This window comes from Patella vulgata, chromosome 5 (assembly GCF_932274485.2).
Source record: "Patella vulgata chromosome 5, xgPatVulg1.2, whole genome shotgun sequence".
Taxonomy (NCBI): Eukaryota; Metazoa; Mollusca; class Gastropoda; family Patellidae; genus Patella; species Patella vulgata.
In genome coordinates, this window is record NC_065883.2 from 43,424,694 (window position 1) to 43,713,051 (window position 288,358).

Below are 288,358 nucleotides of genomic sequence, written 5' to 3' on the forward strand. Positions count from 1 at the left end.
CTCCACCAATCCTCCGACATTCAGCAATTCGTCTTGGCATACTCCTAATCAACCGTCCAATCACGATTTGGGGCAATCTGACCCACTCCTCTTGCAGTGCCACGGCCAATTCTTGCAGTGTTGTCGGTTGACGTTGACGAACACATCCCCCTAAACAGTAAATCTTATGCAAGAACCGATAGGAAAGCAAACATGGATAGAATAAACCAGCAAGCGGCAGTTTTCATCAACCCTTCCTTGAAGTGTCAAATTTGACAATGAACCCTTCCCACGTGTATGGCGCTATTGCGTGTCGCATATGCAGCTCAGTGGTTCTGTTGGGGCGATAAGTTCTTCAGCTGTGAACATACTCTCAAAGCATGTCAAGTGTCCATGACTATTTATCATATCACAACCTGCATAGGTATTTGCATTTCAATATCCCCTACTTTTTTTGAAGAGTATATTTCAACCTAGTCCTCATTCCCCCCCCCCCCCCTAAATAAAAGAAAGAAAATATCTATAGCATTCATATAATTAAACTTAATTTGGTAATAAAACCAATTAACATCCAATATAGAACAATACTGTCATCCAGACAATAATGATTAAATAGTTATACTACTTGTATAGTAGGCCTAGAAGTAGGCCTACTGTTACAACAAATTTATAATTTCACCTACACCCAAATCGTCTAAATCTTCAATGACCAATCCCGATTTCCCAACTTTCTCCATTAATTTTCCTCTCCATTCTCTCCACTGGTCGGGGTGAGACTGGAACCTTTTAAAGAGCAGCAACTCAAAACCATGAAAAATCTCACCCATTTGATTGAGATTTTTATTGTAAAAAGAAATATGTGCGATTTATTTAGTTTCAAAAGAAAGGCTAATAATAAAAATAGTAATTCATATTTAATATCATTAGTAGGCCTATTATCATTATGATAGGCTAATCGTTATGACTTCAAATCATTTTATAACATCTTTTTCCATTACACCAGTGACGGTTATATGTAAGTAAGTACTACATATTTCATTAATAGACTGGATAATGATACATTTACATCAATTAAACTGAAATCAAACGTATTTCGACCAAAATGAAAAAAATATGCAGCCACAGGCGGGTAGACTAATCACCGGAATTCACCGGAATTCATTTACAATCACCGGAATTCACTTCTAAAATCCCGGATTCCTCCCACAAAAATCACTTATTTTAAATGTATAATACATTTTGATCTCTCCGCAGGCCAGAAAAGGGCGCTGTAGGTGAATTTATTTGAAAGACTACCGGAATTCATTTCAAATATATGCATCATGATTATGATAACGTAGGGCGCGTCGTATTACCCAATAGGCCGAACTCCAAAATAACACATAATAACAATTTGCGTCGAATTACCCAATAACTCCAAAATAACAGCCAATAACCCCAAAAATGTTGACTGTGGAACCATAGATAATACCGTATGATTGCCGACTCATGAATTCTCGACGTTATGTTGCGAAACGCGTGAAACGGCGAGAAAGGTGGTTGATCACTTCCGGTCTTCTGTTCTCGCTGTTTGTTTACTATAGGCCCAGTAGCGATATTTTTATTTAGCGCTTTCTTGTAGTATTAAATGTGGCATCATCTGGTTAAATGGTAACGAGAAATAGAAGCAATGTTCGAGGTAAGAATAAAAATGAATATCTTATAATTTTGATATTATATTGTATTATAAATAAGTATTACATTTCATGAAAATCTCGACACGTGTGTTGTCCAGTTAAGGCAAAGTTTGACAGCTTTGACCTACTTTTAAAAATCGGCAAAATAGAGTTTTCAATTCATTAATTTGTAAAATAATACTTGCAGATCATTAATAAATCGTAAATATATAAAATACAGTTTGGTATGAATAATAACATTGCTGTGTTGGCTATATATAAGCTTTTAATTACACAATTTTTTAAAAATCTTTTGTATTTTCAGCAGAACGTACTGGTACCCGTCTTTTGTTTGCTACCTAGGGGCCTAGGGGAGTGCCAGCTTGTGAAGCAAATATATTTCATGTTGATTTATTGTGATACTGATAAATAATTGTATGTTTTATTTATGTTATTTACTTCTTTTCATATTGTGTGTGTGTGTGTGTGTGGGGGGGGGGGGGGTATAAATATTGAGACACTAGACATTAATATATTGATAAAGTATTTTATTTTATGTATCTATTTATTTATATTTTATTTTTTTTTTATTTCATTTTTTTTTTTTGGGGGGGGGGGGGAGGGGGGGATATTATTATTTTCATTATTTTATTTGTTTTATTTTAATACTCAACAAGGGATTTGGTTTAAATTGTTTGATTGTATTATATCATTATTGATTTTAATTTTGTATAGTTGAATTAAGCATAATTATTTAATTTTATGTATTTCAAACATCAGAAAATAAACCATTCAAGCTATGTGTAATGTGTTTGTATGGTTATGTTGATGGTTAAATAGGTTGAGAATTGAAGCCAAATGACCAATTTTCGCGAAAAAGGGATCTGCCAGTTGGTGTTACAGAATTCAGTCAATTTTGCTCCGATATTGATAAGGTTGGTTTTGTTACAATGCTGAGATGTATGGCTTTTCAGGAAATAACACGGTTCTGGAGAAAAATTAATATTCAAAAATAGCTGCCGGTCGATATTTAAGGATATGGGTTTACTGTTCCATGTAATTAAATTAATCATTAAAAATATAACCTACAATTTTTGTTTCAATTAAATAAGTTAATCTTAACAATAATATTAGGCTATTGCATTTTTTGATTTAAATAATTTAATCTTATCAGTTGAGGAAGAAGAGTTGGTATTTCAATCTAATAAGGTGCCTATAAATTATATAATTATTCATCCAATTATGTAACATTAACATTGTCTGATCGCTTTATTTAATAATACATTTATTAATTTATCATAAAAGTATTGTTAATTAAAGATGCGTTTTTAAATGTTAAACAGGCATGATGTAAGAGCTAAATCTGCTTATTGCAGGTCTTTCTTTGGGCCTTAATGTTATGTAAATTATCAATTAGACATTTATTTACATGAAAAGACCATAATCAACTCTCGATGCCATCTGATTGCTCAGATTTTAAATAGATTAGAACGGTATGGTGGTAAATTTTCAATATATTCAATTTGCATTATCTATTTTTGAAATGTTATAGTTAATAACGAGAACGACCAGCTCTTTATCTAAATCTTACATAATTCCCCTTCAAATTTATTTCTATTGTTATTGTTTTATTTTAATTTAGGACACAAAGAAATATATTTTGGTTCTCGCTTGGATGACGTGTTTTAATTATTTTTTTTTTTAAAAAAACCCTAACAAAACAGTCTTGTTAATTACCCCGGTTACACGAAGTAACTCTGTAAAAAAATTTGACTAGATCTATAGGCTAAATTGTCAAGTATGCAAACAAGTTAAATGTTAATGACATGAATGATATTGGATACCGTAATCATATATTCATATAAACAACATGATGAGATAAATGTAGTGCCTTACAATTTTTAAAAACTCATCTGTTACAAACAAGTGATAACTTAGAGCTAAAGACTTTGTGTAGGTATGTTTTGCCAAGCGCTATGAACACAATTTTTGCGGAATTTTGGCGCTATAGAAATGGACGTTCATTATATTTATTTATTTGGTTCTTCTGGAAAAATACATACATCTATTTAAACACCAAAAGTACTTGGCTGTACTGTTCAAAAGCTTATAGTTCCAAATTTTTAAACAAAACATCTTTCACATGATTTAATTAGCTATTTATTTTTATATCGAAGCCCGAAGAACAGGAAATCAAATTGGTGTGGCCAACATTGAAATATCAGATATCAAGGATGAAGTTGCCTTTATCAACTCTTGTAAATCTTTTAATGTACAGGATTCCTGGAAGAATCTATTTTAGAACAAAAATTCCTTTTCATTGATAACTAAAGCAATAATTCCGTTTTTATTTAATACGAATAGTGTTTTCTTTTTCCTTATATATAATTGTTATATCTACTGAAGCTAATTTAATTTCTCAACAAAGCCTAGATCAAAAAGACTATGAAATAATTGCTTACATTGGGGTGGATTTATATAAGTAAACTTTTTTCCAGTTGTGCAAGCTGAAAAAAAAGTATGTGTGTATTTTTTTTTTTTTTTTTTTTTTTTTTTGGGGGGGGGGGGGGCTGCATTTATAAAATTAACTAAATTAAATGACAGAGGGACTTAAAATAAATAAATGGCCATTTTCTAAAATTATTAATTAGGCCTAGATTGGAAAAGAATTTTGTAGGGATATTTACATCTTTATCAACTAAAGTATACAAACAAAGCTGAATTTATTAAAAAAAAATGCACATTTGAATATAAACAAGATTTTTAAAACTGTTCTAATATACCATGCAATTGATAATAAAATGCAACATCTAATTTTATTAATCATACTATTACTAATTACTGTCTATAGATAGGCCTATACCGTAGGCCTGTGTGTGGCACAGAGGTGCGGGTTAGTTAGCTCGCAATATAAACCCTTTTCCTTCTGCAAATTAAATTGTAGAACATTTTTTTTGAAGTATTAGAAAAATAAAAATAAAGGTGTTTGAAGTATTATCTCTATATCAGAAATATTTCCTAATTTTAGTGTAAATTGGTACGGTACATGATTCATGAATGAAGAAAGGCATTTTTTGCCCATTTGTAACCTTTTTTCAACTTAACGTCACACAGTAGCTATTTAATCTTTTGCAATATTCTAAAAATATTTTGGAAGGAGATATCTTGTTCTTTTTTTTCATATAATTTTTATATACGTGTTCATTTTATTAATTTCATAAACGTAAGTTTCAAAAATGTCAATTTCGCGTGTCACTGTGCGTACGTACTATCGAAACTTAGACCGGAAGTAAACAACCCCCCCCCCCTGCGCAAAAAAACATGCGCACGAACCAGAACGCAACATCACGTAAAGGGCTAAAGACGAGTCGGCAATCATACGGTATTATCTATGATGTCACTAACGTTAGTAATAGTAACACTGTCACCGTTCCAACTGTTAAGGCCTAACGATAAAATGCTTATTATACGAACGAAATATTTACTGAAAACTAATAGTATCGATAAAAAAATTACTTACGCACTTTCAGATATTTATTTCGGACATAGTTTGTCAGTTTTGCAGTGGTAGTTTTGATTTTCTATTATTCCAAAACTAAACACTGTCGTACAGATGGCAGCCATATTGGTTTCTTCCCTGAACGGAACTCACAGCGTCTCTACCACGCGATTCTGGCGAATAGGCGGTCTATCTATATTATGACGTCAATGGTCATAGCAAGTGAACGCTAGATCGGAGACGGTCCTGCGCATTTCTTTACCTTGATATAAGCGGCCCGTGCATTCGGAGTTCTTTGTTTGACCGAGTGTTTGGTTTGATTTTCCCCGCGAAATTCAATCAGATCAGACGACCAGTAACCATAAAAGTCGGAGCCTAAAATTCACATCAGATTATCTCAACGCTTCAGATGTATATATGTTCTCGCAGCTAACGAATTTCTAAGTTCTAACACCAGTGGGGGATTGGATGGTCGAATGGTTAGCACGAGCGCGCTGTATCATGAGGTCTGTCATTGAGTCAACTGGCGTGGTTTCAAATTTCCGGTTGTACGTGACCAGGAGTAGGGTCGCCTGTCCAACCTCGTGGGTTTTCTCCGGGTCCTCCGGTTTCCCCCCACTGCTAAATACCCCTACGCGCAAGCGAATTATTGAAATAAAATTAAACCATATGTTAGTCCTAGTTTGTGTCGAGTGGACGTTAAACACCATTTCTCTCTCTCTAACACCAGTGCAAAGCGTCTGCCATGCCAAGCCTACTCTATAGGCCTGTTATAATTTAGCCTATAGGATAGGCCTGGTGGCTAGCCTAATAATAACCGCATTTTTAAGTCATCGCTGCAAACACCAATGTAGAGCGTCTCCTATAGGTTATTGCCTCCTTATAATAACCGATTTTTAATTCATCGTCGAAAAAATGGCGAAAATTTAACCGGTCCTTGGTCAATGGTATACATTGGTATTGGTAGCCTGCCTAATGAGTTTGATGTGGTCTCCTCCCTTAATTTATTCTAATTCTATGTCTATTTTCAGACATTTTGGACTCAAATTGTACTTGGGGTATTAAATAATACGGTTTCTCTTTACAGCGAAGATTCCATTGATTAATTTAATAAAATCTAATTGATTAGAAACGATTTGCATGGGGTAATAGTAAATTTTAATTTTATTTTGAATTTTATTTTGATTTTAACTTCCATTTAATTTCAATTTTAATATGACGTTCCTTTTGAGTTTGATTTGATTTTTATTAGCCTATTGAGATTACTAAAATTATTATTATTTATTAGGCTTTCAGACTTTCGTCTGAAAGACTATTGTTTTTACTAAAATTATTATTATTAGAAAGACTATTGTTTTTACTAAAATTATTATTAGGCTTTCAGGCTTTTGTCTGAAAGCCTATTGAGATTACTAAAATTATTATTATTTATTGAGATTACTAAAATTATTATTAGGCTTTCAGACAAAATTGAGATTACTAAAATTATTAGGCTTTCACACTGCGTAGCTTGTGTGAAACGCTATTGTTTTTGTTAAGATTATTATTCTTTTTCTTCTTATTATTAGGCTTTCAGACTGTCCTCTGAAAGCCTATTGAGATTACTAAAATTATTATTATTATTAGGCTTTCAGACATTCGTCTGAAAACCTATTGAGATTACTAAAATTACTAATGCGCAGTTGCCGAGAAATGGTCAATTTTGCATGAGTCACTCTTTACGCTATTGTGCCTGTAAAAGAGTCAATTATTTCTGGATTTTGATAAAAGTGAAACCATTTGATGCATAATGTCAGTTGTGACTAGTTCAACTCAATTTAACATTTTCAATGTCACCGGAAATGACGAAATTTGGACAAAAACTGTATTTATAGCCTTCGAAACAAATAATTTATTCAAATGAGTCGTATTTGTTGTTTGTTTAAGATTTTGATATTTGATTCTAATCAACTAAAAGAATGAACCCATACGATCATATAGATATCACAAAATGGTTTCTAACTTGTTCAGTTGCGGAGAAATAGGCAATTTTCAACAGGTCACTTTTCAAGGTTTTTTGTCCATGAAAGTGTCAATTATTATTCGATTTTCATGAAATTTTCACTGTGTGATACCTAATGCCATTTACGATTTCATACAAGTAATTCAACATTTTCATTATCACCGAAAGTAACGTCATTTTGGCAAAAACTGTATTTTTAGCCTTCAAAACAGACATTTTATTCAAATGAGTCTGATTTGTAATGTTTTTAAAATTATGATATTTGATTCCAATCAGCAAATAGATTGAACCCATGCGATCATACAGATACCAGAAATATATATAAATGGTTTCTAACTTGTACGGTTGCAGAGAAATAGACGATTTTCTACAAGTCACTTTTCAAGGTTGTTGGTCTATAAAAGTGGCAATTATTATTCGATTTACATAAAATTTTCACCATGTGATGCCTTATGCCATTTCTGATTTCATTAAACTAATTGAACATTTTGATTATCACCGGAAGTACTGTACACTTACATGTAACAAATGTATAAAATGAATTGATATTGCTGGATTTGGTTGATTCGGCGTCCATTTTATTTGATGTGTGCAATGCTTATGTGGAAACCTGTTTAATGGTTTCATTGGTACCTGAAGTGACATGTTTAGGGTAATGTGGCACCGGTGAAACCCGTCATTACTGCATCGCAGTTCTAGTTATTAGGCTTTCAGACTTTCGTCTGCAAGCCTATGGAGATTACTAAAATTATTAAGCTTTCATATTTCATATGAAAGCTTATTGTTTCTGTTAAGATTATTATTATTAAGCTTTCATATTTCATATGAAAGCTTATTGTTTCTGTTAACATTATTATTATTAAGCTTTCATATGTATTACATATGAAAGCTTATTGTTTCTGTTAAGATTATTAAGCTTTCATATTTCATATGAAAGATTATTGTTTCTGTTAAGATTATTATTATTATTTTTTTTGTGTGTGTTTTATCCACAAATCGGATTTCTGAGAATCTAACAATACTATCTTTCTGAAACTTTTACCTATCCCCCCAAAAATGGGTGGTGGCTGTTGATTAAATATATTTTCAAAACGTTTTACGAATCCGAAATCACCGAATTTTACGAACGAATGCATTTGATCTACAATGCTGTAACTTTGTGACTATTTGACCTATTTTACTAAATCTTTTTTCTTTGAGTACCTTGAGACAATTACTTCAAATCTGCAGATTCAGATTTTCGAATTTCGAAAATTCGTCGCTGTGATTTCGAACCGGTATTTATGACAAATTTGACAACTTCTTTAATAGTTGTATGATTTTCATGAAATTTAGCATGTAAGTAGATCTTACCGATGCGACTTCAAAAATATGATTAGACATTTTCTAAATTATCCCCCCTTAATGAAATTAAGGATCAAAATTTTCAAAAAAATCATCGAAATATAGGTCAGAATGACCTAATTTTTTTTTCGATACAAGACAAGTAATTACTGATTCATATACAAAATATGGAGTTTGTCGATCGAACCGGAAATGCCACCATCTTGAAACGTGAAAAGTCCTAATTACTTTTGCGATATTGCACTTACAAACATGGGAGTTATAATTTCTGAATCCCTGAAGGAATGCCTAAAAAACGTTCAGAGCAGAATTTTGATTTAGGTCAACTGATGGCCGCCATCTTGAAGTGAATATGAAAAATAGCGAAAAATCGACGTTTAAGGTCTTCTAAACAAACACAATAGGGCATAGCATGTTCAATACATCTCCTATTTCTGAAATTAATACATTTCAGGATAGCCGGGATACGGGTCGAATGTTTGGTATTTGAATATTTCAAAAATTCAAATTTCGCCTTTGATGTTTTCCGTGCCGACAAAGTTGTTTTCGAGTGTAGGCCCGCGCATGCGCGTCACAACCCCACTATCGTGCACACCGTCTTGAAACTCACCGGGTATCTGGCTTATGGTCCCAAGCACAATTCCAAACAAGAAATTTTAGGGCCCGACCCATGGGGGGGGGGGGCGAGCGGTGGCCATTTTCCCGGGGGTACATAAAGTAAAACAAGAAAATAGAGATGGAACTATGTGTTCGATTTTAATTTGGAGACAATTTTTGGATGCACCGAGGTCGGAAATGGGTGGTTAGCCGAAGTTTCGAAGAGATAGGTCCATTTTGTAAAAAACTCCCTTCATAACAAACATATTTAGCTGCTTTTGACTTCGTGCATGCGCAACGCTGGAACCAAAGGTAATATGTCTACCAAATTCCGGCTAGGAACTTTCCACGTTGGTAGCTAGGTGGCCTGAAAATTTCAAGGCGATACCTGCATTCCTTCAAGTCGTTGTTCTTGGCACGGCTCCAGGTCGGCTGCCGTCCAGATACGGCTTCCGTAAGGGGAAAAAGGGGGAATTTCGCCACGGCACCGGAACGGATTGTCCGAGAACCATGAAATTTGGACACAATACGCCTATTACCACCCCGGATTCTGTACTTTACTCCCATTTTGATCCGATTAAAAAAAAAAGAGTTTTAGCAAAAAAAAAACGATTTTCGGAATTTAATACTAGTTTTAATTTTGAAATTGCAAATGCAAAGGGATATTATCGCCTCTTTCGTATGTGATAGGTATTAGTACTATACACATTATCCTTAAAAGACAATTTTTTAAAATCCGAAATCACCTATTTTGACGATCCACCGTCACTTACCAAACCACTACGAAATATACCTAAAATCCCCAAATCGACCGTAATTTCTCTTTTGAATTCGCGCATGCGCCACGCTGGAACCAAAGGTACAATGACTACCAAATTCCGGCGAGGAACTTTTCACGTTGGTGCCTAGGTGCCTTGATAAATTCAAGGCGATACCTGCATTCGTTCAGGTCGTTTGTTCTTCACACTGTTCCTGCCGTTAGGCTTTTTCCGCCATTTACGGCTTCAGTAAGGGCGAAAAAAGTGGAATTTCGCCACGACACCGGCACCGATTGTCCGAAAACCATGAAATTTAGACACAATACGCCCAATACCACCCCGGACTCTGTGCCTTACTCCCATTTTGATCCGATTAAAAAAAGAGTTTCAGCAAAAAAAAAAAAAAAAAGATTTTCGGAATTTAAATTTGGTTTTGATTAATTTTGAAATTGCAAATGCAAAGGGATCTTATCGCCTCTTCCGTATTTGATTGCTATTAGTACTATACATATTATCCTTAAAAGACATTTTTCATAAAATGACCGCAACACTAAAAACCGAAATCGCCTATTTTGACTTTATCATACATTAAATATTATATGCATGCGGTTAATTTTTATACGCCCACATTGAAATGTGGTCGTATATTGTCGTCGCCCCCGTCCGGCCGGCTAAAGTTAGTATGCGATTACTTTAAATTTATACACAGTGTATAAGGTCATGAAACGAAGAAGCCTATTGATTTTCAGCGATTTCCGATAATTACAGTCAGAGTTATGGCCCTTGATCGCTTCAAAAAATCTTGTGGACGCTCTAGGGGCTTTTTAAATTTAGTATCCGATCAACTTTAAATTTATAGACAGTGTTTAAGGTCATGAGACGAAAAGCCTATTGATTTTCAGCGATTTCCGATAATTACTGTCTTAGTTATGGCCCTTGATTACTTCAAAAAATCTTGTGGACGCTCTAGAGGTTAAATTTTACTAATTCTTTTTTCTTTGTGTACCTTGAAACATTTACTTCAAATCGCTGTGATTCCGAACCGGAAGTTGAGACAAACTTGACAACGTCTTTAATAGTTGCACGATTTTTATGAAATTTAGTATGTAAGTAGATCTTATCGATGCGACTTGAAAAATTTCATTAGAAATGTTCTAAATTATCTCCCCTTGATGAAATTAAGGATCAAATTTTTAAAATAAATCGACGAAATATAGGTCAGATTGCCTTGAATTTTTTTTCTGTACTAGCTTAGACAGTATTGATGTGTACACAAAATATGAAGTGTGCCGATTGAACCGGAAGTGCCACCATCTTAAAACGTGAAAAATCCATAAGGCTTTTGAAATATTTTAATACAGACATGGAAGTTACATTTTCTGAATCCTTGAAGGAATGCCTAAAAATCTATCGGATTTGAATTTTGATCTAGGTCAATTGATGGAAACCATTTTGAACCGAATATGAGAAAAAGTGAAAAATCGACGATAACGGATATGAAAATGAAAACAATAGGCAGTGTTTGGAGAATACTTCTCCTGTTTTGAATATGAATACATTTCTGGATAGCCGGGATCAGGGTCCAATGTATGGTATTTGAAAATGTCACAATTTTGAATTTTGCCTTTGTCGTTTTTCGTGCCGACAAAGTTGTTTACGAGTGAAAAATCGCATTACCTTCGCGAGTTTTTGACCGATTTTAATTGTTGTTTTTTTTTTTATCTTGTTGAGATTTTTTATATGACCCTTGACATGTAACAGGAAGTGATTGTGAATATGAAAGCTTAAATATCTTCTTAGCAGATCTAGTTATTATTATTTTTGTGTGTGTGTGTTTTATCCACAAATCGGATTTCTCAGAATCTAACAATAGGATCTTTCTGAAACTTTTACCTATCCCCCCAAAAATGGGTGGTGGCTGTTGATTAAATATATTTTCAAAACGTTTTACGCATCCGAAATCACCGAATTTTACGAACGAATGCATTTGACCTACAATGCTGTAACTTTGTGACTATTTGACCTATTTTACTAAATCTTTTTTCTTTGAGTACCTTGAGACAATTACTTCAAATCTGCAGATTCAGATTTTCGAATTTCGAAAATTCGTCGCTGTGATTTCGAACCCGTATTTACGACCAATTTGACAACTTCTTTAATAGTTGTACGATTTTCATGAAATTTAGCATGTAAGTAGATCTTACCGATGCGGCTTCAAAAATATGATTAGAAATTTGCTAAATTATCTCCCCTTAATGAAATTAAGAATCAAAATTTTCAAAAAAATCATCGAAATGAAGGTCAGAATGACCTAATTTTTTTTTTTCGATACTAGACAAGTAATTACTGATTCATATACAAAATATGGAGTTTGTCGATCGAACCGGAAATGCCACCACCATGAAACGTGAAAAGTCTTAATAACTTTTGCGATATTGCACTTACAGACATGGGAGTTATATTTTCTGAATCCCCGAAGGAATGCCTAAAAAACGTTCAGAGCAGAATTTTGATTTAGGTCAACTGATGGCCGCCATTTTGAAGTGAATATGAAAAATAGCGAAAAATCGACATTTACGGTCTTCTAAACAAACACAATAGGGCATAGTATGTTCAATACGTCTCCTATTTCTGAAATTAATACATTTAAGGATAGCCGGGATACGGGTCGGATGTTTGGTATTTGAATATTTCAAAAATTCGAATTTCGCCTTTGATGTTTTCCGTGCCGACAAGGTTGTTTTGGAGTGTAGACCCGCGCATGCGCGTCACAACCCTACTATCGTGCACACCAACTTGACACTTACCGGGTATCTGGCTTATGGCCCCAAGCACAATTCCAAACAAGAAATTTTAGGGCCCGACCCATGGGGGGCGAGCGGTGGCCATTTTCCCGGGGGTACATAAAGTAAAACAAGAAAATAGAGATGGAACTAGGTGTTCGATTTCAATCGGAAGACAATTTCTGGATGCGCCGAGGTCGGAAATGGGAGGTTAGCCGAAGTTTCGAAGAGATAGGTCCATATTGTAAAAAAATCCCTTCATAACAAACATATTTAGCTGCTTTTGACTTCGCGCATGCGCAACGCTGTAACCAAAGTTACCATGTCTACCAAATTCCGGCGAGGAACTTTTCACGTTGGTACCTAGGTGCCCTGAAAATTTCAAGGCGATACCCTAAGTCACTTTTTCAATGACCCCCAATTAATGGCACCATCTGGTAGCAAATTGTATAAGCTTTCTGTGGAACAATCAATTTCAGGTAAAAACGATCGGAGTCACATCGAACCAAGGCCCTTCTGAAATGGCCTTCCGGACAAATACGTCCATCATACCCTTTATTTGACCTTAATTTGGCTGAAAAGTGAAAGTCAGTTGTTGTACTAGTAATTATGATTCGTTTTAAACATCATTTTGAACCCACTCGTTGTTCTGTTCGCGACAAGCATTCTTGTCCAAAAGTCTGTTTTGCCTTCTATGTGAAAAGACAGAAATGTGACTTTGATCGTTTTTTCCCTGGACTCTTCAAATGCATAAATGGAATTGATATTGCTGAGGTGGTTGGTATTTATCAATTAATAACAACGATGCTACTTTAATATTTTTGCAAAAAAATCGAACCGGTATACAATGTTATCAGATGTAACTCTTTTATAGATAGTGAATTTTGTAATGAATGATGAAAAGATACCGTTTATTTTAATTGATAAATATAGAAGTATTTTATTAATTATTTAAAGCACTATCTATATAATACAGTTGCCTCGAGTTTGCGGCTTCCCTAGAGGTATTGTGTACTTGGAATTCGTATCAGTTATGTATTTGTTTGGTGCCATGTTTTCATTTTGTATTAGCTGAAAATTGATTTTATCAAGTTGTTTCAAATTGTCTTAATGAAACGCTGTTAGGGAGCTCTTAAATAACCTTTAACAGAGTTCACAATGCACAAAGATACATTTTGACAGTTTCAACTTATATTACGTGCCTGGAAAATCTTAACATGATAGTGTTTAGATTTCTTGAAGGCAATCCTTATCAAATTTCGTTACCATCCAAGTTTTCATTAGTTCATTTTTCAAGACATAGCTGTTGTATGAACGTATTTCCACGCTCTGTCGTTGTGTGAACATATTTCCACGTTCTGCATGGCTATGTTTGGATCATTTAAAAACTAAAAAGCAGCCTTCCAAGTACTTGTAGATTTCATGAAGACTATTTTGTTGTATTTTAAAGCACAAATAAACTCTACATATTCACGGAGGGTGCGTTTTGTTGAGATAGTCTTACAACATAACAACAATTATAATTAAATATGAAATGTGTTCATCTATCTAGTGTTTTCCAGGCACAAAAAATTACAGCAATTATTGCATGGTCTTATTTTGTTTTATAATATTTCTCAAAATAAAATGACGCATAATCCTAAGAATTTTGCCCAGGCTAAAGAGGAAGATTAGGTCAAAACATCATGTAAAAGTTTCATATTAATCCGGTTCTAAACATTGGTAACCCATCATGAATCGTGCCCAAAACATGGTCTCTACTTCTTGTTTTTTGTGGGACTCTTTAATGTGCAGTTTATGAGTCATCTATTTTAACCATGCCAGGTATTTCGAAAAATTCTCTGTTGGGACATCCAACTTCAAAATACAATTTGAAACTAGGCAATATTTACAGTTTATTTTCACATTTTTCAATTTGACTGATCATCAACATTTGCCACAGAACATTCCTATATCACAGTTGACACACATTAAGTTATAGAGAGTTATGTACACATTCAGTGAACCTTGATTCTTGTTTCAACCAAGAGGATTCATTGTAACAATGTTTTCAGGAAATTCATGTCTCAGTATAATTCCTTTGTCTTGATTGACATCTAAATCTTCAATAAATCCAAACCAATAAATTACCATACCCGGTCCAAATCTAAAATACAGAAAAAAGAAAATGACCATATATCTGTACTAATTAAATACTGAACCTTATCAAAGTTGATAGCCGTTAGGAACTAAAATATTTTATTTTAAAATTCTTTATTAATGAATTCAAAATGATTGGAATTCTTTAATATATGTCTTTATTAATCAATTCAAAATGATTGCAATGCTTTGATATGTCTTGGTTGTAAATTTTCATAGGTAAAACCAAGGCAAGTGTTGAGATGTAACCAGTTTTGTGTCAACACAAGAAGCCAGGATATGCCCACATTTTGCAAGAGATGGATAGAGAACAAGCTAAAAACAAACAGGATTTTTTGTACAATCAGGGGCCATAATCCAGAAAGTTATGGTCTGAAATGCGCAAATATCAAAAGAGACTGAGATCTTTGGGATATATGTTTTAAGTTTCATCAAAATCGGATAAATATTGTAACCTCTAGAGGGTCTACAACCTTCGTATTGTATACTTTTACAAAATTTGCGTACAAAGAGCAGCCATTTTGTCGGGCAGTTTCATTTCGATTTTCCCGAAATTCGAATTCAACCTTCATTATGGTGAAATGGTGATATATTTAAACGGTTTTTAAAATCGGAAAAAAAAATGTGACCTCTAGAGAATCCGGGAACTAAAAATGTGATTTTTTCGAACAATCAGGAGCCATATTAAAGATTCTTACGATACTAAATCGACATATCTCTAATCAATGTATATTTATTTATAAAATTCTGTTAAAACAATGCCCTAATTACTTATTTGACCTTTTACCTTATCATCGAACCCCTTACAGTCATCTTAACAATAAACTTACTACTCTCAAGCCAAATATTAATATAGTTAAAAGCAGTATACGCTTTAAAGGGCCCAAACTCTTTAAACACTTTAAATAACTTGAATCTTTTCAGGAAAAAACACCTTCTTTACCTTAAATCTACTTCAAATAAGCTTATCTCTTATGATATGTGTTCTCCAAATTATAAGCATGTACATATTGTATATTTGTTAATACATGTTATATCTATATGTATTCAAACGTTCTGATATATAACCCGCATATACATGTACTTAAATTAATCTTTTAACTGATTTGTATATTTATTTTTTTCCTCTGTTGTAAATTATTGTGATGTGTTGTTTAATTTATTAACTATATATTTTGTATTATATTTTCTACGAAGGGCAGGATGTTAGAAAGGCTATCATAGCCTAATCTTCAACCCTTCTGAAATAAAGTCTGAAAGCCTATTGAGATTACTAAAATTATTATTATTAAGCTTTCATATTTCATACGGTCTTCTAAGCAAACACAAAAGGGCATAGTATGTTCAATACGTCTCCTATTTCTGAAATAATACATTTCAGGATAGCCGGGATACGGGGGGTCGAATGTTTGGTATTTGAATATTCAAAAATTCGAATTTAGCCATTGATGTTTTCCGTGCCGACATGGTTGTTTTCGAGTGTAGGCCCGCGCATGCGCGTCACAACCCTACTATCGTGCACACCAACTTGAAACTCACCGGGTATCTGGCTTATGGTCCCAAGTACAATTCAAAACAAGAAATTTTAGGGCCCGACCCATGGGGGGCAAGAGGTGGCCATTTTCCCGGGGGTACATAAAGTAAAACAAGAAAATAGAGATGGAACTAGGTGTTCGATTTTAATTTGGAGACAATTTTTGGATGCGCCGAGGTCGGAAATGGGGGTTTAGCCGAAGTTTCGAAGAGATAGGTCCATTTTGTAAAAAAATCCCTTCATAACAAACATATTTAGCTACTTTTGACTTCGCGCATGCGCAACGCTGGAACTAAAGGTACCATGTCTACCAAATTCCGGCTAGGAACTTTTCACGTTGGTACCTAGGTGCCCTGAAAATTTCAAGTCGATACCTGCATTCCTTCAAGTCGTTTGTTCTTGGCACGGCTCCAGGTCGGCTGCCGTCCAGATACGGCTTCCGTAAGGGGAAAAAGTGGGAATTTCGCCACGACACCGGCACCGATTGTCCGAAAACCATGAAATTTGGACACAATACGTCATTTACCAGAGTTTCAGCAAAAAAAAAAGAAGAAGATTTTCGGAATTTAAATTTGGTTTTAATTAATTTTGAAATTGCAAATGCAAAGGGATCTTATCGCCTCTTCCGTATGTGATTGCTATTAGTACTATACACATTATCCTTAAAAGACATTTTTTTTTAAAATGACACTAAAAACCGAAGTCGCCTATTTTGACTTCATCATACATTAAATATTATATGCATGCGGTTAATTTTTATACGCCCACATTGAAATGTGGTCGTATATTGTCGTCGCCCCCGTCCGGCCGGCTAAAGTTAGTATGCGATTACTTTAAATTTATACACGGTGTTTAAGGTCATAAAACGAAGAAGCCTATTGATTTTCAGCGATTTCCGATAATTACAGTCAGAGTTATGGCCCTTGATCACTTCAAAAAATCTTGTGGACGCTCTAGAGGCTAAATTTAGTATCTCCATGATTGAAAACAGATATCGATCTGTGGTGGTTACTCGATAAAGTATTTTTGAAACTTCTGCCCAGAGCGGAAGTGGCCGAATTTTCAACGGTAGCAATAAATCAAAAATGGGCCGTGGTTTCGCCAATTCTTTACCTATTTTAAAACAATTCACATTTTTGGAAAGCCTGAATCTATTCTGAGACAATGGCTGTCTCACATTTTTCAATTTCCAACATTCATCTATGGTTTGGCCGAGAAAGTTCATCCCGATTTTCCGATTGTCAGTGGTGCAGAACAGAGGGCCTGACAAGGACAGCTGTCTAGTCCTTCGGATGAGACGAAAAACCGAGGTCCCGTGTATACATTGGAATGCACGTAAAAGATCCCTTGGCAGTTGGAATTCGATATAAGAGTAGGCGATAGTGCCGCTGCCCGGGCAAAATTTCCCTCATAGCACACTGTTTGGCGTATGCCCGTCTTCATTAGCCCAGTATAGGAGCAGAACAGTAGGACGTTAAACCCCATTTCATTTCATTTCATTTTCATCTATGGTTTTTGTCGTTCGAAATTTGAAAATACGTTGTTTAGGAGAGAATTTTTGTAATTTTCATTTTTGGATACCTGAAAGCAATCCGATTCCAGTAATATAACTTTCATTCAGAGTTATCACCCTTTATTTTTCGAATTTTCTGCCCATTTTGTGAACCCAACTGATAAAGCTATTTCGACAAGGATCCTTAAACCGGAAGTGGTCGAAAAAATGTCCGATATTTTGAAGAAAACGCAAAAATGGGTGCTATTGGGAGAAACATGATTTCTTCACCCGATATCAACGGATTAAAGAAATTAAGGTATCGTTTGGTGGCCCGGGGATTCGACTGTCATATGATACCCATTTCACATTAATCCTATGAGAGGGCAGCAAAATATGACATGCTGAAAATCAAGTATTTTCTGATTTGGAGAGTTTTTGGACGCCTGTATCTCGAAAACTCCTCCAAGGATTTTTCTTAAACTTTCCCTATCGAGAGTCCCTCTGGTAGTCTTGTGCATGAATCCATCCAATAACACATTGAAATGTCTGGAATAGGTAAAATAACGTACTGAAAATCGAAAAAAGTTGAAAAATCGTGAAATTTTGGAACTATCGGTTGACTATGGCGTGAGTCCAAAAATAAAAGCATCGAAATAATATAAGTGGTCCAAAAAGAGCCTCAATCTTGAAAAAAAATTGAAAAATCCTTAAATTACTGAAAATGCTCATCTATTTTTCTTTCTTTAGAAAACAGCTGAATGGATTTTTCTGAAACTTCTTGTACAGAAGGTTAGGTAACCAAACAACTTGTTAAAATTATCCCGACAATGATCCAAAAACCGGAAGTAGTCGAAAAAATATCCGATATTTTGAGAAAAAAAACTATAAAAAGTAAAAAAAAGGTGATCTTGCGAAAAAGGTGATTACTACGTAAGATTTCAAGTCAACTAAAGTGTCATTTGGATAGCCCAATATCAAAAAAACAAGGAGAAAGCAGTTTTATTTTTATATGAATACACTGCTCAGGCAACCTCTATTACGATATATTTAGTTCGTTTTACAAAACTGATTTAATCAAATGTGTTTTGGAGACATTCTGTCGATGTACATCCATTAAATCTACTTTTCTGACATTCAAGTTTGAATATCGAAAAACAAGCTTCACGTTTTTCGACATTCGCCAATATCAAAAAAACAAGTAGAAAGAGTAATTTTTATGTGAATCCACTGCTCAGGCATCCTCATTAATGATATCTTTAGATCGTTTTACAAAACTGATTTAATCAAATGTGTTTTGGAGACATTCTGTAGATATACAACCATCAAATCTGCTTTTAAAAAACGTATTTAACCAAATGTGTTTTGGAGAAATTCTGTAGATATACAACCATGAAATCTGCTCTTTTGAGATTCAAGTTTGAATATCGAAAAACGAGCTGTAGCTCGTTTTTCGAGATTCGCCAATATCAAAAAACAAGGAGAAAGAGCAGTTTTATGTGAATCCACTGCTCAGGCATGCTCATTTATGATATTTTTAGTTCGTTTTAAAAAACGTATTTAATCAAATGTGTTTTGGAGAAATTCTGTAGATATACAACCATCAAATCTGCTTTTTTGAGATTCAAGTTTGAATATCGGAAAACGAGTAGCTCGTTTTTCGAGATTCGCCAATATCAAAAAAAAACCAAGGAGAAAGAGTAATTTTTATGTGAATACACTGCTCAGGCATCCTCTATTACGATATATTTAGTTCGTTTTACAAACTGATTTAATCAAATGTGTTTTGGAGACATTCTATAGATGTACATCCATTAAATCTACTTTTTTGAGATTCAAGTTTGAATATCGAAAAACGAGTAGCTCGTTTTTCGAGATTCGCCAATATCAAAAAACAAGGAGAAATATCAGTCTTATGTGAATCCACTGCTCAGGCATCCTCATTTATGATATTTTTAGTTCGTTTTAAAAAACATATTTAATCAAATGTGTTTTGGAGACATTCTGTAGATATACATGATTAAAATTTGTATTTTTGACATTCAAGCCTAAATATCGAAAAACGAGTAGCTCGTTTTTCGAGATTCGCCAATATTAAAAAACAAGGGGAAAGAGCAGTTTTGATGTGAATCCACTGCTCAGACATCCTCTATTACGATATATTTAGTTCGTTTTACAAACTGATTTAATCAAATGTGTTTTGGAGACATTCTGTCGATGTACGTCCATTAAATCTACTTTTTGAGATTCAAGTTTGAATATCGAAAAACGAGTAGCTCGTTTTTCGAGATTCGCCAATATCAAAAAACAAGGAGAAATATCAGTTATATGTGAATCCACTGCTCAGGCATCTTCATTTATGATATCTTTAGTTCGTTTTAGAAAACGTATTTAATCAAATGTGGTTTGGAGAAATTCTGTAGATATACATCCATCAAATGTGCTTTTTTGAGATTCAAGTTTGAATATCGAAAAACGAGTAGCTCGTTTTTCGAGATTCGCCAATATCAAAAAACAAGGAGAAATATCAGTTTTATGTGAATCCACTGCTCAGGCATCCTCATTAATGATATCATTAGTTCGTTTTAGAAAACGTATTTAATCAAATGTGTTTTGGAGACATTCTGTAGATATACATCCATCAAATGTGCTTTTTTGAGATTCAAGCCTGAATATCGAAAAACAAACTACACGTTTTTCGACATTCGCCAATATCAAAAAACAAGTAGAAAGAGTAATTTTTATGTGAATCCACTGCTCAGGCGTCCTCATTAAGGATACCTTTAGTTCATTTAAAAAACTGATTTAATCAAATGTGCTTTAGAGACTTTCTATCGATGTATATCCATTAAATCTACTTTTTTGAGATTCAAGTTTGAATATCGAAAAACGAGTAGCTCGTTTTTCGAGATTCGCCAATATAAAAAAAACAAGGAGAAAGAGCAGTTTTATGTGAATCCACTGCTCAGGCATCCTAATTTATGATATTTTTAGTTCGTTTTAGAATACTTATATAATCAAATGTGCTTTGGTGACATTCTGTAGATATACATGATTAAAATTTGTATTTTTGACATTCAAGGCTGAATATCGAAAAACGAGTAGCTCGTTTTTCGAGATTCGCCAATATCAAAAAACAAGGAGAAAGAGCAGTTTTATGTGAATATACTGCTCCGGCAACCTCTATTACGATATATTTAGTTCGTTTTACAAAACTGATTTAATCAGATGTGTTTTGGAGACATTCTGTCGATGTACATCCATTAAATCTACTTTTTTGACATTCAAGTTTGAATATCGAAAAACAAGCTACACGTTTTTCGAGATTCGCCAATATCAAAAAACAAGTAGAAAGAGTAATTTTATGTGAATCCACTGCTGAGGCATCCTCATTAATGATATCTTTAGTTCGTTTTACAAAACTGATTTAATCAAATGTGTTTTGGAGACATTCTGTAGATATATAACCATCAAATCTGCTTTTTTGAGATTCAAGTTTGAATATCGAAAAACTAGTAGCTCGTTTTTCGAGATTCGCCAATATCAAAAAACAAGGAGAAATATCAGTTTTAGGTGAATCCACTGCTCAGGCATCCTCATTTATGATACTTTTAGTTCTTTTTAAAAAACGTATTTAATCAAATGTGTTTTGGAGAAATTCTGTAGATATACAACCATCAAATCTGCTTTTTTGAGATTCAAGTTTGAATATCGAAAAACGAGTAGCTCGTTTTTCGAGATTCGCCAATATCAAAAAAACAAGGAGAACGAGTAATTTTTATGTGAATACACTGCTCAGGCATCCTCTTTTACGATATATTTAGTTCGTTTTACAAAACTGATTTAATCAAATGTGTTTTGGAGATATTCTGTCGATGTACATCCATTAAATCTACTTTTTTGAGATTCAAGTTTGAATATCGAAAAACGAGCTAGTTGTTTTTCGTTATTCGCCAATATCGAAAAACGAAAATCGAGCTAACTTCACACTGCCGTCAGATGACTCGTTAATTTTGTGTAAAACACGACTAAAAAATATTCATAAATAAATAGGTTTTTTTGTAAAAATTAAAATTTTCAAATTTCGAACGACAAAAGCCATAGATTAATGTTCGAAATTGAAAAATGTGATATAGCCATTGTCTCGGAAGAGATTCAGGGTTTCCAAAAATGTGAATTGTTTTAAAATAGGTAAAGAATTGGCGAAACCACGGCCGCTTTTTGATTTATTGCTACCGTTCAAAATTCGACCACTTCCGGTCTGTGCAATAGTAATCTCAATAGTAATCTCTAATAATAATTTTAGTAATCTCAATAGGCTTTAATAATTTTAGTAATCTCAATAGGCTTTAATAATTTTAGTAATCTCAATAGGCTTTAAGACGAAAGTCTGAAAGCCTAATAATAATAATAGTAATCTCAATAGGTAGTAATAATAATAATTTTGTATCTGTTGGGTGGACAAGACGTATGTTTTGAGAGCTGTAAAAATCAGTGACCGTGACCAAACATTTTCGATGGATTTTATATACAAAGTGAAATAGATTTGGATTAACACTAACAACATTTTTTTTTATAAAATGGATGGATTATATAGCTTAGTAAATTCGGTAAGGATTGTGATATGTTTATACCTATTATTAACAATTTGTGGTAATATTGAAAAAAATCCAGGACCCGTTAATGGCGGGGGGCTATCACCTTTTTTAGTGAAAACTACAACACGAGCGAATACTCGAGGTGCAGAGAAATCACAAGACACAGACATGAATAAATCCTTACAGAATATTACCCAGGCCTTAAATGATATAAATGATCAATTAAATGGTTTCCGAGAAGAATTTGTAAATATCAAGACACAACTCCAGACTGTCAGTGATTTAAAGATCCATTTAGACGGTGTTCAGAGAGAAATTAAGGAATTGAAATCTAAGATAGATAAACTAGAAGAGAATGCTAGAAGAGACAATTTAATATTCTTTGGGTGTAAAGAAGATAATATGGATGAAAAGGAAAATACTGAAAGTGTTGTTAGAAAATATCTGGTTGAAAAGCTGAGTATAGGGATAGCTGATAGTGACGAAACATTACCAATAGAAAGAGCTCACCGACTAGGTACTAAAGTATTAGGAAAATGTCGACCAATTCAGGTAAAACTAGGAAGATTAAAGCATAAAATAGTAATCATAAATGCATATAAAGAGACTCTAAAAACACGAGATAGGAATACTATAGGGACACCGGAAAATAGGACAGCTAGTGTATATGTTAAAGAGGATTACAGCGAAAGGGTCAGAAATTGCAGGAAGAAACTGGGAGCTTTTTTAATGAAAATAAAAGACGAAAATCCTCACGAGAAGGTATCTTTAAGCTATGACAAACTGATCTACGTTAACAGAGCCTTTGTTTACAATGAAGAACTGAACAGTATTCTGGCTTGTGATGGGAAAGGTGTTCCGCATGAGCTCACCATTGAACAATAGGGGTGTGGCCAAGGCCCGAGTAGTACATCATTTATTAACACTTTTTCACTATTTTCACTAAACATTAACGGTCTTAAAAGACATGTAAATGAGAATTTTGTACATATGTTATCGCAATACGATGTAATTAATTTGTCAGAAACATGGTGTAAGCACTTAACTGAGTTCACAAGCCTATTACCAAATCGTGAAGCATTCTCACTTGTCAGAGAATACAGGGGTAAAGGTAGATTATCAGGGGGGATTATTCAATCGAATAGAACATAATTTAGATAACGGTATCTATCTTATAGCTAAAATAAAAACCCAATAGTACCAAATGTTACTCTATTCTGTTTTGTCTATATACCACCCGAATCTTCCGTGTATACTAATCCCAACGAGCGAAATGGAATTGTGAACTTAGAGAACAACTTGTTGTCGATAAAATCAAAATATTCGTTCAATGATATAATAATAGCTGGTGATCTTAATTCTAGAGTAGGTTCAGAACAAGACTTTATATTGGACGATTCTGTTGATTATTTATGCTGTAAAGATAATTATGATGTAAATACATTTGATATTATCAGAAAGTCTAAAGACACAGTCGTAAACAAATATGGCATCTCGCTTTTAAATATGTGTCGTGCGTTTGATATTCACATTCTCAATGGCAGAGCTGGTATGGATAAAGAGGGTAATTTCACATTTATATGCCATAATGGGGAAAGTGTAATTGACTTTGTGATAGTCTCAAATACAATCTATGAACTTATCACCAAATTTGAAATCATGTCCTTTTGTGAATCTGATCATTTCCCAATCCTTTGTGAATTAACATACAGCACCCACAAGATTGATTATGCCATTTCAGAAGAACAGGCTGTCGTTCACAAGAAATGCCGATGGAACAATTCCAAAAAATCTACATTCCTCCAAGCTTTGTCAAACAATGAAAATGATTCCAGACTATTACAAATTCAGTCAAAACTTGGCGATAGCCACATTGATGAGGCGGTAACCAATCTTACCGAAATCTTACAGGATGCAGCAGACTCAATGCAGACCAAACATACGAGTGTCACAAATTCTAAAACTCAACCACATTGGTGGAATCACGAGTGTGATGTTCTAAAGACAGAGAAATACAAGCTTTTAGACATTTTTAGAATTACCAACTCCACAGGTGATCTAAACAATTACAAAAAAGCTAAAAGTAAGTTTAAGTTAGCTTGTTCGACTAGAAAGAATCAACATGAAGTACACAACCCATCACCTATAATCCCGACTAACACTAATGAATTATGGGCAAGCGTTAGGAATTACGTTAAATCAAGTAACATCAAACCTAGCATAACATCTGCAGATTGGTTTTCTCATTTTGAACGATTACTGAATTCCAACAAATTTAAAACTGATGAATCTCTCGATGAGCTTGCTAAAAAGACGATTGCTGAACACATACCTGTCTTTGACGAGCTTCTGGACTCCGAAATTGGTGTCTCTGAGATACGAAAAGCAACAACTGAACTCAAATCAGGAAAAGCATCTGGACCAGATGGTATACTAAACGAGATGATCAAGTGTGCTTTAGAAAATTTGCTACCGACCCTATTATTACTGTTTAATCAAATCTTACAATCTGGTCAATTTCCAATAAGCTGGGGAGAGGCAGTTATTCAGCCTATTCATAAATCGGGAAGTATTCATGATCCTGGAAATTATCGTGGCATATCTCTTCTATCTGTGATAGGTAAACTTTTTACGAAAATATTAAATACAAGATTAACGAACTGGTGCCTAATTAACGATAAATTATTTGAGGAGCAAAGTGGATATAGAAAAGGGTATAGCACGGTTGACCAAATCTTCACTCTACAAGGTCTTATACAAAAGTACGTCACGAAACCTCGAGGTCGTCTGTATGCCATATATGTTGACTTTTCCAGAGCTTATGATGGAATACAGCACCATATATTGCAATATGTGCTACTTAAAAACGGCATTAATGGAAAATTGTTCTGTGTCATCAAATCAATGTACCAACAGCTAAAATCATGTATACGAATCGATGAAACTAGAGTCACGGAGTTCTTTAAGTGTAATATTGGTATTAAACAAGGATGCATGATTAGTCCTTTATTATTCACTTTATTTTTAAATGATTTAGTCGAAAAGTTACACGTGTTAGGATGCCAAGGTGTTTTTGTAAACCAATCTATTGACAATATAATATCACTATTATATGCAGATGATATCGCTGCTGTAGCAGATACTGTGGCAAGACTTCAGTTTCAAATTGATTGCATACATAATTTCTGTATAGAATACGGAATGAAAATTAATCCTAATAAAACTAGAATAATTGTGTTCAGACGTGGAGGGGTTATAAAGTCGTACGAACGTTGGTATCTCGAAGGTAAACAAATACAATGTGTCAATCATTATAAATACCTGGATATCTTCTTTACTCCGAAATTATGTTGGACTCTCGCGACCAACACCCTCGTACAACAGGCTAGAAAAGCAACGAATATGCTTTTATGTTACATTGTTAAATGTGACATTGGTGTAAAACAAGCCTTGTTTTTATTTGACCGAATGATACTACCGATTTTGAGTTATGGTTCAGCCATCTGGGGGTATCATAAGATCGACTCCATTAAAAAACGTCATTTAAAATTCCTAAAATCCATCCTGGGTGTAAATTCAGGTGTCTGTAATGCAGCAGTATACGGTGAAACTGGACGATTACCTCTTTATGTACAGTAGCTGTGTAGTTGTGTCAAATATTGGCTAAAGGTGCTGCATTTACCGGACTCCAGATATCCAAAGCAGTTTATGATATGCTATATAAGCTAGATCAAGCTGGAAGATCAACTTGGGCTACACAGGTTAAAAAACTTCCTCATGAATACGGATTTGAATATATATGGAATCAACAGGGTGTATTCGATGTCAGTGGTTTCTTATCATCATTTAAACAGAGATTGTCTGATTGTGCTGGTCAAGAATGGGCCAGTGAAATTCGAAGAAAATCGAAACTTGATAATTACAGATTATTCAAATATGATTTACTCTATGAAAATTATTTATCTGAATTGATAATTTATAAATATAGGAGATCTTTAACGAGATTTAGGTGCTCAAACCATGACTTAGCCATCGAAACGGGGCGCTGTGGCAATATAGCCAGGGAAAACAGAATATGTAAATATTGCCAGGTAAATCTCAATATATCTGTAATAGAAGATGAAGTCCATGTTATTGTTGAATGTCCTTATTACGATAATTTTAGATCGACTTTACTCCCAAATATTCAAAATCAGAAACTTTATAAAACGAGTAAGAGTATTTTTATAAAGATCATGACAAATAGGAATATATGTAAAAACTTAGCTATGTTTACTCACAATGTCTTCTTGTATCGTAAAAATTTATAAATCTAATGAATTATGTATAATACGGTGATTCTGCTATTTATTTTATAACCTATCTTGTTGTTTTGTTATAGGTTTATGTTTATCATTATGTTGTTCACTCTACACATTGCACGGTTAATTATTTGATATTGTATATTTTACCAAATGTATTTAGATGTACTATGGGCCGGAGGCCTAGATTACTGAAATAAAGATAATAATAATAATAATAATAATAATAATTTTAGTAATCTGAAAGCCTAATAATAATAATTTTAGTAAAAACAATAGTCTTTCAGACGAAAGTCTGAAAGCCTAATAATAATTTTAACAAAAACAATAGTGTTTCACAACAAGCTACGCAGTGTGAAAGCCTAATAATTTTAGTACTTTCGTCTGAAAGCCTAATAATAATTTTACTAATCTCAATAGGCTTTCAGACGAAAGTCTGAAAGCCTAATAATAATAATTTTAGTAAAAACAATAGTGTTTCAGACGAAAGTCTGAAAGCCTAATAATAAGTTTAACAAAAACAATAGTGTTTCACGCAAGCTAAGCAGTGTGAAACCCTAATAATTTTAGTAATCCCAATAGGCTTTCAGACAAAGTTCGGTCACTTCCGGTATGCGCAGAAGTTTCAAAATTGTTTTAAGGAGTAGCCACCGCCTGGTTTCCCTATAGAATATTTGGTTCCAGATCGATATCTGTTTTCGATCATGGAGAAATAGGCTCCCGGGATAAATAATAATAATAATAATAATTTTAGTAAAAACAATAGTCTTTCAGACGAAAGTCTGAAAGCCTTATAATAATTTTAACAAAAACAATAGTGTTTCACACAAGCTACGCAGTGTGAAACCCTAATAATTTTAGTACTTTCGTCTGAAAGCCTAATAATAATTTTAGTAATCTCAATAATCTTGGCAAAAACAATAAGCTTTCATATGTAATACATATGAAAGCTTAATAAGAATAATAATTTTAACAAAAACAATAGTGTTTCACACAAGCTACGCAGTGTGAAACCCTAATTATCTTCGTCTGTGGAATTACAGTTAGGGCACACCTTTGGTGAAATAAGTGATTATTTAAGTTACTAGCTTTATTTCTTAATTGACAATGGATAATACTCTCTTTTCTATTTCCAGTATTATAATATAAAGATGGTCTAATTAAAGGATATACATGTGAAAATCCTGATTTAAATGTATTTAACGTTTTTAATATGTTCTGGTAGAGTGTTCCAAATTTTAATTGTACAGGGAAAGAAGCTATTAGAATACGAATCGGTTTTACAAAATGGTGGATTGAGGTTCTGATTTTCATTACGAAGGTTATAATTGGATACTAATGGTTTAAATTTGTTAAGGACTTCAGACAGATAGCCGGGGCATGGGTTATTTTTTATTTTATATAGATATATTAATTTGTGTTTTATTCTGCAATTGGACAGTGATTCCCATCCCAGTTCTTTGTATAAATTGTTTTTAGATGAATTTCTTCTATGGCCATTTATTATTCTACCCGCTTCAATTTGAACACTTTCTAGTAGGTCAGAATCTTTTATTGAGCAGTTATCGCATACAATATCAGCATATTATAAAATAGGGTGAATAAAAGCAATATGTATTTTATTAAGTGATATTCTATTAATTTTATATTTTAGTATACGCAAAATATTTAGACGACCGCAAGCTTTCTGGTATATATTTGATATATGATTTGACCATAATGCATTAGACTGAAATGTTAATCCCAAATGACAATGAGTATTTACGTTTTCAACTTTTGTATTTTCGAAGACAACGTCTGAATGAATTGTATTTTTCCTAGTAAAAATAATATTTTTGGTTTTATTGGGGTCAAAAGTTACACACCACTGTTTAGCTCACGATGAGATAATAGTAAGATCTTTAGAGGATCATTATGAATAATGGTAAAAAGTGAAGTATCGTCGGCGAATAGCCTTATGTTGTTAGTAATATTATCAGAGATATCATTTAAATAAATTAAAAATTAAAACGGACCAAGTACACTTCCGGAAACTCCAGAAATCGGTATGCAAATAATTTGATTTGAAACCTTCTAAAACTACACATTGTTGTCTATTACTTAAATAGTGTTCAATCCATTTACATAGTATTTGATTAATTCCATATTGTTTTAATTTAGACAATAAACCCATATGCCAAACTTTATCAAACGCTATACATCACAAAATATAAATCGAATTTGCTTTCCTATATCAAGATTACTTATTATAACATCATAAATTTCTAAAAGTTGATTTATTGTGGAATCGTTTGGTTGAAAGCCAGACTGATACCTGGTTATTTTCTTTTATAAAATTATAAAGATTTTTGAATAAGATTTTCTCTAGTATTTACATAATGAGCATGTTCTATAGTTGTCAGGGAAATGCGGATCACCCTTTCCTTTATATGCTGCTATGATATGAGAAGTCTTCTAAATATTAGGTAATAATTGGCGTTCTAATGAAAGATTAAAAAGTTTAGTGGGGGTCTTGTGATTGACAGAGTTATCTTTTTCAGCACAGCTGGGCTAATGTTATCGGGACCAGAAGGTTTTGAACAGTTAAGAATTAGTAGCTGGTCTCTTACTTCTTGTTCACTTACAATAAATTGATGTAATTCGTTGTTACTGCGAGAAGCAAAATTTGGGAGGTCAGGTACACCATTTAATTCTGAAATCGAGGCAAAATTGGAGTTGAGGATATTTGCCTTATCAAGTGGGTGGGTGTAAACGCGTTTTTCAAATATTAATGGGGAGGTGGCTATCTTTTCATTTTCAAAATTTGTAATAGATTTAGCTATTTTCCATCATTTATTTGAAGACAGGTTGTTATTATTTATTTGTTGTTCTAATTTGTTTTTAAAATTACTTTTAGCTTCCCTAATTAATGTTATTACTTCATTTCGTATTTTTCTAAATAATAGCCAACGATTAGGATTATTAGTTTTTTTGGCGCATTTGTGTTTTCTATTTCTTTTTCGTATTTTTATACGTATAGTGTTATTCATAAATGGCTTATCATTTTGTCTTATAGTTACTACTTTTGGTGGGATATACTGTATTATTGCTTTATTTAAGACATCTAAAAAACTTTGATAAATTTTATTACTATCATTATTTTTAAAAACATTTTTTGACCAATCGATAGTTAATAATTCATTATTTGAACCTTCATAATCAGCAAGTTTATAATTTCTAATAGTTCTTTTGTATGTTTTTATATTTGAAGATAAGATTATTGGTGAATGTGTACTGAATATAGGAGCATTAACATTAGTATCTGATATAAGTGATTTTTTATTAGTAATAAAAAGATCAATACATGAGCCGGGAAGCGTTGTGAAATTTGTCCGAACTTCTATCAAGTTTCAAAGATTTAATCTTTGTAATAGTTTTTTAAAATTTAATACAATTACTTGAAGTACTTGAAGTACTTAGAATGTTAATATTAAAATCCCCTGTTACAATTAGAAAGGGGCCACTATCTAGTGCATTAGACAACGTGTCGTAAAATATATCCCAAAAGGCAACCCTTGTATTTGGAGGTCTATAAATTACCCTGAGTAAGAATTTGGTATTATCGGTAAAGATCTCTATAAAAATTAATTCAATATCAGGGTTTATGAGATCATGCCTTATCTGAAAATGTAGGTTATTTTTAATATAAACAACTACCCCACCCCCATGCCTGTTTCTATCTAATCTAACAGGACTTGTATAACCAGGCAGTAAAATCAATGAATCTTTAACAGAGTTGTCTAGATGGGATTCAGTAATACATATTATATCATAGTTGGAGAATTCAGCTTCAATTATATCTAATTTTGGCAATAAACTACATACATTATTGTGGACAATGGAACTTAATGTAATTTGTTCTATACAACCGATAATTAGCAATGTTTTAATTACAAGCAATAGATGAATATTTATACCATAACAAAAGATAGGATGTACGATCACATATAAGGCATGTTGATCGTTCAGTTTAAGAGGCCAGATATTATTAGTTTTAATCGTGACTGTCGTTAAGTAGTATTTTCCGTTCACATGTAAAAACGGAACAATCAAACATATATTTATATCTATTTGGGTATGCATCTATAATGAGATATGACTTTAAATCAAAATTTACATTAAATATGAAATTAATACATTTTACACTCCTGGAAGTTAGATGAATGGAACAGTGTAAAGGTGAGAAGCAAATATACAATATATTACATAACAATAAACAAAACATAGTATTTACAATCACTATTACGAAACATGTTGAGACTGAAACAAGCTTTTGCGAAGTATCGCTATGTACAGAACCAATCAAAATTAGAAAAGAAACATATATACAAACACATGATGAACAACAATTAGTTAAATAACTTGTAAACAGAGTAATGCGTTTTAATGTCTCCTTCGGCAGTATAAAATTCAGTCGACAGCTAGAGATGTGTATACTGTTCTGGTTGTATATATAATTAATTTAAATATACATGTATTATCATTACTACGTAAAAGTATGATTACGTCGGAAGTAGTCCTAGAGATATTATATAACTTTACATGTAGCAATTTTCCGTACAATCAGGGGCCATAATTCAGGAAGTTACGGTCCGATATGCGCAAATATCGAAAAGAACCCAGATCTTTGGGTTATAAACTTACATTTCAAGTTTCAACAAAATCGGATAAAAATTGTGACCTCTAGAGGGACCATAAGCTAAAAACGTGATTTTTCGTACAATCAGGGGCCATAATCCAAGAAGTTACGGTCCGATACATGCCAATATCGAAAGGAACCAAGATCTTTGGGAGATAAACCTATATTTCAAGTTTCGTTGAAATTAGATAAAAATTGTGACCTGTAGAGTGTCCACAAACAATTGTGGACGGACGGACGTTCAGACGTCCAGACGGACAGGGGCGACGACAATATACGTCCACATGAAAATGTGGGCGTATAAAAAAACAACCTGACTTTCTCCTAAAATTCCAAAACAAAACAATAATTTTTAATCATGCCCACAAGCAGGACAACACAATTCAATACTTTATCATGACCTAAATAAGAGGCCTTATTTAAAAGTGTAGAATATACTTGTTCCATTACATGACAATTCAACAAATAAGTAATATGTGAAAAGAAGTCTCCATATTACTATGCATGGTAGTATCTGCTTTCTTATTGTTATAACGGGCACTTAAGTCATACTAAACTATTTCACTTTCAGTGATGTTTCCTTTGATTAAGATAATTATTTGAAACTTCGCTAAACAGTAATTGTAGTCCACAGAATTGTGTTTTGTGTATAACGCTGTACTGAATTCCATTATTATATGTTTAGTGCCAATACTCCACTTTTGACTAAATAGCCAGACTTTATCAATAAGCTAATGATTCTACTGACCTGTTCCAGTAGCTCCAGAACTGATCTTTGAGGTAAGTTTTATGAGTAAAATCATCTCCAAATGATGCTTTGCTCTCTATCCAATTAACAATATAACCATCTACAGCTGTTTAAATATACAAACAAACCAACAGTGAGGCTGATGTACCCACGCCTCAATCCCAAAAATCAATAGATGACAATTATTAATCAATTGCTCATGAATCTTTTTCTAATGATCAAGCAATTGAACTTAGCTTAAGAAAATGCTCATGATTGAACTTAGTGAAGGTTTTGATCTAGTGAAACTATACACCAAGTTTCATCACTCAGAATCAAAGTTATTGTGTCTCAAAGCATTGACCAACCTTAGCAGAAAATGCTCATGATGAAACTGTTTAACCCTATCATACTCAAGAGTTAATAATTCATGAAAATTTTCCATATTTCCACGTTCGATTTCCTATGTAGACATTTATACAATCTTTACCTATAGGTATTTCTAATTTGACATCTGGTGTTTTATCATAACCTTTTAATCTCATCTGATCTTCACCTATAATATATAAACAAACAATATAAGTTTAAAACTAGGATATATTTTCAGGTAACAGTACCTTGATATACCATATTTTTACGCTATTTGAGAACGAGGGGCGGCCATTTTGTCTGTCAGTTTTCGGCCAATTTTCACGAAATACGAACTTAACCGTCCTTAGGGTGTAACGGTGATATAATAATACGTTTTTTAAAATCGGATAAACATTATGACCTCTATAGGATCCACAAGCTAAAAACGTGATTTTTCGTACAATCAAGGGCCATAATTCAGGAAATTACAATTCGATATGTGCAAATATAGAAAGGAACCGAGATCTTTGGGTTATAAACTTACATTTCAAGTTTCAACAAAATCAGATAAAAATTGTGACCTCTATAGGGTCCACAACCTTGATATACCATATGTTTTACGCTACTTGAATACGAGGGGCGGCCATTTTGTCTGTCAGTTTTGGGCCGATTTTCACGAAATTCGAACTCAGTCGTACTTGTGGTGTAACGGTGATATAATAATACGGTTTTTTAAATCGGATAAAAATTATGACCTCTATAGGGTCCACAAGCTAAAAACGCGATTTTTCGTACAATCAGGGGCCATAATTCAGGAAGTTACGTTCCGATATGTGCGAATATCGAAAGTAACCGAGGTCGTTGGGTTATAAGCATACATTTCAAGTTTAAACCAAATCGGATAAAAATTGTGACCTCTACAGTGTTCACAAGCTAAAAACGTGATTTTTCGTACAATCAGGGGCCATAATCCATGAAGTTACAGCCCGATACATGCCAATATCGAAAGGAACCGAGATCTTAGGGTGATAAACCTATATTTAAAGTTTCGTTGAAATCGGATAAAAATTGTGACCTGTAGACTGTTCACAAACAATTGCGGACGGACGGACGGGGGCGACGACAACATACGTCCACATGAAAATGTGGGCGTATAAAAAAATCGTGAGACTTGATCTAGCCCCATGATTATGAATGCACAGTTTCTCCGTTCACAACCATAGATATAATTTTTCGAAGCACAGACGTCTGTAAGCAAGTTAAAATAGGCCCTGAACCACATACAACTATAACACATGTTTTGATTTAGAGGTCTTTAGCAGTGGGAGGAAACCCCAAGAAACCTTTCAAATATGGTTCACAATCAAATCATAGCATAGTAAATAAATACAATGGTTCATTTTCAACAATATTCAATAATTCAAGTTGTAACTTAAAGATACATTATGGGACATTAGATAAAGAGATGGAAGTTCTTGATGTAAAAGTTTAAAAAAATAGACAATATAAAGAGGATATGCTGAAAATTTCAGTCAAATTACTTCACTCCGGGCCCAGAAAATTGCATTTTAAAAACACTGTAGACTCGATTGTCATCGTTACCATTGTAACGATAATGAAGAAAGTCTTGATTATCCATTTTCGCAGTTAATCATCATTAATAGTTTATGTAATATTTCTGGCCCAAAGAAAGACCTGCAATAGGCAGATTTAGCTCTTGCAAAATGTATGTTTAAAAAACGTGTGATAACAACAACTTTTTAGCATAACTTAACAGACTTTTAGTTACACATAGTATGTAATAGCAACAGGCTTTTAGTAACATATGGGTGTAATAACAACAGACTTTAACGTACACATGGATGTAATAACAACAGACTTGGGTTACACATAGGTGTAATAACAACAGGTTATAGTTACACATAGGTGTAATAGCAACAGACTTTTAGTTACACATAGTTCGTAATAACAGACTTTCAGTTACACATAGTATGTAATACCAACAGATTATAGTTACACATAGGTGTAATAGCAACAGATTTTTAGTTACACATAGGTGTAATAACAACAGACTTTTAGTTACACGTGGGTGTAATAACAACAAACTTTTAGTTACACATGGGTGTAATAACAACAAACTTTTAGTTACACATAGTATGTAATAACAACAAACTTTTAGTTACACATGTATGTAATAACACAAACTTTTAGTTATAATGAGTGTAATAACAACAAACTTTTAGTTACACATGGGTGTAATAACAACATACTTCAGTTACACATAGTATGTAATAACAACAAACTTTTAGTAACACATGGGTGTAATAACAACAAACTTTTAGTTACGACGACGTTCTTTGGTCAGTTCACATTCCCACATGACTTTGATCTCAGATAGGCCATACACGTGGCGTAATTTGTAAAGGCGACCTTGAGTGTGTTGATACAAATCACGCATGGTTCTAGACGGATCATAAGGGTGATGATGTTTCACGTCTTGTATGGGTCCTGGGTAGCAGCGAGGACATCCGTGATAGGCACACCCCATGAATTCGTAGCCGGTGTTATCGTCGTAGCCATCTAAATGATACGCGCCAATTCTCACTTCACCCTGATTACGAGCATGTCGAATCTGTGGAACGCGACTTCCCTCTCGCAAAGCTTTTAGAGTCTGGCCGTGCTGTTCCCATTCCAACCATCTCAAGGCTATGTTAGATTGCTGTCGCGGTCGAAACTGTTTCCAATCTTTTCCGGCTTCGGGTTCCTGCATCAGGGCTCGGGGAATGATGGCCATCGTGTCGGGTTCCAAATAATGCGTACGAAATACTTTATTACAGGCCGAAGTCAACGTGAGACTTTCCACAAAAGGATCGAGGCCCGTGTCCATCAAAAACATGTCTCTGAAAGCAGCACAGCCACGTTTGAGTACATACACATCGCTCTTGCAATACGTCAACAGCTCGTGTTGAAAATCAAACGGTTCGTGTTTGTGTTGTTGGTACCAGGCGTAAAAGGCTTTACGTTCAGACACACCCATGCCTTTAGGACCGTATTCTCCGGCTGGTGGATAAGGACCCACGTACGCATAATGTTCTGGCTTGTTAAAAAAAGTGTGGAAAATAACCTTTCTTCAGTTCCGTGAGTCCAAACGTCTTGGGTAAATCTCGTAAAAGAGCATCGGTAAAAAGTTTAGCGAATCGACAAATCTAACATCTCCCAAGGTCACTGTCATCACTTTTCCACCACTCATAACAACTTGAGGAGCGGCTATCGCATGGTCGTGTATCGTTTGCAACATTAGTAACTCATCGTATCCCTTGAAATTATGTGCAACGGCTATGATTTGTGTAGACTTGCGAGATTTTCTTCCTCCGGGAACTGTACCGTGTGCCGATAAATAGATGAACCATTTTCCCACGTCGTCCAACGTCCGAAACACCCATTCGCGTTGACCATTCCAGGAAGGATCACAGTAATCACAGGCGTCCGATGATGCCATGCAGAAATGACAACAGCACTGCAAGCACACACAAATTTACTACATGTTCTCCCGTATCTTGGGTGCACTCAAAATCATAAAAGACAAAACGAGTCAACTCTTTTCCTCGGAGTTTTGCTAACTGCATGTGGCCGGTCGGTTGAGTCAGGTCGATAGGCGATTTGAGTTTTTGAATAGAACATCAACGGTCTCCGCGCTGATGCCATTTCTTACAGATGGAGCACTCGTATTCCCCACACACGTGTTCGGCCAATGCCCTGTGTCTTTTCAGAATATCCCACTCTTTGCCGCACTGTAAACATTTCGTCCATCGTTGAGAGTTCGTTGGTATTCTTGGTTGCCGGGGTTTTAGGTGCCGGTCATAACACAACTGATTCGGAAAACGTCGATGACATGTGTCACATTCTCGACGGGTGGCGTCTTCCAAACATGGGGTCCCGACTGTTGGCAGCTGTGACACATGGCATGGCAATCGTGTCGATCCGGATGATCGTAACCTTTTTGACAGGCCTTATAGAAATAGATTCTTTCAAAAAAAGCAGGCATGGACGTGATGACGTCATAATGATTGGCGTGATAGTATAAATGTAATACTTTAGGCTGACCACCTACGACGTATTTGGTTCCTTTAAACATCAGTTTTCCAAAGAGTTGTCGAGAATAAACATTGATCTGGTACCCCTGCCGACCCAGCACGCGTTGGTATTGTTCCCAGGTCTCGGGGCCCCGACAGGCTTCGTAGGCACCTCCTACCTCTTCAATTAATCGGTGGGTCTTTCGTGTCTGCCAGCTGCTTGGTCCACAATGCTTGACTATTCTTCTTCTTTCGCTTCCCATTCTGGAGTATCGTTCTTGTTGGCATAGTGTTTGGCCACCACCAAAGCACGCTGAAAACAGAGCTGGTCCCGATTTTTAATCACCACGATGGCTCTCTTCTGTTTCAAGTAGTCTTCAAAGGAACTCATGTTCTTCTTTTTGATAATAGGATGTCCACTTCCGGATCCATTAGGCGGGGCTACGTGACACACATGTAGTCTCAGGCGTTCATCCATCTTAAATTCTTCCTTGGATTGTAATATTCGGGCCAGCGGATCCAATATGTGATTTGGTCTGACATCTTGCCACGGTTGAAAATCGTACAAAGTCGTTGGGTTGACAGCCAACCAAATTCCCAAGGTCATTTAACGTCTGGAACGTCAGCTGGTGAAATTTGGTCCCAATTCTGATGAAAATCAATGTTGACATACAAGCTTTCCGTATGAAAACGTCTGGAACGACGCTGGTGTCCTAAACGTAGAGTGTAGCCTGGTATATTATAGCATTGTAGAATGCTATAACCAGTAAGCGCTGGCTCCTTTATATAGACAGGATTGATGACGTCACGTAACAACATGACGTCATTTTAAGTATAGGCCTACTTTTATAGCAAAAAACCGGATCGAAATTTGTGATGAGGCTTACAGTGAAGTCCGCGCGATTTCTTTTTTTTTTGCCTTGTAAAATTACAAAATATTACAAAATGTTCTCCCTGATGCCAAAAAGTCAAGGCTCTCTCACAAGTCCGCGATAAAAGGACAAATAGGCGTGTGAAAAGAAAAACACTTCATTCATGGGAAATTCTCTCAAGCGAGAGAAACGCCTTGTTAGTGTATGGCAGGGGGAGTTTCAGCAGCTCCTCTCGGAACAGTGTGCCCAGAGGTCGGCATGGGAGGCCGAGAAAGCAGCGTGGCAGGCCGAGCGGCAACGGTTTTGGAGGAGAGAGGGTACCTCCAAAAACTGTTGCGGCAGACCTGCCGCAAGCTTCATCGGTTGGAGGCCTTGGAGCTAGATGCTCATAGAAAGGAGCTGTTGGACCTCTATCGGCTGCAGGCCGATGGGGTACTTCCCCTACCGCCACCCCCACCGCCTTACAGTCTATACCCTCGGCTGTGAGGCAAGCTATAAAAGGCCCTTTTCAGGGCCACCCAAACGGTCCTTTTCAGGGCCACCAACTCATTCAGAAAGAGTTTTCATATTCTATTTTGATTTTAAATAGTAAACCTAAAGTCATATTAAAAATCATATTAAAAAGTCATAATAAGATCCTAATTCGGCCATTCGTGTCCACATTTGTAATAGTGTAGTACAGTATACATTTCAAATTCATTTTAAATTAATTTCAAATGTGTTTTCAAATCTGTTTTCAAGAAGGGGGGCTCTTTGCTCTCTATGAGGTACGCGCTGAGGGGGGCTCGGAAATTTCAACTCCATTTTCCAATCCTATTTTTTATTCTTAGGTTTAATCAAAAGGGTGTTCTCGGGGGGCTCGGAAATTTCAACTCCATTTCCCAACTCCATTTTCCAATCCTATTTTTTTTTGTTCTTGGGTTTTATCAAAAGGGTGCTCTAAGGGGGGCCCTGAGATTTCGTTCCCGTTATTTTGTATAAAAGGCCGCTAGGTCGCGCTTTCTTGTCATTCCACCATGGGTTCTTACATCATGTTAGAAGGAGAAGACTGGTTTGAGGTGATGGAAGAGGTATTGGTCATTCCAGAAACTGTGCCAGACACTGTACCAGAGATCGCCCTTGATCCAACGGATATTATAGTCATTAGTGAAGACGAAAGCGACGACGACGAGTGGTTGGTGGCCAGTGGTGGTAGGTGGACACCAGCACAACTATTCAATAAACAGAAAAAAAATCTCAGTTATACTATAAACATCACATCATATAATCAACCATTAGTTATCTCAACTAATCTGAAGTCACCTCGACTTATCTCTAGCTTTCTCAAGCTACAATTACCGTATGTAACTACGACAGTCAATTCTTAATGCCAACATCCGAAACGTTAAATCTTTCGTGCCAAATATACTATCATAATGCAACGAGGAAATTTTTTCCACGAGGTAAATCAACCCAATCTTTAATAACAGATATAAACTTGTAACCATTCGGACAAATCAACGGCCAAAAACTCGCCGATTTCCATAACGGAATAATTACTGTACCATAAGCTTTACATTCAACCACATATTTCATGACACGTGATATCAAACACACGGGTGGTACAATAAAACAATTTCTACCCTGCCATGATAAAGAAAATGCATCTATTCCTGAGGAATTTGGACTCCAATATCTAGAATAAAATACATCACACTTATGATTATGTTCTGATGCAAATACATCAATCTCGTAAAGTCCCCAAATATTACTAATATATTTAAAAATCCCATCTCCAACGGCCCAATCATCATAATCAATAATTCTACTTAGACAATCTGCTCTAATATTCCCTGTTCTAGGTATCCATTCTATCTTTAAAATAATTCCGTTTTCTAAACAAATGCCAAATATCTCAAATGCAATACATTGCAATTCTGTCTTCATACTACCTTTCTGAACAATAGAAATCACACTCAGGTTATCTGAAAACCATTTCAACCTTTTGTTATTTAAGATATGTACTATAGATTTAAGAATACGTCGAACGGCTTCAAGTTCTCTCCAGGTAGAGCTCTTAACCGCTTCCTCAGCAGTCCAAAAACCATGAACAACATCCCGATAAGCTTGTACACAATAGCCCCCATAACCTTCATTACTAGCATCTGAGTACACTATTCGTTCACAGCCAGGCTGAAAATTTAAAACTTTAGAATTAATTTTACTTATATTTTCCTTCCAGAAAAATAACTGTTGAATACTCTGTTCCGAAATACATACTTTAGAATCCCAACTAGATCCATTTAAAATATCAATAGACAATGGTCGTGTCATAATTTGGGAAATACTTCCAACAACAATAGACATAGATATAATCTGACCAACAACACTCGCTATCTTTTTCACAGCTACTGCCTTATTCGATATACAAACACGCTGAATTTGACCAATACATTGTAAAACTTTATCTAATCGTCTTTGTGAAATTCTCAAATTCGCATTTTCAGAATTTATCACCACTCCTAACCAGAGTACCTCTTGTATAGGCTCCCAAGTTGACTTCTCATTTTTAGGAACAAACCCACTAGCTAAAAGAACTTTCTTAACATCTTGACTAACCTTATGTGCCATATTATAATCGTCATGTACACCAAAACCATCATCGATATACATAACTATATATTTACCTTCACTTCTCCATTTCTTAACCAGAACTCTGCATAATTTAGTAAATATATAAGGTGCTGTACTTAAACCAAACGGTAGCACCAAGAACTTATAATAGGTTGCAACTCCATTCATCACCCATGAGAAACCTAAAAACTGAGTGTGTGCATCACAAATCTCTACATGATGATAAGCAGCATGTATATCATACTTGAACATCCAAAACGTTTCCTTAACATATAACAATGCTGTACGAATATCCTCATATTTAACCGTCTGCTTGCCGACAAATTTATTAACCTCTCTCAAATCTAAAATTAATCTTTTCTTGCCATTGCTCTGAATAGACACTGATTGTGGATTAACAACTCTTGAGGGAACTTGACATCTACTCACCAGACCCCTCACCTCTAAATCTTTAATAGCCCCTATTAATAGCCCCTCTAAATCTGAATTATCTAAGGCAGATCTATTATTTTTTAAGAACTTAAAATCGGGAACATCATTAAAAGGAATCTTATAACCATTTTTAATAACATCTAATATATACGAATTACAATTTTTATCTTTCCAGAATTTTACATTTTTTCGTAACCGACCTTTAACTAAAATGTTAGCTTGACCCTCCGGGCCTCCTCGTATTCGAAATAATCATGAGTAAACCTTTCTACGACCGGCTGATCTAGATTACAGTCATTAATATCATGAAAATACTCATCTTTTATACAAGTTGAAATCTCATCACTGTGTTGACTTAACGGTTGTGGTGTTGTTGTAAGAGTTAGTGTGGGGACTTCTGTAATGATTAAATTCTCCACAGTTGAAACAAGACCCTCTGTTTTGTTGGGGACGAAAAGAATAGTTCCTACCGCCGCCACCGGTTGCAAGAACACAAGAAGCCAAGTTAGATGAACTTGCCGTCACCGAACTGCCATTGTTATCATACAATCTCCTTCTCTTCGGAACGGAAGATCTACCTTTTAACTCCTTTCTCTTCTTCAACGCTCTCTGTTCAGCTCTACTAATCCTTCTCTCATCTTCCGAATCACTGGCCAAGGGATTAGCTACATACTGGTTGACAGTCTCCCAGCCACCTGCAGACGAATCTACTTCGGATTTAAGTTTTGAAGACACTCATTTGTCTATTTTTCTTGAGAAAAGTAAGACTGATATTTATAGAGATGGTGCATGGGTTGTAACAACAAATTATGCCCTGTTAGGAATTTAGAGCGCTAGTTGGATTGGGCTGGGATAAATAAAGATGAAGACATGTATTTATTTCAGGCTTTATGTAGGTGTTCAACGGGTTATTGTATTAAGAGTATTAATAGAGCACTTAGTTATACTAGATTATTAGAATTGTTTAAAGAAGCGTTTCAAGGGGTAATAGATTGTTCAAAATATGGGTTACATAGTTTGCGTGCGGGAGGCGCGACAGCATGTGCAAATAGGGGTATTCCTGATCGTTTGTTCAAACGTCATGGGAGATGGAAATCGGAAAATGCTAAAGATGGTTATGTCAAGGACGATTTGAAACAACGTTTAAGCGTGTCTTTGAGTTTGGGTTTATAAGGCGAATCTGTAATTTAAATTGTGATTTATGATACTGGGTCTTTCTTTGACATTCAGGCGGTTCAACACTGCATACCACTAGAAGTGTTATGGGCTTTGATATGGAGCAGGGGAGGAAGAGAAATATATTTTCCTGCGGTTGAGGGAACCGAATTAGGAGGGAAATAATTTCTCTCCATATGCGTAGTGATATATGGGGTATGAAGTACTATTTGTCAGTAAATAGACTTACGGAGTCATTCAGGTCGAAGTCGCCAGATTCAACAGACGTTTTTTTTTTTTTACAACTGAGTAATCTGATGTACTGTACGTTGTGAGGTATAATATATAATTATTGGGATAATTCTGATATTTTATTTATCAATTTGTAATGGAATTGCAATTTTATATTGTTAAATATTCAAGTATACACGTCCGCGTATAGCTCCGGAGACAGTTATTGCTTAAAGGCGGACACAAATTTCCTATTTTTCCCAATGGGTATTTTTAGGTTTTTTCTGGTTGGCGGGGCTGTCGGTGATGGAGGAAGGTTGTAAGACATAGAGTTATGTCTGAGTAATGGTGTAAGATATAGAGTAATGATTGTAGATTATAATGATGTTTGTATATAAGGAACGGTGTAGGACATAGAGTTATGTCTGTGTAGTGGTGTAAGATAGTAATCATTGTAAGTTATTAATGTTGCTTGTATATAATGTATATAGTTGATATATAATTAAAGGCGGTTCGACACTGCATACCACTAGAAGTGTTATGGGCTTTGATATTGAGCAGAGGAGGAAGAGAACATCTATAGCTAAACGTGTTTACATTGACGTCCGCGTTTGACGTCGTTCGAAGATTTCAATCCTATTTTCCAATCCTTTTTTTTTGTTCTAATCATATTTATGAAAAGAGTGCTCTCTATGAAGTCCGCGCTGAGGAGGTTCGACTCCCTTTCCCAAGCCTGTTTTTCGTCCATTGGTGCCTAATTTGTAATAGTGTAGTACAGTATACATTTTAAATTATTTTAAATGTGTTTTAAATGTATTTTAAAATCTGTTTTTAAGATGGGGGACTCGTTTCCCAAGCCTGTTTTTCGTCCATTGGTGCCTAATTTGTAATAGTGTAGTACAGTATACATTTTAAATTATTTTAAATGTGTTTTAAATGTATTTTAAAATCTGTTTTTAAGATGGGGGACTCGTTGCTCTCTATGAGGTCCGCGCCGAGGAGGGCTCGGAAATTTCAACACCATTTTTCAATCCTATTTTTTTTTTTTTTTTTTTGGTTCTTAGGTTTTATCAAAAGGGAGCTCTCTATGAGATCCGCGCTAAGGGGGCTCTGAGATTTCGATCCCGTTATTTTGCATAAAAGGCCGCTCGGTCGCGCATTTCTGTCATTTCACCATGGGTTCTTTCGAGATCTTTGAAGACTGTCTGATGGAAGACTGGCTAGAGGTGTTGGCAGAAACGGTACAAGTCCACACGCCCAAAGAGATGGAACCGGCTACGAGGCCGATGAAGACGAGGGCGCATACGGCGACGAAGAATGGATGTTTGGCGACGAGGAATGGCTGGTATCAGACCCGTTCCTGTCCGAAATGGCTGAAGACATGTATAGCTGGATGTACGAGGAGACGTTCAGGCCGAACGTTTCCTCTACACCAGCTAAAGCTACCACTCCACCACCAACAGATATTTTCGAGCCATTTACGGACATGGAAATGTTAAAAAGCTGGTACCAGCCCGACTCAGCCACGCCACCACCAACACCACATAAGAGAAAGATGTACAACGACGACTACGACGACGACGCCCCCGTCATCAAGCATAGCCGCCTCGGCTAGACAGTCTAACCAGCAACGGCCCTTTTCTGGGCCACCAACTCATTCAGAAAGAGTTTTCATATTCTATTTTGTTTATATCTTTATAAGAACCTTTATAAGAACATTTTTAAGAACCTTTCATAAGAACGTTTATAAGAACCTTTTATAAAAAAAAACCTTTGTAAAAACCTTGTATAAGACTGTTCGCCCTATATCTCCCCTTAGCAAGGAACGCCCTTAGTATAAAACAGTAGATGTCCCTAGTATAGAATTTACCACTGTTCCTAGTTGATTCTATTATAGATTAATTATTATACTATACCACACTAGTTGGGAATTTTCGCTAAATCCAACCTTAAATAGATATACTAACGGGCAAACATGGAAAACCCATACGAAAACTCTACAGGAAAAGCCCAACAGGGATGACCAAGGGAATCCCCCGAGAAAGGGGAGGGAACTCCCGAGAAAGGGCGAGAAAACACGAGAAAATTTAACTCCCAAGAAAGGGCGAAAGAACGAAAGAAAATGACGTCATCCCAGAAATGACCGTTGCTAAGGATGACGTCATCACCGGAAGCGACGTCATCGCCGGAAAGGACGTCATTCGTGACGTCACCATCGGAAGTGCCGTCAACCGGAAGTGACACCCCACCACAGGAAGTGCCGTCATCACTGGAAGTCGTCGTTGCTAGGGGCACCGGAAGTGACCTGCGCATGCGCAACACCGTTGCTAGGGAAGCACGTGCGTTGCTAAGGGAGGGCCTGTACCAACGTCCCCACTACTTACACACGCACACTCTTAAATTGTTTAGGTCTTGGCGTACATTGCTCCATCTAAATATCGTAATATGAAACCTTTTTATTTCTTCGACATCGGAATGCTTAAAAGTTCTTGAAAGCTGGCGAATCTCTTTGGCTCAGCGACTCGAAGATTCGTACAATTCTATCATCCGTATCCACGCGAATTCCGTACCAAACTTGCGTACTAAATCGAATACTTCGCTGTTGAGGTGTAGAATTCAGATTTTAAAATATCCGTAATACATTGATTATCAAAACACGAATCACACCTGTGCATGGTACCATATTTACATGTACCGCGTGCGGAGGACAAGTAACGCCCCCTGGAATTCCTTTCTCACATATCCTGTCTATATTTACGCTACAAATTATATTTATATATAAAATATTTTTCCGATCTAATTATTTGATTTTGTAAATTTTCTTATAAATTATTCATAGCCTTTATTTATGGAAATTGTTTTAAACTTTTTAAATGATTAAATACATGTCACCGGGCAAAGAGCCGTGTGCATTTCCAGCTACAATTCTATCATCCGTATCCACGCGAATTCCGACAAGTATCATGGTACCAAACTTGCGTACTAAATCGAATACTTAGCTGTTGAGGTGTAGAATTCAGATTTTAAAATATCCGTAATACATTGATTATCAAAACACGAATCACACCTGTGCATGGTACCATATTTACATGTACCGCGTGCGGAGGACAAGTAATGCCCCCCTGGAATTCCTTTCTCACATATCCCTCTATATTTACGCTACAAATTATATTTATATATAAAATATTTTTCCGATCTAATTATTTGATTTTGTAAATTTTCTTATAAATTATTCATAGCCTTTATTTATGGAAATTGTTTTAAACTTTTTAAATGATTAAATACATGTCACCAGGCAACGAGCCGTGTGCATTTCCAGCTACCACTATATTTACTGTGGTGTCGTTACGTTAGAACTATTTTAGATGACCTGGGGGTGCGTTTTAATTTATTTAGATATAATACTTGATAATATGAAAACAAGCGTAGATGGTGTGAAATTCATTGTTATAAAATTGTCTACTTCCAAACTGTGTGAGTAACTGTTGTCTACGACAGAGCGAAATGTAAACAGTGCAAATGGCGGCGTTTCGCGGTATTACCGTGCTTAATACTTGCATTTAGAAACGAATAATTAAATGTAGGTGACGTGAGTATTGTGGTCTTAAGTCATTTTATTGAACATCAAGTTAAATTTAGTCCACCTGTCGCAAGCGACAGGTAGTTTTAATTGCTACCTGTCAGACGAAAGTAGACAGGCGAACATTTCGAGCCATGTGAGTAGACCAGTTGATACTGAACAGTTAGGCATTAAACTCCATTTGTGTTATTTTCTCTCTTCATTACAATTACCACTCCCTTAGAGTATCATTTAGGTTTTGCCATACATGTATATCTCTTTTAGTGAGAAAATTACATATTTATAGATGCTTTGTTTCAATTCAAATATTTGTTAGGAATATAGTCTCAAATCTGATCTGATCTAAAGGTTTACAGATATATTGGTACTGTTTTGAGAGAACTCTTATGCCCCCTGCCCCTCCCAGATTCGGTGAACTGTCCATTTTTCAGGCAATGTATTTCAGTTTTTCGGGCACAGACATCAGAGAATGGAGAATGAGACCATATATCATAGAAATATAATTGTGTAATTAATTAAAAATAAACGAGCACCGCAACTTTGTGGAAAACTTGTTTCAGTTAATGATTGATTCATTCGGAAAATTCGAGTGACAAAGAAAATTTTCGGGCAAATAGCTTCAGCCTCCCAAATGAGATTGCCCCCCCCCCCCCCAAAGCCCCTTACCTGTTGATAAATCCGATTCAGTTTGTTGAATCAAATAGTGTTTAAACTATTGTTTTCCCTCCCATCCGAACGACTAGGAATTGTCATTCCAGTCCCCTACCATCCTGTACCACTGACAAAGGGAAACCGCACCCGAGTTGTCTTGTACATCTACATATCTGTGTAAGAGTAGTCAATGTGAAAATGGAACACAAAGACTGTTAAAGAAACAGAATTTGATGTTTATACATGTAGTGACAGCGATGATGATGACAACTAACTTTGATGAAATCTAAAGTGAAAAGTAACTGCGTAATTTTGATTTCCAGTGATTGTTTTACTTCATTAAATAATTAGTTTTTGTTTTGCCTTATATCTATATTTGTTAGCAAATTACACAATTCTAGATATGGTTTCAGTTTAAAAATATTTGTAATTGGGCCTTAAATCCTATCTGAACTAGAGTCTTACAGCTACCTGTAGTAAAATACTGTAGGGTCTAACTGAATGAGTATGTGGGGTGTGGGTTTATATTTTAGTGGAAAAAGTCACGTGGTTTCAATGCACTTTACACAACTACTGACCATATTGCTCAACCAATGTCCAAAATATCTTCTGGCTCATCAGACACTGAGAACTGCTAAAAGGTGAATCTGTGCACAGCCACCATATAATTCTCAGTCATGGTTGAGAAATTTGCTAGCTATTATAAAAACGTACAATACACAATCAGGCTAGGCGATATGATCAACGTTTCCCGAAGAGCTACCAATTTATTAGAATTTTCAAAAAAGAATTTGACAAATCTTATAGTTTAATTAATATCAGTATCTTCTCAAATAAAGCAACCAGTTTTCCAATACGTGCAAATAAGCTCGTGCACGCCTTTACATGTATAAATAGAATTGACAGCTGTCCTTCAGATCCTCCGTCGTGCATCACTGACCCGGGGGTTGGCTGTCCAGCCTCGTGGGTTTTCTCCGGGTCCTCCGGTTTCCTCCCACTGCTAAAGACCCCTACGCGCAAGCGAATTATTGAAATAAAATTAAACCATGTGTTGGTCCGAAATGACCTGGTTTGTGTCGAGCGGACGTTAAACCCCATTTCTCTCTCTCTCTCTGCATCACTGACAAGGGGGAATCACGCAGGAATATCTGGATGAACTTTCCCGGCCAATGCAGGCATCGAACACCCGACCTCAAGGCTAGCGAGCCAGAGTCTTACCAACTTAGCCATTGTGCCACCCCCCTCCCCGCCCAAGGAACGCAGGTTTTAAATAAATAGCATTGTAATTTTATATTTGATTAAACTTCACATTTCAGTTAGGCCTTAGACAATTACGTTTCCAACTGGTACGGAGAAATAATTCAAATTTATTATTATCATCGGAGAGATGTTTTGCAAATAAAAGGGACAAGGTAATATTAATACTATAAATCGAAATTTTGTTACTATATATTATAGTGCGCCCTTCCATGTAACTTACTTAGGGACACTTTACAAAGTGACAATTTAATCTTAAAAAAAAATCAAGATTATGGACATGTAGCGTCGGTTAAAAGCCTGTTTAAATAGCTGTGTTTTAAATGGTTTTTTTTAAAAAAGAATATAGATATGTACAACATCTTAAACTAAATGGTAGATTATTCCATAAAACAGATACGCCTGTATCAAGAGATAGTTTGTTACTGGTTGCAGTAAATTTTACTATACGCGTTTGTATATGTATTCTATTTACATGCCATAAAAAGTTTTAACCATAAATTACCTCATTTTTCAGTTTGCACGATTTTTTAAGTTAGCGAAAACAGTCAATTAATAAATCTATAAACAAAATTAACAACCGTAATTCAGACAGCAACTTCTAATACACATTTTGGTTGAAATAAATAATGCGCGTCGTTAATTAGTTTATCACTTTATGGCACCAATCAAGTATCAAAACACCGCATTTGTTACGCAACACCTACAGGTCAACGTTTTCAAACATTCCGATCAATCAACCATAACAAAAAGATGGCAATACTTTCCCCCAGTTTGACTGTATATACAGGATACTAGTGCTCTAATATTGTATTTTAAAAAACGATTGGAAATGTAGACGGTTTTATTGATGAACTATTTAAAAGTTCACATCATATCCCAAGTAATTATATCGTCTAGTTCTATCGGGAGCAGATCCATCGTTCAGTAATTATAAGTTTATGGAACTTTAAAATCTTCGCTGAATCCACAGGACAGATACAATACCATGCTGATTTTTATTTTTCATTTCGGCGCCAACGGCTCGGCCTTCAATGCATACATCAATTAAAGGTCAAAATGTGAACTTGCGCGTTTAATCAAATGAAACAATGTCTAAAATGATTATAAAATAAACCTGATATAGCTTTCTGATGTGGCTGGGTTATTTCAGGTGCCAGTCGTAAGAATAAGAAGACAGTACATGTATATTTACATATGGCAAATTTGACTTATTCGCTATATACCCAGAGATATTCAAATTGGGGCCTCCCTGTTCGATATTTATAAATGACAACATTGCATTACGTGCGATAGATTATAAGGTCAATATTTTTATTTTATTAAATGCATCTTTATAAGTAGTGTGACTATATGGTACGCAGTATAAACGCCAGGTATAGTCTAAAGAATAGAAGACAAGTTGTAAGACTTTGGTCCTTAAGACAATATTGGGTCTTTGAAAAATTGTTAAATCCCACGTACTAATAAAAGCGAACGATATGTATATATTTTGGTAAAATCCTAACCATTGTCAAAATATCCATCAAATTCTATCTGTTTATGACATAAAATTGCATAGTGAAAAGCTAAAGTAATTTTAGTTTAAATATATTATAAATTACAAGTTCTGGAATGAGGATCGTTGGATTGTATGCGATGTAAAATTAGTGAAAAGCTAAAGTAATTTTAGTTTAAATATATCATTTGTGTGGAAATTACCACTGTTCGGTTGGTTGTGCTGTATTATTTATCAATATGGAGATTGTTATTGAAGGTAAGATGCACTATTTACGCAACGTGGCACGTTTTTATAAATTTAATATATGTCAAACGGTGAGTGTGTGTCTTTTTAGTAATAAAGCAGAAATATAGTTCTGTTGTTTTTGCTGGATTTACTCTCTATATTCTCGTGGATATTCAAATTGGGCGGTGACTGCTGGATATTTATAAATGACGACATTACATTCGCCTTTCCGTATACGATAGATTAAGGTCCGTATTTTTATTTCATTAAATTCAACTTTATATACTATTCAAAAAAAGTAGGGGATATTTGATTTTGGGGGCATAATACTAAAATATGCAAATGACTACGAAAAAAGTCACTATAGAACCTAACAGAAGAAACATTTCCAGTTACATGTGACGCCCAAACGCACCAATAGCTACCGCATGGAATGCAGGTGATGCTTGGGATCATCATGGGGGTCCAACCCAAGATTTGCACGACTCTGACTTTGAATGTTACAGTCATTGTGGCATTGAATTCCAGGGTGGAAACATCAGTTTAATTGTTTTAGTGACCAGAAAACAAATTTTAATATGCGTCGGCTTACCCAAAATGAAAGGTTACGTGCCCTTGGCATGCTACAGATCGGCACAACACAGGCGGTTGTGGCGCGGACGATGAATGTTTCTCAGTCTGTCATAAGCAGGCTATGGTCCAGATACCGTGATACACAATCTGTACAGGACAGACCACGCTCAGGTCGACCAAGGGCGACAACTCAAGCCCAGGATCGATTTATCCGTACCTTGGCCTTGAGAAATCGTGTCATCACAGCAAATCAGATCAGCGCTCGTCTTCAAACAGACACTGGTGTGAGAGTGAGTGGCCAGACGATTCGGAATCGACTGCATAGGGGTCACCTTCGCGCCTGACGTCCTCGCGTGATCCCTTGTTTGAGAGATCATCACATTCAGGCAAGACGTCGTTGGTGTAGGGATCGTCAACACTGGGATAATCGACGCTGGAGCAATGTGATGTTTTCAGATGAGTCAAGGTTCACTGTTGATTTTTTGGACAGACGTAGGAGGGTGTGGCGTCGTCGAAACGAGCGGTTCCAAGACGTTAACGTCATCAGACATGATCGATTTGGGGGTGGTTCTGTTATGGTGTGGGGAGGCATCACTGTTGCTGGAAGAACGGCTTTACATGTTGTTGCAGGGCGTGTTACAGGCCAGTACTACCGGGACAACATCTTGGCAGTCCATGTTGTGCCGTTCGCACGACGTCATGGCCGCCGTTTCATCTTCCAGGATGACAACGCAAGATGTCACAGGGCCAGGATCGTTACAGGTTACCTCCAACAACAGAACATCACCACATTACCTTGGCCAGCACTGAGTCCCGACCTCTCCCCCATCGAGCATGTCTGGGACATGCTTGGACAGAGGTTACGTCAACGTCAACAACGTCCTACCAATGTCCAAGAACTTGCTGCTGCGTTGCAACAGGAATGGGACAATCTGGACCAAAATGACTTTAGACGTCTCATTAGGAGTATGCCACGTCGGATCAATGCTTGTTTGGCAAACAGAGGAGGATTTACCCGTTACTGACTTGGTTGTGATGCTGTGGTAACTTTGCTGTTTGACCCCGGGTATCATTTTACCCTTATAATGGTCAGTCTGTGCCTTACTTAGTCTAACGATCATTTGGAATAAATCGATGAATGTGAACTTCATTTCATTTTGTCATTTGTTTCTTCGTCAGTTTCATTAGGTGACTTTAATAACACTTAAAAATCAAATATCCCCTACTTTTTTTGAATAGTATATATATGGTACGCAATACAAAAGACACATAAGAGAAACGTAGATCATAGCGAGCACACACGCCTGTCTAAAGACATGTCTTTAATTATACAAAGACCTGCGTAAAACACACGGTCGGATGATAAATCGCACAGTAAAACAGTTTTACTTCCCAAATTTTGATTTAACACGTACGTGTCAGATAAAGCCTGTTGGTCCTTCATTATACCCCTTTTGATGTAGTTATCGCAACTAGCGAGAAAACAGGCCAATTAAACAATACACAACATTGACATTCATTTTTTACCGGTCGGTTTATTAACACACCTCTACTGAAAACACACTGTCGCAGTTTTTCACCCCCAGTGTTAATTAATTCACCTCTCATACAGTTTTTCACCCTTGTTAATTAACACACCTTATTTACAGTTTTAACGCGGTAATAATTAATTAACACACCTTATTTACAGTTTTAACGCGGTAATTAATTTTCTTTCGATACACGTACAAATAACAACCATGACTGAGAATTATATGGTGGCTGTGCACAGATTCACCCTTTAGCAGTTCTCAGTGAGACTAGTCACCCAGCCCATAATTTCTGGGTAAACACCCACCCATCACCCTCACAGGCCCCCATTATCGATATAAATATTGGGCTTGTGTGTTCACATATGGTCTTGCGCCTCATACAGCATCAGTAGTCAACACGCATCTGAAATACTCTTATCAATTGCAGACATTTGACAGGAAGGGAGATAACTCTCTATTATGTTAATGGATTTCCAAATTCTGTACAAGATAAATATTACCCTAACCGAGGGTATTAGGGTAGAATTTGTCTTACACACTGACATCAATGTTAAATCTATCCTAATTGTTTTCTCCTATAAGACAATGGTATAGTCTATATCTGCCCTGCGACTGATATGACAAAATTAAGAAAACTAGTCGTAAGTTGCACGTGCATTACATTTTAGTAACCACATGTTCACAAACTGGCATTCATTTTGTGCAATGTTGTGAAACGATTCGGACGACGAACTGATCCCCGCAAGTCAGTTTGTAGAAAATATGGCTGAAAATAGAGTGACCCACAGTCTCAATTATCTGTACTATATAAACTGACCTGTTTTAACAGCATGTTGTCACGCGGATCAAAAGTTCGTTTATGAGAAAAGTGCTCTCACGGGCTCGCTCGTGCACTGTAAGCAGCAAACAGTCGCCCAAAATAGACATTCACGTGACAATATTCATTCACTTGTTTATCAATGAAGTCATGTAAAAAAATTATTCTTTACTCGTTGGACTTTTAAAAATAAGAAGTTAAGAACTAGTTTAAAATTTTGGCTAAAACTCGGAGATTTAATTTTTAAGTTTGTTGATTGTAACCAATGACGTATATATTGTAACGGTTCTCGCTTCAGAGTCAACTCATGTAGTTTCGCCCTTTTTCTATCTTTTAAATCCACTCTCGTGGCAACATACCGACACTGCAAGACTGTGAAAGTTACTTTTATTTAACCGTAAAACTCTGTTGTTAGTGGGCGCTTTAGTTACTTTAGAAGTTACATTGTTGCTAGCTCTAAATACGCAGAAAAAATTTGAGACTGGAAATTAATTGAACGAAATTATTTTCCCTAGTCTCGATTAACCAGACGTGTATGATTAAAATAAAATTACGGTACTGGGCCCTTATTCACGAAAACTTAATCTAAGAAACAAGCATGCAGTTCCACCTTGAAATGGGTTCAATTGATTTACGGTTTATTCTATAATTTATAACACGGTTTAGAGCACAATGTGTAGGAGTCGCATTTTTGACTTCTAAGTAGATTCTTATACGGAATCCCGGATGCAATGCTAGACATTTGGACCACTGCTGCCGAACCGATTTGAAAATGCTTAAGGCTTTTTTTCTTTGCGCATGTCGTGTGCTCCTCTGTTTTTGATGTGTATGATTTTTATATTTGTGATAATTATTTGAAACAAAATAGGATTATCATAAATGATATTTAACATCTACAATATGAGTACGGTAAGCACTCTCTACGTACTGCGTTTGTAAACCACGAAATTCACCCCTTATTAGAAAGTTTCAACTATAGTCTATTGCATGTAAACGTTAAAAAAATCAGCTCAAAATACAGACGACATCTCTCTCTCTCTCTCTCTCTCTCTCTCTAACTAAGGGCTGCGCACGCGTACAAATGTTAAATTCAATCGTTAATTGTACGTACGTAAAAAAAACGAAGAAAGCCGACTGCGGAAATTAAGAATTCGTTTTCCAGAACAAAATTTGAAACTTTGATGTGACCAAGAAACATAACTCTTTTTAATGAAAAAATCTACCGCTGTAACGCTACTTGGGCGATCAACTTTTCCATATAATTAGAAAGTCCCATTCAAATGGCCAAATCACACAAATATCCAACTTAGCAATAGTTTAATTGTTAATGAATGATGATTTTAATGGTAAGTCTTATCATATTTGTTTAAATAAGCCCCAAATATAGCTCGTTTATTTGATTTTTGTTATTTGCACGAACCACTCTACTGAAAAAGAAAACGTTGATTCTGACAAAGAATTATTTAAAGCTAGTCAAAGTGCAGAAAATATTTAACAAGGATTTAATGTACTTGGATATTTCGAATTGTGAGATACAAATGATAAACGATTTTCAATTTCGAGCTATGTATATGGGCCTGGCAAAGTTTGTCTTCCGAATCTTTGACAACATTTGTACAAAAAAGTGAATAAAATGTTAAAAGAAAGGGAGAGAGAGAGAGAGAGAAATGGGGTTTAACGTCCACTCGACACAAACTAGGATATTTCAGGACTAACATATGGTTTAATTTTATTTCAATAATTCGCTTGCGCGTAGGGGTCTTTAGCAGTGGGAGGAAACCGGAGGACCCGGAGAAAACCCACGAGGTTGGACAGGCGACCCTAATCCTTGCAACGTACAACCGGGGATTCGAAACCACGCCAGTTGACTCAATGGCAGACTTTATGGTACAGCGCGCACATGCTAACCATTCGGCCATCCAACCCCCCCTTAAAAGAAAGAATTTGTGTCCTCTTTCATTGCAGAGTGATGTAAACCTGTTGTGACGTCATCGTCCCTAGGGCCAAACACCCTCTGATGACGTCACAACAGGTTGATACGTTTTATAGCATCCCAATGTGTGTAAGTTCCCTTGTCCATTATGTTTTCTGCATTTTGGTTTGAATCGAAATTTAACCAATACCATATTCTTTGGTTGATTTCACCAATATTTAATTTTATGTCAACTTCACAATAAATTGTTAGTATAACTATAATATTTACTTGACAATTATCACAATTAGCATCTAGCACTAAATCAAATTTGTGCAAACATTTTGCTTTGAACTCTCGAGATTTGTGTTCCTGGTGTTATAAGCTTTCCAAAAATGTATAGTTTGTTTAGAAGGGAGGACTTTGTGTTTCTAAACAAGCTAGAAATTATGGATGGCTGCAGGTCTCTGGTCTATTATGGATTCTAATAGACCATTTTTCCTATTTATTGTAAGTAAAGCAAGACTCATTATTGCTTTGTGACAATATCTATAAATCATATTGATATTCAACATACAGAAAAAAACCTTGTTTACTAACCAATAAATGAATGGCCCAACTTTCCTAGCTGTCTTTTAAGTTTAACCTCATATTCATAACCTATAGCACTAGTTATTGATTAAGGTTTACAGTGGTTGTAGATATAATTTAACATTCCATAAGTCATATGTCATAAACCATTCAATTAGAAACAATCAACACTATAAACTAATACATTCAGTTATGCATTAAAATTAATTTAGAAGGGTTTGTGGTAGTTGAGTAGTTTGGGAATTGTACTCCCGAACACCAGCATGAGCATAGAAGAACCTACATGGTTTTTTCAAGCACAGTTCTCACTTGCCAGTTGTTTGGTAAAAATCAACAGAAATGCCATTGCCTGGGATTTATTATCTTTTCTCCCTTAAATAAATATATTATGTTTAAAAGGATACTGTTTAATGCTATCAGTTAGAGGTCCATAAAAATCATCACTGTATATACACTGAAAATAAATATATACATAATTGAAAGCCATACAGTATGGCACAAGCAAGACTGAACATACAAGCCATAATCTATTTTTCTATTTGACAGTTCAGCATAGCTGAACGGAAAAAAAACCTAAAAGTAAACTAAATGTACAGAGATCAAACATAATAAACAATGGAAGTTAAAAGAAATGAACATTCCTGAACGATCAGGATACCGACGCAGACCCTCAGTAGTAATACATTAAAGCTTAGTTTATTTGTACATGGTTGCCAAATAAAAAACAAACATTTTTTTGTTGGATAAAGAAATTAATGCAGATGTAAGAAAACAGGGATACAAACAAGGGTTCTGACCTTGGTGACTTCAGTCATCAATTAATTATAAATCTAATGGAAATTGGGAATAAGATAAAATATAGGTTGTCAGGCAACAAAACATATGCCCACAGCAGGTAAATCGTCCGAGCAGTTGACAAGGGTTATCGCATATTTATTCTTTGTAGGTAATGGACAGAGATGGACAGAGAACAAGCTACAAAAAATAATGTGATTTTTTGTACAATCAGGGGCCATAATCCAGGACGATATGGTCTAATATGCGCGAATATATCAAAAGGAATCGAGATCTTTGGGTTATGAGCATAAATTTCAAGTTTCATCATAATCGGATCAAAATTGTGACCTCTAGAGGATCCACAACCTTCGTATTACATACTTTTACACAATTTGCGTACAAAGAGTGGCCATTTTGTTGGGCAGTTTCATTCCAATTTTCCCGAAATTCGCATTCAACCTTCATTATGGTGGAATGGTGATATATTTAAATGATTTTTAAAATCAAAAAAAAAATTGTGACCTTTACAGATGCGATTTTTCGAACAATCAGGCGCCATAACCCAGGAAATTACGTTCGGATATGCGTGATTATCAAAAGGAACAAAGATCTTAGTGTGTAACGGTGATATATTCACACGTTTTTTTTTAAATCAGATAAAAATTGTGACCTCTAAATTTTGTACAATCGGATATGCGCAAATATCGAAAGGAATCAAGATCTGTGGGTTATAAACATGTATTTCAAGTTTCCTCAAAATCGGATCAAAATTGTGACCTCTATAGAGTCCACAAGCTTGATATACAAGATGTTTACACTATTTGCAAACGGGGGGCGGCCATTTTGTCCGACAGTTTTGGTCCGATTTTCGCGATATTCGAACTCAACCAACATTACGGTGTAAGGGTGATATATTATGGCGGGATTTAAGGGCCAAAACTAAATGTAAGTTGAAAGTGTTATTATACATCATAGAAAATACCTAATACCTAAGATGCAAAATACATATGTCGTTATACTTATAATGATGAATACATAATACCGTTAAAGTAAAAATCAAATGTCAAATTACAAATGTTTTTTGGAAAAAATCCACTAATGTTGCAAAGAACACAACATTTTTACATATACACTTCAATAAAGCAACTTTGCAAAATGACATTTGTCTTTTGTCTTCTAACGTATCTTGGGTTCTTGAGGTCAAAGGTCATAGGGTCACAAGTAAAATTGTTAAAATGAATGCTCCCATGAAGGAAAGATAAGCTTGTCGTCGTCTGCTTATTTAACAAGCTTGTCGTTGTCTGCTTAGTGACCTTCTGGACACTATGTTGTATGGATTTTGACTTTACCGCTTACTTGTTATTATCAATTAATGGAATCTTGCGTCAATTTAAATGTACGCAAACTGTATATTTGGAAAGATTAAATATATTAAATGATTATTATGTACGATAACCTTTTGAAATAAAATTTAAATTTTACTTTGATTTTGTATCTGTTCTTTGTTGTAAATAGTTATTAAGCATGTAAGGAGCTCATTTCATGAAAACAAAACGATTAGTCCATTTAATGAAACGTTCTTTAATTTAGAAAGTAATTACAATGATTGATTTTAAAATTGGTTCATTCAACAATGTTTTAAAGTTTTTACTGCCTGCCAGCAATCAAAAATTTAAAATAACAAGAGATGGAAAACGTTTCATATCCCATCCCATATACTTACCTATGCCTATTATAGTGAATAATGAGAAAAGATCTGATTCTGATTTAATATTTAATTTCATTTATTTATTTACTCAAGTGCAGTTTACGAAAGTTATCCGAAATATGAAACACCAATACCATAACTCCCCCAGGAATCTGTAATTTACTGACTTTACACAGGCCAACGACAATGGTATTTAAACAAAGATATGACAGCAAAAAAAATAAGAGAAATGAAATGGGATTTAACGTCCTAATTTTCTGCTCCTAATGAATAATAAATGCCTATACATTCTGACAGTCAGCACGCCTGACCCTGATGGAAAGATCCGTCTTTAATGTTAAAATAATTTTATATAGCCTACATTTAATTTAAACTTGTGTTAGCCCAAGTCACACATGACACAATTCGGTATTTATCAAAAAGTATATTTACATTAAATTAAATTTCTTCTAAATATGTTCAATCTAGATGAAGGATTATTTTGTGTGAAGTTTATAATTAATATGACTATATAGGCTAGGTGTATTAACATTAGCTAGTCTACAGTTAAAACCGAATTGAAATATATTGGGGTATATAATGTCCCACAAACTTCGTTTGTAAGAATGATTAACAGTAATCTTAATAATGGATGGCACCTTGTTTAGATTATACATATTTGAACTATATAGTTAGCCTATCTAATATCAACATCATGACTGACAAGTCTCCAGATACTAAAAGAGGGTCCAGCCTATATCCGTTCTTTCCTTCTTAGGAGCATTCATTTTAACAATTTTACATGTTACCCGATGTCCTTTGACCCCCAGAACTCAAGATGCGCAAAAAGACAAAAGACAAATGTCATTTTGCAAAGTTGCTTTGTTGAAGTGTATATGTGAAAATGTTGTGTTCTTTGCAACATTAGTGGATTTTTTCCAAAAAACATTTGTAATTTGACATTTGACTTTTACTTTAACGGTATTATGTATTCATCATTATAAGTATAACGACATGTGTATTTTGCATCTTAGGTATTAGGTATTTTCTATGATGTATATAACACTTTCAACTTACATTTAGTTTTGGCCCTTAAATCCCGCCATAATATATTCGAACGTTTTTGTATATAGGAACCACAAGCTAAAAGCGTGATTTTTCGTAAAATCAGGGGCCCTAATTTAGGAAGTTACAATCCGATATGCGTGAATATCGAAAGGAACCAAGATATTTGGGATATAAACATGCATTCCAAGTTTCATCAAAATCGGATGAAATTTGTGACCTCTAGAGGGTCCACAACCTTGATATTCCATATTTTACATTATTTGCGTACAAGGGGCGGCCATTTTGTTCGGCAGTTTTGGTCCGATTTTCACGAAATTCCAACCCAACCATCAATAGGGATAAACGGTGATTTATTAAAACATTTTTTTTTTTCAAATTGGATAAAAATTGTGACCTCTAGAGGGACCACAATCTAAAAACGCGATTTTTCGTACAATCAGGGGCCATAATTCAGTAAGTTACGATCCGATATGTGCGAATTTTGAAAGGAACCAAGATCTTTGGGTTATAAACATGCATTTTAAGTTTCATCAAAATCGGATCAAAATTGTGACCTCTATAGTGCCCACAACCTTGATATACCATACTTTTACACTATTTGCGTACAATGGGCGGCCATTATATCCGTCAGTTTTTTTCCGATTTTCACGAAATTTGAAGTCAACCATCATTAGTGTATAACTGTGATGTATTCACACGTTTTTTTTAAATTGGATAAAAATTGTGACCTCTAGAGGGACCACAAGCTAAAAACGCGATTTTTCGTACAATCAGGGGCCATAATTCAGGAAGTTACGATCTGATATGTGCGAATATCGAAAGGAACCAAGAACCTTGGGTTATAAACATGCTTTACAAGTGTCATCAAAATCGGATCAAAACTTTGACCGCTAGGAGGTCCACAACCTCTTGATATACCAGATGTTCCCACAATTTGCAGATAAGGGGCGGGCATTTTGTCCGACAGTTTTGGTCCGATTTTCACTAAATTCGAACTACAACATCATTAGGGTGCAACGGTGATATACTAAAACGTTTTTTTTTTTAAAATCGGATAAAAATTATGACCTGTATAGGGTCAACAAGCTAAAAATGCGATTTTTCCTACAATCAAGGGCCATAATTCAGGAAATTACAATTCGATAAGCGCAAATATCGAAAGGAACAGAGATCTTTGGGTTATAAACTTACATTTCAAGTTTCAACAAAATCAGATAATAATTACCAGCGACTGCCAGGCAGGATACGCCCACATTTTCGAGAGATGAATAGAGAACAAGCTAAAAAGAAAGCGATTTTGAGTACAATCAGGGCCCATAATTCAGGAAGTTACGGTCCGATATGCACGAATATCGAAAGGAACCGAGATCTTTGGCTTATAAACTTACATTTTAAGTTTCAACAAAATCGGATAAAAATTGTGACATCTATAGGGTCCACAACCTTGATATACCATATTTTTAGGCTATTTGAGAACGAACGGCGGCCATTTTGTCTGTCAGTTTTGGGCCGATTTTCACGAAATTCGAACTCATTCGGCCTTAGGGCGTAACGGTGATATAATAATACGGTTTTGTAAATCGGATAAAAATTATGACCTCTATAGGGTCCACAAGCTAAAAACGTGATTTTTCGTACAATCAGAAGCCATAATTCAGGACGTCACGGTCCGATATGCGCGAATATCGAAAGGAACCAAGATCTTTGGGTTTGGGTTTTAAACTTATATTTCAAGTTTCAACAAAATTGGATTAAAATTGTGACCTCTATAGGGGTCCACAACCTTGATATACCATATTTTTACACTATTTGAGAACGAAGGGCGGCCATTTTGTCTGTCAGTTTTGGGTCGATTTTCACGAAATTCGAACTCAGCCGTCCTTAGGGTGTAACGGTGATATAATAATACGTTTTTTTAAATCGGATAAAAATTATGACCTCTATAGGGTCCACAAGCTAAAAACGCGATTTTTCGTACAATCAGGGGCCATAATTCAGGAAGTTACAGTCCGATATGCGCGAATATCGACAGGAACAGAGATCTTTGGGTTATAAACTTACATTTCAAGTTTCAACAAAATCGGATAAAAATTGTGACCCCTATAGGGTCCACAACCTTGATATAACATATTTTTACGCCATTTGAGAACGAACGGCGGCCATTTTGTCTGTCAATTTTGGGCCGATTTTCACGAAATTCGAACGCAGTCGTCCTTAGGGTGTAACGGTGATATAATAATACGGTCTTTTAAATCTGATAAAAATTATGACCTCTATAGGGTCCATAAGCTAAAAACGCAATTTTCGTACAATCAGGGGCCATAATTCAGGAAGTTACGGTTCGATATGCGCGAATATCGAAAGGAAATGAGATCTTTAGGTTATAAACTTACATTTCAAGTTTCAACAAAATCGGATAAAAATTGTGACCTCTATAAGGTCCTCAGCCATAATTCAGGTAGTTACGGTTCGATATGCGCGAATATCGAAAGGAAATGAGATCTTTAGGTTATAAACTTACATTTCAAGTTTCAACAAAATCGGATAAAAATTGTGACCTCTATAAGGTCCTCAGCCTTGATATACAATATTTTTACACTATTTGAGGACGAACGGCGGCCATTTTGTCTGTCAGTTTTTGGTCGATTTTCACGAAATTCGAACTCAGCCGTCCTTAGGGTGTAACAGTGATATAATAATACGTTTTTTTAAATCGGATAAAAGTTATGACCTCTATAGGGTCCACAAGCTAAAAACGCGATTTTTCGAACAATCAGGGGCCATAATTCAGGAATTTACGGTGCGATATGCGCGAATATCGAAAGGAACCGAGATCTTTGGGCTTTACACTTATATTTAAAGTTTCAACAAAATCGGATAAAAATTGTGACCTCTATAGGGTCCACAACCTTAATATACGCTGTTTCAATGGCATTTAGTAATTGAACTAGAGTATACAGGGCACAATTCTATGGAATACAATTACTGCTTTTTACTGAGCGACGTTTCGACTAGGCTTCTCTAGTCATTATCAAGCTATGATAAAAAATGAAAATATGACAGGACAATATATACATGTACACAACAAGTTAATGCTGACAAACCAGGGATGTAACTTAATTACGTGTACCTAATGGTAATCTGATTTAATTGTACGCTAATAAGTAATAATACCAATTAACCTAAAAAAATTGACTAATTGATTAATGGATAAGTTGTTGTGGAGTATACACAATGATTAGTGGGTTTTAATAATACAAACGTTGCAAGAAAATGAAAATTGATGAAATGTTATCAACGACCCCTTTCACTGAAATAAATACAAATGATAAAAGAATAGATTGTTGTGGAGTATTTACAACGATTTGATGAGGTTTTGATAATGACAACATCCCACGAAGATGAGATTTGATTGGTGTTATGACCAAAATAATTGATATGTGGATGTTGATGCGAGTGATTACACTGATATACGAAAAACCCTTAGAACAATGACTGCACAAATGATCAATAGTCCCCTGAAGGCTGACGATTTAAAATATTGAGTGGTACTTCACTGGATGTTATAGTGATGTAGAAAAGCAGGGTTAGAAATATTGAGTGCATTAAATTACAATAACCGCAGGCCTGAAAAGCAAAAATAGTTGGGAATTATTAGTTGTCATTTTTGCATATTATGATGGTTATTACAAACTTAAAGTTATTACTGGAATATTGATAAGTATTAAATATGATAAAAAAGAAAAAAGTAGAATTATGCTTAGCCTTGATTATGTGATAAGAATATCATACGCCCTGGGGAGGAACAATGCTTGATCTCTGTTCATCGTTGGTTTGTGTCGTCGTATTTGAATGGCTTCATGTAATCGGCGCGCTCTCTTGTTGCTTATATTCTTGCATAGTGGTTTTACGTTGGACCATTGGACTCTGTGGCGAGGGTTGGAGTTGTTGGTTGCTGCTTTCGACTTGTGGTCATCTATCCTTTTATTTAATGGTCGCTTTGTCTCCCCGATGTATGCAATCCCACAATTGCATACTATTTGATAAACACATCCCTTTGGTTGTGGTGGTTGTGTAGGATTTTGTTTACCATTGGCTCTTAATATATCTTTAGTGCTGTAGCTTTTTGTGAAAGTTACATCTATTTCTGGTTGTTGCATTAGTAGCCGTTTGATTTGGTAGGAGACTTTGCCGTTGAAAGGAAGGAAGATTCTGACTGGGGCAGTCGGGGTTTTTGGTTTAGCTGCACTCGCCGACAGGGTCTTGTTGATGGCGTTTGTCACAAACTTCCCTGGATAGCCGTTGAATTTGTGAAGACATGTTTGAGATGATCAATTTCCTTGGAGAGGCTCTCAGGATCACATATCTTTTTCGCACGGTTCACCAGAGTTGAAATTGTGGCCGATTTGACGCTATTCGGGTGATTAGATTTGAAGTGAATGTATTGGTCGGTGTGGGTTGGTTTCCTATAGACACTGGTACGGATCGAGTTGTTGGTTTTAGATACACAAACATCGAGGAAGGGTAGTTGGTTATCATTTTCGGTTTCCACTGTGAATTTTATACGTGGGTGTTGCCTGTTGAGGTGTTGTAACAGTGTTTCTGGATCATCTTGTTGATTGATATTAACAAAGGTATCATCCACATGCCTAAAGAAGCATGTTGGGGTTACGGTGGATGTTTGAAGCGCCTTCTCTTCTAAATCAGTTAAAAATATTTCTGAAATTAAAGGGGAGAGGGGGCTTCCCATGGGTAATCCATTGGTCTGTTCGTAAAAATCGTCACCCCAGGAGAAATATGTTGAATTGATGCATTGTTTCAACAAGAGTATGATGTTGTCTGTTGATAGGGAAGTCTCTAGTGGGTTTTCTAAACTTTCTATGCGCTTGCGTAGAATCTTCAGGGCCTCTTCCCTTGGTACATTTGTAAACAAATCTACAACATCATATGAGACCATCCTCCCGGGGTTTTGAATATTCTGCAGTTTCTCACAGAATTCACCTGAATCTTTGATGAAGAACGATGCAGTTGTGCCAAGTGGGGAAAGGAAATGAGATCTTTGGGTTATAAACTTACATTTCAAGTTTCAACAAAATCGGATAAAAATTGTGACCTCTATAAGGTCCACAACCTTGATATACCATATTTTTACGCTATTTGAGAACGAACGGCGGCCATTTTGTCAGTCAATTTTGATCCGATTTTCACGAAATTCGAACTCAGTCATCCTTAGGGTGTAACGGTGACATAATAATACGGCTTTTAAATCGGATAAAAATTATGACCTCTATAGGTTCCACAAGCTAAAAACGTGATTTTTCGTACAATCAGGGGCCATAATTCAGGAAGTTACGGTCCGATATGCGCGGAAATCGAAAGGAACCGAGATCTTTAGGTTATAAACCTACATTTCAAGTGTCAACAAAATCGGATAAAAATTGTGACCTCAATAGGGTCAACAAACTAAAAGCGTGATTTTTTGTACAAATAGGGGCCATAATCCATGAAGTTTCGATCCGATACATGCCAATATCGAAAGCAGCCGAGATTTTTTGGAGATAAACCTATATTTCAAGTTTCGTCAAAAACGGATAAGAATTGTGACCTGTAGAGTGTCCACAAACAAATTGTGGACGGACGGACGTTTGGACGGACGTCCGGACGGACAGGGGCGACGGTATAATACGTCCACATGAAAATGTGGGCTTATAAACATGGGTGTGGCTCTGGCCCCGGGGGTCGGGCTATCACCAAAAAAACCCAATAGGGGTCATCCTTAAGGTATAAGGAATAGGTATGTAAAGTTTCAAAAGGATCTGTTAATAATTGCGGCCTGTAGGTAACACAAGACACACACAAAAATTGGATGTGGCTCTGTCCCAGGAGGTCGGGCATGCACCAATAATAATAGAGGTCATCCTTAGGGTGTAAGGAATAATTATGAAAAGTTTTTTCAAGACCACTGATTAAGAATTGCGGCCTGTAAGCAACACACAGAGACAAAAAGAAAATGGGCGTGACTCTGACCCTACGGGCTGGGCATGCACCACAAACAATAGGGATGTTCCTTAGGGTATAAAGAATAAGTATGCAAATTTTCAAGATGACACGTTAAGAAATATGGCCTGTAGACGACAAACAAACAAATACACCAAAAACAATTGGGATCACCCTCAGGGTATCAGGAATAAGTATGTAAAGTTTCAAGACAATCACTTATGAATAGCAGCTTGTATTATGAATTACAAGCCAACAGTGAGGCTGATGTCCCCAAAATAAATAGATGACACACATTAATTAATCGCACATTTATTTTTTTTTTCAAAAATATAAAGCAATCAAACTATACACTATGTTTCGTCACTCTTTATCAGATAGAATCAAGATTATCTTGTCCCAAAGCATTGACCAATGAAATTGATTAGCTCTGCTTAGCTTCAGCTCGAAATGTTAATCATTGAGCTCAGTCAAGACATTCACCTAAATGAACATAGACATCAAGCCAAAACATTCTACCTCAATTAAAAGCAGAGTTGTTATGTTCCAAAGTCTTGGCCCTCATTAGCCTAAGCAGAAAATTCTCACCTTCGAAATTAGTCAAGGTAATGATATAATTAATCTATATTCGTAGTTCCATCGCTCTCACTTCATTATAACCAAAGTTATCGTGCCTCAAAGCATCAACCAATCAGATTGCTTATTTCTGCTTACCGTAAGCAGAAAAACTTCATCATAAAACTCCACCAAGGCATTCACTTAATGAAAGCCTACACCAAGTTTAAACATTCTACCTCAATTAGAAGGAGTTATTGTGTTCCAAAGTCTCGACCAATCAAATTGCTTATCGCTCTGCTTACCCTCAGCAGAAAATATTCATAATTGAACTTAGTCAAGGTATTAATGTAATAAAGCTATACTTCAAGTGTCCTCACTCTAACTTAATTAAAGTTATTGTGACTCATGTATATCAAGCAATCAAATTGCTAATCTCTGCTTACCCTAAGCCGAAAATTCTCATCTTCGAACTCCATCAAGGCATTCATCTAATAGACACCTATGCCAAGTGTGAACATTCTAACTCAATTAGAATGAGAGTTATTGTGTTCCAAAGTCTTGACCAATCAAATTGCTTACCCTGAGCCTGAACAGAAAATGCTCATTATCAAACTTAGTCAAGGTATTGATGTAATAAAACAATACACCAAGTTTCATCATTCTCATTTAATTAGAACTAAAGTTATCGTGTCCAAAAGCATCAATCAATCAAATTGCTTATCGCTGCTTACCCTAAGCAGAAAATGCTCAAGGCATTGACCTAATAAACACCTACACCAAGTTTGAACATTGTAGCTCAATTAGAAAGAGAGTTATTGGGTCCCAAAAAGTGTGATGGACAGACAGACGGACGAACCCATTTTAATAGTCCCGTGCTTTCTTCGAAAGGCAGGGGACAATAATATCAAATCTTTATTATTGTATGGACACCCACTAAGCATAATCAAGGCTTAAAAAAAAGTTTTTTATTTTTATATAATAAGCAGCAAAACAAACGCCAGGTTGGTATGCTACTCTGAATAGACGCATTGCATAAAACTTGCCAAATGTTTTTATTGTATATTTGTGACCACATCTCCAACTTTACCTGAGCAATAAGGCTCCTTCCCAAACACAGAATTGAACCCAGACAATGTTCTCAAAAACGCAACCTGACTTCTGAGATGGTAATGTGTTCTCCATGATTTTCATGCTGCACGTGCTGTTCACCGGCACCACCCCTATAAAATGCACCCCCATACCTGGTTGAATCATTCACACTATAACAGCATGCCACGACTCACGACAGCTCAGAGAAACCTAGCGCTTGGAAGACTCGCCGCTGGCCACACTGCCCAAGCCGTTGCCAATCACTTCCAGGTCAATGTTCGGACCATCTACAGGCTTCAGCAACGCCATGGATAATCGTCCCCGAACTGGTAGACCAAGGGTTACCACAAGACGACAGAGTCCCTTCACACAGGCATCTGAGACAGTACGTCAGACAGTGGGGACACACAGAAGACCCATCAGTATTGATACAGTGCGCCGACGTCTCATCAGAGAGAACACCCGTTGTCCTAGACCTTACCGTGGACTGATCTTCACCCCTTGCCATCGACGTGAACGTCTACAGTTTGCCCAAGAACACCAGAACTGGCGACACAAGCAATGGAGAACTGTTCTGTTAACAGATGAGAGTCGGTATTGCGTATCAACTGCAGATGACAGGACCAGAATATGGTGTCGACATGACCAGCATTATTCTGACCAATGCGTCATGGAACGAGACTCGTGGGAAGGTCCAAGCATAATGGTTTGGGGTGGAATCGGCCTGCACCAGAGAGTGGGTCCTGTGGTGTTCCAAAATCTTGGTCCAGGGAGAGGAGGCAGTATCACAGCAGTACGCTACATCGATCAAGCTCTCAGACCCCACGTCATACCACATTTCGCACGTCATCGAAACAATGTTTTCCAGCATGACAACGCTCGTGCCCACACCACCAGGATTACTCGGGACTTTCTACAGCATTATGCACTGGCCACCAGGATTACTCGGGGCTTTCTACAGCAGAACGGTGTCAACATTATGCACTGGCCAGCCCTTAGTCCGGACTTAAACCCGATTGAACATCTTTGGTATAAAATTCAGAGGAGTCTTAATAACGTCGTACTGAGACCAAACACAGCCGATGGATTGCGCATCGAAACAATGTTTTCCAGCATGGCAACGCTCGTGCCCACACCACCAGGATTACTCGGGACTTTCTACAGCAGAACGGTGTCAACATTATGCACTGGCCACCAGAATTACTCGGGACTTTCTACAGCAGAAGGTATCAACATTATGCAAGGGCCAGCCCTTAGTCCGGACATAAATCCGATTGAACATCTTTGGTATGAAATTCGGAGGAGTCTTAATAATGTCGTACTGAGACCAAACAGAGCCGATGGATTGCGCAAGGCTTTTCTGAGAGTGTGGTTCCAGGTGCCAATGGCATCCATCCATCGTCTGGTCCACTCCACTGGCGGTGGACACACCAGATACTGATGTATGGACTGTGTAAAGACTCTAAAGCTTCTCATAATGTCTTGGAATTGTGAAGAATTAATCACTAATGTGTCAACATACTGTTCACAAAAAATTGCTTTGATCCATTTAGTAAGTCGTTTTCTACAATGGTTTGATTAAAGTGCCTCTCTGATTTTGAAATCGCACTGATGTTTTTGGGTTTTTTTTTGCTGTTTAGTATAGAATAGTAGAGATTGTTAATCTGTATAAATATTATGTTTCATAATTACCTTTGTTTATATACTGAGCACCATGGAAAACGCATCACTTAGTTTTTCGTATAACAAAATGACCCTGTAAACATATCTTATTTATTTTGCTTCTTATTGTGAACAATATTCAAATGGGAACACATCAATAACAACACATTTGTATACTTATGGATGTTTAATCTGTAATCAAGAGTAAAAAGTAAGAGGGGTCAAAACCAAAAGTACGACACACATGTCAGTAGCGCGTGTGTCCTCCACGGGCCTTTACGCACGCTGTGCAGCGATGTCGCATGGAATTAACCAATGTTTGAAAGAAGGCCTGGGGCAAATTGTTCCATTCTTGGACAAGAGCAGCTTCTAAAGCAGCAATGGTGTGCATCTGTGGTCTCCGATACAGACGGCGTCCAATCTCATCCCAGACATGTTCCATCGGTGCCATGTCCCGAGACATGGCTGGCCAGTCCAAGACATTGATGTTGTTAGCAGCCAGGTAGTCCATACTAAAACGGACGGTATGCGGACGTGCATTATCCTGTTGGAAGTGCTGAAGTTGTGGGTGCGCTCGAAACATCGGAACAACAATTGGTTGCAAGACATCATCACGGTAGGCTACAGCATTAACGCGACCCCTGCTAATGTGTAGGGCGGTCCGGTGATGAAATGTGAAGCCTCCCCACACTTACACTTCCCCCACCACATCGATTCGTTTCGAAGACGCAGCAGTCTGCAAGACGTTCCCCAAGACATCTCCACACACGTTGACGGCCATCAGCGTGATAAAGATGAAAGCGACTCTCATCACTGAAGAGCACACTTTGCCAGTCTACTCTTCTCCATGTCTGGTGTCCTTGAGCCCATATCAAACGCCGCTGACGGTGATGATCCCTGAGGATAGCTCCAACATAAGGTCGTCGTGCACGGAGTCCTACTTCTCTTAGACGACGTCTTACGGTGTTGGCACTTACTGGTCCTTGTGTTCCGAAGACTGCTGCACCTGTTCGAGTCGCTAGGCGGAATCTGTCACGCAGATGAGTGACCCGGATGTAGCGGTCTTGAGTCTGGGTTGTAATGCGTTGTGGACCAGGACGTTGACGGTCACGTGTTGATCCAGTAACTCGAACACGTTCCACCAACCTTACAATAGTGGACGGATGACAATTGAAGTGTCTGACAATAGCACGTGTAGACATCCCAGCCCTGGACATTCCCATGGCTTCATTCCGTTGATTTTCAGTAAGTCTCGGCATCTCTAGCTCGATTCCTTCACACGTCCAACAACAAATAACGACAGATTGACGTTTCACAGTTCATGTACTGCACATTACGTTGAAAAAATGCTTTTAATAAAGGGCTCACACACAATGCTGCACGTGAATATTGGGGTTTTCATGTGCATCTCGTGCAATCTTCTTTTTTTTTGCACACGGGCCGATATTTTTTGCGTTTGGGAGCATTGTGTGAAACAATAGTTCATATTATTGCATAATATTATACATACAAAACCACCTAGTAATAAAATATTTGGGAAAAAAAGTGATGCGTTTTACATGGCGCTCAGTATATGTGTGACGTCACTTCTGCCCGACGGATCTAGCGAGGCATGCGAGATAAGAGTGAGATTTTGTGGTTGTATAGATGTCAACCAGAAAATAAAGTACGTTAGAAATACAAGTCATGGTTAATTATCAATTTTAACGACCACATTTCCACGTGGGCGTATAAAAAAAAAATTCCTGTATTTTTGCCCGTGGGTAGAAAAAGTGGACAAAACATATGTATGCATGCATTTATTTTTCATACAAGAAACTATAAACTTGTTTTTGACCAAGCTAATGATAAGACATATTGAAATGACAAACATTACATTTACAAACAAAGTAGAATTACAAATACCTGACTAATCTCAGTAGCTAAAATTGGATCTTCGATAAGATTTGGCTCTTTCATTAACTGTGTTAAATAACTTCTAGAAACTGAAAACAAGGAATCCACAAGGTTTTTTTCAAAGTGCTCAAGGGAAAAAACTCTCTTAGTAATTATTGGAAATTGTTGAAAATCAAAATGTACCTCATCTACCAACCTTCAGAATCTACTTCACATAAAATCCTCACAAAGAGAAACCCATTCTTCAAACAAAATTTAACTAGAAGTTTCGAGATTAAACTATGTGAAATGTGGAGACAGAAGCTTTTCTGTTGCTGCTCCTAAACTGAGGAACAGGCTACCATCATATATTAAGGATGCCAAATCACTGTGTACATTCAAATTGTAGTGATGGTTCGATAATCAGTTTCAACATCGGTAATTGGCCGATGAGTGGCATATCGGGAGAAATCGGTATCGGCCCTATCGGGAGAAATCGGTATCAGCCGATACCCGGCCATTTCGCTGATATCTGTTCAAAACGACTCGGTAAATACCTTTAAAATATTATCCGAGTTGTGAACAAATCATTATTTTGCTTGACACAGTGTGCATCTAAATAATCACGCGCACTGCAGCCAAAATAAAAGTTTTATTTCTGTTGCCGGGCTTGTTGCTATTTAGACGTACCGGTAATACACGACATTCTTCGCGGTCGTAAAAAGGAAAGAACAAGAACAGTGAGGCTGATATCCCCCGCCGAAATCACAAAATAAATAGATCACACTTCGCACATTTCTTTTTCAAAAGTATCAAACTGATTATAAACTATACACTAAGTTACATCACTCTCTATCAGATAGAATCAAAGTTATTTTGTCTTTAAAGCTCGAAATATTAATTATTGAACCCAGTCAAGACATTCACCCAATGAACATCTACATCAAGTTTAAACATTCTACCTCAATTAAGTTCCAAAGTCTTGACCAATCAAATTGCTTAACTCTCCTTAGCCTAAGCAGAAAATTCTCATCATCGAAATTAGTCAAGGTAATAATATGATAAAACTATACACCAAGTGTCCTCACTCTCACTTAATTAGAACTAAAGTTATTTTGTCCGAGGGCATCAACCAATCAAATTGCTTATCTCTGCTTACCAAAAGCAAACAATTCTCATCTTCGAACTCCATCAAGGCATTCATCTAATAAACACCTACGCCAATTAGAATAAGAGTAATTGTGTTCCAAAGTCTTGACCAATCAAATTGCTTATTGCTCTGCTTACTCTCAGAAGAAAATGCTCATTATCGAACTTAGGCAAGGTATTGAGGTAATAAAACTATACACCAAATTTCATTACTCTCACTTAATTACAACTAAAGTTATTGTGTCCCAAAGCATCAACCAATCAAATTGCCCATCTGTGCTTACCCAATGAAGAAAATGCTCATCTAAACACTAAGTTTGAACATTCTAGCTCAATTAGAAGGAGAGTTATTGTGTCCCAAAAAGTGTGACGGACAAACAGAAAGACAGACAGAGAGACGGACGAACCCATTTTAATAGCCCCCTGCTTTCTTTGAAAGGCGGGGGACAATAAACAGTACCAAATCCTTACCGGTCTCCTTTATCTAAATTGCCACGCGCACGGCAAACGAAATAAAAGTTTTATATTTTTGTTGCCGTGCGCGTGGCTATTTAGGGGTACTGGTAACATAAGACTGACATAATAGGGGCCGTAAAAAAAAAAGAATAAATGGTACAAAATCCTTCATGATTTTAAATTTGGATTCACACCCTAGACCACCGTTAGGACTCTAAGTAACAGAAAGGAAATAAGAGTAGTTTTCGAGATAAAAGCGTCTGAATAGGCTCCAAAAAGGAAAATACTAGATTTTCAGGGTCACATATATTGCCTAACCAGCGAATTTTTACCATTGATATGTCATAAGATCGTCCATTGTTCGGGCTATCCAATGACATTTTATTTGTTTTGATTCGGTGAAATCTGGCGTAGTAATGACTTTTTTCGCAAGATCACCATTTTTTTTACTTTTTCCGTTTTTTTGTTCAAAATATCGGATATAATTTCGACTACTGCCGGTTTTTGGATCATTGTCGGGATAGTTTTCACAAGTTGTTTGGTTACCTTACCTTCTGTACAAGAAGTTTCAGAATAATCCATTCAGCTGTTTTCCAAAGAAAGAAAATTAGAAGAACATTTTCAGTAATCTAAGGATTTTTCAACTTTTTTCTAAGATTGAGGCTCTTTTTGGACAACTTATGTTATTTCAATGCTTTTTGTTTTGGATTCACGTCATAGACCACCGATAGGACTCTGCGTAAAATATAGGTGTCGTTTTCGAGAGAAAAGGTGTCTCAAAATGCTCCAAAACGGAAAATAATTTATTTTCGGCGTACCATAATTTATTTTCTAACCCTCGAAATCGTAGAATTCAGATGTCATATAATAGTCCATTAATCACGCTATCTAACGACACTTCCATTCTTTGGGTCCGATAACATCTGACGGAGATGTCAATTCTTTCGCCGATTTTTTAACCTTTTTAAATTTTTCCATGTGGTCGTATAAAAATGCAAAATGTCAAAATATCGAAAATAAAATTTCAATAACTCAATACATATTATACATCGTTAGAATCGTAATTAGCTCAGCTACCTGAATGTGTAACCTTTTTGTATAAATCTGTTTATATAAGAAAGTAATAGAGCATTTTACAAAATTTCACGATTTTTCGACTTTTTTTTCGATTTTCAGTCCCTTTTCTATCCTTTTCCAGACATTTCAAAGTCTTATTGGGTGGCTTCATGTACAAGACTATGGAATGGACTCTCGATAGAGAAAGTTAAAAAAAAAAACGGTTTAAATCAGAAAATACTTCATTTTCAGCTTGCGATATTTTGCTGCCTGGTTATAGTATCCGTATGAATTGGATATCATACGACAGTCCAATCGTCGTGCCACCCAACGATACATTAATTTCTTTAATCCGTTGAAACTGGACGGAGAAACCGCGTTTTCCCCAAAGCACCCATTTTTTGCGGGTTTTTTTTTCCAAAATATCGGACATTATTTCGACTACTTCCGGTTTACGGATCGTTGTTGAAATTGCTTTATCCAACGATCTGACAATATGACTTTACGATCCAGGAGTTTCAGAAACATCGATTGAGGCTTTCAAAAAAATATAAGGGTTGGAAAATGGGCAGAAAATTCGAAAAATAAAGGACGATAACTCTGAATGAAACTTATATTACTGGGATCGGATTGACTTCAGGTATTTAAATATGTAGGTCAAACTTGACAATTTGGAAAAATAACAAAAATGGTCTCTTAAGCAATTTTTTAAAAAATTTTGGACATAAAATGAAAGCGACGAAGTTTCGAAATTTTCAACTGCTATCTTGCAGGACAAGTCACAAGGTTTTCGAAAATGTCATTGGTTTTAAAATTGGTGAAGAATTGAGGAAACTATGGCCGATTTTTTATTTTGGACATTTCGGCCACTTCCTGCCTCATTCCTGAAAGCCGGTTCAGTTCTGCTTGCAGGTCTAGTTATTATTATTAGGCTTTCAGACTTAGTCTGAAAGACTATTGTTTTTTTTAAAAAAATATTATTATTAGGCTTTCAGACTTTCGTCTAAAAACCTATTGAGATTACTAAAATTATTATTATTAGGCTTTCAGACTTTCGTCTGAAAGACTATTGTTTTTACTAAAATTATTATTATTTTTAGGCTTTCAGACTTTGAAAGACTATTGTTTTTACTAATATTATTATTAGGCTTTCAGACTTTTGTTTTTACTAAAATTATTATTATTTATTAGGCTTTCAGACTTTCGTCTTTCAGACTATTTCAGACTTTCGTCTAAAAGACTATTGTTTTTACTAAAATTATTATTATTTATTAGGATTTCAGACTTTTGTCTGAAAGACTATTGTTTTTACTAAAATTATTATTATTAGGCTTTCAGACTTTCGTCTGAAAGCCTATTGAGATTACTAAAATTATTATTAAGCTTTCATATTTCATATGAAAGCTTATTGTTTCTGTTAAGATTAATATGATTATTATTCTTTTTTTGTGTGTTTTGTCCACAAATCGGATTTCTCAGAATCTAACCATAGGATCTTTCTGAAACTTTTACCTATCCCCCAAAAAATGGATGGTTGCTGTTGATTAAATATATTTTCAAAACGTTTTACGAATCCGAAATCACCGAATTTTACGAACGAATGCATTTGACCTACAATGCTGTAACTTTGTGACTATTTGACCTATTTTACTAAATCTTTTTTCTTTCTGTATCTTGAAATATTTACTTCATATCCGCTATTTCCGATTTTCGAATTCCAAAAATAACGTCATTGACATTTCGTCCCGGAAGTAAAACAGAAATGTCAACTTGGTACGATTTTCATGAAATTTGGAATGTATGTAGATCTCATTGACCCAACTTCAACAATACCATTAAAAATGCCCTAACTTATCTCCCCTTGGAGAAATGAAGGATAAAACTTTTTCCCAAAAATCGACTGAATATAGGTCAGATTGCCTTGAAAAAATTTTCCTGTACTAGCTACGACACTTCTGATTCGTTCACAAAAAATGGAGTTTCTAGCCCATTCCGGAAGTGCCACCATCTTGAAATGTGAAGTGTCGCTAAGGCTTTTTTGATATTTTACTTACAGACAAGGGAATTATATTTTCCGAATCCTTGAAGGAAAGCTCATAAATTGTAGAAAATAGAATTTTGATTTCTGGCAAATGATGGACGCCATTTTGAATTGAAAATGAAAAAAAGTGAAAAATCCACATTCTTAAAGAATGTGTCTCATATTACCGAAATTAATACATTTTAGGATAGCCTGGCTCATGGTCAAATGTTTGGTATTTGAATTTTTCAAAAATTCGAATTTCGCCTTTTATGTTTTCCGTGCCGACAAGGTTGTTTTCGAGTGTAGACCCGCGCATGCGCGTCACAAACCTACTATCGTGCACACCAACTTGAAACTCACCGATCTTTCTGAAACCCCTGCAGTATAAAGCCATATGGCCAGACCGTTGGATAAAGCAATTTCAACAACGATCCGTAAACCGGAAGTAGTCGAAATAATGTCCGATATTTTGAAAAAAAACCCGCAAAAAATGGGTGCTTTTGGGGAAAACGGGATTTCCCCGTCTAATTTCAACGGATTAAACAAATTAATGTATCGTTGGGTGGCACGATGATTGGGCTGTCTTATGATACCCAATTCATAAGGATACTATGACTAGGCTGCAAACTATGGCACGCTGAAAATCAAGTATTTTCTGCACTTTTGAACATAGGATTTCTCAGGGGCATTTTATCTAATCAGATAACGTAATATATCATTACAGAGCCCTGTGGCTATTTAATTGCCCAAACCGGTTATTAAAACTATCCCGATAATAATCTCCATACCGGAAGTATTCAAAAAATGAAAAAAAAAGTAAAAAAAAAGTTTAAAAAATGCCGCTCTTGCCAAAAACTTGATTTCGCCGTCAGATATTAGCGGACCAAAAGAACTAAAATGTCGTTGGATATCCCCATTAATGGACTATCATATGACATCTGAATGATACAATTTCGAGGGTTAGAAAATAAATTATGGTACGCCGAAAATGTAGTATTTTTCGTTTTGGAGCCTTTTGAGACGCCTTTTTCTCGGAAACGACACCTATGATTTTTCTTAAACTTTTTTTAATCGGAGTCCTATCGGTGGTCTGTAGCGTGAATCCAAAAATAAATGCATTGAAATAATATAAATGGTCCAAAAAAGCCTCAATCTTTGTAAAAAGTAGAAAAATCCTTAAATGACTTAAAATGCTCTTCTGTTTTTCTTTGTTTTTAAAACAACTCAAAGGATGTTTCTGAAACTTTTGGTACAGAAAGTCAAGTATCCAAACAACTTGTTAAAACTGTCCCGACAATGATAAAAAACCGGAAGTAGTCGAAAAAATATCCGATATTTTGAAACAAAAACCCGTAAAATGTAAAAAGAATGGTGATCTGCGAAGAAAGTGATTACTTCGCCATATTCCACCGAATCTAAACAAATAAAGTCTCATTGGATAGCCCGAATAATGGACGCTCTTATGACATCCAAATGATACAAATTCGATGCTTAAGGCAATAGATTATTGGACGCTGAAAATCTAGAATTTTCCTTTTTAGAGCCTATTCAGACAATTTCGAGGGTTAGAAAATAAATTATGGTACGCCGAAAATGTATTTTTCGTTTTGGAGCCTTTTGAGACCACTTTTTCTCGTAAACGACATGTATGATTTTTCTTAAACTTTTTTTACTCGGAGTCCTATCGGTGGTCTATAGCGTGAATCCAAAAATAAATGCATTGAAATAATATAAATGGTCCAAAAAAAGCCTCAATCTTTGTAAAAGTAGAAAAATCCTTAAATGACTGAAAATGCTCTTCTATTTTTCTTTGTTTTGAAAACAGCTCAATGGATGTTTCTGAAACTTTTGGTACAGAAAGTCAAGTATCCAAACAACTTGTTAAAACTGTCCTAACAATGATAAAAAACCGGAAGTAGTCGAAAAAATATCCGATATTTTGAAAAAAAAACCGTAAAAAGTAAAAATAATGGTGATCTTGCCAAGAAAGTGATTACTTCGCTATATTTCACCGAATCTAAACAAATAAAGTCTCATTGGATAGCCCGAATAATGGACGTTCTTATGACATCCAAATGATACAAATTCGATGCTTAAGGCAATAGATTATTGGACGCTGAAAATCTAGAATTTTCCTTTTTAGAGCCTATTCAGACGCTTTTATCACGAAAACTACTATAAATTTGTTTCTTAAACTTCGGTTACTTAGGGTCCTAACGGTGGTTTAGGGTTTGAATGCAAATCTAAAAGGTCAATATAGCATAAACGGTCAAAAAAGGGTCCCAATCTTTGAAAAAAAGTCGAAAATTCGCTATAGGATTAATAATGCTTGTAACGGTATAAGGGAGGTAACTACCCCTAAAAAATGGTCTCAGACTAGCAATTATTTGCTTAATATCGTTACATATCCGATGTTTTCAGAAAAAAAAAAGATTGGTACTCTGGCGAAAATCGAGATTTCTCCGTCGGGTGTCATTGAATCAAAACAAGTAAATTATCGTTTGGTAGCTGATGTGGCTAGATGGATGCAGAACACTATTAATTTTGCATATCTCGGTAGTGCCTGTTATTTTTAGATATATTTTTCTCCCTCCTTTTATGGCATATTGTTTGCCTACCTGTATTGACATTTTGGTGTAGAATTGATGAAGAGGTATTGCATATCTATGTTCTGCCTGATTTGGTGTCCGTCTCGTTTCTTTTTTGCCATTTTTATTGCCTATCTGTATTGACATTTGGGTGTAGAATTGATGAAGAGGTATTGAATTTCTATTTTCTACCTGGTTTGAGACTTTTATGGCGTAATAATACACCAAGTCGAGAAGCGTTGTTTTGTTTTTGCACTAACACGGTCATGATATTCTGTCCCCAGTCTGCTATGAATATCAGTGAATTGAAATTTTGGTGGTCAACCCTTATACAAATTCAGTACTCTGATGATCCCATAATGTCATACTAGCTGTGCTGTAAAGGGAAGTTCTGCGCAGACCGGAAGTGGCCATATTTTGAACGGTAGCAATAAATCAAAAATCGGCTGCGGTTTCGCCAATTCTTTACCTATTTTAAAACAATTCACATTTTTGGAAACCCTGGATCTTTTCCGAGACAATGACCATCTCACATTTTTCAATTTCGAACATTCATTTAAGGCTTTTGTCGTTCGAAATTTGAAAATACTTTGTTTAGGAGACAGTTTTTGTAATTTTTCAAAATTTCCAAATTTGACCTACATTTTTGGATACCTGAAGGCAATCCGATTCCAGTAATATAACTTTCATTCAGAGTTACTACTCTTTATTTTTCGAATTTTCTGCCCAATTTGTGAGCCCGAATTTCTTTTTACGGCCGAAGTTATAGTCTAAAACCAACTGATAAAGATCCTTAAACCGGAAGTGGTCAAAAAAATGTCCGATATTTTCAAGAAAACGCAAAAAATGGGTGCTTTTGTGAAAAACGTGATTTCTCCAACCGATATCAAATTAAGGTATCGTTGGGTGGCCCGGGGATTTGACTGTCATATGATACCAATTGCACACGAATCCTATGAAAGGGCAGCAAAATATGACATGCTGAAAATCAAGTATTTACTGATTTGGAGCGTTTTTGGACGACTGTATCTCGAAAACTACTCCAAAGATTTTTCTTAAACTTTCCCTATCGAGAGTCCCTCCGGTAGTCATGTGCATGAATCCATCCAATAAGACATTAAAATGTCTGGAATAGGTAAAATAACGTACTGAAAATCGAAAAAAGTTGACAAATCGTGAAATTTTGGAAAATGCTCTATTACTTTACTATTTAAACAAATTTTTACAAAAGGGTTACCCATTCAGATAGCTGACCTAATTATGATTCTAACCATGTATAATATGTATTGAAATATTCAAATCTAATTTTCGATAAATTGACATTTTTGCATTTTTGGCACTATTGAACAAAGGATTTCCTAGGGGCATTTTATCTGATCAGACAATGTAATATATCATTACATAGCCCTGTGGCTATTTAATAAGCCAATTCGGTTATTAAAACTATCCCGACAATAATCTCTATAAAGGAAGTTTTTTAAAAATTGAAGAAAAAGGTTAAAAAAAATCTAGTATTTTCCGTTTTGGAGCATTTTGAGCCGCTCTTTTCTCGAAAACGACACATACGATTTTTCTGAATCTTTTTTAACAGAAAGTTAACTATCCAAACAACTTGTTAAAACTATCCAGACAATGGTTCAAAAACCGGAAGTAGTCGAAAAAATATCCGATATTTTGAGAAAAAAAAACGTAAAAAGTAAAAAGATAGGTTGCCAGGCAACGAAACATACGCCCACAGCAGCTAAATCGTCCGGGCAGTCAACAAGTGTTGTCGCATATTTTTACTTCTTTCGGTAATGAAACATTTATAATACACTAAAATCTGATTAAGAGTAACAACTCATGAAGTAATTATCAGTAAACCATTAGAATTTGTTTGGTTTTTATAAAGTTCTGCCCCATGCTAACGTTTAGTATACAAAAGTTTTAATATCATGGATTTAGCTGTTCAAGTCATAAAAATTCATTGAAAATCAATATACTTGTTCGTCTCAAGCTCTTAAACTCTGTGTATCAATCTGAAGTCAACTCTGGCAGTAATTACCGGAAATCGCTGAAAATCAAAAGGCTTCTTCGTCTCATGACCTTAAACACTGTGTATAAATTTAAAGTCAATCAGATATTAACTTTGGCCTTTAAAGCGTCCACAAGATTTTTTTTAAGTGATCAAGGGCCATAACTCTGGCAGTAATTATCGAAAATCGCTGAAAATGAATAGACTTCTTTGTCTCATGACCTTAAACACTGTGTATAAATTTAAAGTCAATCGGATATTAACTGTAGCCTCTAAGAGCGTCCACAAGATTTTTCAAAGTGATCAAAGGCCATAACTCTGGCAATAATTATCTGAAATCACTGAAAATCAATAGGATTCATCGTCTCATGGCCTTAAACACTGTGTATAAATTTAAAGTCAATCGGATATTAACTTTGACCTGTAGAGCGTCCACAAGATTTTTTGAAGTGATCAAGGGCCATAACTCTGGCAGTAATTATCGGAAATCGATGAAAATCAATAGGCTTCTTCGTTTCATGACCTTAAACACTGTGTATAAATTTAAAGTCAATCGGATATTAGCTTTAGCCTCTAGAGCGTCCACAAGATTTTTTGAAGTGATCAAGGGCCATAACTCTGGCAGTACTTGTCGGAAATCGCTGAAAATCAATAGGCTTCTTCGTTTCATGGCCTTAAACACTGTATATAAATTTATTAAGTTTAGCCTCTAGAGCAATTGTGGACTGACGGACGGGGGCGACGATAATATACGACCACATTTCAATGAGGCCTTTTCGCGGCACTTTACCACGTGATGCGGTAGAGTTGACAGGTCTGCTCTCAATCCACCTGTTCAAGTTATCCTGACAAGGTTCTGTAAACAGGAAGTAGGCGAAAAAATTTCGTAGTTTTTGTAAGGATTTTGGTTTTGCTTAATACTCTAAATTCCCGCATGTATGAAAGATTTTAAAATTATGAAAATAAAGTTCAGGTATAATACTGTCCAGAATGATTAATTGTGCAGAAGTAAAATTTAAGAGTGTTTTAGTAGGTTTGTGTTTAATGAAAACTCAACATGTTTTTTGCGGATTTACATGGGCGCGTCCGAAGTAAACAAGATTATTAAAAATATTACGAATTGATTTCTGTTTCTTTGCTTTTAAAGGGGAGGTAATCTTATTTTAGTCACGATTGTCCGGTCTATTTTTTGCCGCAGTACAGAATTATAAAGGCTTCGTGGACGTTGCCTGTCCATCTATACACGGTCCATGGTATTTAGTTCTTTATCCCTGAAGAAGTTAGTATCTTTACTGACGAAACGTTAGTTAAAACGATGGGTTTTTTTATATTGTATTCTATTAATTATTGTATATCACATGAAAATGTGAGCATATAAAAATTCTGTAAAACTAAATTTTCACTGAATCGCTCTATAATTCTACTATGTAAGAGTGTTTCCACACTTTCTACAGCTTTCTTCATTGATTTTGTCAACAAAGGGCCATAATTCAGTCAGAAATTAACACAATCCTACAAAATGGCAACTTGATCTGTAACTCAGCCATATACAGCAGTACAGCAAATTTCAATCAAATATCTCATGGTGAAAAAACAGCAATTTCATTTATTCAAAAATGGGCCCTATATGCAGACCAAAGTTAACGGAATCCCATAAAACGAGAACTTGGTCTGTAGCTCTGATATTTATGTAAATTAAACAAGCGGTTGCCATGCAAGATACGCCCACATTTTGCAAGAGATGGATAGAGAACAAGCTAAACAAAAAGCGATTTTTTGTACAATCAGGGGCCATAATTCAGGAAGTTATGATCCGATATGCGCAAATATCGACAGCAACCAAGATCTTTGGTTTATAAACATGCATTTCAAGTTTCATCAAAATATGATAAAAAATTGTGATCTCTAGAGGGTTCACAATCTTGATATACAAGATGTTTACACTAGTTGCGTAGACGGGCGGCAATTTTGTCTGGCAATTTTGGTCCGATTTTCATGAAACGTGATTTTTTGTAAAATCAAGGGGCCATAATCCATTAAGTAATGGTCTCAAATGCGCAAATATCGAACGGGACTGAGATCTTTGGGTTAAAAATATATTTTAAGTTTCATCAAAATCGGACAAAAATTGTGACCTGTAGATGGGCGGTACATTTACATACTTTTACACTTCATGTATTTGTGTACAAGGAGCGGCCATTTTCTCGGGCATTTTCATTTTGATTTTGCTAAAATTCGAACTCATTCTTTATTGCGGTGAAACAGTGATATATTTAAACAGTTTTTAAAATCAGATGAAAATTGTGACCTCTAGAGGATCCACAAGGTAAAAATGTGATTTTTCGTACAATCAGGGGCCATAATCCACGAAGTTGTGGTCTGCGCGAATATATCAAAAGGAACTGAGATCTTTGGGATATAAACATATACTATTCTCAGTTTCATCAAAATCGGATAAAAATTGTGACCTCTAGCGGGTCCACAACCTTGGTATTACATACTTTTACACTATTTGAGTTGAAGGAGCGGTCATTTTGTTGGGCAGTTTCGGTCTGATCTTTGCGAAATTTATTATGGTGTAACGGTGACATATTCAAACGTTTTTTTTTAAAATTGTGACCCTCTACTACAAAACCAGTCACATGTCACAATTTAAAAAAAAACTGAGATTTAATGCTTATCTAAAAGAGCACTGAAACATCTTTCTGTTGGTATAAAAAATATGCAAATCACCCAAAAATTGCAAGTATCAAAATAAAATTTGGTTTATATAATAATGTGTGAGGTACCAACATTTGTACAAAAATTCACCAACATCCTTCGATCCCAACATATTTTTTTTTTTTCAGTTTTTCTTAAATTAACCTGAAACCCAAATTTGCCGCAATGGCTGTGTTGTGGCTATGCTTAATTTGGCCCCTTTTCATGCTTTCAATAAGATTTTTGTTTCATCAAAGCATTACATGTTTCACATAAATTCAGTTGTTAGCTTGAATTTATTTTAAAATTAGCCAAAATAAAAAGAGAAAGAAAAAGTGGGTTACCAATGGCACCCATATATATAAATTGGATTTTTTCACCAAAAGAAGGAAAATTACAACTGAACCATCTAACTCGGAGAGTGGAGTGTGGGGGAGAGAAACTTGGCCCAATATCATATGATAGTATTCAATTTAACATCACAAACATATCTTCTTTTTTTCAAATTTTTCTTCATCACACCTGGATTCACTAATTTTTGTCTTTGTGGTTATGGAAATGAAAGTTATGAAACATCCACACTCTAAAGAATATTTTTTCATTTTTTAACACATTAACATATTTTTTGGTTTAGTATTTAATGACCAAAGGCAAATACTCATAACAAAAGTGTTTTTGTAGGTTACCATGGCAACCATTTTAATAAAATAGGTTTTACTTCGCACCTCGAGCGAAATTTTGCCCGTACCACACATTCAAACTGTCAGGGGTTCTCCTACATGTATGTGAGCGAAATTTTGGCCAGTTAACAATATTCCAACTGTCAAGAGCTCTTCTGTGTATGAGAACTCCTGCATGACCCCACATGGGACCTAGGCTTTTCATAACTTACCATGCGAACGACTAGATGCTGTTTCTCAAGTCCCTGTCACACTAAATGCTAACATTTCAGACAATCAATGATATTGGTGCTAATATTAACATTTTCTCTCTGTCATATTGCATTGCGGAACTTCCACACTAGACTGAACTAAAAGACTTGGGTGGTGAGGATGGGGGTGGGGGTGGTGAGGATGGGGGGTGGGGGTGGATTCAATAGTATTTATAAGAGGAGTCGAGAAAAATAATTTTTGCAATTGTGTGCCAAATACAAAATTAGTAGCTTTTTCAGACTCTCCTTTGTGCTCCACTGACAAGGGGGAAATTCTATACAATACTCATACTGTTTAATACAGAGAACTGGTTTGACTAGGATTCTCCGGTCTTTATCAAGCAATATGATACAATTATAAACAAGCGGCTGCCAGGCAGGATACGCCGACATTTTTCAAGAGATGGATAGAGAACAAGCTAAACAAAAAGCGATTTTTTGTACAATCAAGATCTTTGGATTATAAACCTGCATTTCAAAATCGGGTGAAAATTGTGACCTCTAAAGAGTCCACAACCATGATATACCATATTTTTTACACTATTAGAGTACGAGGGGCGGCCATTTTTTACGGCAGTTTTGGTCTGATTTTCATGAAATTCGAACTCAACCATCATTAGGGTGTAACGGTCATATATTCAAACCTTTTTTTTTGAATTGGATAAAAATTGTGACTTCTACAGGAACCACAAACTAAAAACGCAAATTTTCGTACAGTCAAGGGCCATAATTCAGGACGTTACGATCCGATATGCGCAAGATCTTTGGGTTATAAACATGTATTTCAAGTTTCATCAAAATCGGATCAAAATTGTGAACTGTAGCGGGTCCACAACCTTGATATACCATATTTTTACAATGTTTGCGTTCGAGGGGCAGCCATTTTGTCCGGCAGTTTTGATCCGATTTTCACGAAATTCGAACTCAACCGTCATTAAGGTGTAACGGTGATATATTCAAACGTTTTTTTTAAAATCGGAATAAAATTGTGACCTCCATAGGGTCCACAAGCTAAAAAATGTGATTTTTCGTACAATCAGGAGTCATAATTCAGGAAGTCACGGTCCGATATGCGCGAATAACGAAAGGAGCCAAGATCTTTGGTTTATGAACTTACATTTCAAATTTCAACAAAATCAGATAAAAATTGTGACCTCTATAGAGTCCACAAGCTAAAAATGCGATTTTTCGTACAATCAGGGGCCATAATCAATGAAGTTAAGGTCCAATACATGCCAATATTGAAAGGAGATCTTAGGGAGATAAACCTATATTTCAAGTTTCGTTGAAATCGAATAACCAGCGGCTGCCAGGCAGGATACGCCCACATTTTGCAAGAGATGGATAGAGAACAAGCTAAAAACAAATGTGATTTTTTGTACAATCAGGGGCAATAATCCAGAAAGTTATGGCCTGAAATGTGCAAATATCAAAAGGGACAGAGATCTTTGGGATATAAAGATATGATTTAAGTTTCATCAGAATCAGACAAAAATTGTGACCTCTAGAGGGTCGACAACTTTCAAATTGCATACTTTTACACAATTTGCGTAGGAAGAGCGGCCATTTTGTTAGGCAGTTTCATTTCGATTTTCCCGAAATTTGAATTCAACCTTCATTATGGTGGAATGGTGAAATATTTAAATGGTTTTTAAAATCGGAAAAAAATGTGACCTCTAGTGAATGTGCAAGCTATAAATACCATTTTTCGAACAATCAGGGGCCATAACCCAGGAACTTAAGTTCGGGTATCCGTGATTATCAAAAGGATCCATGATTTTAGTGTGTAATGGTGATATATTCACACATTTTTTTTAAATCAGATAAAAATTGTGACCTCTACAAGGACCACAAGCTAAAAACGCTATTTTTCGTACAATCAAGGGCCATAATTCAGGAAGTTACTATCCGATATGCCGAATATCGAAAGGAACTAAGATTTTTGGGTTATTAACTTACATTTCAAGTATCATCAAAATCAAAAGAAAATTGTGACCTCTAGAGGGTCCACAACATTGATATATACCATATTTTAACACTATTTAAGTACGAGGGACGGCCATTTTGTCTGCCGGTTTTAATCCGATATTTACGAAATTTAAACTCAACTATCCTTAGGGTGTAATGGTGATATATTCGAATGTTTTTTTTTTAAATCGGATAAAAATTATGACCTCTATAGGGTCGAAAAGCTAAAAACATGATTTTTCGTACAATCCGGGTCATAATTCGGGCAGTTACGGTCAGATATGCGCGAATATCGAAAGGAAACGAGATCTTTGGGTTATAAACTTACATTTCAAGTTTCAACAAAATCGGATAAAAATTTTGACCTCTATAGGGTCCACAACCTTGATATACCATATTTTTATGCTATTTGAGAACGAGGGGCGGCCGTTTTGTCTGTCTGTTTTAGGCCGATTTTCACAAAATTCAAACTCAGCCAACCTTGGAGTGTAACGGTGATATACTAAAACGCTTTTTTAAATCGGATAAAAATTATGACCTCAATAGGGTCCACAAGCTACAAACAAGATTTTTCGTACGATCAGGGGCCATAATTCAGGAAGTTACGGTCCGATATGCGCGAATATATCGAAAGGAACCGAGATCTTCGGGTTATAAACTTACATTTCAAGTTTCAACAAAATCGGATAAAAATTGTGACCTCTATATGGTCCACAACCTTGATATACCATATTTTTACGCTATTTGAGAACAAGGGGCGGCCATTTTGTGTCAGTTTTGGGCCGATTTTCACAGAATTCGAACTCAGCCGTTCTTAGGGTGTAACGGTGATATACAAAAACGATTATTTAATTCGGATAAAAAGTATGACCTCTATAAGGTCCACAAGCTAAAAACGTGATTTTTCGCACTATCAGGGGCAAGAATTCAGGAAGTTACGGTCCGATATGCGCGAATATCGAAAGGAAAAGAGATCTTTAGGTTATAAACTTACATTTCAAGTTTCAACAAAATCGGATAAAAATGTTAACCTCTATTGGGTCCACAACCTTGATATACCATATTTTTACGCTATTTGAGGACAAGGGTCGGCCATTTTGTCTGTCAGTTTTGGACCGATTTTCACAGAACTCGAACTCAGCCGTCCTTAGTGTGTAACGGTGATATACTAAAACGATTATTTAATTCGGATAAAAATTATGACCTCTATAGGGTCCACAAGTTAAAAACGTGATTTTTCGCACTATCAGGGGCCAGAATTCAGGAAGTTACGGTCCGATATGCGCGAATATCGAAAGGAACCGAGATCTTTGGGTTATAAACTTACATTTCAAGTTTCAACAAAATCGGATAAATTGGGTCCACAACCTTGATATACCATATTTTTACGCTATCCCAGTTAACATTGATGGTTAGATTTACGTAAAGCTTACGTCATTATGGTTAGATTTTGGTTAGCGTCCAATAATGGTAAAATTTTATGGTTACATTTACGTTACTTTTACGTCAGAATGGTTATGGTTAGTTTTACGTCAGAAAATGACGTAAATCTAACGTAAACTTTATGACGGTTATCTAACCAAATTTTTTCGCTTTGAATACTTCTGGATTAAATAACCATACCAATGTATGCACATTCTAATAACTGATAAATAGTTAGAATTCAGTTCAGACATAATAATGACATATGTATCATTGGTTACAAATTGAACGTTAATCTAACGTAAATTTTACGTCAGGTTTCTAATCGTTAGTTTTCTAACCTAAATCTAACGTTAGTTTTCTATCGTAAATCTAACGTTAGTTTTCTAACGTTAGTGTAACGTTATATTTTTGTCAGAATTTTAACCGTTAATTAACAGTTAGTTATCTAACGCAAACCTAACGTTAGTTTTCTAACGTAAAACAAATATCAGTTTAATGTCAAGATACTAACAAGTAAATTACAGTTAGTTTTTATTCGATAGTTTTCTAACGTAAAACAAAATGATCCATTCAGAATTACAGTCTGTAGATTAAAAGCACAAAAATTGGAATTGGGCATGATTCTTCCTCTGAGGATTGGACATAGACCAATATAAATAGGTACAACCTTGGTGGATCACGTCGAAATGGAGAGAGAGAGAGAGAGAGAGAGAGAGAGAGAGGGAGAGAGAGAGAGAGAGAGAGATGGAGTTTAACGTCCACTCGACACAAACTAGGTAATTTCGGGACTAACATATGGTTTAGTTTTATTTCAATAATTCGCTTGCGCGTAGGGGTCTTTAGCAGTCGGAGGAAACCGGAGGACCCAGAGAAAACCCACGAGGTTAGACACGTCGAAATGGAACAAAATCTGTTAATAACTGAAACTTGTAAACTATCGGTACTTACAGACAAAGTGTTAACAAAAACGTGGGTGTGGCACCGTCCAAGGGGGTCCAATCATACACCAAAATCAATAGTTGCCATGCTCAAGGTATAAGGAATAAGTATAACAAGTTCCAAGACAATCAATTCAGAATTTTGGCCTGCAGACGCTTGTGGGTATGGGAACCACAGACATACACACCGACAGGGGCGACGGCAATATACGTCTACATTATAAATGTGGACGTATCAAAATGTGCATGGCTCTGACCCTCGGGATTGGGACATGCACCAAAATCAATAGTTGCCATCCTTGGGCTATAAGTATGGTGGCTGATAGTGGCCATGTTAAATCTCGCCCTTTTCATAACGCGACAACACGACATCACGACAGTATTGACGCAATCATACGACACTTTATTCTGTCGTATCATCGTGTTATTTTTATCGTAACGTCGAGATGTCGACTTATTGTCCTAGTCTCTTTCTACAAGTCACAAAAATACAGCTGTACTCATTACATCATATATAGGCCTAAGTAGTAGATTTGATAAATATAAAAGAGATAGTAGGAAAACGTTGATTAATTATTTGTTTTCTCAAAATAATGAAACATTTTGTGTCCACAATTGAATTATATTTGGTATTATATTTAAAAAATCTAGAATTACAATAGCAGGACCAAAGTGAGTTAGCTAAGTTAATTCCTTGAAGAAAAAGTGGTGTCGGGAGGTATCGAACAAGTAAGCATTCATTGCCATGTGTACGACACCCACCAATATTTATAGATGACTGGAGCGATAGTTTAAAAATGATTTCAGAAGACAGGATGGGAAGGGGATTGTAAAAAACCCAAATCGGGTCACATTCTTTAAAATCACAGCATTATCATAGTGCAGCACGTCACCCCAATAGTTGCAGGAGTTTTTTGGAATGAGGTGGAGAAAACGATTCGCAGCATGTCATTGAGTCAACTAGCGTGGTTTTGAATACCCGGTTGTACGTGACAAGGTGTAGGGTCGCCTGTCAAACCTCGTTATCAAGCACAATGATAACAATAAGAGAATACTTATCGAAACGTTGTGCTTGTGTATAATAAAACAGTGATTGTTGTCCCATATAACTGTGTCAGTTTTGTTTTTTTATTTATAGAAGGGTCTTGTAGATAAAGACTATAGCGCATGTGCAGTTTTAAACTTCCGAGACGACAAGTCGATGATACGACAGTTTAGTGTTTTGTCGTACCGTCGTATCATCGACTTGTCGTGGCGATAAGTCGATAATACGACAGCACGACAAAATAAGGTCGATGATACGACAAAATCAGACGATCTTACGACAGTTTGTTCTGTCGTAAGATCGCCCGATTTTATCGTAAGATCGTGTGATTTTGTCGTGCCGTCGTATCATCGACTTGTCGACTTGGCGTCTCGGAAGTTTAAAACTGCACATTGCACATGCGCTATAGTCTTAATCGACAAGACCCTTTCTATAACTATTCGCTAAAACACTTGGCAAATGTGAAAATAATATAATTTCAAAATTAAAATAGTTTTAGAAAATATATTTTTATAGGTCTGTTTTTTTTTTTCGTTTTATCTGTCAACACTTTACCTACAGGCCGCGAATCTAGATGGACTTTGTTCAAATTTGGCACAATCATTACTTTCAAAGAAAGGATGACACACACGGATGTAAATGCATGACCGAACCACGACTGTCATATTGAAACTTGTTTTTTAAAATCTTTTTTTCTTCGATCGGCTGCTTGTTTTCCTTGTTTTCAAGTTAAATGGTGATCCATTAGAAGGAACATTTTGAGTAAATGTATCATTGATACGGATTCGAAATGTAATATTTACTACCCTATGTTGTTTAATTAATTTTAGACACATTAATTTCCAGTCGTATCAAACATCATTGATAGGGACCTGCCATTTTATTGATTCCGAAATTATTTGTTAAACAAAATAAGAGGGGGGGGGGGGGTGCGTAGGGGACTTTCGGAGTGTGTTCATAGCTGAGGGCAATACTGGGCCTATTTTTAATCATCTAGGCCCCGATCCCATTAGTGATGCCAAACGGATGAATACGCGATAAGGTCAATAACAGCTGCAAATCGCTTTCTTCACCTCATAAAAAAACCTCCCCTGCACTTATTGGGATGGCGTGCTACACCAATGCAGTGATTTTCTGTGATCTGATTTGAGGTTTTATATAATCCCCTTCCCACTCTAATAAAATAAATTGGAAATCTTCTGAAATCGCTTCTAAACTATCGCTTCAGTAATCTATAAGTATTGGTGGGTGTCGTACACGAGGCAATGCATGCTTGTTCGATATATCAGCCACCATATATAAGGTATATATTCCAGTGTTCCAAGACGATCCATTAAGAATTGCGACCTGTAGGCACAGATACACAAAGACGAAATGGGTGTGCAGACACACAAAAAAATTGGGCGTGTTTGCCAGAATGATTTTGAGTGTCATTTGTAAAGAAGTGGCTCAATGCACAAGGCTAAACATATCCCACAGGAGAATACTACTGGTGTAGACTAGAATAATCAGACGCAAAAGACTGTCATTCAATTTGGACTTTTCGCATATTTCGCCGAGCATAACCGATTTAGAAATTACAGTAACCAGCGGCTGCCAGGCAGGATACGCCCACATTTTCGAGAGATGGATAGAGAATAAGCTAACAAGAAAGTGATTTTTCCTACTATCAAGGGCCATAATTCAGGAAATTACGATTCAATATGCGCGAATATCGAAAGGAAATGAGATCTTTGTGTTATAAACTTACATTTCAAGTTTCAACAAAATCGGATAAAAATTGTGACGTCTATAGGGTCCACAACCTTGATATACCGTATTTTTACGCTATTTGAGAATGAACGGCGGCCATTTTGTCTGTCAATTTTGGGTTGATTTTCACGAAATTTGAATTCAGTCGTCCTTAGGGTGTAACAGTGATATAATAATACAGTTTTTTTTAAATTGGATAACAATTATGATCTCTATAGGGTCCACAAGCTAAAAACGAGATTTTTCGTACAATCAAGGGGGGGTGGGGTGGATGGCTGAATGGTTAGCGTGCGCGCGCTATATCATAAAGTCTGTCATTGAGTCGACTGGCGTGGTTTCGAATCCCCGGTTGTACGTGGCAAGGAGTAGGGTCGCCTGTCCAACCTCGTGGGTTTTCTCCGGGTCCTCCGGTTTCCTCCCACTGCTAAAGACCCCTACGCGCAAGCGAATTACGTAAATAAAATTAAACCATATGTTAGTCCCGAAATGACCTAGTTTGTGTCGAGTGGACGTTAAACCCCATTTCTCTCTCTCTCTCTCTCTCTCGTACAATCAGGGGTCATAATTCGGGAAGTTACAGTCCGATATGCGCGAATATCGAAAGGAACCGAGATCTTTGGGTTATAAACTTACATTTCAAGTTTCAACAAAATCGGATAAAAATTGTGACCTCTATAGGGTCCACAACCTTGATATACCATATTCTTACGCTATTTGCATGAGAACGAACGGCCGCCATTTTGTCTGTCAATTTTGGGCTGATTTTCACGAAATTCAAACTCAGACGTTTTTTTTTTAAATCGGATAAAAATTATGACCTCTATAGGGTCCACAAGCTAAAAACGCGATTTTTCGTACAATCAGGGGCCATAATTCAGGAAGTTACGGTACGATATGCGCGAATATCGAAAGGAACCGAGGTCTTTGGGTTATAAACTTACATTTCAAGTTTCAACAAAATCGGATAAAAATTATGACCTCTATAAGGTCCACAACCTTGATATACCATATTTTTACCCTTTTTAAGAACGAACGGCGGCCATTTTGTCTGTCAATTTTGGGCCGATTTTCACGTACGGTTTTTTAAATCGGATAAAAATTATGACTTATATAGGGTCCACAAGCTAAAAACGCGACTTTTCGTACCATCAGGGGCCATAATTCAGGAAGTTACGATCCGATATGCGCGAATATCGAAAGGAACCAAGATCTTTGGGTTATAAACTTACATTTCGAGTTTCAACACAATCGGATAAAAATTGTGACCTCTATAGGGTCCACAACCTTGATATACCATATTTTTACACTATTTGAGAACGAAGGGCGGCCATTTTGTCTGTCAGTTTTGGGCCGATTTTCACGAAATTCGAACTCAGCCGTCCTTAGGGTGTAACAGTGATATAATAATACGTTTTATTTTTAATCGGATAAAAATTATGACTTCTATAGGGTCCACAAGCTAAAAACGCGATTTTTCGTACAATCAGGGGCCATAATTCAGGAAGTTATGGTCCGATATGCGCGAATATCGACAGGAACCGAGATCTTTAGGTTATAAACTTACATTTCAGGTTTCAACAAAATCGGATAAAAATTGTGACCTCTATAGGGTCCAGAAGCTAAAAACGTGATTTTTCGTACAAACAGGGGCCATAATCAATGAAGTTGTGATCCGATACATGCCAATATCGAAAGCAGCCGAGATCTTTTGGAGATAAACCTATATTTCAAGTTTCGTCAAAATCGGATACGAATTGTGACCTCTAGAGTGTCCACAAACAAATTGTGGACGGACGGACGTCCAGACGTCCGGACGGACAGGGGCGACGGCATAATACGTCCACATGAACATGTGGGCGTATAAAAACAGAAACGATGGAATGTAATTCAGTTTATATACATTCAAATTACATTTTATATGCCTTGCTACCCATTTGTATCCATTTCTAAGTGCCCAAGAATAGAGATTTAGCTCCTTTAATAGTTGCGGTCTGTAGGTGACACACAAAGAGAAAAACAAATGAATGAATGACCTACTCTCATTTCAAATTCCAAATGTCAAGGGTTATTTTACGTGCACACCCAATGTGAGCACAATATCTTGTTTTTTTGTCCAATTTGAAGGACTAGAAACTGTCTTTGCCAGGTTCTCTGTCCTACACCACTAACAAGGGGAACTTTCTCGACCAACATGGGGGTAACTTTGGCTAAATGGGTAAGACACTGGCTCGCTAGCCTGGAGGTCGGGTGTTCGATCCCTGCATTGGCCGAGAAAGTTCATCCAGATTTTCCGGCGCGGTTTCCCCTTAGGAGGGCCTAACAAGAACAGCTGTCTAGTCATTCGGATGGGACAAAAAACACGAGGTCCCGTGTACAAACTGGAGTGCACGTAAAAGATCCCTTGGCAGTTGGAATTCAATATAAGGGCAAGGCGTAGCGCCGCTGCCCGGGCAAAATTTCCCTCATAGCACACTGTATGGCGTATGCCCGAACCCCACATTTGCTAGCCAGTGTGTTACTAATTGAGTGACCGCGGCTCCTTCAGAAAAGGAGGTTAAATCCAAAACAGAAGTTTGTGAAATGTAGGTTTATCCTCATGGCCACAATGCTTCATACCAAATTTGAAAATGATCTGTCAACTGTAGCATCCACTGAACGTATAATAATAAAATTATTGAAATGAAAGAAATGAAATCGGTTTAACGCCCTACTGTTCTGCTGCGACTGCGCTAATGAAGACGGGCATGTGCCATACAATGTGCTATGAGGGAAATTTTGAACCGGCAGCGGCACTACGGCCTAATAATATCAAATCCAACTGCCAAGGGATCTTTTCGTGCATGCCAATGTATACATGGGACCTCGGTTTTCTGTCCTTTCTGAGTGACTAGTCTACTGTCCTTGTCAGGCTCCCCGTTCCTGCCCCTCTGACAAGGGGAAACCATGTCGGAAAATCCTGATGAACTTTCTCGACCAATGCAGGGATCGAACACGTGACCTCCGGACTACCGAGCCAGCATCTTACGCACTTACCGTGGCTTTATCAAAATTAGTAATGAAGATGTGCTATGACAGAAATTTTGCCTGGACAACACCTACTAATGAAGATGTGTTGCCTGGAGAGCAGCATTTCCACATATAGATTAAAAATAGTTCTAAGTGCACGCCCGCCTGTAAAAGAGGTTTTGTATTTGCTCATGGACCAAGTAACTTTAATTTAAATACACTTTTCCATCATTACCAATTACTAGTCTGCGGGTTCACTAGTCCGCGGGTGCACTTATCTGTGCGTTCACTAGTACACTGGTGCACTAGTCTGCCGCTGTAGGTATGATGACTGATATCACCCTTCGTAAGGCGATAACTCAACATCACAGCATTTTAACCCAACATCACAACATGTTAACCATTATAGCATATGCCCTTCTTCATTAGCCCACTTGGAGCAGAATAGTAGGACGTTCAACCCCATTTAAAATTCATTTTCATAATTTTCTGCACCAATCGGACTATTGAAGATAGTCATACGCGATGCAGAGTGCTATGACAGAGATTTTCTATGGACTGTGGCAGGGTGGAGGATCTGGCAAGGGATAAGGTATAGTTTTTCGGATCGTACGAAAAATCAAGTCCCCATGTACATATTGGCATGCACGTAAAAGACACTCCGACAGTTGGAATTCAATATCAGAGTAGGCCATAGTGCCGCTATCCGGGCAAAGTTTCCCTCATAGTATTAGTAAACTGTATATAGTGTATACCTGTCTTCATTAGCTCAATAAGAGCAAAACAGTAGGATGTTCAATCTCATTTCATATCATTTTATTTTCCTACTTTTCGGCACCAATGGAACTATAGAAGATAGGCTGGCCAGCGGACGAGTGCACCCGTTGACTATTGAGCATCATGGAGTCAAGTGAAGGTTAAACCCCATTTCTCTCTCTCTCTCCCTCTCTCTCTCTCTCTCTCTCTCTCAATTTTGATACCCAAAAACTTGACAAAACAAATAATGATTGTCGGAAACTGTTTCATAAAGTAGAGTTGTTCTCTACCAAAAAGTTATCACTGTCCAAGTGTTCGGAGTCGTCTCCACTTAGGCCGACAATGCATGAAGTGTTTTTATAATTAAAGTTATTAAATGTAGTACCTTGCACCAGTAAATATAAAATTAATGATCCTTGCACTAGTAAATATAAAATTCAAGATTATTTATATAAGGCCTTCATGTATGTTTGTACAAGTGTACATTCTTGTAATTGTATTACCATTAACAATATGGAGTTCAATTATACTATTCAAAAAAAGTAGGGGATATTTGATTTTTAAGTGTTATTAAAGTCACCTAATGAAACTGACGAAGAAACAAATGACAAAATGAAATGGCCTGTAACACGCCCTGCAACAACATGTAAAGCCGTTCTTCCAGCAACAGTGATTCCTCCCCACACCATAACAGAACCACCCCCAAATCGATCATGTCTGATGACGTTAACGTCTTGGAAGCGCTCGTTTCGACGACGCCACACCCTCCTACGTCTGTCCAAAAAATCAACAGTAAACCTTGACTCATCTGAAAACATCACATTGCTCCAGCGTCGATTATCCCAGTGTTGACGATCCCTACACCAACGACGTCTTGCCTGAATGTGATGATCTCTCAAACAAGGGATCACGCGAGGACGTCGGGCGCGAAGGTGACCCCTATGCAGTCGATTCCGAATCGTCTGGCCACTCACTCTCACACCAGTGTCTGTTTGAAGACGAGCGCTGATCTGATTTGCTGTGATGACACGATTTCTCAAGGCCAAGGTACGGATAAATCGATCCTGGGCTTGAGTTGTCGCCCTTGGTCGACTTGAGCGTGGTCTGTCCTGTACAGATTGTGTATCACGGTATCTGGACCATAGCCTGCTTATGACAGACTGAGAAACATTCATCGTCCGCGCCACAACCGCCTGTGTAGTGCCGATCTGTAGCATGCCAAGGGCACGTAACCTTTCATTTTGGGTAAGCCAACGCATATCAAAATTTGTTTTCTGGTCACTAAAACAATTAAACTGATGTTTCCATCCTGGAATTCAATGCCACAATGACTGTAACATTCAAAGTCAGAGTCGTGCAAATCTTGGGTTGGACCCCCATGATGATCCCAAGCATCACCTGCATTCCATGCGGTAGCTATTGGTGCGTTTGGGCGTCACATGTAACTGGAAATGTTTCTTCTGTTAGGTTCTATAGTGACTTTTTTCGTAGTCATTTGCATATTTTAGTATCATGCCCCCAAAATCAAATATCCCCTACTTTTTTTGAATAGTATATAATAACCTTTTGCCTTGTTCATAAATCCTTACCTTTTTTAAAATTTAGTTCTTAATATGAAACTATCTAAATAAAATACTGCTTAAATCAATATGTGTTGTTACTGTCAATCAAGATGGCGGCTATCTACATATACAATATATAAAATAGGTCACGAGTCGATTGTTGCGGTTTGTTTTATTTCGAATTTAAAAGTTCAACACTTAATCATTTAAGTTGTAAAACCCTATAAAAATAAAGCTTATAAAAAGGTAGGGCCAACATGTAGATGGGTGAATTGAAAAGTGTGGTATTGCTAAGACTAGTTCCGGTTTTTTTTGAGTTATGAGTCTGAACAAATAGATCATAATGACCCAGTTATGGCCCTTGATTATATGAAAACGGGCCATAACTCACGGCGTAATTAACAGAAATTGCTGAAATTCAATAGGCTTCTTCGTTTCACTAATTTAAATGATGCATATCAATTTCAAACAGATCAGATGATAACTGTTAATCCAGGAAGTTATGGTCTTGCATGCGCGAATATCGACAGGAACTGAGATCTTTAGGTTATAAAATGGATACAAATTGTGACCTCTAGAGTGTCCACAAGCTAAAAACGTGATTTGTTGTACAATCAGGGGTCATAATCCATTCAGTTATTGTCCGATATAAGCGAATAACGAAAGGAACCAAGATCTTTGGGATATAAACATACATTTTAAGTTTCTTCAAAATCGGATCAAAACTGTGACCTCTAGAGGGTCCACAACCTTTGTATTACATACTTGTACACAAATTTGTGTAGAAGGAGCGGCAATTTTGTCGGCCAGTTTCGGAGCAATTTTTACGAAATTCGATTTCCATCATTATTAAGATGTAACACTGATATATTTAACTTTTTTTAAAATCAGATAAAAATTGTGACCTCTAGAGGAACCAGAAGCTAAAAATGTGATTTTTCGTACAATCAGAGGTAGTAATTATCAGAAATTGTTGAAAATCGAAAATTTTCCTCATCTGAACAAAGCACTATGCATCAATTTCAACTCATTCAGATGATAACTTTAGCCTCTAGAGTGTCATCCTCGGTATCCGCAGTGGCATATTTCCGTTCTACTCCACTAAACCCTGGTTCCATTCATGAGGTATTTACGAATTCAAATTATCTGCCCATGATGATTTCATTGGCCATGTACGTTGATTCTGCGAACCAATCAAAAAAACAGTTTACACACCAGTCATTGTTTAGGTTCTCCACAATACAGCAGCATGTGCGCTCAATTATGACTAAGTTTACAACAACTATTTGCCAATCTTAGTTGCAATCTTCCCTTCACCCACTCGCTTTCTTTTTATGAATTTTTTTTATTGGTCGATAAATATAGCTCAATTATCAAGGGTGGATAAGTTGACTATGTGTCTCCCCTTTAAATGGACCCAGGTGTTAGTGAAGTGGAAGTTCCACTGTGGAACAGAATGATATGACTTGGGATACCGAGGATGCTAGAGTGTCTACAACACAATATAACCACATTTCAATAAGGGGCATAGTGGTATTGCTAAAAGAAGCAGTTCAAAAAGGCAAGAGCCACTCTCGGGGGGTCTTTCTTTGGAATATTTGTTGATCAATGGCTATTCTAGTCTGTGAAGGAAATGACCTGCCCAGACAACATCTGTAAAGCCTGACAACCTACAGTCCAAGCAACTTTTATTTTGACTATGAAAAGCTTACATACTATTTTCTCCATCTCTGTGTGAAACTGCCAGATGTTTTTCTAGTATAATTCTAGCTAATAAAGCCAGTGACAAGTCTACCTAAAAAAGTTAGCAAACCAAGTATAAATGCTTAAATACTAGAGGAAGATTTGGATCATATTGCAATTTTCCATAGCAAACAAACTGTAAGAAAAATTGGTGGCGATTCAACAGTGATGATAATACACCACACAGAATGAACGTATGACAATATTTACCTCATCTGCCATATCTAAAAGTATGTGTTGGCGACCTTTAGAAACACCATCTTTGTATCTGAAATATAACAATATGGTTCAAATTTCTTTAATTCAAAAATGCACAACATTTCAACTATCATACAGATAGGTTGCCAGGCAACGAAACATACGCCCACAGCAGCTAAGTTGTCCGGGGAGTCAACAAGGGTTGTCGCATATTTTTTTTCCTTTAGGCAGAAATGAAAACATTTATAACACACTAAAATCTGATTACAAGTGTTCAACCCATTTGGTTTCAAGTTCTGCCCTATTCTAATATTTAGCATACAAAACATTTAATATCAGTTGCCATAATTATTGGAAATCGTTGAAAATTGATAGGCTTCTTCGTCTCATGACCTTAAATTTAAACACTGTATTAAATACAAGAGCATTGCTAACGCTGCAATATACATCCACATTCCTGCTTTGATTGATATGGTACTTTTTAAATTTTGCCAAATTTACAGACAAAATATTAACAAAAAAGTGGGCATGACACTGCCCCATGGGGTCGGGGCATGCACCAAAATAAATAGGTACTGTCTTTAAGGAATAAATATGCAAAGTTCCAAGATGATCCATTCAGAATTATAGCCTGTAGACGATAAATACAAAAATTAGTGTGGCTCTGTCTCTGGGGTTTAGATATGGAACAATATAAATAGGTACCACCCTGTTAATGAAATGATTGATATGCTCAATTTGAACAAAATCTGTTCATTATTGGAACCTATAGATTATTTACGGATAAAAACTTACAAAGATAGGTTGCCAGGCAACAAAACATACGCCCACAGCAGCGAAGTCGTCCGCGGGGTCGACAAGGGTTGTCGCATATTTATTCTTTTATAGGTAATTAGGGGAATTTAATAGACAATTTCATACAGATGACATTATAATTTTCGTCGTTTGAGGGTATACAAAGTTCTGAAGATAGGTTGCCAGGCAACGAAACATACGCCCACAGCAGCTAAATCGTCCGGGCAGTCAACAAGTGTTGTCGCATATTTTTACTTTTTTAGGTAATGAAACATTTATAATACCGGTACACTAAAATCTGATTAAGAGTAACAACTCATGATGTAATTATCAATCTGAAGTCAATCGGATGATAACTTTAGCCTCTAGAGCATCACAAGATCAAGGGCCATAACTTTGGCAGTAATTATCGGAAACCGTTGAAAATCAATTGGATTCTTTGTCTCATGACCTTAAACACTGTGTATAAATTTAAAGTCGATCGGATATTAACTTTAGCCTCTAGAGGGTCCACAAGATTTTTCAAAGTGATCAAGAGCCATAACTCTGGCAGTAATTATTGGAAATCGCTGAAAATCAATAGGCTTCTTCGTCTCATGACCTTAAACACTGTGTATAAATTCAAATTTAATCGGATATTAACTTTGACCTCTAGAGTGTCCACAAGACTTTTGGAAGTGATCAAGACCATAACTCTGGTAGTAATTATCGGAAATCGCTGAAAATCAATAGGATTCTTTGTCTCCTCGTGACCTTAAACACTCTGTATAAATTTAAAGTCAATCGGACATAAGCAATTGTGGTCGCCGGACCGCCGGACGTACAGGGGCGACTGTTAGTGTTATTTTATTGGTCTGTGTATTGGAAAAGGTCAAGGTCTTGTGAATAAATATGGCGGTCAAGATTAGTTGTTTTTAATATCTGGGTGGAAGTTTTCATGGTAGCAGAGCGTGAGAAAAAATGATAGTGCTTGTGTTGAGGTTATTTAATAGATGATAGAAGTGAACATTTAGTGAATTGAAGGAAATATTCCAGAACATTGTCCGCGGCGTTTTTTGTCGGGAAAACGAAGAGAACAAGACATTTAGTGAGTGATTTGTAAAGAATAGGCGATTATGGCGACTACAGAACTCCACCTGCGTTTACAGGCTTAAAACCCTATAACAGGTGGGTGGATGAAGTAAAAGTTTAGCAGACTGTTACTGAGCCCTTATTGGTACCTTAGACAGACATACTCCCCTTAAGAAGCGCACTGTTACCATCAGACCCTACAGTAAATGGTTCAATGATTCCCTTTTAACATTAAAACACCAATGTCGGAGTGCCGAAACCAGCTGGCGAAGGTCAGGTCTAGTAGTGCACCGTCAAATATACAAATGTAAACGTAACCAGTACTCATCTGAGTTAAGATCAATCAAGATTAAAAATATCTTCAAGATCTTATTACCACGCCTAGTAACTCTAAAACACTGTTTCAAACTTTCAACAACCTTACAAAAGACCCTTCTGGGGATAAGTACCCATCATGTTTTGACAAAGATACTCTACCAGAGATTTTATCTGACTTTTTTTATAAGTAAGATAAACAAAATCTGTGATCAGTTTCCCGATGAGACCGAACAACATATCTCCTTACTTGACAGTGTAGATGATTCAAACCGATTAACATTTAATCCAGTTTCTGTGATAAATCTCAAGAAAATTATTCGAAATGCTCCCACAAAATCATGCGATCTAGACGCTATACCAACATGGCTCTTAAAGATATGTTTACCACACCTGCTTCAGATATTATTCACTTTAATAAATGACTGCATCTCTAGCTGCCAGTTTCCGACTGCATTCAAAACAGCCCAGACTGTCTTAAAAACTACCGACCGGTATCAAATTTATCGTTTGTTTCGAAAGTCATCGAGAAAGTTATTGCTGAACAACTCAAAGAACATCTAACTCATGAGAATCTCTCAGAACCATTTCAGTCCGCATATCGAGACAATCATAGTTCTGAAAGTGCACTAGTCAGAGTGAGTAATGACTTATTGCGTGGTATGGACAACAAGTGTGTCATATTGTTTGTTTTACTTGATCTTTCTGCAGCAATCCACACTATTGATCATCATATTTTACTTCACAGGCTCAAATATAGGTTAAAATTATCTGACTCTGCTGTAAAGCTTATTCAGTCATACTTATCTAATCGCAATCAGATTGTATGTGCAGGCAATGCTAAATCAAATCCAGCCCAAGTAAAATTTGGTGTTCCCCAAGGATCGGTCTTGGGACCAATTCTGTTTACTATCTATACCTCTCCCCTTGGTGAAATCATCCGCAAAGACGGGGTGACTACCATCTTTTTGCAGATGACACTAAACTCTATCTAATAGGACCACAATGTGATATTCCAGACAGCAATTGGAACGCTGCATTGAGAGCATCAAAATATGGATGACTGCAAACTTTCTTAAACTGAACTCTGACAAAACAGAGTGCATGACCATTTGCTCAAAATCATATGTTTCATCAATAGATAGTCACCCCATTCATGTTGGAATTGATCACATCAGCCCTGTTCAATCTGCCAGAAATGTGGGTGTAATGTTTAACACTACCATGGATATGTCAAAACAAGTTGCAGTGGTATCAAAGGCATGTAACTTCCAGCTGTTCAACATTGGTCGTGTACGAAAATACTCAAATACTGATTTAACTAAACTGTTAGTGAACTCTTTAATCACATCTAGATTGGACTATTGTCCAGCTTCTTCTCTTCGCTCACTATAAAAGATACAAAACACTGCTGCACGTCTGATCACCAGAACAAGACTACGCAACCACATTACACCTGTGCTCAAATCCCTTCACTGGCTCCCCATAAACAGACGTATTCAATATAAGATAACCATCCATGGTTTAGCTCCTAACTACCCGAACAACTCGATCAACATCAAAACACGACCTTGTTATTCCAAAAACTTTGAAAGTGTCATGTGGTGATAGGGCATTTTCAGCGGCAGCACCCATCCAATGGAATAAACTCCCAGCAACATTAAAATAATCCAGAATTTTAGAATCCTTTAAATTATCCTTCAAGACTTACTTATTTAACTGTGAATACCAAACGTGACAGTGCAGCTCAGGGCCATCGAGTAGAACAGTTCTAGATGAGAGGCGCTATACAAATTCATTATTATTATTATTATTATTATTATTATTATTATTTTTAGCCTCCAAAACAAATTTTTTGTTGTAATGAGTTATATTTATTCTACTGTTAAAATCATGATATTTGATTCCAATAGACAGACAGTATAAATCAATACAATCAAATTGATATAAAAAAATGTTTCTAACACCTTCTGTTGCCGAGAAATAACCAATTTTGTCAACATAGCTTTTTACGAATTTTCGCATTTTAATTTCAGTTTATGGGTTCTGGGTTAACTGATTATTGCCTGATTTGTATAAAAGAAAAGCTCATATGCTCTGTGGTGCAAATTCTCAACTTTTTTCTGCCGTTAAGTTTTCTGTGGGCACCGGAAGTGACGTAATTTTGTCCAAAACTTCAATTTTGACGTGTCGAAAGGTCTTGTGAAAAGAAAATATTAATGTTTACAAATCCAAAAGATCAAGAAGAATGCTCCTACTAAAGATGTGAAATGTTTCGGCTTAGTTTTTTTTATTTCGGTTTTGTATTTGTGCCATTATGATTTAAAGGTGAAGAAAAGGTGTAAATATGAGCTATTTTATAAAAAATACATTGCATTCAGGCTTTTTATATTTTAAAATATTTCTTGACAACTTTCATATAAACCTGTAGCAAAAATCCCAACGAAGACTATGTATGTCAAAATTTATTTGTAATATTAGCAGATGCCGAGAAATAGACAACTTTTCATGAGTCACTTTTCACGTAATTTTGCCTGTAAAGGAGTTAATTAAATGAACAATGAACAAATAGAATGAACCCATGCGAACATATAGATATCGCAAAATGGTTTCTAACTTGTACGGTTGCAGAGAAATAGACGATTTACTACAAGTCACTTTTCAAGGTTTTTGGTCTATAAAAGTGTCAATTATTATTCGATTTTTATAAAATTTCATACCATGTGATGCCTTATGGCATTTCTGATTTCGTAGAACTAATTTAACATTTTCATTATCACCGAAAGTAATGTCATTTTGGCAAAAACTGTATTTTTAGCCTTCAAAACGATATATTTATCATTCGTTTAAAATTATATTTGATTCCAAGTGACATATAGATTGGATCAATACGATTGTTAGTCCGATCGTCAATGTAAATTCGTCGGCTTTTCGGGTAGAAATCATGGAATAAGCTTTATTTTGTAGGTTTTGATGTTTGATTACAAAAAACTAATGTTGACATTTTTTTTGAGTAGGTCTTAACAGTATGGGAGGCCATCATTTGAGGGTAGCCATTTTGCGATAATATTCCAAATTATTTTTTATTTTCACCTTATTTATAATGTTATCTACATATCAACTGTGGTTTGGCAATGTATTAATATTGGCGGCATTCATGACTATATCTCAGATTGTTTTCCATAATTTCATGATGATATTTCCAAGATGGCGCCCATTTTAAGCGGGAACATCGGTTGATGCGCTGATTTTGATTAAGTAGCAGTGTTTGGTGTCAATATATATGTTTTCGGGGTCACAGATTCCATTCCTGACATTTACAACCTTGTAAAATGATCACATGTTCATATACTCAGCATATTACCAAGATGGCGGGCATTTTGGGCGAGAAAATGAGACAATGTGCAGATTTTGATTAAGTGGTAGTGGTTGGTGTCAAAATATATGTTTAAGGGGGCGCAGAATCAATTTCTGACATTTACAACCTTGTAAAATGATCACATGTTCACACGATTAGTATATTTCCAATATTGCTGCCACTTGTGGTGGGAAAATCGGACGATGGGTTGATTTCGATTAAGTAGTTGTCATTGGTGACAATATATAATTTTTCGGGGAGGCAGATTCGATTTCTGTCATATACAACTAGGTGAAAATAATAAAATAAGTTGGAATATTATCGCAAAATGGCTACCCTCAAATAATGGCCTCCCATACTATGAAGACCTACTCAGAAAAAATGTCAACATTGGTTTTTTGTAATCAAACATCAAAACCTACAAAATAAAGCTTATTCCATGATTTCTACCCGAAAAGCCGACGGATTGGATAAAATAAAATAAAACCAAGTACGAACAATCCAAACCATTAGACAAAATTCGAAGTCCTAAAAAAAACGGTATAGGCAAAATAGTGTAACAAACCGAATCCGACTATGTATAGATGTCCACAAATTGCTTCTAGCGTGTTCCCTTGTCGACATCTAACCAATTTTGTCAGGATCCCTGTTAAAGATTTTTTTCCATTTTAATATCACATTAGATAGTCAGCTAAGTTAGAGGTAATTTAGAACTAATTTTGTCAGGATCACTTTTTTGACATATCTAACACATGGTAACCAATGTATAAAGGGAATTGATATTGCTGGATTTGGTTGATTCTGCATCCATTTTATAACACGTGTGCAATGCTAATGTGGAAATCTGTTTAACGGTTTTATTGGTACCGGAAGTGAAATGGGTTCACAGGTAACGTGTCACCAGAACTGACATACGTTCAATGGTAACATGGCACTGGTGAAACCCGTCATTACTGTATCGCAGTTCTAGTTCTTCTTATTTTTTTTTTCCACTTGAGTATATCTCAAAAACTACTTGTCAGATCGATTCAATGCCTTCGGTTTTCCCGAGAAAGTGGGTATGACTTAGAGATTAAAGCTATTTCGAACGTTCTGTGACAATGCGAAATGTCTGAAATCGCCGAAGTTGTCGTTTTTTTTAAATATTGCCGTAATATTAACATATGATACATTTTTACATAGACGTAAACAGCGGACATAGCTATGTTACTTTTGATTTTTGATTTTCGACGAATCTTGAAAGATATTAGACGCAAAATTTTGAAATTTTAAATTTTGACAAAAAACTTTTATATTAATGAATATTTTTTTTATGGCATTTTACTCAGGGTTTAAGGGTCGTCTGATTTGAGCAAAAACGTGAAATAAATTTGTCTAGATAATTTTTCTTGGCCGCTATTGGCTAATTCAGTTTGATGTTCTAGATTAATTATTTATTGCCCGATTTTTATAAAACAAAGTTCATATGCTCCACGGTACAAATTCCCAATTTTTTTATTGCCGGTAAAGTTTTCTATCGCCACCGGATTTGACAAAATGTTGCTAAAAACTCCGTTTTGGACGAGTCGGAACATCTTTTCGCTAGCAAATGTTAATTTTTGCAAATCTGATAGATCAAGAGAAATGCCCCTAAAAAGTGAGCAAAAAAATTTGGACTCGTTTTTTTTTCAATTTCGATTTTTGCATTTGCGCCATTTCGATTTAAAGGTGAAAAAAGGTGCAAAAATGAGCTATTTACAACCCATTCAGGCTTTTAATATTTTAAAATATTTCTTCGTAACTTTCATTAATCTATACGAAGAGAATCTATATTAAAATTAGTTTGTAATATGAGCAGTTGCCGAGAAATGGTTAACTTTGCACGAGTCACTTTTTACGCTATTCTGTCTGTAAAAGAGTCAATTATTATTGGATTTTCATAATAGTGACACCATTGATGCGTAATGTCAATTGCGACTAGTTCAAACCAATTTAACATTTTCAACGTCACCGGAAATGATGTAATTTAGGCAAAAACGGTATTTTTAGCCGTCGAAACAAATAATTAATCAAATGAGTCGTATTTGCTGTTTGTATAAAATTTTAACATTTGATTGCAATCAACTAATAGAATGAACCTATACGATCATATAGATATCACAAAATGGTTTCTAACTTGTTCTGTAGCAGAAAATTGGCAATTTTCAACAGGTCACTTTTCAAGGTTTTTGGTCCATAAAAGTGTCAATTATTATTCGATTTTTATAAAATTTTCGTTGTGTGATACCTTATTCCATTTACGATTTCATACAAGTAATTTAAGATTTTCATTATCACCTGAAGTAACGTCATTTTGACAAAAACTGTATTTTTAGCCTCTTAAAGAAATACTTGTTTGAAGTAAGCGATATTCATTATTCGTATAAAATTATGATATTTGAGTCCTATGGACAAAAAGTATAAATCAATACAATCATATTGATATCACAAAATTGTTTCTAACATCTTCCCTTGCCGAGAAATAACCAATTTTGTCAGGATCACTTTTTAAGATTTTTCGCATTTTAATTTCAGTTTATAGGTTCTGGGTTAATTACTTATTGCCTGATTTGTGTACAAGAAAAGCCCATACGCTCCGTGGTGCAAATTCTCAACTTTTTTCTACCAATAAAAGTTTCTGTCGGAACCAGAAGTGACCTAGTTTTGCCAAAACATCAATTTTGATGTGTCAAAAGGTCTTTTAAAAAGCAAATATTAATGTTTACAAATCGAATAAACCAAGATGAATGCTCCTACGAAAGACTCAAATTATGTCTTGCTTAGTTATTTTTTTATTTCGGTTTTGCATTTGCGCCATTTTGGGGGTGTGGGGGATGTCCAAATGGTTAGCACGTGCGCGCTGTATCATAAGGCCTGTCATTGAGTCAACTGGCGTGGTTTTGAATCCCCGGTTGTACGTGACAAGGAGTTGGGTCGCCTGTCCAACCTCGTGGGTTTTCTCCGGGTCCTCCGGTTTCCTCCCACTGCTAAAGACCCCTACGCGCAAGCGAATTATTGAAATGAAATTAAACCATATGTTAGCCCCGAAATGACCTAGTTTGTGTCGAACAGATCGGATGATAACTGTTGTCATTAGAGAGTTCACAAGATTCAACAAAGTGAAACAAGGGCCATAACTCTAGATGTAATTAACGGAAGGTGCTGAAATCAATAGGCTTCTCTGTTTTACTAATTTAATAGATGCATATAAATTTCATACAGATCGGTTGATAACTGTTGTCGTTACAGCGTTCACAAGGTGAAACAAAGTGAAACAAGGGCCATAACTCCAGAAGAAATTAACGGAAGTTATTGAAATTAAATAGGGTTCTTCATCTCACTAATGCAAACAACATATCAATTTCAAAACAATCAGATGATAAAATGTAGTCTGTAGAGTGTTCACAAGAAATTGTGGACGATGGACGGACGGACGGATGTACGGACGGACAGGGCGACGGCAATATACGACCACATTTCCATATGGGCATATAAAAAGAGTAAACATGAGTTATTTACAATGCATTCAGGCTTTTCATATTTTAAAATATTTCTTGACAACTTTCATGAACCTGTAGCATTAATCCATACGATGACAATGTATGTCAAAATTAGTTTGTAATGTAATTAGTTTGTCGAGAAATAGGCAATTTTGCATGAGTCACTTTTCAAGTTATTTTACCTGTAAACGAATTAATTATTAACTAATTTTCTATTTTTTTTCACCGTGTGATGTCTAATGCCATTTTGGACTGTGTGGAACCAATTTTACATTTTCAGTGTCACCGGAAATGGCGTCATATGGGCAAAAACTGTATTCTTAGCCTTCAAAACAAATATTTTTATTTAACACTGTGTCAGATTATTAATTTGTTTTTAATTATGATTTTTGCTTCCAATCAATAAATAGACTGAACCCATGCAATCAGCGAGCACCTAAAAATCCCCCCCCCCCCCCCGAGCGATTTTAAGGTAATTTAACCCCTACGCACCTGTTCAACGTGTGCAACGGGCATCACGATTAACTCCCCCCGTAAAAACGGGCCCTATTGCACTTTCGCACCTCTACCAGTTCCCATTGTCGTAGAGATCAATGACTTTTTATTTTACCGATCTTTTAATTTCTAACGGGAGAGAAGTTCAGCCGTTCGTCACCATTTTGTTTGTTGACGATTTAGACTCGAATAACAAGACACTAAGACGGATTCCGACACACTGCGCTAGATGCTTAACACTGCAGTTCATAAAATTTAATAATTATTTTCATATATTTTAACTTTTGCGCTAAGCAACCAATATCCATAAAATATTATTAGGCGTTAACCAGTTGGATTGACCGTTATGTGTGAATATAGCCGTGACCTTGGCGCTGACTTCAAATTTTGCATCAAGCTCGGGACCTCCGCCCTTTGTGCTGCGCCTCTATTTCTTGCTGTATTATCGAGGTTAATGTCCGGGGTGAAAGCAGAGAATTCAAAATTTTCAAAATCAGTTTTTGGACATTCGACTTTCACTCCGCTGTCCGGACAAAATTTCCATCATTAGCACACTGTATGGCGTATGCCCATCTTCATTAACCCAGTCGGAGCAGACGCCATTTCATTTCTTTTCATTTATATACTATATACAGCGTTATCAAGAACCCCTGGTACTTTCGTACAATATGACTTATTGCAGACATATAGAGGCTGAACTGTGTAACGCTATGAAAATATTAAAAATTTTCCTCTCCTCCTTAGAATATTAAGTAACTGTTGTTTGACACCTGTTAATACGCATGTTTTGGTAAATGTAATTCATAGTGGAATGACTTTACAATAATATAAGCATTGCGTATTAAAATTTGTGTTTATAATAAATATTATAAATATCAATTATTACCCAAAACCCTCATTTCGGTGCAGACCGCGCCGTTTGTTTTTATCGTAGTCATTACGTTATACTATAACCAACGTTAATAAATATCATACCTCCCCCCCCCCACCCAACCCAATAGTAGATATTACTATATTCTATAGCGAACGTTAATAAATATTATACCACTGCCCCAATCTCGCTGTAAACTGCAGTTTCGTTCTATCGTAGTGATTGCGTTATTCTGCAACCAACGTTAATATAATTATACCCCACCCCTCCCCTTTATTGGTTATCTGACTGACTTATTGTAGGCCTACACGAATTTGAGGATAAAATTGTTTAAAATGTATAAATTCTATTAAACCATATTGGATTATATACACCCACATTAAACTATTTTAATAATCTAAACACGGACCCTCTGCGTTTCACCGTTTTCTGACCAAGCAGTGTGTGAAAGAACCTAGGAAAGGTCGGTGGTCCTAGCCACGGTGGTGGCGTATAAAATTTTGTATGAGGTGAAGGTCGTAAGTCAAGGTCAAATGTCCAAAAACTGACTTTGAAAAGTTCGAGTTCAGTTTTCTGTAACATGACCTTGACCCACGACTTTGACTCAGTTATCTTTTCTGAAGGACGTCGTCTCTGCTTTCGCCTTGAGCATTAACTTTGATAATACAGTAAGAAATAAGGCCAGGACAAGCATAAACGCAAAGGCCCCGAGATGGAGGGGAAGTTTGGACTCAAGGTCAAAGTCATGGTCACTTGGCGTTGACTAGTGGAGGTCACCACGACCTTTCACATTGACCACTCACATTGACTTCTTTTCGGACACGGGCCCTCTGCGTTTGACCGTTTTCTGACCGAGCAGTGTGCGACAGGACCAAGGTAAACGTTCATGGTTCAAGCCAAGATGATGGCCTTTGAAAATGGTTACAGGGTCAAGGTCGTAAGTAAAGGTCAAATGTCTCAAAACTGACTTTGAAAAGTTTGAGTTCAGTTTTCTATAACATGACCATGACCCACGACTTTGACCCATTTATCTTTTCTGAAGGACGTCGTCCCTGCTTTCACATCGAGCATTATTTTTTATAATACAGCAAGAAATAGGGGCGCAGCACTTATAAGCACTAAGGCCCCAAGATGGATGGGAAGTTTTGACTCAAGGTCAAAGTCAAGGTCACGGTTGGTTAGTGTTGACTAGTGGAGGTCACCACGACCTTTCATATTGACCGGGCAAATTGATCTCCTTTCGAACACGGGCCCTCTGCGTTTGACCGTTTTCTGACTGAGCAGTGTGCGACAGGACCAAGGTAAACGTCGATGGTTCAAGCCAAGATGATGGCCTTTTGAAATGGTTACGGGGTCAAGGTCGTAAGTCAAGGTCAAATGTCCCAAAACTGACATTGAAAAGTTTGAGTTCAGTTTTCTGCAACATGACCTTGACCCACGACTTTAGCCCATTTACCTTTTCTGAAGGACATCGTCTCTGCTTTCACCTTGTTAATACAGTAAAAAATAGGGCCGCGGCAAGCATAAACGCAAAGGCCCGAGATCGATGGGAGGTTTGGACTCAAGGTCAAAGTCAAGGTCACGCTTGGTTAGCGTTGACTATTGGAGGTCACCACGACCTTTCATACTGACCACGCCCATTGACTTCCTTTCGAACACGGGCCCTCTGCGTTTGACCGTTTTCTGACCGAGCAGTGTGCGACTGGGCCAAGGTAAACGTCGACGGTTCAAGCCACGATGATGGCCTATTAAAATGGTTACGGGGTGAAGGTCGTAAGTCAAGGTCAAATGTCCCAAAACTGTGTTTGAAAAGTTTGCGTTCAGTTTTCTGCAACATGACCTTGTCCTACGACTTTGACCAAATCAACTTTTCTTAAGGGCATTTTCTCTGCTTTTACTCCGGACATTAACCTCGATAATACAGCAAGAAATAGGGGCGCAGCACTTATAAGCGCAAAGGTCCCGAACTTGATGGAAAATTTGAAGTCAGGGTTAGCGTCAAGGTCACGGGGATATTCAGACATAAAGGCCAATCCATCTGGTCAACGCCAAATAATATTTTATAGAAATTGGTGGCTTAGCGCACAATTTAAAATATACGAAAATTATTATTAAATTTTATGAACTGCAGTGTTAGCCCCCTGACAATTTCAAGTCTCTACGACAACGGGAACAGGTAGAGATGCGAAAGTTCTTTCTGTAGTAAAATTTAACAGTCTCCCTTGTGTCTATAATGGACTGGGCCAGTTTTAATAGTGGACTGGACCGATGCATTACTTTTAGAAGTTATAAAAGGCCAAATTCACATGCACATGCTCTCTCACTCTTATTAGCACATTCTACTACCCTATGCTTAGTTGGATGATAACCTGTGTTTGACCAGAGTTGGACCGGAGTTGGTGTTTAATACTGACCTACTGTTGTGGTGTAAAGGATACAAAGAGATTGGTTGATAAGTACCCTTATACTTATAAGTTATCGGCCTATAATAGTTGACCAGCTCTCCTGGGCTGTACAGGGAGTCACCCCTCGACCTATCTGCCTTCCCTGGCCATCGTAGGCTGATGGTGGGTGCGTCCCAGCTATAGGTATAGCATATTTTTACAACATTTCTTTGTAACCCTCGCGCTAATCCCGTGAGTAGTAGTTAATTAACTGGACCCCCACTGATCAGGTAAAAAGAAATGTAACAAGCCAACAGTGAGGCTGATGTCCCCCGCCGAAATCCCCAAATAAATAGATGACACATATTAATCACACATCTATTTTTTGCAAAAGTATCGAGCAATCAAACTGATTATCAACTATACACTAAGTTTCACCAATCTCTATCAGATAGAATCAAAGTTATCTTGTCCCAAAGCATCAACCAAGGAAATTGCTTATCTCTGCTTAGCTTTAGCTCGATATGTTAATCATTGAAGTCGGTCAAGACGAACATCTACATCAAGTTTAAACATTCTATCTCAATTAGAAGCAGAGTTGTTGTGTTCCAAAGTCTTGACCAATCAAAATGCTTATTGCTCCTTAGCCTAAGCAGACAATTCTCATCATCGAACTTAGTCAAGGTATTGATGTAATGCAACTATACACCAAGTTTCATCACTCTTACTTAATTAGAACTAAAGTAATCGTGTCCCAAAGCATCAACCAATCAAATTGCTTATCTCTACTTACCATAAGCAGACAATGCTCATCTTTGCACTCTATCAAGGCATTGACCCAATAAACAGCTACACCAAGTTTGAACATTCTAGCTCAATTAGAAGGAGAGTTATTGTGTTCCAAAGTCTCGGCCAATCAAATTGCTTATCGCTCTGCTTACCCTGAGCAGAAAATGCTCAATATCAAAATTAGTCAAGGTATTGATGTAATGCAACTATACACCAAGTTTCATCACTCTTACTTAATTCGAACTAAAGTTATCGTGTCCCAAAGCATCAACCAATCAAATTGCTTATCTCTACTACCCTAAGCTGAAAATACTCATCTTCACACCCCTTTAAGGCATTGACCTAATAATCACCTACACCAAGTTTGAACATTTTAGCTCAATTAGAAGGAGAGTCATTGTGTTCCAAAGTCTCGGCAAATCAAATTGCTTATCGTTCTGCTTACCCTGAGCAGAAATGCTCATTATCGAACTTAGTCAAGGTATTGATGTAATGAAACTATACACCAAGTTTCATCACTCTCGCTTAATTAGAACTAAAGTTATCGTGTCCCAAAGCATCAACCAATCGAATTGCTTATCTCTGCTTACCCTAGAACCTCTAGAGCGTCCACAAGATTTTTTGAAGTGATCAAGGGCCATAACTCTGGTAGTAATTTTGGGAAATCGCTGAAAAGCAATAGGCTTCTTCGTCTCATGACCTTAAACAATGTATATAAATTTAAAGTCAATCGGATATTAACTTTAGCCTCTAGAACGTACACAAGATTTTTTGAAGTGATCAACAGCCATAACTCTGGCAGTTATTATCGGAAATTGCTGAAAATCAATAGGATTCTTCCAATTCGTCTCATGACCTTAAACACCGTGTATAAATTTACAGTCAATCGGATATTAACTTTAGTCTCTAGTAGTCTAGAGTGTCCACAAGTTTTTTTTAAGTGATCAAGGGCCATAAACACTGTGTATAAATTTAAAGTCAATCGGATATAAATTTAGGCTCTAGAGCGTCCATAAGATTTGTTGAAGAGATCAAGGGCCATAACTCTGGCAGTAATTATCGGAAATCGCTGAAAATCAATAGGCTTCTTCGTCTCATGACCTTAAACACTGTATATAAATTTAAAGTCAATCGGATATTAACTTTAGCCTCTAGAGCGTCCACAATGCCGGACGGGGGCGACGACAATATACGACCACATTCCAATGTGGGCGTATAAAAAAGGTGTAACAATAAGCTATTTACAATCCATCCAGCGTCTTCATATTTTAAAATATTTCTATGTAACTTTCATAAACTCGTAGCAGTTAACCCATACAAAGCGAATGCAAGTCAAAATTAGTTTCTACTATCAGCACTTGCAGAGAAGTAGGCAATTTTGCATGAGTCACTTTTCACATTATCGGGATTCGTTGAAAATCAATAGACGTCTTCGTCTCATGGCCTTAAACACTGTGTATAAATTTCAAAAGAGAGAGAGAGAAGGGGTTTAACGTCCACTCGACACAAACTAGGTCATTTCGGGACTAGTATAAATTTCAAGTCAATCGGATATTAACTTTAGCCTCCAGAGCATCCACAAGATATTTCAAAGTGATCAAGGGCCATAACTCTAGTAGTAATTATCGGAAATTATGAAAATGACTGGGCTTCATCGTCTCATAACCTTAAACACTGTCTATAAAGATTTTTCAAAGATATCAAGGGCCATAACACTGGCAGTAATTATCGGAAATCGTTGAAAATCAATAGGATTCTTCGTCTCATGACCTTAAACACTGTGTATAATCAATCGGATATTAACTTTAGCCTCTAGAGCGTCCACAAGCAATTGTGGACGCTGTACGGCCAGCGGACGGGGGCGGCAACAATATACGACCACATTTCAGTGTGGGTGTATAAAAATGAAACAAGTCAACTGATGTTCCCCATTGATATCCCAAAATAAATAGATGACAAATATCAATTAATTGAATTAAAGTTTTGTTTTTTTATCAAACTGCTTTTCTATACTTAATCCAAGCAGAAAATATATCACCATTCCACCATAATGAAGGTTGAATTCAAATTTCGGGAAAATCGAAACTAAACTTCCCGACAAAATGGCTGCTCTTTGTACACAAATTGTGTAAAAGTATGTACTATGAAGGTTGTGGACCCTCTAGAGGTCACAACTTTTATCTAGTTATGTTTATGTCCTAAAGATATCGGTCAGATTCGATATTTATGCACTTCAGCCCATAACTTTCTGACTTATGGCACGTGATTTTACGAAAAATCGCTTTTTGTTTTTAACTTGTTCTCTATCCATCTCTTGCAAAATGTGGGCGTATCTTGCCTGGCAACTGCTGGTTATTTTTATATGCATTTTAGTTTTAATGTTAGGCATTGTATCTAGCTCTTACTGTCTGAACCGTGGTAAATTATAAACGGATTTCTTCGATTGTGAACAAACTACTGAATAATTGTTATTAAAAACTTGCCAACGTGTTTGAAATCACTTCTGGTTAAATAAAATCTATGGCACAATTAAATATCCCAACGAAAAAAAAAAGTTCTCTCTTGAAAAGTCAAAGTTTTTGCTTGTATTTTCGACAGTCTCCATCACAACATTGCACTTGTCACGTGATGAGGTAACCCATTGTAATATTTTGAAGGGGGTATAGATTGAAAATTTTGGCAATCACGTGTGTTGCTATCAAAGCAGCACACAACCCTTTCGATCGTTTGAGTTTGGGCAACAAGATTAGCAACTGAAGACAATAATATTAATTTTATTCACAATGAATATATCACCGATTACACATACACTCGTAAATATAATATTACGTTCACATAATCATCACCCCATAGTTGTAAATACCTTGTATATTATGTATATTTTATAAATTATATTAAATCCCTGTCAATTATAGGCAACTTTGTGGCTAACATTTACAAATAAACACACTTTATTTCATAATTTTAATTGATCATATTTCATAACAGGGTCTAATCCCAATGCTCTGCGGTTATTAGTTTATTCGAATGTTCATGTCGATGATATTCCTGATTAAATTACTCTTTTTTTGTTTATTCGACAGATACTAAAATCGAAACATTCTTGATAAGAACAATTCGGGTGTCTTAATATCGTTTGTCGTCTTTATAAAAATGTATTTAAAACGAAAAGAATCACTCGTCAAAAGAGGCATCGCAAATTGCGTGTATTATTGGGTCTTGTGTGTTAACTATGCAGACCGTTGGAAAAACTTGTGAAAGTTTCGCGCTAAATTTAACCATTTTCACTGCATCTGTGTAGCACACAATAACTCATGTCAAAGTACCTTTTACGGTAATAGAATTCAAAGCGTTGATTGGCTAAGGCATGATCGCGATCTACAAAATGTCATCAGGAAATAGTAAAGATAGTTTAAGGGTGAGATTCAAAACCCGTAACACGAATGTCGTTCTATTTTTTCTGCGCCTTTGTTAAAAAAATATAATCTCACCAAACTCTCTAACCAAATAAGTAATACAAGACGAAAACAAAATAACGGACTACGGGCGTATTTATGTTTGCAAACGCCCAAATTCATTACTGGGTCTGAGAGCAATAGCTCGTAAAAGAGCCAAACACCGTTACGATAAACAAGTCTTGCTTCAACCCCCTTGTAAGAAATGATCTATCCCGATAAGTGACGTAATTAGCTTCCATGTTTGTATTTTTCGATGTCCAAGTTTGTGATGAGTTCAATTTTACAAGAGAGAACTTATTTATTCGATGGGATATTTAGCTGTACAATGGATTTTATTTAACCGGAGGGAATTTCAAACACACAGGTGAGTTTATAATAACCAAAGTTAAGTAGTTTGTTCATAATCGAAGAAATCCGTTTATAAAATAGGAAGGTTCAGACAGTAGTTAAGATAGGTTGCCAGGCAACGAAACATACGCCCACAGCGGCTAAATCGTCCGGGCAGTCGAGAAGGGTTGTCGCATATTTATCCCTTTGTAGGTAATTGGGGGCCTTTACAAGACAGTTCCATACAGATCAGATTATAATTTTTGCCGTTTGAGGGTTCACAAGGTTCTACAAATTGAAACAAGGGTCTCAACTCTGGGAGTAATCTACAGAAATTATTGAAATTTGACAGGCTTTTTCGTTTCACAAATTTAAATGAAGCATATAAATTTCATACATATCGGATGATAATTTTCATCAAGCATTAACAAGGTTGAACAAAGTGAAACAAGGGCAATAACTCTGAAAGTAATAAACGGAAATTGCTGAAATTTATACGCAGTGTTTAAGGTCATGAGACGAAGAAGTCTATTGATTTTCAGCGATTTCCGACGGACGGACGGACCGACGGACGGACGGACGGGGGCGACGACAATATACGACCACATTTCAATGTGGGCGTATAAAAACTATAATTACCATCCTTTTTGAATGACAGTGATTCAGATTTTATCGGTGGTGTAGAAATTTATAGTTTTGCGTTAGAACGTGATAGGCTAGTAGGTCTACTGATAAGTGATAGAAGCAATTAGGCTTAATCAACGAACTACTTAAATAGCTTACATTAAAAGAGATTCATGATGAATTATTTTTAGTTCACAAGAGCCAGACAAAAAAATAGAACTAACCATTTTATATACATAAATTGTGCATGAAATGTCTAAATTAATTTTTGGTATAAAATTCATATTTATGAAAATAACATTAAAGTTAGATTATTTCATCCATTTACATGTAGGGTCTATCTACAGTTGTTTTTTTTAATAATATTATGACTTTAAAATGTATGTATATTTTAACACTATTGACGATTATGACGTGGGTTTTTATGACGTTATGACATCTAACCTCTTGGTCATTTAAGAGTTCAGTATCGATATTGCACCAAGGTGTCAGCGTAGGTGTTATATCAATTTAAAATAGAGATGTGACATCAACCATTATATAAAATGATAGTACGAGCAATGTGTCAAACGTACATTATCTATACTAGTTGAAATATTGGACCTGTGTGACGTATTTTATAGAAATGCACGTGCTGGGTAGTGTCTGTATTTTAAGTTGATTAATGGTTTTGTGCAAGACAGTGCATTATAAATAGATATAGCCCTCAAGCTAGCGCACTCGTGCAATATCAATATATAACATAATGTCTCGCCTATGACTATTAACTACACATAATTTGTTAATACAGTAGTGTCAGTAGTGCATTTGATAGGTAAAACATGGTATAATAGAACATATATCAATGACGTGATACAGGCGAATAATACAGCTTATATGGCTGAGATAACGGTGTGATACAGGCGAATAATACAGCTTATATGGCTGAGATAACAGTACCACGTTTCATGTACGCTTGGCATGTTCCCCGCGTCCTTATTTCAAACAATGATGTGCCGACATCAAAAGATGGAGTTCCACTGGTATTTTAAAGGGACTATCCCGATTTGAACAGAGTCTCAAAAATAAAAGTCCGAGTACATATGAAATTTAAGCGCCAAAATAGAAAGGAATGGTGTATTTACCCTGTCTCAAAATTTCAGCTCGAAATATTGAGGCATTTGGACGTGAACGTCAAAACTGCTTATCCGGACACGTAACCCTTTTAAGATTTTGGGTCAATTCTTTCGTTGGGTGACCTGATAATCGATTCCCGTTCCTTTAGAGGTTTATACAGTGAATGACCCACGTGCTGTACATGATAACGAAAGGTAAATTTCACCTACACATTATTATTATAAAATAAAAGTTTGGTTTTATCCAGACACCGCAGAATACAGCTTGGGGCACCGGTCCCCACTTCCAGATTAAGACTGACGGGTTTAAGTTGTTTTAAAACGTAAGGTAGAGGATTTTAACACAAAAGTATCAGTTTTATTCTCCGAAATATTATCGGGATTGGCCCTTTAATAGAACATAATATGTTTGTTAAACAGTTCTGCGTTTCATAGGTAAAACGTGGTATAATGCATAATTGAATACACGATTTCTATTAAAATACAATGAAATGAAATGGGGTTTAATGTCCTACTGTTCTGCTCCGGCTGGGCCAATGATACGGGCATACGTCAAGTGCAATGAGGGAAATTGTGCCCAGACAGCGGCGCTACGGCCTACTCTTATATCAAATTCCAACTGCCAGGGGATCTTTAACGTGCATGCCAATGTGTACACGGGACCTCGGTTTCTCGTCCTATCCCAGAATCCCAACGACTAGACAGCTGTCAGGCCCCCCATCCTAGTCAGGCCCTACATCACTGACAAGAGGAAACCATGTCGGAAAATGCCAACCAAGACCTGGAGCGAACCCGCGACCTTCGGGCTAGTGAGCCAACATCTTCCACTTAGCTACCGTGGCTCCTATTAAAGTTCAACGGAAGTAGGTAAAACATGGTATAATAGATATATAGGCTCATATTACAGTATCGTGTTAGGGTGGTACAAGAGAACAATAGGCAGATATTACAATTGTATAGTAGTATAGCATTTAATGACTGAAATACATGTAACAGTACTACGTTTCATAGGTAAACTATTATAAAACAATATAAGGATTACAACAATCGGACATTAAATAAAGCTATTTAACACACACACAACAAACTCGCGGGTTGAAATGGTTAAGCTACTTCAGAGTTAGGATTGTGCCATTACGAACAACCAGTTTTCAGCCCTTTTCCAGTCGAAAATCATGTCAAAGTTTCATGTTAATAATAGGATCAAAACCGTTTTACTGATAACAAATGGTAGGCTACTGTTATCTCGAATTCTTTTATACCACGTTTTTTTTACATATCAACTCATGGTACTTTCGTATCATCCTCATATTTTATTTTTTACCTGCCACGGTATGTTTCACATATACCCAATATTCCAATATACCACGTGTGTTTTCTTTAAATAGGGTACAGTATATGGTGAACAGTCCATATGCTGATTACACTATTTTGCCTGATTACACTATTTTGCCTATATTGTTCGTAGATAAAGTGTAAATATGGCCTACAAAAACATCAAAATGTTTTAAATAATCAACATATGTAAGTTGAAAAATTAGCCAAAGTCGCGTAGCACGTTTCGTTTGTATAGAAGCAGTAACACCAGCGTGGTTCGGTTATCTCAGCCTTGAATTCTATTATACCACGTTTTATTTACTCATTTTCAAACACACAGGTGAGTTTATAATAACCAAAGTTAAGTAGTTTGTTCATAATCGAAGAAATCCGTTTATAAAATAGGAAGGTTCAGACAGTAGTTAAGATAGGTTGCCAGGCAACGAAACATACGCCCACAGCGGCTAAATCGTCCGGGCAGTCGAGAAGGGTTGTCGCATATTTATCCCTTTGTAGGTAATTGGGGGCCTTTACAAGACAGTTCCATACAGATCAGATTATAATTTTTGCCGTTTGAGGGTTCACAAGGTTCTACAAATTGAAACAAGGGTCTCAACTCTGGGAGTAATCTACAGAAATTATTGAAATTTGACAGGCTTTTTCGTTTCACAAATTTAAATGAAGCATATAAATTTCATACATATCGGATGATAATTTTCATCAAGCATTAACAAGGTTGAACAAAGTGAAACAAGGGCAATAACTCTGAAAGTAATAAACGGAAATTGCTGAAATTTATACGCAGTGTTTAAGGTCATGAGACGAAGAAGTCTATTGATTTTCAGCGATTTCCGACGGACGGACGGACCGACGGACGGACGGACGGGGGCGACGACAATATACGACCACATTTCAATGTGGGCGTATAAAAACTATAATTACCATCCTTTTTGAATGACAGTGATTCAGATTTTATCGGTGGTGTAGAAATTTATAGTTTTGCGTTAGAACGTGATAGGCTAGTAGGTCTACTGATAAGTGATAGAAGCAATTAGGCTTAATCAACGAACTACTTAAATAGCTTACATTAAAAGAGATTCATGATGAATTATTTTTAGTTCACAAGAGCCAGACAAAAAAATAGAACTAACCATTTTATATACATAAATTGTGCATGAAATGTCTAAATTAATTTTTGGTATAAAATTCATATTTATGAAAATAACATTAAAGTTAGATTATTTCATCCATTTACATGTAGGGTCTATCTACAGTTGTTTTTTTTAATAATATTATGACTTTAAAATGTATGTATATTTTAACACTATTGACGATTATGACGTGGGTTTTTATGACGTTATGACATCTAACCTCTTGGTCATTTAAGAGTTCAGTATCGATATTGCACCAAGGTGTCAGCGTAGGTGTTATATCAATTTAAAATAGAGATGTGACATCAACCATTATATAAAATGATAGTACGAGCAATGTGTCAAACGTACATTATCTATACTAGTTGAAATATTGGACCTGTGTGACGTATTTTATAGAAATGCACGTGCTGGGTAGTGTCTGTATTTTAAGTTGATTAATGGTTTTGTGCAAGACAGTGCATTATAAATAGATATAGCCCTCAAGCTAGCGCACTCGTGCAATATCAATATATAACATAATGTCTCGCCTATGACTATTAACTACACATAATTTGTTAATACAGTAGTGTCAGTAGTGCATTTGATAGGTAAAACATGGTATAATAGAACATATATCAATGACGTGATACAGGCGAATAATACAGCTTATATGGCTGAGATAACGGTGTGATACAGGCGAATAATACAGCTTATATGGCTGAGATAACAGTACCACGTTTCATGTACGCTTGGCATGTTCCCCGCGTCCTTATTTCAAACAATGATGTGCCGACATCAAAAGATGGAGTTCCACTGGTATTTTAAAGGGACTATCCCGATTTGAACAGAGTCTCAAAAATAAAAGTCCGAGTACATATGAAATTTAAGCGCCAAAATAGAAAGGAATGGTGTATTTACCCTGTCTCAAAATTTCAGCTCGAAATATTGAGGCATTTGGACGTGAACGTCAAAACTGCTTATCCGGACACGTAACCCTTTTAAGATTTTGGGTCAATTCTTTCGTTGGGTGACCTGATAATCGATTCCCGTTCCTTTAGAGGTTTATACAGTGAATGACCCACGTGCTGTACATGATAACGAAAGGTAAATTTCACCTACACATTATTATTATAAAATAAAAGTTTGGTTTTATCCAGACACCGCAGAATACAGCTTGGGGCACCGGTCCCCACTTCCAGATTAAGACTGACGGGTTTAAGTTGTTTTAAAACGTAAGGTAGAGGATTTTAACACAAAAGTATCAGTTTTATTCTCCGAAATATTATCGGGATTGGCCCTTTAATAGAACATAATATGTTTGTTAAACAGTTCTGCGTTTCATAGGTAAAACGTGGTATAATGCATAATTGAATACACGATTTCTATTAAAATACAATGAAATGAAATGGGGTTTAATGTCCTACTGTTCTGCTCCGGCTGGGCCAATGATACGGGCATACGTCAAGTGCAATGAGGGAAATTGTGCCCAGACAGCGGCGCTACGGCCTACTCTTATATCAAATTCCAACTGCCAGGGGATCTTTAACGTGCATGCCAATGTGTACACGGGACCTCGGTTTCTCGTCCTATCCCAGAATCCCAACGACTAGACAGCTGTCAGGCCCCCCATCCTAGTCAGGCCCTACATCACTGACAAGAGGAAACCATGTCGGAAAATGCCAACCAAGACCTGGAGCGAACCCGCGACCTTCGGGCTAGTGAGCCAACATCTTCCACTTAGCTACCGTGGCTCCTATTAAAGTTCAACGGAAGTAGGTAAAACATGGTATAATAGATATATAGGCTCATATTACAGTATCGTGTTAGGGTGGTACAAGAGAACAATAGGCAGATATTACAATTGTATAGTAGTATAGCATTTAATGACTGAAATACATGTAACAGTACTACGTTTCATAGGTAAACTATTATAAAACAATATAAGGATTACAACAATCGGACATTAAATAAAGCTATTTAACACACACACAACAAACTCGCGGGTTGAAATGGTTAAGCTACTTCAGAGTTAGGATTGTGCCATTACGAACAACCAGTTTTCAGCCCTTTTCCAGTCGAAAATCATGTCAAAGTTTCATGTTAATAATAGGATCAAAACCGTTTTACTGATAACAAATGGTAGGCTACTGTTATCTCGAATTCTTTTATACCACGTTTTTTTTACATATCAACTCATGGTACTTTCGTATCATCCTCATATTTTATTTTTTACCTGCCACGGTATGTTTCACATATACCCAATATTCCAATATACCACGTGTGTTTTCTTTAAATAGGGTACAGTATATGGTGAACAGTCCATATGCTGATTACACTATTTTGCCTGATTACACTATTTTGCCTATATTGTTCGTAGATAAAGTGTAAATATGGCCTACAAAAACATCAAAATGTTTTAAATAATCAACATATGTAAGTTGAAAAATTAGCCAAAGTCGCGTAGCACGTTTCGTTTGTATAGAAGCAGTAACACCAGCGTGGTTCGGTTATCTCAGCCTTGAATTCTATTATACCACGTTTTATTTACTCATTTTCAAACACACAGGTGAGTTTATAATAACCAAAGTTAAGTAGTTTGTTCATAATCGAAGAAATCCGTTTATAAAATAGGAAGGTTCAGACAGTAGTTAAGATAGGTTGCCAGGCAACGAAACATACGCCCACAGCGGCTAAATCGTCCGGGCAGTCGAGAAGGGTTGTCGCATATTTATCCCTTTGTAGGTAATTGGGGGCCTTTACAAGACAGTTCCATACAGATCAGATTATAATTTTTGCCGTTTGAGGGTTCACAAGGTTCTACAAATTGAAACAAGGGTCTCAACTCTGGGAGTAATCTACAGAAATTATTGAAATTTGACAGGCTTTTTCGTTTCACAAATTTAAATGAAGCATATAAATTTCATACATATCGGATGATAATTTTCATCAAGCATTAACAAGGTTGAACAAAGTGAAACAAGGGCAATAACTCTGAAAGTAATAAACGGAAATTGCTGAAATTTATACGCAGTGTTTAAGGTCATGAGACGAAGAAGTCTATTGATTTTCAGCGATTTCCGACGGACGGACGGACCGACGGACGGACGGACGGGGGCGACGACAATATACGACCACATTTCAATGTGGGCGTATAAAAACTATAATTACCATCCTTTTTGAATGACAGTGATTCAGATTTTATCGGTGGTGTAGAAATTTATAGTTTTGCGTTAGAACGTGATAGGCTAGTAGGTCTACTGATAAGTGATAGAAGCAATTAGGCTTAATCAACGAACTACTTAAATAGCTTACATTAAAAGAGATTCATGATGAATTATTTTTAGTTCACAAGAGCCAGACAAAAAAATAGAACTAACCATTTTATATACATAAATTGTGCATGAAATGTCTAAATTAATTTTTGGTATAAAATTCATATTTATGAAAATAACATTAAAGTTAGATTATTTCATCCATTTACATGTAGGGTCTATCTACAGTTGTTTTTTTTAATAATATTATGACTTTAAAATGTATGTATATTTTAACACTATTGACGATTATGACGTGGGTTTTTATGACGTTATGACATCTAACCTCTTGGTCATTTAAGAGTTCAGTATCGATATTGCACCAAGGTGTCAGCGTAGGTGTTATATCAATTTAAAATAGAGATGTGACATCAACCATTATATAAAATGATAGTACGAGCAATGTGTCAAACGTACATTATCTATACTAGTTGAAATATTGGACCTGTGTGACGTATTTTATAGAAATGCACGTGCTGGGTAGTGTCTGTATTTTAAGTTGATTAATGGTTTTGTGCAAGACAGTGCATTATAAATAGATATAGCCCTCAAGCTAGCGCACTCGTGCAATATCAATATATAACATAATGTCTCGCCTATGACTATTAACTACACATAATTTGTTAATACAGTAGTGTCAGTAGTGCATTTGATAGGTAAAACATGGTATAATAGAACATATATCAATGACGTGATACAGGCGAATAATACAGCTTATATGGCTGAGATAACGGTGTGATACAGGCGAATAATACAGCTTATATGGCTGAGATAACAGTACCACGTTTCATGTACGCTTGGCATGTTCCCCGCGTCCTTATTTCAAACAATGATGTGCCGACATCAAAAGATGGAGTTCCACTGGTATTTTAAAGGGACTATCCCGATTTGAACAGAGTCTCAAAAATAAAAGTCCGAGTACATATGAAATTTAAGCGCCAAAATAGAAAGGAATGGTGTATTTACCCTGTCTCAAAATTTCAGCTCGAAATATTGAGGCATTTGGACGTGAACGTCAAAACTGCTTATCCGGACACGTAACCCTTTTAAGATTTTGGGTCAATTCTTTCGTTGGGTGACCTGATAATCGATTCCCGTTCCTTTAGAGGTTTATACAGTGAATGACCCACGTGCTGTACATGATAACGAAAGGTAAATTTCACCTACACATTATTATTATAAAATAAAAGTTTGGTTTTATCCAGACACCGCAGAATACAGCTTGGGGCACCGGTCCCCACTTCCAGATTAAGACTGACGGGTTTAAGTTGTTTTAAAACGTAAGGTAGAGGATTTTAACACAAAAGTATCAGTTTTATTCTCCGAAATATTATCGGGATTGGCCCTTTAATAGAACATAATATGTTTGTTAAACAGTTCTGCGTTTCATAGGTAAAACGTGGTATAATGCATAATTGAATACACGATTTCTATTAAAATACAATGAAATGAAATGGGGTTTAATGTCCTACTGTTCTGCTCCGGCTGGGCCAATGATACGGGCATACGTCAAGTGCAATGAGGGAAATTGTGCCCAGACAGCGGCGCTACGGCCTACTCTTATATCAAATTCCAACTGCCAGGGGATCTTTAACGTGCATGCCAATGTGTACACGGGACCTCGGTTTCTCGTCCTATCCCAGAATCCCAACGACTAGACAGCTGTCAGGCCCCCCATCCTAGTCAGGCCCTACATCACTGACAAGAGGAAACCATGTCGGAAAATGCCAACCAAGACCTGGAGCGAACCCGCGACCTTCGGGCTAGTGAGCCAACATCTTCCACTTAGCTACCGTGGCTCCTATTAAAGTTCAACGGAAGTAGGTAAAACATGGTATAATAGATATATAGGCTCATATTACAGTATCGTGTTAGGGTGGTACAAGAGAACAATAGGCAGATATTACAATTGTATAGTAGTATAGCATTTAATGACTGAAATACATGTAACAGTACTACGTTTCATAGGTAAACTATTATAAAACAATATAAGGATTACAACAATCGGACATTAAATAAAGCTATTTAACACACACACAACAAACTCGCGGGTTGAAATGGTTAAGCTACTTCAGAGTTAGGATTGTGCCATTACGAACAACCAGTTTTCAGCCCTTTTCCAGTCGAAAATCATGTCAAAGTTTCATGTTAATAATAGGATCAAAACCGTTTTACTGATAACAAATGGTAGGCTACTGTTATCTCGAATTCTTTTATACCACGTTTTTTTTACATATCAACTCATGGTACTTTCGTATCATCCTCATATTTTATTTTTTACCTGCCACGGTATGTTTCACATATACCCAATATTCCAATATACCACGTGTGTTTTCTTTAAATAGGGTACAGTATATGGTGAACAGTCCATATGCTGATTACACTATTTTGCCTGATTACACTATTTTGCCTATATTGTTCGTAGATAAAGTGTAAATATGGCCTACAAAAACATCAAAATGTTTTAAATAATCAACATATGTAAGTTGAAAAATTAGCCAAAGTCGCGTACCACGTTTCGTTTGTATAGAAGCAGTAACACCAGCGTGGTTCGGTTATCTCAGCCTTGAATTCTATTATACCACGTTTTATTTACTCATTGTTTTTTCGTATCATCTTCTCCTTTTATTATAGTACGTTTTCACCTGCCACGTTTTGTTTCATATCTAAGTGCGTAAGACGATGGTTCGCTAGTCTGGGGGTCACGTGTTCGATCTCTGCACGGTTTCCCCTCGTCAGTGGGACGAAAAACTGAGGTCCCGTGTATATATTGGCAGTTAGAATTCGATATAAGAGTTGACCACAGTGCCGCTGCCCGGACAAAATTTCCATCATAGCACACTGCATGGCGTATGTCCGTCTTCATTATCCCAGTCGGATTAGAACAGTAGGACGTTAAACCCCATTTCATTTTATTTCCAATATATCACGAAGGGTCTTTTTAAATAGAGTATAGTATAATAACTTTTACACAGTAGTACATTAACCGTATGATCATTAAATCCGTTAACTGTATTGTAATTAATTTTAACAAAACGTGTAAATATGGCTTATAAAAACATCAAAATGGAATAAATAATCAATACAATTTGCTTTAAATAATGTAAAATCCCTATAATTAAAATGGACGTTAAATTTAGCGTCTAGAGTGGCCACAAGATATTTCAAAAGTGATCAAGGGCCATAACTTTGGCAGTAATTATCAGAAATCATTGAAAATCTATAGGCTTCTTCGTGTCATGACCTTAAACACTGCGTATAAATTTAAAATCAATCAGATATTAACTTATAGCGTCTAGAGAGGCCACAAGATATTTCAAAGTGATCAAGGGCCATAACTCTGGCAGTAATTATCAGAAATCATTGAAAATATATAGGCATTTTCGTCTCATGACCTTAAACACTGCATATAAATTAAAAGTCAATTGAATATTAACTTTTGCGTCTAGAGCGTTCACAAGATATCCCAAAGTGATCAAGGGCCATAACTCTGGCAGTAATTATCAGAAATCATTGAAAATCTATAGGCTTTTTCGTCTCATGACCTTAAACACTGCGTATAAATTTAAAGTCAATTGGATATTAACTTTGGCGTCTAGAGCGTCCACAAGTTATTTAAAAGTGATCAATGGCCATAACTCTGGCAGTAATTATCAGAAATCATTGTAAATCAATAGACTTCTTCGTCCTATGACCTTAAACACTGTGTAAAAAGTCAGATATTAACTTTAGCATCTAGAGCATCCACAAGATATTTCAAAGTCATCAAAGGCCATAACTTTGGCAGTAATTATCGGAAATCGTTGAAAATCAACAGGTTTCTTCGTCTCATGACCTTAAACACTGTATAAATTTAAAGTCAATCGGATAGTAAATTTAGCCTCTAGAGTGTCCACAAGCAATTGTGGACGCCAGACAGAAGGGACGGACGAACATGTGGGTGTATAAAAAGGCCACTTTCAAATGAAACAGGGTCAATATCATTTTGAACAATACTCAGTTCATAATTGTATTTATGAAAGACTTTTTTTTTCAAAGGCTACATCAGAAACGAAACTTCACATTACCTAACTTATTAATAGAAACTTACCTTTTATAATATAAATCCTGTGCATCTGGGCTGTATTTCAAGTGATGGGATTTCTTCATTTTCTTCTATAAAAAATATCTTTCGTGCAAATATTATTGAATTGTTTCGTTAAATGGAATGAGGTCCAGATACTCACCGCTAATCAACAGAACAAGAAAACCAGGAAGATCCTAGAAGCTATAAATATCACAAATATTCACCTGAACTTAATAGGGACTTCGGGCTTTATATCTCTAGTAGAGATGGTTCGATATGGCACCTATCCGTTTTACCGATATCAGATATTGACAGCGAAATATAATATTGGCCGATAGGGATACTGATAGTGGTCGATATAAAGCCATTACACATTTTACCGCGGGAATCAAACACAAACGCTGTGTTTTTGAAGTAATAATGGGGTCACGCTTCCTACGAAATCAAAAATACACACCATCTACTATGAACTTAATTATTTGCTGTCTCATTAATTAATAAAGTCGAGATTATCATACTTTAAATGTTGATTATGATATAATTCCCTAAAGTGATCGATTAGCACGGACAGCACCTGTATGTCTATATTAGTTCATGCGGTAATGAATGATACATCAAAGCGGTAGCTTCCTGACCTGTCAACAGTGGCAATCAATTGACATTCTCCCGATATTTCTATTTAGAACTATAGTTAAAAATAAAACATCTAATGGGAACTTATTTGTTGGTAATATTATTAATTAAACATACATTATGCAAGAGCAAAATCTGATTATTGCAAGTCTTAATTTAGGCTTCAGATGTTATAGAAATTATAAATTAGATCTTTATTTAAACAACAAGCCCAAAATCAACTCTGTAGACCCACGGATGGCTCGGCTACAGCTCGGATTTAAATAGGATTTCACTTATTGATTAATTCAAATATGGCGCAACCTGATGAGAATACGTCAGTTAGATCGAGGCTAAATGATAGAGTGTACTTAGCGAGGCCGCTGTAGAGCGTTTCCGCATGCCATTGAAAACTTTACTTGATAATCAAGATATGTAGGTGGAGTTAACGCCTGTCAATCAAACGATCGGCCAAGGTGAAGGCACATTTCACTACCATTTCTAGTCAAATATTACAACGATGATAACTATGTTCAGAATAAAGTAATTTGACTGAAATTTCCATTATATTCTTCTTTCATCATTCATTTTTGAACTGATATAGAAAGAATGGCCAACTCTCTATAAAAATCTCCCATAATGTATCTTTAATAAACAAGCCTGGAAATAAGGCATCTGTCACAGACAATGTCAGACACAGATTCAGGCTTTGTCAGGCACTAAACCTCTGGTGCCTGTCACTTTGTCCATTACTGATTTGTCTTTTTATTGATATTATTAATACATGTCCGACACTAAGTTGAAAATGTTAGGTACTATTTCATTAGTGCCTGACATTTTGTCAACAAATCACTAAATTATTTCTAAATTTTTATCGCCATCTAGAAGCCGGAATCACGTGACATCAAAGGAATATCCACCCTTTCATCCTTCATTCCAATCGCGTGCAAACCATGTGATATTTTTCCACCTTTTCCAAAAGTTCTACTCATATGATAGAGGCACACAATACTAGCAGTGAACTAGATAAACAAAGGAAAAAAATGTCGCGAAGTAGTAAGATTCGGAACTATTTCACGATAAGCGACGCTTCATACCAGCACGGTATGCAATGATGAAAAATTGTTGACATCTTCTTTAGTTTATTATCATTAACTATTTTGAGGACCACTGTTTATTTCATAGTTAATAAATTTGTTATTAGTTATCAGAAAGAATTTAAACTAGAACTGCGAAGCAGTTATGACGGGTTTCACTGGTGCCACGTTACCCTTGAACTTATGTCACTTTCGGTGCTTCCGGTACCGATGGAACCGATAAACAGATTTCCACATAAGCATTGCAGACGTGTTATAAAATGGACGCAGAATCAATCAAACCCAGCAATATCAATTGAATTCATACATTTGTTACCATGTGTTACCATATGTTAAAAATAGGTTGCCAGGCAACGAAACATACGCCCACAACAGCTAAATCGTCCGATCAGTCAACAAGAGTTGTCGCATATTTTTACTTTTTTCGGTAATGAAACATTTATAATACACTAAAATCTGATTAAGAGCAACAACTCATGAAGTAATTATCAGAAAACCATTAGAATTTGTTTGTTTTTATAAAGTTCTGCCCCATGCTAACGTTTTGTATACAAAACTTTTAATTTCATGGATTTAGCTGTTCAAGATCTTAAACTCTGTGTATCAGTCTGAAGTCAATCGGATGATAACTTTAGCCTTTAGAGCCTCACAAAGTGATCAAGGGCCATAACTTTGGCAGTAATTATCGGAAATCGTTGAAAATCCATAGGATTCTTTGTCTCATGACTTTAAACACTGTGTATAAATTTAAAGTCAATCGGATATTAACTTTAGCCTCTAGAGCGTCCATAAGATTTGTTGAAGAGATCAAGGGCCATAACTCTGGCAGTAATTATCGGAAATCGTTGAAAATCAATAGGCTTATTCGTCTCATGACCTGAAACACTGTGTATAAATTTTAGGCCAATCAGATATTAACTTTGGCCTCTAAGGCGTCCACAAGATTTTTCAAAGTGATCAAGGGCCATAACTCTGGCAATAATTATCGAAAATGGCTGAAAATCAGTAGGCTTCGTCTCAAGACCTTAAACACAGTGTATAAATTTAAAGTCAATCAGATATTAACTTTGGCCTCTAGAGCGTCCACAAGCAATTGTGGACGCCGGACCGCCGGACGGACGGCCGGACGGACGGACGGACGGACGGACGGACGGACGGGGGCGACGACAATATACGAACACATTTCAATGTGGGCGTATAAAAAAGTGATCCTGACAAAATTTGTTATCAACTTACCACTAAGTTAGCTGACTTTCTAATGGGAAATTAAAAAATCTTAAAAAGTTATCCTGACAAAATTGGTTATTTCTCGACAAGCTATTTTTGGACATCTATATGATCGTACTGATTCAAACTATAAGTCCATTGGAGTCAAATATCATAATGTTAAACGAATAATAAAAATAAGTCACTTCAAAAAAATGTTTTGTTTTCGAGGCTAAACATAAAGTTTTGCAAAAATGACATTACTTCCAGGGATAATGAAAATGTTAAATTAGTTCTATGAAATCAATCATAAATGGCATAAGGCATGACAGTGTGAAAATTTTATGAAAATCGAAAAATAATTGCCACTTTTATAGACCAAAACCCCTGAAAAGTGACTTGTAGAAAGTCTATTTTTCTGCAACCGCACAAGTTAGAAACCATTTTGTGGTATCTGTATGATCGTATGGGTTCATTCTATTTGTTGCTTGGAATTAAATATCATAATTTTAAACACATTACAAATAAAACTCATTTGAATAAAATATCTATTTTGAAGGCTAAAAATACAGTTTTTGCCCAAATGAGGTCATTGCCGGTGACACTGTAAATGTTAAAATGGTTTGACCTCGTCAAAATTGGCATTAGGCATCAAATGGTAAAAAAAAATGGAAATCAAATGATAAATGATTTTTTTACAGGGTAAATAACGTGAAAAATGACGTATGTAAAATTGCCCATTTTTCGGCAACTGCGCATATTACAAATTAATTTTCATATACATTTTCTTCGTATAGATTTTTGCTACGAGTTTATGAAAATTACAAAGAAATATTTTAAAGTATGAAAACGCTGGATTGGTTGTAAATAGCTTAATTTTACACTCTTTTTCACCTTTTAATCAAAATAGCCCGAAAATGAAATCAAAATTAAAACCAGCGGCTGCCAGGCAGGATACGCCCACATTTTGCAACAGATGGATAGAGAACAAGCTAGAGGGTCCACAACCTTGATTTACTAGATGTTTACACTATTTGCGTACGAGGGGCAGCCATTTTGTCTCGCAATTTTGGTCTGATTTTTACGAAATTCGAGCTCAACCATCCATAGGGTGTAACTGTGATATATTCACACGTTTTTTTAAATCGGATAAAAATTGTGACCTCTATGGGGTCCACAAGCTAAAAACGCAATTTTTCGTACAATCAGGGGGCATAATTCAGGAAGTTATGGTCCGTTATGCGCGAATATCGAAAGGGACCGAGATTTGTTAGTTATAAACATACATTCCAAGTTTAAACCAAATCGGATAAAAAATTGTGACCTCTACAGTGTTCACAAGCTAAAAACGCTATTTTTCGTACAATCAGGGGCCATAATCCATAAAGTTACGGTCCGATACATGCCAATATCGAAAGGAACCGAGATCTTGGGGAGATAAACCTATATTTCAAGTTTCGTTGAAATCGGATAAGAATTGTGACCTGTAGAGTGTTCACAAACAGTTGTGGGTGGACGTCCATGTGTATAAAAACTGAGCCCGACATTTTGTGCGCCTTTAAAGGGTGCACACTTTCAGTTATAATATTTGTTTTCAATAAGTGGTACCGAACTGTCAAAATTGTAGTTTTTGGAAAAAATGTCACTTCCGGTGCCGACAGGAAACTATAATGGTAACAAAAAAGATAGGTTGCCTGGCAACAAAACAAACGTCCACAGCAGCTAAATTGTCCGGGAGATGGACAAGGGTTGTCGCATATTTATTCTTTTGTAGGTAATTTGGGGCATTTAATAGAGAATTTCATACAGATGATATTATAATTTTCGTCGTTTGAGGGTTCACAAGGTTCTAAAGATACATTGCCAGGCAACGAAACATACGCCGACAGCAGCTAAATTGTCCGGCAGTCAACAAGCAACAAGAGTTGTCGAATATTTTAGCTTTTTTCGGTAATGAAACATTTATAATAACAACTCATTAAAGGGGAAAACCAACGATTTTCAACAAGGTTTCCATAAATCTTAAATATATATTGATAAATAGCCTCCTCTGTAACACAAGCAAAGTTTTTGTAAGCGAGAAATTAATTTTTATTAAAACCGGAAGTGACATAGTTGGTTCAACACGCTCACTGGACTCTATAGTAAGCATACAGATTTGACACAAGTTTACTGCTGTATTGTGTTCACGCGTCGTCCTTTGGCTAAAAATCTTATCAAATCGGTGGTTTATTAGGATATCATAAACACAAATTTATGTATTTTTAACGTTTAGTACACAAAGCCGTCGCATAAATTCACTCCTACTAGTACTAAACTGTACGCTGTGCCTCAATTCACGCCACATGGCTAATTGTTTACATCACGTGATTTGATTGACAGCTTGCAAGTGAGGTTTCGTCTCCTTGAATTTTTATGTGCATGCTGAATCTGCTGACAGTGTTTTTATTTATTTCAACGGACTTGTGGCACATATATATTCAAATAAATATATAAAATTCCAAAGTATGTCAACGTCAGACACCAACGTATTGGAAAATAAAATATCTCTTCTATTGGTCTACAGTAATGCCGTATAAACATTTGAGCCCAGGCATTCTCAAGAGGAAATGGAAGAAAAAAGGAAAAGCCATTCACGTCGACATTATGTGCCAAAATGCACTATATTATATGTCTCACATGCCCATAATTTTGGTCTGTTTATGTTGAAAAACGCCGTCAGCAAGCACAAAAACATCGAAGCAGACGAAACACATGTCACTTGCAAGCTGTCAATCAAACCACGTGATATAAACAATTAGCCATGTGGCGTGAATTGAAACACAGCGTACTGTTCAGTATGAGTGAATTTACGGGGCGGCTTTGTGTACTAAACTTTAAAAAAAACCCCATCAATTTGTGTTTATAATATCCTAATAAACAGCCCATTTGATCAGATTTTTGGCGAAAGGACGACGCGTGAACAGAATACAGTAGTAAACTTATGCCAAATCTGTATGCTTACTATAGAGCCCCGTGGGCGTGTTGAACCAACTATGTCACTTCCTGTTTTAATAAAAATTAATTTCTCGCTTACAAAAACATTTTTGCTTGTGCTACAGAGGGGATTATTTATCAATATATATTTAAGGTTTATGGAAACCTTGTTGAAAATCGTTGGTCTTCCCCTTTAAGTTGGTTTTTATAAGTTCTGCCCCATGCTAACGTTTAGTATACGAAACTTTTAACATCATGGTTTTAGCTGTTCAAGTCATAAAAATTCATTCAAAATCAACATACTTGTTCGTCTCAAGACCTTAAACTCTGTGTATCAATCTGAAGTCAATCGGATGATAACTTTAGCCTCTAGAGCGTCACAAGATTTTTCAAAAGTGATCAAGGGCCATAACTTTGGCAGAAATCGTTGAAAATCAATATGATTCATCGTCTCATGACCTCGAACACTGTGTATAAATTTAAAGTCAATCGGATATTTACTTTAGGGTCTAGAGCATTTACAAGATTTTTTCGAGTGATCAAGGGCCATAACTCTGGCAGTAATTATTGATAATCACTGAAAATGAATAGAATTCTTCGTCTCATGACCTTAAACACTGTGTATCAATCAGATATTAACTTTGGCCTCTATTAGAGCGTCCATAACATTTTTCAAAGTGATCAAGGGCCATAACTCTGGCAGTATTTATCGGAAATCGCTGAAAATGAATAGGCTTCTTCGTCTCATGACGTTATACACTGTGTATAAATTTAAAGTCAATCAGATATTAACTTTGAACTATAGTCAAGAGCGCCCACAAGATTTTTTTAAGTGATCAAGGGCCATAACTCTGACATTAATTATCGAAAATGGCTGAAAATCAATAGGCTTCTTCATCTCATGACCTTAAACACTGTGTATAAATTTAAGTTCAATCCGATATTAACTTTCACCTCTAGAGCGTCCACAAGATTTATTGAAGTGATCAAGGGCCATAACTCTGGCAATAATTATCGGAAATCGCTGAAAATCAATAGGATTCTTCGTCTCATGACCTTAAACACTGTGTATAAATTTAAAGTCAATCGGATATTAACTTTAGCCTCTAGACTGTCCACAAGCAGTGGGAGGAAACCGGAGAAAACCCACGAGGTTGGACAGGCGATCCTAGTCCTTGTCACGTACAGCCAGGGATTCGAAACCACGCCAGTTGACTCAATGACAGACCTTATGATACAGCACGCACGTGCTAACCATTCGGCCACCCAACCCTCCAATCTTAAAAAGTGATCCTGACAAAATTGAATATTTCCCGACAAGGGAAGATGCTAGAAGCAATTTTTGGACATCTATATGATCGTACTGATTCAAACTATCAGTCCATTGGAGTCAAATATCATAATGTTAAACGAATAATAAATATAACTCACTTAAAAAAAATGTTTGTGTTGATAGCTCAATATACAGTTTTTGCCAAAATGACAGTACTTCCGGTGATAATGAAAATGTTAAATTAGTTCTATGAAATCATAAATGGCATAAGACATCACATTGTGAAAATTTTATGAAAATCGAATAATAATTGCCCCTTTTATAGACCAAAAACCATGAAAGAGTGACTTGATGAAAATCGTTTATTTCTCTGCAAACATACAAGTTAAAAATCATTTTGTGGTATCTGTGTGATCTTAATGTTTCATTCTATTTGTTGATTGGAATCAATTATCATGATTTTAAATAAATAACAAATACGACTCATTTTAATAAAATATGTGTTTTGAAGGCTAAAAAAACAGTTTTTGCTCAAATGATGTCATTTCTGGTGACAGTGTACGTGTTAAAATGGTTTGACCTAGTCCAAATAGGCATTAGGCATCAGATGGTGAAAGAATATTGAAAATCTAATGATAATTCACTTGTTCACAGGCTTGTTCACGTGAAAAGTGACGCATGCAAAATTTCCCGGTAACTGCGCATATTACAAATTAAATTTCACATACATTCTCTTCGTATGGATTAATGCTACAGGTTCATGAACGTTGTCAAGAAATATTTTAAGATATTGAAAGCCTGAATTCATTGTAAATAGCTCATTTTTACAACCTTTTTCACCTTTCAATCAATACAAAACCAAAATAAAAAAAACTAAGCAAGATATATTTTGCGTCATTAGAAGGAGCTTTCATCTTGATCTATTAGATTTATACAATAGCCCATTCATCGAACTACCAAACGATACTTTAGATGTTTTGATCCAGTAACACCCGACGGTGAAATCACGATTTTCGCAAGAGCACCTATTTTGTTAGACACCATTTTGTATTATCTATATGATCGTATGGGTTCATTCTATTAACAGAACACAGTTTTTATGGGATACAATCACTAGTTTATTCTAAAAGCACGACGTTTCGACAAGTATCCTCTTATCGTTATCGTGCTTTTAGAATAAACTAGTGATTGTATCCCATAAAAACTGTGTTCTGTTAATTTGTTCCCTGATCGCTAAATGCCACTTAAAGAATTCATTCTATTAGTTGACTGGAATCAAATATCAAAATTTTAAATAAATAACAAATACGACTGATATGAATAAATTATTTGTTTAGAAGGTTATAAATACAGTTTTTGCCCAAACTACGTCATTTCCGGTGACATTTAAACTGTTAAATTGGTTTGACCTAGTCAAAATTGACATTACGCACCAAATGGTGTCACTTCTATGAACATCCAATAATAATCGACTCTTTTACAGGCAAAATAGCATAAAAAGAGACTCGTGCAAAATTGCCCATTTCTCGGTAACTGCTCATGTTACAAACTAATTTTAACACATTTTCTTCGTATGGTTAATAGCTACAAGTTTATAAAAGCTACGTAGAAATATTTTAAAATCTAAAAAGCCTGAATGGGTTGTAAATAGTTCAATTTTACACCTTTTTTCACCTCTTAATCGAAATTGCTCGAAAATAAAATTGAAATTAAAAAAACTAAGTTCACATTTTTTTGCGCCTTTAAAGGGCACACTCTTTTAATTATATCAGTTTAAAAAAAAATAATATTTGCTTTCAAAAAGTGGTACCAAACTGTCAATTATAGTTTTTGGTAAAATTACGCCACTTTCGGTGCCGACAGATAACTGTATCGGTAAAAAAAAAATGACAATTGAGACAACGGGGCATATGAACTTTGTTTTAAACAAATCGAACAATAAATAATTAATCTAGGATTGAAAAACTGAATTAGCCAATGGCGGCCAAGGAAAATTACTGAGTTAAAAAAAAATTGACATTTTTGCTCAAATCAAATGACTCTTTAATTCTGTGTAAAACAAGAATCCAAAAATATTCATAAATAAAAAAAAAATTTTGTAAAAATTTAAATTTTCAAAATTCCGTGCCTTAATTTGGTGCCCAATATCTGCGAAGATTTGCCGAAAATCAAAAATCAAAAGTAGAGTAGCTATGTGCCCTGTCTCCTACTATGCCAAATTGTATCGAAAGTTAAAATCCAACGATTATTGTTAAAATAACTACAATATTTTTAAAAACGATAACTTCGGTGATATCGGACATTTCACATTGCCGCAGAACATTCAAAAATAGCTTTATCCTCTAAGTCACACCCACTTTCCCAGTAAAACCGAAGAAATCGTAACGATGCAACAAGCAGTTGCTGAGATCTAATCAAAATGGAATTAGAATAATAATAATAACTAGACCTGCAAGCAGCAATGAACCGGCTTTCAGGAATCAGACAGGAAGAGTGTCATCCAATAGCCGATCCATCGAGCTAACAAAGATACTTTACTTGTTTTGATTCAGTGACACCCGACGGAGAAATCGCGATTTTCACAGAAGTACCAATTTTTTACTGTTTTTTTTCTTAAAATAACGTATGTATTTCGACTACTTCCAGTTTACAGATCATTGTCGGGATAGATTTAACAAGTGGTATGGGAACTTAACTTCCTGTACCAGAAGTTTCAGAAAGATCCATTTTACAGTTTTTAAAAGAAAGGAAATTTAGAAGACCATTATCACATATTTAATGATATTTAGCAAATAAATGCTAGTCAGAGCCCATCTTGTTAGGACTAGTTACCTCCATTACACTATTAGAAGCATCTCCAGAAATATAACGATTTTTCGACTTTTTCCAAGATTGTGGCCCTTTTTGGACCATTTATACTATATTGAGGCTTTTAAATTTGGATTCACACCCTAGATCACCATTAGGACTCTAAGTAACAGAAGTTTAAGAAATCAAATAAGAGTAGTTTTCGAGATAAAAGCATCTGAATAGGCTCCAAAAGGGAAAATACTAGATTTTCAGCGTCCTATAATATAATGCCTAACCAGCGAATTTGTACCATTTGGATGTCATAAGATCGTCCATTATTCGGGCTATTCAATGAGACTTTAGTTGTTTTGATTCAGTGAAATCTGGCGTAGTAATTATTTTTTTCGCAAGATCACCAGTTTTTTTCCTACTTTTTACGTTTATTTTTTCAAAATATCTGATTATTTTTTCGACTAGTTCCGGTTTTTGGATCATTGTTGGGATAGTTTTAACAAGTTGTTTGGATACTGAACTTTCTGTACCAGAAGCTTCAGAAACATTCATTGAGCTGTTTTCAAAACAAAGAAAATAGAAGAGCATTTTCAGTAATTTAAGGATTTTTGCTACTTTTTTCAAAGATTGAGGCTCTTTTTGGACCACTTATATTATTTTAAGGCCTTTATTTTGGGATTCACGCCATAGACCATGCCTTTATTTTGGGATTCACGTCATAGACCACTGATAGAACTCTGATTTAAAAAAAGTTTAAGAAAAATCGTAGGTGTCGTTTTCGAGAAAAAGGCGTCTTAAAAGGCTCAAAAACGGAAAATATTAGATTTTCGGCGTACCATAATTTTTTTCTAACCATCGAAATCGTATAATTCAGATGTCATATGATAGTTTATTAATGGGGCTATCTAACGACACTTTACTTCTTTTAGTCCGCTAACATCTGACAGAGAAATCAAGTTTTTCGCAAGAGCGCCAATTTTTTTAAACCTTTTTTTCCCATTTTTTGAATACTTCCAGTCTGGAGATTATTGTCGTGATAGTTTTACTAACAGGTTTATGTACAAGAAATTTCAGAAAAATCCATTCAGCTGTTTTCCAAAGGAAGAAAAATAGAAGATCATTTTCAGTAATCTAAGGATTTTTCAACTTTTTTCCAAGATTGAGGCTCTTTTTGGACCACTTATATTATTTCAATGCTTTTATTTTTGGACTCACGCCATAGTTCACCGATAATACTCTGAGTAAAAGAAGCTTAAGAAAAATCATAGTTTTCGTTTTCGAGAAAATGGCGACTCAAAATGCTCCAAAATGGAAAATACTAGATTTTCGGCGTACCATAATCTATTTTCTAGCCATCTAAATCGTATCATTCAGATGTCATATGATAGTCCATTAATGGGGCTATCCAGCGATACTTTAGTTCTTTTGGTCTGCTAACATCTGATGGAGAAATCAAGTTTTTCGCTAGAGCGCTATTTTTTAAAACCTTTTTTCTCCATTTTTTGCATACTTCCGGTATGGAGATTATTGTTGGGATAGTTTTAATAACCGGATTGGCTTATCAAATAGCCACAGGGCTATGTAATGATATATTACATTGTCTAATCAGATAAAATGCCCCTGGGACATCCTATGTTCAATAGTGCCAAAAATGCAAAAATGTCAATATATAGAAAAATAAATTTAAATATTTCAATACATATTATACATCGTTAGAATCGTAATTACGTCAGCTATCTGAATAATAATATGTTACTTTTTTGTAATTTTTTTTTTAAATAATAAATAAATAGAGCATTTTCTAAAATTTCACGATTTTTCAACTTTTTACGATTTTCAGTACGTTATTTTACCTATTCCAGAAATTTCAATGTCTTATTGGATGGATTCATGCACAACAAGACTACCGGAGGGACTCTCGATAGGGAAAGTTTAAAAAAAATCCTTAGAGCAGTTTTCGAGATACAGACGTCCAAAAACGCTCCAAATCAGAAAATACCTGATTTTCAGCATGTCATATTTTGCTGCTCTCTCATAGGATCCGTCGAATCCCCGGGCTACCCAACGATACCTTAATTTCTTTAATCCGTTGATATCGGGTGAAGAAATCATGTTTTTCCCAAAAGCACCCATTTTTTGCGTTTTCTTCAAAATATCGGACATTTTTTCGACCACTTCCGGTTTAAGGATTCTTGTCGAAATAGTTTTATCAGTTGGTTTTGGACTATAACTTTATGTTCCATAAGTTTCAGAAATGTCAATTCGGCCGTAAAACGAAATTAGGGCACACAAAATGGGCAGAAAATTCGAAAACTAAAGGGTGATAACTCTGAATGAAAGTTATATTACTGGAATCGGATTGCCTTCAGGTATTCAAAAATGTAGGTCAAATTTGAAAATTTTGAAAAATTACAAAAATTGCCTCCTAAACAACGTATTCTCAAATTTCGAACGCCAAAAGCCATAGATGAATGTTCGAAATTGAAAAATGTGAGATAGCCATTGTCTCGGAAAAGATTCTGGGTTTCCAAAAATGTGAATTGTTTTAAAATAGGTAAAGAATTGGCGAAACCACGGCCGATTTTTGATTTATTGCTACCGTTCAAAATTCGGCCACTTCCGGTCTGCGCAGAAGTTTCAAAAATACTTTTTCGAGTAACCACCACATGGTTTCCAGAGAGAAAATTGAACTCCAGATCGATATCTGTTTTCGATCATGGAGAAAAAGGCTCCCGCGGTAAATAATAATAATAATAATAATAACTAGACCTGCAAGCAGCACTGAACCGGCTTTCAGGAAATAGACAGGAAGTGTGTAATACAATAGCCGATTTATCGAGCTACCAAACGATACTTTAGATGTTTTGATCCGGTCACACCCGACGGTGAAATCCTGATTGTTCCAAGAGCACCGATTTTTTTACTGTCTTTTTTTTTTTAAATATCGAATATTTTTTTGACTACTTCCTGTTTACGGATCATTATCGGGATAGATTTAACAAGTGGTATGGGAGCTTAACTTCCTGTACCAGAAGTTTCAGAAAGATCCAATGGATAGTTTTACCTCCCTTACACCACTAGAAGCAGATTTACAGATATAACGATTTTTCGACTTTTTTCAAAGATTGTGGCCCTTTTGGACCATTTATACTATATGTAGGCTTTTAAATTTGGATTCACACCCCAGACCAGCGTTAGGTTTCTAAGTAACAGAAGTTTAAGAAAGGAAATAAGAGTAATTTTCGAGATAAAAGCGTCTGAATAGGCTCCAAAAAGGAAAATACTAGATTTTCAGCATCTCATAATATATTACCTAACCAGCGATTTTTTACCATTGAGATGTCATAAGATCACCCATTGTTCGGGCTATCCAATGACACTTTAGTTGTTTTGATTCGTTGAAATATTGCGTTGTAATCACTTTTTTTCGCAAGATCACCATTTTTTACCTTTTAAGGTTTTTTTTTTAAAATATCGGATATTTTTTCGACTACTTCCGGTTTTTGGATCATTGTCGGGGTAGTTTTAACATGTTGTTTGGATAGTTAACTTTCTGTACCAGAAGTTTCAGAAACACCCATTGAGGTGTTTTCAAAACAAAGAATAATAGAAGAGCATTTTCAATAAATTGAGAATTTTTCAACTTTTTTCCAAGATTGAGGCTCTTTTGGACAACTTATGTTATTTCAATGCTTTTATTTTTGGACTCACGCCATAGTCCACCCATAGGACTCTGAGTAAAAACGTTGTTGTTGTGTTTGAGAAAAAGGCCTCTCAAAATGCTCCAAAACGGAAAATAATAGATTTTTGGTGTACCATAATTTATTTTCTAGTCATTTAAATCGTATCATTCAGATGTCATATGATAGTCCATTAATGGGGCTATCCAGCGATACTTTAGTTCTTTTGGTCTGCTAACATCTGATGGAGAAATCAAGTTTTTCGCAAGTGCGCTATTTTTTAAACCTTTTCTCTTCATTTTTTGCATACTTCCGGTATGGCGATTATTGTCGGGATAGTTTTAATAACCGGATTGGCTTATCAAATAGTCACAGGGCTATGTAATGATATATTACATTGTCTGATCAGATAAAATGCCCCTGGGAAATCCTCTGTTAAATGCAAAAATGTCAATATATCGAAAATTAAATTTAAATATTTTAATACATATTATACATCGTTAGAATCGTAATTACGTCAGCTATCTGAATATGTAACTTTTTTGTAAAAACATTTTTAAATAATAAAGTAATAGAGCATTTTCCCAAAAATGTCAATATATCGAAAATTAAATTTAAATATTTTAATACATATTATACATCGTTAGAATCGTAATTACGTCAGCTATCTGAATATGTAACTTTTTTGTAAAAATTTTTTCAAATAATAAAGTAATAGAGTATTTTCCAAAATTTCACGATTTTTCAACTTTTTTCGATTTTCAGTACGTTATGTTACCTATTCCAGAAATTTTAATGTCTTATTGGAAGAATTCATGCACAAGACTACCAGAGAGACTCTCGATAGGGAAAGTTTAAAAAAAATACTTGGAGCAGTTTTCGAGATACAGACGTTCAAAAACGCTCCAAATCAGAAAATACCTGATTTTTAGAATGTCATATATTGCTGCCCTCCCATAGGATCCGCGTGAAATGTGTATCATATGACAGTCGAATCCCGGGCCACCAAACGATACCTTAATTTCTTTAATCCGTTGATATCGGGTGAAGAAATCATTTTTTTCCCAAAAGCACCCATTTTTTGCGTTTTCTTCAAAATATCGGACATTTTTTCGACAACGTCCGGTTTAAGGATTCTTGTCGAAATAGTTTTATCAGTTGGTTTTGGACTATAACTTCATATCCCATAAGTTTCAGAAACGTCAATTCGGCCGTAAAACGAAACTCGGGCACACAAAATGGGCAGAAATTTCGAAAAAATTCGAAAAATAAAGGGTGATAACTCTGAATGAAAGTTATATTCCTGGAATCGGATTGCTTTCAGGTATCCAAAAATGTAGGTCAAATTTGAAAATTTTGAAAAATTAAAAAAATTGTCTCTTAAACAACGTATTTTCAAATTTCGAAAGACAAAAGTCATAGATGAATGTTCGAAATTGAAAAATGTGAGATAGCCATTGTCTCGAAAAAGATTTAGGGTTTCCAAAAATGTGAATTGTTTTAAAATAGGTAAAGAATTTGCGAAACCACGGCCGATTTTTGATTTATTGCTAACGTTCAAAATTCGGCCACTTCCGGTCGGCGCAGAAGTTTCAAAAATACTTTTTCGAGTAACCACCACATGGTTTCCAGAGAGAAAATTGAACCCCACATCGATATCTGTTTTCGATCATGGAGAAAAAGGCTCCTGCGGTAAATAATAATAATAATAATAATAATAATAACTAGACTTTTTTTTTTAAATATCAAATATATTTATATGACAACGGTTTCACCGGTGCCACGTTACCCTAAACATATGTCATCCGGTACCAATGAAACCATTAAACAGGTTTCCACATAAGCATTGCACACATCAAATAAAATGGACGCCGAATCAACCAAATCCAGCAATATCAATTCATTTTATACATTTGTTACATGTAAGTGTACAGTATTTCCGGTGATAATGAAAATGTCCAATTAGTTTTATGAAATCAGAAATGGCATAAGGCATCACATGGTGAAAATTTTATGTAAATCGAATAATAATTGCCACTTTTATAGACCAAAAACCTTGAAAAGTGACTTGTATAAAACCGTCTATTTCTCTGCAACCGTACAAGTTAGAAACCATTTTCTGGTATCTGTATGATCGTATGGGTTTAATCTATTTGTTGATTGGAATCAAATAACATTACAAATTAGACTCATTTGAATAAAATATCTGTTTTGAAGGCTAAAAATACAGTTTTTGCCAAAATGACGTTAAATCTTAAATTACTTGTATCAAATGGCATTAGGTATCACACAGTGAAAATTTTATGAAAATCGAATAATAATTGACACTTTTATGGACCAAAAACCTTGAAAAGTGACCTGTTGAAAATCGCCTATTTCTCCGCAACTGAACAAGTTAGAAACAATTTTGTGAAATCTATATGACCTTATGGATTATATTAATATGTGAATGTAAACAAAAAATTAAAATTATTAATACATATTAAATAATTCTTGTTTGAAAAAAATATTGATTTTAAAAGTTAAAAATGCACTTTTTGACAAAATGTCGTCACTGCCGGTGTCAATTTTAAATTGTAATCAATTTGATACGACGCATACTTGCTTTTTGAATCAAATGGTGTCACTTTTGTGAAAATCCAATAATAATTGACTATTTTACAGGCAAAATAACGAAAACAGTGACTTATGCAAAATTGCCCATTTCTAGGTAACTGCTTATATTACAAACTAATTTTAACATACATTTTCTTCGTATAGATTATATCTACAAGTTTATAAAAGTTACGTAGAAATATCTGAAAATCTGAAAAGCCTGAATGGGTTGTAAATAGCTCAATTTTACACCTTTTTTCACCTCTTAATCGAATTTGGTCGAAAATGAAATCGAAATTAAAAAAACTGTTCCCAACATTTTGTGCGCCTTTAAGGGGCACACTCTTTTAGTTATATCAGTTTTTTTAAAAAATAATATTTGCTTTCGAATATTTTTTTGACTACTTCCTGTTTACGGATCATTATCGGGATAGATTTAACAAGTGGTATGGGAACTTAACTTCCTGTACCAGAAGTTTCAGAAAGATCCATTGGACAGTTTTACCTCCCTTATACCATTAGAAGCAGATTTACAGATATAACGATTTTTCGAATTTTTCAAAGACTGTGGCCCTTTTGGACCATTTATACTATATTGAGGCTTTTATATTTGGAATCACACCATAGACCACCGTTAGGACTCTAAGTAACAGAAGTATAAGAAAGGAAATAAGAGAAGTTTTCGAGATAAAAGCGTCTGAATAGGGTCCAAAAAGGAAAATAATAGATTTTCAGCGTTCAATTATATATTGCCTAACCCGCGAATTTTTACCATTTAGATGTCATACGATTGTCCATTGTTCGGGCTCTCCAATGACACTTTAGTTGTTTTGATTCGGTGAAATCTTACGTAGTAATAACTTTTTTCGCAAGACCACCATTTTTTTCACTTTTTATGGGGTTTTTTTCTCAAAATATCGGATATTTTTTCGATAGTTTTTGGATCATTCTCGGGATAGTTTTAACAAGTTGTTTGGTTACCTAACCTTCTGTACAAGAAGTTTCAGAAAAATCCATTCAGCTGTTCTCCAAAGAAAGAAAAATAGAAGAGCATTTACAGTAATTTAATGATTTTTCAACTTTTTTCCAAGATTGAGGCTCTTTTTGGACCACTTATATTATTTCAATGCTTTTATTTTTGGACTCCGATAGGACTCTAAGTAAAAGAAGTTTAAGAAAAATCGTAGTTTTCGTTTTCGAGAAAATGGCGTCTCAAAATGCTCCAAAACGGAAAACACTAGATTTTTGGTGTACCATAATTTATTTTCTAGCCATCTAAATCGTATCATTCAGATGTCATATGATAGTCCATTAATGAGGCTATCCAGCGATACTTTAGTTCTTTTGGTCTGGTAAAATCTGATGGAGCAATCAAGTTTTTCGCAAGTGCGCTATTTTTTTTAAACCTTTTTTCTTTGTTTTTTGCATACTTCCGGTATGGCGATTATTGTCGGGATAGTTTTAATAACCGGATTGGCTTATCAAATAGTCACAGGGCTATGTAATGATATATTACATTGTCTGATCAGATAAAATGCCCCTGGGAAATCCTATGTTAAATAGTGCCAAAAATGCAAAAATGTCAATATATCGAAAATTAAATTTAAATATTTTAATACATATTATACATCGTTAGAATCGTAATTACGTCAGCTATCTGAATATGTAACTTTTTTGTAAAATTTTTTTTCAAATAATAAAGTAATAGAGCATTTTCCAAAATTTCACGATTTTTCAACTTTTTTCGATTTTCAGTACGTTATGTTACCTATTCCAGAAATTTTAATGTCTTATTGGAAGGATTCATGCACAAGACTACCAGAGGGACTCTCGATAGGGAAAGTTTAAAAAAAATCCTTGGAGCAGTTTTGCTGCCCTCTCATAGGATCCGCGTGAAATGGGTATCATATGACAGTCGAATCCCCGGGCCACCCAACGATACCTTAATTTCTTTAATCCGTTGATAATATAACATGTAATAGTCTGCGATATCACCTCTGTGGAAGCGAGGTTAAATAATGCTATTTCACACACACTAAATGTCATTGTGCTTGATAACGATAAGAGGATACTTGTTGAAACATCGTGCTTTTAAAATAAAACTAGTGATTGTATCCAAAAAAAACCGTGTTCTCTTATTGTAATAATGTAAGTAATGGTAATACAAGAAACAAGACTTTATACAGATGATTATTAGGAAGAAATACCTGATATTCCTGTGATCTAATACTGTTGAACGTATAATGGGAGAGCCTGTAAAATTCAAATCCAACTGATTACAGATACTGACAAAATACTGTACCGGTAAATAATTTATAAAAATAATTTTCATTTAAAGGCCATAATATATAGAACATTGCAGATAAGTTCCTAACAAAAAATATTACACATTAAATGATTATTATTATTACAAAGATCTATAGTGCACACCTGCTACATAAATGTATAAGAACAAGCCAACATTGAGACTGATGTCCCCCGCCAAAATCCCAAAATAAATAGATGACACATATTAATTAATCGCACATCTATTTTTTTCAAAAGTATCGAGCAATCAAACTGATTATCAACTTTCCACTAAGTTTCATCACTCTCTATAAGATAGAATCAAAGTTATCTTGTCCCAAAGCATCGACCAAGGAAATTGCCTATCTCTGCTTAGCTTTAGCTCGTTATGTTAATCATTGAACTCAGTCAAGACGAACATCTACATCAGGTTTAAACATTCTACCTCAATTAGAAGCAGAGTTGTCTTGACCAATCAAAATGCTTATTGCTCCTAAGCCTAAGCAAAAAATTCTCATCATCGAACTTAGTCAAGGTATCGATGTAATGAAACTATACACCAAGTTTCATCACTCTCACTTAATTAGAACTAAAGTTATCGTGCCCCAAAGCATCAACCAATCAAATTGCTTATCTCTGCTTACCCTAAGCAGAAAATGCTCATCTTCGCACTCCATCAAAGCATGGACATCATAAACACCTACACCAAGTTTGAACATTCTAGCTCAATTAGAAGGAAAGTTATTGTGTTCCAAAGTCTTGGCCAATCAAATTGCTTATCGCTCTGCTTAACCTGAGCAGAAAATGCTAAATATCGAACTTAATCAAGGTATTGATGTAATGAAAGTATACACCAAGTTTCATCACTCTCACTTATTTGGAACTAAAGTTATCATGTCCCAAAGCATCAACCAATCAAATTGTTTATTTCTTCTTACCCTAAGCAGAAAATGCTCATCTTCATACTCCATCAAGGCATTGACCTAATAAACACCTACACCAAGTTTGAACATTTTAGCTCAATTAGAAGGAGAGTTATGGTGTTCCAAAGTCTCGGCCAATCAAATTGCTTATCGCTCTGCTTACCCTGAGCAGAAAATGCTCATTATCGAACTTAAGTCAAGGTATTGATGTAATGAAACTACACACCAAGTTTGATCACTCTCACTTAATTAGAACTAAAGTTATCGTGTCCCAAAGCATCAACCAATCAAATTGCTTACCCTAAGCAGAAAATGCTTAACTTCGAACTCAATCAAGGCATTGACCTAATAAACACCTACACCAAGTTTGAACATTCTAGGTCAATTAGAAGGAGAGTTATTGTGTCCCGAAAAGTGGGACGGACAGACGGACGGACACACTGACAGACGCACGAACCCATTTTAATAGTCTTCGAAAGGCAGGGGACAATAAGATAAAATTCGACTTTACATTTAAATGATAAAATTGGACATACTTGATAAAAACAACATCAATAATGTCAAAAAAATGTTAATATTGTTTTCAAATAAAATTACATGCATTTGAAATAGCTCTAGATTAAAGAATCAGTGGGTAAAAGCCTTTTTCAATAAAAGAGTAGCAATTGAAGGAACGAATGATGCATTTGCAGAAAATGTAAAAAGAGCTCATCGCCATGCTATTGTGTGGCGAGAGAGAGAGAGAGAAATGGGGTTTAACGTCCACTCGACACAAACTAGGTAATTTCGGGACTAACATATGGTTTAATTTTTGTGATTTACATAATTCGCTTGCGCGTAGGGGTCTTTAGCAGTGGGAGGAAACCGGAGGACCCGGAGAAAACCCACGAGGTTGGACAGGCAACCCTACTCCTTGTCACGTACAACCGGGGATTCGAAACCACGCCAGTCGACTCAATGACAGACTTTATGATACAGCGCGCGCACGCTAACCATTCAGCCACCCCCCCCCCATATTGTGTGGCGTTCATTGGAAGATCGTAATCCGCCTGAACTTGATCCGGAACTGTATAGCTGGGTGAAGGACACTAAATTGAAAACATTACAACCGGTCACCCTTCCAGTTGATAATCAACTTGCTCCGGAGTCTGTCATGCGGCTCATCAGATGCGGATGCAAGAGTGACAACCCATGTAGTAGGCGTGCTTGTAGCTGCACTAGGGATGGCTTAAAATGTACATTATTTTGCGCTTGTGCCGCCGCAGGTTGCAGCCGGAAACACGACTAAAGGGTTAAACTGAATATTACCTATTTTTGGGAGTCATATTCGTCTTTTGCGGGTAGAATTTGGGTTTTTTTTTTTCGAAAATGTTAAAAAAAATAGCCACTGGTAGTCATGTATGTGGTGTCATCGTATCCGTCTTATGCACCTATGTCCTGAAATATATAGCTTCTCTCTAGACATAGCTAGGTTTGGTGAAATAATCGCTCCCAATCGCCGCTAAATGGTTAAGGGGCCATATTAGCCGCCATGTTGGATTTTACTATCATCTAATCACTCCACAACATAATAAATGATTCCAGTGTATTCCTTGACCCCAAAAACATACGGTTAGACACCAACATTATCACCCTAGACTAAATACTATGGGAGTTATAGGGGATAAATTGAAATGGCGGCCATCTTGGACGCCATCTTGAATTTCTCAAAACGCTCAAGGGTGACTGAGGTTCACCCGGCATATTCTGAAAGAGAATACCCTAGGCTACTAAAATCAATCTTGAAAAAAACTTTGTATACAATTTCCAGGTTCGCTCGAACTATTGGGTTTAGCGACCGGACTACATTGTACATAATGACTGGTAATGATATGATTTTTACATTCCCATATACCAGTAGATAGCCTACTGTTTGCTCCTGCTGAAACTTCGACTAGAAAATTCCTTGCAATTTCTTAAATCTTTAATCGAAATGGCAAAAACTTAGTGACGTACCTGGAATTTTCATCCCATAGGTTTATTCGTCGAACCTTTACTCCTAGAAGTTCCATTATTCTCTTGTAAATTTCACTTATTTTGACATTGTCCCATTCTCAGAACATAAATGAAATGAGATGAAATAGGGTTTAACATCTTACAGTTCTGTTCCTATACTTGGCTAATGAAGCCTGGAATATGTCATACAGTGTGCTATGAGGGAAATTTTGCCCAGGCAGCGGCACTATGGCCTACTCTCATATCGAATTCCAACTGACAAGGGATCTTTTACGTGCACAGCAATGCATACATGGGACCTCAGTTTTTCATCCCGTTCGAACGACTAGACAGCTGTCCTTTGCTACCTCAGAACATAAACATTATGACTTTATGGGACACTTGCATATCGAATAGGCCTATACAGGTGATCGACAAATTGGTTGCATTCGGTTAGAAATGTCCAGTGAAGGAAAATTCACCCGTTTGTTTTGTGGCAGTAATACTTATTAGGGTTTCACACTGTGGATCTTGTATGAAACACTAGTGGGTTTTTTTTCAGATTAATATTATTATTTATTTTTTCTGTTTCCACTCTGCTTATTTCGCTAAAACTGCCCATTGGATCACTTTGTGTTTGAGAGCAAAGCCTGGAAATGTGACATTTAAAGAAAAAGATAGGTTGCCAGGCAACGAAACATACGCCCACAGCGGCTAAATCGTCCGAGCGGTCAACAAGGGTTGTCGCATATTTATTCCTTTGTAGGTAATTGGGGGCCTTTACAAGACAGTTCAATACAGATCAGATTATAATTTTTGCTGTTGGGGGTTTACATGGTTCTACAAATTGAAACAAGAGTCTCAACTCTGGAAGTAACTACAGAAATTGTTGAAATTTGACAGGCTTTTTTGTTTCACAAATTTAAATGATGCATATAAATTTCATACATATCGGATGATAACTTTCATCAATCGAGCATTAAAAAGGTTGAACAAAGTCAAACAAGGGCCATAACTCTACAAGTAATAAACGGAAATTGCTGAAATTCAATTGGCCTCTTCGTTTCCCTAATTTAAATATTTCATATAAATTTCACAAAGATCGGATGTTAACTTTTGGCATTACAGCGTTCACAAGGTTCAACAAAGCGAAACAAGGGCCATAACTCTAGAAATTATAAACGGAAATTATTGAAATTAAATAGGATTCTTCGTTTCACTAATTTAAATAGGGCATATAAATTTCAGAAAGATAGGATAACTTTTGGGGTTAAAGCGTTCACAGGGTTAAACAAAGTGAAACAAGGGCCATAACTCTAGAAGTAATAAACGGAAATTGCTGAAATTCAATAGGCCTCTTCGTTTCCCTAATTTAAATATTTCATATAAATTTCACAAACATCGGATATTAACTTTTGGCATTACAGCGTTCACAAGGTTCAACAAAGCGAAACAAGGGCCATAACTCTAGACATTATAAACGGAAATTATTGAAATTAAATAGGCTTCTTCGTTTCACTAATTTAAATAATGCATATAAATTTCAGAAAGATAGGATGATAACTTTTGGGGTTAGAGCGTTCACAAGGTTAAACAAAGTGAAACAAGGGCCATAACTCTAGAAGTAATAAACGGAAATTGCTGAAATTCAATAGGCTTTTTCGTTTCCCTAATTTTAATATTGCATATTAATTTCACATAGATCGGATGATAACTTTTGGCATTAGAGCGTTCACAAGGTTCAACAAAGTGAAACAGTGGCCAGAACTCTAGACGTTAAAAACAGAAATTATTGAAATTATATAGGCCCTTTCATCTCACTAATGTAAACAACATATATCAATTTTAAAACAATTGGATGATAACTTTTGGCGTTAGAGCGTTAACAAGAAATTGTGGACGAACCGACGGACTGACCGACGGGGGCGACGGCAATATACGTCCACATTTCTATGTGGCCGTATAAAAAAAACAATTTTTTTAGTTTTCAAATTTTTTTCTTGAAACTTTGTAGGTAGATAGGTACTTTACATTATTACAAGGCAAAGCAAATAATTGATTACGTAATCTAATACTTTGGTATAGATAATTTCCTATATTGATTATACATTTACGTTTGGCGTTCGTTCAAATATTTGAAATTTGTGTAAAGAAGGAAAGGACCAAAATCTTGCGACGTAAATTTATATATGCTGGGCAACAGATGAGAAAGTGTTATTCGTCTTCAACGGCGTTCGTTGTGCAGCATGTACAAATTTTATTTTCACGATCCATTCTTGTATAACACCCGGTTTCCACATTCAATTTAAGCATACCACATCGAAACTGACATATTATATTTTGATATTTATTATCAATAGATGAATTTAGGTAAATTTAATGTTCATGTACAGTCAGCTGTAAATAAATATCAAAATCAAACAAGGGCATCGCTACCGCTGCAATATACGTCCACATTCCTGCTATGAATGACATCGTGTTTTTCGAAATGATAAGAATGGAATGGTTGTAAGTAGCTAGATGTATGCATCCTGTTTGAGACATTGCATCTTAGTGGGGACCCTTAAAGGGCCAATCCCGATAATATTTTGGAGAATAAATCTGCTTAATTTTGTGTTAAAATGCCTTAAAATCCTGTACCTTAGGGCGGAGCAACTAACTCAATATATGTCATAGGTTTTCAAACAACTCAAACCCGTCAGTCTTCATCTGGAAATGCAGACGGTGTCCAAAGCTGTATTTATATGGTGTCTGGATGAAACCAGACTTTTATTTTACAAAAATAATGTGTAGGCGAAATTTACCTTTCGTTATGAAGTACAGCACATGGGTCATTCATGTTAGACCTCTAAAGGAACGAGATTCGATTATCAAGTGACCCAACGATGAAATTGACCCGAAATCTCAAAAGGGTTACGTGTCCAGATAAGCAGTTTTGCCGTTCACGTCCAAACGACTCAATATCTTGAGTTGAAATTGTGAGACAAGGTAAATAAGATTAAACTGAAAACTCATTTATTTTGCACACTGAAGGAACCATAATATTCAACTTTTTATATTTAACTTGCAACTGCATTCTATCTTATTTTGTGTGTAATTATAGTGTTCTTCCTATATTCTACTTGTATAATGTATATGTTTTGTAGTTTGGGAGTGACTTCCCACTTTAAAATGCTATTGCATTTCAAATGATTTTGAATTTATCCTAACATTACATGTATATATGTCTTTGTAGCTTAGGAGGGACCTATGGAAGATTAGGGGTTTTTTTGCAAACTAAATACGTTGCCTCATTAAATAAAGTTTTTTTTTTATTATTATTATTATTTTTATTATTATTATTATTACTTGATATTGTGGCGCTTAAATTTCATACGTACTCGGACTTCTATTTTGAGACCATGTTCAAATCGGGATAGTCCCTTAAACTTCATTTCCGTTACTTGAAGTATATGTCATATGCATTAGAACAAATCTTTCTCCCCTTTTTTACACCTCCTTTAAAAGTACACAGGATTTGCAAGAATACACTTTCTGTTAGAACTTTTAAGAATTTTGATAGTCTGAAAAAAAAACAAAAAAACGGTAGCCTCCCTACTCCCCCACCCCAACAACAATGCAGGAATCCTTAGTTAAAAGACTTATTTTCCCAAACATTAAAATTTGAAAGTTTGCTTTTTGTATGTATTTCCAAAGCAGCTATTTGCTTTAGGTTGCCAAACTCATTTTCAAAATATTGAAATATTATTATTATTATTATTATTACAGCATATTTATAGTGCACCCTTTCAGGGGCACTTTACAAAGTGACAATGTAAATCACACATAAACAACAAGATTATGGGCATGTTAACGATTGTATACAGAGTCATTTAAAATCCTGATTAAATAAATGTGTTTTAAGTTGTTTTTTAAAAGAATACAGAGATGTACAACATCTTAAACTAAATGGTAGATTATTCCATAAAACAGGTGCTTGATAACTAAAAGAGCGCTGACCATAGGAGACTAGTTGAACAGTTTTGGGCTTTAAAAGTAGTTTATCTGATGTACGTAATGTTCGGCCAGGTGTATAAAGTTCTAAAAGATCTGAGAGATAAACAAGAGCTAAATTATTTAAACATTTAAATGTAAGTAATAAAATCTTAAAATCAATTCGATATTTAACAGGTAACCAGTGTAAATTATATAAAACAGGAGTTATGTGGTCACATTTCTTAGTTAAAGTAACAAGTCTAGCCGCAGTATTCTGTGCTTTTTGTAATTTATCTATAAGCTTTAAAGGTAAACCAACTAAAAGTGAATTAAAGTTATCTAATCGAGAAGTGACCAGAGAATTAACAAGTGACTTAGTGGCCTCTACAGTTACACATTTACGTATTTTACCTATATTTCTAATATTGAAATAGCACAATTTACAAATATTATTTACTTGAGCTCCCATAAGCATAAAACTATCAAAGATAGCGCCAATATTACGAGCAGAATAAGATGAAAATATATCACAATTACCAATTACAACAGGGGGGTTATCTTGTGCAGATTTACTTAATTGATGCCTTGAGCCTAATAACAAATATTCGGTTTTATCATCATCAATTTTAGAAAGTTCTTTGACATCCATTTTCTAATTTCACTAATACAGTTCTCAAGTTGCAATTTTGATAAATTGAAAGAAGATGGACAATTAGGTGTAAATGAAATATATAATTGAGTATCATCGGCATACAAATGAAAGCTGAGACCATATTTTCTGACAATATCTCCTAATGGTGACGTATAGAGGGTAAATAAAATCGGACCAAGAACAGAACCTTGGGGAACCCCAGATGACAAAACAGATTCAGACGACGATTTGCAATTAACTAAAATACACTGTTTTCTACCCACAAGATAGCTCTCTAAAAGATTTAATGCAGAGCCACAAATACCGAATTTAAATTGAAGTCTACGTAGAAGAATGGAAGGGTCCACCGTGTCAAAAGCAGCAGATAAATCTAATAAAATTAAAAATGTACATTTTCTAATATCAATTTCCATTAAAATATCATTTGAAACCCGGGTTAAAGCTGTTTCGGTACTGTGAAATATGGGTATCCTTAAATGGAGAAACTGACAGATTGAAGTTGGATATAAATGTTTTACAGGTACAAAATGTATCTTTAAACTATTGATAAATTTGTGTAAAAGCAATTTTGTTTTCCACTGAAAGGATTTCTGTACTGCTCCCTACCTATTACTAGGGTGGTGGTTTTTCACTTTACTAAATTGCCAACATCATTTTTTTTTCTAAATTCTGGTTTTTTTTCTGTTTTCTTTTATGCTTCACTTTTTAGTGGAGTGCACAATGCACACTCTTTTGACATTTTCAATTAATTTTGTATTATTACATATGAATAAAATAATTGTTCCATGATTTTTGTTCTGCAAAAGTGAAAAATCATCACCCCAACTATTCCGTTCACTCTATCATCCATTTGCTTATATATCTCTATACTGTTCCATTCCTTCACATGGCTGGCTATGCTCTATTTTGCTCACTTTCCGATCGTTACATCCCATGTTCTCTTCTCCATAGACATTTAACTACACAATGACTATACTTCCCACATCCTTGACACTGCTCAAATCTTGATCTGCATACGCTTTCCTTGTGCCCATGTTTTCGAAAACATGCCCATCCAGAGTCTCCATTACAAAATGTCCACCTAATCTTCAAACCTCATTTTCATGATGTGATTTATCAATTCCTTCTTAGTTGCACAGATCACCAATACATCCTTTTGTATTCATCTGTATTTAACATCCAAGACTCATTATTGTGCTAAGCATTGTGTTTCTATACTCAGCTACTTCTCTGGTACTGTGCTGCTGGGTGTACCCGGCCAATATCCTTTCTGCATTCATACACATATGTACACCACAATCAAAGCCATTAGTTTGTTGTGTAACATTTTTCTTATACACACATTCCCATTCTCTAGTATTATTTACATCAATTCCTTTTAAAAACTTCTTTACAGTTCTCATATATTTCATTCCTGTTCTAGGGTGATGAACTGAATCATAATACTTTATTGTTCTCAATTGTACAAACACTGCTATCAAGCTCCAGTGGCCAGGGGTGTGTACTGGTATCAACACCTTTTCATAAGTCAGTAAATTCCAGTTTGCATAACTTTCTATAGCATCAGTGCAATTCATTTCTATTCTTACATATGCGAATGTGTCCAACACTTTAATATTATTGCCCAAAAGTTGTGATTCTTCTTCTACAGCTTTCAAATAGAAGTTTATCACTCGATCATTCAATCAACCAGCGAGGAGTGTTGAGTGTGTCCAAATCCTCTTCTGACAAACCATACCCAAAACCTCTACATATAATTCTTTGATATGGTACAACTGCAAGTTCTTCTCCTTTACAGTCTATATTCAGAGCTTTCTGTACATTTTTCATTCTTTTTTTCTTTTCCAATTGTGCCGTACGTGAGCTGTCAAATTGCTGTACTTTATTTGAATTACATTCATATAATTTATCGACCATCAAAACTTTTTTCTCTACAAATCCTTGGTTAATTAAGCACTCGTTTCTTTTTTACTTAGCTTCTTTCCTAATAATGCATAATATAGGTTTATGGTCAGAGTAATAACTCTCAAGACAATCTGCTTCCTTGTACTTCTCTTCAACATTACTGAATATAAAATCTATACATGTTCCAGAATCTGTTGTTGGTTTGATTATCCACTGCATCATTTTAAACATTTCACACAATCTGTCATAATCTTTACTGCTTCTCTGGATATTAAAATCACCCAAAACCAAAATGTTCTCTTATTTACTCAAATCAGCCAATAAGGTCTGTATAGTAGCAAACAGCACGGAAAAGGGTACATTTGGTGGTTTGTATAAACCTACCAATTTTAAGCTTTTCACTGAGTCGCCTTCCTCAATTCCATCCCTGTTCCAGTTCTCTATTTCCTTTCCATGGCGCCTTTTATCATTCTCAGTAACTGCATCATTTCTATACAAGGAAAATCCTTCTATTTGTAAATTATTTTCAGTCTTACACTTGAGATGTGTTTCAGATAATAATACCACTGCAGCTTGCTTAAAATATCTCTGACACTTGACATCTTCTAAATACTTTCTCAGTGACCTTACATTATGATAAACAAAGACAAGACTATGAAGAGAAAACTCTGGCAAAGTACAAGATTCCACCTTCAACATTCTTTCTTTTCTTAGCCTGTCTATTTCAAGTTTTACATCCTGACTAACTTTAATCTTCGTCTCGGCTAAGTTTAATATGTATAAACCTTGTAATGTTCTTACTCTACTCAGACCTACATAATGCATGTGGGGAATTCTAACGCCTTCAAAATCAACCACTGCTTCATTCAATGTATCGCCCTGGGACCTATGAATTGTTTTGGCTGCTGATGGTCTCAGAGGGATTTGTGTTCTCATCACTTCAGCATTCTTATGCCTCCCGATTTGAATCTGTCGTGAAACTGGCATCACAGGTGTCCATTCTTTTTTAATATTGCATTTGAATAAGGTGTTCAATTCTTCCCGTGTCTTTTTCCCAACATTTGCATCATCAAACTCTACCCAAATAACACTTCCAACTGCTGAATTTTGACTTGATGTTTCAATATGCTTTACTATACACAACTAGCTCCATTAGTCATACCATCATCTATTCTTACATTTATACACATTTCACATTTTAGTCCAACTGCTATGTTTAGGTTAGTGCTTAACTGCATAGTCTTTTTCAGATCATCAGGAATATTACTCATTACTCTTTCTTTCACCGTTTGAGCTGCAGTTCCAACAATGCTATCTTTAGCTTTGATAACAAATTTTTTACTATCTATCTTATTAAATACCTCAATGTTAAACACTTCTACTTTCTGATTACTCACAAACAAATGCTGTAGTTGGTACGGATAATTGATTGTATTTCTTTAGAGCATTCTGGTCTTCAAGAGATTAAGATCACTTTTCTTCTCTTTGTCACTTTTATCAGTGCACTCCCTGAGTCTATTTAATAACTCTGAAAACACTCTGCTATCTTTCTGTCTCATTATTTCAGTTAGCTCAAAAAGCTCAAAATTATCCTGCCAAATATTACTTGCAAGTGGACCATATCCATGTTTATGATTCTGAAATACATACCCATCAAATACTGGTATCAACTGAAATATATCACCAACAGCAATAACACTGACACACCAAATAATACATCTTGTAGACGTTGTTCGATAAAGTTCATCATTCCATTTCCAACCATTGATATTTCATCAATAAATATTACTTTCAAGCCTCCTAGCTCTGTCCTTAATGTATTCATGCTACTACAGTTCATTGCTCCGTACACAAATGATTGACATGCAGGTACTCTCAACGATGTATGTACGGTGTTCTCCTTTATATTGTACGCGGCCTTGTCGGTAGGAGCAACAAGCAACAACCGTGTTGTTTGGTAATCATCTCCTGCCTTACTTTTATAATACCCCAACAAGCTCTGATACAAAGCTGTTGTAACCAAGCTTTTTCCTACTCCTGCACCACCTGACAAAAATCTGAACACTTGTCTTTCAGTAGTCTTTAGTACATGTAGAGTGTCAAATACAAACAATTGTTGTTTTTCATTCAGACATCGCATTAACTTTCTATAATCTTCATCTGGCATTTCATACTATGTTACTTCATCGCTTTTTTCCATTTTAGGAATCCCTAAATCTCTGCTCATATCATATTCACACTGAATATCTCCCCCGTTTTCTTTAGCATGCTCTTTCTCCGTTTGCTCCTCGATTTCATCTTTTTTTATCTACTTGTTGTGTTATGGGTGCTTGATTATCCCAAATTTCTTCATAGTCATTAAAGCCTGCCTCCATGGCAGCATCAACTTCAGTTCTTGTACCCTCAAACTGTTTCCTTTGTTCTTCAATGTCATTCTTATTTAACTGATAGCTCTCAATATAACTTTCACATTCATGCAACAAGTCTACTTCTTCATTTCTCCAACATGTAAATAACATTAACAACTCTCTATAGTGTTTTTCTGGATCTTTATCTACATTAAAATGTTCATACCTAATAACTCTTGCTCTCTGCCTATTTTTTTCGGATTCCATGCCTTCATCATCTGAATTATGCTCTTCTGCATTTTCCTTCAGTGTGCCATCCTTTTCAGTTTTTGATCTCTTTGAATATCTTTTTTTCTGATCATATCTCGATACGAAATCTGCTAACGTCAACTTACTTAACGATTGAGGCCTGTTCTTACACCGTTCAATAATATTACTCGACTGAACATCTCCATCGTCTGATTCCATTTTCTCCAGTTCTTCCTTACTTTTTATCAGCACCACTCTTTCATCTGGAGGTGAGGTATTGATGAATACAACTTCCCTTGATGACATTCGCATAGGTAACTGCAAGAGGATATATACTGAGCGCCACGGAAAACGCAACACATTTTTTTTCCCCAAATATTTTATTACTAGGTGGTTTTGTATGTATAATATTATGCAATACTATGAACTATTGTTTCACACAATGCTCCCAAAAGCAAAAAATATTGGCCCGTGTGCAAAAGAAAATTGCACGAGATGCACATGAAAACTCCAATATTCACGTGCAGCATTGTGTGTGAGCCTTTAAAAGCATGTTTTCAACTTAATGTGCAGTACATGAACTGTAAAACGTCAATCTGTCGTAATTTGTTGTTGGACGTGTGAAGGAATCGAGCTAGAGATGCCGAGACTTACTGAAAATCAACGGAATAAAGCCATGGGAATGTCCAGGGCTGGCATGTCTACACGTGCTATTGCCAGACACTTCAATTGTCATCAGTCCACTATTGTAAGGTTGGTGGAACGTGTTCGATTTACTGGATCAACACGTGACCGTCAACGTCCTGGTCCACAACGCGTTACAACCCAGACTCAAGACCGCTACATCCGGGTCACTCATCTGCGTGACAGATTCCGCCCAGCGACTCGAACAGGTGCAGCAGTAGTCGGAAGACAAGGACCAGTAAGTGCCAACACCGTAAGACGTCGTCTAAGAGAAGTAGCCTACCGTGATAATGTCTTGCAAACAATTGTTATTCCGATGTTTCGAGCGCACCCACAACTTCAGCACTTCCAACAAGATAATGCACGTCCGCATAACGACCGTTTTAGTATGGACTACCTGGCTGCTAACAACATCAATGTCTTGGACTGGCCAGCCATGTCTCCGGACATGGCACCGATAGAACATGTCTGGGATGAGATTGGACGCCGTCTGTATCGGAGACCACTGATGCACACCATTGCTGCTTTAGAAGCTGCTCTTGTCCAAGAATGAAACAATTTGCCCCAGGCCTTCTTTCAAACATTGGTAAATTCCATGCGACGTCGCTGCACAGCGTGCGTAAGAGCCCGTGGAGGACACACGCGCTACTGACATCTGTGTCGTACTTTTAGTTTTGATCCCTCTGACTTTGTACCGTTGATTACAGATTAAACATCCATAAGTGTACAAATGTGTTGTTATTGATGTGTTCCCATTTGAATATTGTTCACAATAAGAAGCGAAATAAATAAGATATGTTTACAGGATCATTTTGTTATACGAAAAACTAAGTGATGCGTTTTCCATGGCGCTCAGTATATGTTGCTTCCTGGGCACTATCTCCACATTATTTAAAAATATGTTTCCTATTTCTTTTACTTGCTCACTAGCAGTCACATTGCCTTGTCTTACATCTTGGCATGCTTTACGTAATAAATCACTTATGCCTCTCTGGGATTTCATTATATATGATGCTATATACATTGCACATCCATATACACTCAAAACAAACTGAACGTCAATGTTAGCCTTCCAAGCTTTTAGCAAATCATTGTTGAAGGCATTTAAACGCAATGCATTTGGTTCTCTTTTCAATAATACAGTATCATCCTTTAAAGACGACCGAAGAGCCAATACGTAGTTTTCATAACTCAATGAACTTTTCTCTAAAAACTCATCAAACGTTATATCTTCACCTTGTTTCATACTTTCCATCATCTCATTTAACTTCCTATAATTCTCTTTGTGCTTTTTCTTTTCCTTCTCTTCCATTGTCTTTTCCAGGGGTTCCAGTATCTCTGTATGCTTCATTGGTGGCTTTGGGAAACCAAAACGGCACACATTCTTTACTTTCGTTCTACAGGTATGCGAGTGTGAATGGCACTGGTACATTTTTCTTACATGTCATCTTAGAATATATGAACTTTATAACATCCTCATTGCTACTCTCCCCATATACCGGCGCATTATCCACCCATAGCAATGAATTAATGAATATATGGTGAACCTCTGTGCTGAAACTCCACTCTATAAAAATAGTCTGTCACTTTTCCAATAGGTTAATTTTCTTTTAGCAACAGTTCTTTAAACAATTGATGTACCTGATGATCAAACTGTCTTGCACAAGTTACTGGATCACATGAAATCAACCGACACTTAGTTTCCCAGTCTATTTCCTCAAGTTCTTCGTCACTATAAATTCTCCCATCTTGCACTTTATCAAGCATTTTTAACAAATGTTTCCATTTTGATTCTGCAGCAGAAAAGCTACATAAAAAATTTGCTTGTCCCAATAGCCTTATCATAGCAAACAAATCACTCTGTGCTTTCTTAAAGCAATCAACATTCTTGACTTTACATAGATCCCCAGCAGTCACCATTTCACCACCAGTCTTCTTCCTTAATGCAAGCTGGACTTTCCCAAGAACACTTTTCATTTGATACTTTTTCAATTTGAAAAATATATTATCAACATCATTAGCAGCTCTTCTATCACTTCTCCTTAACTCCGACTTACATATTTCACTATAGTATACCTTTGTTTTTCTTTCTGAAGCTCTCATCCAGCCTTTACCCATAAATATATTGGGAAATGCAAGTTCTTCCGCAAATTCATCCATAAATATACTTACTGGTACATTACCTTCTCCAGGTGCAAAGGCATGAGTAGTATCTGTGGCCTTTTAGCCATATTTTTACCAAGGAGAGTTGACGCCTTTGTTCTATTCAATAGATTGAATAGGGTATTGTTATCCGAACAATGGGGATATGAATATAGATGAATAGGTATTGTTATAATGAACTCTTGTTTATCCTTTGACCTCATTTGACTTCTGTTACGAGGTTAGCTGGAGGTCACGCATTGATTATTGGGGGTGAGTGGGGTGGGGTTGCCCCTTTATAGACAGCCGCGTAGGGGTTCGTGCTGAGGTCAGGTCGTTAAGGGCTAACGTTAAGATTGACCATTGATTGGATTGCGATTGTTTATCCGGGGTTGGTTACCCCCCCCCCCCCTTCCACTCAGTTGCCCCCCCCCCTCCCACATACCCCTTCACCCCAATGCCCCCCTCCCCCCCACCATTTCATTCCTCTATATTCTTCAATTGGTTACCCCCCTCCTCCTTCACCCCAACGTCCCCTCTCCCCCCCCCCACCATTTCATTCCTCTATATTTTTCAATTAGTGACAAGGCTAAGAAGCTAACAATGTTGGGGTTTTTTTTTTCAATATTTTTTTTTATTTTTTATTTACATTTTAAAGCGACGGTAAGTTCCAATCGGCCAATTCCCTGTAAGTTTCTAAAATATCCATTGGCTTTTTAAACCCCGGATTTGTGTCTGCCACCAACCTCAAACGTGCCAATATATAGTCCGTGTATGCTAACAATCTGCAGAAAAGAACAAAACAAATAGGTATCAGGTAAATAAAGCAATATTAATATTATAAGAATAGCATTGATTACAGTCTCGGGTTCGCTAGCCTAGAGGTCGGGTGTTCGATCCCTGCATTGGCTGAGAAAGGTCACCCCGATTTCTGGAGGGGTTTCCCCATTGGCTGTGATTCAGGTCGGAGGTCCTGACAAGGACGGCCGTCTAGTCGTTCGGATGGGACGAAAAACTGAGGTGCCGTGTGTACCCATTGTCGTGCAGGTAAAAGATCCCTTGGCCGTCGGAAAAGGATATAAGAGTAGGCCGTAGTCGTGCTACCCGGACAAAATTTAACTCATAGCACACGGTCTGGCTTATGCCCGGTCCTTCCTAAGCACACGTTAGGAGTAGAACAGTAGGATTTTAACCCCCCCCCTCCCCCTATTACATTTCATTTAGGTATTGACGGCGAGGTGTGCGTGGGGGCGGAGGGTATACACGCAAGCATCTTCAAATGGCGGGAGGTGAAATGAAGTGAGACGTTTAACTGCCTCGCTGTTTGTTTCCTATACCTAAATTAATGCCATAGGCTATATGGGTGTCGTTCAAAACAACCCGATACAGACAAGCCCCTCATTGCAACGGTGGCGCCATACAAGTAGTTAAAAAACTTACGTTTCTTTTTCCTGGCTAGGCGTGGCTGGTCTAGTAGGGATGAACGGGTTGTGGGTAGACAACAAAGCGTCCGCGTCCGTCAAAATACCCCGTAACTGTATTACAACATCAGGCGTGCCTAAGGAATGGGTATATGGTGCCAATGTCGCCGTAATCAGGCTAATGGTGCACAGTATAAAATTCCGAACATCAGCAATTGCATACCTTAAAAAAAGACACAAAAAAATATAATATTAAAGATATTTTCACCGTAAAATATTTAGGCCACAGGGTGTGGTGTCAAGGGTTAACGCTTATATCGATCTTTTACGCGTACATGACTATGTGCACGTGGGGTTCTGCATTGTTTTCGGCCTATCCGGACGACTAGGCAACTGTCTTGCCAAGGGTTCGGCCCACATCACTGTTAAAATCTTGTTTATGTAACGAATTCATCAACGGTATCCATCGACAGTTGCACGTATCGCTGTTAATCCATACAAGATACATTATAGCCAAATTATGATAAATTAAATAGTTTGAAAATGTTTTTTAGACCGAATATATCGTCAAATCATACCGTACTCATACAATGTTATACCTCTTTAAAAGCTTCAAATTATGTAGGGTCTAAGGCCCCCCCACCCCTCATCTCCCCAACCCCCACACCCACCCACATGCTTTCAGTCTAGACCCGTACCCGTACCCCGTAACATAAAATAGAAATAACGATAACAGATTATTTTTTTTTTAAAGTAGGTTTTGAATCATAATTTTGAAAGAAAAAGAAAAAAAAAGTAACTTACATTTTAAATTATTTGTCTTTTTTGTATAGACTTCAGGTGTTTTCGTCAAGTCTTTCTGTTTTGGTGTCGTATTCTTTTCAGCCACAAGTCGAAGTGACAATTTTCATAAGTACGGCTGTTTTTAAAGGGTATAGCATAATTTTATGACCAACTGCAAATTGCGGGTTCGAGAACTGTTTTTAAAATTTTCTTTTTAAAAATGAAATACATTAAAACTGAACAAACGATGTAATTTGGGGCTTTAAAAAAAAAAATGGCGTTGGGTCTCAGCTATTTTAAAAAGGTTTAGAAAAACGATTGCTCGGACTGTCGCGACATAGGTTATAAACGGACGTCGTGTTTATAAAGAGTACTATGTTAAATCAGTCAACCAGCACTATTTGAGGTGATTACCTTAAGGACAGCGTGACACCACTACGCGTCCCCATAATTATACCACCTTTCAGTCGTGGGGTTTACCGTCAGTCATTGTAGTTACTCTGTCGACTGGAACTAAAGGATTAACGACCCTTTACGAGACAAAGACACTGGTCAGAAGTTGGCGCTAAACAACCACGTGACCCATACTAACCAATCATGGAAGGCGCTCATGGTTTGTTGACCAAAATTGCGACAGTCATTTTAACGTCATTGGGGTCCGTGGACTTTGAAGAGGAAACAACACCCAACTCATGAGACTTTGTCTTTGAGTATACACGCCGTCATTATAGGACACATTCGGAAAAAATTATGGTAAGCCTATTCTTTAAAGATACATTATGTAAGATTTTTTTTTCAATATCATGCCAAAAAATATTCCAAAAATATTAGTCTAGATGTTATGAAAACATTTGGGGAATAATAATCAGGTCATTGGATATATTATTCGTTCTCTTAACCGTATCATAAACAAAACCAAGATGCTAGGGTGGGAAAATTATTATAAATTTTATTAATCTCTTTTTGAGGTAATAGTATTTTTTCTGAAATATATTATTTTTTTTTGTTAACCGAGTTGTCTCCATTAGATTATAATTTATTTCAAAATAGGTATGTGTTATAAATATGGGGCATGTCTATACCGTAATACATGTATCTGTCCATTTAGAATTATTCCGGTCATAATAATTAAACGACTCTGTTACATATGGTTAGACCCTGAAACTATATTTTTTTTAGCATAATCCAATACAATGTGGTACAATCCGGGGCTTTTGCTAACTTTATTTCTCCCCGAAAAAAGACTCGCGCTTGAAATCTTTGAAAAATTTTTTTAAAAAGAGAGTTATCCCCCCTTTTATACGTTTTCAATCCGGGGCTTTTGCTAACTTTATTTATCCCCGAAAATAGACTCGCGCTTGAAATCTTTGAAAAAAGAGAGTTATCCCCCCTTTTATACGTTTTAAATCCGGGACGTTTGCTAACTTTATTTCTCCCGGAAATAGAAAAAAGAGAGAGTTATCCCCCCTTTTTATACGTTTTCAATCCGGGACTTTTGCTAACTTTATTTATCCCCGGAAATAGACTCGCGTTTGAAATCTTTGAAATTTTTTTTTAAAAAGAGAGTTATCCCCCCTTTTATACGTTTTCAATCCGGCGATTTTGCTAACTTTATTTATCCCCGGAAATAGACTCGCGCTTGAAATCTTTGAAAAAAAGAGTTATCCCCCTTTTATACGTTATCAATCCGGGACGCTTGCTAACTTTATTTCTCCCGGAAATAGAAAAAAGAGAGAGTTATCCCCCCCTTTTTATACGTTTTCAATCCGGGGCTTTTGCTAACTTTATTTATCCCCGGAAATAGACTCGCGCTTGAAATCTTTGAAAAAAGTTTTTAAAAAGAGAGTTATCCCCCCCCCCCTTTTATACGTTTTCAATCCGGGGCTTTTGCTAACTTTATTTATCCCCGGAAATAGACTCGCGCTTGAAATCTTTGAAAAAAGAGAGTTATCCCCCTTTTATACGTTTTCAATCCGGGACGTTTGCTAATTTTATTTCTCCCGGAAATAGAAAAAAGAGAGAGTTATCCCCCTTTTTATACGTTTTCAACCCGGGGCTTTTGCTAACATTATCTCCCCTTTAATACATAAGCTCCATTTTTTTTTTTTAAATTATTATTTTTTATTATTATTTTTTTTTTTTTTTTTTAATCTTTTTTATTAATTTTTTTTTAATTATTTTTTTTTAATTTTTTATTTTTTTTTATTTTTCAATTTTATGAAAAAATAAACAACACCGCAACCGTGGGGGGGGGGGGGTAATTTTAAATTGTTTTTAACATTAATATATACAATTCGGGATCATGTTAACATAATGTTCTTGCATAATGTATGTTTAATAATAATACTAACCGGCGCCGCCACGATTAGTAATTAAAAAACAAAATTATATATTTTCTTTTAAGATGGACACGTTTGAAAACAACACAGACGCTGAATGGCATGAAATAATAGGGCTTACAGATGAATTTGAATTTTGGACACCGAGTCAAGTCCTGGCAATTAGCGAAACTTTAGACAGGGCCGAGATTGAAAATCAAACAAGTAATCATAATGAAAGCGCGGGTACTAAACATCAACGGTCTGACGCCGACACAGATGACGACACGGAGGAAGAAAGGTGCGAAAGGGGTCATCGACAACTATATAGTCCGGTATTATTTTCGGATGACGATAGTGACATTGACATGGCACAGGTGAGCAAAAAAACTTTACACGATACTCAAAATAATGGGGAACCTAATTCGTCTACAGAAAGCGAACAGCACGATCCCTTAATTGCTCTATTAACGAGTGACATAGCAACCCCTTCTAAGTTCAAATCTTTAGTTGCTAAGGCGTGTGAAGAAAAAGATGGGGAGGTAGTCGATATTCTTGATTTGTTAACCCCACCGGGTGTTTTTTTTTTTAAAATAACCAACTCCCGTTTTTTGTTTTTTTGTTGTTTTTTTTAAAGATTTGTCAAGAGGGACGTGGCGGCGAAGATTTAGTAAGGCTGATTTCGGTGGAACAACGGTTTTCAAGGAAATTTAACATACATTCCGAATTGCTACGTCTGGAAATTATAAACACGGATGACCCTACTACCCCCGATTGGCTAGAGCGACTATTCACTCAGATATTAGCGACCGTTAGAGAAAATTTCAATGTACAACCAAACGAGAGGGTAAGAATACAATTAAATCACCCTGATTTGGACAATCCAATATATATTGCGTTTAGGCCTTACAGTGAACTAACTTTGGAATTAATTTTGATGAAATTGCGAAAGTTATGCAGTCAAAAAAAACCTTCGTTATAGACGATCAAACCTCTATAACCGTTACCTACGTTGCATCTAAAGAAGGGGGTTTTTCAGCAAATAAGGCACTTTTGAACGAGGCCTTTATGAGTGGAAAAAAACGGACATTTATATCCCCCGTAGCCAACGCTGGTTATCAAACTTGTTTTGGTCAATCTATAGTCCTGGGTATGAACGAAATTTCTTATCATAAGAAAATTTCCCCAACAGCCGAAGAAACTAAACATTACAAACGTGTAGCTGCCACCTACGCGAAAAGGCCACTGCAGATTGCTATGGCTATGGAAATGTATCAAGAATTCAATGTTAACCCCTTAGTAGCAGGTCGACCTGAATGGTGTATATTTCAAGAGCACTTAAAAGCTGAATATCAAATTCTCATCTATGATGGACAGGCGGCCAACTGTATCATATTCAGGGGTGCCGCGGACCCCAATGTCCCCGTTTTAAGGTTGTATTTAATGGAAAAACATTTCTACTATATAAAGAAAATCAACAGCTTATTTAATCGTTCATACTATTGTTCAGGGTGTGAAAAACCATATTCTAATAAGAATAACCATGTGTGTAAAGCGATATGTCGAAGCTGCAAGCAGTTAGTAGCCTGTCCTCTGGATAGGCCGCGAATACAGTGTGAACTTTGTCACCGTTATTTTAGAGGCAAAAAGTGTTTGGAGAGACATAACCAAAATGTTCCTTTATACACAGTGTCGACGTGTATGAAATATAGGGCGTGCTTAAAGTGTTATACAACAATAGACACCCACGAAGAGGATGCGATTAATAAGCACACCTGTGACGTGCACAAATGTCGTAATTGTATGCAACTGTGCAAGCCTAATCATAGATGCTATATGAAACGGTTATCAGAGGAGGTTGAAGGTGAGATTATCAAATATTTTGTTTTTTATGACTTTGAGACTATTTTGGATGAAGATAATATACACGTTCCTATATTATGCATTGCTCATCGCGTGTGTCCTTTATGTTTGGAGATAGATATTAACGCGCCGTGTGTCGGCTGTAACTTAAAAAACTCCCAGAGAGAGTGGATTTTTTATGGTAAATATTGCGTTGCAGAGTTTTGCCGTTGGATAATTCAGACCGAAATAAATGTCGACCTCGAAGGTAAAAAAACCACCGTTCTAGCCCACAGGCACTCCAGATTCATAGCACATAACAGTCAAGCTTTCGATGCTCTATTTGTATTGAGATATTTCGTCACACATACTAGAATTCTACCTGAAATCATTGCAAACGGGTCTAAAATCATTTGTATGACTATACCCGGTAATATACGTTTTTTAGATAGCCTAGCGTTTATGCATATGAAACTTGCAGATTTTAGCAAAACATTTGATTTACCTGTTGCGAAGGGTATATTTCCGTATGCATTCCTTAAACCCGAAAATCTGGAATATAAAGGCGTAATGCCCTCGATAAGTTTTTACGAAACGTCATCTATGTCACCTAGTGATCGCGATAAGGTCATGAAATGGTATAATGAGCGGGTGCTTCTAAACAATCATTTTGACGCTAAGTTTGAATTGGTGCGATACTGTAAAGCGGATGTTGATCTTCTACGGTTAGGCGCGGCTAACTATAGAAAGCTTTTCATGGAATTAACCAAAATATCGCCATTTCAAAAGGCTATTACGATTGCATCCTTGTGTAACCTCGTCTATCGGCGAAAATTCTTACCCCCCTTCACGATAGCTATAGAGCCCCAGGGTCAGTATGTATCCGCACACAAATATTCAAATTCATGTATACGGTACATGCAATATCTTGAATATGTTGAAAATCGTCATATACAACACGCCCGTAACGGTGGTGAAAAGGTCATTTTGAATATGTCTGTAGATGGTTGGTATATGGAAAATAACATCGAGGTGTGTATCGAATACTTAGGCTGCGTTTTCCACGGGTGTCTCTGTATCAAAAACAGAGATCAACCCTCTCCATACAATAACAAAACCAAAGACGCATTGTACGAGGAGCACCTGGCCCGTTTGGAGAGGTTGAAGGCTCCGACCAGACGTATTCGATGTATATGGGAATGCGAATACAAGCGTCTCACAAATACCCCTATGTTTTTAGCCTTTGAAGCGTGCACCCCCACCTTGACAGAACCCTTGCAAGTACGTGACGCCTTCTATGGAGGGAGGACGAACTTATTGAAATTTTATCACAAGGCCCGTGAAAACGAAAGAATTCGTTACCTGGATTTCACGTCGCTTTACCCTTTTGTAAATAAAAGAATGCTATACCCGGTCGGACATCCCATGCTTATTCTGCGTGACTTCGATATTTTGGAGAATTATGTAGGTTTCGTTAAATGTTATATATTCCAGTCCTACCGTTTAGGGCTAATGGTAAGCTACTGTTTCCACTGTGTTCTAAATGCGATTTGAACCGAAACAAAGAGCCGTGTACTCACAATGACGACGATAGGGCGCTGACGGGAACTTGGGTTATATTTGAAGTTATCGCCGCAATTAAAAAAGGTTACAGCCTGGTTAAAATTTTCGAAATGTGGAATTTCACACACACGCGCCGATATTGCAGCAACGATGCTCAGCTTGATCAGAAAGACTACGATATCCATATCCCCACAATTAAAGACAATTACGAGGATATACCTGAAAAGGATATATTTGACCAACTACCCGAAAAAGACCTGTTCAGCGAATATATCAATATGTTTCTCAAAATTAAATAAGAGAGTTCAGGGTATCCAAACGCGCTTAATCCTTCGTGTACCTCGTGTGATAATCTAGATACGTGTTGTCATATCGATTGGCGTGATCTCGAACGAAAACGTGCGGCGTATATTAAAGCTTACGAACAACACGAAAACATTACTCTCGAAGCAAATAAAATATCTAAAAACCCCGGGCTATGATATGTATCAAAGATCTGCTTTAACAGTTTATGGGGAAAATTCGCTGAACGAACAGATACAAGAGTACACGCTGCCGTCGTGCACGACCCAACCGTCTTCTATGATTATCTTTATGACGGCACAAAGATTGTCAAAAATATCGAAATTCTCAATGAAGAAATGGTCTTGGTCCAATATACAGACCGCCAAGATCTTGTCCCTGTCGCCCCTCACGTAAATGTACCTATAGGTGCTTTCACCGCCGCTTACGGACGTATGAAACTGTACGAATATTTAGATAAATTGAACCATCGGGTTCTGTATTTTGATACCGATTCCATCATTTTCACAGAGACCGCCAATGATACCCCTGTAAAAACCGGGGTTTATTTAGGTGAACTTACGGACGAAATAGACCCCGACTGCCATATACTTGAATACGTCGCTACCGCCCCCAAATCCTACGCTTTGAAAATAGAAAATACAAAAACACGTGAAATCTCTTACACCATAAAATCTAAAGGTATTACGTTTAACCATGATGTCAGTCAACGTATCAAGTTTCGAACGTTTGTTGAATTAGTACATGAGCACTGTCGTAAGGTCAAAGTCACATACCCGAAAGCTTTCCACCGCAGTAAAGTGTTTGTGGTTTCTATGAAAGAGAAGTCAAAAACCTTATCATTCAATTACGATAAACGCGTAGAAATTAAGGATTCTTACGATACAATGCCTTATGGATTTCGTCAAACAAAATGAATAATGTTTTTTTTTGTAACTGTAATCTCGTATATTGTAACACCATTTGTTGATAACCCTGTGTATATGCGATATAAAAGATATAAAAAAAAGAAAAACCATTTGTTTTGTTTTTTCTAAAAAAAAAAACATTTTATTCATCTATTCAGCATCTAGAGTTACATTTTAGCTTGAAGGGGTGGTTATATAGGTATGGACATTTACATTTTAAATCTAAGAGCAACAAAACGATGGACATATCTGTCATTCTCACGGTGGTTTCGAGAAAATGTATTTATAATTTATAACTCTTACCCCTGCAGCGGTGATAGGCGTAAAAGACACAATATTGCCCACAAACATCACTGAACAATCCTTGCAGGCGACGTTTGTTATATAACAGAGGCAACTCCGTTTTTTTAACCCTGTGCATGACATCCCCGTGATAAGGCTTGAACCCGAAAGAGTCGAAATATTCCACCCCTTGACTGCCCACATAAAGAAGTAACCAATGTTCCCCTATTTTGTTGGCGGTATGAGAATTGTAAATGTACACGCCCGGTTGTAGGGTCCTGGGTAGCTTATCCCGAGCAAATACCCCTCGAAAATAAGCGGCTGTATGGGGGTCACTTTTCAAAATAATCGTCAGCTGGTCTGTATTCATCTCAAAAGTCTGTTATAACATTTCGAGCACTGTCTATCTCGATCTTATTTTCAAACTCGCTGTATAGAATTACGTTCACAGTGGACGGCAAGGGGGTCCCGAATCGAACTTCGAGTTTAGCATTACCATTTTTGGTTAGATGTACTGTGTTGTCGTCAGAGAGTTCTGGGGTATAATCGAAACAGAATATGCAGAAACCTTTTCGGTAAGCATTCAGGGTAATTACAGGGCCCTTGTCTTGAAAAAGGCTAGACGTCCCCGAAAATAATGTATTGAATGATCTTGTATATCCAAACCCCAAAGCTTCGCTGAAATTGGGGGTCAAAGGCTTAGCGAAAACATCTTCACCGTTAACCTGGAGTGATATATGGTTAATGTCAAAATTTTGCAACCTGAAGGGGTTATGTTCCACACTACCTGAAAATGCCTGGTTACTCACAAATGCCACAAGAACTCGACGAGGCGTTTGCCCCAAGAACAGATTGTCTTTATCCAAACTACGATTCCCTGCAGATATGGTAAAACTTTTTACATCTACACGTCGAATAGGGTAAACGGCATTTCGTTTCATCAGAGCTGCGCCATGTGCCACGATAACCGAGGGGTTCAGTTTTAATCTCCGGATAAAAAGTGACGCCTTTTCTATGACTACTTTGAAGGCATCGGCGTCTGCCATGAGGCAAAAAGCATCTTTAGACCTCACCATTCTAACTCTAAGATCAATGCCATGAGTTAAGTAGTTATTCTGACTGAACAAGTCCAAGTGTAACTTTCCAACCATGTCCACCGTCTTGCTCAATGAAAAATATCTGGATCTACCCTTAAACCCGGCATTACCCCCCGCGTCTGATACATCATGACTGTTGAATTGTCCAGGGGTGTCTAAACGCCACATGCACGATAATAGGTGAGATTTTTGGGCGTCACTGCCGTAACTGGGGAGGTTCTCCAGATAACAACGGTAGGGATTGACGGCGGCCGGCTGAGAGATTCTCTTTCCATTTAGGGTTACGTCGACTTGACTAAACAGACTGTGTAAGAAATTATTCACAGGACCTACATTAGCGTCGTCTGCTATATTTGTACCGTTGGCATTGGTTATTTTGGCCCGGACGGTAAAAAAAACTTTGTGCCAAATCAAGATATTCATCCCCAGACCCCGACATGTAAAATTCAAGAGGGGCTCCACTGTCTAGATTAGATATAGGGTGATATTCGTGCCATTTTCCACTTTCGATATCTATTTTGGTATTTGGGTGTGAAAATAATTCTAACCCTGTGGATACACATTCACATGATCTAGGATCGATCATTTTTTGAACGCCTAAAGGGATCTGGATATCAGCTAAATATGTCTAGGGCTGCTTTTTTTCGTCTCTTCTTGTTCTTTCCCCTGTTATTTTTTACACGTTTGACCGAACCACGCGGTGTAGAGTGTCTTATAGGACTAAGTGCCCTTGTACCTAGATCCCGACCCGCCTGCAGCAAGTGGTGTTTAGCGGAGGTCCTTAAATTTTTACCCTGAAGAACATCGCCAATAATATTCGACCCCGTAGTTAACGCTTTTTTTCCAACAGTTCTGGCTGCAGATTTTAAGAGAGGGGTTGCAGCTCTAAACAAGCTTGATAGAACTGAACCGACACCGTATCCTTTCTGATAAGGGGTACCACTGTATACAGGAAAGCCTTCACCCGTTTGACTTAGATAATAACGACGTACTTTGGTTTCATCACACCTATAAGGTGAAGACATGCCATTATTCTTCGCGTCTAATGTGTAATTTAACTAAAACTACACCAAATTCAAATGGCACTAATTTCCCCATTTCTGTGTAAAGGCCGAGTTCAATTGTGTCTATGTAGGTCTGACTAACTGGTATATAATATGGGGTGTCAAAGGTTTTATAGACTGCCGAACCGAAGGGTTTAGTCAGGTCAACTTGTATTGCTCGTAATAATGGGGCGCTTTTATCACCGACCAACTAATTTTCAATAATATCCGTGTAAATGAAAATATTGTGAAAATTGGAATCTAAATCGACCTTTGCATCACTTTTCACACTGCTTGTAAATTCATTCTCTTTCATGAAACCAAATATTCTGGCCAAATTGGTAGATAAATGTACTTTTCGGCCGTCTTTTCCCAAAAGTAATAATATATGCCCATCGGTATCTTTCATAATAGATAGCGGCGCTCCAACTTCCAAAGCAGCTTTATTAAGGTGGTTGATTATGTAATTACCTGTGTCGTAGTACCCGTCGGGTACCGCAAAAAGGAAACGGTGTGGCCCCTCATTTCCAGTCTTAATCCTGTATGAAAGCCAACAATCTTGGATAAAGATCTTGTTCCAACTGCAAGGGTAGTGAATCTCCACGAGGGAACATGTCCATGCGCCTTCTAATTGAATTGGTTTTGCTAATTTGGTAGTATAATGACTAATCTTATTATTAGAAAAATATCTTTCACTACTATTTTAAGGTAATATTAAATAGAAACTTTCTCTTTCGGACATGGTTGTCTAATTCTGACTTGCCTGATACGATTGTCGTTTGGGAGGTGTGGGGTAGGTCTGGACGGTATACACCCCCTTTTAAGTAAAAATATTACAACCTCGATGAATTGTTAATCGTTAACTCTTTGTTTAGCATCACGGTATTCGAAATTTCAACAATTATCATAGCCAGTATGAGGAGCCCCGTGAATATATAAAGAAACAACTCACACAATGCGTCATCGCAGTTGGGTCTCTTTACCTCTTGTAAAAACGTACGGGCACGGTTGTGAACTCGAGGGTTTAACGTTGTCATTTTCGCCGGATATCCGACGCTTTTACCCAACTATCAAAGGCTTTACCGTAACCTTTCCACCGAACTAATATATATTTTGAACCGCGTACCGTCTTTCTAGAAATGACTTGTTCGATATCGTAATGTTTAGGTGGTATAACGTTGATCAGTTCTTCACGATAAAATGTACCTTTTACCGCAACACCTTGTAGGTCATTTATTTTATACAAGACTCGATCCCGGCGCAATCTCTGAACCACTTGAAATATTTCTTCGCTGTAAGACCCCAAATAATCTTTTTTAAACGGATGTTTAGACCCGGATATTCGCACATAGTCACCAACATTTAATGTGTATTTCTCTCTTTTGTTTTCGTGTGGTTTCTTTTTGTAAAGAACGTCGAGCACTCTATCTTGGTTGGCCGGTGTCACATTAGCCGGGGCCATTTGTATGCTACGGTGTTTCGCATTGTTGTAGCCCTTGACTAGCTTTTGTAAAAGCCCCTGTAACGGTACGTGTTATTTTTCGTAAAGTAGCGGAACAATCGATTTTTCAATGTTCTCAGAAAGCGTTCAATTATAGCCGCCTTGATATCGTCATTTTGACTAACATAAAACCCTATACCCCGTTTCTTGAGCATAGCTTGAAAGGATTTGTTCAAAAACTCCGTACCTTTGTCCGTTTGTATAGTAATAGGCTTTCGTTGCGAGCTTTTCAAAATGTGGGTGAAGGCGTAGACAACGCTTTTACTGCTCTTATTTCTCATCGGGTACACCCATGCATATTTACTTAAAACATCTATGACACATAATAGGAACGTATGTCCACTATTATGTTTTTTCAATGACGTAAGGTCACAAAGGTCTAATTGCCACACGTGGTCAATCCCGTGTACATAGACTCTATCACGTCTGTAATGTCTCCGTGGCATTACGTGTTTAGTGTAAGCTTCTTGGGCCATTAACCACTCCCTGATATCTTTAAGAGGGATTGGTTGTTTGGTCTGTCTAAGATATCTATGAAGCTTGTGCATACCCCCATATCCAGCGGGGTGTTCGGGGTTATAATAAATCTTTGTCAAAATTTCATTTACATGGGGTCTCATTTGGCCCGGTAAGGTAACCAGTCAGGTGTGCCCTGTCTTCGGCGTGTTTTAGGTCGTGTAGGAGTGGATTCAAGGTCGCGACCGGCTTTTGGTGTGTCATTTATATACCCCCTCATCCATCTACTTTCAGGTGTGTGATCAACCGAGCGCGAACGTGGACGTTGTTTACGGCCGGGGGTCCCCATAAGGCTCGGGCTGTTCATGTAGTGATATCTGTCGGCGTTACCTACCAAATCTTGAGGTAAATTATAGGTGGACAATGCTTTGCTTAGTGCTTGCCAGCCTATGGGGTTAAAGTGTTTTCTCTTTCGTAGCAAATCATTGACGAGATCGGTTATATTTGAACCCTGTACAACACCTCCTTGTATAGTAACAGTACCGTTATCATCCCACGTGATGTTTGGTGTTTGATATAATTTTTCTATTAAGAGTGCGGCCTTATTTTTCAAAGATTTCGGAACTGTAGTAATGATGTCTGATTTTAAGGGAGGCTCAGGGGGGATAACCCGTACCTGTTCCGTTTGTGTTGCCGCGATGATTGGTTCTTCGGCATTTGCCGAAGGCTGTTTGGGCGGTGCATCAGTACTTAACCCTTGTTGTTTGACGTATACCGTCGGGGGTTCCATGGCGCGATTTTTATGAAATATAAACTCTCTTAGCCTTTGTCCATATTTTTCGGCTTTTTCCGAATCACTCAAGTGGGGGTCCTCAAGGATGCGGCGTATTTCACCATCTAATTCCGAAACTTTTCTCACCGATGGTGGTTGTAATATCTGTGATTTAGGCGTTTGCAAATTTTCCAACAAACTCTCTGGGACTAGAGCCATCTTTTTAGTAAATTCCATTACAACCCAAGTAATTTAGGTAGCACACTACCTAGAACCCCTACCAACGGGGCTACCAAGGCCCCGAGAAAACCGCCCCTCTGTAGAATTTTTTTCTTCTGTTTCAGCGGGACTCTACGGTCCACTAAATGTCTTAGGCTACGTTTATGTTTCGACAATCGTTTCTTGTGGTATGACGAGAGTCGAACTCTACCTTTCAAGATGTTAAGGCAACACTCACACAATGCGTTAATGACGGGTTTACTCGCATTTTTAATAATATGTAATCGTTGCCGGGGTTTGGAACGCTTGAGTGCTTGTAACAGCTCTGCATGACGTTCTAGACCGTGCATTATCTATTTTAGGGCAACTATGTATAGGAAAGGGTTAGAAGCAATTGCTTTTATACCTTTGGTACGTACACTGTAGGGTTGTCCCGAGGGAAAATACTACTCCGAAGTCTCAAAAGGTCTGGAGTTGTACTCTTCAAATCGAGAAATAAATACGAATAGGGTTTCACGAACAAAATTAGTTTTCCCCGGATACATCTGTTTAGCTAGTTGTGTCACAGCCGACACATCGCGAGGATTCTTAAATATAATCATGTAATGGGCATTCAGACTAATTGTCCGGTGGTGTTTTCCTTTATGAAACAGATTTTGAACAATATAAATGACAGAAGCATTTTCGTGATGACTCCCTCTAGTAAAGAGTTTTGAAACTTTATCGGACGTCTCATCCATGAGATCGTCGATGACCAACAGTGTTCTTTCCTTGGGATTTAGGCTAACCGACACCCCTTCGACAAATTCTACGACACCCGCTAATTCTGCGTACAGGGGTTGCCAAACACCGTAACACCACACAGTGCGATCTACGGTTTGATCGACAACTTGGGGTAGTTCTAGAATCAAGCGTCTGACCAGCTGACTCTTACCCGACTGCGTCGGCCCTGATATCATACAAGTAAACGGCCACTTTAATCTAACATCCATTTCATATGCCAGGGTCAAAATAACTAACACCTTTTAAAAAAATGTTTAATCTTTTATTATATCAAAGTACAAATGGTAATACATATAGACAAGAAATAATAATCATAAAAAAAAGAGTTATTTGGACAACGTCCGAACACATTCTAAGATTTGAGGTTTCCAATACAGGGTTCCATGTAGAAACAGTTCTTCACTATGATCACGAATCTCTGGTACGAATCGGGCTATCTGCAAAAATCGTTCTTTATTCACCTCTAGAAAACAGGTTTCAAAATACAAGTCCACAAAGCTGAGTTCGTTGAACCAGTAGTCAATCCCCAAACACGTATGTTGAGACAACCGTCACACTGACTAGTTACGCATTTTGAAATTTCTGTGTTGATCAAGTCATCCAAGATTTCCAAGACTAACGACCGGACATTTTCGGGCGGACAGTAATGAGTTTCAGACGCATGTACAGGTTTGAAACACAGGGTACACGGTACGAGGGGTGTAACATTTTCGGTTTCGGCAACAAGATCCTCGTGCAAAATGAGTTGAGATTCGTCGTAAACACCTTCTACGCGTACTTGAGTCGCGTAACAGTCGGGCTGATCCCAACCTTCATTTTCCGCTGCAGAAACACATTCTTCGGGGGTCGCATACCACGTCTGACCCGATTTTAACAAACTCCAATCCTCTGCCGTACCCCCTAGTTTGGAGGGCGGGCATCCGAACACTTGATAACGACCCCTCTTGAAAGATCTTGTAACTCGCGATACGGCTGTCAGATCGGAAAAAGTTTTTTCAGGCATCACCAGCTGTCTACCGTTTTTCCGTTGCAGTACTATTTGACGCGCTGCCCCTAGTTCACAACTGAGTTCCGGGTTGATGACAAATTTTGTAGGTTTTGTACAACCTAGATATCGCTTGAAACGATCAACAACCCTACTCCATTCTTTTAACGTCATCTTGAAAACCATTTTTCGTTTCAAACCTAAATAGCCAGCCTTCAGGTATATTTCGGGGTCTGTATTATCTTTTGACTCTAAATTCATTGTCAAACCGACTGAAACATCCGATATCTTGGGGGCCGCCATGTTGTCGCGTATGATAACTTAATAGTTAGATACCTTATATTTATATATATATGTAGCTCGCTACACCATTGGTTCTCGCAGTCAAGCCAATGAAAAAATGTTTGACACAAACTATACACACGTCTCCACCACTCCTAAGCCGACCACACCCAGAGGTGGTTCCTCGTCCGTAAAATTATTTTCACACAGCTCTTTGAAACTAACTTTCAGGGCCGCCCATTGATTCAAGTTTAAATGAACACCCTTTCGGGTAGGTTTTGGCATTCGGTCCTCTTCACACCACCAAAATTTACGAATGTTGACTCCAGGGAATTTATTGTCAACCGTTATGTACACACCATTACCAATATGCACGGACTTCTTCACAATGTTTTTTTGTAAATACTCATCTATCTCTGGGGCGGTGTTTATCAACATTTGCCATTGCCGATCGAAAAACATGATACCGCAGGGTGTTGGAAATCTATCGCGCTTAAAACTGTAACCATACTGTCTGATGTGATAACACACAACATCTTGCCAGATACATTTCACAACTAAATAATCATAAAACAATTCTACATTTGATCATGTAGACAACCCCCTTTAATACGTAGATTTTCTCGAAACTTAATTTAACTACCCCCAAATATGTAGAATAAAAAACTATTGGCTTAGTACAAAATCTTCATACAATCACCTGTCAATCTTAACGTTAACCCTTAACGCTAGACCACGCACGACCTGACCTCAGCACGAACCCCGACGCGGCTGTCTATAAAGGGGCAACCCCACCCCACTCACCCCCAATAATCAATGCGTGACCTCCAGCTAACCTCGTAACAGAAGTCAAATGAGGTCAAAGGATAAACAAGAGTTCATTATAACAATACCTATTCATCTATATTCATATCCCCATTGTTCGGATAACAATACCCTATTCAATCTATCGAATAGAACAAAGGCGTCAACTCTCCTTGGTAAAAATATGGCTAAAAGGCTACAGATACTACTTGCATGAATTTGGTCTTTTTCAGTATTCTCTATAAACTCTGGAGATGTCAACAAGGTATCTTTTGTACCAACATTATAATTGGCATCGTCTTCACTCCATTCGTCATCACTATCAAGTTTATCGTATTCAGCTACTTTTTTTACAGCCCTTTCCTTCTGCATTTGTACATCAAATCTTCACTTCAGTATCTTCCTCTTTTAGTTCATTATCATGCATACACTCATTAATGCAATTTTCTTCTTCGATACTTTTATCACGACTTCCTGTCAAATGATTCAAGCTATGCCTTTCTTCCCTGGAACTACCCAGATCAACACCCTTATCATATTGTTTATCACCCTGCAAGCACTCGGCAGCATACTTTTCACTCTATTCATCATGCTGAAAGCATTTATCAATATCGTCTTCCATTCTAGGTCAAAACAAATTCCTTCCTTTTCATACAACTCCCCGTGTTTTTTCTAGCCAAGATGCTGCCTCTCTAATTTTATATGGCCGGGTATTTTCTGTCATTACAGCATGGGTATATTTCAATTGTCATACTATCATCCACTGCTCTTGGCAGCATATTCACAGTGCTAACTACATTTGCTGGGACATTTTTTTTCTGCTTTCCACGTGGTGCAGCACACACTTTCATCAACGGAATCCTTGCAGACAACAAACGCAATTCTAGAGGATATAACTCCATTATATCTGGCTTCTCCGGAAACTCTTTTCTAATGTAGCGTTCACATGTGCCGCACACCCAACCTTTAGAACCTTGGGTTAAACAATTCTGTGCTGTATCATTTAAATTTTCTAAACGAGCAGACTTTTTCACGCTATGCTTAAACCATAACTGATTGCAGCATTCACAAACATATACTGGGCATGTATTTATCGCCCTGTGAAAGTCTTCTATTAGTTGATTAATAGTTCCAGGTTGTCTTCGCCTCAGTATTTTCTGTTTAAATTCCTTTGCACGCTCAGCATTCCTGTAAGTTGATTTAGTTCCATCAATTTTTGTACTTACTATATTTCTTTGCCTTTTCATTGCTGATGCATTTTTTTCCCTCCAACTTTCTGTATTTCCCACGAAGTCTCCGTTGTTTCATTCTGGCTAAATTCTTCTGTCTTTCCCTAGCTCTGTTCTCTTCACATTGCCTACCTTGTTTCATTCTGGCTAAATTCTTCTGTCTCTCCCTAGCTCTGTTCTCTTCACATTGCCTACCTTGCTTCATTCTGGCTAAATTATTCTGTCTCTCCCTAGCTGCATTCCCATCACATTGTCTACGTTGTTTCATTCTAGCTAAATTCTTCTGTCTCTCCCTAGCTCTGTTCTCTTCACATTGCCTACCTTGTTTCATTCTGGCTGAATTCTTCTGTCGATCCCTAGCAGCATTCTCTTCACATTGTCTACGTTGTTTTATTCTGGCTAAATTCTTCTGTCTCTCCCTAGCTCTGTTCTCTTCACATTGCCTACCTTGTTTCATTCTGGCTAAATTCTTCTGTCGATCCCTAGCAGCATTCTCTTCACATTGTCTACGTTGTTTTATTCTGGCTAAATTCTTCTGTTCTCCCTAGCTGCATTCTCTTCACATTGTCTACGTTCTTTTATTCTGGCTAAATTCTTCTGTCTCTCCCTAGTTGCATTCTCTTCACTTTGTCTGCGTTGTTTCATTCTAGCTAAATTCTTCTGTCTCTCCCTAGCTGCATCCTCTTCACATTGTCTTCGTTGTTTTATTCTGGCTAAATTCTTCTCTCTCCCTAACTGCATTCTCTTCACATTGCGTTGTTTTATTCTGGCTTAATTATTTTACCTCTCCCTAGCTGCATTCTCTTTACATTGTCTGCGTTGTTTTATTCTGGCTAAATTATTCTGTCGATCCCTAGCTGCATTATCTTCACATTGTCTGCGTTGTTTTATTCTGGCTAAATTGTTGTCTTTTCCTAGCTGCATTCTCTTCACATTGTCTGCATTTCTTTATTGCCAATGCATTCAATTCCTTTTCGCTTTTTTGATCATTTAAATTCATACTTTTCCGTTTTAGTTGTCTAGCCTTCCAATCTTTTGTTTTTTCATTCAATCTATATTCATTTTCGTTTGTTATTCGTTTTCATTATTATTTCCAATCCAATTATCCTTTCCATAATGTCTTGCATGCTTGGCCTTAGTGTCATCTTGTTCAAACTGGAAATATTCCTTTAACATTTCTGTCATTTTATTAGAACTTCCCTTCATGTGTAAGTCATGATCTGACATCCATTCTGGACAAATAATATTGCCGTCGAGAATATTTTGTATCAGACATTTTGCAATCTTCAATAATTTGGTATACTGTTGGGAAACAATAGAGCAATCAGTGAAGCGTGTGTAGAGAATAAGGCCGGATGTGTACAGGTGGCGGACAAGAAACAAACTGGAAGTGAGATCGGCTAACCTTTCCAGGTCATAAGCCTCCATGTCCGCCATATTTATTTCACAAATTGGAAACAAGTATGGCGGCTTGGGGCGTTAACTTTTTTTTATTTAATTATTTCGGTATTTTTGTAACCGGAGTTCAGCTTTAAGCTTCAGTAAATGTACTCTTGGATCAGATCAACATAAACTCTGTTTTGCTGTCGTTCAATTTCAGAAGGTTTTGGGTCATCCATAATTCTATTTCTCACAGCAATGTTCCATTTGATCAAGGCAGTCTCTAGTATCCCCGACTGCACATGACAAGTACAGCTGGTTGTCATCAGCATATTGGTGCTGATTGACACCATGTTTGGCAGTAATTTCGCAAAGAGGTTTGGTGTAGAGTGGGAATAACTCAGGACCAAGGACGGATCCTTGAGACACTCCTTGGTTTAGTATAGATGGCTCCGACAGCTGACCAGAGATGGTGACTGGTTGTGTCCTGTTTTTTAAATAGGATTCGAACCACTCAAGAGCATGTTCTTGTATGCCGATATCTGATTTCAGACGGAGAAGCAGCTTTTGGTGGTTGATGGTATCAAAGGCTGCTGAAAAGTCTAGCAGGACCAATGGTGATATCTGTCCACTGTCACAGCTTATTAGTAGGTCATTTATTACTTTGGTGAGAGCTGTTTCTGTACTATGGCTCTTGCGATATGCCGACTGGTGTTTATCCCGCCGACTGTTGACCTCTAGATGTTCAAAAAGTCGTACTCCAGCAGATTTTTCTAGCACCTTAGACAAAAATGGTAGATTCGATACAGGTCGATAATTACTAGGCTGATTTTTGTCCAAGTTTGACTTCTTTAATAAAGGTCGAACAAGAGCTGCTTTGAAACTCTTTGGCACAGTGGCGGATTTAATAGACATGTTGATGATATTTGTAATTGGGGTGATGTGGCAATCTAGAACATCAATTAGAAGATGAGTTGGGATCGGGTCTAGTTCACAGCTTTTAACAGGAAGTAGAGATATAATTTGACGAACCTCTTCAGTTGTGAATGCATTAAATGAAATTACAGGTGATTTGGAAAACGGTGTGTTGTAGGTTAGTAGGGAGTCAGTATTTTGATCGATTGAAGACTGAAGTTTCTCATATATCGTTGATATTTTATTTTGAAAAATGACGCGAAATCGTTTGCAGTTTCTTCAGATGTTTTTCCCTCAGGTAGTAATTCTTCGTTTGTTTTATTGCATAATCCCGTTTGGCACTCGGTACACCCATGTCCCCACTACAATATCTCCTAAAACTGCAACAGCCATAGTACTTTGAAGATATCTTTAGTCAATAAAGGTCCTTTAACATCTGCTTCTGCTTTATTTAGCGTCTGCTTCCACCGAGGTAATATCCACTTTTAACCCCCTTCTGTTATATATAGGCCCTTCATGTAAATAAAGTAATTGAGCAAAACGTGTCAATTATGATTGAAGCCAGCTAAGGTTGTTGTTTATTACAAATACGCCGGCTATGTTGTTCTTGTTGTTTATTACAAAACGCCGGCTATGATTATCAATCCGCCTGTATACACTGCCATAAATAGTATACCTATAGATAACGTTCACCAGTTAATTGTCATTGTAAAAGGTGACCAATCACATACAATCACACATCCAACAAACATAATAAACTATGATAACATGAGAATGAGAATTTATTTATTTCAGAACAAGTTACGATGTCGATGAAATGTTTTAATAAAATATTGGTTTGGAAAGAAATTAAAATTAAACGCCAAGTATCTCGTTGCCTCGTCAGGTAGCGCCTTTGTGCGTAGAATGTTTGGCAGTTAATTAGAATTTCTTTACAGACTAATTATTTTATTATCTTTATAATATTTTCATATGAAACATTTTTAAATATGTGTATGTTTTTTTTTTATAAAACATTGGTTTGTAAAGGAATTAAAATTAAACGCCAAGTATCTCGTTACCCCGTCAGGTAGTTTTAATAAATTATTTCATATGAAACAGGTTTAAATGTTTTAATAAAATATTGGTTTGGGAAGTAATTAAAATTAACCGCCAGGTATCTCGTTACCTCGTCAGGTAGCGCCTTTGTGCGTAGAATGTTTGGCAGTTAATAAGAATTCCTTTACAGACTAATTATTTTGTTATCTTTATATTTTCACAGGAAACATTTGTAAATATGTGTATGTTTTTAATAAAATATTGTTTTGTAAAGGAATTAAAATTAACAGCCAAGTATCTCGTTACTTCGTCAGGTAGCGCCCTTGTGCGTAGAATGTTTGGCAGTTAATAAGAATTCCTTTACAGACTAATTATTTTGTTATCTTTATATTTTCACAGGAAACATTTGTAAATATGTGTATGTTTTTAATAAAATATTGTTTTGTAAAGGAATTAAAATTAACAGCCAAGTATCTCGTTACTTCGTCAGGTAGCGCCCTTGTGCGTAGAATGTTTGGCAGTTAATTAGAATTTCTTTACAGACTAATTATTTTATTATCTTTATAATATTTCCATAGGAAACATTTGTAAATATGTATATGTTTTTAATAAAAATATTGTTTTGTAAAGGAATTAAAATTAAACGCCAAGTATCTCGTTACCCCGTCAGGTAGTTTTAATAAATTATTTCATATGAAACAGGTTTAAATGTTTTAATAAAATATTGGTTTGGAAAGTAATTAAAATTAACCGCCAGGTATCTCGTTACCTCGTCAGGTAGCGCCTTTGTGCGTAGAATGTTTGGCAGTTAATAAGAATTCCTTTACAGACTAATTATTTTGTTATCTTTATATTTTCACAGGAAACATTTGTAAATATGTGTATGTTTTTAATAAAATATTGTTTTGTAAAGGAATTAAAATTAACAGCCAAGTATCTCGTTACTTCGTCAGGTAGCGCCCTTGTGCGTAGAATGTTTGGCAGTTAATTAGAATTTCTTTACAGACTAATTATTTTATTATCTTTATATTTCCATAGGAAACATTTGTAAATATGTATATGTTTTTAATAAAAATATTGTTTTGTAAAGGAATTAAAATTAAACGCCAAGTATCTCGTTACCTCGTCAGGTAGCGCCTTTGTGCGTAGAATATTTGGTAGTTAATTAGAATTTCTTTACAGACTAATTATTTTATTATCTTAATAATATTTTCATATGAAACATTTTTAAATATGTGTATGGTTTTTTTATAAAACATTGGTTTGTAAAGGAATTAAAATTAAACGCCAAATATCTCGTTACCTCGTCAGGTAGCGCCCTTGTGCGTAGAATGTTTGGCAGTTAATTAGAATTTCTTTACAGACTAATTATTTTATTATCTTTATAATATTTTCATATGAAACATTTTTGAATATGTGTATGTTTTAGTAAAATATTGGTTTGTAAAGGAATTAAAATTAAACGCCAAGTATCTCGTTACCTCGTCAGGTAGCGCCTTTGTGCGTAGAATGTTTGGCAGTTAATTAGAATTACTTTACAGACTAATTATTTTATTATCTTTATAATATTTTCATATGAAACATTTTTGAATATGTGTATGTTTTAATAAAATATTGGTTTGTAAAGGAATTAAAATTAACAGCCAAGTATCTCATTATCTCGTCAGGTAGCGCCTTTGTGCGTAGAATGTTTGGCAGTTAATTAGAATTTCTTTACAGACTAATCGTTATGTCGTCGGGTAGGGCATTTTTGCGCTAAATTATTGGAAGTTAATTTGAATTTCATGAAAAACTATAGCTGGGACATCTGTAATAACGTTTTGTTATTGCAACTGCCTGACCATTACCCATGGAGGGGTTGAAATAGTTATTCCATATTTGACGCCCATGTATAATTAAAACAAATTGCAACGAAAGCATACATTAATTTCTTGTAAAAAAAAATCACATACACGAGTTATCTCCCTTCAGGCGAGTAAGCGTAAAACTCTGATTTGGGCTCAACGTTGCGAGGCTTTTAAATTCAACTAAATTGTTATTTTGTATTCCCAAAGTCAACAATTTGGTGTTATTGGGCAGTTATTGGGTGTTATTGGGCAGTTATTGGGTGTTATTAATTTCTTGTCAACAAAAATCACATATACTAGTTATCTCCCTTCAGGCGAGTGAGCGTGAAACTCCGATTTGGACACAAAGCAGCGATGCTTCTTAAATTCAACTAAATTGTTATTTTGTGTTTCCAAAGTCAACATTTTGTAGTTATTGGTTGTTATTTTGGTGTTATTGGGTGTTATTAATTTCTTGTCAACAAAAATCACATATACTAGTTATCTCCCTTCAGGCGAGTGAGCGTGAAACTCCGATTTGGACACAAAGCAGCGATGCTTCTTAAATTCAACTAAATTGTTATTTTGTGTTTCCAAAGTCAACATTTTGTAGTTATTGGTTGTTATTTTGGTGTTATTGGGTGTTGTTTTGGAATTATTGGGTGTAATTGGGTGTAATTGGGTAATTCGACGCGCCGGAACTCGGTGCATTCTATACAGAATTATTTTTTACGGCGTGATTATTATTTGATCTTTTTTTTTTAAATGTGCTACGGGACGGGACGGCAAAACGTCCATCATCAATTACTCGGCTATATAAAATAGCCGAATGAGCATGCGCAGTCTGCCAGATGACTGCGTGTAAACAAAACATACATCGCTATGGTAGAATCGGGAATTAATATCTAAACGATCGTGCTTAAAGGAGCTAGATCGCTAATATTTTGGACCTAGAAATTGACACAAATGGGTCGTAACGCATATAATAATGTAATAGGAATATATATAAACTGATTTACATTCAATCGTTTCCATTTTTACTCTAATTTCAAATCAGTTACGTTCGGCGAAATATGTCAGAAGTCTCAATCGAATGAAAATGTCTAGCGCCTGGTTATTCTAGTCTAGTATTTATTGCGCATACTCTCCCGATATGAATATGCCGTCACCGTTTCACATGACTTGTTGAATGTCTAGCCTCGTTCTTCGATTCCCTTGTTAGAATGGGCCTGAAACTCATTATGGTACACGATTCGTGTACCAATGGTAAAATGTTTATTTTGTCTTAAATATTGGATATCAGAAGCCCATCTTTTCCCGGTAAGATCACAACATCAATGTTGATTTAAATTGACAAATAATTCGTGTTTTTAATGTCTTAAATATTGGATATCAGAAGCCCATCTTTTCCCGGTAAGATGACAACATCAATGTTGATTTAAATTGACAAATAATTCGTGTTTTCAATGTCGAAGATTTTGGATGATATTGAGTTAGAGGCTTAGCTACTTTAAATAAGTGAACTTGGAGAATGACATGGGAATCATACACTAAACAGCTACTTGTGTGTCCATCATGCCGAATTTGTGGTGTTTTCCTCCTGAAACGATGGAATTAGGTCGGTGAATTTTCTTCTCCGAGATGCTCGGAAAATGGATTTACAGCGTTCGCGAAGAAAACAATTTCTGGGGGGGGGGGGGCAGACCCCCTGGTAGTATCCTCGCGCCTACGGCGCTTATGGATCGCGTTTGGCGATCCAATAATTTCTACCCCCCTTCCAGTTATTTCTGGCGGGAACCCGGACTTGATGTATGCCACAATATCGCGATAGAACAGTTATTATTAATGTGATCAACCGAGGACGCATATTATGTTTTAATACCTACAATTGGGGACTTTGTGTATGGTGAACACCAACAACCCAGCACACACACGCTCACATCCGAGGACGTTACAAGTGTATATCAATAATATAAATTGAGTAGGTTCAACACTCTATATCCGAGAACTGACCCCCTTTGACACAAGAGCAGCCCACTGAAATATTTTGCCACTTAAAACTTTTAATTTTCTAAACCAATCTGACTGAGGTAGTACAGACGATATTGTGAACAATCGAGGACTTGTGGACTTGACCCTCATTGTGGTCTTTAACCTGTAAATAACTACGTTTTTGCCCCCCCCCCCCTTGACCACACATGGGAAGAACGACAATGTAACCGTTTATAATTGATGTGCGGTGGAATATCGCGATTGAACAGTTATCTATTAATATGACCAACCGAGGACGCACATTATGTTTTAATACTGACAAATGGGGACTTTGTGTATGGTGAACACCAACAACCGACTACACACACACTCACATCCGAGGACGTTACAAGTGTATATCAATAATATAAATTGGATGGGTTCAACATTCTATATCCAAGAACAGGCCCCCTTTGACCACAGGAGTAGGTCACTGAAAGAATATTTTTTTTATTGATTCAGCCACTTAAACTTCTACTTTTCGAAACCAATATAAGTGAGGTCTTACAGTCTGTATGTGAACAATCGAGGACTCGCACACGATCGAATACATGGGAAAAATTATTTCTGGGAATCCGGATCTCCAACAAGTGATCGCAAAATTTACATTCCGGCAGCAATATACCGGTAATTTATCATCAGCATCATCATTAACATTATCATCGTCATCATCTGTATTCATTGGAAAGGTAGAAGAATGAGAGGCCACACAAACTCTGTAATGATCGTTTTTGTAATATTACTTATAATCATGATAACCCCAATATGGATCCTCACTGAACGATTGTTTATAATTGTTTACAAGTTGTTACTAACTTTAATCTTCAAGATACTACCATGAATTTCCAAGGCACTAACTTGACTTCTAAGAAACAGTTTAAAGTGATGATTGCCCTTTGATTGAAGGTAAAGAGTTAGATAAAACTGATTTGTCTTAAAAATACAAAATTGTATCTTGAAATCTCAGATTAGTGTTTTGAAATTTGGTGTCCTGTGTAGCACCATGGGATTTTCTGTCAGACGTGGAAAGCGGAACACTACTAATACCGGTTGCCACATCCTACGTATGACCCATGGATCTTTTCTTACTCGTATCTTAGTAGCCTTGTGATCGTCTAGAATTTTCACTTTGCTTCTCCTTCACGTTGTGTATTCTCTTCTTATCTAAATAGTTAAGACGCCTGACTTCTCAGTAGTTAAGATGTTTGTTTTACTAGGAATAACAATGCAACATAAATACAAGCATAGTAGATTACAATACTAAAGTCATTCTCTCAAACCCTATCCAGCCAGCCTCGCTGGGGCGAGTCTGCTGATAGAAATTGCTACATCTTTTCCCTGCCAGAATCTGTCTGCTGTCTCTCGATTTCTCACAAATATGATAGTTTTGTAGCTTCGGGCCCTGACGCTCAGGGATCAAAATGTCAATAACAAAACCTAGATGAGTTGATTTATAATATCGATCAACGGTTTGAAAACGGTTATCTTACACAGGTCATCGGATGTTTTGTCAAAGGTGTGATAATAATAATAGTAAAATTCACCTTATGTAGGCTCAATTAACTTTAGATGTAGCAGAACTAACTTATTTCTCCGACGTGACCATATATGATGTGTATGGTAGAAATCGATTAAACGAGGACTTGATATTCTCGCTGTCCAATAAACACTAACCGCGGACTTGATACACAAAATCATATATTTCATTTTTCAGACCACACACACGAAATATACAGCGTAACTGTAGAATACCGCCTAACGCGGAACACCTCAGATAGTCCTGAAAATCAAATGGGATGTTAAAATGTTTTCTTCGTTGACGGCACACCCTGACTTCTCAGGGTGTGGCTCTGTGGACTTGAAACGAGAATTTTTAGGTATTCCACTTATATCAGGTGGGCATTTGGTTGCAAGAGCACACATATTTTAAACAAGTACGATCGTATTATGGACCAAGAACTGACCATGTTGTTGGATAAAATTCAAAAATCTAATTGAGCAAATCGATGGTGAATTGTTCAAAGAACAAGCATGCCACTTTTAATGCCGATCGGACTTGGAATTGACGGAGCCTTAAGATTTTTCGAAGATCGTCACCCCAAGAAGAAGAAGAGTAGCGGTTAGCGACCAGTTCCTGCTGGTCCCCAAAAAAGACTATTATTGGACCACTTTCAAGTTACTGTACACTCGGCCTGGAATAGAATAAACGCATTTGTAAAAAACATTGGGCTCGTGCCCCCATGTTCGGGAATACTTTGAACATTAACAGTATTACATGAATAATTATTGGTATATATGAAAAGTCGGAGGTGTCTTTTAAAAATATGTGAGTTATTTTTTTGAATTACAGAACTACAGCTTGATTCGTTGTATATTAGACGAATATTGATTAGTGTGGTTTTGATTTAAAAGCATTTTATCAGCAGTAGTGTGAATAGTTAAGATAAGTTTATCTCAATTGCAATATAAGGTACACATATTTTTCATAAATGCATAACTTTATGGATTAGTCCGGTGGCTGAAGGGGGGGAATCGCCACCTGAGCTGTGAATTTATGAGACCAAGTTTTTCTAGACCAGTTTTTTGCGTAGATTACGAATCTGGGTGGTGATCACGCGGATGAGGGGGCGTTTTCGAGATATTAGGGGTCCAATGTCTACAGACACTCCCCCACATCCACACAAGCACACCTGCAACCACCCACCCCATCTCGCCACAAATCAAAACAGCTGTCCAAGGGCATCATATACACTTATTTAGAGATGGACAGTCCTAGAAATCTATGTTTTATTTATATATAACATCATCACCATTTATGTCAACATAATGACATTTCCCCTCAATTGTAGACATTAGACCCCCTTATCCCGAAAACACCCCCCTCAAATGCCCGATCACTTTTTGCCCACACTGCCACCCACCCCCATTAAATGGGAATTTATACTCATATTTAGAGATGTGCAGCGGAATTTAAAAAAGTAATGATTTTATCAAGCTCTAAGAAAATCATCATTTAAATCGACGTGAACTCATTTCCCGCCAATTTTACCCCCCCCCCCTTACACACACGCACACCGGCAACCACCTACCAAACCTCGCCACAAATCAAAACAGTTGAACAGGGGCATCATAAACACTTAGTTAGAGATGGACAGTCCTAGTAATGTATGTTTTATTAATATATAACATGATCATTTATGTGAACATAATCACATTTTCCCCCAATTGTAGACATTGGACCCCCTATATCTAAAAAAAAAACCTTCAAACACCTGATCACCACCCAGAGTCGGAATCTACGCAAAAACTGGTCTAGAAAAACATGGTCTCATATATTCACAGCTCGGGTGGCTATCCCCCCCCCCTTCAGCCACCGAACTAGATTAATTAATTCCTATTTTATTACATGAAACGATTTAATACTTCATCAACACGTATCGAGTTCCTAATAAACACATGGTGCATTTGTCATGGCTTTTAGTGTATGAAACATACGCCTAAGTTATATCGTGTGATGTCTAGACATTACAACACACAAGGTAGGCCAGACCCCCCCCCCCCCCACACACACACACACACGTGTTGATTGATGGTCCTTTTCGAGGACATTAGTAGACAAATGAAATGAAATGAAATGGGGTTTAACGTCCTACTGTTCTGCTCCTATGCTGGGCTAATGAAGACGGGCATACACCATCCAGTGTGCTATGAGGGAAATTTTGCCCGGGCAGCGGCACTATCGCCTACTCTTATATCGAATTCCAACTGCCAAGGGATCTTTTACGTGCATTCCAATGCATACACGGGACCTCGGTTTTTCGTATCATCCGAAGGACTAGACAGCTGTCCTTGTCAGGCCCTCCGTCCTGCATCACTAACAAGGGGGAACCAGGGATCGAACACCCGACCTCCAGGCTAGCGAGCTAGCGTCTTACCCACTTAGCCACGTGATCCCCCATTAGTAGACGTTTGAAACCGTATTTCGATGAAATAATTAACAATTCCAGAATGTAAATTAAGTTCTTTATCAATATTCTCCTCCTACTGTTTTTAAGAATGATAAGAGAGGACACACACGGATGATTTTGCGCATGTCACACATCATTGACATTCAGAAACCGATGACACTGTATCAACGCCGTCTTTTGGTGTGGTAAGATGTGTATTCATCACCACATTTCTTCGTTACTGACTATAAGAAACACCATGTATCATTCACTTAAATTAACCATTCTCGATAATGGAGACCTACACTTAATGTAAATGTGTATGACCAGATAAACATGAATCTAAAATCGAGCACCCAAACACTGGACTCATGATAGATAGTAACTTGGACACGTGATAGGAGATTTCACTAAGCTAAGAAAAGGAAAAACTGTATTAAATAACTGGTAATATGAAATATGGGTCATATGCTGGATGTGGCGACCGGTTTTAGGGTATGTCCGCTTTCTACGTCTGACAGACGACCCATGGTACTAAACGGGGACCGCCAGATCCAATGGTCCTTCAACCAGGGTGTGGTTTAACATTTTTGACACTGCAATACGTCTTTCTTACACTTTTATTTTTAAACACGTCATCATCCTCGGCTTTGCTCAATTTTATTGTGCCTAAAACACACTCTCATCTTCCGTTATCGTGAGGGTGAGGACAGGGTTTGAATTGGGAGGGTCCTCACAAGTGGAATAGCCTAGGACCTCCCTTCATCTAAATCCGACACTGAGGTGGCGATACATCTATTGATATATCACAAATATATGAATATGCAAATGACATTTCATGCTTGTCCGAATCTGTCCCCGGTGTTCATTACTGAGTAATAAAATTATTGTGTTGTATTGACTTATAAGTTGAAATAATTCCAAGATTAATTTTGTATTTGGTGGCTTCAGTGTTCATTTTATAACAGCGATTGTTATTTTTCGCTGTCTGTAATACAATGATATTTGTATGAAATTGATTGGCGCTAGGCTGTGTAATGTATAATCGCATGTCGAATTTGGGGTAGTGTTAAATAGATCTATCCAGGTCAAATATTTGCAGTAATAAATCAGTGAATAAAATATGATATATGTTTTTAGAAATATAGAAATAGGTAGTCATTAAGCCTTTAATCAAGAAGTCCACGCTTGACCAACAACTGTTGGAAAAATTACCGTCCTGTATCTAATCTAACATTTCTCTCAAAGATTTTAGAGAAGGTTGTCAAGCAGCAAAAAATTGACTACTTAAACCAGTCTGGGCTCTTTGATGAGTTTCAGTCAGCTTATCGCCCCGCACATAGCACTGCAACAACCTTGGGTTGTGTCATCAACGCTTTAAAATCATCCGTCGATTCAGTAAGTATCAGTGTGCTAGCCCTTTTAGATTTGCTAGCTGCTTTCGACACAATCGTCCATAGCAACCTACTCGACCGACTGAAGACTGACTACGGAATAGCTGGATCTTCTCTACAGTGGTTCGGCTCATATCTAACCAGTCGGTATCAGTAGGTTAACATTAATAACTTTTATTTACACTGTATAGAAAAATCCCTTGGAAACCTCATCGATAGTTATAACCATTTTTATGCTGATGACACACAGCTGATCGATAGATATAACTTCAACATTGTCAGCCAGCTCTCCACATTTGGCAATTTGGAAAGTTGCCTAAGCGGTATTAAAAACTGGATGTCCGCCAGCATATTAAAGCTTAACAACAACAAATCTGAGCTTTTCCTTATTGGACCTGATCACAGACTTAATACTTGTATTGTGAAATCTGTCAAAATAGACAATTCAGATATTCCGATATCAAATGTTGTGAAAGATCTTGGCGTGTTCTTAGATTCAAACCTCAGTTTTAACTCTCACATAAACAAATGGGATCATTCCGTCATCTTATACCTGAAAGTGCAACTGCTGCACTGGCTCGATCATTCGTGCTGTCCAGAATTGACTATTGCAATGTCATACTTTCTGGAGTAACTGATGAACAAATTTCCAAGTTGCAATGGATCCAAAATCGTGCTGCACGCATTGTGACTAAAGCTAGAAGTCGACATCTTGAAAAGTCAAGTTGACATCTTTAAAAGTCAAGTTGACATCTTTAAAAGTCAAGTTGACATCTTGAAAAGTCCAGCTAATATCTTGGAATTTCAAGTTAATGTCTTAAAATAAAACCGTTTAAGATATTAACTTCAGCTTTTAAACTACTAACATTTTCAAATTTCAACTTTTAAGATATTAACTTTTAAGATATGGACGATACAGTCTCGCGAAAGTATTTATAGGGTAGTTATTTCCAATAGAAGTATGGCAAATTTAGTATGCATGTATATGGAAAGTGGAGACGCCCAATCTTACTAGAAAAATACTGGATGGAGCAGGCACTGGGCAAGGATGTCAGGATATTACTTCCCGGGGTTTAAACGTACAACAGACCCTGCAATCAAACGGCGGAAAAATAATTTTGCAGAGGATAATCAAAGAATTTATTTAGACTTCAATATGAACGGTAAATGGACAGTAAGTACATTTAACAACAAATACATTCTGAAATGCACCCTCCCTCAATCAAGTAATGTGACAAACATGGCTTCTAGAAAAAGATTTTTACGTCTTGGGGTTCTTCCTCCCGAATACAATATTTTGAGAGAGATTTGAGGCAGTGATGCAGGACTGAGGGCCTGACAAGGACAGCTGTCTAGTCGTTCGGATGGTACGAAAAACCAAGGTCCCGTGTACATATTGGCGTGCACGTAACCGATCCCTTGGCAGTTGGAATTCGATATAAGAGTAGGCCGTAGTGCCGCTGCCCGGGAAAAATTTCCCTCATAGCACACTGTATGGCGTATGCCCGTCTTCATTAGCCCAGTTTAGGAGCAGAACAGTAGGACGTTAAACCCCATTTCATTTCATTTCATTTCCTGGTGCATATAACATCCTTTAAAACAAATTGAAGCCAAAGCCAAACTATACATCCTTGTAAAATGCAACCATACCAATAATATCAACCAACTAAAACTTACCCCAAGCACCTTCTAAAACATCTCAGAGTGAAAATATAGTGTATTACCTAAACTATTGTTATCAATGTAAGCCTCCTCACAGGTGACAACCCAACAACCACACCTAACGCCCCCAAAGAACTTCAGAAAGACAGGGTAATCACAATAGTACCTGTGGACAAAGAGACGGTAGCTGTTATAATGGATACACCGGACTGCGTCAGCATTGTCAACACTCTTCAAGAAGAATCAAACTACACACAGGTAACGAAAGACCCCATTTCTGCTCATCAAACCAAAGACCCGAGACACGTCTGCCACCATCTGAATCCACCAAAAACTAGGTTACATGTGTGCTCCTGTGGACCTGTCGTCTACAAAACAGCCCAAAACCTTCGAAATATTTATTCTCACATTGCTCCAAAGACTTCTGTAATAACGTGAACGTAGGTTCGTCTCCTACAATGTTGTCGTGGTCAAAGAACATGACAACAGTCTTCCCTTTCTATGAGAAGAAACAACAAATCGCTCCAAACTAATTTATGGGAAACTAGTCCACAACAACCAGTATCTCCATTACAAACCAACGACTCGTATCAGATCAAGAAAGACACCATCCCAAAACTCACCAGCGGTCCCTCAATATTTGTGACCATTATATTATCTACTCCATAATGCAATCTCAAACAATTGTTTTCAAAATTTAACCAAAATCCTGCTACTCAGCACCACAAAGTCAACAAAAACTGAGCCATCACACATCCGCGTCAGCATACAATTCAATGACAGTTCATCCTACCAAATCAGACGAGTATGGTGGATTAGGCTGCGATTTAGCCCCGAAAATCGTTTCATCTTGTTCCAGCAAATTCTGACGCTTTGTTACATAAGTAAACCAGTAGGCCGTCACTGTCGCATACATTTCTTTTCCGATGCATTGCACAATACGTCTTGCACTCGAATTACGCCTCGAACTATATTTGTCATGTGTAGCCATAATCGGGTGAAAAAATCAAATTCTTAGCCAATCAGAAACCATAAAAGCAAAGGTCGTCATAGTTTCACGGGTCAATACCAATAAATAGACCAGGGAATAGTTTTTACGAGACGGAACGCATGGGCTTGTTTACATTTGTCAGATAGAATTTCCCTGCAAATATGCCGGGATTACTGGATAATACCGCCTGTTAAAAGTTGCATTGACACGGTGAAGACGACTAACCCATGATCTATGGCATAAATATGGCCAATAATAGGGAAATAGCACCAATGATTGAATGAATCTGTTACTTTCTGGAAACAAGTATTTTTTCAGAACTATTTCAGTGAAACAATATCCAAGAGAAATATATACTTAATACAGATGAAAACGATTTTGGCATGATTGAAATACTAGGTTCGGTCTTATAATTATATATAATGTTAAGAAAAAAACAAAAATAATAATACCATGTGATCTGAACGATACAATTAATAATAATTCACCTTCATCAATTATACTATTTTTTTAAAAAAAGAAAACAATAGACTTATCATAAGAGTAGAGAGGGAGAGAGAAATGGGGTTTAACTTCCACTCGACACAAACTAGGTAATTTCGGGAATAACACATGGTTCAATTTTATTCCAATAATTCGCTTGCGCGTAGTGGTCTTTAGCAGTGGTGGTCTTTAGCAGTGGGAGGAAACCGGAGGACCCGGAGAAAACCCACGAGGTTGGACAGGCGACCCTTCTCCTTGTCACGTACAACTGTGGAATCTAAACCACGCCAGTGGACTCAATGACAGACCTTATGATACAGGGCGCACATGCTACCCAACCCCCTATAAGAGAGTATAAGATATGTACATTTATTTAAAGAAAGAAATAAAAAAGAAATAAACAAATGCAATTATATAAATTTCCTCGTACACAACAATACCATAAAGTGTATTAATACTGGAGAACGGTTTCTAATGCGTTGTTCAGGTTCTTATATTCACAGAACACATGTATTTACACACAGATCAGGTCTTATGCCCATATACACTGTACCAAATTAAAGATATATACCAACCAGTAAATAAAAGTACAAATAAGAGAAAAACATACAGTTACCTAAGTAAAATGGTTCTAGTAACATGAATTAGAAATGAAATGGGGTTTAACGTCCTACTGTTCTGCTCCTCTACATGTACTGGGCTAATGAAGATGGGCATACGCCATACAGTGTGCTATGAGGGAAATTTTGCCCGCGCACAGCACTATGGCCTACGCTTATATCGAATTCCAACTGCAAAGGAATCTTTTTACGTGCCCTCCAATGTATACACGGGACCTCGACTAGACTACTGTCCTTGTACCTTGTCAGTCCCTCCGCCTGCACCACTGACAAGGGGAAACCGTCGGAAATGAATTAGAATAAAAAAGTAAAATAGAAACATATAGTAAGCATAAAGTGACAAAATAAAATATGAAAATTTATTGACATGTACAGTACATTTAAGTAAAACATGTTTAAAATATGTAATGTTTAAAGACCGCTTACAAAAATACATGTATACAGTAGGCCTACTCATAAAAAATCACATAATTTCATCAATATTATCATCACTATTAAAATCAATGTGACTGTCAGCATATGTTTGGCTGTCACTTTTATATTTGAACAATATACACAAATCGATACAAGAAAGTTTTCACTTGTAACAAGTACATCTATCTGTAATGCAGCTTGATTTACAGTCAGAACATGCTCGCTTTTGGACTGGTGATGCAAGGGCCACAGCGACATTTTCAGCCAGGAGACTCATGCAAGCTCAGTCTGGTACAGAAATAATTTATACGTATTGTTTTCAAAAAAAGTAAGTGTACTTGTACCAACTCATCTATTTCGGTTCTATTTTTCTCCATAACAACTTGGGTATGAGTACTGCACATTGTATTTCACTTCAATGGTGACACAATCTTTACCATAGTGGTCTTCTGTCTTGGACTGAGTGGGCTTCTTGGACTGAGTGGGCTTCTTGGTCTGAGTGGTCTTGGGCCGAGTAGTCCTTGGTCTAGTTGTCATGCATTTAGGAGAATATCTTCATCAGCTTGCATTTTTAAGAAAATGGGAAAATGTTAAGATGTGATCCCCTTAACAAATTAACCAGACCTATTATTTTTTTTCCTGCTTGTTTCTAAATATCACTTTCTTCAACTAGAATCGTGATAATGTTTCATACATAGTTTTGTTTACGTTGGTAACGTGGAATGTGAGAAGTCTGTATTTACTATTACTAGCCTATACCCCAGTGAGAGTTTTGTCTGCACATTCCTTGAGTTCTTTGTCCAACAAATCAGCATTTGTCTCTGGCACAAATAAGCAAGCCCGTATTGTTTTTTGTTTTCTGCCAAACGTCAAAGAATAGATAACAGAAAAGTTGTTTGGCAATACAAAGTAATACTAGAAGAATAAAATGGTGTACTTTTTTCACCCGAAACTTGCTGGCACGGAAAAACAGAAGCAGACTGGCTTGAAATTTCACACCACGGCCTAGATATAAATAGGTGCGCTAATAATATTTTAAACAAAAACAGCGGCTGCCAGGAAGGATACGCCCAAATTTTTGAGAGATGGATAGAGAACAAGCTAAAAAGAAAGTGATTTTTCCTACAATCAAGGGCCATAATTCATGAAGTTACAATTTGATATGCGCAAATATCGAAAAGAACCAAGATCTTTGGGTTATAAACATGCATTTCAAGTTTCATCAAAATCGGATTAAAATTGTAATCTCTACAGGGTCCACAACCTTGATATACCATATTTTTACACCTTTCGCGTACAAGCGGCGGCCACTTTGTCCGGCAGTTTTGGTTTGATTTTCAGGAAATTTAAACTCAACCTTTATTATGGTGTTACGGTGATATATTCAAATGATTTTTAAAATCAGATAATAACTGTGACCTTCAGAGGGACCACAAGCTAAAAGAGGCGATTTTTCGTATAATCAGGGGCCATAATTCATAAAGTTACGATCCGATATGCGACAATATCGAAAGGAACCAAGATCTGTAGGTTATAAACATGCATTTCAAGTTTCATCAAAATCAAATTAAAATTGTGACCCATACAGGGTCCACAACCTTGACATATACCCTATTTTTACACTATTCGTGTAGAAACGGCAGCCATTTTGTCCGGCAATTTTGGTCAGATTTTCACGAAATTCGAACTCAACCTTCCTTAGGGTGTAACGGTGATATAATAATACGGTTTTTTTTTTAAATCAGATAAAAATTATGACCTCTATAGGGTTCACAAGCTAAAAACGCGATTTTTCGTACACTCAGGGGCCATAATTCAGGAGGTTACGGTCCGATATGCACGAATATCGAAAGGAACTGAGATCATTGGGTTATAAACTTACATGTCAAGTTTCAACAAAATCGAATTAAAATTGTGACCCATACAGGGTCCACAACCTTGATTTACCATATTTTTACACTATTCGCGTACAAACGGCGGCCTTAGGATGTAACGGTGATATAATAATACGGTTTTTTTAAAATCAGATAAAAATCATGACCTCTATAGGGTCCACAAGCTAAAAACGCGATTTTTCGTACAATCAGGGGCCATAATTCAGGAGGTTACGGTCCGATATGCACGAATAATACGTCCACATGAAAATGTGGGCGTATAAAAATCACTGTATTGAGTGTCTTTATGGTTAGTTGCAATTTGTTAACACATTTAGAGGGCGTAAAGTTGGGGATAACCTAAATAAGGCGGTTTTACAAGGATCATTCATTTTGAGGTTGGATACCAAAACTAAATCGCCCATAAAAGAAATTGCCCGAGGTAGATTGCTGTAGATACATACCTCCTTACAAAAAAGCAAACATCATTTGTTTCAGATTTTTTTCAACAGATCGGAGTGTCTCCTACCAGCCTATATGTAAATATTTACAAACGCCCTATCCTAAAGTTGCTAGCCATGAAAAATAATTCATTTTTTATCACGATTATTTATTTTCCATATATAGGCCATAGCGGCATTTTACAGCGAAATTTGATTTTTGATTCATACAAATGAAACTATGCAATGGGAGATACGCTGTGACAGTATTGGGTCTTTAAGTCTGGTTCTTGATGACAACACTGGTTTAACATCTTATAATACTTTTATTCTGCTTCTTACATATGAAGTACACACATCTTAATGTTAAAGACCCCATATAATAACTAACTAGTATTGAGGGAGCCATGTCCTAGCTTGGCCAACTCCCAGACGCTCTCCCTCGTTCCGTCTCGCCTAGCCTTGTCTCAAGGTGCCCATGGCCTCTCGCTCTAGCTTCGTCTTGACCTGACTGTCCATTCGTTTGTTATCTGGGTTTATGAACCCTTCCAGACAAAGGATCTTATTAGACATCTGGCTAATGTATCATGTATCATTCAGTACAGTTTGCTTATCAGACAAAGGAAGTTAAATAAAACATGCCAACACGTTATGGTTACATAATGACATAAGGAATGCTACCAAGACCTCCAGGGGTGTCGATAACGGACAGGTTGAAATGTTGATATTAAAATCACTTTCACGTGTCAAGATGGCAGGAAGCGTCTATAACATCTGCTGTCATTATGTAACAAAGCAGCACAAAATTCAAAAATTCTTGTATGTCGCAGGTGACGTCTAGATCACTAAAGGGGATCTAAAGACATAAATATGGCTCACTAGGGGGGCGTCTGTCAGGGGGTAGGCACCCTTTAAAATGTCTGTCAATTACTGTAACTTATTCAAACTACACTAAGGTAATATAGAAATCAATTTGGTGTGATATCCCAAACATTGAATCTGGTACCAACATAAATATTCCTCACTAGAGGGCGTCTGTCAGGGGGCAAGCAATGTTTAAAATGTCTGTCGTTCATAGTAGATGATTTACTATCAAATGGCTCTTAGTCTGACAAATTTTTAGTTGGTATCTCCAATATTTGATCTAGACCCATAGAGACCCTCCTTTAGGGTATGTCTGTCAGGGAGGGTGTTACCCCCCAATATTGTCTGTCCATAATCAAAACACCTCATTCATCATGAATAAAACCTCTAAATAACGATATCGGTGAACTTTGGTATCTCCTTTGTTGGAGTTTGAAGGTCTGGGCTGCCGGTCTGTTATATAAGACAATTGTTACTAGCTTAATACGCCCTAACAAGTGTCACTACTTGAAATTGCGCGACTTATTAATATTTCAATTGTTGATTATTATATTAAACTTATTATTTCGGCAATAATCTTATGTTACACCAGGTAAAAATTTTGAAATTTCAGTCAGAAGTAGTATAATGACATAGATGGCTAAATTTTAATATCGTAGGGGTTGAAAACGATTATTAAGTTTAGATATGGCGGAAATAATAACTTATTTCTCCCACGTGATCATATATGATGTGTATGGTAGAAATCGGTTTACTGAGGGCTCGATACACTCGCTGTCCAATAAACACTTACCACGGACTTGATACACACAATCATATTTTCTCTTTCCAGATCACACACAGGAAAGATACACCCTAACTGTAGAATACCGCCCAACGCGGACCACCTCAGAGCGACCTTAAAATCAAATGAGATATTAAATCCGGGCTTCTGAACATCGTTACAGTCCTGGATTTAGTTCAGAGGCCGTCCTCGGTTGACACTGGTCCACGATTAGTAGGTGTGTATTCAGATGTGTGTCCTCGATATACACCATATACAAATGCATACACACACACAGAGACAGGGGTGACGGCAATAAAAAGAAAGATTTGTTATTTTTCATCACAATTAAAATTCCCCCAGAAAATCTTTTCTCCAGTGTTATCTACTGATGTAAGTCGCCTTTCGTCATACATGGTACAAACAATTTTTTCTAAGCCAGTAATTTACGTCATTAGAAACATGATTTTTCTGTCCCAGTTCTTTAAAAATTGTTAGAAAGTTGGAAAAAGAAAGAAAGATAGTCATTACTACTGAAAGCATGTAGGCCGAGATATTCTCGACACTTTCAATACTAATCTTAATTGGATCAAAAAATATATCGAGATTAGTATTGAAAGTGTCGAGAATACCCAGAACTGACAACAAACCACGAGGACACCAAAATAGCTTACCTACTCCTCTTCGCATTGCAAATTAATGGAAGCGCTGAAACAAATTGTATTTTGCATTCTTGCTCGGGTGAAATAGACATCCCAATCATTCTCCTCACAATGATCCAAATATACATTATGGTACATAATAACATTTGTGTGATTCAGCCAATCAGAATCTTCATAATCATTTGTTTCAGCCTAATGACGCCATTAATTAGGTCACAGGATCTACACACTTGAGACAACAGGTTCTACGGCACTTTAGCTAATCGCTTTGCATGTGTTTGTTTGGGGAAAGAATTGTGCTTGTATTAGTGTTGTCTGCAGTGCTTAATTTCAACTTCTTTGCTTTGCTTACTTCAGAGGTAACTTCATTATAACGTTTTCGGTGCAAACTTTTATTTTACGTAATTAGTTCCGTGGGGCTTCGTGTTGTTAAACTTTCTCGTTCCTTTTTACGGCACTGGCACGATTCCTTTGTTCTGTTCAAATGGTGATTGCATGATATGGCAGTATAGTTCGCAGTTTTCAAACTTGATGTGTTTACTCCAGAGGTAACGTGGATACAGTGTCGGTTCCAAAACTTTGTGTACGTAATTAATTCTGTGGTGCTTCGTGTCGTTTAAACTTTCACAACGCATACCATTTGCACGATTCCTTTGTTTCGTTTTTAAAATGGCGGCTCTATGATATGACAGTTTGTGCTTCGCATGGCACGACGTTTGCGTCGTTAGATTTGGATACGGATACATTTCCTGTTGTTCCTATCAAGGTAACTTTGTTTGGTTCGTCGCATATCAAACGTTTAATTCTGCAATTACGCGGTGTGCATTCTAATTTACATTTGCCAATCAATCTGTGTTCTATTTCGTGTTTCGGTTATGGTGGGTTGTGCGTTTTGAACGACAGATTCCAGCAATTGTATAATGACTTTGACCGTTTTTTTTTTTAAATACAGATATCGTATTTCTTTATTTGGGTTCGAACGATTTATGTGATTCGTCAGTGTCGCTGGACATCTTAGCACATGCCATTGTTGACTTTGCTTTGGACATTTTAACTACGTTCTGTCCCCAAGGTGTGATAATATCGCAACTGATAAAACGTCACGTGGTTGTTGATGAACAATATAATGATCGTGTTTTTCAAACTAATTATCGTTTGTCATTGTTGTGTCAACGTTTCCCTAACGTAACTTTTTGGAAACACAGGTCGGGCTTATGTCAGCCAGTTGCATATATTTATGATTCGCAGGGCATTCACTTGTCGGATTATGTCGGATGTATTTTATTTATGAAAAGCATCATAGACGCTTTGCTAAGACACATGAGATGGTATCAATTGCTGTCACCCACCACTTCATTATCACAAGAACTACCCAGGCCTTGAAAGACCAGCTAGCACATGGGTTGCCGTTTTCTTCCCAGTTCGTTGTAAGCTTAGTTGTGCAAAAATTTATGATTGGCTTATTGTGTTCTCGTAAGCTCATACTAGCCAATTGATTGGGCTTTCCTATGGAAATTGTGCTTTTCTGCAGAACTTTGGCTTTCCCTGCAACACTCTTCCAATTAAAATGGAACTTTTGCTTTCCCTGTGGAATGTTCGCTTTTCCTACGGAAGTTTGTGCTTTCCCTGTGGAACTTCTTGCTTTTCTCTATGCAATGTTTTGCTTTTCCTTATGGAACTGTTTGCTTTTCCTTATGGAACTTTTGCTTTCCTTATGGAACTTTGTGCTTTTTCCTATGGAACTTTTGCTTTCCTGCGCAACGTTTGCTTTCCAGCGCAACTTTTGTTGCTTTTGTTTTGCTTTCAGGTTTTCTTGTACAAGTTTGTTTTTTCAGAATCATGCCTAAACGCAGATGTCCGTCCAGCGATTCGGAACAGGAGGGTACAGATTCTTCTCCGCCGATGACATCTGCGGAAGACCGCCTAGCAGACATTCTGGTTAGGAAATTACTGAAGAAAGGCATGGTGGTGAAACAGACAGGCAAAAGGGGGAAAGTCCATTCAGCATCTGTCAGAGACAACTAAGGTGCCCCCCCCCCCTTCGTCAACAAATGTGGTACTTGAAGAGGAGTCACTAGAAGATACAGCAACGCCAGCAGTTGTTAATGCATCAACGTCAACCGCTACTACTGCATCAACGTTGGCTTGGTCACCTGAAGATACCCCAGCTGCTCCAGGCCCGTCAGTGTTTTCAATACGGGCTGATGACCTATTTAATACAGGTAACGGCGCTCCCTTGATATCGCAAGCGCCCATACCTCAACATCAATTTCCAGCCATGTGTCGGATAAAATTAAGGCCGATATTTGGTTAGATAAATTTATTGATTTTTCTTTGTTACCTGGATTGAATTCCAGTACACTTTCATTAAATATTTCTGAAGGGGATGATAGTTCAACCTTTCAGATCTCATCATTCCCCAAGGTAAAATCGATCAATTTTTAACAATGGCGTAGAGCCTTTTTAATTTTTATTGACATTTACTGTCAAAAAATTTCCACAATTGATATCTAGTTTGTTGACATATTTGCAGTCAGTTATGGATTTATATTCGTCATTTGGCGTGAGAGCGTATCAATTTTATGACCATCAATTTCGTACGCTCCACGCTACATACCACATGCCCAGGAATCAGATGCATTCGGAATTGTGGCTGAAGGCCTCCACTTTGTACCCCACAAAAACCAATGTCCTAGTGGAAGCTAAAGGTTCTACCACTGCACGGGGTCAAGATTTAGTATGTTATGATTTCAATTCAGCCAATGGGTGTAACCGTCCACTCTGTAAATACCCTCATGTGTGAAGATTATGTCTGCATAAATTTAAACATCCTATGATGTCATGTTTTAGTAAACGTTCATCGTTGTGGAATACTCGGATTAATCCTCCTATGCCATCTCCACTGCGGCCTCAATTTTCGACTGCGCCTCTATCTTACTCTATGCCTCCATCCCATGCCATGCCAGTTCCCACAAACCAACCTAGGGCTACAACGTACATTTCCAGATCTCTTGAAAAGTACCATCATAATTTAATATATTGAATGACGAAATAGGTAATGAACAAAAACGCTAACGAGAAACCACTTTTAAAGTCAATTTTGAACCAAATGATTTCTGTCCACAAAAACACATGTTACCCCCCACCCCCGCGGTCACCGACCCCAACGTCCCCCCCCCCCCACACACACACACACACACAATGGGAATATTATCAACATATTTAGAGATGTTTCATCAAGCTCTAGAAAAATCATCATTTAAATCGATGTGAACTCATTTCCCGCCAATTTTAACACCCCCCTTCCACACACTCACACGTGCAATAACCCACCCCACCTCGTCACAAATCAAAACAGTTGTCATATACACTTATTCAGAGATAGGCAGTCCTAGAAATTTATGTTTTATTAATAATTACATAACATGATCATCATTTATGTCAACGGTGAAACGCTTGAGTGCCGATATTATTCCGATTTAAGCATGTTGAAAAAAAAGTAATTTATTTCAGTTGAATACAAGGTATGTTAACCGTTGGCGAGGAAGTTAGGGTCGGATTCTTTTTCTAACGCACTGTATACATGCATAACGTGGGCCAAAATGTATGCAAACAATGAACAACTTACAATTTTTTAAACGTATCATTTAAATCTTCGTCTATAACTTAGATGTAATCCATCAATTATTGGCTGCTATCAAATCCAAACTTTAAATTATATACGATGAGCTTTTTCACATTACTTCATTACTCGCAGCTTCAGTTAATCTAAATCAACCACCCATACAGCACAGTGCCATAAATCACTCCACGGTGCGCTTAACGGTAAGTCACGTGGTCAGAAACGCGGGAAAAGATTGGGACTATATTCTTACGCTGTGTTATTTGGCGAAAAGTATTTAGCAAATCTTGACTGTCACCGGTATATGATAATAATGTATTATGACGCATTAAAACTATATGGTGGGAGGGGGTACACTGTGAAGGTCACAAAAGTGACAGCGTCACGTATTTGTTATTTTACAAATTATGTATGTATACATAAAATACTGTACATTTACGTCCATTCAACCATCAAGGAATATTCTTACGGGATTTTGCGCAGCCGTAGAAAGATCTCCGCTGTGACAATATACATCTACTTTATATCGCCAAATTCATTTCGGTGAAAGCGGATATTGAATAAAGCCATTTCACACAGACACACGCGGACATTAAATGCGCATGTCATATATTTATACAATGGCCACTAGTGTGTTAATTCTCTCCTTCACCCCGTTACAATTTATTTATTTTGAGTACACTTTCTGAATGATTCCATTTTTTTGCACGTCCAACTTCCCGATTTCCTACTGCATATACATGTACCCGATGTAACTGCAATCTATAAGCTTATATATGTTTACGTTTAAAATCTAGAAGCTCGAAAGTTACACTAGTGATGTGCGGTTTTTAAATTTTCTTTCGGTTTCGGTTTTTGTGGCAAAAAACCTTGGTTTCGGTTTTCATTTTTTTTTTATTCATTAATAATAGTCTGATTTTTGAAGATCATAAAAGTAATGATCCAACGATGCATAAAGGCGACCTCAGCAGTCAGTTTATTGACTCTGATGTAACCCTCGATTCATTACAATCCATCAATTATCCCTCTGTTTCCACTTTATTTTCAACCAAACGTAAAGGTTTTAAAATAGGTCATTTAAATATAAATAGACTTTTCGGTAAAATTGATGAAGTAAGGGATTTAATTTTGCAAGATAATGAAAATTTTAATGTCATGGGCTTTTCTGAAACGTTTTTACATTCTGAAATTGACGATAAATTTATTAATATCTTTGGTTATGATCTGATCAGAAAAGATCGACTGAGCAAAAGTGGCGGAGGCCTTATCTTATATGTAAATTCAGATCTAAAATATTCAAGAAAACTTGATTATGAACATCAAAATATCGAATCCATTTGGATTGAACTCCATCCAGAATATGAAAAATCATTTTTATTATGTCTTGTATATAGACCACCTTCTTCGTGTACAGGTTGGTTTGATGATTTTGAAACTAGTTTAAATTCCATAAATACTGGTCAATCTATTTATGTAATAGGAGATTTTAATATAGATTATTCAACTACTGTTCCAAAACGATGGGAAAACATAATCAATATGCAGGGATTACATCAATTAATTACTGCCCCTACACGCTGTTTTAAAAATTCTTCTACTGTCATTGACCATCTATATACAAACACACCGGATAATATTGTTGAAATTAAAGTTCCTCAATATGGTATTAGTGACCATTTTCCGATTATTTTTATTATTGGAAACTGCAAGAGAAAAATCACAAAACACAACCACTTGGAAATTCTATACAGAAATTACAAAAACTTTGATGATTCTAATTTTATTAATGATCTTGCTAAAATTCCATTTGAACTAGTCGAGTCAATTGATGACCCAAATTCTGCCCTTGATACTTGGTATAACCTTTTTATAGGTGTTTTAGACTGCCATGCTCCGCAGTGGTTTAATGAGGAAATAAATAAAGCCCGAAAGTTCAGGGACTTCTTTAAAGCCTCCAAGAGGTGTGACGACTATAGAATATGGAGAAATAAAAGCAAAAATCTCATTAATAAAGCCAAAAAAAACTTTATCAAGGACTCTATCGAAAATGAAGAGCAATCTAAAAACATATGGAGATATTTTAGTGACATACAGAATAAACCCAATAATTGCCCTTATCCCAATAGTATTAAATATGGAAAAACAACAGTTAATGATCTAAATGCTATTGCTAATGTGATGAATGATTACTTCACTAATTTAACTGATGACATTAAGCCCCCCTATACACCACTTTCTCAAGAGTGCAAACGAAAGATATCAGATTATGTAAATGATAAGATTCCCCCAAATAACAACTTTTCTATTAATTGTATTACTACCACAGAGGTTTTAAAACATTTATTGAGTTTAAATAGTAACAAAGCCATTGGGTGTGATGGTATTGGACCCAAAATTTTAAAATTGTCTGCGTATACAATTTGTAGCAGTTTGACATATATCATTAATCTTTGTATTTCTCAAAACATGTTCCCCAGTGCCCTTAAACTGGCTAAAATTATTCCTATACATAAGAAGGGAGCTAAAGATGATTCGAACAATTATAGGCCAATCTCAATTCTCCCCACAATTTCAAAAATATTCGAAAGGCACTTGAGCACTCAAATTCAAACTTATTTGGAAACCTTCAATGTTCTTTATGCTTACCAATCTGGATTTAGATCAAATCATTCATGTGCTACTGCAATGATCCGAATGACAGATAATTGGCTTGATGCTATCGATAATGGTGCGATGAGTGGTATAGTGTATCTTGATTTTAGCAAAGCATTTGATCTCATTGATCATAAGCATATTATTGAAAAACTACATCTTTATCGATTTGATAATAATTCACAAATTTTGATTGAATCATATCTTGACTCACGGAAGCAAAAAGTATGTTTAGGATCAATTACCTCCTCAATTACTACAGTCAAATGCGGGGTTCCACAAGGTTCGATCCTGGGTCCTCTCCTATTCCTAATTTTTATAAATGATCTCCCACTCAATATTGAATCAAGTCAGATAGATTTGTTTGCTGATGACAGTACCCTGCATTGTTCACACAAAGATATTTTATCCATCGCCAAAAATCTCCAAAAAGATCTCTATTTGGTTGCTAAATGGTGTGAAAACAATGGGATGGTAATCAATCCTTCGAAAACAAAATCAATGCTGATTTCAACAAAACACAAAAGAAATCAGAAAAACCTAACTTTATCACTCCATGGTGAGAAAATTGAGACGGTTACTACCGCAAAATTACTTGGAATTCAAATTGACCACAGAGGCAAGCAGGGCTATAATCGACGTGTCTGAGGAATTTATGGCCTTGTAGGTTCGAGCAGCATAATCTTAGTTTACAGTGGATTATTTGTAATTTTCGTATCCCAGTATAGTAATATGATGGCACGATGGTGTCTAATTTATTTAGTGAATTTCCAAAGATAGCAAGGGATCGAGAGTTTCTAATTTCAACGTTAAGTTTGTTCCATTCTCGTATACTGGAAGGGATGAAGGACTCTGAGAAAATTTCGGTTCTGCATCTGGTTTCCTTTAGTTTATCTTTGTTTCTAAGGGTATAATTGATAGGGGTAGAGGACAGTTCTAATAGGTCAGAGAGATATGATGGAACGAGGTTGTTAGTAATTTTGTACATTAATTTTAATTTATGACGTCGACGTCTTTCCGAGAGTGGAATGTATATGTTTTGTAGTTTGGGAGTGACTTATCAAACTTCCCACTTTAAAATGCTATAGCATTTCTAATGATTTTAAATTTATCCTGATATTACATGTATATATGTCTTTGTAGTTTAGGAGGGACCTATGGAAGATTAGTTCGGTGAATTGTAAGGTATAAGAGGGGTGGGGTAGCATACCTTGAGACGGTATTTATACGGGATGCTGTCATTTGCGGCAACGAAATGCTATATGAAAAATCAAATTCCAAGTATAATATCATATACCATTTAAAAGAACACTTTATTATCTTTCAACAAATATAATCAATTTCCTAGCACATTAATATCTTCAAGGTGAATTGTAAGGTATAAGAGGGGTGGGGTAGCAGACATTGAGGCTATATTAATATAGGAAGCTGTCATTTGCATCAGCGAAATTCTGCATGAAAGATCAAATTCCAAATATATTATTACATATCATTTCAAAGAATACTTTATCATCTTTCAGAAAATATAAAAATTTTCCTGGTACATTAATATCTTCTTGGCAAATAACAAGATATAACGAGGGAGGGGTAGTCGACATTGAGGCTATATTAATATATGATGCTGTCATTTGAATCAGTGAAATTCTGTATGAAAAATAAAATTCTATGTATATTATAACATACCATTTAATAGAAAAAAGTATTATCTTTCAGAAAATATAATCATTTTCCTAGCACATTAATATCTACAGGGTGAATTGTAAGGTATAAGAGGGGTGGGTAGTAGACCTTGAGATGGTATTTATGCGGGATACTGTCATTTGCGGCAACGAAAAGCTATATGAAAAATCAAATTCCAAGTATAATATCATATACCATTTCAAAAGAAAAATTTATTATCGTTCATAAAATATAAACATTTTCCTGGCACAATAATATCTACAGTGTGAATTATATAGTATAAGAGGGGTGGGGTAACAGACCCGGAGACAGTATTTATACAGGATGCTGTTATTTGTGACAGCGAAAAGCTATATAAAAAATCAAATTCCAAGTATAATGCCATATACCATTTAAAAGAGAAATTTATATTTCATAAAATATAAACATTTTTCTGGCACATTGATATCTTCTTTCCAAATCGTAAGGTATAACAGGGGTGGGGTTAGCCAACATTGAGGCTTTAGGATGCTGTCATTTGCATCAGCGAAATTCTGTATGAAATATCAAATTCCAAGTATTGTCACATACCATTTCATAGAGGAATGTATTATCTTTCAGAAACTATAATCATTTTCATGGCACATTAATATCTTCAGGGTGAAATGAAAGGTATAAGAGGGGCGGGGTAGCAGACCTTGAGAAGCTATTTATACGGGATGTTGTCATTTGCGGCAACGAAATGCTATATGAAAAATCAAATTCCAAGTATAATATCATATATCATTTAAAAGAGAGATTCATTATCGATCATAAAATATAAACATTTTCCTGGCACAATAATTTCTAAAGGGTGAATTATACGGTATAAGAGGGGTGGGGTAACAGACCCGGAGACGGTATTTATACAGAAAGTTATTATCGTTTATAAAATGTAATCATTTTTCTGGCACATTAATATCTACAGGGTGAATTGTAAAGTATAAGAGGGGTGGGGTAGCAGACTTCGAGGCCATATTGATATAGGATGCTGTCTGGTCGCAGTGGAATGCAATATGAAAGATAGGCAACGAAACATACGCCCACAGCAGCTAAATCGTCCGGGCAGTCAACAAGTGTTGTCGCATATTTTTACTTCTTTCGGTAATAAAACATTTATAATACACTCATGAAGTAATTATCAGAAAACCATTAGAATTTGTTCGGTTTTTAATATCAAGCTCTTAAACTCTGTGTATCAATCTGAAGTCAATCGGATATTAACTTTGGCCTCTAGAGCGTCCACAAGATTTTTCAAAGTGATCAAGGGCCATAACTCTGGCAGTAATTATCTGAAATCGCTGAAAATCAATAGGCTTCTTCGTCTCATGACCTTAAACACTGTGTATAAATTTAAAGTCAATCAGATATTAACTGTGACTTGTAGAGCGTCCACAAGATTTTTTGAAGTGATCAAGGGCCATAACTCTGGCAGTAATTATCGGAAATCGCTGAAAATCAATAGGCTTCTTCGTCTCATGACCTTAAACATCGTGTATCAATCGGATATTAACCTTAGCCTCTAGAGCGTCCACAAGATTTTTTTGAAGTGATCAAGGCCTATAACTCTGGCACTAATTATCGAAAATCACTGAAAATGAATAGACTTCTTTGTCTCATGACCTTAAACACTGTGTATAAATTTAAAGTCAATCCGATATTGACTTTAGCCTCTAGAGCGTCCACAAGATTTTTCAAAGTGATCAAGGGCCATAACTCTGGCAGTAATTATCTGAAATCGCTGAAAATCAATAGGCTTCTTCGTCTCATGACCTTAAACAATGTGTATAAATTTAAAGTCAATCGGATATTAACTTTGGCCTTTAGAGCGTCCACAAGATTTTTTTAAGTGATCAAGGGCCATAACTCTGGCAGTAATTATCAAAAATCGCTGAAAATGAATAGACTTCTTTGTCTCATGACTTTAAACACTGTGTATAAATTTAAAGTCAATCGGATATTAACTTTAGTCTCTAGAGCGTCCACAAGATTTTTTTAAGTGATCAAGGGCCATAACTCTGGCAGTAACTATCAAAAATCGCTGAAAATGAATAGACTTCTTTGTCTCATGACTTTAAACACTGTGTATGAATTTAAAGTCAATCGGATATTGACTTTAGCCTCTAGAGCGTCCACAAGATTTTTCAAAGTGATCAAGGGCCATAACTCTGGCAGTAATTATCTGAAATCGCTGAAAATCAATAGGCTTCTTCGTCTCATGACCTTAAACACTGTGTATAAATTTAAAGTCAATCGGATATTAACTTTGGCCTTTAGAGCGTCCACAAGATTTTTTTAAGTGATCAAGGGCCATAACTCTGGCAGTAACTATCAAAAATCGCTGAAAATGAATAGACTTCTTTGTCTCATGACTTTAAACACTGTGTATAAATTTAAAGTCAATCGGGTATTAACTTTAGTCTCTAGAGCATCCACAAGATTTTTCAAAGTGATCAAGGGCCATAACTCTGGCAGTAATTATCGAAAATCACCGAAAATGAATATACTTCTTCGTCTCATGACCTTAAACACTGTGTATAAATTTAAAGTCAATCGGATATTAACTTTGACCTCTAGAGCGTCCACAAGATTTTTCAAAGTGATCAAGGGCCATAACTCTGGCAGTAATTATCTGAAATCGCTGAAAATCAACAGGCTTCATCGTCGCATGACCTTAAACACCGTGTATAAATTTAAAGTCAATCGGATATTAACTTTGGCCTTTAGAGCGTCCACAAGATTTTTTGAAGTGGTCAAGGGCCATAACTCTGGCAGTAACTATCGGAAATCGCTGAAAATCAATAGGCTTTTTCGTCTCATGACCTTAAACACTGTGTATGAATTTAAAGTCAATCGGATATTAACTTTAGTCTCTAGAGCGTCCACAAGATTTTTCAAAGTGATCAAGGGCCATAACTCTGGCAGTAATTATCGGAAATCGCTGAAAATCAATAGGCTTCTTCGTCTCATGACCTTTAACACTGTGTATAAATTTAAAGTAAATCGGATATTAACTTTAGCCTCTAGAGCGTCCACAAGATTTTTTGAAGTGATCAAGGGCTATAACTCTGGCAGTAATTATCGGAAGTCGCTGAAAATCAATAGGCTTCTTCGTTTCATGGCCTTAAACACTGTGTATAAATTTAAAGTCAATCGGATATTAACTTTAGCCTCTAGAGCGTCCACAAGCAATTGTGGACGCCGGACCGACGGACGGACCGACGGACGGGGGCGACGACAATATACGACCACATTTCAATGTGGGCGTATAAAAATCAAATTCCAAGTATATTATCACATGCCATTTGAAAGAACAATTTATTATCTTTCATAAAATATAAACATTATCCTGGTACACTACTAACTTCAGGGTGATTTGTAAGGTTCAAATTACTATTAATATTGTATTTCGTTTCGTTATATTCTGTGTTTTCTACTATAAGTCAGTATCGACGGCGACCAGTGGACAGAATTGATAACGTGATTAGAGCAGATCAATCCATTGTGCACAGAGGTGAATATTTTGAACTATATTTATTCTTGTCTGCTAGCTTTTGGTTACTTCTAGCAGACATTATCTGTTGTCTGCCAGTTATAGTTTGGGACATTTTACTTTTAGAGGAAGCCATCGTGCGTAACTACATGGACACAGCTCACCAAATATTTCTACGCCGTCACGAACGAATGTAGGGCAAAAGTTATTTTTAGTCTTTCTCTCCCTTTCTCTTTTTCCCCCCTTTTGCATGGCGATTTTTGTTGACTTTGTGGTATAGAATCGAAGAAAAGGGTTTGAAAATACATTTTCTACCAGGTTTTGGTGAATATTCATGATTTTGAGGCGGAAGGATACAAGACTTGAGAGGTTGGTTAGGCTGAAAACTAGGGTCCAAAATTGCATGTTTTCTTGTCTCTACTTCCAGCTTGTGTATCTCAAGTTTTCCATGGTGAACCTCATACGTGCTTTTGGGCAAGAGGTTGCCACATGTTGCTCCATCTGTGGTAGAAAGCGTTCTACCGAACGAAAATTTGGGAAAAAGTTAGAGCCGGTCTAAGAGACGAGAATTAACATTAAAGTCAATAGGAGCTTTTACGCGTGACGTACTTCCGGTGTCTATTTTTAGCCTGGCCTTTTTCTATCCGCATCTTAACATGGTAAATGCTAGGGAAAGCGGGGTTTTCCCTCTTTTTCTCTTTATAGAAAACGTATTCTTTAATGCCACTCTTGTTTTAAGTTGCGTGTAGCATTCGTAATAAATTACCGATTTCAAATCATGTCTAAGTTATTATTTTTTTGTTTTAATGACGATATACTGCGTTGTAGCAGACGATATATGTCAAGCTCGCACACGGCCCAGTTGACCGCAGTACGCAAAAGCATTACAAAGATGCATTGCTGTATGAAGCCGATTTATATGTTTTGTTTTAATTTTACTGCAAACAATTAATAGATAACATCTGTTTGGTTGTAAAATGCCATGAAATAGAGCATAAGAGTAAATTATAGAATGGGTAATTAGAGATGGTGACCTGCAGTTCCACAAAAGAATTATTCAAGACGATATTAAAATTTAAGCACGACCGTAGCACATCTAATAAAAAAGAGAACAAATAATAATCACGATGTATAGAATGCACCGAGTCCAGTTACATATTTTCATTCAACAGTTGTTCTCTGAACCAAATACTGAATTAGAAATTGATAAAATGGACACAAATGTATCGTTCTTCTTCTTGGTTGCGGCAAGATAAACTGATTGGATTAAAATTTCACTGAGTGCCAAAAGCTGAGCCAAGACGATTTATGTGACTACAATTAACAGAAAAAAAAACGTTTTTAAAAAATATTCAGATTCAACTTGATCGTCGTTTTATTCTTTCTGTTATTCATATCCCATCAATCAAGAAAAAATTTATAAAAATGGCTGAAGTTTTACCCCGTGCACCAAACAACTATTTTATCATTGGTAAGAGCCGTCTTAACGCGGGGAAATTTACAATAGCTATTGGCTAACAGCACGCATGCATAAACAATCTTATTTGCATATTGCATACTATTTATAGTATTATTAGCTGGAATTATTTTCAAGTCGACAGCCTCAAACAAAGACCAACATAGTACTGTGTTTTGTGTCGAGTACGTAGGGTCGTGGCATGCAGTGCTATAGCAGACGATATATCAACCTCGCAAAGAACTGTCCAGTCGGCAGTTGAATGTAAATAGGATAGACCATTTTTAAAAATCTTTTGTGTTAATAGTCCCGTAATTAATAAATAACATCTGTTTGACCGTAAAATGCGTAATAAACTTCACTTAATTTTAGTTCGGGCCATTGAGCACGGATCAGTCATCCACTTGTTTCAATTGGAAACGGCCAATTACGGGTCTGATAAACTTGCCTTATCTTTCCTATATCGAAGTTTTTGTAAATATCGCTTTCTGCCATCGGTCGGTAAACCTTACGCGTATATAGAAATGGCATTCAGTTCCATTTTATGTAAAAGAAGCTTACTGTACGACGGTATTTTCACAAAAAAACACACACTGGCCTATGGGTTTCAGTCTAAGAATAAGGCCAATGTCTGCGCATGACCGAAAATGACGTCAAAATGGAAACCCGTAAAAGCTCCTATGGGCAAATGTTTAGTAATATGTGGCCACATGTATTGACAACCGGCTAAGGCTTGCATAAAATTTTGGATTATAAACCGAACCGAATTGAGAAAATAAATAGTTTAGACCATCCAGACCTATTAAACTATTAAACACTCTATACATAGAGGGTCTGGTGGATCGAAAATAAAAACGGAAGTGGTGGCTACATTAAAATTTTGGAATTATTAAGTAAACGAAGTACGGCTACATAAAAATTAGGAATTTCCGAAACGAAAAACGGGTAAATTAAAAATTAGGAATTTTGAAAAAATAAACCGGAACGCACGGTTATTTTTTGTTTTATTGGTTCGGTTTTCGGTTTATATGTAAAAACCGGTTAAATCGAAAAACCGCACATCACTAGGGTACACGCAAGTTTCGTCATTGAACCTGCATCGATATTGCATAATATCGGACCCATATTATCTTTGCTACTCAGACCAACCCAAAGGACCTCTCGAACCAATTAAATTATATTATAAGGCTTGACTTATTCATTTTAAAAATATAATACAGACAATATGTTATTTATAATTAAATTACAATACAAAAAGGCAAATAATTTATAGGTGAGTATATACATAACTTAACAATGTCGCTGCCAGTAAGTACATATTAGCAAATATTTATCTTTATTACATCAACAATTTAATTGTTTTTCTTTGATGTGCTTCATGATGAAAAAAATACCACAGATAAATACATAACACTTTATTATTTCAAAGAAAACAGATGCATATTAAAAGAAACACAATTATCAATTTATTAAAACAACAACCAGGCAGGATATGGCCACATTTTCGAGAGATGGATAGAGAACAAGCTAAAAAGAAAGTGATTTTTCCTACATTCAGGAAATTACAATTCGATATGCGCAAATATCGAAAGGAACCAAGAACTTTGGGTTATAAACTTACATTTCAAGTTTCAAAAAAATCGGATAAAAATTGTGACCTCTATTAGTAAGTGCAGGGGGACTGACCTAAGGACGTAACGGTTCAAAAATTCTTGAACCGGTTAACTGGTCGTTAAAAACCTAACCGTAACCGGTTAACCCATAAAAATTTTCTGTGAAAATTTTTGTTGCATCAAAATAAGACTTGATAATATATTTTTATATTATTAGTATTACAGTTTTTAAGTTAACAGTCAGTACAAATTCCATTAATTCATTCATTCTTGATGTTTCATTTCTCCATCTTGCGCGCTGACAGGTCACGTATAGACCAGTTGAATTGATTTGAAATCATGTTGATTTAAAAAAAAAAAAAAAAAAAAAAAGCTTCACTTATACTTCATAAGATTAGTTATGAACTCAATATTTGAAAGCATACCTTTGGATTTTTAAATAAAATAAGTTTGATTATTGAACAACAGCTAATTCCAAAGGATTTACTACACGTGTTTCTGTCGCAAGCCATGCTGTATCCTATGGTACCAGTGACCCGTATGTCAACTTTGAGCCCATCGCCACAGCATCGTGCGCTCGAGTGATAATATACTATTCAAAAAAAGTAGGGGATATTTGATTTTTAAGTGTTATTAAAGTCACCTAATGAAACTGACGAAGAAACAAATGACAAAATGAAATGAAGTTCACATTCATCGATTTATTCCAAATGATCGTTAGAATAAGTAAGGCACAGACTGACCATTATAAGGGTAAAATGATACCCGGGGTCAAACAGCAAAGTTACCACAGCATCACAACCAAGTCAGTAACGGTTAAATCCTCCTCTGTTTGCCAAACAAGCATTGATCCGACGTGGCATACTCCTAATGAGACGTCTAAGGTCATTTTGGTCCAGATTGTCCCATTCCTGTTGCAACGCAGCAGCAAGTTCTTGGACATTGGCAGGACGTTGTTGACGTTGACGTAACCTCTGTCCAAGCATGTCCCAGACATGCTCGATGGGGGAGAGGTCGGGACTCAGTGCTGGCCAAGGTAATGTGGTGATGTTCTGTTGTTGGAGGTAACCTGTAACGATCCTGGCCCTTTGACATCTTGCGTTGTCATCCTGGAAGATGAAACGGCGGCCATGACGTCGTGCGAACGGCACAACATGGACTGCCAAGATGTTGTCCCGGTAGTACTGGCCTGTAACACGCCCTGCAACAACATGTAAAGCTGTTCTTCCAGCAACAGTGATGCCTCCCCACACCATAACAGAACCACCCCCAAATCGATCATGTCTGATGACGTTAACGTCTTGGAAGCGCTCGTTTCGACGACGCCACACCCTCCTACGTCTGTCCAAAAAATCAACAGTGAACCTTGACTCATCTGAAAACATCACATTGCTCCAGCGTCGATTATCCCAGTGTTGACGATCCCTACACCAACGACGTCTTGCCTGAATGTGATGATCTCTCAAACAAGGGATCACGCGAGGACGTCGGGCGCGAAGGTGACCCCTATGCAGTCGATTCCGAATCGTCTGGCCACTCACTCTCACACCAGTGTCTGTTTGAAGACGAGCGCTAATCTGATTTGCTGTGATGACACGATTTCTCAAGGCCAAGGTACGGATAAATCGATCCTGGGCTTCAGTTGTCGCCCTTGGTCGACCTGAGCGTGGTCTGTCCTGTACAGATTGTGTATCACGGTATCTGGACCATAGCCTGCTTATGACAGACTGAGAAACATTCATCGTCCGCGCCACAACCGCCTGTGTTGTGCCGATCTGTAGCATGCCAAGGGCACGTAAACTTTCATTTTGGGTAAGCCGACGCATATCAAAATTTGTTTTCTGGTCACTAAAACAATTAAACTGATGTTTCCACCCTGGAATTCAATGCCACAATGACTGTAACATTCAAAGTCAGAGTCGTGCAAATCTTGGGTTGGACCCCCATGATGATCCCAAGCATCACATGCATTCCATGCGGTAGCTATTGGTGCGTTTGGGCGTCACATGTAACTGGAAATGTTTCTTCTGTTAGGTTCTATAGTGACTTTTTTCGTAGTCATTTGCATATTTTAGTATTATGCCCCCAAAATCAAATATCCCCTACTTTTTTTGAATAGTATATAAACAATTTTACTATTATATCCTATCTATTTTGATATTATTTCATCACATCATACTTGTTTTATTTTGAGACCGTGTATGGAGTGATGAGGTTAATACTGTAAAACAATTAATTTGTCAATCAGTTGAGGCAATTTAATGCTTGACAGCGAGGGCTAATAACGTATATACAAATGTCAAAACTTCGAGTGGGATTTTACAGTCGTTAACTTCCCGAGACTTATCACAAATGACATGTGCTATTTGAAATAATTATGTGGTATTAGTGAAAGAAAACAATATTGTGGCTATCATTCCTGGGTTTGAAGGTCAGGTATCCTATGAAAACGAATACAGAATAGTAATTTTTTGAACCGGTTCAACAGTGTGACCGGTTAACCGAGTGACCGTTTACATCCTTAGACTGACCACACAAAATTTACACAAAAACAAATACACGGACAGGACATCATACTCAGGGAAACACAAACATACAATTAAAAAAAAAGTGAATGGATCCGGGGGCTAGCCGTAAGCGTCCACTGCGCTGTACAGTGCCGGGTCTGTAGTGATACAGACTTCACTCAAATTTGAAAACAATTAGGAATACAAAAATGAAATGAAATGGGGTTTAAAGTCCTACTGTTTTGCTCCGAACTGGGCTAATGAAGACGGGCATACGCCATACAGTGTGCTATGAGGGAAATTTTGCCCGGACAGCGGCACTACGGCCTACTCTTATATCGAAAATTAGGAATACAACCCAAAGAACCCATTGTGTAATGCCAGCATGAGTCATGATCTGCTATATGCTACACAAAATACGAATGTAAGCATATGTAGTAAAATTCAACTATACAAGTAACCACATCGGTGAAATGTATAAAAAAGTAGTCTAAACTCTAAATTCAATAAAGAAACGCTTCAGTATTCAATACATATAGGGTACATGTTCCATCGTCACAAAAAACACACAAAAACAAAACTGAATACAAAGAAGCAAGTAGGAAATGTAGACTATCTCTAGGGACAGCCGTCTGCTGACTGAGAATGACGTCATATCTAAGAAGGTGATAAAAAAATCACAATAATAAGGGCGATAATCCAGATAAAATAACGTTAAAAGCTTAAAAACCATAAGTTCTAGTGACTAATCGGAATTATTAAGTTATGTAATTGTACAATATATAATATATTAATATAATGCCCCACACAAGAAATCCACAACCTTAATATACCATATTTTTACGCTATTTGAGAACGAAGGGTGGCCATTTTGTCTGTCAGTTTTGGGCAGATTTCACGAAATTCGAACTAAGCCGTCCTTAAGGTGTAACAGTGATATAATAATACGTTTTTTTAAATCTGATAAAAATTATGACCTCTATAGGGTCCACAAGCTAAAAACGCAATTTTTCGTACAATCAGGTGCCATAATTCAGGAAGTTACGGTCCAATATGCACGAATATTGAAAGGAACCGAGATCTTTGGTTTATAAACTTACATTTCAAGTTTCAACAAAATCGGATAAAAATTGTGACCTCTATAGGGTCCACAACATTGATATACCATATTTTAAGCTGTTTGAGAACGAACGGCAGCCATTTTGTCTGTCAGTTTTTGGTCGATTTTCACGAAATTCGAACTCAGCCGTCCTTAGGGTGTAACGGTGATATAATAATATGTTTTTTTTAAATCGAATAAAAATTATGACCTCTATAGGGTCCACAAGCTAAAAAAGCGATTTTTCGTACAATCAGGGGCCATAATTCAGGAAGTTACGGTCCGATATGCGCGAATATCGAAAGGAACCGAGATCTTTGGGTTATAAACTTATATTTCAAGTTTCAACAAAATCGGATAAAAATTGTGACCTCTATAGGGTCCACAACCTTGATATACCATATTTTTAAGCTATTTGAGAACGAAAGGCGGCCATTTTGTCTGTCAATTTTGGGCCGATTTTCACGAATTTCGAACTCAGCCATCCTTAGGGTGTAACGGTGATACAATAATACGTTTTTTTAAATCAGATAAAAATTATGACCTCTATAGGGTCCACAAGCTAAAAACACGATTTTTCGTACAATCAGGGGCCATAATTCAGGAAGCTACGATCCGATATGCGCGAATATCGAAAGGAACCGAGATCTTTGGGTTATCAACTTACATTTCAAGTTTCAACAAAATCGGATAAAAATTGTGACCTCTTTAATGTCCACAAGCTAAAAACGTGATTTTTTGTACAAACAGGGGCCATAATCCATGAAGTTTTGATCCAATACATGCCAATATCGAAAGCAGCTGAGATCGTTTGGAGATAAACCTATATTTCAAGTTCTGTCAAAATCAGATAAGAATTGTGACCTGTAGAGTGTCCACAAACAAATTGTGGACGTCCGGACGGACAGGGGAGGCGACAATATACGTCCACATGAAAATGTGGGCGTATACAAATCGTGACTCCTAAAGGGTCCACAACCTTGATATACCATATTTTTACGCTATTTGAGATCGAACGGCAGCCATTTTGTCTGTCAGTTTTGGGCCGATTTTCACGAAATTCGAACTCAGCCGTCCTTAGGGTTTAACGGTGATATAATAATACGTTTTTATAAATCGGATAAAAATTATGACCTCTATAGGGTCCACAAGCTAAAAATGCGATTTTTCGTACAATCAGGGGCCATAATTCAGGAAGTTACGTTCTGATATGCAGGAACAGCATCTAAGAAATAACTTATCAGAAACCTGCCCTTCAGTATGTCCTCCTACCTGCCTGTCGTTAACTGCCTATCATCTACAATCTTTCCTCTAATATACTAGAGATTACTTGGTAACAATAAACAATAATTAATACTTTATATAAATTTCACAAAGATCACATGATAACTTTTGGCGTTAGAGCGTTTACAAGGGTCAACAAAGTGAAACAAGGGCCATAACTCTAGACGTAATAAATGGAAATTATTGACATTAAATTGGCTTCTTCGTCTCACTAATGAAAACAACATATATGAGAACTTTTGCTGTTAGAGCGTTCACAAGAAATCGAACCGGCGGACGGACCCTTTGGGCGTATAAAAAAATGACGTGAATTAGAAAGATTTGGAACTATTTCACGATAAGCGACAGTGATCAAAGTAAGGCCAAATGTAAGACTTGCAACGCTTCATACCAGCCTGGTATGCAATGATGAGCCATTGTTGATATTGTTATTATCGTGAATCATGTTAGACAAATAACTATTGTGAGCACCATTGTTTATTTTATAGTTAATAAATTTGTTATTACTTATCAGAAACAATTTAAATACAAAATTCAATAGCCTAATTAGGTATTGTTTTAGTTTGTGATCTTGTAATATCAGCACACATTGGAAACAGATCGAAGAAGGATCGCTGTAAGGTACAGGGTAATTGTGTTTATTGATTCTTGGGGTATTTCAAACTGTGCATAAATATGTCCACCATTATACATTTTATTATGTAATCAAGGTGATGTAGATTAGAATCCCCATTGTTATGATTTATTTGTCATAGTCATATTCTTTGGTTATCCAGTAATTTGATTGACTAAAGTTATGCAGAAGGAATCACTCGTTTTGCCATACAATTTAAAGAATAAATGCCTTATAAATTTTTCCTGTTCTTACTCACACTTGAGGTAATTAAAATTAATTGTTATTATATAAATTGTACATCAATTTGAAGCTCAGGTAGTCAGGAATACAATGAAAGTGTCAGTTTATGATTGTACTTGTCTATTTATGGTTATATTTGATGTTTTCCTGATGTAAAAAATCACAGTGCACATCAACAATTGAATAGGGGTAGCGCTCATTGTCAATTGTCAGATCCCCCACGTACTTTGTTGATATTCCAATGCGAGTGTTCATTTTCCATTTCATTGTAATAATTCTTTATAAACCTATTAGGTATGATATCTGTAAGATTGTCATGAACTAGAAGGTAACTTAGGTCAGCTAGTTTTTCATTATTCTGTTGATTTAAAGGACAATATTGGTGTCAATCATTATCACATGTGATAGAACTGGTTAAACCCGTTCCAAATATAATTTTATCACAGAGATCGTTGCTACAATAGATGAATAATGAAGGGTTTCAACAAACTGAAGTGACGAACGCAAAAGGAAAACACAAGTTATCCTTCTATGTAACTGACTGAAGTGACGAGTGATACCAGGACCAGAGGCGAATTTCTTCTCACTAATAATTTCTTCGAAGACCAAAAGTTGTTGTGTCAGACTGTGAGAAAATATCTGACAATTCAAATAAGAAATTGACTGTCAATAGACAAGAGAAAATGAAAAAATTAGAAAATGTTTGTGCATTACCATGTTTTTATTAAGTATAGAAAAAATAAAAACAAAGGAATATACAGACTATTTCTATTTTTCTCATGTTCTCTTATCTAGTGACATTCAGTTACTTTTTTGAAATGTCAGATATCCTCTCACAGTCTCACATAACAACATTTGGTCTTCAAAGAAATTATTAGTGAGTAATAGAGTTGAAAATATGGTCTGTATCTGAACGTTGATGCCGTTGACGGAGTCAAATCTTGTCTTAGTCTTATGTCTAAAACTAATCACATGCGTGGCAACTGAAATAAAAGAGCTGAGTGCCAAGCAAGAGAAAATGGTTTGTTCACAATTCGAATGATATTTTAAAGTTATTTACCAGATATGCTGATTTCTACCGATAGGCTACTTATTGGCCAATTACCGATGGTGAAATCGATAAACGGGACATCACTATTGCTAACCATTCCACAGGAACAGCTAATCAATTTTCAGATCACTTTTTTTTTTTTAAAAAAAACCCATTCAATTAACTCCAGATCAGATAAATTTCCTTATCATATACGCGGACAACTGTCTTTGAAATGCTTACAGAAAACACAGCTCATAAAACAAATCAGATTGCCATCAAGGCGCTAACAGGAACAATTGCAAAGAACAACAAATTCCTAAAAAAAGTGTTACATGTATGAAAAAGTGGAAATTATCGAATATTATAAGGCATACCAGAGCCGACCTTTTTGAATATTTGCCAGCTGATTACAGTACTTTATATCAAAACATTACTGGTGATCAAGCCCACAGAATATAATAAGAATCAATCTCTTCTGATAACTATAAATATATAATTTATTGTGCTATTTCAAAGTAATGGCTAACCTGTTCATGCGCAAGAATAATGAGTGAAGACACAATACATGTATTTGTAGCATTATATTTACTACTTACCCAGGATATTCACTGATAATATCTCTGACATCTCGTACAGAGGGCTTTAATGAGTTCACTTGATTAACTAACTTAAAGTAGATACTTTTTGGCATCCTCATGACCATTGATATACTTGCAGAACAGAATTTATGTAGATCTACAAACTAAATATTAAAAGAAATTAGAGAATCCTTAGATAAAAAGATAGGTTGCACTTGCCAGGCAACGAAACGTACGCCCACAGAAGCTAAATTTTTCGGGCAGTCAACAATCGTAGTCATATATTTTTACTTTTGTCGGTAATGAAACATTTATAATACACTAATATCTGATTAAGAGTAACAACTCATAAAGTAATTATCATAAAATCATTAGAAATTGGTTGGCCCTTGCTAACGTTTAATATACAAAACATTTAATATCATGGATTTAGCTGTTCAAATTATCAAAAACCATTGAAAATCAATATACTTGTTCGTCTCAAGACCTTAAACTCTGTGTATCAATCTAAAGTCAATCAAAACAATAGGTGCCAGTCAAGTCGTTCCCAAGCAAAGTCGTCCACAGTGAAGTTGTCCACACCCATTGATGGAGTCATCCACAAGGCATTGGTGATGTCGTCCACAACTAAGAATAAGACTTGTACACAATTTAATCGTATGGAAGAAATAGCTAGTACTCGTTGACTGATTTCAGATATAATCACCGATTTTATTTTATTTCAGATCGAATCACCGATGTTATTTGATTTCAGATCGAATCACCAATGTTTTTGCAATAAAGTTAATCGTATTGTTTGATTATTGTATCATCATTGATTTGATGTTAGATCGGCATTATGATTTTAGTATGTTTTGTTATTGTTGTTCACTAATGTTTTTGCAATGAAGTATACTAGTATTGTTTGTTAATTGTTATTCATATTTTTGTAATGAAGTATACTTGTATTGTTTGTTAATTGGCGTTATGATTTTAGCATTTTTGATTGTTTGATTAGTATTAACAATGTTTTTGTAACAAAAATATTGATTGTTATTTGGCGTTATAGGATAGTATGGCGGTTCAGCCGGCTGCATGATTTAATATAATAATATACTAAGGAAAAATAATGACAAAATAAAGGAATAGGGACCTACACAACCATTATTAACAATGACAGTGCACATCAATCAATTTAATTAAACCTGTGTTTAAAAATGTATTTATTCCTATAAATGGTTCAATTTGTCTTTGTTGCTGCTGGCTCTTCTTTTTCTTTTCAGGTAACTTTTATCTGTGGAGAGCCGTACGCAAGGAAAACTCTAATGGAATGCCTACAACTTGAACTCTTAAAGATACATTATGGGAGATAAGATAACGAGATGCAGTTCTCGCTATAATAGTTAAAAACTAGATAGTGTAAAGGTAATTTGCTGAAAATTTCAGTCAAATTGATCCACTATGAGCCGAGAAAGAAGCGGGTGAAATTTTGGCATAGTCTCGGTCATCATTACTAAAATCATTAATATAAACAGCTTAGTCTCGATTATCCACTTTTGTTGATTTAATTATCAACGGCCGTTAGCGGCATATAGGAATCTAATCCAGCCAACATCGAAGGCTAGCCTTGACATCGAGAGTTTATTATGGTCTGGATAAGTTAATTAATGTCTAATTGATAATTTAGATAACATTTCAGGCCTAAAGAAAGACTTGTAATAGGCAGATTTTGCTCTTGCATAATGCATGTTTAATTAATTTATAACAATATGGAACTTATTAGACAAACACTTTTAATACGTAAATAATCTATGGGTCTAGCTATGTGTTTTTTACTGTGAGCACTTCGCTTTTCCACATAAAGCCTGCAGATTCTTTTACCCCGCAGGTTTTTTTTTCTATCCGCTCTGATGACGCCAAACATCAGTCAGTTGGACCTCCTGTTTTAACTTTATTATGACAAAGGGAGAAAATGACCCGCCCTCTCTTCTCACGACAGCGAGTTTATAAGTTTGCTTTAAGGAACATTTGGTATCCAAGGACCTATTTTGTGTTTTTTACAATTTACAAGTGTAAATAATTTAATTAAATCAACCTGTCCATAATATCATATTCATTTATTGGATGTTAAATCTGTAATAAACAACAACAACAATATTTTATTCTTTTGAAATGACGTATTTCTCGGAAGATCTTGTATATCAACCCTATGTGTATATAAATATTTCGAATACAAATATTAAATACCGAAAAAGATAAATAACATTTGCGGGAAAACAGAGCACGAAAATCGGTTCCTGCCTTGCTCTGCTTATTTACAAGGGCTATCCAGATATATCAGATAAATTGAGATAAAATAATATTTTGTATCAATAATTTTGATAGTCAATGCCATTGTGTATACTATGCTGTTGATTCTGTGTCAATCGGATGATTATTACTTAGTTTATACGCTACAAACTGTATTGCCAAATGGAGAAAATTTAGATAAATATATTTTTAATATTTATTTACAGCTGATCAGAACTTTAGAAAACTAATAAAGTGTTTATAAAAATGACACATTTGCAGACCGAGTGGCTTAATGAGCAGTTTCTGCGAAATAAGCAAATCGAAACGGAACATAATATTATTCCGACCAAAAAACAATAGTGTTTAACAAAAGTTTCACAGTGTGAAACCCTAATAAAGATTACTGAACAAAATAAACGGGCGAATTTTCTTCACTAAATATTTCTAACCAAATGTACCCGATTTGGAGATTCCTGTCTACCCTTTACACGAAATGCAAGTCTTCCAATTTACGCAGACGCATCCTTAATGTTTATATTCTGAGAATGAAACAATGTCGAAATATGTGAACTTTACAAGAGAATAGTGGATTTTACCTAACTTCTAGGCATTAAAAGAGCAACGGGATGATAATTTCAGGTATGTCACCAAGTTTTGGCCGTTTAAATTAACAAGAGCATCGACAACGCTGCAATATACGTCCACATTCCTGCTTTGATTGACATTCCTGCTTTGATTGATATGGTACTTTTTAAAATGAAGAGAATGACCCATTTAGAATTCCAGCCCGTAGACAAAAAACAAAAAATTGGGCCTGGCTCTGCCCCTGGGGGTTGGGCATGGACCAATATATAGGTACAACCCTATGCTGGATCATTCCGTATTGGATCCAAATCTGTTAATAATTGCAACCCGTATATCATTTACATACAAAACAGCACCAAAAAGTGGGTGTGGTACCACCCAAAGGGCAGGAGAAGGGGGTCGTGCACCAACATCAATAGTTGCCGTCCTTAGGGTATAAGGAATAAGTATACCAAGTTCCAAGATAATCCATTCAGAATTGTGGCCTTTGGAAGCTAAAGGCAAATATTGGGCGTGGCTCTGCCCCTGGGGGTCAGACATTCACCAAAATCAATAGTTGAGGCCCTTAGGCTACAAGGAATACGTATGCCAAGTACTAAGTTGATCCATTCAGATAAACACAAATTTTGGCGTGGCTCTGTCCTGTAGGCGACACACAAAAAGAAAATGAGCGTGGTTCTGCCCCTGGGGGTTGGGCATGCACCCAAACGATAGGGATGTTTCTTGGGGTGCAAAGAAAAAGTATGCAAAGTTTCAAGATGATACATTCAAAATGCACCCTGTAGACGACAAACAAATACAAGAAATGGGCGTGGCTCTGCCCCTGGGGGACGGGCATGCACCAAAAACAATATGGATCATGCTTAGGGATAAGGGATAAGTATGTAAAGTTTCAAGATGATCACTTAAGAATAGTGGCCTGTAGGCGACACACAGAGACAGGGGTGACAGAAATATAGGTCCACGAATGTGGATGTATAAAAACTGAAGACATGGCGAGAAATTTTAGAGTCGGAGCATCTCTTGGAACAGACAGTAGGGCTCAATATGTTTGGTAAATGGACAGTAAGTAAAGATAAATACATTCTGAAAAATGGACCCTCCTACAATAAAGTAAGGTGACAGACATGGCATCTAACAACAGTTTATTTATAGCTATAGGTACGCTCGTATCTCCCGGCAAATACAAAGTTTTGAGAGGGATTTGAAGCAAATGTTTGATAGATTAATTGGTTTGAATATGTTTTACATCCAAATATATCATCAAATCACACAGTTTGTATGCTGGAAAGTATCTTTAAGTAGTTTATGTAACCTAATAAAATAAACTAATCATTTGCAACAACAAAGATAGGTTGCCAGGCAGTCAACATGAGTTGTCGCATATTTTTACTTTTGTTGGTAATGAAACATTTATAATACACTAAAATCATTAAGTATGGGGGTGCGGGGGAGGGGGGGGGGGGGTGTAACATGGGAATGAGGGTAACATGGGCCACAGCCCTGACAAGCTTGTCATATGACATTTCTTTCAAATGTTACTTGCCAAGACCTCTAAATCCTCTAAACATGTGTTACACATCACAACAAGTTCACAGATACATTACACAAATACACAAAAAAGCTCAGTATTTTAAAAATTTTCTGCATTAAAAGTTTTTGGGGGGTTGAAGACCATCAGTCCATTTCATGAAACATTTACCTGTAAAGAAAATCTCTTCTGAGCATCAAATTAGATTTTGACTGTTAGGCTCTAGCCTGTAGTAACAGGAATAGAACTCATGGTCTATCTTTATGAAATTTTGATTTACATGTATCTAATCTTTGTCACTTGGGGTAATATGGCACATGCAAATTGGGGTGATATGAGCCATGGTTCATATTCCGCCCTAATCATTTAAAATAAATTGTCCACAGAATCTTCACAAATTAAAATGGGTTTGTCCGTCTGTCCATCACACTTTTTGGGACACAATAACTCTTCTTCTAATTGAGCTAGAATGTTCAAACTTGGTGTAGGTGTTTATGAGGTCAATGCCTTGATGGAGTTCGAAGAAGAGCATTTTCTGCTTAGGCTAAGCAGAGATAAGCAATTTGATTGGTTGATGCTTTTGGGCATAATAACTTTAGTTCTAATTTAGTGAGAGTGAGGATACTTTATCACAACAATACCTTGACTAAGTTTGATAATAAGTACTTCCTGCTCAGGGTAAGCAGAGCGATAAGCAATTTGATTGGCCGAGACTTTGGAACACAGTAACTCTACTTCTAATTGAGGTAGAATGTTCAAACTTGGTGTAGGTGTTCATTAGGTGAATGCCTTGATCTAGTTCGATGATAAACATTGTCTGCTTACGGTGAGCAGAGATAAGCAATCTGATTGGCTGATGTTTTGGGGCACGATAACTTTTGTTATAATTAAGTGAGAGTCATGAAACTCCTGAGTATAGATTCATTATATCATCACCTTGACTAAGTTCGATGATGAGAATTATCTGCTTAGGCTAAGGAGAGATAAGCAATTTGATTTGTCAAGACTTTGGAACATAACAACTCTGCTTTTAATTGAGGTAAAATGTTTAAACTTGATGTAGATGTTCATTAGGTGAATGTCTTGACTGAGTTCAATTATTAACATTTCGAGCTAAAGCTAAGCAGAACTAAGCAACGTCATTGGTCAATGTTTTAGGACAAGATAACTTTGATTCTATCTGATAGAGAGTGATGAAACTTAGTGTATAGTTGATAATCAGTATGATTGCTTGATACTTTTGAAAAAATAAATGTGCGATAAATTAAAATGTGTCATCTATTTATTTTGGGATTTCGGCGGGGACATCAGCCTCACTGTTAGCTTGTTTGTGAATAATTTGTAGAATAAATCATATAATATAAGCTAAAATCATTTTTAGCAATTTTATTTTATTTGTTTTAGAAGCATTATAATGACTATACGGGGAACGGGGGTAATGATTCGATAAACTAAACCTGTATCTTTCAATTGAAACTGCCCTCTAAATTTGTCATTTTGTTCTGTAAGCAGAGTCAGAAATCTGTAAAATGCTGTCAGCCCATATTACCCTATCGAAGTCAGGTACCTGTAATATGGGCCATCACCCATTATTTTTCAAGCCCTATAGCAAAAAATTAGCAACAATTATATATATATTATGATAATATGGTCTCTAAAGCATCCACAAGATTTTTAAAAGTGATCAAGGGCCATAACTCAGGCAGTAATTATTGGAAATTGCTGAAAATCAATAGAGTTCTTCGTCTCATGACCGACCTTAAACACTGTGTATAAATTTAAAGTCAATTGGATATTAACCTTAGCCTCTAGAGCGTCCACAAGATTTTTCAAAGTGATCAAGGGCCATAACTCAGGCAGTAATTATTGGAAATCGCTCATGACCTTAAACACTGTGTATAAATTTAAAGTCAATTAGATATTAACTTTAGCCTCTAGAGCGTCCACAAGATTTTTCAAAGTGATCAAGGGCCATAACTCAGGCATTAATTATTGGAAATCGCTCATGACCTTAAACACTGTGTATAAATTTAAAGTCAATTAGATATTAACTTTAGCCTCTACTACATGTAGAGCGTCCACAAGAATTCAAATGCTTAAAATCTTACACTCTAAAAGAGTGCCTCCTATATGGTAGGGTTGCCTACCATAAAAAAATATCTCTAAATATCTCGACAATTAGACCACAACAGAGGCTGTGGAGCGGTTTCCGAAGTGTGGGGTGTGATAATTGAGGGACGCGAGAGCGTGCTGCTTCAGGCGCCGGAAGCTTCAATCATGGGGTTTGGAGCCCGTTTTAGGGCCCCAGGAAAATTGTGAAATTTTTTGCATTTTGAGTGACTTATTAATACGGAAACGTCGCCAAGATAAACCTGGGACACTATATGTTTATATGTTTTCAAAGTGAATCCCCCCAGGGATTTAAAGTACATTTATTATTAATATTATTATTAATGTAAAATATTTGTAAATAAAAAAGATCTTAAGTGGGAATTCCGATATGTTGAAAGTGAATTCAGGTGTTTATATGTTTTCAATGTGATTTCGGTGACTTTATGTGTTTTAAAGTAATTCAATATTAATTAATATTAATTCAAAATATAAGTAAATAGGAAGATTTTACGGGCGAATTCTGATATCTTCAAAGTGAATTCCGGTGATTGTAAATGAATTCCGGTGATTAGTTATTATAGACGTCATTGCATGATAGCCTATGTATATTTGTTTCAATATTAAATATCTGCAGATATAAAATTCGTCACAGTCCAATACATTGGCTTGGCCAAATAGGCTATTATGTTGAAAATCACATAACTAAGCCGAAGAATTCACTTTAAAACCAACTGGCAACTAATAACAGTAGCACTTGACAAACCTCGGGATTCCGATACTCTACATCTACGGGGTGTTCGGTTGTCAGCCTGGAACGCAGACGGCAAACCTCAGAAGATTCCAGTACCCTGTATATCTACTCCAGGGTGCCTTGAGGTTTCGCTCACACGTAACCTCAAGGTTCTTTAAGCCGTCCTTTTTTGGAGCGATGGGCCACTGAATTGTTGGCGCATCAAATACCCACGAGCTGAAAGGCATCAGTCGATAAATTCTAAATGCATGTCCTACCTTATTGTGTTATCCACCTCTGAACAACAATAACACTTACTGACAAACAAACGTTGTTCAGTGAAACAGGTTTATCCAATATCACATACACCAGCATTTCTTTCAGTCGCCATGTTGGGATAGTTTTACCTTTTTATGACGCCATATCCTCCGCATTAAAATTTGAGGACCCCTATTTTACCCGAAACGAAGTGTATTTTTGAACAATATTTTTATGGATTGCGTATAATAATGTACTGTTTTTGTAGAGGTTTTATATCGGGATAGAAGACGATGTTTGTTGAAGAATAATTAGGTCGCTCTTCACACGTAGTTTAAAATACACAACGTCCATTGAGAACTTGATAATTATTTGTTGCATGATTAATTAGTATTAGTAGGCCTAGATCATGATCAGTGCTTGAAATGAGGATTCTTCTACAACGGCACCAAAAATTTATAAATGCCGTAGCAAAAATTAGCTGACAAGGCACGGCCGCCTTTTTTCATATTGAACAAATATACTGTAACAGTTGTCATTTTCCGTCACTGAACGTGCAATTTTTATATTTGTAGATAGATAAACGGCCCGTGCAATGATTTTCCGTGTCAATTAATCTGGTTCTAATTGCGTTTGGTGGTACTGTCATAAGTATAAAATTTACAGATTCCTCTTGGAGTAATAAAGTCATCGAAATTTGTTTTCCTTTCGATCCTTTAGTTATTCGTGTTCCCAATGGTTGCCTTCATCAACCATAACTAAAATTGATTCATCAAATTTCCCACGGCTCTGCCATAACCTTCTTTAATAAGGGCACTAGTTTAGAAAGTGAGCATTCTTATGAAAAAATGAACTATAAGGGTAGGCTTGGGACACTATTTACAACTAAATCTTGCATTTCTGAATTATTGACCTAATCCCAAGCACAGCCGCCCCTGAACGACTGTATGATATATCGAAAAGTTATTACCTATGCATTTCATACGTCTACATGTATATAAAAGGCATAACTTTTTGATACGTGTACACGTGGACAACGGCGCAATTTGGGCTATTTTTATTACCGTGGCAGTCCGTGTTTGCTTCAGCTTTTACTTTTTACGACAGTTTTGCCGTTATGCCGTGGTAAATTCTAGCATAGGCGGTATGATTGAGATTATTATTTATAAAATGTTATTAAGTTCATTACAATATAAATCCTTAAATTTGTCGGCGTTCGTAGAATGTTTCATCGCTACCGGTTGATTATGACTCACCCTACCTGCAGAGAAGTGACTCTGACACAGTGAATAGCCATGATATCCATATGACGTTATCTAAACGTCACAGGTCATGAGGTCACATCAACAAACAAATGTAAACACCATCATTTTGATCATTATCAACATTACAAGACATAATGTTACATTGTAAACAATAGCCTTCTTGCAGCCATTAGGACTGTATAATCCGTACAGAACGTCTTATCGCTTCTTCCAATGATTTTTCACAAAAATAACATCTACAACTCTAGATTTGACGTCGGCATATTGGCACTATTTTGTGCTTCGGTCGTGTCTATTTCAGATATACACAATCAATTCTGTTAATGTTTTTAGCGTGGGGATTGACTAAAAGTTAATTTATTTCAGTTCTAAACAAAAATTTAAAACTTTAACGCAATTTTAAAAAAATAGCCAAATTTTGGCTGGGATTACTGAGCAAAATGGCCATTCACTGTATACGTGCGAAAAAAAAGCCAGCTACCATTTAATTTTCGTACGTTAGTTACGTACGAGCTTCTGTCTTGTCAATGTCACGTGACATTTTCCCGCTTTTTCTATCTTAGAGTTGAAAATATCTATAATAAAGCATTGAGTCTTGTATCACACACACGGCAACTAAAATAAAATTGTTGTTCTTAGCGTTTAACGTCCGCTTCCACCGAAGGTGATATCGCAGACAAGTTCATTTTAATGATCTTAGCGCACGCGCAGGGGTCTTTGCTGTGGGAGGAAATCGGAGTACCCGGAGTAAACCCACGAGGTAGAGAAGGCGCCCCTATCTCCAAGCCACATACGCTCACACCTGGGATCGAAACCACAGCCGCAAGCCAGAGGTGACCGGCCAACTAGAGGTCGAAGCGTGACACTCTAGACCACTAGGCCATCCCAACCCCCCTCCTAAAAAAATAAAATAAAAGGGCCGAGTGCCATTTTAAGTAAGAGACTAGAGAGAATGCTTTGTTCACAATTTGAATAATATTTTATGAGAATATTTATTGGCTGCCGAGTCATTTTGAACAGATATCGGCTACGCAAATATCGATAAAATTTCTTCCGATAGGCCACTCATCGGCCAATTAGGCTACTGAATAGTGAAACCGATAATCGGACCATCACTAAAAATAAATTTAAAATGATCGCCTTCGAATTATAGTCTCATGATTTTGTTTCGTTTAAAGAATTCCGTTCGTAATGTGCACCATGCCAGATTTCAACTTTCGTCAATGTAGGTCATTTCCTGTTTCACTGTGTTTTGTTGCATGTAGGCGAAGACATTTGTGAAATCTCTTAAAATAGACAGCAAAAAATATTTTTCGGAACATACCCACATAACAATATGATGTTAATTTTACGTTACATTTACGTAAAAATGGTCAGTCAGTTTACCATCATTTTGCTCATCTTTTTAACGATAATTTTACGTCAGGAAATGACGTTAATCTAACGTAAACTTTACGTCATTTTTACGTTATATTTACGTCATTTTCTGACGTAAATCTAACGTAAACTTTACGTCATTTTCTGACGTAAATCTAACGTAAAATTTGCGTAAAGTTTACGTCATTTTCGTTAGATTTACGTCAGAAAATGACGTAAACTTTACGCTAGATTTACGTCAGAAAATGATGTAAATATAACGTAAAAATGACGTAAACTTTACGCTAGATAAACGTCATTTCCTGACGTTAAATTTTTGTTAAAAGGATGAGCAAAATGATGGATATCTAACCGATCATTATAATGTAAATCTAACATTAAATTAACATCATTTACGGATGCAATTCTAAAGTCAAATTTTGATGAGCATTAAAACCTTCAAAATTATTCATTATTTGCGGCAGTAAATGGGAAGTACATTCAACCAATAATCAAATTTTCCTGACCCGTGGGTGAGGCTAAAAGTTGAGTGGTCCAACGTGTGCGCTTTAGATCATAAGGTCTGTCATTGAGTCAAGTGGCTTGTTTCCACACCCAACTTGAACATGGGTTTTCTCTGGGTCCTCCTACTACTAAAGATTCCTGGTGCGGATGAATTATTCAACTTGAATTGAATCACTTAGTCCCAAAGGACAGTTTATGTCTATTGGATGTTTTACCCCATTGCTCTCTATCTACCCATAACCAGTCAGAATTCTAAATGTATTGCACAGAAAAGTTAAAAATCTAGCAGAATTATATGACAAAATATACTACAAGTATGTATACATATACTTTATTTAAAAGACAAAAATATAATGTTATAAAATACAAAATACACATTTAAATATTAACAGTTTTTATCCACAGCTGTTTGAGAAATGAAGACGGGTATATGACACACAGTGTGCAGAGCTATGGCGTACTCTTATATAAAATTCCAACTGCCAAGGGATCTTTCACACACACACACACTTGAGTTTACACTGTACCTTGGTTTTTTTGTCCCTTCCGTATGACTAGTCAGCCATCCATGTCAGGTCCTCTGTCCGGCATCACTGACAAGGGAAAATGTTCAAGAAAAAGGTCTACATTAGCGCTATGAAAGTGTTGATATGCATATAAGAAAGAAAAAACTGGGATATTGACCAAATTGGGCCAAAACCTATAACCTTTACTTTATTTGCTCCAGGTATTGATGGAATAGGAGTTAACTTTGGAATGAGTGAAATGAAATGGGGTTTAATGTCCTATTCCGACAGGGCTAATGACATGGAAATATGCTATACAGTGTCTATTATGGAATTTTATCCAGACAGCGGCGCTAAAGCCTACTCTTATATCGAATTCAAACTGCCAAGGGATCTTTCACGTGCACACCAATGTGTGCACAGGACCTCGGTCATTCGTACCATCCAAACGACTAGACTAGGGAGAATTAACCAAGGAAGGCAAAGTCCTGAAAAGCTGTATATTGATAATGCTTGTCCTCTCACAATCGGAATGATTCACATTTCACACCCAGTGTACGGACAAACAGGGGCAAAATTGATATGTGGGTGTATAAACAAAGATATATACTACACCAATATTACATGTGTTGCAGAATTGGTTTAACACATTTCAAATATAATTGTAACACGGATATTTGCAATGGTTGATCCATGACAAAAGATTTGAAATATTTTGAAGAGACGCAAAAGGTTACGCCATACAGTGTGCTATGAGGGAAATTTTGCCCGGGCAGCAGCGCTATGGCCTACTCTTGTATCGAATTCCAACTGCCAGAGGATCTTTTATGTGCACGCCAATGTGTACACTGGACCTTGTTTTTTTTGTCCCATCCAAACGACTAGACAGCTGTCCTCGTCAGGCCCTCCGTCCTGCATCACTGACAATGGGAAACCACACCGGAAAATCAGGATGAACTTTCTCGGCCAATGCAGGGATCGAACACCCGACCTCAAGGCTAGCGAGTCAGCGTCTTACCCACTTAACCACATGATCCCCCCTTGGCCTATGTACATGTAAAGATGAATTTTGAGCTACCTTTATATATATATTTCTATTTTTAAAACCCGCGACAAGTATATTTATATCAAGGATGTAACCCTCTATCAGTTAACCCGTCACGGATTGGTTGCATTGGTGAACCGGTTCAAAATATTCGTTTCATATCATACCTGACCTTCAAATCCAGGAATTGTAGCCACAACGGGGATCACGTTGGTTAAGTCGGTAAGACACTGGCTATCTAGTCTGGAGGTCGGGTGTTCGATCCCTGCATTGGCCGAGAAAGTTGCTCCAGATTTTCCGGCGTGGTTCTCCCTTGTCAGTGATGCAGGACAGAGGGCTAGACAAGACAGCTGTCTAGTCATTAAAATGGGACAAAAAAATGAGGTCCCATGTACACATTGGCGTGAACGTACAAGAGCCCTTGAAGTTAGAATTCGATATAAGAGAAGGCCGTAGTGCCACTGTCCGGGCAAAATTTCCCACATAGCACACTGTATGGCGTATGCCCATCTTCATTAGCCCAGTTCAGAGCAAAACAGTAGGACGTTAAACTTTCATTTCACTAGCCACAGCTCTGTTTTCTTTCACCAAAGGGGGGGGGGGGTTGATGGCTGAATGGTTAGCGTGCGCGCCCGCTGTATAATAAAGTCTCTCATTGAGACGAATGGCGTGGTTTCGAAACCCCGGTTGTACGTGGCAAGGAGTAGGATCGAGTGGACGGTAAACCCCATTTCTCTCTCTCTCTTTTTCATCAAAGGGGGGGATCAAGTGGCTAAGTGGGTAAGACGCTGGCTCACTAGCCTGGAGATCGGGTGTTCGATCCCTGTATTGGCCGAGAAAGTTCATCCTGATTTTCCGGCGTGGTTTCCCTTGTCAGTGATGCAGGACGGAGGGACAGCTATCTAGTGGTTATGGGACGAAAAACCGAGGTCCCGTGTAGACATTGGCGTGCACGTAAAAGATCCCTTGGCAGTTGGAATTCGATATAAGAGTAGGCCGTAGCCCCGCTGCCCAGGCAAAATTTCCCTCATAGCACACTGTATGGCATATGCTCGTCTTCATTAGCCCAGGTTAGGAGCAGAACAGTAGGACGTTAAACCCGATTTCATTTCATTTCATTTCTTTCACCAAAGACCACATAAATACTTCATTTAGCACTTGTCATTTGAAACAGTTATAGCCTATGTCTTGTCTGGAAGAGGGGGCATCATCACATTACCATACAGGGTATAAGTCGATGTTGAGTATAAGTCAAATTGCCAAATTTTACATTTTTCCGACCTACTTCCATAATTAAGTAGAGGCGGTATATAAGACTAATGTTTTTCAACTCCATGAGTTTCGGGACTGTTATCCTAGTCTAATACCGTGCCGGTGTACGCCGAAGAAAAGTTGGGCCATATAAATAATGAGGGTCTGGGACAGTTGTCAATAACACTTGCATTTATAAACAAACATGAATCGTGATGACGAATTAGGATTCAATAAAAAAAAACAACATAGATATGGCCCATGAAGAGAGAAATTTTACAATAAAAAAAATTAAGAGTGTTGGATATTGAACTGACAATGCAATCAAATGGATTTTCGGAAATGGCATTCTTATATAAATTTCATGGGCGTCAACATCTTGTTTTGGGACTAGTTACCTCCCTTAGACTTTGTTTATGATAATGTAAAAGACCGGATAATCTAGCCTATGACCGATTATTCTCAAATGTTGACAACGCAACCACACTAATATTCGTAGAATATAGAATATTTTTTTCTAGATGATAGAGACTAATAATATGCCAACATTGAAATGTGTGCATAAATATGGTATATACTTAACTACACCAATATTATACCTATGTCATAGAATTTGTTACACACATTACAAATATAATCTTAATAGAGATCTTTGCTATGGTTGATCTATCAGTAAAAATTGGAAGATTTGTAAGGAACGCAAAAGGTTATTGTTTACTGGCTGCAGCAGGGAGCAATAACAGGAACACAGATGATTTTCAACTCACTGATACAACTCAGTTTAAACTTTAAGCCAAAGAGCTGTTATATAATACTGTGACAGGATATCTGCTCTAAACTAACTAATCATCAAAGAATTGACTGTCAAAAGTTCAGACAGAAAGTATTTTAGGCCTACAATGCTTGTAAAGCTTTGGCCTACATTCTGATGATATTTGTGCTACCATAGATACATATATATTTATATCATTACATTATGTGACAAGTAGTAGTGTTTGGCAAGTAGTAGTGTTGTCTAACTTTCATTATAAAGCCCATATAAATCTTTTTAGAACTTCTTTGTCATTACTGCCACCAAGGGTGCTCAAATATACATGTAGGATCTGTAAAAAAAAAATAAATAAATAAAAAGCAACTTTATACTCCCAAAAAAAAAACGTAATTGGGTTAAACGGCCTACTGTTCAGCTCCAACTGGGCTGCAAGCCAACCTACTGTGGATCTGTAATGAAATGGGGTTCAACATCATACTGTGCTGCTCAAACTGGGCTAAAGAAGTTGGACAAATGCTTGAAAGTGTGCTGTGATGGAAATTTTGATTGGCCGTGTGTACAAAGGAGCTTGGTTTTTTGTCCTATCCGAACAACTGTACATTAGCCCTTACCAGCCCCTCTGTCTTGCACCAGTTAAAAGAGGAACCATGCCAGAAAATCCTGATGAACTTTCTTGGCCACCATAAGAAAAAATAAGCAGGGGAGTAGGACTGAAACCTTTATGTACAAGTATGTACGGGCAAACTTGTTATTTAATGTTATATCATTTAAATAGGCCTATGTATATAAGCTTAAAGTCTTGATTATCCATTTTTCAATTAAATTAAATCATTAACATTAACCGCCAGTGTTTGAATCTGTGAACATCTCGAGCACCCGATGGCATTGAGACTTAATTATAGACTTAGCAAGTTAATACATTAAAATGTCTTATAAAAAAATTTAACATTTACAGTCTCAAGAAATACCTACTTAACCTACGTACAATATATAGATTTAGCTCTTGCATTATGCATTATTAAATTTGCAAAAATATCAGTACAATAACAACAAAAAAAAACAACCTGAAACACCCATAAAAATGTTTAGAAAATACTACATGTACTTATATTATAATTAGCACAGCCTGAATTTTAACAGTCTACATCATTAATAAATTCGTTATGTGTTTGATAATTTTTTGATCCAGATTTTTTAAAAACAATTTTGGAACCAGTATTACTTTCGATAACTTAAAGCAATGTTGATTTTGTTTATAAATAGTATGGTTTACGGACAATGTAACTGCATCGTGTTAAAAACAAATACTGATATACAAAGTTGCGTGCAAACTTTTTCCACGGCCAGATTATTTTTTTATCAACATTAGATCTATCGGTATACTGTCAACGGAAGTTCGCATAAAAAGTGCACTTACCTTCAACTTTACTTTGCTGAATCCAAAATCGTGTGTGTATGGGTAGAATAGCTTTATTTAACTTTAAATCACGGCATCATTTCTTCTTTGGGAAAAATAATAACCTATGCCGCCATTTTAAATCCCAGAATTCCGTACGTTCCGGTCAAACGAACAAACAAAAAATATTTAATAAATAATAAAAGCAATTTAGATAAATTACAACAATAACCGTAACCTATAAAAAATATTGTAATGTGAATAGAAATAATATGATATAAACCGATTTAAACACAATCATCAACCGTGAACAGATCGTGACCTTGACCTTGCCCGAGACGATAAAAATATATTTGTACATCTATGTAGGTCTAAAAATGGCGACTGTTCGTTTGAAAGGCCTGTAATATTTCTGATAATGAATCTATTCATATAATTTGTTTGTATACGCTCTACCATATTTTATATGAGGTTACATAATTACGTCATATTAAAAGAATAATCAAATCGGGGAATTTTAATTTTCAGAGATAGGTCTTTTATCGAGAGATGATAAATATATGGACTCATATAGCTAGAGTAGATCTCTATGTTAATTGACTGGGTCATTATTATCTATTTTTCAGATTCATAACTTAAAAAAATGGAACTAGTCTTGGTCCAACCTTTATTTTTATATGGTTTTACAACTTATATAATTAAGTGTTGAACTTTTAAATTCGAAATAAAAAAACGGCAACAATCGACTCATGACCTATTTTATATATTGTATATGTAGACAGCCGCCATTTTGAATGACATTAACAACACACATTGATTTAAGCAATATTTTATTTAGATAGTTTCATATTAAGAACTAAATTTTCAAAAATTTAAGGATTCATGAACAAGGCCAAAGGTTATTATAATTGATCTCCATATTGTTAATGGTAATATAATTCCAAGAATGTACACTTGTACAAACATACATGAAGGCCTTATATAAATAATGATCATGAATTTTATATTTACTGGTGCAAGGATCATTAATTTTATATTTACTGGTGCAAGGTTGATGAAGGCCTTATATAAATAATGATCATGAATATTATATTTACTGGTCCAAGGACCATTAAGTTTATATTTACTGGTGCAAGGTACTACATTTAATAACTTTAATTATAAAAACACTTAATGCATTGTCGGCCTATGAATTTTATATTTACTGGTGAAAGGATCATTAATTATATATTTACTGGTGCAAGGTACTATATTTAATAAATTTAATTATAAAAACACTTCATGCATAGTCGGCCTAGGTGTGGACTACTCCGAACATTTGGACAGTGATAACCTTTTAGTAGAGAACAACTTTGCTTTATGAAACAGTTTCCGACAATCAATCATTATTTGTTTTGTCAAATTTTTGGGTATCAAAATTGAGAGAGAAAGAAATGGGGTTTAACGTTCACTTGACTCGATGATACAACAAAAAACACAATTACTATTTTAATTAAAGCGACATTTCGTTGAGGGTTCTCTCAACGTTTTCAAGTAAATGATGCTCAATAGTCAACGGGTGCACTCGTCCGCTTGCCAGCCTATCTTTTATAGTCCCATTGGTGCAGAAAAATAGGAAAATTAAATAAAATTAAATGAGATTAAACATCCTACTGTTTTGCTCTGAGTGAGCTAATGAAGACAGGCATACACTATATACAGTGTACTATGACGGAAACTTTGCACGGATAACGGCACTGTGGCCTACTCTGATATTGAATTACAACTGTCGGAGTGTCTTTTACGTGCATGCCAATATGTACATGAGGACTTGATTTTTTGTATGACCCGAACAACTATACCTTATCCCTTGCCAGATCCTCCGCCCTGCCACAGTCCATAGAAAATTTCCGTCATAGCACTCTGCATTGCGTATGACTATCTTCAATAGTCCGATTGGTGCAGAAAAGTATGAAAATGAATTTTAAATGGGGTTTGAACATCCTACTATTTTGTTCCAAGTGGGCTAATGAAGAAGGGCATATGCTATAATGGTTAAAATGTTGTGATTTCGGGTTAAAATGCCGTGATGTTGGGTTATCGCCTTACGAAGGGTGATATCAGTCACCATATCTACTGGGTTTCTTTAATACTCATATTTATAGTATTTTATAGAGTGGACTAGTGGACTAGTGAATGCACGGATTAGTGCACCCACGGACTAGTGAACCCACAGACTAGTAATTGGTAATGATGGAAAAGTGTGTAAAGACCTGTTTTACAGGTTGGCGTGCAGTTAGAACTATTGGTAATGACTATATGCGGAAATGCTGCTCTCCAGGCAAAATGTCTTTCCTAGCACATCTTCATTAGTAAGTGCGGTAATGCTGCTGTCCAGGCAAAATTTCTGTCATAGCACATCTTCATTACTAATTTTGATAAAGCCACGGTGGCTAAGTGCGTAAGATGCTAGCTCGGTAATCCTGAGGGCACGTGTTCGATCCCTGCATTGGTGGAGAAAGTTCATCAGGATTTTCCGACATGGTTTCCCCTTTTCAGAGGTGCAGGAACAAGGACAGTAGTCTAGTCACTCAGATGGGACAAAAAACCGAGGTACCATGTATACATTGGCTTGCACGAAAAGATCCCTTGGCAGTTGGATTCGATATTAGTAGGCCATAGTGCCGCTGCTGGGGCAAAATTTCCCTCATAGCACATTGTATGGTATGTACCTGTCTTCATTAGCCCAGTCGGAGCAGAACAGTAGGACAATAAACCGATTTCATCAGGACAAACCTACATGAGGAAAAACCTACATTTCACAAACTTAGTAATTAGTAACGGGGGGGTTGGATGGCTGAATGGTTAGCGTGCGGGCGCTGTATCATAAAGTCTGTCATTGAGTTGACTGGCGTGGTTTCGAATCCCCGGTTGTACGTGACAAGGAGTAGGGTCGCCTGTCCAACCTCCGGTTTTCTCCCACTGCTAAAGACCCCTACGCGCAAGCGAATTATGTAAATAAAAATTAAACCATATGTTAGTCCCGGATTGACCTAGTTTGTGTCGAGTAGACGTTAAACCCCATTTCTCTCTCTCTCTCTCTAGTAATTAGTAACACACTGGCTAGCAAATGAGGGGTTCAATTTCCGTGTTGGTCGAGAAAAATGAAATGAAATCGGGTTTAACGTCCTACTGTTCTGCTCCTAAACTGAGCTAATGAAGACGAGCATACGCCATACAGTATGCTATGAAGGAAATTTTGCCCAGGCAGCGGCGCTATGGCCTACTCTTATATCAAGTTCCAACTACCAAGGGATCTTTCATGTGCACTCCTGTGTGTACACGTGACCTCAGTTTTTCATCCCTGACTAGACAGCTGTTCTTGTCAGGCCCACCGTCCTGTATCACTGACAAGGGGAAAACACGCAGGAAAATCTGGATGAACTTTCTCAGCCAATGCAGGGATCGAACACCCGACCTCCAGGCTAGCGAGTCAGCGTCTTACCCACTTAGCCAACGTGATCCCCATGTTGGTCGAGAAAGTTCCCTTTGTTAGTAGTGGTGTAGGACAGAGGACCTCAAAAAAACAGTGTCTAGTTCATCACGTGGGTGTGCACGTAAAAGAACCCTTGACATTTGGAATTTGAAATGAGAGTAGATCATTCATTCATTCAGTTTCTCTTTGTGTGTCACCTACAGACCGCAACTATTAAAGGGGCTAGATCTCTATTCTTGGGCACTTAGAAATGGATACAAAATGTAATGAAATGAAATGGGGTTTAACGTCCAACTGTTCTGCTCCGAACTGGGCTAATGAAGATGGCCATACACCATACAGTGTGTTATGAGGGAAATTTTGCCCTGACAGTGGCACTACGGCCTACTCTTGTATCGAATTCCAACTATCAAGGGATCTTTTACATGCATGCCAATGTGTACACGGGACCTCGGTTTTTTTTTATCCCATCTGAACAACTAGACAGCTGTCCCTGTCAGGCTCTCCGTCCTGCATCACTGACAAGGGGAAACCACGCCGGAAATCTGGATGAACTTTCTCGTCCAATGCAGGGATCGAACACCCGACCTCCAGGCTAGCGAGCCAGGGTCTTACCCATTTTAATGACTAGAGAGCTGTCTTGTCAGGCCCTTAATTGTTAGTATCATGACATTAAACTGACATTTGTTTTACGTTTTACAACTAATATCAGGTTTATGTTAGAAAACTAACGTTAGATTTATGTTAGAAAACTAAAGTTAGATTTATGTTATAAAATTAACATTAGATTTACGTTAGAAAACTAACGTTAAATTAACGGTTAAAATTATGACATAAAACTAACACTAACGTTAGATTTACGTCAGAAAACTAACGTTAGATTTACGTCAGAAAACTAACGTTAGATTTACGTCAGAAAACTAACGTTAGATTTACGTCAGAAAACTAACCATAAACTAACGGTTAGAAACCTGATGTAAAATTTACGTTAGATTAACGTTAGAATTATAACCAATAATACATATATAATTATTATGTCTGAATTCCGACTATATATCAATTGTTAGAATGTTCACACACTTGTAATGTTATTTAATCAAGAAGTATTCAAAGGGAAAAAAATTGGTTAGTAATCCGTCATAAAGTTTACGTTACATTTACGTCATTTTCTGACGTAAAAGTAACCATAACCATTATGACGTAAAAGTAACGTAAATTTAACCAAAGAATTTTACCAATATTGGACGCTAACCAAAATCTAACCATAATGACGTAAACTTTACGTAAATCTAACCATCAATGTTAACTGGGTAGATGGATATGATATGTAAGTTTAATGTGTTAGCAGTGCAGATAACTGAAAATTGTGAATTTTGCCGTCCGATGAAAGAAGTAAACTAGTTATCAACTTTTGCGACGATTTTTTGACCGTTCGGATGTTAGATGTTACGTCCTCAGAATATCAAAGAGTAACATCTAACTTGTTGGATTACCTATATATCTAGCCTCGGATGCATCAAACATGACTGAGTTGCAAATTACAATGCGCATAAGACGAGTACGCATCAAGTTGTTGTTGTTGTTAGTTAGTTGTATTTTACGTCCGCTTCCACCGAGGTGATATCGCAGGCAATCAATGACCTACATTGACGAAAGTTGAAATCTGGCATGGTGCACATTACGAACGGAATTCTTTAAAGATAATTAGAAAATATTTTGACTACAGAAAAACTAAACCAGCGGCTGCCAGGCAGGATACGCCCACGTCAGCCGCTTGATGCGTACTCGAGTCTTATGCGCATTGTAATTTGCAACTCCGTCATGTTTGATGCATCCGACCACATCATAAGGCGTTTTTCATTGAAAATGGGTTTTGGGCTGTCACAGTCTCAAGTGTTAATGTATTAGGGTGTTATATTCTCTTTAACTATTTTAGTAGGGTGTTATATTCTCTTTAAATATTTTAGTCAGTTTCCATTGTCCTGTGTATCCAGCTAGTCTTGTATTTCCAGTGGTTTTAATTACTTTAGTTTATAGTTTTAAGATGCTATTGTAAGATAGTGAGTAGATTTAAGTAACAAATATAATACATGTATACATTTTCCGTACATTTAAATTATCGCAACATTCCATTAATTGATGGCTACAGATCACTAAAGATTTCCCCGTTGACTTTAGTGTTAATTCTCGTATCTTAGACCGGCTCTATCTAACCATTTCCCAAACTTTCGTTGGGTAGAACGCTTTCTACCACAGATGGAGCAACATGTGGCAACCTCTTGGCCAAAAGCACGTATGAGGTTCTTCATGAAAAACTTGAGATACACAAGCTGGAAGTAGAGACAAATAAACGCGCAATTTTCGGCCCTACATTTCAACCTAACCAACCTCTCAACTCTTGTATCCATCCGCCTCAAAATTATGAATATTCACCAAAACCTGGCAGAAAATGTATTTTCAAAAATTCTACAAAAATCGCCATGCAAAAGGGGGAAAAGGAAAAGGGAGAGAAAGACTAAAAAAAATAGCTTTGGCCCTAGTTTGGTGTGCTGTGTCCTGATAATAACAAGTAAAGCCGTAAAGTCAAAATCCATACAACATAACTCTATGTAAGAGACGCCCACGTTATAAATAGCTTGAGATACACAAGTTGGAAGTAGAGACAAATAAACATGCAATTTTCGGCCCTACATTTCAACCTAACCAACATCTCAACTCTTGTATCCCTCCGCCTCAAAATTATGAATATTCACCAAAACCTGGCAGAAAATGTATTTTTAAACTCTTTTCTTCGATTCTACAAAAATCGCCATGCAAAAGGGGGGAAAGGGAAAAGGAAGAGAACGACTAAAAATAGCTTTGGCCCTAGTTTGGTGTGATGTGTCCTGATAATAACAAGTAAAGCCCTAAAGTCAAAATCCACGTTCTAAATGGACACAGATCACCAAATATTCTTGGGCCGACGAAACAAGGGCTAAAGCTATTTTTAGTCTTCCTCTCCCTTTTCCTTTTCCCCCTTTTCCATAGCGAAATTTGTTGACTTTTTGGTGTAGAATCGAGGAAAAGGGTTTGAAAATACATTTTCTGCCAGGTTTTGGTGAATATTCATAATTTTGATGCGGAAGGATACAAGAGTTGAGAGGTTGGTTAGGTTGAAATGTAGGGCCTGAAATTGCATGTTTACTTGTCTCTACTTCCAGCTTGTGTATCTCAAGTTTTTCATGAAGAACCCCATACCCACATAACAATATGATGTTAATTTTACGTTACATTTACGTAAAAATGGTCAGTCAGTTTACCATCATTTTGCTCATCTTTTTAACGATAATTTTACGTCAGGGAATGACGTTAATCTAACGTAAACTTTACGTCATTTTTACGTTATATTTACGTCATTTTTACGGTATATTTACGTCATTTTCTGACGTAAATCTAACGTAAACTTTACGTCATTTTCTGACGTAAATCTAACGTAAAATTTGCGTAAAGTTTACGTCATTTTCGTTAGATTTACGTCAGAAAATGACGTAAACTTTACGTTAGATTTACGTTAGAAAATGATGTAAATATAACGTAAAAATGACGTAAACTTTACGCTAGATTAACGTCATTTCCTGACGTTAAATTGTCGTTAAAAGGATGAGCAAAATGATGGATATCTAACCGACCATTATAACGTAAATCTAACATTAAATTAACATCATTTACGGATGCAATTCTAATGTCAAATTTTGATGAGCAAAGTTACGAAAATATAACCAACCATTAAAACCTTCAAAATTATTCATTATTTGCGGCAGTAAATGGGAAGTACATTCAATCAATAATCAAATTTTCCTGACCCGTGGGTGAGGCTAAAAGTTGAGTGGTCCAACGTGTGCGCTTTAGATCATAAGGTCTGTCATTGAGTCAAGTTGTTTGTTTCCACACCCAACTTGAACATGGGTTTTCTCTGGGTCCTCCTACTACTTAAGATTTCTGGTGCGGATGAATTATTCAACTTGAATTGAATCACTTAGTCCCAAAGGACAGTTTATGTCTATTGGATGTTTTACACCATTGCTCTCTATCTACCCATAACCAGTCAGAATTCTAAATGTATTGCACAGAAAAGATAAAAATCTAGCAGAATTATATGACAAAATATACTACAAGTATGTATACATATACTTTATTTAAAAGACAAAAATATAATGTTATAAAATACAAAATACACATTTAAATATTAACAGTTTTTATCCACATCTGTTTGAGAAATGAAGACGGGCATATGCCACACAGTGTGCAGAGCTATGGCGTACTCTTATATAAAATTCCAACTGCCAAGGGATCTTTCACACACACACGCTTGAGTTTACACTGTACCTTGGTTTTTTTGTCCCTTCCGTATGACTAGTCAGCCATCCATGTCAGGTCCTCTGTCCGGCATCACTGACACGGGAAAATGTTCAAGAAAAAGGTCTACATTAGCGCTATGAAAGTGTTGATATGCATATAAGAAAGAAAAAACTGGGATATTGACCAAATTGGGCCAAAACCTATAGCCTCTATCTTATTTGCTCAAGGTATTGATGGAATAGGAGTTAACTTTGGAATGAGTGAAATGAAATGGGGTTTAATGTCCTATTCCGACAGGGCTAATGACATGGAAATATGCTATATAGTGTCCTATTATGGAATTTTATCCAGACAGCGGCGCTAAAGCCTACTCTTATATCGAATTCAAACTGCCAAGGGATCTTTCACGTGCACACCAATGTGTGCACAGGACCTCGGTCATTCGTACCATCCAAACGACTAGACAGCTGTCCCTCCTTGTCAGGCCCTCTGTCCTGCACCTCTGACAAGGGGAGGAAACCAAGTCTGGAAATCACGAAGAACTTTATTGGCCGACACTGGAATGGAATGTTGTGGAATGCTGAATATTGATAGGTTTCGTCCTCTCATGATTCCAGTGTGTAACACAAATTTGAAAAAGATCAATTAAGAACAAACACAGCATCTATGGCATTTGAAAAAGGGAGAATTAATCAAGGAAGGCAAAGTCCTGAAAAGCTGTATATTGATAATGCCTGTCCTCTCACAATCGGAATGATTCACATTTTACACCCAGTGTACGGACAAACAGGGCCAAAATTGATATGTGGGTGTATAAACAAAGATATACATGTATACTACACCAATATTACATGTGTTGCAGAATTGGTTTAACACATTTCAAATATAATTGTAACACGGATATTTGCAATGGTTGATCCATGACAAAAGATTTGAAATATTTTGAAGAGACGCAAAAGGTTACGCCATACAGTGTGCTATGAGGGAAATTTTGCCCGGGCAGCAACGCTATGGCCTACTCTTGTATCGAATTCCAACTGCCAGGGGATCTTTTATGTGCATGCCAATGTGTACACTGGACCTTGTTTTTTTTTGTCCCATCCAAACGACTAGACAGCTGTCCTCGTCAGGCCCTCCGTCGTGCATCACTGACAATGGGAAACCACACCGGAAAATCAGGATGAACTTTCTCGGCCAATGCAGGGATCGAACACCCGACCTCAAGGCTAGCGAGTCAGCGTCTTACCCACTTAGCCACATGATCCCCCCTTGGCCTATGTACATGTAGATGAATTTTGAGCTACCTTTATATATATATTTCTATTTTTAAAACCCGCGACAAGTATATTTATATCAAGGACGTAACCCTCTATCAGTTAACCCGTCACGGATTGGTTGCATTGGTGAACCGGTTCAAAATATTCGTTTCATATCATACCTGACCTTCAAATCCAGGAATTGTAGCCACAACGGGGATCACGTTGGTTAAGTCGGTAAGACACTGGCTATCTAGTCTGGAGGTCGGGTGTTCGATCCCTGCATTGGCCGAGAAAGTTATTCCAGATTTTACGGCATGGTTCTCCCTTGTCAGTGATGCAGGACAGAGGGCTAGACAAGACAGCTGTGTAGTCATTAAAATGGGACAAAAAAATGAGGTCCCATGTACACATTGGCGTGCACGTACAAGAGCCCTTGAAGTTAGAATTCGATATAAGAGAAGGCCGTAGTGCCACTGTCCGGACAAAATTTCCCACATAGCACACTGTATGGCGTATGCCCATCTTCATTAGCCCAGTTCAGAGCAAAACAGTAGGACGTTAAACTTTCATTTCACTAGCCACAGCTCTGTTTTCTTTCACCAAAGGGGGGGGGGGGTGGATGGCTGAATGGTTAGCGTGCGCGCGATGTATCATAAAGTCTGTCATTGAGTCGACTGGCGTGGTTTCGAATCCCCGGTTGTACGTGGCAAGGAGTAGGATCGCCTGTCCAACCTCATGGGTTTTCTCCGGGTCCTCCGGTTTCCTCCTACTCCTAAAGACCCCTACGCGCAAGCGAATTATGTAAATAAAAAATTAAACCATATGTTAGTCCCGAAATGACCTAGTTTGTGTCGAGTGGACGGTAAACCCCATTTCTCTCTCTCTCTCTTTTACCAAAGGGGGGATCAAGTGGCTAAGTGGGTAAGACGCTGGCTCGCTATTCTGGAGATCGGGTGTTCGATCCCTGTAAGTTCATCCTGATTTTCCGGCGTGGTTTCCCTTGTCAGTGATGCAGGACGGAGGGACTGACAAGGACAGCTGTCTAGTCGTTATGGGACGAAAAACTGAAAGATCCCTTGGCAGTTGGAATTTGATATAAGAGTAGGCCGTAGCCCCGCTGCCCAGGCAAAATTTCCCTCATAGCACACTGTATGGCATATGCTCGTCTTCATTAGCCCAGGTTAGGAGCAGAACAGTAGGACGTTAAACCCCATTTCATTTCATTTCATTTCTTTCACCAAAGACCACATAAATACTTCATTTAGCACTTGTCATTTGAAACAGTTATAGCCTATGTCTTGTCTGGAAGAGGGGGCATCATCACATTACCATACAGGGTATAAGTCGATGTTGTGCATAAGTCAAATTGCCAAATTTTACATTTTTCCGACCTACATCCATAATTAAGTAGAGGCGGTATATAAGACTAATGTTTTTCAACTCCACGAGTTTCGGGACTGTTATCCTAGTCTAATACCGTGCCGGTGTACGCCGAAAAAAAGTTGGGCCATATAAATAATGAGGGTCTGGGACAGTTGTCAATAACACTTGCATTTATAAACAAACATGAATCGTGATGACGAATTAGGATTCAATAAAAAAACCCCATAGATATGGCCCATGAAGAGAGAAATTTTACAATAAAAAAAAATTAAGAGTGTTGGATATTGAACTGACAATGCAATCAAATGGACTTTCGGAAATGGCATTCTTATATAAATTTCATGGGCGTCAACATCTTGTTTTAGGACTAGTTACCTCCCTTAGACTTTGTTTATGATAATGTAAAAGACCGGATAATCTAGCCTATGACCGATTATTCTCAAATGTTGACAACGCAACCACACCAATATTCGTAGAATATAGAATATTTTTTTCTAGATGATAGAGACTAATAATATGCCAACATTGAAATGTGTGCATAAATATGGTATATACTTAACTACACCAATATTATACCTATGTCATAGAATTTGTTACACACATTACAAATATAATCTTAATAGAGATCTTTGCTATGGTTGATCTATCAGTAAAAATTGGAAGATTTGTAAGGAACGCAAAAGGTTATTGTTTACTGGCTGCAGCAGGGAGCAATAACAGGAACACAGATGATTTTCAACTCACTGATACAACTCAGTTTAAACTTTAAGCCAAAGAGCTGTTATATAATACTGTGACAGGATATCTGCTCTAAACTAACTAATCATCAAAGAATTGACTGTCAAAAGTTCAGACAGAAAGTATTTTAGGCCTACAATGCTTGTAAAGCTTTGGCCTACATTCTGATGATATTTGTGCTACCATAGATACATATATATTTATATCATTACATTATGTGACAAGTAGTAGTGTTTGGCAAGTAGTAGTGTTGTCTAACTTTCATTATAAAGCCCATATAAATCTTTTTAGAACTTCTTTGTCATTACTGCCACCAAGGGTGCTCAAATATACATGTAGGATCTGTAAAAAAAACCAAAATAAATAAAAAGCAACTTTATACTCCCAAAAAAAAAACGTAATTGGGTTAAACGGCCTACTGTTCAGCTCCAACTGGGCTGACAGCCAACCTACTTAACTGTGGATCTGTAATGAAATGGTATTCAACATCATACTGTTCTGCTCAAACTGGGCTAAAGAAGTTGGACAAATGCTTGAAAGTGTGCTGTGATGGAAATTTTGACTGGACCGTGTGTACAAAAGAGCTTGGTTTTTTGTCCTATCCGAACAACTGTACATTAGCCCTTACCAGCCCCTCTGTCTTGCACCAGTTAAAAGAGGAACCATGCCAGAAAATCCTGATGAACTTTCTTGGCCACCACAAGAAAAAATAAGCAGGGGAGTAGGACTGAAACCTTTATGTATGTTATTTAATGTTATAGGCCTATGTATGTATATAATTAGAGTCTTGATTATCCATTTTTCAATTAAATTAAATCATTAACATTAACCGCCAGTGTTTGAATCTGTGAACATCTCGAGTACCCGATGGCATTGAGACTTGATTATAGACTTAGCAAGTTAATACATTAAAATGTCTTATAAAAAATTTTAACATTTACAGTCTCAAGAAATACCTACTTAACCTACGTACAATATATAGATTTAGCTCTTGCAATATGCATTATTAAATTTGCAAAAATATCAGTACAATAACAACAAAAAAACCCAACCTGAAACACCCATAAAAATGTTTAGAAAATACTACATGTACTTATATTATAATTAGCACAGCCTGAATTTTAACAGTCTACATCATTAATAAATTCGTTATGTGTTTGATAATTTTTGGATCCAGATTTTTTAAAAACAATTTTGGAACCAGTATTACTTTCGATAACTTAAAGCAATGTTGATTTTGTTTATGAATAGTATGGTTTACGGACAATGTAACTGCATCGTGTTAAAAACAAATACTGACTGTCTGATATACAAAGTTGCGTGCAAACTTTTTCCACGGCCAGATTATTTTTTTTATCAACATTAGATCTATCGGTATACTGTCAACGGAAGTTCGCATAAAAAGTGCACTTACCTTCAACTTTACTTTGCTGAATCCAAAATCGTGTGTGTATGTGTGGAATAGCTTTATTTAACTTTAAATCACGGCATCATTTCTTCTTTGGGAAAAATAATAACCTATGCCGCCATTTTAAATCCCAGAATTCCGTACGTTCCGGTCAAACGAACAAACAAAAAATATTTAATAAATAATTGAAGCAATTTAGATAAATAACAACAATAACCGTAACCTATAAAAAATTATTGTAATGTGAATAGAAATAATATGATATAAACCGATTTAAACACAATTATCAACCGTGAACAGATCGTGACCTTGACCTTGCCCGAGACGATAAAAATATATTTGTACATCTATGTAGGTCTAAAAATGGCGGCTGGTCGTTTGAAAGGCCTGTAATATTTCTGATAATGAATCTATTCATATAATTTGTTTGTATACGCTCTACCATATTTTATATGAGGTTACATAATTACATTATATTAAAAGAATAATCAAATCGGGGAATTTTAATTTTCAGAGATAGGTCTTTTATCGAGAGACGATAAATATATGTTAATTGACTGGGTCATTATTATCTATTTTTCAGATTCATAACTTAAAAAAATGGAACTAGTCTTGGTCCAACCTTTATTTTTATATGGTTTTACAACTTATATAATTAAGTGTTGAACTTTTAAATTCGAAATAAAAAAACGGCAACAATCGACTCATGACCTATTTTATATATTGTATATGTAGACAGCCGCCATTTTGAATGACATTAACAACACATATTGATTTAAGCAATATTTCATTTAGATAGTTTCATATAAAGAACTAAATTTTCAAAAATTTAAGGATTCATGAACAAGGCCAAAGGTTATTATAATTTATACGGGAGGTAAAACTGTCCAATGGATCGTTCTGAAACTTCTGGTACAGGAAGTTAACTTCCCATACCACTTTTTAAATCTTACCCGATAATGATCCGTAAACAGGAAGTAGCCAAAAAATATTCGATATTTTTTTTTTAAAAAAAGACTGTAAAAAAATCGGTGCTCTTCCAACAATCGGGATTTCACCGTCGGGTGTGACCGGATCAAAAAATCTAAAGTATCGTTTGGTAGCTCGATAAATGGGCTATTGTATGACACACTTCCTGTCTGATTCCTGAAAGCCGGTTCAGTGCTGCTTGCAGGTCTAGTTAGGCTTTCAGACTTTCTTCTGAAAGATTATTGTTTTTACTAAAATTATTAGGCTTTCAGACTTTAAAGACTATTGTTTTTTCTAAAATTATTAGGCTTTCAGACTTTTGTCTGAAAGACTATTGTTTTTACTAAAATTATTATTATTATTATTATTTTTTTCCGCGGGAGCCTATTTCTCCATGATCAAAAACAGATATCGATCTGGAACCAAATTTTCTATTGGGAAACCATGTGGTGGCTACTTGATAAAACAATTTTGAAACTTCTGCGCATAACGTAAGTAACCGAATTTTGTACTTTTTTCCGGAATTGAAAATCGGCCGTGGTTTCGTCAATTCTTTACCTATTTTCAAACAAATGACATTTTCGGAAACCCCAAATCTTTTATGAGATAATGGCTATCTCACATTTTTCAATTTCGAACATTCATCTATGGCTTTTGTCCTTCGAATTTTGAAAATACGTTGTTTACGAGACAATTTTTGTCATTTTTCAAAATTGTCAAATTTGACCTACATTTTTGGATACCTGAAGACCATTCGATTCCAGAAATATAAGATTCATTTCGAGTTATCGCCCTTTATTTTTCGATTTTTTTCGAATTTTCTGCCCATTTCCCAACCCTTATATTTTTTGGAAAGAATAAATCGATAGTTCTGAAAGTCCTGGAACATAAAGCTATATAGTCAGACCGCTCCATAAAGCAATTTCAAAAACGATCCGGAAACCGGAAGTAGTCGAAATAATGATAGATATTTCGAAAAAAACGCAAAAAATGGGTGTTTTGGGGAAAAACTCGATTTCTCCGTTCAGTATCAATGGATTAAACGAATTAAGCCTGAGGAATGGACTGTCGAATGATGCCCAATTTATACGGATACTATGACCAAGCAGCAAAATATGACAAGGTGAAAATCAAGTATTTTCTGATTTGGAGCGTTTTTGGACGCCTTTATCTCAAAAACTTAACCTACAATTTTTTTAAAACTTTCTCTATCGAGAGTCCTTTCGGTAGTCTTGTGCATGAAAACATCCAATAAGTCTTTGAAATGTCTGGAATAGGATAAAAAAGGGACTGAAAATCGAAAAAAGTCAAAAAATCGTAAAATTTTGGAAAATGCTATATTATTTTATTATTTAATCAGATTTTTACGAAAAGGTTACACATTCAGTGCTGACCTAATTACGATTCTAACGATGTATAATATGTATTGAGTTATTGAAATTTAATTTTCGATATTTTGACATTTTTGAATTTTTTACACTTTTGAGAAGGGGATTTCTCAGGGCCATTTTATCTGATCAGATAATGTAATATCTCATTACAGAGCCCTGTGGCTATCTAATTGCCCAAACTGGTTATTAAAACTATCCCGACAATAATCTCCATACCGGACGTATTCAAAAAATGAAGAAAAAGGTTAAAAAAAATTAGCGCTCTTGCGAAAAACTTGATTTCTCCACCAGATCTTAGCGGACCAAAAGAACTAAAGTGTCGCTGGATAGCCCCATTAATGGACTATCATATGACATCTGAATGATACGATTTAGATGGCTAGAAAATAAATTATGGTACGCTGAAAATCTAGTATTTTCCCTTTTGGAGCATTTTGAGACGCCATTTTCTCGAAAATGAAAACTAAGTTTTTTCTTAAACTTTTTTTACTCAGAGTCCTATCGGTGGACTATGGCGTGAGTCCAAAAATAAAAGTATTGAAATAACATAAGTTGTCCAAAAACAACCTCAATCTTGGAAAAAAGTTGAAAAATCCTTAAATTACTGAAAATGCTCTTCTAATTTTCTTTGTGCAATATATAATGGAACGCTGAAAATCTATTATTTTCTTTTTTTGAGCCTATTCAGACACTTTTATTTCGAAAACTTCTCTTATTTCCGTTATTAAACTTATGTTACTTAGAGTCCTAACTAACGGTGGTCTATGGCGTGAATCCAAATTTAAAAGCCTCAATATCCCGAGTTTCAAGTTTTTAATTTGGCTGAGTATAGTATAAATGGTCAAAAAAGGCCACAATCTTTGAAAAAAGTCGAAAAATCGTTATATCTGTAAATCTGCTTCTAATGGTATAATGTCCAATGGATCTTTCTGAAACTTCTGGTACAGGAAGTTAAGTTCCCATACCACTTGTTAAATCTATCCCGATAATTATCCGTAAACAGGAAGTAGTCAAAGAAATATTCGATATTTTAAAAAAAAAACAGTAAAAAAATCGGTGCTCTTGCAACAATCGGGATTTCACCGTCGGGTGTGACCGGACGATAGCAGTTGAAAATTTCGAAATTACAGAACTTCGTCGCTGACTTCTAGAGTTCGGAAAATGAAAAATTTTGTTTAAGAAAATTTTTTTGTTAATTTTCAAAATTTTCAAATTTTCGATTTCTTTCGAATTTTCTGCCCATTTCCCAACCCTTATATTTTTGGGAAATAATAAATCGATAGTTCTGAAAGTCCTGGAACATATTTCGACAAGGGTCCTTTAACCGGAAGTGGTCGAAAAAATGTCCGATATTTTGAAGAAAACGCAAAAAATGGGTGCTTTTGGGAAAAACATGATTTCTCCACCCGATATCAACGGATTAAAGAAATGAAGGTATCGTTGGGTGGCCCGATGATTGGACTATCGTATGATACCGAATTCATACGGATACTATGACCAGGCAGCAAACTATGGCGCGCTGAATATCAAGTATTTTCTGATTTGGAGCGTTTTTGGACGCCTTTATCTCGAAAAGTGCTAAAAGGATTTTTCTTAAACTTTCTGGATCGAGAGTCCTTTCGGTAGTCTTGGCATGAAACCATCCAATAAGACTCTGAAATGTCTGGAATAGGGTAAAAAAGGGACTATAAAGTCTCATTGGATAGCCCGAATAATGGACGTTCTTGGGACATTCAAATGATACAAATTCGATGCTTAAGGCAATAGATTATTGGACACTGAAAATCTAGAATTTTCCTTTTTAGAGCCTATTCAGACGCTTTTATCACGAAAACTACTATAAATTTGTTTCTTAAACTTCGGTTACTTAGGCTCCTAACGGTGGTTTAGGATGTGAATGCAAATCTAAAAGGGTCAATATAGCATAAACGGTCCAAAAAGGGCCCCAATCTTTGAAAAAAATTCGAAAAATCGCAATATGATTCATAACGCTTGTAACGGTATAAGGGAGGTAACTACTCGTAACAAAATGGACTCAGACTAGCAATTATTTGCTAAATTTCGTTACATATCCGATATTTTGAGAGAAAAAAACCCAGTAAAAAATTGGTATTCTGGCGAAAATCGAGATTTCTTCGTCGGGTGTCATTGAATCAAAGCAATTACATTATCGTTTGGTAGCTGATGTGGCTAGATGGATGCAGAACACTATTGATTTTACATATCCCGGTAGTGAAGGTTATTTTTAGATATATTTTTCTCCCTCCTTTTATGGCATATTGTTTGCCTATCTTGTGCATGAAACCATCCAATAAGACTCTGAAATGTCTGGAATAGGGTAAAAAAGGGACTATAAAGTCTCATTGGATAGCCCGAATAATGGACGTTCTTGGGACATTCAAATGATACAAATTCGATGCTTAAGGCAATAGATTATTGGACACTGAAAATCTAGAATTTTCCTTTTTAGAGCCTATTCAGACGCTTTTATCACGAAAACTACTATAAATTTGTTTCTTAAACTTCGGTTACTTAGGCTCCTAACGGTGGTTTAGGGTGTGAATGCAAATCTAAAAGGGTCAATATAGCATAAACGGTCCAAAAAGGGCCCCAATCTTTGAAAAAAAGTCGAAAAATCGCAATATGATTCATAACGCTTGTAACGGTATAAGGGAGGTAACTACTCGTAACAAAATGGGCTCAGACTAGCAATTATTTGCTAAATTTCGTTACATATCCGATATTTTGAGAGAAAAAAAAACCAGTAAAAAATTGGTATTCTGGCGAAAATCGAGATTTCTTCGTCGGGTGTCATTGAATCAAAGCAAGTACATTATCGTTTGGTAGCTGATGTGGCTAGATGGATGCAGAACACTATTGATTTTGTATATCCCGGTAGTGAAGGTTATTTTTAGATATATTTTCTCCCTCCTTTTATGGCATATTGTTTGCCTATCTGTATTGAGAGAGAGAGAGAAATGGGGTTTAACGTCCACTCGACACAAACTAGGTCATTTCGGGACTAACATATGTTTTTTAAAATTTTATTTACATGATTCGCTTGCGCGTAGGGGTCTTTAGCAGTGGGAGGAAACCGGAGAACCCGGAGAAAACCCACAAGGTTAAACAGGCGACCCTACTCCTTGCCACGTACAACCGGGGATTCGAAACCACGCCAGTCGACTCAATGACAGACTTTATGATACAGCGCGCACGCTAACCATTCAGCCATCCAACCCCCCTCTATCTGTATTGACATTTTCGTGTAGAATTGATGAAGAGGTATTGAATATCTATGTTCTGCCTGATTTGGTGTCCGACTCGTTTCTTTTTTGCCATTGTGATTGCCTATCTGTATTGACATTGGGGTGTAGAATTGATGAAGAGGTATTGAATTTTTATTTTCTGCCTGGTTTGAGACTTTTATGGCGTAATAATACACCAAGTCGAGAAGCGTTGTTTTGTTTTTGCACTAACACGGTCATGATATTCTGTCCCCAGTCTGCTATGAATATCAGTGAATTGAAATTTTGGTGGTCAACCCTTATACAAATTCAGTACTCTGATGACCCCATAATGTCATACTAGCTGTGCTGTAAAGGGAAGTTCTCGACGAAATTTAGGGAATGGGCTACTGCATGTAGAACACCAGTGATTCAACATTGGAGAAATTAATAGTGGTCTACCTCCAAATATATTGGATAATCAACCATCTAAAAAAAGAACTCCCGGTTAGGCATAGACAAGGGAACTTTTCGTGAAATATTGACAACCGTCTAAAACCCCTCCTGTGCGTTGAAGATTAGGGGGTTGTGGGTGTCGGAGACTACGCCACTTGATGCAATGACAGACCATTGTTATTTCACGTGTATAATAGCTAATCGTGAAAATCTATTTCTTATACCGACTTGGCTGATGAAGAAATGTGGTTTAACATCCATCGACACAAAATATGTCATTTTGGGCATAACTTATGGTGAAACTTCATTTCAATAATATGCCTGTGCATTGGGGTCTTTACCAGTGGGGGAAACCAGATGACCCTATGCCCTGGTCACGTACAGCAGGGTACTGGATTCCACAGCACTTTGACTTCGTGACAGAAACTTTCGCAGTGGGGGGAAACCAAGGAGATTGGACAGGCCCTAGTCTTTGTCATGTATAATCTATGACACATCCACACCAATCGATTCAATGATAGACCTCATGATGGAATACTGACGCGTTAACCATTTGGTCACCCCACCCCCACCCCTCCTTAAAATATGTGACTGGCACTCCCACGGCTGCTTAGGTAGAAAATGGCATCAAAGTGTTGCACATTACCAGAAATAGATAATCAATTTAGAAAATTGTGGTATGAAGGATTTTTGCCCGGTCAGCAGCGCTATAGGGAACTTATTTAGTATTCCAATTGTTTTGGGTTGTGTAACGTGCAAGCAAATGCGTACATAGGACCTAGGTTTCTCATCCCCTCTGACTATATGTTGTCCTTTGTCAGGCCATCCGTCATCCTTACACTTTTTACAAGGGAAGAGCCAAGCTGGAAAATCTGATAATTACTCGACTAATATGGGGATTGACTATTCGATCTAGAGGTTAGCGAGCTGTGTTTAGGGTGTGCATCCAAATGTAAAAGACTTGAAATGATATAAATGGTCCAAAAAGAGCCTCAAACTTTGAAAAAAAAATGAGAAATCGTTAAATCACTGAAAATGCTCTTCTATTTTTCGTTTTATTCAAAATTCCTCAATGGATGTTTCTGAATCTTCTGGTAGAGGAAGTTAAAGGCCAACGCCACGTTTTAAAACTATCCCGAAATTGATACGTAAACCGGAAGTAGTTGATACGATATCCGATATTTTGAAAAAATGCGTAAAAATAAAGATTTATGCCGAAAACGCGATTTCTCCGTTGGATATTACCAGATCAAAAGAGCTAAAGTATCGTTCGACAGCTTAGTGAATGGATTTTCGTATGCTTTCTTCGGGTCTGTTGCCTGAAAGCCGATTCAGCACTGCCATGCAGGTCTAGTTAGGCTTTCAGACTTTCGTCTGAACGCCTATTGAGATTACTAAAATTATTATTATTATTATTATTATTTACCGCGGGAGCCTATTTCTCCATGATCGGAAACAGATATCGATCTGGAACCAAATTTTCTATGGAGAAACCATGTGGTGGTTACTTGATAAAGTATTTTTGAAACTTCTGCGCAGACCGGAAGTGACCGAAATTTGAACGGTAGCAATAAATCAAAAAGCGGCCGTGGTTTCGCCAATTCTTTACCTATTTTAAAACAATTCACATTTTTGGAAACCCTGAATCTTTTCCGAGACAATGGCTATCTCACATTTTTCAATTTCGAACATTCATCTATGGCTTTAGTCGTTCGAACTTTGAAAATTTAAATTTTTACAAAAAACTTTTTTATTTATGAATATTTTTTAGTCGTGTTTTACACAAAATTAAAGAGTCACCTGACATGGGCAAAAATGTGAATATTTTTTGTCTCAGTAATTTTCCTTGGCCGCCATTGGCTAATTCAGTTTTTCAGTCCTAGTTTAATTATTTATTGCTCGATTTGCATAAAACAAAGTTCATATACTCCGTTGTCTCAATTGTCATTTTTTTTGTTACTGATAGAGATGTCTGTCGGCACCGGAAGTGGCTTAATTTTACCAAAAACTAAAATTTTGACAGTTAGGTACCATTTTTCGAAAGCAAAAATATTTTTTAAAAAAAACTGATATAACTAATAGAGTGTGCCCTTTAAAGGCGCACAAAATGTTGGGATCAGTTTCTTTAATTTTGATTTCATTTTCGAGCAAATACGATTAAGAGGTGAAAAAAGGTGTAAAATTGACCTATTTACAACCCATTCAGGCTTTTCAGATTTTAAAATATTTCTACGTAACTTTTATAAACTTGTAACTATAAGCCATACGAAGAAAATATATGTTAAAATTAGTTTATAATATAAGCAGTTACCTAGAAATGGGCAATTTTGCATAAGTCACTGTTTTCGTTATTTTGCCTGTAAAATAGTCAATTATTATTGGATTTTCACAAAAGTGACACCATTTGATTTAATAAGCAAGTATGCGTCGTATAAAATTGATTAAAATTTAAAATTGACACATGAAGTGACGCCATTTTGTCAAAAAATGCATTTCTAACATTTAAAATCAATATTTTGTTAAACCAAGAATTATTTAATATGTATTAATAATTTTAACTTTTGGTTTACATTCACATATTAATAAAGTTCATACGGTCATATAGATTTCACAAAATTGTTCAGTTGCGGAGAAATAGGCGATTTTCAACAGGTCACTTTTAAAGGTTTTTGGTCCATAAAAGTGTCAATTATTATTCGATTTTCATAAAATTTTCACTGAGTGATACCTAATGCCATTTACAATTTCATACAAGATTTAAGATTTTCATTTTCACTGGAAGTAACGTCGTTTTGGCAAAAACTGTATTTTTAGCCTTCAAAACAGATATTTTATTCAAATGAGTCTGATTTGTAATATTTTTAAAATTATGATATTTGATTCCAATCAACAAATAGAATGAACCCATACGATCATACAGATACCAGAAAATGTGGTCGTATATTGTCGTCGCCGCCGTCCGGCCGTCCGGCCGGCTAAAGTTAATATCCGATTACTTTAAATTTATACACAGTGTTTAAGGTCATGAGACGAAGAACCCTATTGATTTTCAGCGATTTCCGATAATTACTGTCAAAATTATGGTCCTTGATCACTTCAAAAAATCTTGTGCACGCTCTAGAGGCTAAATTCAATATCCGATTGACTTTAAATTTATACACAGTGTTTAAGGTCATGAGATGAAGAAGGCAATTGATTTTCAGCGATTTCCGATAATTACTGTCAGAGTTATGGCCCTTCATCACTTAAAAAAAATCTTGTGGGTGCTCTAGAGGCCAAAGTTAATGTCCGATTGACTTTAAATTTATACACAGTGGTTAAGGTCATGAGACGAAGTAGGCGATTGATTTTCAGCGATATCTGATATTTACTGCCAAAGTTGTGGCCCCTGATCACTTCAAAATATCTTATGGACGCTCTAGAGGCCAAAGTTAATATCCGATTGACTTTAAATATATGCGCGGTGTTTAAGGTCATGACACGAAGATGCCTACAGTATTGATTTTCAGCGATATCTGATATTTATTGCCATTTCCGATAATTACCGTCAGAGTTATTGCCCTTGATCACTTTAAAAAATCTTGTGGGCGCTCTAGAGGCTAAATTCAATATCCGATTGACTTTTAATTTATACAGTGTTTAAGGTCATGAGATGAAGAAGCCAATTGATTTTCAGCAATTTCCGATTGAATCCTTTGAAAATCACACCTAACTCTAAAACTAAAGGCAAGAAACGGGCCGGTTTACATTGAAGCACAACTAATTCCTGTCCTGCGTACTCTGTGTATAATATACGGTTTTCTAAATATGCAATTTTTGTTTTGTATTTTTCCCATTTTGTTCATAAGGTAAATGTAATTTTTCAGATACCTGATGACATTTATACTTATTGTTTCAATAGAATCTAATAACCCCCTTTGCAGTTAATATGAAAGCTTTCATATCTGCTATGCAGATCTAGTTATTATTATTAGGCTTTCAGACTTTTATCTGAAAGCCTATTGTGATTACTAAAATTATTATTAGGCTTTCAGACTTTCGTCTGAAAGACTATTGTTTTTACTAAAATTATTATGCTTTCTTTGTCTGAAAGACTATTGATTTTACTAAAATTATTAGGCTTTCAGACTATTGTTTTTACTAAAATTATTATTGTGATTACTAAAATTATTATTATTTATTATTATTTTTTTTTTTTTTCGCCATAGCCTATTTCTCAGTGCCTGTAACAGATACCGATATGGGATCTAATTTACTATCGGAAACCATTTGGTGACTACTTGATAAACTATTTTTGAAACTTCTGCGCCGACCGGAAATGGCCGAATTTCGTGCTGTGCATAAAAATTAAAAAACGGCCGTAGCTTCGTCAATTCTGTACCTATTTTCATACAAATGACAAATGAGAAATTTTGTTTAAAAGATAATTTTTGTTATTTTTCAAAATTTTCAAATTTGACCTACATTTTTGGATACCTGAAGACCATCCGATTCCAGAAATATAAATTTCATTCCGAGTTATCGCCCTTTATTTTTCGATTTTTTTCGAATTTTCTGCCCATTTCCCAACCCTTATATTTTTTGGAAAGGATAAATCGATAGTTCTGAAAGTCCTGGAACATAAAGCTATATAGTCAGACTGCTGCATAAAGCAATTTCAAAAACGATCCGTAAACCGGAAGTAGTCGAAATAATGATAGATATTTCGGAAAAAAATAAAAAAATGGGTGTTTTGGGGAAAAACTCGATTTCTCCGTCCAATATCAATGGATTAAACGAATTAAGCTTTCGTTCAGTGTCCCGAGGAATGGACTGTCGTATGATGCCCAATTTATACGGATACTATGACCAAGCAGCAAAATATGACAAGGTGAAAATCAAGTATTTTCTGATTTTGGGCGTTTTTGGACGCCTGTATCTCGAAATCTTAACCGCAACGTTTTTTTTAACTTTCTCTATCGAGAGTCCATTCGATGGTCTTGTGAATTATGCCATCCAATAAGACTTTGAAATGTCTGGAATACGATAAAAAAGGGACTGAAAATCGAAAAAAGTCGAAAAATCGTGAAATTTTGCAAAATGCTCTATTACTTTATTATTTAAACAAATTTTTACAAAAATATTACAGATTCGGATAGCTGACCTAATTACGATTCTAACGATGTATAATATGTATTGAGTTATTGAAATTTAATTTTCGATATTTTGACATTTTTGCATTTTTGGCACCTTTGAACATAGGATTTCTCAGGGTCATTTTATCTGATCAGATAATGTAATATATCATTACAGAGCCCTGCCGCTATTTAATTGCCCAAACTGGTTATTAAAACTATTCCGACAATAATCTCCATACCGGAAGTATTCAAAAAATGAAAAAAAAAAGTTTAAAAAATTGTCGCTCTTGCGAAAAGCTGGATTTCTCGGTCAGATATTACCGGACCAAAAGAAGTAAAGTGTCTTTGGATAGCCCCATTAATGGACTATGATATGGCATCTCAATGCGACGATTTCGATGGTTAGAAAATAAATTGTGGTACGGCGAAAATCTAGTATTTTCCGATTTTGGAGCCTTTTTAGACGTCTTTTTCTCGAAAACGACAAATCCGATTTTTCTGAAACTTTTTTAACGCAGAGTCCTATCGGTAGTCTGTGGCGTGAATCTAAAAGGAAAAGGTTTGAAATAATATAAGGGGTCCAAAAATGGCCTCAATCTTTGAAAAAAGTTGAAAAATCGTTAAATTATTGAAAATGTTCTTTTATTTATCTTTTTTACAAAAAAACTACCGAATAGATGTTTCTGACACTTCTGTGACAGAAAGTTAAGTATCTAAACAAATTGTTAAAACTATCTCGACAATGATACAAAAACCGGAAGTAGTCGAAAAAATATCCGATATTTTTGAGAAAAAAACGTAAAAAGTAAAAGAAGTGGTGATCTTGTGAAAAAGTGATTACTATGCCAGATTTCACCGAATCAAAACAACTAAAGTATCATTGTATATCCTGATCAATGGACGATTTTATGACATCTAAATGGTAAAAATTTGCTGGTTAGGCAATACATTATGGGACGCTGAAAATCTTGTATTTTTTCCTTTTTGGAGCCTATTCAGACGCTTTTATTTCGCAAATTCATTTTCTCGGACGATAGCAGTTGAAAATTTTGAAATTTCGAAACTTCGTTGCTGACTTCTAGCGTTCGACAAATGAAAAATTTTGTTTAAAAGATAACTTTTGTTATTTTTCAAAATTTTCAAATTTGACCTACATTTTTGGATACCTGAAGACCATCCGATTCCAGAAATATAAGTTTCATTCCGAGTTATCGCCCTTTATTTTTCGATTTTTTTCGAATTTTCTGCCCATTTCCCAACCCTTATATTTTTTGGAAAGGATAAATCGATAGTTCTGAAAGTCCTGGAACATAAAGCTATATAGTCAGACTGCTGCATAAAGCAATTTCAACAACGATCCGTAAACCGGAAGTAGTCGAAATAATGATAGATATTTCGAAAAAAAAGCAAAAAATGGGTGTTTTGGGGAAAAAATAGATTTCTCCGTCCAGTATTAATGGATTAAACGAATTAAGCTTTCGTTGAGTGGCCCGAGGAATGGACTGTCGTATGATGCCCAATTTATACGAATACTATGACCAAGCAGCAAAATATGACAAGCTGAAAATCAAGTATTTTCTGATTTGGGGCATTTTTGGACGCCTGTATCTCGAAATCTTAACCGCAACTTTTTTTTAACTTTCTCTATCGAGAGTCCATTCGATAGTCTTATGAATTATGCCATCCAATAAGACTTTGAAATGTCTGGAATACGATAAAAAAGGGACTGAAAATCGAAAAAAGTCGAAAAATCGTGAAATTTTGCAAAATGCTCTATTACTTTATTATTTAAACAAATTTTTACAAAACGATTACAGATTCGGATAGCTGACCTAATTACGATTCTAACGATGTATAATATGTATTGAGTTATTGAAATTTAATTTTCGATATTTTGACATTTTTGCATTTTTGGCACCTTTGAACATAGGATTTCTCATGGTCATTTTATCTGATCAGATAATGTAATATATCATTACAGAGCCCTGCCGCTATTTAATTGCCCAAACTGGTTATTAAAACTATTCCGACAATAATCTCCATACCGGAAGTATTCAAAAAATGAAAAAAAAAAGGTTAAAAAATTGTCGCTCTTGCGAAAAGCTGGATTTCTCGGTCAGATATTACCGGACCAAAAGAAGTAAAGTGTCGTTGGATAGCCCCATTATATGGCATCTCAATGGTACGATTTCGGTGGTTAGAAAATAAATTGTGGTACGCCGAAAATCTAGTATTTTCCGTTTTTGGAGCCTTTTTAGACGTCTTTTTCTCGAAAACGACAACTCCGATTTTTCTGAAACTTTTTTAACGCAGAGTCCTATGGGTGGGCTATGGCATGAGTCCAACAATAAAAGCATTGAAATAACATAAGTTGTCCAAAAAGAGCCTCAATCTTGGAAAAAAGTTGAAAAATCCTTAGATTACTGAAAATGATCTTCTAATTTTCTTTCTTTGGAAAACAGCTGAATGGATTATTCTGAAACGTCTTGTAGAGAAGGTAAGGTAACCAAACAACTTCTTAAAGCTATCCCGACAATGATCAAAAAAACGGAAGTAGTCGAAAAAATTTCGGATATTTTGAGAGAAAAAAACCGTAAAAATTAAAAAAATGGATATCTTGCGAAAAAAGTGATTACTACGCCAGATTCCACCGAATCAAAACAACTAAAGTGTCATTGGATAGTTCGAACAATGGACAATCTTATGAGATCTAAATGGTAAAAATTCGCGGGTTAGGCAATATATAATGGAACGCTGAAAATCTATTATTTTCCTTTTTGGAGCCTATTCAGACGCTTTTATTTCGAAAACTTCTCTTATTTCCTTTCTTAAACTTCTGTTACTTAGAGTCCTAACGGTGGTCTATGGTGTGAATCCAAATTTAAAAGCCTCAATATATACTCAGCCAAATTAAAAACTTGACACTGGGGAATTTCAACAAATCTTTTTTTTTGGGTAAGTCAAACAAATTTTAAAGTGTTTCTAACGATAGTAAGTAGTAAGATGCCTTTAATTTCATAAAATTGTAAAGTCACGTGGATCACGTAACTTTTGAGCATATAAAGATGAAAAACCTGAAAAACACGTGCAAACACAAACTCGTGAGGTCAATCGATGCAAGTTTGCTTAAACTGACCACGCACACGTAACTTGAACTGGAAAAACAAATTAAAATTGTTATTTTCATCTTTGTTAGAAAATGCCGCGACTTTCAAATGTAGAACGTCTACATGCTATAGGTAGGCTCTATGCTGGTCAGTCTGTGGTCACTGTTGGAAGGGCCTTTAATTGTTCACGCCAGACAATAATTAATCTTAGAATGAGAGTGCTTCAAACTGGAACTATTACCGACCGCCCAAGGGCGGGGGCGCCACGTGTGACGTCACTCCAGGAAGATCAAGCAATACGATTACGTCATCTTAGAAACAGAATTGTCACTGCAACCTCCACAAGTAGAGAAATGTTTGGTGGAAGGGTAACTGCACAAACTGTTCGAAATCGCTTGCAGGCTGCTGGTCTTCAAGATTGGAGGCCCTATAATGGACCAATATTGACACCTCTTCATCGCCGTAACCGACTTGTGTGGGCCACAAGACACATAAGATTTACTCAAAGACAGTGGAATTCGGTTGTCTTTAGTGACGAATCTCGATTCACTTTGAGATTTGCCGATGGCAGGGTCCGAGTGTACCGCAGACGAGGTGAACATTACGCTCAAGTATGTGTCACATAAGTTGACCGATTTGGTGACGGCAGCGTTATGGTTTGGGGTTCTTTTTGTGCACATGGACGTTCTCCTCTTGTTGTTTTTCAAGGGAACTTAAATGCTGTCCAGTACAGGGATCATATTTTGCAACCTGTTCTTCTTCCGTTTATGCAGAGACATGGGCCTGGACTAACGTTTCAACAAGACAATGCTCGACCCCATACAGCAATTGCTACCCAGGATTTTTTAAGAAATGCCGGTGTCCAAGTGCTGGATTGGCCGTCGCTTAGCCCCGACCTTAATCCTATTGAACACATCTGGGACGAACTGGGTCGACGTGTTCGTCAGCAAGTGAATCCACCACTGACGTTGTAGGACCTTCAACATGCTCTTGCTGAGCAGTGGCGACGTCTTCCTCGGGTAGTGTTTACTAATGTTCTGAGATCCATGAGAAGACGTTGTGTGGCAGTACGAGACGCTAGAGGGGGCCACAACCATTACTAAACACTTTATTCCGAGTGTTCTCCAAGTCTGTAAATTTTAATTTTGGGGGTACTGTGACATCACGAACGTTATCAATGTCAAGGACTTTCGGCGAGACGTATTCTTGCTTTCTGTTGATGTCAAGGTCGTCTGTGCACAACATAACGCTAAAATAGTTGCTTTCAACCAAATATTAAAAATCTAGTCCCAAAAATCCCGATTGTCTGCGATATCACCTCGGTGGAAGCGGACGTAAAATACAACTAACACTAACTAACTAACTAAATCCCGAGTGTCAAGTTTTTAATTTGGCTGAGTATAGTATAAATGGTCCAAAAGGGCCACAATCTTTGAAAAGAAGTCGAAAAATCGTTATATCTGTAAATCTGCTTCTAATGGTATAAGGGAGGTAAAACTGTTCAATGGATCTTTCTGAAACTTCTGGTACATGATATTAGGTCCCATACCACTTGTTAAATCTATCCCGATAATGATCCGTAAAGAGGAAGTAGACAAATAAATATTCGATATTTAAAAAAAAAGACGGTAAAAAAAATCGGTGCTCTTGCAACAATCGGGATTTCACCATCGGGTGTGACCAGATCAAAACATCTAAAGTATCATTTGGTAGCTCGATAAATGGGCTATTGTATGACACACTTCCTGTCTGATTCCTGAAAGCCGGTTCAGTGCTGCTTGCAGGTCTAGTTATTTATTATTATTATTTTTTTTTCGCCATAGCCTATTTCTCAGTGCCTGTAACAGATACCGATCTAATTTCCTATCGGAAACCGTGTGGTGGCTACTTGATAATCTATTTTTGAAACTTCTGCGCAGACCGGAAGTGGCCGAATTTCGTTCGGTGCATAAAAATTAAAAAACGGCCGTAGCTTCGTCAATTCTGTACCTATTTTCATACAAATGACATTTTCAGAAACCCTGAGTCTTTTCTCGGACGATAGCAGTTGAAAATTTTGAAATTTCGAAACTTCGTCGCTGACTTCTAGCGTTTGAAAAATGAAAAATTTTGTTTAAGAAACAATTTTTGTTATTTTTCAAAATTTTCAAATTTGACCTACATTTTGGGATACCTAAAGACCATCCGATACCAGAAATGTAAGTTTCATTCCCAGTTAAAGCCCTTTTTTTTCGATTTTTTTCGAATTTTCTGCCCATTTCCCAACCATTATATTTTTTGGAAAGGATAAATCGATAGTTCTGTAATTCCTGGAACATAAAGCTATATAGTCAGACCGCTGCATAAAGCAATTTCAAAAACCGGGTGTCACTGAATCAAAACAACTAAAGTATCGTTTGGTAGCTCAATTAATGGGCTAATGTATGACACACTTCCTGTCTGATTCCTGAAAGCTGGTTCAGTGCTGCTTGCAGGTCTAGTTATTATTATTTTTTTCCGCGGGAGCCTATTTCTCCATGATCGGAAACAGATATCGTTCTGGAACCAAATTTTCTATTGGGAAACCAGTTGGTGGCTACTCCTTAAAACAATTTTGAAACTTCTGCGCAGACCGGAAGTGGCCGAATTTCGTTCGGTGCATAAAAATTAAAAAACGGCCGTAGCTTCGTCAATTCTGTATCTATTTTCATACAAATGACATTTTCAGAAACCCTGAGTCTTTTCTCGGACGATAGCAGTTGAAAATTTTGAAATTTCGAAACTTCGTCGCTGACTTCTAGCGTTTGAAAAATGAAAAATTTTGTTTAAGAAACAATTTTTGTTATTTTTCAAAATTTTCAAATTTGACCTACATTTTTGGATACCTGAAGACCATCCGATACCAGAAATGTAAGTTTCATTCCCAGTTAAAGCCCTTTTTTTTTTCGATTTTTTTCGAATTTTCTGCCCATTTCCCAACCCTTATATTTTTTGGAAAGGATAAATCGATAGTTCTGTAATTCCTGGAACATAAAGCTATATAGTCAGACCGCTGCATAAAGCAATTTCAAAAACCGGGTGTCACTGAATCAAAACAACTAAAGTATCGTTTGGTAGCTCAATTAATGGGCTAATGTATGACACACTTCCTGTCTGATTCCTGAAAGCTGGTTCAGTGCTGCTTGCAGGTCTAGTTATTATTATTTTTTTCCGCGGGAGCCTATTTCTCCATGATCGGAAACAGATATCGTTCTGGAACCAAATTTTCTATTGGGAAACCAGGTGGTGGCTACTCCTTAAAACTATTTTGAAACTTCTGCGCAGACCGGAAGTGGCCGAATTTCGTTCGGTGCATAAAAATTAAAAAACGGCCGTAGCTTCGTCAATTCTGTATCTATTTTCATACAAATGACATTTTCAGAAACCCTGAGTCTTTTCTCGGACGATAACAGTTGAAAATTTTGAAATTTCGAAACTTCGTCGCTGACTTCTAGCGTTTGAAAAATGAAAAATTTTGTTTAAGAAACAATTTTTGTTATTTTTCAAAATTTTCAAATTTGACCTACATTTTTGGATACCTGAAGACCATCCGATACCAGAAATGTAAGTTTCATTCCCAGTTAAAGCCCTTTTTTTTCGATTTTTTTCGAATTTTCTGCCCATTTCCCAACCCTTATATTTTTTGGAAAGGATAAATCGATAGTTCTGTAATTCCTGGAACATAAGCTATATAGTCAGACCGCTGCATAAAGCAATTTCAAAAACCGGGTGTCACTGAATCAAAACAACTAAAGTATCGTTTGGTAGCTCAATTAATGGGCTAATGTATGACACACTTCCTGTCTGATTCCTGAAAGCTGGTTCAGTGCTGCTTGCAGGTCTAGTTATTATTATTTTTTTCCGCGGGAGCCTATTTCTCCATGATCGGAAACAGATATCGTTCTGGAACCAAATTTTCTATTGGGAAACCAGGTGGTGTCTACTCTTTAAAACAATTTTGAAACTTCTGCGCAGACCGGAAGTGGCCGAATTTCGTTCGGTGCATAAAAATTAAAAAACGGCCGTAGCTTCGTCAATTCTGTATCTATTTTCATACAAATGACATTTTCAGAAACCCTGAGTCTTTTCTCGGACGATAGCAGTTGAAAATTTTGAAATTTCGAAACTTCGTCGCTGACTTCTAGCGTTCGAAAAATGAAAAATTTTGTTCAAGAAACAATTTTTGTTATTTTTCAAAATTTTCAAATTTGACCTACATTTTTGGATACCTGAAGACCATCCGATTCCAGAAATGTAAGTTTCATTCCGAGTTATCGCCCTTTATTTTTCGATTTTTTTCGAATTTTCTGCCCATTTCCCAACCCTTATATTTTTTGGAAAGGATAAATCGATAGTTCTGTAATTCCTGGAACATAAAGCTATATAGTCAGACCGCTGAATAAAGCAATTTCAAAAACGAAATGCGACGATTTCGATGGTTAGAAAATAAATTATGGTACGCCGAAAATCTAGTATTTTCCGTTTTTGGAGCCTATTTAGACGTGAGTCTATTTTGGCGTGAGTCCAACAATAAAAGCATTGAAATAACATAACTTGTCCAAAAAGAGCCTCAATCTTGGAAAAAAGTTGAAAAATCCTTATATTGCTGAAAATGATCTTCTAATTTTCTTTCTTTGGAAAACAGCTGAATGGATTATTCTGAAACGTCTTGTACAGAAGGTAAGGTAACCAAACAACTTGTTAAAGCTATCCCGACAATGATCCAAAAAACGGAAGTAGTCGAAAAAAATTCGGATATTTTGAGAAAAAAAAAACGTAAAAATTAAAAAAATGGATATCTTGCTAAAAAAGTGATTACTACGCCAAATATCGCCGAATCAAAACAACTAAAGTGTCATTGGATAGTTCGAACAATGGACAATCTTATGAGATCTAAATTTTAAAAAATCGCGGGTTAGGCAATATATAATGGAACGCTGAAAATCTATTATTTTCCTTTTTCGAGACTATTCAGACGCTTTTATTTCGAAAACTTCTCTTATTTCCTTTCTTAAACTTCTGTTACTTAGAGTCCTAACGGTGGACTATGGTGTGAATCCAAATTTAAAAGCCTCAATATAGTATAAATGGTCCAAAAGGGCCACAATCTTTGAAAAGAACTCGAAAAATCGTTATATCTGTAAATCTGCTTCTAATGGTATGAGGGAGGTAAAACTGTCCAATGGATCTTTCTGAAACTTCTGGTACAGTAAATTAAGTTCCCATACCACTTGTTAAATCTATCCCGATAATGATCCGTAAACAGGAAGTAGTCAAATAAATATTCGATATTTAAAAAAAAAAGACAGTAAAAAAAAATCGGTGCTCTTGCAACAATCGGGATTTCACCGTCGGGTGTGACCGGATCAAAATATCTAAAGTATCGTTTTGTACCTCGATAAATGGGCTATTGTATGACACACTTCCTGTCTGATTCCTGAAAGCCGGATCAGTGCTGCTTGCAGGTCTAGTTATTATTATTTTTTTCCGCGGTAGCCTATTTCTCCATGATCGGAAACAGATATCGATCTGGAACCAAATTTTCTATTGGGAAACCATGTGGTGCCTACTCCTTAAAACAATTTTGAAACTTCTGCGCATACCGGAAGTTACCGAATTTTGTGCGGTGCATAAAAATTAAAAAACGGCTGTAGCTTCGTCAATTCTGTACCTATTTTCATACAAATGACATTTTCGGACAATAGCAGTTGAAAATTTCGAAATTTCGAAACTTCGTCTCTGACTTCTAGCGTTCGAAAAATTAAAAATTTTCTTTAAGAGACAATTTTTTTTATTTTTCAAAATTGTCATATTTTACCTGCATTTTTGGATACCTGAACGCCATCCGATACCAGAAATATAAGTTTCATTCCGAGTTATCGCCCTTTATTTTTCGATTTTTTTCGAATTTTCTGCCCATTTCCCAACTCTTATATTTTTTGTAAAGGATAAATCGACAGTTCTGAAAGTCCTGGAACATAAAGGTATATAGTCAGACCGCTGCATAAAGCAATTTCAAAAACGATCCGGAAACCGGAAGTAGTCGAAATAATGATAGATATTTCGAAAAAAACGCAAAAAATGGGTGTTTCGGGGGAAAACTTGATTTCTCCGTCCAGTATCAATGGATTAAACAAATTAAGCTTTCGTTGAGTAGCCCGAGGAATGGACTGTCGTATGATGCCCAATTTATACGGATACTATGACCAAGCAGCAAAATATGACAAGCTGAAAATCAAGTATTTTTTGATTTTGAGCGTTTTTGGACGCCTTTATCTCAAAAACTTAACATACATTTTTTTTTAACTTTCTCTATCGAGAGTCCTTTAGTTAGTCTTGTGCATGAAAACATCCAAGAAGTCTTTGAAATGTCTGGAATAGGATAAAAAAGGGACTGAAAATCGAAAAAAGTCGAAAAATCGTGAAGTTTTGCAAAATGCTCTATTACTTTATTATTTAATCAGATTTTTACGAAAAGGTTACACATTCAGATAGCTGACCTAATTACGATTCTAACGATGTATAATATGTATTGAATTATTGAAATTTAATTTTCGATATTTTGACATTTTTGAATTTTTGGCACTTTTGAACATAGGATTTCTCAGGGCCATTTTATCTGATCAGATAATGTAATATATCATTACAGAGCCCTGTGGCTATCTAATTGCCCAAATTGGTTATTAAAACTACCCCAACAATAATCTCCATACCGGACGTATTCAAAAAATGAAGAAAAATGTTAAAAAAAATTAGCGCTCGTGCGAAAAACTTGATTTCTCCATCAGAACTTAGCCGACCAAAAGAACTAAAATGTCGCTGGATAGCCCCATTAATGGACTATCAGATGACATCTGAATGATACGATTTAGATGGCTAGGAAATAAATTATGGTACGCCAAAAATCTAGTATTTTCCGTTTTGGAGCATTTTGAGAGGCCTTTTTCTCAAACACAACAACTACGTTTTTTCTTAAACATTTTTTACTTAGAGTCCTATAGGTGGACTATGGCGTGAGTCCAAAAATGACATTTTCGGACAATATCAGTTGAAAATTTCGAAATTTCGAAACTTCGTCTCTGACTTCTAGCGTTCGAAAAATTAAAAATTTTCTTTAAGAGACAATTTTTTTTATTTTTCAAAATTGTCATATTTTACCTGCATTTTTGGATACCTGAAGGCCATCCGATACCAGAAATATAAGTTTCATTCCGAGTTATCGCCCTTTATTTTTCGATTTTTTTCGAATTTTCTGCCCATTTCCCAACTCTTATATTTTTTGTAAAGGATAAATCGACAGTTCTGAAAGTCCTGGAACATAAAGGTATATAGTCAGACCGCTGCATAAAGCAATTTCAAAAACGATCCGGAAACCGGAAGTAGTCGAAATAATGATAGATATTTCGAAAAAAACGCAAAAAATGGGTGTTTCGGGGGAAAACTTGATTTCTCCGTCCAGTATCAATGGATTAAACAAATTAAGCTTTCGTTGAGTAGCCCGAGGAATGGACTGTCGTATGATGCCCAATTTATACGGATACTATGACCAAGCAGCAAAATATGACAAGCTGAAAATCAAGTATTTTCTGATTTTGAGCGTTTTTGGACGCCTTTATCTCAAAAACTTAACATACATTTTTTTTTTAACTTTCTCTATCGAGAGTCCTTTAGTTAGTCTTGTGCATGAAAACATCCAAGAAGTCTTTGAAATGTCTGGAATAGGATAAAAAAGGGACTGAAAATCGAAAAAAGTCGAAAAATCGTGAAATTTTGCAAAATGCTCTATTACTTTATTATTTAATCAGATTTTTACGAAAAGGTTACACATTCAGATAGCTGACCTAATTACGATTCTAACGATGTATAATATGTATTGAATTATTGAAATTTAATTTTCGATATTTTGACATTTTTGAATTTTGGGCACTTTTGAACATAGGATTTCTCAGGGCCATTTTATCTGATCAGATAATGTAATATATCATTACAGAGCCCTGTGGCTATCTAATTGCCCAAATTGGTTATTAAAACTACCCCAACAAAAATCTCCATACCGGACGTATTCAAAAAATGAAGAAAAATGTTAAAAAAAACTTAGCCGACCAAAAGAACTAAAATGTCGCTGGATAGCCCCATTAATGGACTATCATATGACATCTGAATGATACGATTTAGATGGCTAGGAAATAAATTATGGTACGCCAAAAATCTAGTATTTTCCGTTTTGGAGCATTTTGAGAGGCCTTTTTCTCAAACACAACAACTACGTTTTTTCTTAAACATTTTTTACTTAGAGTCCTATAGGTGGACTATGGCGTGAGTCCAAAAATGACATTTTCGGACAATAGCAGTTGAAAATTTCGAAATTTCGAAACTTCGTCTCTGACTTCTAGCGTTCGAAAAATTAAAAATTTTCTTTAAGAGACAATTTTTTTTATTTTTCAAAATTGTCATATTTTACCTGCATTTTTGGATACCTGAAGGCCATCCGATACCAGAAATATAAGTTTCATTCCGAGTTATCGCCCTTTATTTTTCGATTTTTTTCGAATTTTCTGCCCATTTCCCAACTCTTATATTTTTTGTAAAGGATAAATCGACAGTTCTGAAAGTCCTGGAACATAAAGCTATATAGTCAGACCGCTGCATAAAACAATTTCAAAAACGATCCGGAAACCGGAAGTAGTCGAAATAATGATAGATATTTCGAAAAAAACGCAAAAAATGGGTGTTTCGGGGGAAAACTTGATTTCTCCGTCCAGTATCAATGGATTAAACAAATTAAGCTTTCGTTGAGTAGCCCGAGGAATGGACTGTCGTATGATGCCCAATTTATACGGATACTATGACCAAGCAGCAAAATATGACAAGCTGAAAATCAAGTATTTTCTGATTTTGAGCGTTTTTGGACGCCTTTATCTCAAAAACTTAACATACATTTTTTTTTAACTTTCTCTATCGAGAGTCCTTTAGTTAGTCTTGTGCATGAAAACATCCAAGAAGTCTTTGAAATGTCTGGAATAGGATAAAAAAGGGACTGAAAATCGAAAAAAGTCGAAAAATCGTGAAATTTTGCAAAATGCTCTATTACTTTATTATTTAATCAGATTTTTACGAAAAGGTTACACATTCAGATAGCTGACCTAATTACGATTCTAACGATGTATAATATGTATTGAATTATTGAAATTTAATTTTCGATATTTTGACATTTTTGAATTTTTGGCACTTTTGAACATAGGATTTCTCAGGGCCATTTTATCTGATCAGATAATGTAATATATCATTACAGAGCCCTGTGGCTATCTAATTGCCCAAATTGGTTATTAAAACTACCCCAACAATAATCTCCATACCGGACGTATTCAAAAAATGAAGAAAAATGTTAAAAAAAATTAGCGCTCGTGCGAAAAACTTGATTTCTCCATCAGAACTTAGCCGACCAAAAGAACTAAAATGTCGCTGGATAGCCCCATTAATGGACTATCATATGACATCTGAATGATACGATTTAGATGGCTAGGAAATAAATTATGGTACGCCAAAAATCTAGTATTTTCCGTTTTGGAGCATTTTGAGAGGCCTTTTTCTCAAACACAACAACTACGTTTTTTCTTAAACATTTTTTACTTAGAGTCCTATGGGTGGACTATGGCGTGAGTCCAAAAATAAAAGCATTGAAATAACATAAGTTGTCCAAAAAGAGCTTCAATCTTGGAAAAAAGTTGAAAAATCCTCAAATTACTGAAAATGCTCTTCTATTAGTCTTTGTTTTGAAAACAGCTCAATGGGTGTTTCTAAAACTTCTGGTACAAAAACGTTAACTATCCAAACAACATATTAAAACTATCCCGACGATGATCCAAAAAACGGAAGTAGTTGATTACAACGCCATATTTCAACGAATCAAAACAACTAAAGTGTCATTGGATAGCCCGAACAATGGGCGACCTTATGACATCTCAATGGTAAAAAATCGCTGGTTACGTAATATATTATGAGATGCTGAAAATCTAGTATTTTCCTTTTTGGAGCCTATTCAAACGATTTTATCTCGAAAATTACTCGTATTTCCTTTCTTAAACTTCTGTTACTTAGAGTCCTAACGCTGGTCTGGGGTGTGAATCCAAATTTAAAAGCCTCAATATAGTATAAATGGTCCAAAAGGGCCACAATCTTTGAAAAGAACTCGAAAAATCGTTATATCTGTAAATCTGCTTCTAATGGTATGAGGGAGGTAAAACTGTCCAATGGATCTTTCTGAAACTTCTGGTACAGTAAATTAAGTTCCCATACCACTTGTTAAATCTATCCCGATAATGATCCGTTAACAGGAAGTAGTCAAAAAAATATTCGATATTTAAAAAAAAAAGACAGTAAAAAAATCGGTGCTCTTGCAACAATCGGGATTTCACCGTCGGGTGTGTCCGGATCAAAACATCTAAAGTATCGTTTGGTAGCTCGATAAATAGGCTATTGTATGACATGCTTCCTGTCTGATTCCTGAAAGCCGGTTCAGTGCTGCTTACAAGTCTAGTTATTATTTTTTTTTTGTGTGTTTTTCCTGCAAATCTTATATCTCAGAATCTAACAGTGGAATCTTTCTGAAACTTTGACCTACCCCCCCAAGAATGGGTGGTGGCTTTGGAATAGGTATGTTTTCAAACGTTTTACACATCCGAAATCACCGAATTTTACGAACGAATGCATTTGACCTACATTGCTGTAGGTGACTTTTTGACCTATTTAACTAAAAAAAAAATCTTTGAGTACCTTGAATCATTTACCTCAAATCCCCAATTTCGGATTTTCGAAAATTCGTCGCTGTGATTTCGAACCGGAAGTTAAAATCAACTTGACAACTTCTTTAATAGTTTTCATGAAATTCAGTATGTAAGTAGATCCTACTGATACAACTTGAAAAATGTCATTAGAAATTTTCTGTATTATCTCCCCTTGATGAAATTAAGGATCAAAGTTTTTAAAAAAATCGACGAAAAATAAGTCCGATTGCCTTGAAATTGTATTTCTTTACTAGTTACGACACTACTGATTCGCACACCAAAAATGGAGTTTGTAGCCCAAACCGGAAGTGCCACCATCTTGAAATTTGAAATATCGCTAAGGCTTTTTTGATATTTTACTTACAGACAAGGGGATTATATTTTCCAAATCCTTGAAGGAAAGCCCATAAAATGTAGGCAGTAGAATTTTGATTTAGGTCAACTGATGGACGCCATTTTGAATTGAAAATGAAAAATAGTGAAAAATCCACATTAATGTGCATGAAAACATACACAATTGGTCGTGACTTAGAGAATGTGTCTCCTATTACCGAAAGTATTACATTTCAGGATAGCCTGGATCATGGTCGAATGTTTGGTATTTGAATATTTCAAAAATTCGAATTTCTGCTTTGATGTTTTCCGTGCCGACAAGGTTGTTTTCGAGTTTAGCTGCTTTTGATTTCGCGCATGCGCTACACAGGAACCAACGGTACCATGAGTACTAAATTCCGGCGAGCAACTTTTCACGTTGGTACCTAGGTACCCTGAAAATTTCAAGGTGATACCTGTATTCGTTCAAGTCGTTTGTTCTTGTCTGCCTTTCGTCCTTTTTTTTCTAAGTCAATTTACGGCTTCCATGAGGGGAAAAAATTTGAATTTCGCCGTGACACCGGCACTGATTGTCCGAAAACCATGAAATTTGGACACAATACGCCCATTACCACCCCGGACTCTGTGCTTTACCCCCATTTTGATCCCATTTAAAAAAAAAGAGTTTTAGCAAAAAAACGATTTTCGGAATTTATTATTGGTTTTAACCCTGTAATACCCAGACATGATATACATCTTATTATAATCCCTCTGAAATATTTTAATTATTTACTGCTATAATATGAATTATCACTTATTCCCCGTTAAATAAATATCGGTGACCTGGTGCAGGTGTACAACTTCAAGGACCCTGACCTCAATACAATTTACGGCTTCCATGAGGGGAAAAAAGTGGAATTTCGCCGTGACACCGGCGGACGCTCTAGAGGCCAAAGTTAATATCCGATTGACTTTAAATTTATGCGCAGTGTTTAAGGTCATGACACGAAGAAGCCTACAGTATTGATTTTCAGTGATATCTGATATTTACTGCCATTTCCGATAATTACCGTCAGAGTTATTGCCCTTGATCACTTTAAAAAATCTTGTGGACGCTCTAGAGGCTAAATTCAATATCCGATTGACTTTAGAAGAAGCCAATTGATTTTCAGCGATTTCCGATTGAATCCTTTGAAAATCACACCTAACTCTAAAACTTAAGGCAAGAAACTGGCCGGTTTACATTGAAGCACAACTAATTCCTGTCCTGCGTACTCTGTATATAATATACGGTTTTCTAAATATGCCTTGGATGGTAGCCACAAGTCGACAATTTTTGTTTTGTATTTTTCCCATTTTGTTCATAAGGTAAATATAATTTTTCAGATACCTGATGACATTTATACTTATTGTTTCAATAGATTCTAATAACCCCCTTTGCAGTTAAGAGTGTATCCGTTAGAAGACCATGCAAAAATCGCAAAAAGTGCTAAGATGGGGGGGTCGGTAGTTTTTGATCAAACTTATGGTATGACACCCCCTAGGGGCAAGAGGTAACATGCTGAAGTGGTTACAGTCTGATGTCGCGCTAAAGGACTGTACAGGAATTATTCATTTTATGGGTAAAATTGCGGTTTTCACATGTGTATTTATCACCTTTTTTAAGCACAGACTGCATTCTATGGTGGAATAGCAACCTTCTAATTTTGACCCTGTCTGATAAAGCGGGTGGTCAACTTCTACCCCAGCACTAATTTGAAAAAAAAAATCAGTACATACTAATTTTGTGTGGACTTGTTTTAGGGTACCATATTCACATTGTCCTTATAGTGCAGAAAAAGATACACTGTAACTTTTACTTTCATGGTCGCAAGTAGAATTTCTTTGGATGGTTTTGAAGTGCTAAGCACATAGTATCCATAGGTGTAAAAAAAATGACCGGAATGCAACATACTTAAAATATACAGCTTATTGAAAAGTGCTAAAAAAAGGCTTTTGTGATACATTTTTTTGCGAATTTAATTAGAGAAATAAATTTTTTGACTTTTATACCTTTTCATCATATCCATAGCCATTATTTGTACCATGTTGTACTCTATATAAGTGTGTATTTGTATTTATTGTATATTTGGTATTGTCGTATTGTCCCTTTAACATATTTGTTGTATTGTCTCTTTAAGATTTCATTTTCAAACAAATTACCGAAAATGGCTACAAAATGTTTAATTTCAGAGCATGTTTCCACATTCATTTTGGGACACATCCACTGATTTCTACAATACAGAAATGTGGAAGCTTAAATATTTTAAAACGGCAACGAAGCCTAATTGCGTCGAAGTGGGTGACATTGAACAGTGTAGTATGGTAGCTACAGCTCTCGGGCACCGTCAGCTGCACCTTCAGGGCCGGATTTAGAATAAGAGAGGCCCTAGGCAAACCCCCTGAACAGGGCCCACGACATGGACCTTGGGGCCCTGAGACAAGCAACTCGGTGAGAGGGTGCGTCGGGGGAAGTCATGCGGTTGGTGGTTCGAATCTCACTTTTAGGTGAATTTTTCATTTTCGTTGGATTATTTTATTTAAAATAATGTCTATTTGAGAGTAATGGATATGTTTGTTAAGATTGAGCACGTCGAAACTCCAATGGAAGGTCGTGGACAACTGCAGAAGTCAATTCCCGTTGACGCCAGATGAGCCATGAACGATTACAGGCCTTTGAAAGTATTTTTTTTTCAAGATATTTTTATAAAACAGATACTAATGTATTTTAGGGCTGGTAGTAAACACCATATGAATGAAAAGGAAAATAAATTGTTATTTTTTTTTATCTACTACGGTTAATTATCTCCAAAATAGGGAAATTACAGGTTAATTTCATGGGTTATTGTTTCCTTTACCTAGTTTTTGTCAAGTCGAGTCCGGTCATTTTTATTTTTTGTATCAAATGTTGGGATGTTGCTTGTTCACGTGAGCATAAATTTTTTAAACCCACCCCATGAAAGAAGAAGCTATAGGGCGTCAAACTTTGGGTGACCAAAAATGGGGAATTTAGACAGGCTTTGATATCCAGTCCGTATACAGATCTCGTTCGCCAGAATCGTCTGAAGTTAATATTGTGGTAACAGCACTGAGTCATCGATAAACTGTGTGAGTATGGTCTTTCTGCTACGTATAGTAAAGGTGTAAGGACTTGCCAAAGTTGGTATTTGAGAAAAGACAGATTTTGGCAATTTCGCAATATGAAAAATGTTTTTTCAATTTTCTCATACAGGAATTGAAAGATTTATATAATATTGCACATTTATGTGTTTTGGGACTATCCCAACGTATAAACCAAATTTGGTCAAAATCTGTGATTGAAGCCTTAGCACCTTCTGCATGGTTTTCTCGCGGATACGGTCTTAATATGAAAGCTTTCATATCTGCTATGCAGATCTAGTTATTAAGCTTTCATATGTATTACATATGAAAGCTTATTGTTTCTGTTAAGATTATTATTATTAAGCTTTCATATGTATTACATATGAAAGCTTATTGTTTCTGTTAAGATTATTATTATTATTATTATTATTATTATTTTGTGTTTTTCCTGCAAATATTATATCTCAGAATCTAACAGTGGGATCTTTCTGAAACTTTGACCTACCCCCACAAGAATGGATGGTGGCTTTGGAATAGGTATGTTTTCAAAACGTTTTACACATCCGAAATCACCGAATTTTACGAACGCATGCATTTGACCTACATTGCTGTAACTTTGTGACTTTTTAACCTATTTTACTAAAAAAAAAATCCTTGAGTACCTTGAATCATTTACTTCAAATCTGCTATTTCGGATTTTCGAATTTCAAAAATTCGTCGCTGTGATTTCTAACCGGAAGTTAAAATCAACTTGACAACTTCTTTAATAGTTGCACGATTTTCATGAAATTTAGAATGTTAGTAGATCTTACCGATACAACTTGAAAAATGTCATTAGAAATTTTCTGTATTATCTCCCCTTGATGAAATTAAAGATCAAAGTTTTAAAAAAAATCGACGAAATATAGGTCCGATTGCCTTGAAATTGTATTTCTTTACTAGCAACGACACTACTGATTCGCACACAAAAAATGGAGTTTGTAGCCCAAACCGCAAGTGCCACCATCTTGAAATGTGAACTATCGCTAAGGCTTTTTTGATATTTTACTTACAGACAAGGGGATTATATTTTCCAAATCCTTGAAGGAAAGCCCATAAAATGTAGGCAGTAGAATTTTGATTTAGGTCAACTGATGGACGCCATTTTGAATTGAAAATGAAAAATAGTGAAAAATCCACATTAATGGGCTTGAAAACATACACAATTGGTCGTGACTTAGAGAAAGTGTCTCCTATTACCGAAATTATTACATTTCAGGATAGCCTGGGTCATGGTCGAATGTTTGGTATTTGAATATTTCAAAAATTCGAATTTCTCCTTTGATGTTTTCCGTGCCGACAAGGTTGTTTTCGAGTTTAGCTTGTTTTGATTTCGCGCATGCGCTACACAGGAACCAACGCTACCATGAGTACTAAATTCCGGCGAGCAACTTTTCACGTTGGTACCTAGGTACCCTGTAAATATCAAGGTGATACCTGCATTCGTTCAAGTCGTTTATTCTTGTCACCTGCCTTTCGTCGTTTCCGCCATGACACCGGCACCGATTGTCCGAATACCATGAAATTAGGACACAATACGCCCATTACCACCCCGGACTCTGTGCTTTACAGCCATTTTGATCCCATTAAAAAAAAAGAGTTTTAGCAAAAAAACGATTTTCGGAATTTAATATTGGTTTTAACCCTGTTATACCCAGACATGATATACATATTATTATAATCCCTATGAAATATTTTAATTATTTACTGCTATAATATGAATTATCACTTACTCCCCGTTAAATAAATATCGGTCACCGGGTGCAGCTGTACAACTTCAAGGACCCTGGCCTCAAGTGCATGGGACCAACTCGACATTTTCTGAAATGTCAATAAAAGCCCTGGAATGATTTCATTTAAAAGAAATAATCAGAAAGTAAATCTATTTTTATTTATATGCTATTTGTTGCCAGAAAATATATTTTGTTACTAGTCTAATTCAAATTTAAAAATAAACAATATTTTTTCTGAAAATCAATGTCGAAATTTAATGTATCATATATGATACAATGGGTCTGAGGCATATTTTATTGATATATAGAAATTAATGCAGTGTTCTCATTATGTGTTAAAAGAGTGCCAGAAATGTCTCGAAATTCAGCCATTTGTGTATTTAGTATTTAAAGTATATGCGTGTATTACAAAGCTCTGATTTGTGTGATTTGTGTACACCCCGCTCCCCCCTCCCCGTGTCACTATCATGTACATATCAATTCTGCTGCCAACCCACCCACGCGAACATGACTAAATTATGAAACACTGTCTAGTCGTTTGTATGTTACGACAAAACGAGGCCAGCGTGGCTCATTTGTGCAGAACGGAAGGCCTTGCAAGGATTAGTGTCTAATCGTTCGGATGCTACGAAAACCCGAGGTCAAAGTGGTTCCCCGTTGGCAGTGGTGAAGTATGGAAGGCCTAGCAAGGATCTGTGTCTAGTCGTTTCGATGGGACGAAGAACGCCCGTCCCCTTGTCCATGGTACAAGGATTAGTGCCTAGTCGCTTGGATGGTATGCAAAACAGAGGTCCCCGTTCTCTCCCTTTGTCCGTTGTTCTTAACCGAAGGCCCGACAACTAACTTTGCGTGCAGTTTTTTGGGTAGAACGAAAAATCACCCTTTGCATTTGGAATTTTATGCACCCACACCACCCTCGAATAACGCTTAACATAGCATTTTGTTTTCACTACCTACATTGTAAAATTTGTTTGATTTCACAGTGAAAGATTTTGATGAAACTTGACATGCATGTTTATAACCCAAAGATATGGTTCCTTTCGATATTTGCGCATATCGAATCGTAACTTCATGAATTATGGTCCCTGATTCTAAGAAAAATCACTTTATATTTCGCGTGTTCTCTATCTATCTCTCGGAAATGGAATATGGAAATACACAAGCTAGCTAGTGTAATACAGGGTGGTGGTGGTGGGGATGAGGTCTTCTATTTGCAATGATTTTTTGACTACAAAATATACGCTCTAACTCATTACTCAAACTAAAGCAAAAAAGCGGGACCGTAAACCTAATTTTATATATTCTTACAATAGCAACGCACTTCGGGATTAACTTAGAAATGGTTCCACTACTGATGTCTTCCGCCTTACTCCTGCCACAGTAGTGGCTTGTCCTACGGAGTTCCTTTCCGCAAGTTTTTTTTAGTCAAATGACTACAAAAAAGTTACTGGCCTATGTATAGCTCCCTTAATTTACACATAAACTGACCTAAAACTGCACTGCACATATAATAAACCAATTCCCATTGAAATAAAGGTGAAGCCGTACCGCATAATTATATGATTTGATGAAACCCAACTGCTACCTGAAGTTTCTCGCCTATCGAAGTTATAATATCCGCCGGTGTCATGGCGGTCGCACATTATAAGAATCATTGCTTTGAAAATGTAGAACGCATTAACACAAAGAAAAACTGATCGGTAACTAGTTTAGTGGTCCAGTCTTCACTGTAATTTGTGATAGAATCACTTATTTAAAAAAAACTGAATGATGTAAAAATAAAAATGATTGGAGTGCCCAAGTTTAGATTTGTCGTTGATTTCATAAAGATGTTAGGATATAGAACGTTAAATACTGTGTGATTCAACATAGCGGCCGAGGGGTTTAATATGATATAAGTACGAAATAGATGTACATGTAGTACCAAATGGTTTATATGTATGAGAGTCAAGGTTTGGACTAAATGTCTTGGGGAAGTAGGAGGCGACTAGTATGTACCTCTCTTTAGTGGACCGATGTGAGATTCCCCATTGTATTAACTGGACGGGTAGGCCTATTCACCTTCGGTTATGTGTCAATGTTAAATAAGCGGCTTCTTATCAACACGATCGGCTCTGGGCCGGTTTAATTCTACGTATCTCTCGTAGCTGAGAGAAGAAAGATTTTTTAGCCAAGAGAATATCTTCCGTCAAAGTGATTGTTGATTCATAGATTCTAATAACCCCTTTTACAGTTTATATGAAAGCTTTGATATCTGCTATGCAGATCTAGTTATTATTATTTTTTTTTGTGTTTTTCCTGCAAATCTTATATCTCAGAATCTAACCTTGGGATCTTTCTGAAACTTTGGCCTACCCCCCCAAGAATGGGTGGTGGCTTTGGAATAGGTATATTTTCAAAACATTTTACACATCCGAAATTACCGAATTTTACGAACGAATGCATTTGACCTACATTGCTGTAACTTTGTGACTTTTTGACCTATTTTACTAAAAACAAATTCTTTGAGTACCTTGAATCATTTACTTCAAATCTGCAATTTCGGATTTTCGAGATTCGAAAATTCGTCGCTGTGATTTCGAACCGGAAGCTAAAATCAACTTGACAACTTCTTTAATAGTTGCACGATTTTCATGAAATTAAGAATGTAAGTAGATCTTACCGACACAAATTACAAATTTTCTGTATTATCTCCCCTTGATGAAATTAAGGATCAAAGTTTTCAAAAAAATCGACGAAATATAAGTCCGATTGCCTTGAAATTGTATTTCTTTACTAGCTACGACACTACTAATTCGTAGACAAAAAATGGAGTTTGTACCCCGAACCGGAAGTGCCACCATCTTGAAATGTGAAATATCGCTAAGGCTTTTTTGATATTTTACTTACAGACAAGGGAATTATATTTTCCAAATCCTTGAAGGAAAGCCCATAAAATGTAGGCAGTAGAATTTTGATTTAGGTCAACTGATGGACGCCATTTTGAATTGAAAATGAAAAATAGTGAAAAATCCATTTTAATGGGCTTGAAAACATACACAATTGGTCGAGGCTTAGAGAATCTGTCTCCTATTACCGAAATTAATACATTTCATGATAGCCTGGATCATGATCGAATGTTTGGTATTTGCATATTTCAAAAATTCGAATTTCGCCTTTGATGTTTTCCGTGCCGACAAGGTTGTTTTCGAGTTTAGCTGGTTTTAACTTCGCGCATGCGCTACGCCGGAACCAACGTTACCATGAGTACTAAATTCCGGCGAGAAACTTTTCACGTTGATACCTAGGTACCCTCAAAATTTCAAGGTGATACCTGCATTCGTTCAAGTCGTTTGTTCTTGTCACCTACCTTTCGTCGTTTTTTTTTTTTAAGTCAATTTACAGCTTCCATCAGGGGAAAAAAGTGGAATTTCGTCGTGACACCGGCACCGATTGTCCGAAAACCATGAAATTTGGACACAATACGCCCATTACCACCCCGGACTCTGTGCCTTACTCCCATTTTGATCCGATTAAATAAAAATAGTTTTAGCAAAAAAAACGATTTTCGGAGTTTTAATATTGGTTTTAACCCTGTAATACCCAGCATATCAGATATGCACACCTACATGATATAAATATTATTATAATCCCTATGAAATATTTTAATTATTTACTGCTATAATATGAATTATCATTTATTCCCCGTTAAATAAATATCGGTCACCGGGTGCAGCTGTACAACTTCAAGGACCCTGGCCTCAAGTCAATTTACGGCTTCCATGAGGGGAAAAGGGTGGACATTTTAGCCGTGACACCGGCACCGATTGTCCGAAAACCATGAAATTTGGACACAATACGCCCATTACCACCCGGACTATGTGCTTTACCCCCTTTTGATCTCATTAAAAAAAAAGAGTTTTAGCAAAAAAACGATTTTCGGAATTTAATATTGGTTTTAATTAATTTTGAAATTGCAAATGCAAAGAGATTTTATCGCCTCTTCCGTATGTGATAGGTATTCGTACTTTACACATTATCCTTAAAAGACAATTTTTTAAAATGACCGCAAGGATGTATCGACACTAGAAACCGAAATCGCCTATTTTGACCTTTTTTGACTGCTGAGGCATCCTTCCGGTGGTCCAAATGTTTGGAAATTCTAGCGGTTTGCTGCGCCGCGATGATATTTATCACATATTAAATTGAGAAAATGCTCAGATATCAAGAACAATAAAAATTCGATAAAATACGGCAATTTTTTAAGCAAAAAACGTTTGATTGTTGGGGGTGGGTTTTGAATTTTATTTGGACGTTCTCGGAATCCAACACTCTTCTATTTTTAATATGTGATAGCTAGAATCCCAAGGTACATTCTGTGAAATTTGAAGGCAATCGGAGCACAGGAACGTTGCCTGGGCAGAGCAAATCAACCCGGTAGCGAAAATTTGCTCATTCTTCAAAGTGATTATCATATTGTGTTATGATCGCCATGTGAGATCAATCCGAGTCCCTGATCCACCGTCACCTACCAAACCACTCCGAAATACACCCAAAATCCCCAAATCGACCCTAATTTCTTTTTACTTCGCGCATGCGCCACGCTGGAACCAAAGGTACGTTGACTACCAAATTCCGGCGAGGAACTTTTCACGTTGGTACCTAGGTGCACTGAAAACTTCAAGGCGATACCTCCATTCGTTCAGGTCGTTTGTTCTTGACACGGTTCCTGCCGTTCGTTTTTTTCCGCCATTTACGGCTTCTGTAAGGGCGAAAAAAGTGAAATTTCGCCACGACACCGGCACCGATTGTCCCAAAACCATGAAATTTGGACACAATACGTCCATTACCACTCTTTGACTTACTCCCATTTTGATCAGATTAAAAAAAAGGAGTTTCAGCAAAAAATAAACAACCGATTTTCAGAATTTAAATTTGGTTTTAATTAATTTTGAAATTCCAAATGCAAAGGGATCTTATCGCCTCTTCCGTATGTGATTGCTATTAGTACTATACACATTATCCGTAAAAGACATTTTTTAAAAAAATGAACGCAACGCCAAAAACCGAAATCGACTATTTTGACTTTATCATACATTAAATATTATATGCCATCGGTTAATTTTTATACGCCCACATTGAAATGTGGTCGTATATTGTCGTCGCCGCCGTCCGGCCGGCTAAAGTTAATATCCGATTACTTTAAATTTATACACAGCGTTTAAGGTCATGAGACGAAGAAGCCTATTGATTTTCAGCGATTTACGATAATTACTGTCAGAATTATGGTCCTTGACCACTTCAATTATACACAGTGTTTAAGGTCCTGAGATGAAGAAGCCAATTGATTTTCAGCGATTTCCGATCGCTCTAGAGGCCAAAGTTAATGTCCGATTGACATTAAATTTATACACAGTGGTTAAGGTCATGAGACGAAGTAGGCGATTGATTTGCAGCGATATCTCATATTTACTGCCAGAGTTGTGGCCCCTGATCACTTCAAAATATCTTGTGGACGCTCTAGAGGCCAAAGTTAATATCCGATTGACTTTAAATTTATGCGCAGTGTTTAAGGTCATGACACGAAGATGCCTACAGTATTGATTTTCAGCGATATCTGATATTTACTGCCATTTCCGATAATTACCGTCAGAGTTATTGCCCTTGATCACTTTAAAAAATCTTGTGGGCGCTCTAGAGGCTAAATTCAATATCCGATTGACTTTAAATTTATACAGTTTTTAAGGTCATGAGATGAAGAAGCCAACTGATTTTCAGCGTTTTCCGATTGATTCCTTTGAAAATCACACCTAACTCTAAAACTAAAGGCAAGAAACGGGCCGGTTTACATTGAAGCACAACTAATTCCTGTCCTGCGTACTCTGTATATAATATACGGTTTTCTAAATATGCCTTGGATGGTAGCCACAAGTCGACAATTTTTGTTTTGTATTTTTCCCATTTTGTTCATAAGGTAAATGTAATTTTTCAGATACCTGATGACATTTATACTTATTGTTTCAATAGATGCTAACAACCCCCTTTGCAGTTAATATGAAAGCTTTCATATCTGCTATGCAGATCTAGTTATTATTAAGCTTTCATATGTATTACATATGAAAGCTTATTGTTTCTGTTAAGATTATTATTATTATTATTTTTTTTTGTGTGTTTTTCCTGCAAATCTTATATCTCAGAATCTAACCGTGGGATCTTTCTGAAACTTTGACCTACCTCCCCCCTCCAAGAATGGGTGGTGGCTTTGTAATAGGTATGTTTTCAAAACGTTTTACACATCCGAAATCACCGAATTTTACGAACGAATTCATTTGACCTACATTGCTGTAACTTTGTGACTTTTTGACCTATTTTACTAAAAAAAAAATCTTTGAGTACCTTGAATCATTTACTTCAAATCTGCTATTTCGGATTTTCGAATTTCAAAAATTCGTCGCTGTGATTTCGAATTGGAAGTTAAAATCAACTTGACAATTTCTTTAATAGTTGCACGATTCTCATGAAATTCAGTATATAAGTAGATCTTACCGATACAACTTGAAAAATGTCATTAGAAATTTTCTGTATTATCTCTCCTTGATGAAATTAAGGATCAAATTTTAAAAAAAAATAGACGAAATATAGGTCCGATTGCCTTGAAATTGTATTTCTTTACTAGTTACGACACTACTGATTCGTACATAAAAAATGGAGTTTGTAGCCCAAACCGCAAGTGCCACCATCTTGAAATGTGAAATATCGCTAAGGCTTTTTTGATATTTTACTTACAGACAAGGGGATTATATTTTCCAAATCCTTGAAGGAAAGCCCATAAAATGTAGGCAGTAGAATTTTGATTTAGGTCAACTGATGGACGCCATTTTGAATTGAAAATGAAAAATAGTGAAAAATCCACATTAATGGGCTTGAAAACATACACAATTGGTCGTGACTTAGAGAAAGTGTCTCCTATTACCGAAATTATTACATTTCAGGATAGCCTGGATCATGGTCGAATGTTTGGTATTTGAATATTTCAAAAATTCGAATTTCTCCTTTGATGTTTTCCGTGCCGACAAGGTTGTTTTCGAGTTTAGCTGCTTTTGATTTCGCGTATGCGCTACACAGGAACCAACGGTACCATGAGTACTAAATTCCGGCGAGCAACTTTTCACGTTGGTACCTAGGTACCCTAAAAAATTTCAAGGTGATACCTGCATTCGTTCAAGTCGTTTGTTCTTGTCACCTGCCTTTCGTCGTTTTTTTTTCCAAGTCAATTTACGGCTTCCATGAGGGTATAAAAGTGGAATTTCGCCGTGACACCGGCACCGATTGTCCGAAAACCATGAAATTTGGACACGATACGCCCATTACCACCCCGGACTCTGTGCTTTACCCCCATATTGATCCCATGAAAAAAAAAAGAGTTTTAGCAAAAAAACGATATTTTCGGAATTTAATATTGGTTTTAACCCTGTAATACCCAGACATGATATACATATTATTATAATCCCTATGAAATATTTTAATTATTTACTGCTATAATATGAATTCTCACTTATTCCCCGTTAAATAAATATCGGTCAACGGGTGCAGCTGTACAAATTCAAGGACCCTGGCCTCAAGTCAATTTACGGCTTCCATGAGGGTATAAAAGTGGAATTTCGCCGTGACACCGGCACCGATTGTCCGAAAACCATGAAATTTGGACACGATACGCCCATTACCACCCGGACTCTGTGCTTTACCCCCATATTGATCCCATGAAAAAAAAAAGAGTTTTAGCAAAAAAACGATTTTCGGAATTTAATATTGGTTTTAACCCTGTAATACCCAGACATGATATACATATTATTATAATCCCTATGAAATATTTTAATTATTTACTGCTATAATATGAATTCTCACTTATTCCCCGTTAAATAAATATCGGTCAACGGGTGCAGCTGTACAAATTCAAGGACCCTGGCCTCAAGTCAATTTACGGCTTCCATGAGGGGAAAAAAGTGGAATTTCGCCGTGACACCGGCACCGATTGTCCGAAAACCATGAAATTTGGACACAATACGCCCATTACCACCCCGGACTCTGTGCTTTACCCCCATTTTGATCCCATTAAAAAAAAGAGTTTTAGCAAAAGAACCGATTTTCGGAATTTAATATTGGTTTTAATTAATTTTGAAATTGCAAATGCAAAGAGATTTTATCGCCTCTTAATTATGTGATAGGTATTGGTACTATACACATTATCCTTAAAAGACAATTTTTTAAAATGACCGTAACGATGTATCGACACTAGAAACCGAAATTTTTTGACTGCTGAGGCATCCTTCCGGTGGTCCAAATCTCTGGAATTTCTAGCGGTTGGCTGCGCTGCGATGATATTTATCACATATTGAATTGAGAAAATCCTCAGACACCAAGAACAATAAAAATTCGATAAAATACGGCAATTTTTTAAGCAAAAAAACTTTGATTGTTGGGGTGGATTTTGAATTTATTTTGAACGTTCTCGGAATCCAACACTCTTCTACTTTTAATATGTTATAGCTAGAATCCCAAGGTACATTCTGTGCAAATTTGAAGGCAATCGGAGCACAGGAACGTTGCCTGGGCAGAGCAAATCAACCCGGTCGCGAAAATTTGCTCATTCTTCAAAGTGATTATAATATTGTGTTATGATCGCCATGTGAGATCAATCGGAGTCCCTGATCCATCGTCACCTACCAAACCACTCCAAAATATACCCAAAATCCCAAAATCGACCGTAATTTCTTTTAACTTCGCGCATGCGCCACGCTGGAACCAAAGGTACGTTGACTACAAAATTCCGGCGAGGAACTTTTCACGTTGGTACCTAGGTGCACTGAAAACTTCAAGGCGATACCTGCATTCGTTCAGGTCGTTTGTTCTTGACACGGTTCCTGCCGTTCTATTTTTCCGCCATTTACGGCTTCTGTAAGGGCGAAAAAAGTGGAATTTCGCCACGACACTGGCAACGATTGTCCCAAAACCATGAAATCTGGACACAATACGCCCATTACTACTCTGTGACTTACTCCCATTTTGATCAGATTAGAAAAAAGGAGTTTCAACAAAAAATAAACTACCGATTTTCGGAATTTAAATTTGGTTTTAATTAATTTTGAAATTCCAAATGCAAAGGGATCTTATCGCCTCTTCCGTATGTGATTGCTATTAATACTATACACATTATCCGTAAAAAGAATTTCTTTTAAAATGAACGCAACACCAAAAACCGAAATCGACTATTTTGACTTATCATACATTAAATATTAT

The 288,358-nt window shown here is 36.4% G+C and overlaps 1 protein-coding gene and 2 long non-coding RNA genes across 11 annotated transcripts in view; 1 reads left to right on the plus strand and 2 right to left on the minus strand.

The window, feature by feature from the left end:
* Positions 1 to 1,152, minus strand: part of LOC130013035 (uncharacterized) — a 4,594-nt gene extending 3,442 nt beyond the window's left edge. Inside the window, exon 1 of the long non-coding RNA XR_008788315.1 lies at positions 663 to 1,152. This is a non-coding gene — a long non-coding RNA (uncharacterized LOC130013035). The remainder of the gene's footprint in view (positions 1 to 662) is intronic.
* Positions 1,153 to 1,431: 279 nt separating this feature from the next.
* Positions 1,432 to 2,629, plus strand: LOC126825119 (uncharacterized). Of its 2 annotated transcripts, none has more exons than XR_007681803.2 (3): positions 1,432 to 1,657; positions 1,960 to 2,069; positions 2,415 to 2,629. It is a non-coding gene; the product is annotated as an uncharacterized LOC126825119 (long non-coding RNA). The 2 variants fall into 2 exon arrangements; XR_007681805.2 differs by having other exon boundaries at positions 2,475 to 2,629.
* Positions 2,630 to 13,417: 10,788 nt separating this feature from the next.
* LOC126820274 (CDAN1-interacting nuclease 1) lies at positions 13,418 to 228,249 on the minus strand. Of its 8 annotated transcripts, XM_050548135.2 has the most exons (13): positions 220,606 to 220,738; positions 160,242 to 160,445; positions 159,451 to 159,586; positions 143,871 to 143,916; positions 125,447 to 125,511; positions 96,488 to 96,545; positions 96,251 to 96,329; positions 69,196 to 69,275; positions 54,857 to 54,906; positions 54,462 to 54,529; positions 32,577 to 32,642; positions 32,108 to 32,213; positions 13,418 to 14,763 (listed from the first exon to the last, which is right to left on the minus strand). In XM_050548135.2, coding segments are annotated over exons 3-13 (747 nt in total). In that variant the 5' UTR covers positions 159,453 to 159,586; positions 160,242 to 160,445; positions 220,606 to 220,738; the 3' UTR covers positions 13,418 to 14,636. The 8 variants fall into 8 exon arrangements, with proteins under 8 accessions (XP_050404092.1, XP_050404093.1, XP_050404096.1 ...); XM_050548136.2 differs by lacking the exons at positions 125,447 to 125,511; positions 159,451 to 159,586; positions 160,242 to 160,445 and adding an exon at positions 228,095 to 228,249 and having other exon boundaries at positions 220,606 to 220,751; XM_050548139.2 differs by lacking the exons at positions 125,447 to 125,511; positions 159,451 to 159,586; positions 160,242 to 160,445 and adding an exon at positions 228,135 to 228,241 and having other exon boundaries at positions 220,606 to 220,751.
* Positions 228,250 to 288,358: the final 60,109 nt, after the last annotated feature.

Bases quoted from the DNA above. Each gene is read 5' to 3' on its own strand.
- LOC126820274 (XM_050548134.2), bottom strand. From the start codon at position 146,923: ATGGAACTTCTAGGAGTAAAGGTTCGACGAATAAACCTATGGGATGAA. The intron at 54,530-54,856 runs GTATCCTTTTAA...ATCAATAACTAG, and splicing joins CTAACTGATAGCATTAAACA to TGCTATAGGTTATGAATATG. The intron at 14,764-32,107 runs GTCAGTAGAATC...TCTGTATTTTAG, and splicing joins TTCTGGAGCTACTGGAACAG to ATTTGGACCGGGTATGGTAA.